At 44.1% G+C, this 288,358-nt stretch overlaps 2 protein-coding genes across 3 annotated transcripts; one reads left to right on the top strand and one right to left on the bottom strand.

The window, feature by feature from the left end:
- The first annotated feature begins 56,582 nt into the window (after window positions 1–56,582).
- On the top strand, window positions 56,583–163,261 carry LOC140103581 (vitellogenin-1-like). Its single transcript, XM_072126716.1, has 35 exons — window positions 56,583–56,717; window positions 56,823–56,839; window positions 64,720–64,871; window positions 68,103–68,354; window positions 78,516–78,677; window positions 78,768–78,916; window positions 79,936–80,089; window positions 81,693–81,850; window positions 85,146–85,305; window positions 87,333–87,458; window positions 91,317–91,535; window positions 95,839–96,056; window positions 104,899–104,996; window positions 106,056–106,180; window positions 106,265–106,372; window positions 109,821–109,940; window positions 110,587–110,770; window positions 112,098–112,188; window positions 112,899–113,084; window positions 114,108–114,255; window positions 123,314–123,530; window positions 125,190–125,377; window positions 125,920–127,356; window positions 127,439–127,495; window positions 135,994–136,053; window positions 137,445–137,645; window positions 142,569–142,711; window positions 142,795–142,933; window positions 144,615–144,747; window positions 149,335–149,524; window positions 152,180–152,277; window positions 152,689–152,783; window positions 153,913–154,072; window positions 157,795–157,953; window positions 162,821–163,261. The coding sequence occupies exons 1-35, from the start codon at window positions 56,668–56,670 to the stop codon at window positions 162,937–162,939; spliced, it is 6,273 nt and encodes a 2,090-aa protein (XP_071982817.1). The 5' UTR covers window positions 56,583–56,667; the 3' UTR covers window positions 162,940–163,261.
- Window positions 163,262–264,142: 100,881 nt separating this feature from the next.
- PTGFR (prostaglandin F receptor) lies at window positions 264,143–287,877 on the bottom strand. 2 transcript variants are annotated; one of them, XM_072127609.1, is made up of 3 exons: window positions 287,591–287,877; window positions 280,987–281,824; window positions 264,143–268,153 (listed from the first exon to the last, which is right to left on the bottom strand). In XM_072127609.1, exons 2-3 carry the CDS (start codon window positions 281,779–281,781, stop codon window positions 267,818–267,820), a joined length of 1,131 nt encoding a protein of 376 aa, XP_071983710.1. In that variant the 5' UTR covers window positions 281,782–281,824; window positions 287,591–287,877; the 3' UTR covers window positions 264,143–267,817. The 2 variants fall into 2 exon arrangements, with proteins under 2 accessions (XP_071983710.1, XP_071983711.1); XM_072127610.1 differs by having other exon boundaries at window positions 287,615–287,877.
- Window positions 287,878–288,358: the final 481 nt, after the last annotated feature.

The raw sequence follows: 288,358 nt of genomic DNA, 5'->3' as shown, positions 1-288,358 counted from the left end.
ATATGTATATATATATATATATATATATATTCACTGCATCATACAACTACTCCTGTCCTGCATATATGGGCACTGCACAGTAGTATTCTTATCCTGGCTTTGTGCACAAAGCACAGTACTACTACTCCCATCCTGTATATATATATATATATATATATATATATATATATATATATATAGGCACTGCACAGTACTACTACTCCTATCATGCATATATGGACACTGCACAGTAGTACTACTCCTATCCTGCATATACAGTATGTGCACAACACAGCATAACTATTCTTATCCTGTATATGTGACCACAACACAGTACTACTACTCCCATCCTGTATATAGATATATTCACTGCACCATACTACTACTCCTGCCCTGCATATATGGGCACTGTGCTGTACTTCTACTCCTATACTGCATATATGGGCACTGCGCCGTACTACGGTATGTGAACATCACAACATAACTATTCTTATCCTGTATATGCGTACCAAGCACAGTACTACTACTCTTATCATGCATATATAGGCACTGCACAGTACTACTACTCCCATCCTGTATATAGATATATTCACTGCACCATACTACTACTCCTGTCCTGCATATATGGGCACTGTGCTGTACTTCTACTCCTATACTGCATATATGGGCACTGCACCGTACTACAGCATGTGCACATCACAGCATAACTATTCTTATCCTGTCTATGCGTACCAAGCACAGTACTACTACTCTTATCATGCATATATAGGCACTGCACAGTACTACTACTCCTATCCTCCATATCCAGCCTTGGCTATTTAGCCTGTTATCTGTTGTCCTTTATGACTATTTCCTGACCATGCTAACATCTTAAATACTTCACTTGGTGTCATTTTACCACTGGTCTAGACTTTCAGTTTGCTTCTGGTTTCTCTCTTGGTTTCTCTCTTAGCCTGTTGCATCCTAATTGTTCTCCTAGTGAGGACCTTGGCCATATCCCAGCTCATGTCTTGCTCCATCAGTGCCACAATTGTTCATCAATGCATATTCTGGTTGCTGAGTCTTCATCTTCATCATCTTCATCAACCTCTGCTTGCAGCCAGTAAGTGGGAAGACAAGGATATTCTCAGAGTCTGGACATCAGTCTACATCAAACAGATGGCATCCTATGGGTCAGCACCAGACCCCTGCTTAAATACTTTCAGTAGTAGGCACTTGCTATTGTAGATTTGACTACATGTACCTGTATGTGTACACAACCAATTGTGATTTGAATCTATGGTACATATGCTCTAACCCATTATTTTTGAAAAACCAATAAAATGTAAGATACAAAAATTTGAACAAGAAGATAATTTAAGGGTTAAACACTTTTTGTTGCCCGGTAGCCCCTTGCAATGGTAATGAATAGAGATGAGCGAGCACTAAAATGCTCGGGTACTCGTTATTCGAGACGAACTTTTACCGTTGCTCGAGTGCTCGTCTCGAATAACGAGCCCCATTGAAGTCAATGGGAGACTCGAGCATTTTTCAAGGGGACCAAGGCTCTGCACAGGGAAGCTTGGCCAAACACCTGGGAACCTCAGAAAAGGATGGAAACACCACGGAAATGGACAGGAAACAGCAGGGGCAGCATGCATGGATGCCTCTGAGGCTGCTTAATCGCACCATTATGCCAAAATTATGGGCAACAGCATGGCCATGACAGAGTGACCGAATGAGGCTAGATAGCATCTAAAACATACAATAATTGACCTGACACTATAGGGGACGGCATGCAGAGGCAGCGGCAGCAGGCTAGAGAGTGTCATGGCGACATACCCTAAATGGACTCAGGCTTCAAACCAATGGGTGGCAGAGAGGAACCAAAGGAGGTGAGCAAGAAGCGCTGAAATGATTTCCTATGTGAACAAAAGGTTGACGGTATATTTAGTCGATAACACATCATGGTGGCGACATAGTGACCAAGTTCCATAACGTATCTGGTGAAACACCCGAAAAATGAGCCTGACACAGCTCTTTTGATAAGGGGACGACATGTGGAGGCAGCCATGGAGACAACTTCCATGATTAAGAGCGACAGTATGGGGCATTCATATTGCGCTGCTATGATTGCAACTTCAGGTCTCCAGCATGGCGGCGACAGATGGGTCGAGTTCCACTATTTATCTGGTGAAACACCTGAAAATTCTGCCTGACACAGCTCGTTTGATAAGGGGATGATGTGCTGCATATCATCTCGTGCTCCAGCGTCTGGGGTATAGAGAGTTGAAATGAGACATTGGTGGACGCTGTGGAGGATCGTGGAGGCAAAATGGACAGGAAACAGCAGGGGCAGCATGCATGGATGCCTCTGAGGCTGCCTAATCTTGGGATGGAGCTGGCGGTCCGCTGCCAGGCGAGCTTTCGCCTGTCCAAGCCCCTGTCTCTCGGCTCCTCCCCACCCAAAATGGGCCTGGGGGCCAGAAGCGTTTACTTTGAAAAAATTATAATTTTCAAAGCAGGCGGGGTCGTTTGAATATTTCACCTAAGAATAATGGAATAGCATAGTGGTTCTATTTTTAATTGTTTTTACGGAAATGGTTCCATGATTAAGAGCGACAGTATGGGGCATCCATATTGCGCTGCTATGATTGCAACTTCAGGTCTCCAGCATGGCGGCGACAGATGGGCCGAGTTCCACTATGTATCTGGTGAAACACCTGAAAATTCTGCCTGACACAGCTCGTTTGATAAGGGGACGATGTATGGAGGCAGTGAACTAGTAGTAGATTAAAGGTGCTGCAGTTAAAACTATGTTAGTTGGATCTTGAGACGGAGTTGGCGCTCCGCTGCCAGGCGAGCTTTCGCCAATCCAAGCCCCTGTCTCTAGGCTACTCCCCAAACAACACTTCTAAGAACCTTTTGTATAAGATCAAGTGTAGTAGCGTTCTTATAAGTTTGGGATATGGCGGGTGAGGGGAATGTAAACAGATGCGCAAGAAGCGCTGAAATAATATCGGTAAATGATAAAAGTTTGCCAGTATATTTTGTGGATTACACAGCAGGGTGGCGACAAAGTTAACAAGTTTGATGTGGAAGCCATGAAAACAACCCAAAATTCTGCCTGACACAGTTCGTTTGATAAGGAGACCATGTATGGAGGCAGCTATATGGACGACTTTTGGAGGCAGCTATGGCGATGACGTGTGGAGGTAGGAATGGAGACAACGTGTGGAGCCAGCTAAAAAGACGACATGTGGAGGCTGCTATGGAGACAATTTAATTTGGATAGTGCCGGTATGTGGCAGTCCAAAAAAGTTTTCAAACCAGAGGAGCAGGTAGGTGGTCCTCCAGAAAAATTAAATAGATTGAGTGCCTGTATGTGGCAGTCCAAAAAAGTTTTCAAACAAGAGGAGCAGGTAGGTGGTCCTCCAGAAAAATTACATAGATTGAGTGCCTGTATGTGGCACTCCCAAAAATTGTTTAAAACAGAGGACCGGGTAGGTGGCCCTCCAGAAAAATAAAAATACATAGAGTACTATAGCCAGAGACAGTTGGCCCTGGCAAAAAATAGCCAGTTTCCTCTGCTTTAGTGTACAAAGAGGAGGAGAAGGAGGACAATGAGGAGGAGGAGTGCATACATTATTCAGGTTCAGCTTCTTTCACCTGGTGGAGAATGAAAATCCGGAGAAATCCAGGCTTTATTCATCTTGATAAGCGTCAGCCTGTCAGCGCTGTCAGTCGACAGGCGTGTACGCTTATCGGTGATGATGCCACCAGCTGCACTGAAAACCCGCTCGGACAACACGCTAGTGGCAGGGCAGGCAAGAACCTCCAAGGCGTACAGCGCCAGTTCGTGCCACATGTCCAGCTTTGAAACCCAGTAGTTGTAAGGAGCTGTGTGATCATTTAGGACGATGGTATGGTCAGCTACGTACTCCCTCACCATCTTTCTGTAAAGATCAGCCCTACTCTGCCGAGACTGGGGACAGGTGACAGTGTCTTGCTGGGGTGACATAAAACTGGCAAAGGCCTTGTAAAGCGTACCCCTGCCAGTGCTGGACAAGCTGCCTGCTCGCCTACTCTCCCTCGCTACTTGTCCCGCAGAAGTACGCCCTCTGCCGCTAGCGCTGTCAGATGGGAAATACTGTTTCAGCTTGTGCACCAGGGCCTGCTGGTATTCATGCATTCTCACACTCCTTTCCTCTCCAGGGATGAGACTGAAAACATTTTGCTTGTACCGTGGGTCCAGGAGAGTGAATACCCAGTAATCGGTGCTGGAATAAATTCTTTGAACGCGAGGGTCACGGGATAGGAAGCTTAGCATGAAATCTGCCATATGCGCCAGAGTCCCAACGCGCAAGAATACACTCCCCTCACTGGCCTGACTGTCCATTTCCTCCTCCTCCAACTCCTCTTCTTCTGCCCATACACGCTGAACAGTGAAGGACTGAACAATGGTCCCCTCTTCTGTCTCGCCAACATTCTCCTCCTCTTCCTCCTCATCCTCCTCCACCTCCTCCGATATGCGTTGAGAAACAGACCTAAGGGTGCTTTGGCTATCAACAAGGGAATCTTCTTCCCCCGTCTCTTGTGACGAGCGCAAAGCTTCCGACTTCATGCTGACCAGAGAGTTTTTCAACAGGCCAAGCAGCGGGATGGTGAGGCTGATGATGGCGGCATCACCACTGACCATCTGTGTTGACTCCTCAAAGTTACTCAGCACCTGACAGATATCAGACATCCACGTCCACTCCTCATTGTAGACTTGAGGAAGCTGACTGACCTGACTACCAGTTCTGGTGGAAGTTGACATCTGGCAGTCTACAATCGCTCTGCGCTGCTGGTAAACTCTGAATAACATGGTTAATGTTGAATTCCACCTCGTGGGCACGTCGCACAACAGTCGGTGAGCGGGCAGTTGGAGGCGGCGCTGCGCTGCCCTGAGAGTGGCAGCATCTGTGCTGGACTTCCTGAAATGCGCACAGATGCGGCGCACCTTCGTGAGCAAATCAGACAGATTGGGGTATGTCTTGAGGAAACGCTGAACTATGAGATTCAACACATGGGCCAGGCATGGCACATGTGTCAGTCTGCCGAGTTGCAGAGCCGCCACCAGGTTACGGCCGTTGTCACACACAACCATGCCTGGCTTCAGGTTCAGCGGTGCCAGCCACAGATCAGTCTGCGCTGTGATGCCCTGTAATAACTCTTGGGCGGTGTGCCTTTTATCGCCTAGGCTCAGCAGTTTGAGCACCGCCTGCTGTCGCTTAACGATGGCACTGCTGCTGTGCCTAGAGCTACCGACTGATGGCGCCATGCCCACGGATGGTAATTCAGAGGAGGAGGTGGAGGAGGGGTGGGAGGAGGAGGCATAGTAGGCCTTTGAGACCTGGACCGAGGTAGGAACCCGCAATACTCGACGTCGGCAGTATATGAGCAGTGGTGTGCCCGGCCGGAGGTGAACGGGCTTGGTGCCATTGAGTGGGGTGTTTAGCATTCATATGCCTGCGCATACTGGTGGTAGTTAAGCTAGTAGTGGTGGAACCCCTGCTGATCCTGGTTTGGCACAGGTTGCACACCACAGTCCGTCGGTCATCCGGTGTTTCTTTAAAGAACCTCCAGACTTCTGAAAATCTAGCCCTCGCCACGGGAGCTTGACTACGGGCAACATTTGGCGCTGATGCACCAGCTCTGGCCCTGCCTCTCCGTCTGGCCCCACCACTGCCTCTTCCAACCTGTTCTGCTATAGGAATCGCCTCCGTCTCAGAAGCACTGTGTTCACCCGGCCTATCAACCCAGCTTGGGTCTGTCACCTCATCATCCTCCGATCCCTCAGTCTGCTCCCCCCTCGGACTTCCTGCCCTGACAATAACTTCACCACTGTCTGACAATCGTGTCTCCTCATCGTCCGACACCTCTTTACACACTTCTTCCACTACGTCAATAATGTCTTCATCACCCACAGACTGCGACCAGGGGAAAACCTGGGCATCGGAAAATAGCTCAGCAGCAGCCGGACAAGTGGTTTGTGACTGTGGGAAGGGTCCAGAAAACAGTTCCTCGGAGTATGCTGGTTCAAATGCCAAATTTTGGTGGGAGGGGGCAGACTGGGGGGAAGGAGGCTGAGGTGGAGGAGCTGGAGGAGTGCCGATTTCGGTGACATGGGTGGACTGCGTGGAAGACTGACTGGTGGACAAATGGCTAGAAGCATTGTCCGCAATCCACGACATCACCTCTTCGCACTGTTCTGGCCTCAACAGTGCTCTACCACGAGTCCCAGTAACTTGAGACATGATGAACCTAGGGAGTGTAGCTCTGCGGCGTTCCCCTGCTCCCCCATCAGCAGGTGGTGTCTCGCCCAGGACCACGGCCTCTGACCCCTGCAGTAGTTGGACGCCCACGTCCACGCCCTCGTCCTCTACCCCTAGCCCTCGGGTTAAACATTTTCCAAATTAAAGTGTAACCTTTTAATTTTTTTTTTTTTTTGTGTTTATTTTTTTTATTTTTTTTATTTTTAACAAAACGATGCTATCCTATTGCTATGGCTAGTTTCTAACCTACACTGACAGCACACAACTGGATTTTGTGCTGTGCCTGATGACTTTGAGCTATAAAATGAAATAAAGGTAAAAAATAAATAAATCAGCAGACTCTGCCTAATTCTAATCAAACCCCTAATAAATTGTCCCACTTCGGTGTTTGAGGTGGATATGCGTGTCACTAAGAGCTAAACACAACGGTCGCAAGTCTCCCAGCAAATTCCTCACAATATGGTACTAGCTGCACTACTAGTGCCAGCAAGCCCAGCCACAAGCAAACAAAAAAAAGGAAAATATAACGCTATTGTAGGCCTAAGTAAGCCGTTGGGGTTCTCCTATGGCTATTTTGTAGCCTACAATGAGAGCACACTGCTTTGCAAGATGAGTTTGAGCTATAAAATGAAATAAAGGTAAAAAATAAATAAATCAGCAGACTCTGCCTAATTCTACTCAAACCCCTAATAAATTGTCCCACTTTGGTGTTTGATGTGGATATGCGTGTCACTAAGAGCTAAACACAACGGTCGCAGGTCTCCCAGCAAATTCCTCACAATATGGTACTAGCTGCACTACTAGTGCCAGCAAGCCCAGCCACAAGCAAACAAAAAAAAATGTATAACGTTATTGTAGCCCTAAGAAGGGCTGTTGGGTTCTTGTAGAATCACTCCTGCCTAACACTATTCTAATAGAACACCCTAACGCTTTCCCTGACCAGCAGCAGCTCTCTCCCTAGCGGCATCCAGACACAGAATGATCCGAGCAGCGCGGGCAGCGGCTAGTCTATCCCAGGGTCACCTGATCTGGCCAGCCAACCACTGCTATCGACGTGTAAGGGTACCACGTCATGCTGGGTGGAGTGCAGAGTCTCTTGGCTTGTGATTGGCTCTGTTTCTGGCCGCCAAAAAGCAAAACGGTGGGAGATGCCATTTTCTCGAGCGGGCGAAGTATTCGTCCGAGCAACGAGCAGTTTCGAGTACGCTAATGCTCGAACGAGCATCAAGCTCGGACGAGTATGTTCGCTCATCTCTAGTAATGAACCCTTTTATATCCAACTTGTATGTTACATATAAAATCATAAGTGTGTACATCTGTAAACCTAATTTTTCTATCAACTTACTTCTTGCTGTTCTTGTAATTTCTTCATCCTACTCTTTTATCCAAGATATCAAAATTGAATTAAAAAGGTCAATTTAATCAACAACAGATTATATTTCATGAAGATATTGCTGTTTCCTTGGTAAATCTGAGGATCGAGCCCCCGGTAGAGCTCATCACAGCCACACATTGAATTAGCCAATGTATAATAACATCCTACAGTGTGACATAAAACCCTCAAACCATAGAAGACAGTATAAAATCCGAAAAATATACCATCATCACCAAGACCTCTAACCCAACCAGCTCGAAAGTTCTATCACTTACAGAGTGACTTTGTGTCATGCAAGAATATATCATCCTGGAAGTTGTAAGAAATTTAAATATAGAATCATAAAAGAATATTGTTCCCAGAGTAAAAACTCCCCTCCCCGAGGACTGTCTCTAGACAAGTTTTTCAGGTGCTCTAAAAAGTTTAGGGAGGATTAAGAAGAAAAAAATAACCATTATTTAGCTAAAAAAATTATTTGCCATTCAAATTACTATATTTACCGGTAAACTGTTGTCTCTGCATCCATGTCCCCTCTACACACATACCTTGGACGGGATCCTGCTTCCATATTTGTTCTCATGTTCTTGTAACATCTGTGCCCATTTGGGCATCAGCACCATCCTCTGCCTGTAAAGTACGGTAGACAACGTGCTGCTGTAATTTTGTATTTATTTTGCGTTCTGTCCTGCACTAGTCTGACTTCCTGCCTTATTCTACTCCTGGCTCTCTAGTCTGAACTCCTGCCTTATTCCACTCCTGGCTCTCTAGTCTGAACTCCTGCCTTATTCCACTCCTGGCTCTCTAGTCTGAATTCCTGCCTTATTCCACTCCTGGCTCTCTAGTCTGAATTCTTGCCTTATTCCACTCCTGTTTCTCGTAATTGGGTCCCCCCATCACTTTATTGACTGGGGCTCTGATATCTCATAGGAGGTTTGTCTGCCCATTTCCCAGGGTTTGCGATAAGTCTTATGTAGAGCTTATGGAGCTATTTCTGGACTTCCGTATTTTTGATTCTTTGTCCCCTTGTCTGTGTTCAGACCATGCCTTTTGTCTCTTCATTCTGTACTGCATTGTTCTCTTGGTTTTGACTCTCGGTGAATGTTTTGCCCTGTTTTGCCTCCATTTTACATTGATGCAAGAAGTTGTCACCTACCGCTTTGGTAGTATGAACAATAGGGACAACTTAGGGATCTAGCTTTAGGGCTCACTGTTCATGGCTGCCCTATCTTTCCATCTTTGTTCCCTTACAGCAACATTACAGTGTTCTAAGGTACAATATTTATGATACCATAATCCATATCCCACAAGGGGTTGCACCACATCTGGGATTCCCTATCCTGTTTATTGTATATGATCCCCAATCATGAGAATGGACCCCTTGCAGTTCACACTAATTGAATGAGTGAAAGCATACACTTTGCTGATCCATTTTATAGTATGGGAGTATCAGAAGTTATAGAGCACAGCCCTCAGGTATCTCCGGCACTTGCTTGGGCATTTTGGACGCTCCTGTACTATTGAGTGGAGCGGCAGGACACATGCTCACCCCACTGATCCACCATTTAATCAGAACGGGACCCAACACTCCAAATTGCTGGGGCCTGTAATCATGATTGGAAGGCAGTGCCGTAACTTAAAGCTGCAGGGCCCCAGTGTAAAGTCTGTGCCAGGCCCCTGACTATAATCTATGGTTTATAGTAATAGTCTTCACATATGGGAAAGATATACCTTATGGGCCCCCTTAGACTCTTGGGCCTGGTTGTGATTGCACATCCTCAGGTTACACCCCTGTTTGTAGGGTTCCTAGCAGTCCGACCCTCACTGATCAACTTGTTATCCCTTGTTATTCATTGAATTAGGGATAGCATGCAAACTTTTTAAAATCCCTATAAAAAGAACCAATTAAGGACTTGGCCCCCAAGACTTTGGGTTTCATTCACATAGCCACTTTAAGAAGAAGTGTATAGTATTTAATCCAGGGGCATAACTATAGGAGTAGCAGGCATAGCAGCTGCATTGGGGTCCACAGTGTCAGGGAGCCCTGGCATCTATGGTATTTAGTGCGTATTGGTTGTGAATATGCTGTTTGTGGTGTGTGTATATTGTATTTTTATGTGTGTGTATACGCTGTTTGTATATGGTATTCTATGTACATGTGTATCTGATGTATGTGTGTATATGTGATGTGCATATGCTGTATGTATGTGTATATGGTGTGCATAAGCTGTGTGATTCATCTGATAATTCATATGATCGTTAATTTTTCAATTATTATTTTGCATAAATCATTAGCACAAGTGACTTTTTGGTTGTCCCTTTACGATTTGTATGGAAAATGACGCCACTTTTCTGGCATAGACAGATAGATACATCTTCCCCATTATATTTTCTTTTATATTTGTTTTGTATTTTTAATATCAGGTAAAGCTACTTCTGCACAAACCCCTCTTCTCTGTATACAGTATCTCAGGATAGATGCTAAAGTACTTCCTTCTAATATGACAGCAATTAAAACATTCTTAATTATACTTCTCGCTGTCATGGATAGAAAACAAGAGTTTTGCAAATTAATTTTTTTTTTGTCCAAAAACAAGTTTACCAGCAATGAGATCCTGTGGCGACTGAAATTGTGCCTGCTAATAGCGATCGGATGAGAGGATGAAATGACTTTTTCTCCGTGAATGAAAGTACAGTAAAAAGCGTCAACAATCTGTCCGGTAAAGCTGTGATTGGACAGGAAGTGTAGTATTCCGGAAATCTACAATCAAAATCCATTATGATAAAACAGGGACATTACTCATAGATCCAGACACCGTGACTGTGGTGATTGTCTTATATTTCTTATCCATGGCCTCCTTTATTCTAAAATCAACTTTTAAAATCATGCTAACAAGCCCAAGGAGCTCTGGGGGGCATTACCAGAGAACCTTGGTGCTGTAGCTTCAGCAGCTTTTAGGATGAACAGAGCAGGTCTCCCCCACCTTCTGTTGCTTATCCGTGGCCTCTTTCCTTCTCAATTCAACTTTTATAATTATGCGAATGAGTCAGACGGGTTTCTGGGGCTGTTACCAGAGCCCCTCCATGCTGTAGCTTCACAGGCAGTTACACTGTGCAATTCCCCTCCCACTGTGTGAGATTACAGCAGGCAGATGGAGGGAGGAAGTTCTGAGGGAGCTAGGTGGAGGGTGAGGAAGTGTAAGAGCCTGTAAAGCTACAGCATGGAGAGGCTCTGGTAACATTTTGAGCTTACTTCATCCAGCTGCTCCATCTCTACGCTTGCCTTAAAGGAACACATGCTGCTATGGTTATCGTTGCCTGTATTGCTCTGTACTGCATTTTACAAGAAGTTCCGGAGGAGGTCACGGTACCCGTTTCAGCTAGTGAGTGGCCTCCATGGACCACTGAACATCACTATCACTTTGCTGGGGATTTCACTTCCAGCATTGACCCCAGGTCAGAAGAGGTCACTTAATGGAGCAAGCAGGTCCTGTGACCCCTGGAACTTCAGGAAGTATTGCAGCCACATGGGTGGTGCTAGTATGGAGAAATGTGTTTTTACATCAATTTCCCCCCCAAAAATGGGCCAGATCTTGAGGGGTTCAAAAATTAAAACTGTTTATGGCTTATGCCATATACTATAATACTGCAGTTTTGCTAGTGATCTATAAGAGTTTGCTTCTGGCTAGTATAGACTCCGACTGTCATAGTAATGGATCACCGTCCTCGATGACCTCACCCAGGGCATTGAATGAATCCAATACGGTTTTGCCGCTGGGATTTAAATGTGCAACATCCCCCACCGGGGCCTAGCCTTTTCTCGGGGCCTGGAGTCAGCCGGGGCCCGCGGTACCTGAGTGGCTGGCGGTTGCGGCCTAGGCACGCTAGTGTCACGGTGCTTGGTGTGGGGAACCGGAGGGCTGTCCTACAGTCTGGCAGCTCTCCAGCAGGGTGGTGTTGGCAAGAAATGATGAGGGAGAGGCTGCTATAGCGGTTCTCCCTGGGGCAACACTTTGGTGTCTAGAGTATGAGTTTCTGTGTAGTGGACAGGGTGCCTGTGATGATGGAAGCCGTAGTAGCAGGGACCAGACGGAGGCAGAGGTTGAACAAAAACAACTTACAGTTCTTTATTGGAACCGACAGGAACCGCAGCAACGTGCCTTTAACAGAATGGTGGAGTGCTGAGATGCAGTTGGAGGGAGCCACAGGATGTAGAGCGCCAGCCTGGATGCAGAGGGCAGGCTGGGAGGTAGCTGTGTCCTGCAAGGATGCTTCAGCTTGTCCTGGGTTGCTTCAGGTATCACCCTTAAAGGTAGGATGATACCCCTTTCCTCACTAACTCTTAGCTATTAGCTCCACTCTTCAGGCAGGGGCTAGGCTCTTCCTGCTCTGGTCTGGTATGCTAGCTGTATAGAGTTTAGACTGGAGTTACTCCAGTCTGCTTCTGCAGACTCCTAGGTCTGACTGGTCTCTACTCTCTCCTGAGAGAATTCTGGCTTCTTCTGGAAGTTTCCTGACAGGGTCTTGTTACTCCCCTGGTCAGGTGGTGGCTGCTCCTCCAATTACATCTCAGCTCACAGAAACAGTGTGTAACACATGTGATTGGCTGACACATATTACATCACAGGAAACAATTAACTCCTGCCTTACCAGGCAGGGTCTACCACTGCAATGTTCCCCTGTGTCCTATAAGGACTATGTAGTGTGATGTAGTGACATGCTGTGGGGCTGACTAGACCCTACACAGGCTGCAAGCTACATGGTGCATCGGCGAGGGTGTTGCATACCCCCGGGACAATTGAAAGAGCCGCCCTCGGCTCGACTACGGATGGTTTGGGGCGCAGAGGTAGATAAGGGCACTTCTGTGAAGTGCAGGCTACATGATATGTAGGGACAAACCGCCCATGGTCCTGGAGACAGGCACCTGGGTTGGTGTCGGACTAAGACAAGGACATGTAAATGCGAAGTATGACAGTTGGTCGCTAACGCCATTAAACCAAACTGTACAGTAGGAAAGGTGTGGTGTCATGTACTGTAATCCACTCCTTGCACCAAGGCCTGTATATTTGTTATATAAACACTTCTTCCCTGGCGACAAATATATAGTGTGTGTATATGCATTACATTGGCATATGTGACACAATTAAACATTATACAAATGTATAAGTACCTGCCGACTGACATTCTTACCCTTGTATGAGTGGCATCCAGGTGCTATCTCTGTAACACCCCCGGTCCCCTAAGGACCCGCAGTTTACGGACTACCCCCACTTGCAAACCTCAGTTTGAGGCATAAGATAGCGGTCAGGGTTTTACATAGAGACGGTCCGACACAGCCACACTACAATCTGAAAAGCCTATAAAAGGTTAGTGCAAACTACTGACATAAATTGACAGTGTGCAAACATTTTGTAAACTCACATTGGCTTAGGAGCTCAATGGGTACACATCTTGAACGTTACAAACGTTACTGAGGTAGGCTACTCAGGGTAGCAGGATACGTAAATGTCTCTTTACCTGTAAAGGGAAAGGCATAATAGTGCATGCAGAATGTCCATACCTAAAAAGGAAGGCATTAAGTGCAATATAAAAATAAGTCAATAAAGTAGCAACTTTTCCTTGGAGTTGGCAAAAGTCTCACAGAAGGTCTTTAATAGCAAAGTCCATCTTCTGGGTACAGCCCTTGATGTGGGGAAAAGTGCAATAAAAGAAGCAAAGGGTCTCCTCTATGTGTAGAGGGACAGAGTCCTTTGTAGGAATCTCTGCTCGGGCAGAGGAAGAGGTGCTATCATAGCACATGACAGTGGGCAGTTCAAGGAAAGTCTCTTGACTGAGATAAATAAGGGTGAGAGTCCCAGGAAAGTCTCTGGCTCTACAAGGTTAGCGGGCGCTCAGCCCAAATGGGAGTAGCAGAAATAAATATACATATGTACAATATTCACAGTACCTGAAGTGGGCTACAGCCCTTCAGGGGTTACTCTTGCTGCTCAAGAGCAATGGCTGCAGGCATGGGAGCAGGAACTGCAGCATGGACATCATCAGCCTGGGTGAAGAAAGCAGTGTTGAGATCTGTCACCTGAAGACATCTGGTGGTAGAAACTGGAACTGCTGACATGGAACACCCAGAAGCTGGAGCTGGAACAGCAGGGAGGTCATCTGCGGCGGCAGGCATCTCAGCAAAGGAAGGAGACAGGCACTTCTCTGGCTGACCTTCTGTAGCTGGGGGCGCTGTGGAGCGCATGATGATGACCGCAGGAGCTGTAACTTCTTCACTGCTGACAGCTGAAGGATTGTTGTTCCTGGACTGACCTGTAGCTCTTGGGGGCGCTGTTGCGCTGGTGGTGCTAACCTCTGTAGCTGGCAGGGCGTTCTCACCGTCCCAGACCGGAGGTAAGTGTCCGCAAAGGAGGCCCGAGTTGTACCGCGATGCAGCCGGTGCGCAGCAAAAGGTCTCCGGACGGGGTGCGCTGCCACAATGATTAAAGTCTCAAAGGCCTCAAGGAACTCCGGTTCCTCACTGGGAGGTGAAGGCCTCGGTCTTGCTAGGATGGTGGATGTGTTTTCACTCCACAAGGCGGTCAGCGGTTCACTTCCTGCGCTGAGGTGGAGCGGGAAACTCTCGCGCCAGAGGGCGGGGCTTAAGTCCTTCCCGCCAGGAGCTGTGGCGGGCTGGAATTACTTGCTGCGCCACAGTTTCTTGAGGTAAAATGCTTCAGGCGCGGCAGCGCCGGATGTAGCAAAGCTGACAAAGTTCTTTGCAGGGTTTAACCTCTGGAGTGCTGGAGCGATGCTCGACAGCACGTGGCAGCAGTAATACAGTTCAATGCAGAAACGCACAATCACTTGGGCCTAAACCCAGCAGCAGGGTTAGGCCGCACAGTCTTTGTAATAAAGTACAGTGGATAGTGCCAGTATAAGGCACAGAAGTATATATCCTGTTTGTGACGCCACTTGCAACATCCCCCACCAGGGCCTAGCCTTTTCTCGGGGCCTGGAGTTAGCCGGGGCCCGCGGTACCTGAGTGGCTGGCGGTTGCGGCCTAGGCACGCTAGTGTCACGGTGCTTGGTATGGGGAACCGGAGGGCTGTCCTACAGCCTGGCAGGTCTCCAGCAGGGTGGTGTTGGCAAGAAATGATGAGGGAGAGGCTGCTATAGTGGTTCTCCCTGGGGCAACCCTTTGGTGTCTAGAATATGAGTCTCTGTGTAGTGGACAGGGTGCCTGTGATGATAGCAGCCGTAGTAGCAGAGGTTGAACAAAAACAACTTACAGTTCTTTATTGGAACCGACAGGAACCGCAGCAACGTGCCTTTAACAGAATGGTGGAGTGCTGAGATGCAGTTGGAGGGAGCCACAGGATGTAGAGCGCCAGCCTGGATGCAGAGGGCAGGCTGGGAGGTAGTTGTGTCCTGGAAGGATGCTTCAGCTTGTCCTGGGTTGCTTCAGGTATCACCCTTAAAGGTAGGATGATACCCCTTTCCTCACTAACTCTTAGCTAATAGCTCCACTCTTCAGGCAGGGGCTAGGCTCTTCCTGCTCTGGTCTGGTATGCTAGCTGTATAGAGTTTAGACTGGAGTTACTCCAGTCTGCTTCTGCAGACTCCTAGGTCTGACTGGTCTCTACTCTCTCCTGAGAGAACTCTGGCTTCTTCTGGAAGTTTCCTGACAGGGTCTTGTTACTCCCCTGGTCAGGTGGTGGCTGCTCCTCCAATTACATCTCAGCTCACAGAAACAGTGTGTAACACATGTGATTGGCTGACACATATTACATCACAGGAAACAATTAACTCCTGCCTTACCAGGCAGGGTCTACCACTGCAATGTTCCCCTGTGTCCTATATGGACTATGTAGTGTGATGTAGTGACATGCTGTGGGGCTGACTAGACCCTACACAGGCTGCAAGCTACATGGTGGGACGTATTCGCAACCACTCCTCCGCCTTGCATCGGCGAGGGTGTTGCAAATGCCTCCATCTTTGTCGGTGGCATTTACATGGTAAACAACTGCCAGCTCTGACCAAGGGTGTTACCAATGCAGCAAACGCCCACTTTGTATGGAGAGGGTTCTCCATCCAAGCGTTCATGACGTGTGCCATAACAGTATGGCGCGTGTTGGAAGGGGTAAATATAATATGGGGATGGGAGGTTCAGTGCGCTCCCTTTGTGCACCAGCGTATGATTGTGCTCCTGTGCTTCGTTACCCACCGGATCTATCAGGAGGCCCCGCCCTCCTAATAAATCCGAACACTGCACCAGCAGGGGACTTCTATGCCATGTCGAATCTATCGTAGAATTGCGCCCTAGCCTGCACCGGCCGGACCCCATCCACACCCACTTGGCATGGAGGTGGATGAGCGCCAGGAATTGCGGTTATATCAGGGCTTGTATGTCAGATTTCAGGCGTATAATCCTTGTTGAATGTGTAAAGGCGTACACATCTTTTTAACTGGTGGAAGACTTCGGTAAAAAGTGTAATTGTTACACTTTTTAATTGATTTTATATTGTTTGTCTGGTCTTTTTCAAGTATATCAATAAAGTATGTAATTTTTCAATTCATATTTGTTTGGGTTTTCATGGCACATCTTTCTTGGGAATTATTTATCAGGGCTTGTATGTCAGATTTCAGGCTTACAATCCTTGCTGAATGTGTAAAGGCGTACACATCTTTTTAACTGGTGGAAGACTTTAGTAAAAAAAATAACAAAACATTAAGGGCATAGAAGAGGCCAATATGATGTCTCTCAACATGAAATGGGATTGGGTTGCAGTACCAGACACAGCCTGAAGACATGAGTGGTGCTGTTTTACAAAGGCAGATTTTTATGGTTAAAAAAAAAAGAAAACCTTCATTTTCTTTCCTTTTAGTAAACCCAACATCTATACGTAGCGGCGTCTTTAACTGGAAGCAGGGCACGGAGCCATGTTGCTATTAAGAACAACCGCGCGGTCTAGCCAAGAGAATTAGGGACACGTTCTTAATGAAGCAGTTCATTAGCCTGGAAAACATAATGCATTCTCTGCTGGCCATTGACTCTAAATATAATGTACTTACTCATACATCAACTGTCTCCCAACATAAAACTTCACATCATGTCCATCAGGGCTTTTATACGTCTAATTATAGAAATCCTTCGCTTAATAACTGGATGGGATGGAAACCGGAGAGAAGCGCTAACGACGCGGTGTACATTTATATTTACCCCCAGGATCTCGGAGGCACGCGGCAACATACGCCTCAACCTTTTACTGCGCTATTACTTACATTAGTGCCGCATAAAGGGCGGTAAATACTTTACATTAAGCCGATATCCCAATAAAAGGATGGAACGTGGAGGAGCAGCCACCACCTGCAACTTCAAGGAATTGTCCTTGAGTCGTCCTTGTCCGTCTAGATAGATTAGTATTCATCTATTCTGTACATAGGATTGCGAGATCGGGGGTCTGGAGGTCCCCTGGGATACCGTCTACATCAAGTAATATTCTAAGAGCTCTATATGATACAGATAAATAATACCGCCATATCATGTCTAAATGATCTATCAGTTATGAATTCACAACATGTATGAATACCCCATTGTGTAGGGGGGTTATAAGCTTTCCAGACATAATGGGGCACATTTACTAAGGGTCCGAACACCGCATTTTCATCGGGCTTCCCAACTTCCCAACTTTTTACCGTTTTGACCTGAATTGCCCCAGGTTTTTGGCGCACGCGATCAGATTGTGGCACATCGGCACCGGCTTGCATGCTACACAAATCGGGGGGCGTGGATGTTGGATAGCCTACTGATTCGGACAAACCACAGAATATTAAAACGAAATTGTGTCGGAAGATCAGCACTTACATGCACCTGGAAGAAGCGGGGGAAGCAACACATGCAGGAAATTGGACACACGATCTTAGCTCCGAATCCTCATAGGACAATGTACCTTGGGGATCGCAACGGGACGGCTAAGTAAATGTGCCCCAATATTCCTGTTTTCTGTCATTTTGAGAAAATTTTAGCTTCTTTTTTAGCACTGGGGGTGGTGGTGGGGGGTCTGTGTTCAATGTCTTGTTCAATGGCCTCTTTCATTCTAGAATCAACTTCTTAAACCATGCTAATGAGTCTTAAGCAGCTCCTCAGTGCTATGGATTGACAGGCTGTTACAATGTGCAAAACATGCCTCACACAACCCCCTGCTCTCTTCCTCCTTCCCCTGCCTGTGTAATCTAGCAGCAGCAAGGTGAGGGGGAGACCTGCTCTACTCATCATAAAAGCTTGTGAAGCTACCGCACAGGGGTTCTCTGGTAACCCTTCACCCCCACCCCAGAGCTCTTCAAACTCATTAGCATGATTTTAAAAGTTGATCTTGGAAGGCGGCCATGGATAACAAATATAAGAAGATTACCACAGTCACGGTGCTTGGATCTATGACTAAGTTCCCCTGGTTTATCATGATGGATTTTGATTGTAGAGTTCCTTTAAAGGGAACCTGTCATCAGCAATTGGCCTAATAAATCACTACCAGTATATTATGAAACAGCTTAACACCTTCTAAGTTTTGCCTCTTTTTATGGTCCAGTGTGGTGGAATCATCTAGAAAATCAACTTCGAAATAAGCTGTAAATTGATTGTATAAAGTCATGGAGGCGGAGAGTTTAACACTACAGTCAAGGTGCGGAGCTCTGAACGCCTTCTCCTCTGTGATTGACCTCATGCATCGGACTTCAGGAGATCTGGTCAGTGATGTCGCTGGATGCAGGAACTTCGTCTTGCCTTCGTATTGTCTTTGACAAAGATGGGGCTTTCTGAGGAAGAGAGAGCTTGACTTCAGTGTTTAAATCTCCACCTCCATGACTTTATACAACCAATTTACATCTCACTTCAAAGTAGATTTTCTGGATGATGCCACCACAGTAGGTCATGAAGGAACCAGGATCTGGAATGTGTTCAGCTGCTTAGGAACATACTGGTAGTGGTTTATTAGGTCAATTTCTGCTGACAGGTTCCCTTCAAATACCGGCCACCCCTCAGAGGAGATTAAGGAGGTTGCAGAAGACATCACATCCCTTCCCTCCTAAATGGGTTGTACTTCTGATGTAATAAAGCCCATAGTGGAGCCTACCAGGGCAACCCAAGACTTATGGCTAAAAAGAGGTTTGGCACTGGATAAATCTAAAAAAAAAAAAATCTAAAAAAAATAACCAGGATTTTTTTTCTTCATTTTAGATAGAAATGTTTCTGCATGGTGTCAGTGTGAATGGTGAATATAATTGATTGTACTTGTAGCCACGAAGCCTTTTGATGAATCCACAAACTATCAGTCCGCTCTGTCCTTTTAGCGATCGCTGCAGCATGTGAGATTTCTATACGGCGCATTGTCCTCCTCGTCTCTCAGCCTTCAGAATAAAACCGTTTTGTTAGAGCTCAGTTGACGGCACAAAGAGTATAAAGGTCTGGGTAGAGTTTAAGCACATCACACAACTCTGCTTCATTGTGAGCGCAAAATAATCAGGACTTAGTTGACGGTAAGTGTGGTCTTTGACTATGAGCCCGGTTAGGTGAAGACTCTGAACTGAGCTACCTCTTTGTTCGAGAGGCAAAAGCTTGATCTTACGTGAGGGAAGAGAGTGCAAACAATCGCTACTGAACCCGCACCTCCGGCTGAATCATCTCATCCACCGCAGGAAAATAGAAAAACCTTCACCTAATCTGTAATAGGAAGAAAATAATCCATAAAGCAAATCTACCATCAAAACCAAATATGACAAACCAGGGACACTTACTCATAGCTCCAGCACCATGACTGTGGTAATCTTCAAATATTTGTTACCCATGGCCTCCTTCTAAAATACCCTTTTAAAATTATGCTAATGAATGTGGAGAGGTCTGGGGGCGTTACCATAGCCCCTCCATGCTGTAGTTTCACAGACTGTTACACTGTCAAGGAGCACTTCCTCCCTTTAAGTGTGAAATTACAGCAGGAAAAGGGAGGGAGGTAGTGCTCCTGCACAATGTAAATACCTGTGATGCTATATTACAGAGGGGCTGTGGTAACACCCCCAGAGATCTTCAGTGCTACAGCTTTACACACTGTTACTCTGTGCAGGTGAACGCCTCCCCCTTCCCCTGCTGCCTAAGAACATCCTCCTCCCTTTACCACTGTTTGAGATTATAGCAAGAAAAGGGAGGAAGTGCTCCTGCGTAGTGTAATAAACTGTGAATAAGCCTTTGTGGCTTATTAGCATAATTGTAAAAGTTGATTTTAGAAGGATTTTGATGGTAGATTTGCTTTAAATGGTGTCTACCAGCTCCGAAGTCATAACAAATACCTTTGCTGTTTTTCTGCCATTCTTGTTTTAGAGTCTGTGTTTATTCCAAGCTATATAGTCCAGTGCTCCTCCTTCTTTATTCAGGGATTTTTTGAGAAAAATTATGATAATGCTTGGTGATGGGTGACATAGAAAGAAGGAAATGAGTGCACCAGTTGATGAAGCCCCGCCCATGGGGCACTGAGAAACTCATTTGCATTTCCGGAAACAACAGATGTTGGGAAATTGGAAGGGTCTGTCTTGAAAGCTTATAAAGTTCTCAATGCTGGGGGGATTTCGGAGCTGGGAGATTTTTTTAATGGGGTTCTTTCCTTATCCACAAATTACTCAACAAGTTTACTGTATAAGTTGTGAGACATAACTAAAAATCACACTGAAACCTTGTAATCCTTGGGTGTCCCAGTTCCCTTGTGGATCAGATGCACCAGAGGCTAAATGGCTTCGGTTAAACAACCCCTTAAATAATAATAATTATACTACCCTGTGCTCTATTTTTAAATATATAATTAATAGCAGTCACTGTCCTGTTTTTTTCAGAGTTCCAGGTCCCCTGCATAGACATAAAGTGAGGAAGTAAAACCTTGGACCTCTTGTGCCACCACTAGGGGGAGCTTAGGAGCTCACTACATTGTGTGATAATGCTGACCCTGGTGGTGGAAGTAAAATTGTACCACTTGATGTCATGGGGATTTGGAGCTTTGCATTAGACATGATGGGATTTTTAGCCACAAAGATATATATTAAGAAATTAATCGGCAGTAAATGTGACAGTCAAATGACAGGAAGTTAAAAGGTGGAGATTTATAATAACAGCCCAGCGAGGACGATAATCACTGTCATTTTATGTTTTACATGGCATGATTTAATAAGTGATAAAAACACACTGGTAATAAATGAATGGAGCCAACAACAAGAAGGGTCTGACTGCTGCCAGTGCCGGCGACTTGTATAGTACATCCTCCGCAATGACATGAATAGCAGATGGATAGAAAGATTTATAGATATAGGGCCACATGTATCACTTCTGTGCGCCTAAGTGTAGTATGTCACGGTTACCCCCGCGATCCTCGGTACGGAATGCGGGTGTACCCGTGCCTGCTGCCGTGGTCCCCGCTCCCCCTGTCCTCACTTACCTCTCCTGGCTCCGGCCTGTACTCTGGCTCCTGGCGTGTAGGCCGCATGCTTCTTCCCTGCAGTCGCGCGCTGACTTCTCCCAGCCTTAAAGGGCCAGCGTCCTCCTTGTTGGCTCTAGCATTCCTGGCTCGGCTATATAGCCTGGCGTCTCCCAGCATCCCCTGCCAGATCTTCAGGTCATTCTACTGGAGTGAAAGCCTTCCTGAGCGTTTCGATACGCCTCCGTGTTCCTGTGGTGATTCCCGTGTTCCTGTGGTGATTCCCGTGTTCCTGTGGCGGTCCTGCAATCCTGTGGCGGTCCTGCGAACCTGTGGTGGTCCAGTATCCTAGTGGTCTTCAGAGGTCCTACCAGCCGTCCTTCAGAGGTCCTGCCAGCCGTCCTTCAGAGGTCCTGCCAGCCGTCCTTCAGAGGTCACCTCATCACAGATGGTTGTAGCTTGTGATAATTCTGGCGCAACAACTACACTTAAGTGCTGGATAGTGATACATCTGGCCCAATATATACATGATAGATAATGATATATGGATGATATACAGACATATGACATACAGTAGGTGATTGATAGATAAGTAACAGATTGATAATGCTTGAAATAGGTGTATTATACACTGAAACATTGCGTTACATGTAAAAAAGACAACGCCTTCTCTCATTGGAACATGGATTTCTGCCTACTGTATTCATTCATAGATAGATAATAGATAGAAGATAGATGGATATATAGATAATAGATAGATACATGATACTGCAGATAACTAATGGATAGATAGTTGGATAGATAGATAGATAGATAGATAGATAGATAGATAGATAGATATGAGATAGATAGATAGATAGATAGATATGAGATAGATAGATATGAGATAGATAGATATGAGATAGATAGATATGAGATAGATAGGAGATAGATAGATATGAGATAGATAGATAGATAGATAGATAGATAGATAGATAGATAGATATGAGATAGATAGATAGATAGATAGATAGATAGATATGAGATAGATAGATATGAGATAGATAGATAGATAGATATGAGATAGATAGATATGAGATAGATAGATATGAGATAGATAGATATGAGATAGATAGATAGATAGGAGATAGATAGATAGATATGAGATAGATAGATATGAGATAGATAGATAGATAGATAGATAGATAGATAGATAGATAGATAGATAGATATGAGATAGATAGATAGATAGATAGATAATATTGTACATACATCAGATGGATGAATAGATAAATAGATAATGTAGGTAGATACAATTTTAGTGCTCAGCAATTTTTTTTTTCTATTGTCTGTGGATGAATCAAGTCTAAGTTGTGCACCCAAAACATATATCGATGCTGCTGGATACTTTTCAATGTTATTTAATCATTTTGTATGGAATAAAAGTCCACATTTTATATCCTGGGACATTATACAGAGGCAAGGAATATACAGTATATATTATCCACTGGCACAAGATTTCACAGGACAACAGCGCCACCTACATGCAACACAGGGAAGCGATATAAGTATAAGTTGTTATTTAGAGAACAATTAAATGTAAGTTGGAAAAGAAGAAAAAAGTAAAAGATTCCGTGTTTTCCAGCATATCCAGTTTTTGCTTTCTCTGTAATTTTGATCTCTTGGATAAGTAGGTCCATTACAGTATGTTCCAGTCATTACCTGCTTGTCCAGCGTCTATTCTCCAATATGGAGGAGAGTGTGAAGTGAACTGTAGCATCCCATAGCTGGGGCAGGGGCGCAGCGCTGTGCTCATTACTCCTCTGGTGCTGGATATAAAGTTGCTTGCTAGGTAAAATTATTCTTCATCAGAAAGCAGAGTCAATCAGTCAAAATCTAGGAAATTAAAAACATATCTATGGTAGGTTCTTGAGAAAGTCTTGGACTATATGACCAGAAAGATTTGTATTCAGGGGTCTTGGATAGTAAGGTATAAGAAAGGCCCCATGTTTACCTTCCTTAGTTTTTCTTGAGAATGCGGAAATCCTGGTCATCAGCGGTGAATGGGTTATCTTTGGAGTCTGGGATGCTCTAGGCCAGCTAGGGGATCAATGTTAAATTTGGGATTTCTTCTTTCTTCTCATCTATGGGGGGCCACCCAGAAGACAATGGACGATTGTCAGAGGTAGTGGACCCACTGAACCACCACTAGCGATGACGTAAGCCAACACCTGGGAGTGGAGTCTAAGTGGCACCCGGTTTTCACCAGAGCCCGCCGCAAAACGGGTAGGACTTGCTGCAGTGAGATTAAACAAGGTCGCTACACAGGCATGACTCTGCTCACGGTGGTGGCCAAGGCGAGGTGCAAAATTGTAAGGCAGAGACGGAGTCGAAGTCAGGCAGAAGGTCAGGACAGGCAGCAGCGGATCGGAGTCAAGAACAAGGCAGAAGGTCAGGACAGGCGGCACAGGATCGGAGTCGGGAACAAGGCAGAAGGTCAGGACAGGCGGCACAGGATCTGAGTCGGGAACAAGGCAGAAGGTCAGGACAGGCGGCACAGGATCTGAGTCGGGAACAAGGCAGAAGGTCAGGACAGGCGGCACAGGATCTGAGTCGGGAACAAGGCAGAAGGTCAGGACAGGCGGCACAGGATCGGAGTCGGGAACAAGGCAGAAGGTCAGGACAGGCGGCACAGGATCGGAGTCGGGAACAAGGCAGAAGGTCAGGACAGGCGGTAGAGAATCAGAGTCAGGAATGGAATCAAGTTCACAACGGGAAATCACTATAAGCACAGGAATAATAACAGGAAAACTTTTTTCAGAGGCATGAGGCAGAAAAGATCAGGCAGAGGACACAGGAAGGAGTCAGCAATCTATCAGGACAGGCAGCTGGTCATTGCCAATCATCGGCTCGCTGGCCCTTAAAGTCCTACAGAGCCGGCACAAGTGCACCCTAGGAGGCAGGGGCCACCACTGGAGCGAGGGAAGGTGAGTGAGGCTGCGGACAGTATTCAGAAGCTAAGGAAGGCACACAGGTGCGCCTGCAACCTGGGACATGTTTTGCAGGAGCACCCGTGACAGCTGCCCTACACCAAAGGAGGCATATAGGGGCAAATTTCCATACTCCTTAGTACCCTGCTTAATCATTTTCTATACCTACCTCATGCCCACCTTACAAAAACACTGAGTTGTTAGATAGTGTCATCGTACCCTTATATATACTGATAGTAGCAAAAGGACTGTGACAAGTGATTTCATAATCCAGGATTGTGTCTTCTTCACATCCTCTTGGGAATGTGTCCTCACCCTGCTGTTCTCTGTGTTGAGCATGGCCACCAGACAAAAACACAAACAGTGCTTTTAGTAGCAGCAGGACTGTTAAAAATTATTTACATTCCAGGAATGTATATTCTCCACATCCTGTTTGAGATGTGTTTTCACACTGCTGTGCTCTTAGTTCACTGCATTGGACATCTCCGCCACTCCTCATCTGAGAGAATACTGTAGTATTAAAACAGAAGTCTGCTGTAGCTTTTGTTAAGAGCAGAATCAAGTGTTCCAAGTCCAGCTACAATCCAAGATTATAAATGCATTTTTCACAGTCCTGCTGCTACTAACAACACACGGAAAGGTATGGCAATACATATCTTCAGGGACAATACCTAACACTATCTTCATCTTTATTAGGTCATAAGCTTGAAAGCTCCATGTAGTGATGACTATAATGGTGACTTGTCACCCAGCTTTCCCATACAAAGATATAACATAGGACAAGAAAACTGACCAAGCACTAAAACTTCTATTTTCTGATTCCGGAGGTAGGACAAGACCTGGTTGGCACAAGAAAAATTGCTGAGGAAGGCATTACAACCCCGACTAACAGGGAATCTCAAGTAAACAAGGGATATCAATTATTTTGATGGTGACACACGATCCATCCAAAAATGAATTATTATAATTGTGCGTGAAAACCACTTTGCATTTCACAAGAAGTTATTAATCACGGAGCTCCTGACATTGATGAAGAATAAAATCCTGGTACAGGCAATTTCTTCCAAACAAAAGCCACACTGGGCTGTGCATTAACGCCGTGATTTATGGGACAACAGACGCCGCGGAAGCTGTCAATCACAGCATCGGAGGGGAAGAAAGCGAAAAGCTGAAAGGCTTATGAAGATGTTTGCTGCCATCAACTTGGCTGATTCTACAGGAGCTCCCTTCTGACACTTGGATTGAGCTCTGGTAACTGGGTAGTGCCTTAAAAGGAACCTGTCACCAGGGACCTTCTTCTCACTAAAGACAGGTTACAGAAGCCCATTACACATATGCCTTTCTAAGCATTTGCATTACAATATAATTGTGTGTTATAACTTACCTTGCACCCTGAGAGAATCCTCTGTGTAGTCCCAGGGGTTGTCTTTGGTTTGGATGCATTTCAAAAAACATCATGTGACTTGTCTGTGCTGCTCACTCCTCAGCTCTCACTCCCCACCTTAGTGCTCCTTTACAGCTCCTCCCTCCCCATGTCAGCTCACCAGGCTGTGAGGTGGAGGCTGAGAGCTGAGGAGTCTGCAGCACAGACAAGTCATATGTTGTTTTTTGAAATGCATCCAAACTAAAGCCCAACCCCTGGGACTACAAAGATGATTCTGTCAGGGTGAAAGGTAGAAAACAAGAAAAAAAGGAGGGGAAATGAATAAAGACTCAAAGGCAATTAAATGATGAAAAAAAGTGCAGATGTTTATTGATTACAATGTATTTGATAAAAACATATGTGGAACAATAAAAGGAAAACTGGCTGCAGGAGACAGAAGTTCATATAGACCAGGAACTATGGAATACAGAGAGTAGATACTGCAGAGTAAAGGGCATATAGAAAAACGTACTAGATACAAAGCGTTATAGCAATAAATATGCCTAAAAGGTTAGCAGTGGTAGGATGGAATTAGCATATGCATCATCCGATGACTAAACTAGTCATTAATTCTTAGCAATTAGCATAGCTAAAAAGTACCAAGTCTGTATCCATAATTACCTGGTCGCTGGAAATACCCCAACGCGCGTTTCAACCCGCCGGTCTTTCTCAAGGAGTGATGTTGGATAAAACCAGCCCAGAATTTAAGTGCTGACTGACCAATAGAATTCTAATGATGATGAAAGTCACCTGTAAAACTGGCGCATGGCTGTCAGCATGTGCCCGCATCACCGGCCGGATCGGGCGCTGACGTCACCGAGGCGGATCACATGACCGCATCATGTGACCTCAGCACCACGCCTCCAAGCACGGAAGATGCGGACCAGCGGCCGGCTGACATGCGCACTAGGTGAGTAATGCAAAATGCAAAGGCACATATGCAGAGGAGTGAAACAGACCCACACAATGATGATATTTGCTTAATAAATGCAACGTCCGATGTAATGCACAATAAGGGGTATTGTAAATACCCTGCATCAGATAATACGAGGAACAGTCATGTAATGCATGATCTGGTTCAAATCAATGAGGATGGAAAAACCACAAAAAATGTCGGTGGTTACACCGGCATGAATGGAGCATGTATGTGAAATAGTCAAAAGAAAAATGTGGGTGATGTTCGCCAATGTGCAACAAAGGGCTCACTGTGTAGATGCAATGACATCACTGGAAGGTGAGTTGGAAGTTCAATTACTGAATAATGTTAAAACCTCTAAAGATGCTGTATAATTATGTACATAACCCGTTGTGTGTAAGAATACGTGGTGTTGTTTGTGTAAGTGAATGTTAATTGGAGAAAGTAATAATGAATGTGGGGTGAGAGTGAACCAAAGGGGTTTATGTTGAAAAAAGTGACTGGGATGATATGGAAGGGATTGTGAAGTAAAATATGAGATGAAGTGGAATAATGCCGTGGGTGAATGCACAGAATGTGGTGTGAAAATGAGGGAGGGTGAATGAGTGATGGGTGTTGAGTGTTCGTGTATGTCAATAGGTAAAGAACTGGGACATGAGAGGTGTTGGTCATGACGGACTGCCGTGACAGATAAAGATTGGGACGTGTGACAGTGCGGCGTGAAGAACAATCGTGATGTGAGGGAATGGGTAGGGGGCTGTGAATGCAGTGGCATGGTGTGGTGCAGAATGGAGCCAAGTGATGAACGGGGGTGCATGGGTGTGGATGGAGGGGCGTGTTACAAGATCGCATGCCCGGAGTTACTGGGGCCGTGTGGATGGGTGAGAATCCATGAAGAGAGAGAGGTGGATGGTGAAGTCGAGTGATGAAAGCCAGTGAGAAGAAACATTTTTTTTTGGAGTGAGTGAAAGCCAAACAAACAAGTGATAAACTGGTGAGGGTGAGTGACTGGTGCATTGATACTTACTTAATTCACGAGAATGAAGAATGAGTTGATGTTGATCAGTCCACCTGTATCTAAATGGGAGTTATGTGCATATATCGACATCACGTAATCTTAGCGTAAATCTACAGATATTAGGGCTCAAAAGTTACTGTAAAGACATGTTGATCGGCTCAAAAGTTACTGTAAAGACATGTTGATCGGCGAACATCTCATATGGCACTTATTAAGGTCAGACACCTAAAACTGGGCTAGGGCATCTACAATGCAGAGAATTACAAATCACATATAATATACACAACCTGGAACATACATCTAAAATGAGGAGTTAAAATTTGGTTAAAAACAAAATTAAATCATGAACATTCTGAACGGGGTGAGATGGGCCGGTGCGAGAGTTACTCATATTATGCAGATCGTATTGGTATATTATAAGAAAGCAGAGAAGCCGAAGTTTTCATTTAAGCCTGCTGGATGCACTGTGTTCAGAGTCCAAATCCATTTGGACTCTGTCTGTAGTAGTTTCTGTTTTAATGCCCCTCCACGCATGTCAAGGTTAATGTGATCAATGCCCCGAATCTGCAAGAGATTCGGATTGCAGGAATGATATTTTTTGAAATGGCGGGGAATTGGTTTCAATTTGTCAATCTGAGAGAAATCTGCAGTTGCTGCTTTGGAAATATCATTGACATGTTCCCTAACTCTGACTCTCAACTCCCGAGTCGTCATACCGATATAAATTTGGGGACATGGGCAATGTGCAAAATAGATCACGCCTCTTGTGTCGCATGTTATTTTGCACCTGATCTTAAACTCACGTCCACCTTTCAAATTAGAAAAGACCATTGTTGTTTCCATGTTGGGGCAGGCTATGCAACGCCCACATGGTTTGCTGCCGGTTTAGGCATAGCAGCCCCGAATATCCGTGGTTGAGGTTGAGTAGGGGTCAGGTAACTCCTGACCATCAAATCTCGGAGATTCGGAGCTCTTTTCGGAGCGGTCGCTGGGTATTTGGACACAATTTGTCTAAGAATTGGGTCAGATCTCAGGACAGGCCAGAATTTCTCTAAGGCATTAGTCATCATTTTCCACTGATCATGGTAAGGGGTTGTGAATAGAGATGAGCGAGCACTAAAATGCTCGGGTACTCGTTATTCGAGACGAACTTTTCCCGATGCTCGAGTGCTCGTCTCGAATAACGAACCCCATTGAAGTCAATGGGAGACTCGAGCATTTTTCAAGGGGACCAAGGCTCTGCACAGGGAAGCTTGGCCAAACACCTGGGAACCTCAGAAAAGGATGGAAACACCACGGAAATGGACAGGAAACAGCAGGGGCAGCATACATGGATGCCTCTGAGGCTGCCTAATCGCACCATTATGCCAAAATTATGGGCAACAGCATGGCCATGACAGAGTGACAGAATGAAGCTAGATAGCATCTAAAACATCCAATAATTGACCCTGACACTATAGGGGACGGCATGCAGAGGCAGCGGCAGCAGGCTAGAGAGTGGCATGGCGACATACCCTAAATGGACTCAGGCTTCAAACCAATGGGTGGCAGAGAGGAACCAAAGGAGGTGAGCAAGAAGCGCTCAAATAATATCGGTACATGATAAAAGTTTGCCAGTATATTTTGTGGATTACACAGCAGGGTGGCGACAAAGTTAACATGGAAGCCATGAAAACAACCCAAAATTCTGCCTGACACAGCTCGTTTGATAAGGGGACCATGTTTGGAGGCAGTGAACTAGTAGTAGATTAAAGGTGCTGCAGTTAAAACTATGTTAGTTGGATCTTGGTATGGAGCTGGCGCTCCGCTGCCAGGCGAGCTTTCGCCAATCCAAGCCCCTGTCTCTAGGCTACTCCCCAAACAGCACTTCTAAGAACCTTTTGTATAAGATCAAGTGTAGTAGCGTTCTTATAAGTTTAGGATATGCCGGGTGAGGGGAATGTAAACAGATGCGCAAGAAGCGCTGAAATAATATTGGTAAATGATAAAAGTTTGCCAGTATATTTTGTGGATAACACAGCAGGGTGGCGACAAAGTTAACAACTTTGATGTGGAATGCCCTGTAATAGCTCTTGGGCGGTGTGCCTTTTATCGCCTAGGCCCAGCAGTTTGAGCACCGCCTGCTGTCGCTTAGCGACGGCACTGCTGCTGTGCCTAGAGCTACCGACTGATGGCGCCATGCCCACGGATGGTAATTCGGAGGAGGAGGAGGTGGAGGAGGGGTGGGAGGAGGTATAGTAGGCCTTTGAGACCTGGACCGAGGTAGGCCCCGCAATTCTCTGCGTCGGCAGTATATGACCAGCCCCAGGGTCAGACTCGGTCCCAGCCTGCACCAAGTTAAGTGTAGTAGCGTTCTTATAAGTTTGGGATATGGCGGGTGAGGGGAATGTAAACAGATGCGCAAGAAGCGCATGATGCGCATGGAGCTGGCGCTCCGCTGCCAGGCGAGCTTTCGCCAATCCAAGCCCCTGTCTCTAGGCTACTCCCCAAACAGCACTTCTAAGAACCTTTTGTATAAGATCAAGTGTAGTAGCGTTCTTATAAGTTTAGGATATGCCGGGTGAGGGGAATGTAAACAGATGCGCAAGAAGCGCTGAAATAATATTGGTAAATGATAAAAGTTTGCCAGTATATTTTGTGGATAACACAGCAGGGTGGCGACAAAGTTAACAACTTTGATGTGGAATCCATGAAAACAACCCAAATTTCTGCCTGACACACCTCGTTTGATAAAGGGACGATGTATGGAGGCAGCTATATGGACGACTTTTGGAGGTAGCAATGGAGACAACGTGTGGAGGCTGCTATGGAGACAATTTAATGTGGATAGTGCCTGTATGTGGCAGTCCCAAAAATTTTTCAAACCAGAGGAGCAGGTAGGTGGCCCTCCAGTAAAATGGAATAGATTGAGTGCCTGTATGTGGCAGTCCAAAAAAGTTTTCAAACCAGAGGAGCAGGTAGGTAGCCCTCCAGAAAAATGGAATAGATTGAGTGCCTGTATGTGGCACTCCCAAAAATTGTTTAAAACAGAGGACCGGGTAGGTGGCCCTCCAGAAAAATGGAATAGATTGAGTGCCTGTATGTGGCACTCCCAAAAATTGTTTAAAACAGAGGACCGGGTAGGTGGCCCTCCAGAAAAATGGAATAGATTGAGTGCCTGTATGTGGCACTCACAAAAATTGTTTAAAACAGAGGACCGGGTAGGTGGCCCTCCAGAATAATGGAATAGATTGAGTGCCTGTATGTGGCACTCACAAAAATTGTTTCAAACAGAGGACCGGGTAGGTGGCCCTCCAGAAAAATTAAATGCATAAAGTACTATAGCAAGAGCCAGTGGGCCCTGTCAAAAAATAGCCAGTTTCCTCTGCTTTACTGTACAAAGAGGAGGAGAAGGAGGAAAATGAGGAGGAGGAGGAGTGGATCAATTATTCAGGTTGAGCTTCCTTCACCTGGTGGAGATTGGAAATTCTGAGAAATCCAGCCTTTATTCATTTTAATAAGCGTCAGCCTGTCAGCGCTGTCAGTCGACAGGCGTGTACGCTTATCGGTGATGATGCCACCAGCTGCACTGAAAACCCGCTCGGACAAGACGCTAGCGGCAGGGCAGGCAAGAACCTCCAAGGCGTACAGCGCCAGTTCGTGCCACATGTCCAGCTTTGAAACCCAGTAGTTGTAGGGAGCTGTGTGATCATTTAGGACAATGGTATGGTCAGCTACGTACTCCCTCACCATCTTTCTGTAAAGATCAGCCCTACTCTGCCGAGACTGGGGACAGGTGACAGTGTCTTGCTGGGGTGACATAAAGCTGGCAAAAGCCTTGTAAAGCGTACCCTTGCCAGTGCTGGACAAGCTGCCTGCTCGCCTACTCTCCCTCGCTACTTGTCCCGCAGAACTACGCTCTCTGCCGCTAGCGCTGTCAGAAGGGAAATACTGTTTTAGCTTGTGCACCAGGGCCTGCTGGTATTCATGCATTCTCACACTCCTTTCCTCTGCAGAGATGAGAGTGGAAAGATTTTGCTTGTACCGTGGGTCCAGGAGAGTGAACACCCAGTAATCGGTGCTGGAATAAATTCTTTGAACGCGAGGGTCACGGGATAGGCAGCCTAGCATGAAATCTGCCATATGCGCCAGAGTACCAACGCGTAAGAATTCACTCCCCTCACTGGCCTGACTGTCCATTTCCTCCTCCTCCAACTCCTCCAACTCCTCTTCTTCTGCCCATACACGCTGAACAGTGAAGGACTCAACAATGGTCCCCTCTTGTGTCTCGCCAACATTCTCCTCCTCTTCCTCCTCATCCTCCTCCACCTCCACCTCCTCCGATATGCGCTGAGAAACAGACCTGAGGGTGCTTTGGCTATCAACAAGGGAATCTTCTTCCCCCGTCTCTTGTGACGAGTGCAAAGCTTCCGACTTCATGCTGACCAGAGAGTTTTTCAACAGGCCAAGCAGCGGGATGGTGAGGCTGATGATGGCGGCATCGCCACTGACCATCTGTGTTGACTCCTCAAAGTTACTCAGCACCTGACAGATATCAGACATCCACGTCCACTCCTCATTGTAGACTTGAGGAAGCTGACTGACCTGACTACCAGTTCTGGTGGAAGTTGACATCTGGCAGTCTACAATCGCTCGGCGCTGCTGGTAAACTCTGGATAACATGGTCAGTGTTGAATTCCACCTCGTGGGCACGTCGCACAACAGTCGGTGAGCGGGCAGTTGGAGGCGGCGCTGCGCTGCCCTGAGAGTGGCAGCATCTGTGCTGGACTTCCTGAAATGCGCACAGATGCGGCGCACCTTCGTGAGCAAATCTGACAGATTGGGGTATGTCTTGAGGAAACGCTGAACTATCAGATTTAACACATGGGCCAGGCATGGCACATGTGTCAGTCTGCCGAGTTGCAGAGCCGCCACCAGGTTACGGCCGTTGTCACACACAACCATGCCTGGCTTCAGGTTCAGCGGTGCCAGCCACAGATCAGTCTGCGCCGTGATGCCCTGTAATAGCTCTTGGGCGGTGTGCCTTTTGTCGCCTAGGCTCAGCAGTTTGAGCACCGCCTGCTGTCGCTTAGCGACGGCACTGCTGCTGTGCCTAGAGCTACCGACTGATGGCGCCGTGCCCACGGATGGTAGTTCGGAGGAGGAGGTGGAGGAGGGGTGGGAGGAGGAGGAGGCATAGTAGGCCTGAAACACCTGGACCGAGGTAGGCCCCGCAATCCTCGGCGTCGGCAGTATATGACCAGCCCCAGGGTCAGACTCGGTCCCAGCCTCCACCAAGTTAACCCAATGTGCCGTCAGCGATATATAGTGGCCCTGCCCGGCAGCACTCGTCCACGTGTCCGTGGTCAGGTGGACCTTGTCAGAAACGGCGTTGGTCAGGGCACGGGTGATGTTGTCTGACACGTGCTGGTGCAGGGCTGGGACGGCACATCGGGAAAAGTAGTGGCGGCTGGGGACCGAATACCGAGGGGCGGCCGCCGCCATGAGGTTGCGAAAGGCCTCGGTCTCTACTAGCCTATAGGGCAGCATCTCCAGGCTAAGCAATCTGGAGATGTGCACATTAAGGGCTTGGGCGTGCGGGTGGGTTTCACTGTATTTGCGTTTCCGCTCCAGCGTCTGGGGTATGGAGAGCTGAACGCTGGTGGATGCTGTGGAGGATCGTGGAGGCGACGATGGGGTTTTTGTGGGAGGGTCCTGTGCAGGGGGCTGACTATCAGCTGGCACAGGGGAAGGAGCAGTGGTGTGCACGGCCGGAGGTGAACGGGCTTGTTGCCACTGAGTGGGGTGTTTAGCATTCATATGCCTGCGCATACTGGTGGTAGTTAAGCTAGTAGTGGTGGAACCCCTGCTGAGCCTGGTTTGGCAAATGTTGCACACCACAGTCCGTCGGTCATCCGGTGTTTCCTTAAAGAACCTCCAGACTTCTGAAGATCTAGCCCTCGCCGCAAGAGCCCTCACCACGGGAGCTTCACTAGTTGACACATTTGGCGCTGATGCACCAGCTCTGGCCCTGCCTCTCCGTCTGGCCCCACCACTGCCTCTTCCAACCTGTTCTGGTCGAGGACTCTCCTCCGTCTCAGAAGCACTGTGTTCACCCGGCCTCTCAACCCAGCTTGGGTCTGTCACCTCATCATCCTCCGATCCCTCAGTCTGCTCCCCCCTCGGACTTCCTGCCCTGACAACAACTTCCCCACTGTCTGACAACCGTGTCTCCTCATCGTCGGACACCTCTTTACACACTTCCACTACGTCAAGAAGGTCATCATCATCACCCACAGACTGTGACTGGTGGAAAACCTGGGCATCGGAAAATTGCTCAGCAGCAACCGGACAAGTGGTTTGTGACTGTGGGAATGGTCCAGAAAACAGTTCCTCAGAGTATGCCGGTTCAAATGCCAAATTTTCCTGGGAGGGGGCAGACTGGGGGGGAGGAGGCTGAGGTGCAGGAGCTGGAGGAGTGCCGATTTCGGTGACATGGGTGGACTGCGTGGAAGACTGACTGGTGGACAAATTGCTCGAAGCATTGTCAACAATCCACGACATCACCTGTTCGCACTGTTCTGGCCTCAACAGTGCTCTACCACGAGTCCCAGTAACTTCAGACATGAACCTAGGGAGTGTAGCTCTGCGGCGTTCCCCTGCTCCCTCATAAGCAGGTGGTGTCTCACCCCGGCCAGGACCACGGCCTCTGACCCCTGCAGTAGTTGGACGCCCACGTCCCCGCCCTCGTCCTCTACCCCTAGCCCTCGGGTTAAACATTTTTAAAATGAGAGTTATAACTTTAATTTTTTTTTTAACTTTTTTTTGTGTTTTTAAAACCAAACAATGCTATCCTATTGCTATGGCTATTTTCTAGCCAAGTATCAAAGCACACTACTATGCCAGATGAGATGACACTGAGTTATTAAACAAAATAAACGTAAAATAAAAAAGGACAAATGGCAGACTGTGCCTAATTGAAATCCAACCCCTACTAAATTTTCCCACTTCGGTCTTTGCTATGGATATGTGCGTCACTAAGCGCAAAACACAGCGGTCGCAAGTCTCACTACAAATTGCTCAGAATTGGCTAGTACATGCACTGCAGCAAGTACAGCCACCAGCAGATCAACCAGAAATCAAATATATAGAACGCTACTGTAGGCGTAAGTAAGCCGTTTGGATTCTCCTATGGCTATTTTCTAGCCAAGTATCAAAGCACACTACTATGCCAGATGAGATGACACTGAGTTATTAAACAAAATAAACGTAAAATAAAAAGTAAATGGCAGACTGTGCCTAATTGAAATCAAACCCCTAATAAATTTTCCCACTTTGGTGTTTGAGGTGGATATGTGTGTCACTAAGAGCTAAACACAACGGTAGCAAGTCCCCCTGCTAATTCCTCACAAAATGGTACTAGATGCAAATAAAAAAAAAAAAAGTAGAACGTTATTGTAGCCCTAAGAAGGGCTGTTGGGTTCTTTGAGAATCACTCCTGCCTAACAGTAAGCTAATAGAACACCCTAACGCTTTCCCTGACCAGCAGCAGCTCTCTCCCTAGCGGCATCCAGACACAGAATGATCCGAGCAGCGCGGGCAGCGGCTAGTCTATCCCAGGGTCACCTGATCTGGCCAGCCAACCACTGCTATCGACGTGTAAGGGTACCACGTCATGCTGGGTGGAGTGCAGAGTCTCCTGGCTTGTGATTGGCTCTGTTTCTGGCCGCCAAAAAGCAAAACGGCGGGAGCTGCCATTTTCTCGAACGGGCGAAGTATTCGTCCGAGCAACGAGCAGTTTCGAGTACGCTAATGCTCGACCGAGCATCAAGCTCGGACGAGCATGTTCGCTCATCTCTAGTTGTGAACCGTGGTGGTTGGGCAACAGATTTTTGTTGAGATGGTTGTGGGTGAAGTAGAGTTGCACGATCGGTGTATCTCGCCCGTCTGTAGGCTCTTTTGATGGAACGTCTGCTGTACCCTCGGTCCAGAAATCTACGTTGCAGGTCAAGTGCTTGCTGTTCAAGGTGAAAGGTAAGTTATAACACGCAATTATATTGTTTTGAAAATGCTTAGAGAAAGCAGTGCAATGCAACTGTAATGGGCTTGTGCAACCTGCCTTTAGTAAAAATGAGGTGTCTGATGACAGGTTCCCTTTAAAGGGACCCTCCACCAAGAAAAACAAATGTTGTCTATACATTAGGCAAGAATGCTCCTCTCCTTGCACTTTTCCCCTCCCTTGCTGCTAATACCCCAATCGTCTGTACTGGGTGGAGAAATATTTTAACAAGTTTTTATTTGCTATATAGTGGCACCACAGGAGAAGGTAACTATTACACAGTCATTAAAAGCTATAGTCTATCAATGGCCATCATCAGATGCCCATGGGCATCAGTGCATTGTGCCACCGGGGCTCTTCTACACCAGGTCTGACAAGGCACAGGCTATCATCAGTGCACAGAACCGTGGCAGCAACGCATAGGACCTCTCCCCAGCACGGCACCGTGCATACACCGTGAATACACGGCGGGCGGTTGTGAACCGGTTAAAGGAAATATAGCAACAGGATGAAGGATTGTAAACCAAGCACACTGACATACTGCTGTGCACCCCCTGTGGCAACACCCACTTTTCTTTAATCTTCTTATGCCCTTGTTGTTTAAAGGGGTATTCCAGGAATCAGCATAATTCATATACAAGTGGGCACTCAAAATATAAGCTAATGTGTAATTAGTTGTTATTTAAAATTTTGCTCCCCTTAGCAGAAAATGCTGGTGACATAGACTGTAATGCAGAATTAAAATGCTACCGGCCCTTTAATCAGTCCGCTAATTTCCTCCGTGCGGTCCGTTGCAGAAAAGAAGATGGCCGCTGGTCACATGTCCACATCACATGTCCTGTACCTGCCTGGGCAGGTCATGTGATCACCACTATGTTTGGCTGTAGTCGGTTGGTTGCAGTGCATCCAGTATGGTCAGTGTTGGGGTGATGGCAGTTACACATCATTTCTATGGTAACAGAGCAAGAAAGTCTGTTACATCATCACTGGGAGCAGAGCATAAGTGGTAGGAGGAGTTACTGAGAACTAAAGGATCATGGAACTTGTAGTTTCCAGTGGCAGCCATCTTAGTGATAACTCCACCTACTTTAGAGAGGACATAAATTTTGTAAATCATAAAATCAAATTATTTAAGCTCCGTTTTGTGACTAATGACATTGAGTATTGTTGTATTCATTTATTTATATCATCATGGGTTTTTGTGTCAGACGTTCATATTCCCGGAATACCCCTTTAAGTATAAAGGGCTTTAAAATTATGCAAATTAGCCTGAGGGGCTTATGGCTTCATTAAAACCTATGGATCCTGGATGGATCCTGGAGCCCCTCAGGCTCATTTACATCATTTTAAAATATGTTTTTTTGTAGAATCCTAAAGGAAACCTACCACTAAGTATCTACCTATTAAGGTAGATCCGGTGGTAGGTGCATCTAACGTATGTAAGGAGAGCCCTTTTAAGGTCTAATCCTTTACTCCCCTCTATCTTTTCTAATCCTTAATCAGGCTAATATGCAAATTTTCTAAAGAGGCTACTGGGGCGTGGAGTAGCTGGAGCTGAGACTACACAGTGTGGCTACTCCACGCCCCAGTAGCCTCTTCGTGCATGCACAGAACACAGGCTTCACGGACGAGTTCACACAGCTCCTTGTAGCTTCTCGCTGAAGATGTCTGGGTAGGAGGATCAAAGAGGCTACTGGTGCGTGGAGCCTTAGCTCCAGCTACTCCACGCCCCAGTAGCCTCATTAGAAAATTTGCATATTACCCTGATAAAAGATTAGAAAAGATAGTGGGGAGTAAAGGATTAGACCTAAAAAGGGCTCTCCTTACATACGTTAGATGCACCTACCACTGGATCTACTTTAATAGGTATATCCATATCGGTAGGTTTCCTTTAAAGTAGAGTGGATCCTGCCAAAGGGGGCACACACCGGTATGTCAGTGTGCTTGGTTTACAATCCTTTATCCTGGTGGTAGATGTCCTTTAAGAACATTTTCTGGTTGTAAAGTATCTGAATAATGATGCGTCCCAATTCCTCAATGTCCCTCAGTTGCTAATACATAACAATGTTAATGTTTGGTCACTTTCCCCAACATGATAGGTACACTCCTCCTCTGCTGCTGCATTATTGTAAATACAGTGTCTTGACAACATGCATTGCAGGAATAACATAAAAGCTCATGTGAACGGCGCCTATACTTATTTACCTGAAGGATTCGGGGGATTTTTTCATCCTATCAGCAAAACCCTGGAGCAGAAATGAAAGTGTGCCAATTGTCAGAAGGATAAATTGGCAGCGGGAAAGGTGAAGTTAATTATTATTGGAGTATTGCTTATGTTGGCAGTTACACTACCTGCGATCCCTCTATTTACAACTTATGGGACTTACCAATCCCTTATCTTATTTGTCCAGTGACCTAATGTCATCGTGTCCTAAATGAATATTATAACATTGCGGCGGCTATAATTTACTCTGCCGAAAACAATCCCCTTTTATCAGTCATTTTGCTTCGTGTTGATTTGTATTAGCCCCAAGTTCTTCTGTTTCATTATTACGAGCGGTGATAGGGTCGCATTAATGAAAGGCGGAGGGTTAATATATTCTGGAAGTGAAAGAGAGGAGAGAACACGGGGACGTTAATGCATAAAGAGGGGGAAGTGATGGGAGAGGGAGGTTTACTGCAAACATGGCGCCAATTTCTATTGGATGGGAGCGAGATATATTATACTTGTGTTTTATACTATATATACTATATATACTATATACTTTTAGAAGTATTCTAAAAAACTGAGAGAAAGGACATGAAAATGGCACAAATTATGCAAAAATGGATCCAAATTATGCAAGTCTTAAACCAAATTTCCAGATCTCTGAAAAAATCAATTTAGTAAATCTACCAACAAAATCCATCATGATAAACCAGGGACACTTACTCATAGATCCAAGCACCGGGACTGTGATAATATTCTTAAATTTGTAATCCATGGCCTCCTTCTTTCTAAAATCAACTTTTACAATTATGCTAATGAAGAGGGTGTTACCAAAGCCCCTCCATGCTGCAGATTCGCAGGCTGTTACACTGTCTCCCCCTGCCCATGTGCTCTTCCCCCTTCGTCTGCCTGCTGTAATCTCACACAGTCAGAGAGGGAGGAGTGCTTCTGCACAGTGTAACAGCATGTGAAGCTACAGCACAGAGGGGCCCTGGCAATGCCCCAGAGCCCTATTGGCTCATTAACAGGGGTAGCGAAAATAATTAATACATACCTGCCCAGCTCTGTCTCCCAGTTCTCGCATTGCGTCAGCACTTTTGTTTTATGAGCCTGAATCCAACTGGGAGAGGGGAACCAGACCCACTTCTCCCAATGAGCGAGAAAAGAAATGAAATCTCCTGGGAAACAGAACTGGCACCCATGTCCCAAGGATGACACTCACTGGCGACCACAGGGCTAAAAAGTGACGCATGAACAGAGGGGGATAAGTATGCATTTTGTTTTGGTTTTTTTGCCCTGATCCCGGACCCCAGGGGGTACTGTTGGAAACCCCCTTTAAGGCTCATGACTGCAAACATATGAATCAAAATTTTGTGTATAAAAACTAACATGATATAAATTGTTGGTGTTTGTAATAACTTCTTAGCTAGACCCGTGACTATGGAAGCCGAGCGTATCATGTAATAATAGTGGCTTCCCAGTACCACAAAATTATTTGTTAGGGTTCAGCTCTCTGAATATTTGTGGATCCACCAGTGGAAGGGGCTGCAGCGCTGGGATTGTGTACTAGGCTTATACAGGCAGTCCCCTGGGTTATAGGTTCTGTAGCTTTGTTCTTAAGTTGAATTTGTATATAAGTCAGAACTGTATACTTGGGGGTTGTTATAAGAAACAGGATTAACAATGAAGCTTAAAGGGGTGTTACCATTTCAGCAAATTAATGTTGATGTTTTTATGATAAAAAGTTATACAATTTTCCAATATACTTTCTGTATCAATTCCTCAGTTTTTTTAGATCTCTGCTTGCTGTCGTTCTATGGAAAACTTCAATGTTTACTACTAGTGAACAAAAATCTGACCATGGTCACACAGGTGCACGGCTCGTTATATCACACAGCCCTGATTACTGTCTGTGATATAACAATCCGTGCACCTGTGTGACCATGGTCAGATTTCTAATATTCATACAGCCCAGGGCCCATGGTGGTCCTAATCAACCCCTGGCCTAGGTTGTGCCTTGTATTGTGCAACAAGACTGCACCACTCTATGTATAGTGGCTGAAAGGAGTCACTGCAGTTTAGATTCAATTCAAATAGAAGCTGTTCTGCAGTAACCTGGTCTGTCCACTATACTGAGAATGGAGCTGTCTGCTTATTTTGCTATTATTATGGAGCTGATCGGTGGGGATTTCTGGGCGTTGGACCCTTAACAGTCTCATATGGATATTTTATCAATATTTGAACCTATTTTTAACCATAAAGAAGATTCTGTAGTTTAAAAAAATTACTGCTATCTTCCAAAAAACAGCTCCACACCTATGGGTGGTGTGTGGTATTGCCACTAAGCCCCATCCATTTATATATAGGAGAGCTGCAATACCAGAACACACCACATTAAGACATGGCGCTGTTTTGGAAGAAAACAAGCATGTTTTTTTAACTCCTTTGAAGCCAGTTATGGATGCAGTTTTCTTTTCGGTGCTTTCTCTCAGTAAATCTATTCTAATATATGTATTATGTCCTAAAATGGAATGCCATGCAATAATATCGCCAACCCCCCGCCCCCTCCTTTATAATAATCCTTTTATGTCTCCTTTAAACATTCACAGCATTCACACGCGTTCGCCTAAGATTTCTGATCTCTAATAAAATTGGCTTTACATAATGTCACAGATCCATGGAAATGCTTGGACAAAATTGGAATAGTCGTCATTGGCGGCCGCTATCAGAGCCACCTCCGCGGCTGTACGGATTTTTTCCAGTGCTTGTTTAAAGATCCCGTCGGCTTTTGTGGGATCTGTTTTAGATGAATTTCAGTATGTGAGTCTTACTGAGCATCTGGACCTCATAAACGGCATTAAGTGAAAATAAATTAACTTCTAGCCTTCTGGAATGAACCTGTCACTGTCAATCATGGAGAAGCGAGCAGGTTACGCCATAGATAGTCATCATTAAGAACAGGACCAACAAAAGGCAGTCAGAAGGTTCCTTATAGGGAATGTAGGAGCTTTGTCATGTTTTCATATATACCGGCTTACCGTATCTAACAGGAAAGTGAGAGCAAGTCATACATCCAAATTGGCAGCACATGAAAGGACTATGTTTCCATCGAAAAATATGGAGTCTTGGGCCCAAAATTGGTCACCTAGTTGGCTTGCTGGTCCTAAATTATCCTACAGGGAGAGACAGAAGTCCCCGGATGCCCTTTTATTACAGAAAAGAAAGGGAAAATTATATATCTAAATACTCCAGCAAGTAATGGGTGAAGGGGCCTATCTTTCCGGAAGAAGGCGGCCATCTTTAAAGTCTCTGTAAAACTGAATCATGGGAAGGTGGTCATATAGAATATAGGAGAGGACCAGAATTGCCTCAGAAATCAATGGTGCACCAAATGAATTATCCGCGAGGTCCTGCTTGACCCTGCACCAGAATTCAGCTATGACCTCTCTGCCCGCCCTGCCCAGTGTCCTACCCTAATACCGCCAATTTTGCATGAAGGTGGTAAAAGAGGGTGAAATGGTGTAATTCCTGACCATGTGACAGGAATTATGACTTTTCCAAGGCTCGTTTACCACAAGGCATAAAAAATGCCCTCAATATTTCTGGTAATATATAGTTACCCCCCCCCCCCCCCCGTATCTGTTCTTCCTTTTGCCTCTGATAGCTCTGTTTTTGAGATAACTGTCTTTTTAAATTATGTAAATGAGCCTCAGGGGCTCCTGTCTACATCACCAAAGTTCCTTCTGGCTTCATGGTCTGTTATTTATTCGGGCCTCCATTCAATGCTTCTGCCAGCCTCCTCCCTCCCTGAATGGAGTGAATAATTATCTGCCGACGGAGCCAGAAGGGGCTTCTGTGACTTAGTCAGGAGCCCCAAGAACCTGGATCTCAAATACAAAAATATTTGAAGCAAAAAGAAGAATATATCCTATATATTTCAGGAGGTGCTCTCCAGCATGTCAGTGTGCTTGGTTTAGGAGCACTTGCACCCATATGGTAAATTTCCTTTAAGGAGTCCTGACTCTTTCAGACAAACCAGAGGCCCTCATTGATCCACCATGTAGTAGATTTTCTTTAGTGGTTTGGACATTATGTTACTGAGTAGCTACAGATATCAGTATATTATTTTTGATATATCGCTCACTCAAGCTGCAGGATGCAATCAGTTTATTCTTTCAGCATGGATAAAAGGAAATTGTAATAGTAGCAATAAAAATAATAATAGAGATGAGCGAACATGCTCGTCCGAGCTTGATGCTCGTTCGAGCATTAGCGTACTCGAAACTGCTCGTTGCTCGGACGAATACTTCGCCCGCTCGAGAAAATGGCAGCTCCCGCCGTTTTGCTTTTTGGCGGCCAGAAACAGAGCCAATCACAAGCCAGGAGACTCTGCACTCCACCCAGCATGACGTGGTACCCTTACACGTCGATAGCAGTGGTTGGCTGGCCAGATCAGGTGACCCTGGGATAGACTAGCCGCTGCCCGCGCTGCTCGGATCATTCTGTGTCTGGATGCCGCTAGGGAAAGAGCTGCTGCTGGTCAGGGAAAGCGTTAGGGTGTTCTATTAGCTTACTGTTAGGCAGGAGTGATTCTCCAAGAACCCAACAGCCCTTCTTAGGGCTACAATAACGTTATACTTTTTTTTTTTTTATTTGCATCTAGTACCATTTTGTGAGGAATTAGCAGGGGGACTTGCTACCGTTGTGTTTAGCTCTTAGTGGCACACATATCCACCTCAAACACCAAAGTGGGAAAATTTAGTAGGGGTTGGATTTCAATTAGGCACTAACTCAGTGTCATCTCATCTGGCATAGTAGTGTGCTTTGATACTTGGCTAGAAAATAGCCATAGGAGAATACAAAGAGCTTACTTACGCGTACAGTAGCGTTCTATATATTTGATTTCTGGTTGATCTGCTGGTGGCTGTACTTTCTGCAGTGCATGTACTAGCCAATTCTGAGCAATTTGTAGTGAGACTTGCGACCGCTGTGTTCTGCGCTTAGTGACGCACATATCCATAGCAAAGACCGAAGTGGGAAAATTTAGTAGGGGTTGGATTTCAATTAGGCACTAACTCAGTGTCATCTCATCTGGCATAGTAGTGTGCTTTGATACTTGGCTAGAAAATAGCCATAGGAGAATACAAAGAGCTTACTTACGCGTACAGTAGCGTTCTATATATTTGATTTCTGGTTGATCTGCTGGTGGCTGTACTTGCTGCAGTGCATCTACTAGCCAATTGTGAGCAATTTGTAGTGAGACTTGCGACCGCTGTGTTTTGCGCCTAGTGACGCACATATCCATTGCAAAGACCGAAGTGGGAAAATTTAGTAGGGGTTGGATTTCAATTAGGCACAGTCTGCCATTTGTCCTTTTTTATTTTACGTTTATTTTGTTTAATAACTCAGCGTCATCTCATCTGGCATAGTAGTGTGCTTTCATACTTGGCTAGAAAATAGCCATAGGAGAATCCAAACGGCTTACTTACGCCTACAGTAGCGTTATATATTTGATTTCTGGTTGATCTGCTGGTGGCTGTACTTGCTGCAGTGCATCTACTAGCCAATTGTGAGCAATTTGTAGTGAGACTTGCGACCGCTGTGTTTTGCGCTTAGTGACGCACATATCCATTGCAAAGACCGAAGTGGGAAAATTTAGTAGGGGTTGGATTTCAATTAGGCACAGTCTGCCATTTGTCCTTTTTTATTTTACGTTTATTTTGTTTAATAACTCAGCGTCATCTCATCTGGCATAGTAGTGTGCTTTCATACTTGGCTAGAAAATAGCCATAGGAGAATCCAAACGGCTTACTTACGCCTACAGTAGCGTTATATATTTGATTTCTGGTTGATCTGCTGGTGGCTGTACTTGCTGCAGTGCATCTACTAGCCAATTGTGAGCAATTTGTAGTGAGACTTGCGACCGCTGTGTTTTGCGCTTAGTGACGCACATATCCATTGCAAAGACCGAAGTGGGAAAATTTAGTAGGGGTTGGATTTCAATTAGGCACAGTCTGCCATTTGTCCTTTTTTATTTTACGTTTATTTTGTTTAATAACTCAGCGTCATCTCATCTGGCATAGTAGTGTGCTTTCATACTTGGCTAGAAAATAGCCATAGGAGAATCCAAACGGCTTACTTACGCCTACAGTAGCGTTATATATTTGATTTCTGGTTGATCTGCTGGTGGCTGTACTTGCTGCAGTGCATCTACTAGCCAATTGTGAGCAATTTGTAGTGAGACTTGCGACCGCTGTGTTTTGCGCTTAGTGACGCACATATCCATTGCAAAGACCGAAGTGGGAAAATTTAGTAGGGGTTGGATTTCAATTAGGCACAGTCTGCCATTTGTCCTTTTTTATTTTACGTTTATTTTGTTTAATAACTCAGCGTCATCTCATCTGGCATAGTAGTGTGCTTTCATACTTGGCTAGAAAATAGCCACAGGAGAATCCAAACGGCTTACTTACGCCTACAGTAGCGTTATATATTTGATTTCTGGTTGATCTGCTGGTGGCTGTACTTGCTGCAGTGCATCTACTAGCCAATTGTGAGCAATTTGTAGTGAGACTTGCGACCGCTGTGTTTTGCGCTTAGTGACGCACATATCCATTGCAAAGACCGAAGTGGGAAAATTTAGTAGGGGTTGGATTTCAATTAGGCACAGTCTGCCATTTGTCCTTTTTTATTTTACGTTTATTTTGTTTAATAACTCAGTGTCATCTCATCTGGCATAGTAGTGTGCTTTCATACTTGGCTAGAAAATAGCCATAGCAATAGGATAGCATCGTTTGGTTTTAAAAACTCAAAAAACAAAAAAAAAAAAAAAACACAAAAAAAGTTAAAAAAAAATTAAAGCTATAACTCTCATTTTAAAAATGTTTAACCCGAGGGCTAAGGGTAGAGGACGAGGGCGGGGACGTGGGCGTCCAACTACTGCAGGGGTCAGAGGCCGTGGTCCTGGCCGGGGTGAGACACCACCTGCTTATGAGGGAGCAGGGGAACGCCGCAGAGCTACACTCCCTAGGTTCATGTCTGAAGTTACTGGGACTCGTGGTAGAGCACTGTTGAGGCCAGAACAGTGCGAACAGGTGATGTCGTGGATTGCTGACAATGCTTCGAGCAATTTGTCCACCAGTCAGTCTTCCACGCAGTCCACCCATGTCACCGAAATCGCCACTCCTCCAGCTCCTGCACCTCAGCCTCCTCCCCCCCAGTCTGCCCCCTCCCAGGAAAATTTGGCATTTGAACCGGCATACTCTGAGGAACTGTTTTCTGGACCCTTCCCACAGTCACAAACCACTTGTCCGGTTGCTGCTGAGCAATTTTCCGATGCCCAGGTTTTCCACAAGTCACAGTCTGTGGGTGATGATGACCTTCTTGACGTAGTGGAAGTGTGTAAAGAGGTGTCCGACGATGAGGAGACACGGTTGTCAGACAGTGGGGAAGTTGTTGTCAGGGCAGGAAGTCCGAGGGGGGAGCAGACTGAGGGATCGGAGGATGATGAGGTGACAGACCCAAGCTGGGTTGAGAGGCCGGGTGAACACAGTGCTTCTGAGACGGAGGAGAGTCCTCGACCAGAACAGGTTGGAAGAGGCAGTGGTGGGGCCAGACGGAGAGGCAGGGCCAGAGCTGGTGCATCAGCGCCAAATGTGTCAACTAGTGAAGCTCCCGTGGCGAGGGCTCTTGCGGCGAGGGCTAGATCTTCAGAAGTCTGGAGGTTCTTTAAGGAAACACCGGATGACCGACGGACTGTGGTGTGCAACATTTGCCAAACCAGGCTCAGCAGGGGTTCCACCACTACTAGCTTAACTACCACCAGTATGCGCAGGCATATGAATGCTAAACACCCCACTCAGTGGCAACAAGCCCGTTCACCTCCGGCCGTGCACACCACTGCTCCTTCCCCTGTGTCAGCTGATAGTCAGCCCCCTGCCCAGGACCCTGGCACAAAAACCCCATCGTCGCCTCCACGATCCTCCACAGCATCCACCAGCGTTCAGCTCTCCATACCCCAGACGCTGGAGCGGAAACGCAAATATAGTGCAACCCACCCGCACGCCCAAGCCCTTAATGTGCACATCTCCAGATTGCTTAGCCTGGAGATGCTGCCCTATAGGCTAGTAGAGACCGAGGCCTTTCGCAAACTCATGGCGGCGGCCGCCCCTCGGTATTCGGTCCCCAACCGCCACTAATTTTCCCGATGTGCCGTCCCAGCCCTGCACCAGCACGTGTCAGACAACATCATCCGTGCCCTGACCAACGCCGTTTCTGACAAGGTCCACCTGACCACGGACACGTGGACGAGTGCTGCCGGGCAGGGCCACTATATATCGCTGACGGCACATTGGGTTAACTTGGTGGAGGCTGGGAGCGAGTCTGACCCTGCGGCTGGTCATATACTGCCGACGCCGAGGATTGCGGGGCCTACCTCGGTCCAGGTGTTTCAGGCCTACTATGCCTCCTCCTCCTCCCACCCCTCCTCCACCTCCTCCTCCGAAATACCATCCGTGGGCACGGCGCCATCAGTCGGTAGCTCTAGGCACAGCAGCAGTGCCGTCGCTAAGCGACAGCAGGCGGTGCTCAAACTGCTGAGCCTAGGCGATAAAAGGCACACCGCCCAAGAGCTATTACAGGGCATCACGGCGCAGACTGATCTGTGGCTGGCACCGCTGAACCTGAAGCCAGGCATGGTTGTGTGTGACAACGGCCGTAACCTGGTGGCGGCTCTGCAACTCGGCAGACTGACACATGTGCCATGCCTGGCCCATGTGTTAAATCTGATAGTTCAGCGTTTCCTCAAGACATACCCCAATCTGTCTGATTTGCTCACGAAGGTGCGCCGCATCTGTGCGCATTTCAGGAAGTCCAGCACAGATGCTGCCGCTCTCAGGGTAGCGCAGCGCCGCCTCCAACTGCCCGCTCACCGACTGTTGTGCGACGTGCCCACGAGGTGGAATTCAACACTGACCATGTTATCCAGAGTTTACCAGCAGCGCCGAGCGATTGTAGACTGCCAGATGTCAACTTCCACCAGAACTGGTAGTCAGGTCAGTCAGCTTCCTCAAGTCTACAATGAGGAGTGGACGTGGATGTCTGATATCTGTCAGGTGCTGAGTAACTTTGAGGAGTCAACACAGATGGTCAGTGGCGATGCCGCCATCATCAGCCTCACCATCCCGCTGCTTGGCCTGTTGAAAAACTCTCTGATCAGCATGAAGTCGGAAGCTTTGCGCTCGTCACAAGAGACGGGGGAAGAAGATTCCCTTGTTGATAGCCAAAGCACCCTCAGGTCTGTTTCTCAGCGCATATCGGAGGAGGTGGAGGAGGATGAGGAGGAAGAGGAGGAGAATGTTGGCGAGACACAAGAGGGGACCATTGTTGAGTCCTTCACTGTTCAGCGTGTATGGGCAGAAGAAGAGGAGTTGGAGGAGTTGGAGGAGGAGGAAATGGACAGTCAGGCCAGTGAGGGGAGTGAATTCTTACGCGTTGGTACTCTGGCGCATATGGCAGATTTCATGCTAGGCTGCCTATCCCGTGACCCTCGCGTTCAAAGAATTTATTCCAGCACCGATTACTGGGTGTTCACTCTCCTGGACCCACGGTACAAGCAAAATCTTTCCACTCTCATCCCTGCAGAGGAAAGGAGTGTGAGAATGCATGAATACCAGCAGGCCCTGGTGCACAAGCTGAAACAGTATTTCCCTTCTGACAGCGCTAGCGGCAGAGTGCGTAGTTCAGCGGGACAAGTAGCGAGGGAGAGTAGGCGAGCAGGCAGCTTGTCCAGCACTGGCAAGGGTACGCTTTACAAGGCTTTTGCCAGCTTTATGTCACCCCAGCAAGACACTGTCACCTGTCCCCAGTCTCGGCAGAGTAGGGCTGATCTTTACAGAAAGATGGTGAGGGAGTACGTAGCTGACCATACCATCGTCCTAAATGATCACACAGCTCCCTACAACTACTGGGTTTCAAAGCTGGACATGTGGCACGAACTGGCGCTGTACGCCTTGGAGGTTCTTGCCTGCCCTGCCGCTAGCGTCTTGTCCGAGCGGGTTTTCAGTGCAGCTGGTGGCATCATCACCGATAAGCGTACACGCCTGTCGACTGACAGCGCTGACAGGCTGACGCTTATTAAGATGAATAAAGCCTGGATTTCTCATAATTTCCAATCTCCACCAGGTGAAGGAAGCTCAACCTGAATAATTGATCCACTCCTCCTCCTCCTCATTTTCCTCCTTCTCCTCCTCTTTGTACAGTAAAGCAGAGGAAACTGGCTATTTTTTGACAGGGCCCACTGGCTCTAGCTATAGTACTTTATGCATTTAATTTTTCTGGAGGGCCACCTACCCGGTCCTCTGTTTTAAACAATTTTTGGGAGTGCCACATACAGGCACTCAATCTATTCAATTTTTCTGGAGGGCCATCTACCCGGTCCTCTGTTTTAAACAATTTTTGGGAGTGCCACATACAGGCACTCAATCTATTCAATTTTTCTGGAGGGCCACCTACCTGCTCCTCTGGTTTGAAAATTTTTTTGGACTGCCACATACAGGCACTCAATCTATTCCATTTTACTGGAGGGCCACCTACCTGCTCCTCTGGTTTGAAAAATGTTTGGGACTGCCACATACAGGCACTATCCAAATTAAATTGTCTCCATAGCAGCCTCCACACGTTGTCTCCATTGCTACCTCCAAAAGTCGTCCATATAGCTGCCTCCATACATCGTCCCTTTATCAAACGAGGTGTGTCAGGCAGAAATTTGGGTTGTTTTCATGGATTCCACATCAAAGTTGTTAACTTTGTCGCCACCCTGCTGTGTTATCCACAAAATATACTGGCAAACTTTTATCATTTACCAATATTATTTCAGCGCTTCTTGCGCATCTGTTTACATTCCCCTCACCCGGCATATCCTAAACTTATAAGAACGCTACTACACTTGATCTTATACAAAAGGTTCTTAGAAGTGCTGTTTGGGGAGTAGCCTAGAGACAGGGGCTTGGATTGGCGAAAGCTCGCCTGGCAGCGGAGCGCCAGCTCCATGCGCATCAGCCGCTTCTTGCGCATCTGTTTACATTCCCCTCACCCGCCATATCCCAAACTTATAAGAACGCTACTACACTTAACTTGGTGCAGGCTGGGACCGAGTCTGACCCTGGGGCTGGTCATATACTGCCGACGCAGAGAATTGCGGGGCCTACCTCGGTCCAGGTCTCAAAGTTCTACTATACCTCCTCCCAACCCTCCTCCTCCTCCGAATTACCATCCGTGGGCATGGCGCCATCAGTCGGTAGCTCTAGGCACAGCAGCAGTGCCGTCGCTAAGCGACAGCAGGCGGTGCTCAAACTGCTGAGCCTAGGCGATAAAAGGCACACCGCCCAAGAGCTATTACAGGGCATTCCACATCAAACTTGTTAACTTTGTCGCCACCCTGCTGTGTAATCCACAAAATATACTTGCAAACTTTTATCATTTACCGATATTATTTCAGCGCTTCTTGCGCATCTGTTTACATTCCCCTCACCCGGCATATCCTAAACTTATAAGAACGCTACTACACTTGATCTTATACAAAAGGTTCTTAGAAGTGCTGTTTGGGGAGTAGCCTAGAGACAGGGGCTTGGATTGGCGAAAGCTCGCCTGGCAGCGGAGCGCCAGCTCCATGCCAAGATCCAACTAACATAGTTTTAACTGCAGCACCTTTAATCTACTACTAGTTCACTGCCTCCATACATGGTCCCCTTATCAAACGAGCTGTGTCAGGCAGAATTTTGGGTTGTTTTCATGGCTTCCATGTTAACTTTGTCGCCACCCTGCTGTGTAATCCACAAAATATACTGGCAAACTTTTATCATGTACCGATATTATTTGAGCGCTTCTTGCTCACCTCCTTTGGTTCCTCTCTGCCACCCATTGGTTTGAAGCCTGAGTCCATTTAGGGTATGTCGCCATGAGACTCTCTAGCCTGCCACTGCTGCCGCTGCCTCTGCATGCCGTCCCCTATAGTGTCAGGGTCAATTATTGCATGTTTTAGATGCTATCTAGCCTAATTCGGTCACTCTGTCATGGCCATGCTGTTGCCCATAATTTTGGCATAATGGTGCGATTATGCAGCCTCAGAGGCATCCATGCATGCTGCCCCTGCTGTTTCCTGTCCATTTCCGTGGTGTTTCCATCCTTTTCTGAGGTTCCCAGGTGTTTGGCCAAGCTTCCCTGTGCAGAGCCTTGGTCCCCTTGAAAAATGCTCGAGTCTCCCATTGACTTCAATGGGGTTCGTTATTCGAGACGAGCACTCGAGCATCGGGAAAAGTTCGTCTCGAATAACGAGTACCCGAGCATTTTAGTGCTCGCTCATCTCTAAATAATAACAATCATATAAGAAAAGTAATAATCATAATAATCGTAATAATCATAATACTATTACTACTAATAATAATACTAAAAACTCATATAGTAATATAATAATAGTAATACAGTAATCCAGTAGTAATACTAGTAGCAGGAGCAATAAAAAATTATAATAATCATATACCGTATTTTTCAGCCTATAAGGTGCACCGGACTATAGGGCGCACCTCTAATAAATGCCTGCTAAGACATCTAGGTTCATATATAAGGCGCACTGGAGTATAAGGCGCAGGATCAAATGCAGTACCTAAAAATGACCAGCAGGTGGCAGACCTGTGCACAGTTCAAGCCAGCTTCACTTCCCGCGAAACTTGTCTTTAGCGTGTCAGAGAGCTCCGATCTCAGAGGTATGGGCTGCTGGGGGTTAATGCAGGGTGATGCCCCTTCTCCTTCCCTCCTCAGGCAGGGTGTTATTCCTGTGGTGTTCCCTGTGGCTCCTTCTCTTTCCCCTGTTACAGGGCTGTCAGGTATGGGGAATTTCTTACTGATGATGATGATTGCCTCGTGGTCGGCACTATGGCAGCTCCGGTTTCTCCGTGCTAGGGGAGGGCAGGATGGGCACAATGTTAGTTGTGGTGCCAGGGCACTTCAGGAGCTAGGGACCCTGTATACTGTGTGGGAAGGTGCAGGACATTTCTGGGGATGGAGCTATTAAACACTGGTAACTGTACAGTACATCTTGTCTGTAGTACATTTCTGTATAAGTTCATATATAAGGCACACTGGCCTATAAGGCGCACCTTTGATTTCTGAGAAAATTAAAGGATTTTTGGTGCGCCTTATAGGCCGAAAAATACGGTAATCAAAGTAATAATCATACAAATCATAATTCTACTACTACTAATACAGGCAGTCCCCGGGTTACATACAAGATAGGGTCTGTAGGTTTGTTCTTAAGTAGAATTTGTATGTAAGTCGGAACTGTATATTTTATCATTGTAATCCCAGCCAGAACTTTTTTGGTCTTTGTGACAATTGGATTTTAAAAATGTTGGGTTGTCATAAGAATCAGGATTAACACTGAAGCTTCATTACAGACACCTGTGATAACTGTTATAGCTGATTATTGTAGCCTAGGACTAAAGCACAATAAATTACCAATATCCAGAGGTCCGTTTGTAACTAGGGGTCATATGTAAGTCGAGTGTTCTTAAGTAGGGGACCACCTGTAATAATAATAAAAACTCATAGAGTAAATGTAATGATTAGAGATGAGCGAGCACTAAAATGCTCGGGTGCTCGTTACTCGAGCCGAACATTTCCAGATGCTCGAGTGCTCGTTTCGAGTAACGAGCCCCATTGAAGTCAATGGGAGACCCGAGCATTTTTCAAAGGGACCATGGTTCAGGAATAAAATGTGTTATTTAATTGAAAAATAATGTCTTCTGATAATTTGCAAACATCTGCGATCTATTCTTCACTGTTCCGCGCGTATATTATCTCCCGACAAGTTAGCAGATGTAAAGAACAGTGAAGAATAGAATAAAAACAGTGAACACAGTGAACACAGTGAACACAGGATCATTTAAGATAAAAACACAGTGCAGAACACAGTGCAGAATAGATTACAGATGTTCGGCACATCTGCTTACTTGTCGGGAGATACGCGCGGAACGGCGCGAACAAAATAGCATGTGAAGAACAATATATATGTGTGTGAAGAACACATTGCAGATGTTTAAATACATCTGCAATGTGTTCTTCACACATATATATTGTTCTTCACATGCTATTTTGTTCGCGCCGTTCCGCGCGTATCTCCCGACAAGTAAGCAGATGTGCCGAACATCTGTAATCTATTCTGCACTGTGTTCTGCACTGTGTTTTTATCTTAAATGATCCTGTGTTCACTGTTTTTATTCTATTCTTCATTGTTCTTCACTGTGTTTTTTTTAATTAAATGCTCGATCTCGAGCAGGGGAAATACTCGTCCGAGCAACGAGCCGTCTCGAGTACCCTAATGCTCGACCGAGCATCAAGCTCGGACGAGCATGTTCGCTCATCTCTAGTAATGATACAATAAACATAATATAGTAATAGTATTACTCCAGTAGCTATAATACTAATAGTAGCAATAAAGACTAATAATATTAATCATATAATAAAAGTAATAATCATACAAATAATAATAATAATAATAATAATAATAATATAATAAAAGTAATATTCATGCCACTACTACTAATAATAAAGATAATAATAATAAAAAGAATCCTAAAAATTATAATAAAATAAATAATCATACAAATAATAATAATAATAATAATTTATTTGCTTGGGTTTCCTCCAGGTCCTCCGTTTTCCTCCCACACTCCAAAACAGACTAGTAGGTTGATTATATTGTGAGCCCCATTGGGGACAGGGACTGATTTGGCAAACTCTGTGCAGCGCTGCGTAATCTGTGTGCGCTATATAAATAAAGGAATTATTATTATAATAATATAAAAGTAATAATCATGCAAATAATAATAACTATTATTATTATTGTTATTATTAGTAGTGGTATTCAGACAATTGCATTCATTCAAGTGCCACCCAGTGCCCCTGTTTTCCAGTCTCTAATCTTCCCCCTTCTCCCATACACTTGGTACATTGAATTCCGAGATTTTACCCGATAAAGAGCCGCCTCAGCAGAATGAAATAAGTGAAGAGCGGAGAGTAAACTCTTGCAGCTATATAGCATTTCACATCATCATCGCAGCCTTGTGCTTGAACTATAAAATCAAGGCAGAGACGCAGTTGTCCTAATCATGTTAATCAGGCTGTTTCTATGCTCCATTTATGCTAAAAGCAGCCGATGCAATCAAAACATCCTCCTCATTGCAGTCAGCCTTAATCTGGCCGCCGTCATTCTTCCAATTGTATTACAGTGACTGCTCCTTTTCCTCTCTCCGAGATATCAGGGAAATAATGCTTTATTATCTGCCTTTGAAAAGCTCTTTACCATAACTTCATAGTTTACCGTACGTAGTCAATGCTATTTATTAGCCCTGCTTTTCTGCTTTGCCTAAGGTACAACAGCCCATTATAAGCGCCCGATCCTGCAGAACAACCGGCGGCGGCCACATTATTTGTCATCAGCGGCGCTGATTGTTATATACTGGCTGTGAGAGTGCCAATACCTTCTCCGAGGAGAACCTCTTCCCCTGTTATTTATAGCGGAGGGCTCTTAAGCCGCTTGTAACCACCGTATAATAATTCTAATATGTGTAATGTTGGGTAGTAGAAGCCGTAGTGAAATCCAATCATGCGCTGATGAGCTCTCGTAAGATAAGAACAGGCTGCCTGCAAATTGGATTGGACGATCTGAGAGCGCGTCTACTGCAAATGATGCGCCGTGTTTGGGCTCTCGTTCCTCCTCATACACATGTTCAGGGTCCTGAGTGCGATTCTGGAATTTGTTTACATGAATCTTAGCAATGATGTAGGAAATGTGTAGTCGCTAGTGGACTATTACATGACGTATCTGGGAGCCCCAAGGCTTCTTAGTGGTTCATGGCCACCCAAATCTCCAACCAAGATATAAGATGAAGAACCTTCAGCCCTGTATCACTCATACAGGTGTGTCTACTTATGTGTACAGAAGTCCTTCCAGGACCTTTGAAAGGTCCTCCAAAGGTCCTTCAAGGGAACCTGTCATCAGAAGACCTTATTCTAGCTCCCACATGTCCTCGTACAGAATAGTCTACACGTTGCCAAAGAGTTTTTATAGCAAAACTGGCTAAAAAGTTAGATCATCGATTTCAAACAATAAAAATCCTCCCATGTCCCCCATATCTCCACCCCAGTCACTTCCTCCCTCAGGACGTCCTACATGTCTGGCCACTCCCATGGGACTATAGACACAACTCTGCATACAGAAAGGTAAACTTTCATCTAACTTATCGTTTTTTCAGAAAAAGACTACTATAAATACTCTTTGGTATTTCTCTATGGGGGCACGGGGAAGCCAGAAAAAGGGCACCTGATGACAGGTTCCCTTTAAACTGAAGCACTGACCTGACCCACTACCTTGTTATCTCAAAGAAAGCTCAGGTCTCATATCAGGTCCCACACTTTTCATACAGTCCAGGGCCCTTGGCGATCTCAAGCCCCCCCATTGTAGAGGCAACCCATTCAACTGAAATGGGGCACTTGGAAAGAAAGAGAGCATTTATAAGTTTTTTGTAGCTAGTAGATATGTTATATAAAGCCTCATGTCCTGCCATAGGCATGGTTGCGCAAAGGCCATCATGTAGAGCTGGAGACCTGTATCTGAAGCTGGAGTAGAACCTGAACTGAGACAACACATTATAAAACAGTGATGGAGAAGAACCTTGGTGAGATGATTACAGATTGGGTTATAATTGCAACCATCATTCTCACCCCACTGATAACAACCCAAACTAGTCACAAATACAAATATGTCTCCATAATCCCTATACCCCTATTGAATATATTTTTACCACCCACCCAACTCAATGGAAGAGTTAATAAGGAGATGACAGTGAAAGAAGGGAAGTTCTGTGCTCAAAGCTCAACTAATCTAAGTACAGTAATGTAATGAACATATACACTCACCAGCCACTTTATTAGGTACACCTGTCCAACTGCTCGTTAACGCTTAATTTCTAATCAGCCAATCACATGGCGGCAACTCAGTGCATTTAGGCATGTAGACATGGTCAAGACAATCTCCTGCAGTTCAAACTGAGCATCAGTATGGGGAAGAAAGGTGATTTGATGCCTTTGAACGTGGCATGGTTGTTGGTGCCAGAAGGGCTGGTCTGAGTATTTTAGAAACTAGAAACTAGAAACTAGATCTACTGGGATTTTCACGCACAACCATCTCTAGGGTTTACAGAGAATGGTCCGAAAAAAAAAAAACATCAAGTGAGCGGCAGTTCTGTGGGCGGAAATGCCTTGTTGATGCCAGAGGTCAGAGGAGAATGGGCAGACTGGTTCTAGCTGATAGAAAGGCAACAGTGACTCAAATCGCCACCCATTACAACCAAGGTAGGCAGAAGAGCATCTCTGAACGCACAGTACGTCGGACTTTGAGGCAGATGGGCTACAGCAGCAGAAGACCACACCGTGTGCCACTCCTTTCAGCTAAGAACAGGAAACTGAGGCTACAATTTGCACAAGCTCATCGAAATTTGACAGTAGAAGATTGGAAAAAAGTTGCCTGGTCTGATGAGTCTCGATTTCTGCTGCGACATTCGGATGGTAGGGTCACAATTTAGCGTCAACAACTAGAGATGAGCGAACATGCTCGTCCGAGCTTGATGCTCGGTCGAGCATTAGGGTACTCGAGACGGCTCGTTGCTCGGACGAGTATTTCCCCTGCTCGAGATCGAGCATTTAATTAAAAAAAACACAGTGAAGAACAATGAAGAATAGAATAAAAACAGTGAACACAGGATCATTTAAGATAAAAACACAGTGCAGAACACAGTGCAGAATAGATTACAGATGTTCGGCACATCTGCTTACTTGTCGGGAGATACGCGCGGAACGGCGCGAACAAAATAGCATGTGAAGAACAATATATATGTGTGAAGAACACATTGCAGATGTATTTAAACATCTGCAATGTGTTCTTCACACACATATATATTGTTCTTCACATGCTATTTTGTTCGCGCCGTTCCGCGCGTATCTCCCGACAAGTAAGCATTCCAGCACCTTGTTGAATCTATGCCACGAAGAATTGAGGAAGTTCTGAAGGCAAAAGGGGGTCCAACCCATTACTAGCATGGTATACCTAATAAAGTGGCCGGTGAGTGTACATCCCCGGATATCCATCTACCATATGGAAGAGTCTACCAGAAAGACCAAAGCTCCGGAGGTTTCTTTGCATGACCAGTTTCACATAGATCCATTTTTTGCACCAATGTCTTTAGTCTTAGTTTACCACATAAAAGTTCAAAAAGATTTCATGGTTCAGTCAAGTAGCACTGAAGGGGGACCATGTGGATGGTGATCAGCGATCATGTGCCATTGACGTGACCTCACCACTGTCCGTGGCTCCAATTTGGTCCAGAGGGAAGGAGAGAGTTAAATATGGTATTTTTCGGACTTTAAGGCGCACAAAAAATCCTTTGATTTTCTCAGAAATCAAATGTGCGCCTTATAGTCCAGTGCGCCTTATTTATGAACCGTACTTACAGACAACAGATGCCTTGAACTGTGCACAGGTCTGCCACCTGCTGGTCATTCACCCTTATAATCAGGTGCGCCTTATAATCCGGTGCGCTTTAAATATGAACCTAGACGTTTTAGCAGGCATTTATTGATGGTGCGCCTTATAATCCGGTGCGCCTTATAGTCCGAAAAATACGGTATTTTACAATATTTCTGCCTCTGATGTCTCCATTTAGTGGGAGATTTACCCGTTTCCAACAGTTTTTCCAATCATGACTAAATGGTAATAAAACCTAAATATGAATGTTGTAAGAAAGAAAAAAAATTCACATGGTGGAGATGACTTTCCAGCTATTTACTTTAAACATGCAGGTACAAAATCTTGTTTGCTGAACGGTTTAGGAGTCCAAAAAACTTCACATGACCCAGATGACCTGTCATATAAAAGAGGACACTCTGGATTGACCGCAGTCACTCATCACCATGTTGGCCATCCTACTGGCCCTGAGTGTTGCTGTGGCTGCGGCTGGTAGGTTTGGTAATACGTTTTTATTTTTTGATCATATACTTTAAATAATAAATCCAGATATAAATGTCGAAGTTCATTAATTATTGCTTTTTGTTTATTTTACAGGTAGTCCTAATCTACAATATGGTAAGCACAGAACATTTTTGTAGATTTTTATTTTTATCAATTGATTCTGCTTTTTCCGAAGCATTTTTGGGTTGGAATTTTTTTTTTTAAATTATGAATTGTTGCTACAAAATATCTAGACAGATATGAAGTCAAGTTCTAAAAAGCATAGGCAGCATTCCAAACTTCCAAAATTCCAAGGGTAAAGTTTATTGAAACAGTAGCTGTAGTAGTCTATAAATGCATATTTTTTTTGTTTTTGAAGTATTGTTTTTTTTTTAACCAAAGGTTTAGCGCTAAAAACACACATGTACAAAATGTTACAAAGTATATAAAAAACATAAACAAAAATGCTGGGGAAAAAAACTGAGAAAAAAGATGACATACAACTAAAATATATTTAATAAAAAATTTTAGAGAAAAAAACACAACAACAACAAAAAAAAAGTCTTCCATAACTTTATGTATCTTTTCATTTTTCTTCTTTCTTCTTCATTAACATTGACTTTCTGTAAATGTTCTGAATATTTTGCAGCCATCCAGAATATTTGATCGTCTGGCAGCCATCAGATCTGGATCAATTACTTTGATTCAGTCTCAATGGATTCTGATTGTTGCCACATTATCAGATATTTAAGGGGAATTACATGGTTATAAAACAGGATATAAAACTCACTTGTGAGCTGGAAGAGCCTTAAAAAATTGGGGTATATTTTTTTAAGACAAAAAGTTGTAGATTAAACGACAGTTCTCTGGATCATCAGATTCTTTTCAGCAATTACTAACTTTAATTGTGAGCTAGTGATTAGTGATGAGCGGATCCGAACTTTACGTTCGGCTCCAGGGATCTGGTGCATTCTGCTGACCAATCACGTTCATGGTAAGTAAGTAGGGGGCGTCAATTTGCCGAATTGGCTACACAGCCAGGTAATGGGGGACATTAATCATAGTGGGTCTCAGGTTCGCCTATTTTTGCGCCTGGTTTGCTCTTCTTTTTGGCTCCTGATCTATGATGCATCTGGTTCTGCCTTAGTAAATGCAGTTTGGAATTGTCGCATGTCCCATTCATTTGCGCCTAAATTTGCGCCTAATTTGCAAACTGTTAGATCTCATTTGTGAGCAATAATGAAAGGAGACTGATAAAATGTGACAGAACGTTCAGGGCGTCATCTCTGCACAAAAAAACTATCATTGTGATGTAACTGCAGGGACTAAAAGTGACAGAGATGTAAAAAAAAAAAAAAATTCTTGCTGAAATGAGTCTTTTCCTTTTTTATTATAATTTACATGAAATGGAGACTGATAATATTCTCAGATCTGTACAATAAGACAATAATCACTCCCAGAGATGATCCCATAGAAAGTGATGAAGTCGTCACTGGAGAAATATTACATTTTAAAACTGCTCCGAAGTATTTTCCATGTTGCATAGAGGGAATTTTTCATTTGGGAACCTAAAATGTATGTTTTTAGTAATGAAAAGGGAAGTTTTTTGGAAGTGCACCTGCTCAGAGTAGGTGCATTTTTGCGCCTTTTTTGGCCAATTTTGTGATAGATCCCGTGCAAACATCTGTATAGGACGCACTCACTATGTCAGATAAGGCGCAGGGACTCAAAACCACTAAGTGCCGAACTTTGCCGTGCGCCAGAAAATGGCGCATAAATTAACGGGATGCGCCAGATTTTAGCGCTAAAAGACGCTCAAAACAGTCTAACAGACTATGATTAATGTCCCCCAATATGTTTCGGTCGTGCGGGATGCACCTGAAATTAGAGTTCGTAAAAAGGAATTAGAAAAACATGGCTGCCTCATTCTAAAAGCTGCACCACCCCTGTCTAAGGTTGTGTCTGGTTAATGGACTCAGCTGCAATAGTTTATTTTTTTCTACTCCAGTGTAATCTCTTTTATTATTATTCCAAAAAATAGTTCTGATTGAATTTGTTTGAAGGGGTATTCCAGGACTTTTATTTTGATCACTTATCCTTAGAATGGTGGGGGTCCGACATCTGTGCCATTAGCTGCTTCAACAATCACAGCGCTCTACTCAGGGGCGTAACTACAGTGGTAGCACCCATAGCAAGCGTTATGGGGCCCGCAGTGTCAGGGGGCCCCGTCATCTGACCTGACACAATAAAGAATGGAGGATATGCACCATTATATCTATATAGTACTGCACATGTCCAGCATAATATGTATATAACATATCCTATGATGTATATATGCAGTATCTGTCATGTGTATGTGGTGTCTGTATACACTGTGTGTGAGTATGTTGCATATGGCACTATATGTATGTGTATATGCACATGAGTGTATTTATGTGTGATTGTAATTCGCATGTGTGAGTATACTTATATGTATATTTTTAAGTGGGAAGGGGGCCCTATGCAGTAGCCTGCTAGGGGGCCCTGTCTCTCCCAGTTACGCCACTGACTCTACTGAGTGTTCTTCCTCACTGGCCTGCGATGTCATGACTGGTCATATGATCAGCAATACCTAGTACAGCCACTATACAATGTGCGGCACTGTACTTGGTAGCCTGTGAAGAAGCCATAACACTTGTCTAAACGCTGTGGTCTGAACATGGGGCAGTCAGTTGTCCGACACCTTTTTGTATAATATTAATAATCAGGGCCGGCGCCTGGCATACCTGGGCAAATGTCCTGGGGCCAAGAGCTGCTGGGGGGGGGCCTACATAAGGCTGAATCTAATGAATCCATAGAGCTTATATAAAATAACCATGAGGAGGCTATTTGGGATGATAAACTACTGAAAATTTTAGGACGGGAGACTGTTTTAGTTTCTGAGTTTTATAATGCCGGTGCAAGGGAGCCCACTGAGGCCCTGTCGCCCAGGGGCCTACTGAAACCTGTAGCCGACCCTGGTAAAAATCTATCATTAGAATAGGAGATCTAGTAAAAAAATTCTAGAATTCCCCTTTAAATATTTCATTTGTGACTGCCGCTGTATCTAGATATATATTGTATACTATTGATTCCAAACGAAGCAGCGATCTGAAATTCAATACTACACGGTTGTGACTAGAAGAAGAGATAAGATGGCTTCTCTAGGGACTTCTCTAGGCCACATGGGTTCACACCGGGTGACTCGCTGACCTCCTCCACACGGCTTCTCCTTCACCCCGATCAATCTGACAATCTGTAAATACAATACACTACGAAATCAAACCCGAGGAGAAGTACAAGAATATCCGACCTCGCTGTAACCTCTACAGCATGTAGGCGGATATCGGGTGTAATCTCGTTGGAGGCCTCGTAGTGATTGACATATCTGCAACCTATACATAGAAGAAATCTTAAAATGACTTTTTCTCTATAATTAAAGCCAAATTAAAAAGTTTTGGTGAATCAGTAATGATTTCTAGAGTTGTATGTTGAATTTGCTTTATTTAAAGGGCAGGATTTCCATAGGTGACCACCATATGCTTCCGTATATAATATAATGAGACATAGCCCTAAACACACAGAGGCATTAGGTCATGTATGTGCACAAGGAATCAAAACTCCCAGAAAATACTCCAAAGTTATGGGTGAGGGGCCTATCTTTTAGTCTATGGGCCACATTTATCACTCGTTTTTTCTGTTGTTTTTGCGCCTTTTCATTCAGGCGCACCGTTTTTGCGCCATTTTTGCGATTAAACGCCAAACTAGCCGCGCAGCACAAATAACCAGCTTTCCCTCATCTATCTTACCAATCCAGATGTTTTGCTGCGCCTAATGATATTCATCACTTGCAACGTTTTCATTTAGGCGCAAAAACGGGCGCAAAAACACTCCAGCCCGAAGGTGGCGTTATCTGAGAAGAAAGCACTGAGCCCCTTTGCAGAACAGCTCATTTCTAGCAGCAAAGCTCAGCCAGACACTGGTACAGATAATAGATACATTAGATACATTACAGACAGGAGCTGCAGACTCTATTTACAGTTCATCACCTTCTATTTACAAAATATTCTGCAAAACCCTGAGCTCGCAGCAAGAGCAAGAGAAGTTTGCACAAGTTTGCAGAAGCTTGCAGAAGTTTGCAGATACTACAAACAAGTGTCCCCCATGTAATTCTGCACAGTGTCTGAGGAGGATATTGTGCAGAATTACAGGGGTGCAGCAGGAGACCAGCACTGGGGGATCCCCTCCAGGAGAAGCCTCTGCTGAGGAGGTCACTGGGTGCTGGGTGTCACACACCTGGGTGCTGCTGTGAGTGTTATCTTCATTCTGGGATGTGGGAGAAGCAGAGAGGAGCTTGTAGCAGGATCAAATGTAAGTGCCTGAATCTAACATTGCGCCTAAACTGCGCCAAAATTGCGCCTAAACTGTGTTAAAGTAAAGTGATTAATAAGAGGCAGAAAATATACTTATCACAGATGGTTGTAGCTTGTGATAATTCTGGCAAAACAGTGCGCCAGAATTTAGGCGCAACTACTACACTTAGGCGCACAAAAGTGATAAATGTGGCCCTATGTCCAGTAAATAGCCGCCATCTTGAAAGCCGCCATATTGGATCAAGGGTGACTTTTTTCCAATGGGAAGGTGGTGATGTAATAGATCAAAGAAGACCAGAATTGTCTCAGAACTTAATTACCACAATCAGATCTGCAATATCTCTGCATAAGTTTTCAACATAAAAAGTTGCAATAACATCCAGGAAAGTTCCCTGTAATGCACAGCTATTTGTCTTGGTGCTGAGCTGGATCCAATATTAATGAACCTACATGAGAATCTATGAAAAAATTCTTTACTGATAAATTTGGAACTGGAACGCAAATTGCAGATCTGATTGTGCCAATCGAGTTTTGAGACAGTTCTGAGATAGTTCTGAGACAGTCTTTGATCTGCAAAAATGACCACCTTCCTATTGGAAAAAATTGCCATGATCAGACTTCCTAGGTTGAAAGTACCCAAGGGGGCCTAAAACAAACAGGTCCGTACACCAAAGTATAAAAAAGTTATTGGAGTCAGAAAAGGGTAAAGAAAAATTTTGTAAAAATAGGCTTTAATTTTTTTTAAATCTAAAAAAAAAATGATAAGATAAATTTGGAATCTGTGTGACCCTACTAACCCAAAGAATACATGAGAGCACAAAGTAAAAGCCTTAAAAAAAAGTTTCCACAAAAAAATGGCGCAAATGTTTTATTTCTTCAATGTCATGGCATTTGAATTTTTTTCCAGCCTCCCAGTACACGGCGTGGAATATCTCTTACCGTTACTAGAAAGTACAGTTACTTACTCAATAAACCAAACACCCATAAAGCTCTGTACATTGAAAAATAAAAATGTTATGATTTTTTAAAGGCGGGGAGTAAAAAATGGAAATGGAGGAAACAAAAATGGGCCCATCCTTAAAAGCTTAAGAAAGTAGCCACAAAATGGTTACCTCCGCTAAAGCCGTTTGCAGACGACCGTGTACAGCCTATGGAAACTGATGGACTGCACACATTGCACACGACGGGAGTCCTTGCATCATACAGAAATATGGTGCAATAACTCCGTGTCTGCCAGCAGATAGCAGAGCTAACGCAATATGAGTTGTTACAGAAGCAGAAGTACAGCTCGCTAGCACTTAGTCCTTGCTTCATATTTTTGAATGATGCAAGGACTCACATCCTGATCAATCAGTGGGACATCTATGGAGTCTGGAGCTCGTCAGGCTCATTTGCATAATTTCTAAAACCCTTTCTTTGTGAAAACAAGAGCTTATCTAACTTCTATCATCTATCTATCTATCTATCTATCTATCTATCTATCTATCTATCTATCTATCTGTTATCTATCTATCTCATATCTATCTATCTATCTATCATCTATCTGGATGTTGTATATCTGGACTTTTCAAAGGCATTTGACACCGTGCCACATAAAAGGTTGGTATATAAAATGAGACTGCTGGGAATAGGGGAAAATCTGTGTATTTGGGTAAGTAATTGGCTTAGTGATAGAAAACAGAGGGTCGTCATTAATGGCACATTCTCAGATTGGGTTGATGTTACCAGTGGAGTGCCACAGGGGTCAGTATTGGGGCCACTTCTTTTTAATATTTTTATTAATGACCTTGTAGTGGGTTTACACAGTCAAGTTTCAATATTTGCAGATGATACTAAGCTGTGTAAAGTAATAAATACTGAGGTCGATAGTTTAGCATTACAGAGGGATTTGTGGAAGCTTGAGGAGTGGGCAGAGAAATGGTTGATGAGGTTTAATGTAGATAAATGTAAAGTTATGCACTTGGGCCATGGAAACAAAAAGTATAATTATGTTCTAAACAGTCAGTTAGTTGGTAAAACTGGAGCAGAAAAGGACTTGGGGGTATTGGTGGATGGTAAACTTTAGTGACCAGAGCCAGGCGGCTGCTGCTAAAGCAAATAAAATTATGGGATGTATCAAGAGAGGAATAGATTCTCATGATAAAGACATAGGGGGTCATTTACTAAGGGCCCGATTCGCGTTTTCCCGACGTGTTACCCGAATATTTCTGATTTGTACCTGAATTGCCCCGGGATTTTGGCGCCTGCGATCGGATTGTGGCGCATCGGCGCTGGCATGCACGTGACGGAAATCGGGGGGCGTGGCCGAACGAAAACCCGACGTATTCGGAAAAAGCGCCACATTTAAAAGCCGAAAATGTGTCGCTTGGGAAGCGCTTACCTTCACCTGGTCCAGCTCGGTGTATTCCGGTGCGTTCAGATGATTTTCAGCGCAGCAGTGCCACCTGGTGGACGGCGGAGGAACTACCTTCATAAATCCCGTCCGGACCCGAATCCTGTTCAGAGAACGCGCCGCTGGATCGCGAATGGGCCGGGTAAGTAAATCTGCCCCATAGTTCTGTCCTTCTACAAATCCCTGGTCAGACCACACATGGAATATTGTGTACAGTTTTGGGCACCAGTGTATAAAAAGGATATAGTAGAGCTGAAACGGGTGCAGAGGAATGCAACCAGGATTATTAGGGGAATGGGGGAACTAGAATACACTGGCAGATTAAAAAATTTGGGATTATTCAGTTTAGAAAAAAGACGACTGAGGGGAGACCTCATTACAATGTACAAATACCTGAACGGACAGTACAAGGATCTCTCCAAAGATCTCTTTATACCTAGGCCTGTGACCAGGACAAGGGGGCATCCTCTACGCCTAGAGGAGAGGCGATTTTACCATCAACATAGACAAAGGTTCTTTACTGTAAGAGCAGTGAGACTATGGAACTCTCTGCCGCAGGAGGTTGTTATGGCGGACTCTATGTACATGTTATAGAGAGGCCTGGATGACTTTCTGGAGAGAAAAAATATCACGGGTTATGGGGATAAAACATTTATTTAATTCTTAAAGGTTGGACTTGATGGACTTGCGTCTCCTTCCAGCCTTATATACTATGATACTATGATCTATCATCTATCATCTCATACCTATCTATCTACATATCTATCTATTTATCATCTATCAATCTATCTGAGCGGGGAAGCAACAGATTCATGATTTCTGACGCACGATCTTAGCGAATCGCTGCACACAGCATATACATGGAAATTGCACTTTTAGTGAACTGTCTGAATTTGTAAGTTAATGTGCCCCATAGTCTTACCCTACTACTGTGTGTAACTACAAAGTGTTGTTATTGTGCAGGGATAAAGGAGCCTCTTACTGACTGTGACTGCTCATAAAATAGTTTTATTTTGGGGCCCCACTATTAGTTTTGCACAGGGCCCCATTTTGTCTAATACCTGCCCTGACAAGGGGCCTAATATTGTAGATATTTGCACTGAATATCTAATACCCTTATCATTGACCCCATTGATATTCCAGGATTGTAGCTGGAATTTGAGCAATCTAATGCACTGGTGTGTGAGATTTTTCAAAAATAAATTTTTTAAAAATGTATTTTTTTTTTTTAGATTTGGAGTTTGCATCCAGTAAGGCTTACCAATATGACTACGAGGGTCTGGTGCTGACCGGGCTCCAAGAACCAGGCTTTGCCAAATCGGGTCTGAAGCTGAAATGCAGAGCGGAGATCAGTGGGGCGGCCTCCAGGCTCCGGCTCCTCAAGGTAAGGAAAACACAAGTTTCTCATTTTGTTCAACTATGCGAGAAGAGAAAACTTGAATTTTCTGCTTTGCTCGCCTGAGCAGGATGCAATTACATCTATTATTTTAGGAAGTGCTCTTGATGCAATTTCTAACATATGCCAGATAGTTATCACCCAGTCATGGACTTAAAGGATTTGTTCTGCTTTCTGCTCGGCAACACAAAAGAAAATAATTTGAGCTGAACAACAAACCTTTATTGGATCAATGCGATTGCTGAGAAACTGAACGGCAGACTATAATTTCATCATCTATTATTCAATCATCTGCTGTCATGGCTTTAAAACTATAATTGCAAAGCTGAAATCTGATATGCACATCCAGGGAGAGCACTTACCTGTACATGTGTGTATGTGCGAGTGTTTGGTAGTCTATAGATCGTCATGTTAAAGGTAGTCTACGCTATCTATCAGATTTCACCATATAAAGCTACAGTGTTAGGTACCTGGAGATCTGGGTAACCATATCTATGTTGTTAGTAGCAGCAGGACTGTGAGAAATGGATTGATATTCCAGGATTGTAGCTAGTCCACTGGTGTGTGAGATAGTGATGGGTTGTTCGTAACGAGCCGGCACAAAGAGTCGATGGCTCACCAAACCCCGCCCCAAAAAGGCTCACCACGCCACCTTTAACCTGATAATATTGGGTTAAAAGTGGAGTGGAAGGGGGCGCCTGACTGGCCTGTGGCTCCCCATTATATATTTAATAGGCACCGGTTCAGGAGCCAGAAGAGCCTTCTCCTTAGACATTATAGAAGAGGGCAGGGGCTGTGGAGTAGTTAGCATGCAGAGATCAAAGAACACAGCAGTGGCAGGAAATTCCCTTCAGCTGTAATCCTGGAACATAGATGCCCATTTCACAGTCCCGCTGCTACTAAAAACACATACAAAGGTATGGTTAGGTAGGAGAAGAAAAAAAGTTTTTTGGTTACACAGATCAGCAGGGTCAATAACTAATACTGTCTACAGCTTTGTGTGGTGACAACTGCTCGTAGAGCCACCTTTAAAATATACAATATACACACTGTACCTACGTCATGTAGAGAATTATTGCTAAATGTGTATTTATAAAGTTTAAAGGGGTTTTCCCACAAAATGAGTTAGTTTCTGATCGATGGGCGTCTCAGTGATGGGACCCACACAGATCACAAGAATGGGGGTTTGATTGGGTCCCATGTACCCCAGTTGGACCCCTCGTTGCTCGCCGAGATGAGCAGAGTAGCCGGTCGCACATGGTAGGACTACCCCAATAATCTCTATGGAGCTGCCAGAGATTGGCAAGAGCGCATCATCTCAGTAAGAGACAAGGGGTCCAACTGGGGTACAACCAGGGGCATAACCTTAGGGGGTGCAGAGGTTGCGGTTGCACCTGGGCCCAAGAGGTTTAGGGGGCCCATAAGGTGGCACTTTCCCATATGAGAAGACTATAACTATAAACCATACATTATAGTCGGGGGCCTGGCATAGACTTTGCACTGGGGCCCACCAGCTTCTAGTTATGCCACTGGGTACAACAGCCCCATAACTCAGACCCCCGCTAATCAGTAAGTTATCCTGTGCATAGGGCCTAACTTTGTTTTGTGGGAAAACCCCTTTAAAGGTGCAATTGAGACTATGATGTTGCATCTCTGCTTTTTTTGTCTTTAAAATTGCCAGCTCCCTGCCAGTTCAGAGCCCAAATACCTCCCCCAATTAAAAGTTATGTAGCTTTATCAGTCATAAAAATGCAGCTTAAAGGAAATCTACCAGACTAGAAGAGACAGGACCCCATAGCAGACTTTTGAATGGGGCCTCTTTCCCCCTTAAAACAATATTATATATTTGTATATTTGCACATGGGAATTATAATCACACACATTTCTACACTCATATACATACACAAACAGCATATACATACAGTATACACATACCACATATACATGCATACAGCATATACATAAAATGCACACACTCCACATATACATACATACAACATATAGATACATACATACAGTATACACACCACATATACATACATACATACATACAGCATATAGATACATACATACAATATACACACACCACATATACATGCATACAGCATATACATAAAATGCACACACTCCACATATACATACATAAAACATATAGATACATACATACTGTATACACACACCACATATACATACATACATACAGCATATAGATACATACATATACACACAAACTTACAGTACCTTTTACAGACATAAAGCATATACACACCCAATACCCCAGATGCCATTGCCCCCCATAGTGGCTGCTATGGTTGCTACCCTTGTAGTTACGCCACTGCTAATGAGTCAAAATGGCTCTTGGGGGGGGTGCTACCAGAGTCCCTCTGTGCTGTAGCTACACTGTGCAGGATCACTTTCCCCTCCCACTGTGTTAGATTACAGCAGGCGGAGGTAGGGGTGAAGTGCTGAGGGAGAAGGGATTAGGGGGAGACAGTGTAACAGCCTATGAAGCTACAGCAGAGAGGGTCTCTAGTTACTCCACCCTTTATCTTATTTGCATAATTTTAAAAGTTAACTTTAGAAAGAAGGACATGGATCTATGAGTAAGTGTCTCTGGTTTATCACAATGGATTTTGATTGTAGATTTCCTTTAAACATAACAGAGCACCACACCAGCATAGAGTATCTCAGCTGCACTGGAACTCATTCAGCTACACTGCAATACCACACATGACCTGTAGACAGGAGGGGCACTGTTTTGGTTAAAAAACATTTTTTTTTAGAAAGCAGCCATGTTTTTCTAATCTTTTAAGCTGTTTTGATATAGTTGTTACCTGATAGAGATGGGACATAATAATACAAAGCCCGCGTTCTGCGCTGCCAGAAACTGCGCGGAATAGAAATGTGTAAAGTATTAAGGCTGAATGACTTCATGTTACCTGGCAGCCAGTGTTAATGGTAAAAATCTCAGCGCACTGCTGTTCTCCGTCTATGGAACAGACGTATTCTAATTATTGAGCAGAGCAGGTTCCCCGTGTGCCCAGGGGTACGGCCTGATATACGGCGATGTCTATCAGCATTTACTAGGTGGAAAACACTTCCAGATTCGTAGAGAATAATTCCTACATTGGGAATTCATTTTAACCCCAGGTCGGATTTAAACCAATTTTTGCAAAATATCCTTTTTAAGTGTCTTATATGTTTTTTTTTTTTTTGTAGATTCGGAATATTGAGATTCTGGAATATAACGGTATTTGGCCCACAAATAAATTTACGAGTTCGGCTAAGCTCACCAGGTTCTTGGAGAAACAGCTGGCTAAGCCAATCAAGTTTGAGTACAACCGCGGCCAGGTTGGCGATCTGCACATACCGAATGGATTATCCGAGACGACCGTTAATTTATTGAGAGGTATCGTGAATATTCTACAGGTCACCATAAGGAAAACCCAGAACACCTACATATTGCAAGAGGTGAGTTTATATATTTTTATCTTTCCTATCATCCTTCTTTCCTTTCGATGAAGGATTATCGGCAGAGGCTACTCAGGTGTGGTGTAGCCTCTCTGGGGAGTTAGCAATGTGGTGGCTCAGTGGTTAGCACTACAGCCTTGCAGCGCCTGGGTTCAAGTCACATCCAGGTCAACAACTGCAAAGAGTAATTAGCATATTAGCTAGATAAAGTGTAGATTAAAAAGTATTTTAGTATTATAAGGGTTTGCCCATGAAAGAAAGTTTTCAAATTTTAACAACCCCCCCAGTGATGTCTACACAATAAACATAATTTTAACCCCTTACTTTACAATTTTACTGAGTTTTATTGCTGTTTTAGCTCCTATCCCTCAGTGATGGTGAGTGTAAGATCTCAGAGTGTGGGTGGGAATCTCTAAGCAGACACTTCCTGATTCCTCTTTGCTATGAGATGCTGTGTGCTGACAATGTGCTTAGATTATCAGGGATAAGGTTTATCTACATTTTTATTTAGCTTCTGATCATTCTACTAATATCTGACACATAGAAAGAGAGAGATGAGACGGATCAGGTGCTACCTCTCCTAAGACACAACACTGCTATGTCCCCCTCAAAGATCAAAACCTTTATTTGTCAGTAGAGTTTGTAGAGAAGTTCTCCTCTGCACGCTGCTGCTGGACAGGAAGTGCCTGTGTCTGCAATGCTCTCTGCTTCCTGCCCCTCCCCTTGGAGTACAAAAGAGGATGGTCATGCCAGAGGAAGCTGCTGGAACATAGTGAGAAGTTTATGGTCGAATCCAGGGACAACCAAAATGTATACACCAGGACTGATAGAGACAGGTTGGAATTGTATCTGTGTAATTCAGGATTTTTGTTGATAACAGTGAATTAGATAATGTGTTATTTTGTTATCCTGATCTTATTTAACAATCTGGTCTGTGAGAATACTCCCTTTAGGTAAAAATAGATTACGGCTCTGGATGTTACTAGTCATCTATAATTAGATCTACCTTAATAGGTAGATTTCTGATGGTAGGTTTCCTTTTACTTTTAAAGAGAACTTGTCCCAAGTTTTTTTATGATTAAACTACTTGCCCCTTCAGGTAGGGTATGAAATAACCTTCTAAAATTCTCTCTTTTAAGTGAAATCTTACCTATAAAATTTTCATCCAAATTCAGTCAAATCTGACTCTACTCACCTAATTCTTACATGAGATGAGTCAAGTTTAGTGATTGCTAGGGGAGTGTCACTTCAGACGCCCCTATCTTCTGTTCTCTAGCAACTAGAAACATGTTTTGTGTCTCTTATTAAAGATAAGAATCTCATCTTTCAGATCACACCATTTTTGGCTTTTTGAGCTAGCAAAACAGAGATACAGACAGCTAAATGCATAGTTGAAACCGTAGGGTTGAAGGTTAAAAGATGAGATTTGTATCTTTAATATGACAAAAAAGGGCACATTTACTTACCCATCCGACGGAGTTCACCGAAAGTGCATTGTCCGACGATAATGCACTGTACGGCAATTTACTAAGATCGTGCGCCCAACATCCTGCATGTGTCGCTTCCCTGCTCAGGTCCAACGGAGTTCACCTTCTCCTTCCTGGTGCATGTAAGTGCATTGTCTTCCGACAAAATTTAAAACTTAAATCCTGCAATCAGTTCGAATCAGTTGGATCGTCCAACGGCCCGTCCCCTAATTTGTGCACGATCCGATCGCGTGCGATACAATCCCAGCACAAATCCCTGTTAAATACCCAGCAAAGCTGCGAAAATTCCAAAAACAGCGAACAAATCCACGAAAGTGCGATCCGCGACCCTTCGTAAATAAGCCCCAAAGAGTATGTTTCTAGGCACTATATAACAAAAGATAGGGGCTTCTAATGTAACACTACCCCTGCAACCACAAACATTTACTCATCTCATGTCAAAATGGAATGAGAAAAGTAACATTTGACTGAGTTTTGGGGGGATATTGTATTGGTAAGTGGGTGAGATTTCACATTAAAGAGGGAATCCTAGAAAAGAGATTTTATATTTACCTGAGGAGGTTAGTAGTTTAATGGGGAAAAGTCGGGTGACAGGGTCCCTTTAAGTATCTCTCGCTCTAGGGGACCCAGACAATAGATATTAGTACCCTTTCTGTAATGCTTCCTTCCTCCATATGGTGGCGCTGCAGGGAAATCAATCACTTGCTTCCAGTTTCACCATAGATCTCATGTGATTGCATGGGATCTCTGTTAGATTGTAGCAAGAAGGTTTTCTAGTAAAAGTGGTCGTTGGCTGCAGGGTCGACTCCAGGTCTCAGTAGGCCCCTTTGCAGTGACTTCACGTGGAAGCATTAAAAATTCAGAAACAAAAACAGTCTCCTGTTCCCTAAAATATTCTGTACTTTATCATCTCAAACAGCACCTTCATGGTTATTTTATATAAAGCCACCCTCACACTCTATGGATTCACTAGGTACAGCCCCTCTCACCCCCATGGATTCCTTATGTGCAGCCTTATGTAGGCCCCCCAGGAGTCCTGGACCCCGGCACTTGCCCAGGTACGCCCTGTGATGGCACCAGCCCTGGTTGGCTGTGGAAAACACATCTAAAGCAGAGAATACCTGTAAAGATGAAGTCATAGCGGCCATCTTTGACACTTCCCCGTTTGTCGAGCAGCAATGCTGATTGAGCCCCATGGGACACAGTTGTGGAGCACCATATGGGGTCATTATGAGAAGCGGGGGAACACATGCTGGTTAATGAGGGTGACAATATGCCGTTATGAATACATCTACCTTTGCCTGAAGAAAAAATTGACGTATAAGCAAGACAGTTCTCCATAAAGAAGGATTTGTGACGACTCGGAGACAGATGTTATCAGCAGAATGTGAATGATTGCCCCCCCCCCACCTCCCCCAAAAAAACGTTTTGTCTTGAGAGACCGAAATATGTTAATGAGAATCTGTATTTTAAATCGGGGTATGATCTTTACATCAGCCTGAGAGAGGGAGAGAAATACCTTTGAGATGGATCACTCTATGGCAAGTGCAGAGGTCCAATTCCTTGAGATTTCTGGGCAAGGAGCTTTTCATCTGCAGAACAAGAAGAATGGGGTCACCATAGGGCAGGGGTACCTGGAGAGATGATGAATGGAACGCCGGGCCTTTGTAGGAAATAAGAAAGCATAGGTTCACCTCATTGTAGCGGAGAGTAATATGTATATGCTAAGATGCACATGAAGGGAGTGTTGTTATTCCAACGAGACTCCATTGCCGGCACAAGTCATGAACACGGATCTTTTATGACTAAAGAGAGAGCAAGGTAATAAAATAAATACAAGGCGAAGGCTGCATTTCTCTGCAGAGGGAACATGTTTCTATTAGACGAAAGGCGGCCCCTGACTTCTGCTGGCACATGGCATGCGGCTGCGGAAGGGGGCGAAGATAACGGAGATATTCCCACATCATTACATGCTCCGCAGGGTCACATCAACTAAATATAGGACCTTGTAGTCGCCGCAGTGATGGATTTAGACCATGGGCTGTATAAAAATTGTGGACCCTCCGCAACTCAAGAAAACCCATCACTATTAACCCCACCTAAAGGGGTTAAAGGAAATCTATCATTAATATCCAGCATAATAAACCCTTACTTACTTATAGACCCAGGCACAATGACAGTGACCATCTTCTTATATTTGTTATCCATGGCCTCCTTCCTTCTATAATCAACTTTTAAAATTATGCTAATGAGCCTGACTGGCATTACTAGAGCCCCTCTGTGCTGCAGATTAAGTGTTACAGTGTGCAGAAGCCCTTGCTCTGCTCCCACTGTGTGCTGGAACTTCCTCTGCTGTAGTGAGATTTCATCAGGCAGATGGGGAGGAAGTGCTGAGGAAGCAGGGGGGAGGGCAGTTTAACAGCCTGTGAAGCCAAAGTACGGAGGAGTCTCCTAGAGATGCTTAGCTCATTAACATAATTATAAAAGTTGATATTTGAAGGAAGAAGTCCATGGACAACAAACATAAGAAGATTACCACAGTCCTGGTGCCCGGATCTATGAGTAATGTCCCTGGTTTATTATGCTGGATATTAATGATAGATTTTGTTTAGCCCCTTAAAGACGAAGGGTTTTTTCGCAAATTTTTCGCTCTCCACCTTCAAAGATCCATAGCTTTTTCATTTTTTCCATGTACAGAGCTGTGTGAGGGCTTATTTTCTGTTTAACAAAGTTAACTTCTCAGTGACGTTATTTATTATTCCATGCCATGTACTTGGAAGCTTGGAAAAAATTCCAAATGTGGTGAAATTGGCAAAAAAACACATTTGTGTCACTTTCTTGTGGGTTCAGTCCAACCTCAGTTGCCCTCTTGCCGTGAGCCCTCTTCATACAGCCTCTGCACCGTACATGTACGGCACAGAGCGAGAAATGGTTAATGAAATGCAAATTCTTGAAATCCAAGCTCCAGATGTATCGGTAGATAAAACAACAAAATGTATTCAGCCAAAAAAAGATAAAAGCATAGAAATGACAAAAAACGATACGTGGCAGTGATGGAAAAGACAGCCATCCTCCTACAGGTTTCGGACAATCTTGTCCTTACTTATGATGGTTCTTAAAGCTTCATGTAGGGTTTTGAACGATGAGTAAGGATGAACGTGTCCAAAATATGTGTGTCACCCATGTTTGAGGGCTTCAGGGATGCTCGTCTATTTCTTAACTACATAGAGAGCAATATCAAACTTGATAGGTGGTTTGGTTGGTCGGTCCCCCAAGAGGCCTTGATCCCAGAAGAAGTAGCTCATAGTCCAGCTGTGATTTGAAAACCTATTTATTATTGCAGTAAATACATTTTATCCAACACGGATAAAAGTGCAATACACCCACGCATTTCCCTTAATCTCACGCTACCGGACACCCTTAACCACCCATATTCTAACCCAGTAGTGGCCTTCCTGAGAGAATATGTGGCCCGATTGCACATTTGAATATTTATATGCAAATGAGCATTACAGTGCACCATGGGTGTGGCCATGAGGTCGGATACACCCTCTCTTGCCTAGTTTTACAGGTAGGACAAAGCATTGTCATTTAAGGATGTGATGGAGGCACTAGGCTTAAATAGGTGCACCAAATATCGCGGCCTTCCTTTGGTGCATGAAAATACTAAGTTGCATATAGATTAAAATGTACATTTTTCTGAATCCAGTTCACAAAAATATGTACGCTACTTATGAAGGGCATTGCACCTACCTAGATACTATCGGTGATATTTTACCACCGCCATCTCCAACTGATGATGGGCCGCCCCACTGGTTCTGGTGTCCCAACCTTTTTGGAATAATTAATGGGTGGTCCTGAGCTGTATAAGACAGTAGAGGCTGGAAGAGAAGGGAGGTTGGAATATGAGACTTGGCCTTAAAGGGGTTTTCGGGTTTGCTTATATTGAAGACCTACCATAAGATTGATCATCAGATCAGTGGGGTCCAAAAACCCTCCCTGCTGGTAAAAACTCCAGGATTGGGTGATTTCATATTTGATCATTTCATAGTTGCCAATAGTTTAAATAATGATCAACCGAGCCATAAATCTTCCCTGACATACCCTGAGAGACGAATCTCTGTGCTTTATAATGACTTCTTTGTATGTGAGTAAATGGTACAGATCTCAATGACATTGTGTTCCTTGACTTATAAAAGATGGAGAAACGAATAGAAGGTTCACAAGGACGCCACGATGAGACATGTCATAGACGGCTGAATGGAGACTCTTGTCTTCTAGTCCTTAAAAGTTACAATTCAACTGCGATATTGTAAGGCCAAAATATAACACATGTAGTTTCCAGAACAAAGGAACTCGAAACGCTATAAAGACGAAGTGACGTTAGAAATACATTGTAACAGAAACACATATTGGAGGCCTCCAAGTGGAAACCTTGATCCGGGGAGATGAATGGCTGAAAGGAAACTGATCATTTAGTCTTACTAATACACAAGGTTTTTTTGAATTTTTGCAGAATTGAAGTGTTTTGCTCTTAATTCTGAGCTGGTCAGAAAGGGAAGAGAGAAAGATTCTATATGATTTGTCCAAATGTGCCCAAGCATCCTTGTTTCTTGAAGTAGAGATTGGTAGATGTTTGTTGGTCACTCAATGCCTCCCCTTTTAAAGGGAATCAATTCTCAGGGAAAGTGTCCACTATCATAGGCCTGCATTTCTTGGGTACAAGTATACCATGGACATGGCCACAAGGTCTGGGGCAACCCATCTTGCCCAGCTTCACCAACCAGCACCTCCAATTCAACATTGATTTACAGTTCCCTGAAACCAGTCTGAGATGATTCCAGCTTTATGACATGGCGCATTATCCTGCTGAAAGTAGCCATCAGATGTTGGGTACATTGTGGTCATAAAGGGATGGACATGGTCAGCAACAATACTCAGGTAGGCTGTGGCGTTGCAACGATGCTCAATTGGTACGAAGGGGCCCAAAGAGTACCAAGAAAATATTCCCCACACCATGACACCCCCACAACCAGCCTGAACCGTTGATACAAGGCAGGATGGATCCATGCATTCATGTTGTTGACGCCAAATTCTGACCCTACCATCCGAATGTCGCAGCAGAAATCGAGACTCATCAGACCAGGCAACGTTTTTCCAATCTTCTACTGTCCAATTTCGATAAGCTTGTGCAAATTGTAGCCTCAGTTTCCTGTTCTTAGCTGAAAGGAGTGGCACCCGGTGTGGTCTTCTGCTGCAGTAGCCCATCTGCCTCAAAGTTCGACGTACTGTGCGTTCAGAGATGCTCTTCTGCCTACCTTGGTTGTAATGGGTGGCGATTTGAGTCACTGTTGCCTTTCTATCAGCTCGAACCAGTCTGCCCATTCTCCTCTGACCTCTGGCATCAACAAGGCATTTCCGCCCACAGAACTGCCGCTCACTGGATGTTTTTTCTTTTTCGGACCATTCTCTGTAAACCCTAGAGATGGTTTTGCGTGAAAATCCCAGTAGATCAGCAGTTTCTGAAATACTCAGACCAGTCCTTCTGGCACCAACAACCATGCCACGTTCAAAGGCCTCAAATCACCTTTCTTCCCCATACTGATGCTCGGTTTGAACTGCAGGAGATTGTCTTGACCATGTCTACATGCCTAAATGCACTGAGTTGCCGCCATGTGATTGGCTGATTAGAAATTAAGTGTTAACGAGCAGCTGGACAGGTGTACCTAATAAAGTGGCCGGTGAGTGTATCTTTAAGGCTATGTCCAGGATATGGCCACCAGCTTCAAAGCCGCCTTATTGGATCAAGGGCAACTTCTTCCAATAGGAAGATTGTCATGTAATACATCAAATAAGTCTAGAATTGTCTAAGAATCCCATTACCTAAATAGGATTTGCAATATCTCTTTTTCTCAGGTGTGTTAATAATAATTGGATCCAGTGCCTTCAGCTCTGTGTTCAGCACCATGGATAACACACTATATAGCTGTGTATGACAGGGAATGTTCCCGGTTATTAATTCAGTTTATAACTTTTGAGCCACATATTGATTTCAGAGACAATTTTGCGCTTCCTTGATATACAACACGACCACCTTCCTACTGAAAAAGATCCAATATGGCAGCTTTAAAAATACAATCATGTTCCAGACATAGTCTAAAACATGGACCCCGTCACCCATTACTTGCCTTGGTAACAGATATGACGTTTTCCATTTTGCTTCTGAAATAACAGGGTATCCTGGGTCTTTTTACTCCCCCAGTATTCTCTATGGCCCTAAACAAAAAGTTTTGATAATATCCAAACGAAAATTAGTAAGCCGGAGCCCAAAGCTGCGGGACCACATCTGGTTCTATAATGTACAAAATATAAGTTACTGGATACTGGAACAGCTTCCATTATTAGCAAGCAGACCACAATGCCATGCAGTCTCGAAAATTCAATCCGGCAGACAAAAGGGACTCAATATTCTATCCAGTATTCAAGGATGTCCTGTGCTGTATTCCTGGGGGACGGTCTGGCTATGACTGTCCCATTGAAATAGCACTTGCCAGGGGCTCAGGCTTCTAGGCCTTAGGCTAAGCTCTCCAATCCTGCTCGGCCTGATGATCCATTGTATCTGAACTAGAAACAATCTAGTATTCTGCAGGGACGTGGGGTCAATTTTGATGGATAACCTTCACTGTGAAGTTTTTTTAACTATTAAATTTCCACTAGTTTACTTCACCCTATTCTGTTTTTGTCACTATGACTTTCCCGTAAATATCAAAGTCGAATGATTTAGACGTGTGATACAATATAGCGTAGAGACATAAAACATATTGCTAGGGTAAGCTGTGACATTATGAAGAGCCAAGGTCTTAATCTAGGGTGTGAAGGTCAATTATGCAGCACAGAGTTGATCCTGGTCACAGGCTTTGCCAGGACACCCAAAACGGCTCTAATTACGGTAAGTCAACTGTGGACCGTAAAAGCATTGCTGTGTATGGAAAATCATTGATAAGTCCCTGCAGTTTGGGAATATTTGAGAATGTTTTGCAACATCCCTTTAAAGAGGACCTGTTACGTTCTCCACCAACTCCAACTCTTTGCATACTTTAATTGGTGCCGCCCCACCGAATAAGATGCCGTTTAATTATTTTCCTAGCACCCACTGTACCTGAGCAATGAATGCAGTAAGTTTTAGCATCAAATATGAGTCACTAAGAGTTATCAAAGTACGACTAATCATCTTCTTCCTTTGCCTATGGGGGCCATAGAAGAATGTCTTCCCATTTCAAACCATAAACTTTAAATCAAGTGTAAAAGTATAGTATATTTTTATACACATAATATATCTGTAAGTCTATTGACCAGTATATATCGCCAATTATATCTCAACCACTCCTCTCATATACTGTACATTCCTGCATGACCTAGCATCTATGTGACCTGGATGGAGATAGTGGTGGAAGTTGTTGTCAGAGATGTCTTTGGTTCCCTGTATCCCATAGAAGAAAGACAATGATGATACAATTGCATTGTCCTTATCTCTTTGGACATCCTGGTAGACTTCAGATAGTCAGTCCTACAAAATTGGGGGGGCACTTAACAGTCATCAAATGGGTATGGTCAACCTTATAGTAACTTCTGCTCCATCAGCCCAGATATGACTTAGCTCAGTGATGGCTAACCTATGACACGCGTGTCAGTGCTGACACGCGTAGCCATTTTCACTGACACACAGCTGCCTGAGTGTTAAGTTTCATCCTACATGATCAGGTGCAGTAGCCGGGAGGCTGAGAGATTGCACTGAGCTTCCAGCACTCCCCCCTCCTCCTCCTCCCCCAGGGCGGCCCCTCCCCATGTGTGAGCTGTGCCTAGTGTCTCCAGTCAGCACAGGTATCAGCATGGGGCAGGAGAGGTGACCCGGCCATACTCCCAGGAGGCTCCTCTGTAGCTCCTGATAGTTGTGGTGGGGGGAGGATGGCAGCACAGTCAGAGGTCACATCACTGCTGCCTGGTGTGATGTCCCAGCAGCTGCCACCTCTACACTGACCATCTCCACAGCAGGGGCCAGGGAGGACAACCACTCCCATCATACAGTGAGTAAGGTCAGTGCACTGTATGATAGAAGACAGTCATCAGGGCTTGTGCGTCAGTTTTGTGATGTACAAGCCCTGATTTTTTTGCTCCTCACACCTTCTCCATGCCAAGAGGGCATGAGGGAGATGCAGACAGCGGTGCCTGCATCCTCGCTATAACCGGTGAACTTTCATGACTGAAAGTTTGCAGGTTACTAAGCAATTCCACACCTGTCTGATTGTAACCGATCTATTACATTGTGCGATTTGCACATAGTAATAGATGATTGGGAAAATCCCCATATACTGCCATACTGTAGTATGGCAGCACACGGTAGGATCAATCAGACAACCTACGGTTAAAGTACCTTAGAAGTTAAATAGTATACATATTTGTTATTTAAACTATAAATATCACAAAATTATGTTTTTTTGTCAAGGTGACACACCACCCGAGTTATGCTCGGTTTTTTGGCGAATTTTGACACACCAAGCTCAAAAGGTTGCCCATCACTGACTTAGCTCATGGTTCCATTGACAACACCTATGGATGAGAATATATATCTGTATATAGCTTGCATGTGATGTAATTGCATTCTTTTACATGGCAGACCGGCATTGGAGGCTTCTGCACCAACAACTACTTGATTCAAGAAGACCAAAGACCAAACCAATTGCTCATTACCAAATCAATAGACTTGAATGACTGCGAGCACAGGGCGCAGATGGTTGTTGGCAACGCTTACCTCCACTCATGTGCCAACTGCAAGCAGGTAGGATTCATCATATTCTTTATTCCTTTTCTGTATTTGTCCATCCGGTTTAAGGCAAATGACAATTGTGTCTGAAACTTTTTTCTTGAGAGAAACAAAAATTCCCGAGGGGCAGCGACCTACAATTATAAGGTGAAGGGAACGGAGAGTGGAGGCCTCTTACTGGAGGCAGAGGTGCGAGAAGTCCACCAGTTCACACCGTTCAATGAAATTGATGGCTCCATGTTGGTTGAAGCAAGGTAAGTCTCACGACAGGTGATATCATGTCAATTGTCCCTAGATTTTGTTGTTTTGGGGAGATATTTATGATGTTTTTTTCATCTTATATTAGGACAACCATTCCATCCAGAATGCAATAAAAATGTTGTCTAATAGTGACAACTATCACTAGTAATCAAAAGTGTGATGAACATTGGGTATCTAACTTTTGAGACCTAAACCAAAAACTAGAGAAGGTTTCCACACTGCCCTGAGTGCACCTCTATTTCAATCAAAGGGACCCATAGTAAATTCTTTGTGTTGTTAAGGAATTTCCATTATCAACTTGACTCCCCCCACAGGATAGAGGATCCCCTATGTCACTACTAGGAACCCCTGTGATCACAAGAACTGGGGCCACTTTCAACCAATTCATCTGAATGAAGAAGATGTCTTTCTGGTCCATTCATTGTCTATGAGACCTCTAAATATAACTTAGCACTTGGTATGTTACTCCTTACAAAGCACAGCATCTTACAATGCATAATGGCTTGGTTTGGTATTGCACTCCATCTCCATTGAGTTGGCAATGTGATCTACATTCACCGGTGCACCGCCATTGCTTCTAACAGCGGATTGGGGGCATCTGCTTTGTCAAAGCCTCACTAATCAGATATTGCTGTTCTATCAAAGCCTGGAACCTGGAAAATTCCTTTAATATAGCTTAGCTTGATAGAGATGTATGAATAGGAGTCAACATTTAGGAATGAACATTTTTCGAGAGAACCACAAAGTAGGAAATTGAGTTCAAATATCCAATCTACTTTAACCCAGTTTAACAAAATGTAAGATTAATGTGTTGCAAAGTGCTGCCCTAGATAGTAATGTAGAATAAAGTGCACCCCTACTCTGGCAGCAGCCCATATTTAAATGGAAAAATACAGAGTCTCGAACAAAGAAGCAAATCCACCACTGTGCAGCAGAGGGGCTTGTATTATCCGCGGTGTACAAATTCCTATATAATACTGCACACGATTCATATCATTGTTACTGTTCGCAGGCAGAGACTTGTGTTACAAGCAGTTCAAGAGCAGATTCATTCGACCCAGGAGAATAATGACTATATTACCAAAGAGTCACTACGCTATCACTTTGAGAGGAAACTGATTCAAACTCCTATTCACTTGTTAAGAACAAAAAACACAGAAAGCCAGGTACGTGACTGCCAGGAAGATTCTGATAATTCTTTGTATTTGAATGTACTATGCATTTTAGAAAGTATTTTTCCCCTCCATAAAAAATATAATTGGCGCCTGTATAAAGAGCGGTTGCGGTCGGCCCAGGAAGGCCCGGTTCTGAGATGTTACTGTTCTACATGCCGTATAATTATGAAGTAAAACCATGAATTCAGCGTATCATATACCCTTATCCATAGCTGATAATAGGGAACACTTGGGACTATACAAAAGGTAAAATTAAGGGGTCCTTGAGAACCTGGATTTCCACCAAAAAAGTGGTCTACATCATTTACATCGAGAGTGTTGAGGTCACATGATGAAATGTGGATCCTCTAAAGTGTAGACCGGGGGGAAACCATCATCTTGAAGTAAAACCATGAATTCAGCGTATCATATACCCTTATCCATAGCTGATAATAGGGAACACTTGGGACTATACAAAAGGTAAAATTAAGGGGTCCTTGAGAACCTGGATTTCCATTAAAAAAGTGGTCTACATCATTTACATCGAGAGTGTTGAGGTCACATGATGAAATGTGGATCCTCTAAAGTGTAGACCGGGGGGAAACCATCATCTTGAAGTAAAACCATGAATTCAGCGTATCATATACCCTTATCCATAGCTGATAATAGGGAACACTTGGGACTATACAAAAGGTAACATTAAGGGGGTCTTTGAGAACCTGTATTTCCACCAAAAAAAAGTGGTCTACATCATTTACACCGATAGTGTTGAGGTCATCTAATCATGAGGCACCAACCACTGGATCAGGAGAAGTGGTCATGGACCTTTAAAATGATAGAGCTGGAATAAAAAAATTCTCCCTTCCACTCCATTCCTACAGATGTTCCTTTAGATGTCTGATGGAACATCCACACCCAGAAGTGACCTGCCTCTCACTCAAATAGGAGGATTGACCCCCATTCTTGCGATCAGTGGGGTTCTCCGTGGTCAGAAGTGATCCTTTTCCATATCCTGTAGATTGGAGATGACGATAAAACTTGGGACAAGTTTGGGGGGTTGCCAAAAAGACAAAATACGAGGCCCCATTATTTCAAGAACAGGGGCTCTTTCCCTCCGACCTGAATGGAGTGGTGGTCAAGTAGGCATTCAGTAAATACTTTTCTATGGAGATGAATAAAGCAGTAGCACTTGAATCACCGACAATGTAAAATAGAAAATGTTCTTGTCTCCCCACCTGGAGGAGTTGACGTATGCACAGACACAAAAGTCTGCTGGAGATAGTGGAGTAACATTGCTCAGCTATCTCTAGCAGTCCCGTATAGCCGGATGGAGCAGCACACTTTGAAAAAACTCTTGAAATAAGGGCACACAAGATCTTCTGATCAGTAGGGGTCAAAGTACTAAGACCCTGACCATATCGGAGATCCAATTGTGTTACGTCCATAACAAAAGTCTATAAATCCATACTTCCTGAAGAGTTGAGCAGAAATGAAGCACCGAGCAATAAATTATGGTAAATATTAAATACTTGATGCCAATATGACCTCATTGATGACAATTTATGGATTTTTGACAATGAAGCCAATATTGAACAGGGTTTTCTAATCTTTACAGATTGATGCGCTTCTTCATCATTTAGTACAACACAATGTAGGACCATTAGCTAAGGTGTCTCCAGAGAAGTATATGGAATTGGTGCAGTTTTTACGAATGTCAAGCTATGATCACATTGAAAGCTTATGGAAACAATATTCAGGAAGGACTCAATACAGGTAATGTATTTGGGCTCCATTTACACAAGTCCTTAAAATGTTTGTCCTATCATGGCTGTATTCCCCAGGATGAACTTTGCCAATGGGCCGGGACTGGCATCGTGATTATCTATGACATAAGAGGCACATGCCGCCAAGTAGGATGACTGTCCCGCAGTGTAATAACTTTTGCAGAGGGAGACATATGACTGAAATTTGGAAATACGACCCTCTGAAATCAAATTTACTCACTACACCCATGTGTAATGAATATAGACCTGTATCTTAGGAGAGGACATTGAAAGGTATTTACTTTTGAAGACTTAATGGGGAAAATGGATCATACAATGGCGCTAGGTCCCGCAAGGGCAGTTCTATGTTCCAGTTCCAAAGGATTCCGCAGAATTTCACCATAGCCTGCGAATAAACAGGCGCCGACACTAGGTGCTCACTTTACCACTGGGCACATATAGACGAATCTATACTTGAAAGTTTTGGAGTACTTGACCTTGTAACCTACAAAATACCAAAGAGTGGTTAGAGCCTAAAAATTTTTAATGTGGTATGAAAAGTTTAGTAAGTCAGCCATTGCTTGGGATAAAACAATATGTTGGCCTCTTTTGGTTTAGATATTTCAGTGGGACACTGGGACACCCTAAACAAGGTCGGCTTTGGGGCCCGTTGAAAGGTTCAGCTCCGTCTTTTCCTGAGCATGTCTCACTAGTCCAGAGCCCGGCCTGGAAAAATTAGCATATTTTCCCAGAAATTTCCCATTGGAGCATCCTTGCCTATAAGACTCCATGCATCCACACGGCACCCTTTATTGGCAGTCTCTGTAAGGAGAACTCTTATTTCCCGACACTAGTCGACAGAATGCACAGATTAAGCTACAGTAGATTCAAGGGTCATGTCATTGGCCTCTTTTAAAATTTAGAACATTTTAGGAAGATCTGGGCATGTGTCATAGAGGTATCTGTATAGGAGGTTGTTTCGATCTTCAGAAGGGGGGCAACATTTTTTCTTTTCCACTCTTTTCTCTTCTTGCTTCCAAGAGTCAGAAACAAAGTCAACTCAGATGGGAATTGGCCTTAATGTCTTATACAGAATTGTTGACTTTTGTTTCTTTGAAGCTACAAAACGAGCTTAGTTTAAAATAAAGATACCGTAACCAAAAAGTTTTTACTGGTCTATCTATAGTCTCAAAAAACATCTGTAACTACGGTCAACTTTTTTTTTTATCTGCATCTTGAGACAAAAGTAGAACACTACATTTTTAGGGAGGGGAGCACTTTGCTGTATTGATTATTGATTGGCAGGGATGAGCAGACCAATTAAGGTACCCAAACCCTAACGCTAATACTCACTGGTAACATCCAGGGTGTTACCAGCAAGGGGAGTGGGGAAAAACCCCAAACCTGGACTTCTGTCTGAAATACGGGGTCGTCTTCGAGGATCCAAATCCGCAATATTCAGGTCCGCTCATCACTATTGAGTGCTAGAATCATAGTCAGAAACCATCAAATATTGTAAGATAAAGGGGCAGATTTACTTACCCGGTCCATTCGCGATCCAGCGGCGGGTTCTCCGACGCTGATTCGGGTCTTCCGGGGATTCACTAAGGTAGTGTGCCCGATGTCCACCAGGTGTCGCTACTGCGCTGAAGTCCGTCGGAGTTTACTGGAGTTCACCAAGCTATCCTGGGTGCAGGTAAGTGCGTGTCAAGCGACACATTTTTTTTTTAAAAATGTGCGGTTTTTCCGAATACGTTGGGTTTTCGGACGGCCTCCCCCCCCCCCCCAATTTCCGGCGAGTGCATGCCGGCGCCGATGCGCCACAATCCGATCTCGTGCGCCAAAATCCCAGGGCAATTCGGCGCAAATCGGTAATTTTCAGGAAACCCGACGAAAAAAAGCGATTTGGGCCCTTAGTAAATGACCCCCAAAGTGCAGCTACTGGTTTTGTAACAGAATAATGGGTTTGAATGAGGTTGAGCTGCAACTACAGACATAACCCACCAAGAATTGGCATGGTCTTTGAAAACTAATTTTTTTATGGAAGAATTTATGTTTCCTACCCATACCCATACCCTAATCTCCTCATGTAAGACCAGATATATTTGTAGCTGCATAGTGTCTATTATGACTGGGAACATCTTGGCTTAAAGACATCATGCACCAGTGTATGATAAAATCCCCCCCCCCCCAGTATGCAGGATCTTTCAGAAGGCTCCAGCCAAAGCCACCACCAGGAATGGCCCCCTTTGTGGCTCTCTACGCTTACTTCGCAAGGAGTTGGCATTACGGGGTTAATAGTTGGAATTCCTGGCCAGGCAGAAAACTTTGTACGAGCCCTGATAAATCTGCCCCAATGAATTCAAGCACGGAGGCTCAGTGGTTAGCACTTCTGCCTTGCAGCGCTGAGGTCCTGAATCCCACCCAGGACAACATCTGCAAAGAGTTTGTATGTTCTCTCTGTGTTTGTGTGGGTTTCCTCCGGGTCCCCCGGTTTCCTCCCACACTCCAAAACATACTGTTAGGTTGTTTAGATAGTGAGCCCCATGGGGACAGGGACCGATTTGACATGCGCTATATTAATAAAGAATTATTATTATTATTATATTGTTGTTCGCGTAGTTGTTTTTAGTAGGAGATAGTAGGGTAGTAAAGCTGGATGAAACAGAATGCAAAAGCAGCAGACAAGAAGGTAGTCAGGAAATCCAAGATTTAGTAACAGTGATGAGTACACAGTGTAGAGGATGATCAAATAAAATAGTGAGGCACACATGGCAAGACGTCAAAAGTCAGATACAGGAAAAAAACACAACCAGGTAGTAAATTACTGTAACATCTAAGCTGTGCCCAAAGGCCGGTGTAGCGCTGTATAAAATATAGCAACTAGTATTCTGTAAGTCTCATTACATACCTGCCAGGGAGTGTTTAATTTCCCTACATCACTCCCGCAGGCCAAATGAAGTATTACACTTCCAATTTAAATCAATAGCCTGTCTGTATAATACATGGAGAGATGTTATTTGTACCGGCTGGTTAATACCTGAGAGCGTATTTTACAATTTAAGTGGAATATAAGACGGAATTTAGGGGAAAAAATGCACAAGATTGAGAAACTAGAAGCAATTAGGAAATCTGTAATTTTAACTCATAACCAAAAGCCGATTTTCTATTAACCATTTAGTTACCTTGTTCTTAAAGTTTTTATAATTTCTATTTTTACAGTGAATATTTGGTGCCAGCTATCCGTTCCTATTGACGAGGATTTTAATGAATTTTAATTTTTTTTTTTTCCCGTCTGCTTGCAGGCGCTGGTTTTTAGATGCAGTTCCAGCCATCGGTAATCATTTGTCACTAAGGTTTTTAAAGGTGAAGCTCAGAGAACTCAGCGAGTTTGAAGCGGCACAGTCTGTACCACTGGCTTTACATTTAATTAAAGCGGATCGGGAAGCAATAGCTGAAGCTAAGGTACCGAACATCATGTCATAGTTCATCTAAACTGAATACTTGAAAGTCCCTCTCTGCAGTTCTCTCTACTTTCTATCCGCTGCCGAGTTATAGCATGACTGGCGGAAGATGAAATGATGGAGCTGGGTAATTAGAATGGAAAAATTGTCACAAAAAAATAGAAAATAATCACAATGTGACTATAATTGAAGCCGAAATCTGCACTACAGATGCATCAGGAGTAACTGGGCAGGTGACTACTATAGCTTTGAGCCAAAAATGAGGTCAGAACAATTGTCAGGTCTTTTATCACAGACTAGATGGGGATAATACACCCCCTGCAATTCATTATACCCATTACTCTATATTGTGTACAATTTTATACACACTATAGAGACAGCTGCTTTAAAGGGAACCTGTCAGCCCATTTTTCACAAATACAGCTAGTGGCAGGTTCCCATAGAGTCCTAGTAATTAACTGACACCCTTCTTTTAGCTAAAAATTGTTCCCCTTAGATTCCCGTTTATTCAACTTTATACTTTTACCTGGTATCCAAGGATGTCTATAGCGAGATGAGGTGGGCGTGGCCTCCTCGGGCTGAATCCAGCAGCTCCTCCCCATGCTTTTTCAGCATGCAGCAGCAATGTCATGTGACCAGAAAGATATCATTGCAGGTCTTTTAGCCTTCTAACATTAGAAAACTGTACACCAAGCATATATCACATGAAATCACAACAGCCTTCATGGAGAGTAGAAGTCCATGCAGGCATGCTGTGATTTTTTTATGTGGTCAGATATGTGCATGGGTTACAATTTGCTAATGTTAAGAGGCTAAAGGACCTGTGATGATGTCAACCCAGTCACATGACATTAGGCCGTGCCCCCCCCGACTTGCTCTATAGATATCTACATACCAGGCAAGTTTATAACTCTGATTTTATGGGGATGTAAGGGAAACAATTTTTAGCTTAAAGAAGGGTGTTAGATAGTTATAAATGCTCTATAGGAACCTGCCACTAACTGTTTTTGTGAAAAATGTGGTGACAGGTTCCCTTTAAAGTTGAACATTACACTGCCATCCCCTGATTGCCAAGACACTTGTAACAAACAGTGGACGGTCAACCCAATGTGCCAACAGACCAATTAGGGCTGTTATCTTACAAATCTTGTCTTTAGGGATGAGCAGACCCATAGCAGTTCAGCTGATCCTTGAGCAACAGTTCGCTTGGGTACCGGAACAGACTGTCAACACCTGTTGGTGCTTGCACCGATCGCATATGTTAACCCTTTAAATGCATGCAAAGTAGCATCAAGGATGTCACTGGGGAGCACAAATCCTAGGGAAAATTGATGTGTGCATTTAATGGATAACACTCGTGATAGGTGGCTGCCTGGGTGTTGAGCCCAAACGCCAAGCCTAAACTTGAACTTGGGACCACTTTTCACTTTCTCACTTTGTGTCTGCTTATCATTGCTTGTCAGTTTGAACCCTTCAAGCTCCCCTATGGGAATGTGAAACTAGTTATGGCAGGATCCCAAGGTTACTACTTTTGAGCAGTAATTAGCTCTGGAATAGGAGACACGTACACTTGATCATAGAGTCAAATGAAGAGTAGTCATGAACAGGATGAGGTCAGGGAAGAAGGCTATAGTTCAGAGATAGACCAGGCCATGGTCAACATCGAAAATAAGTATATTGAACTGTGTCTGTCAGAGGCACATAACAAAACCAGGGTCAGGAACAAAGAGGTCAGAACCCAGAAACAACACATTCTCAAAAACTAGTACCTATAACACCTACAGAACGTGCCTTACATCATCAGGCGTGTGCAATGGATTGGTTAGGGAAACATTTAGAAGAGGGAACGGGTAAGCATCATTGCTAATCTTACTGCTGTTACAGTAAAGAATTCTGTGAAAATGGTGAAATGGTGAAAACTTTGTCCCGAATACATATAATGGAGATTCACACGACAAACTATGGTCTGTCAGTGCTTATTATTTTTTCAATGATGATAAGCTATAACATTTTTTTAACCTCTTATAGCCTTTGCTGGAGGCTGTAAACTCTGCACATGGCTCTCTACTCCGGAAAGTGACGTTTCTTGCCTACGGATCACTGGTCTATAAGTTCTGCAACATGGAGAATTCTTGCCCAGAAGGAGCTTTGCAGGTAATTGGCCTTACTTATACTCTTACAGTATACAACATTAGTGACCCTGCGTGTCCAGTACCGGCCAATAAGTAACTGTGACTATACAGTACATGTATAGTACCAGTACCAGAAGATCAGGTATAATAGAGGAAGAGAAGCTGAGCCAAGTGATATATAGGTTTATATGATTTGGAGCAAGTTTTCAGAGTAAAGAGCAGATAACTTGCTAACTGGACTCCTAGAAGGGACAGTAAAAGAGTCCTGATTTCCCCGCCCACACAGTGATTGACAGTAAGAGTCCTAATTACCCCGCCCACACAGTGTTGACAAAGAGGGTCCTGCTTACTTTGCCCACACACAGTGATCAACCACTGTTTATGGGCAAGGAAATCGGGATTCTCCCATACAATCACAAGTGAAGTAAACAGAACTCCCACTGTCAATCACTGTTTTTGGAAGGGCTAATCAGGGCTCTCACTGTCAATCACTGTGTGTGGACGGTGTAATCAGGACTCTCACTGTCAATCACTGTGTGTGGGTGGTGCAATCAGGACTCTCACTGTCAATCACTGTGTATGGGAGGGGTAATCTGGACTCTCACTGTCAATCACTGTGTGTGGGTGGGGTAATCAGGACTCTCACTGTCAATCACTGTGTGTGGGTGGAGTAATCAGGACTCTCACTGTCAATCACTGTGTGTGGGTGGTGCAATCAGGACTCTCACTGTCAATCACTGTGTATGGGAGGGGTAATCTGGACTCTCACTGTCAATCATTGTGTGTGGGTGGGGTAATCAGGACTCTCACTGTCAATCACTGTGTGTGGGTGGAGTAATCAGGACACTCACTGTCAATCACTGTGTGTGGGTGGTGCAATCAGGACTCTCACTGTCAATCACTGTGTATGGGAGGGGTAATTTGGACTCTCACTATCAATCACTGTGTGTGGGTGGGGTAATCAGGACTCTCACTGTCAATACTGTGTGTGGGCAGAGTAATCTGAACTCGTACTTTCAATCAATGTGTGTAGGCGGGCTAATTAGCACTCTCATAGTCAATCAATGTGTATGGGAGGGCTAATCTGGACTCTCACTGTAAATCACTGTGTATGGACGGGCTAATCTGGACTCTCACTGTCAATCACTGTGTATGGTAAGGGGTAATCAGGACTCTCACTGTCAATCACTGTGTGTGGGTGGAGTAATCAGGACTCTCACTGTCAATCACTGTGTGTGGGTGGAGTAATCAGGACTCTCACTGTCAGTCACTATGTGTGGGCGGGGTAATCAGAATTTATACTGCCATTCCTAGGAATCCTGTCAGGACATTTCCTGCTTTTTACACAGAAATCCTTAAAATTCAAATTTTACAAATCTATATCACAGAGCCCAGTTTGTGAAATGTTCTTTATTACTTTTGGTGAAGAATTGAAATAACTGCTTTTCCCTGTTCTACATTTAAAGGACATCTATCATCAGATAACCCTAGTAAGCTTTATTTCTTATAACTTTGCATGGGCGCATTTCTGTGAAAAAAGAAGTTTATAACAAACGTAAATATACTATATATAGACGTAATATAATTTATTCACGTCTCAGGGAGACTGGCACCGCCCCGAGAGGTGACGCCACCAGCACATTTTTCAAATCTCGGGCTGCGTAGCAAGCCGGCAGCGCGGGGAATGTTATCCGCGTGTGTGCGTGACATTTTCACATTTCCTGCTTTCTACCTAGCGCACGATTTGACTAGAGAGCTGGTGATGTTACTTAGCAGTCACCCCGAGGTGTAAATAAATATGTATATAACGCATGTGTAATAAACGTCTTTTTTACCGAAATGCCCCAACGCAAAGTTATAAGAAATAAAGCTTTGGTTGCCTTACCACCAATCCAATGAATAGATTACCGTATATTTTGTAACAATGGGACAAACCCACAGACAAGGGGTTAAACTAAATCCTTCTATTCAACCCACTGCACATAGGAAAAAATTTTTATGAAACATCCATCCCTATCGGGTTCTCTCGTTGCCGTCAAAAATATTTGTCGGTTTCACTCAGCGCAAACCTTTAACATTGAAAATCAAATTACGTCTGAATACGTGAATATAAAAGAACGCTGTCTATTCAATTGCCAAGGCTGGAAAGAAAACATTAGCGTTATCTAGAAGGAAACGCGGCCTATCTCCGAATTCATGAAGTCTGCAGTGCAACGAAGCCAAAGTGAGCCCTACTTCCCACCCACAATATAATCATATCATGTCTTATTGAGGCTAATACGTTTACAAAGGAAAATGCTATATGATTAGACAGCGTAATGCTTTTATAAATGAGAATGTCAGGTCTAATTCACTATCAGCGAAAAAAACGTATTATTTCATTTCTGCAGTGTCATAGACTTCTGGTGACTTCAAAGCCGCCAGATTCTATATTCAAATTGCCTTCATCCAGGAGAGATAAAGGAATATTGAGCGGCAGCGCTCTGCTATTGTAGTATTCAATTCTCCCGAAATCTTTTATGTCTGTGTGTAATGGGTAAGGGGACTGTCCTTTAGGCTGCATCGGGAACATAACCGCGGTCTGGATGCTGCCATATTGGATCAAGGGCAAGTTCTTTCCAAGATAAGAAGAAGTCCCAGCAGGCAACATGTGCCTCCACTCCCGGCTCTCACCACAAACAATGAACATTACCACCTTAACTGGTGCACAAGGACTAGTCCGGAGCCTGACCAAATGTGAACACAACCAAAGAGCATAGTCATAAGTCCAGCACGACACGATGGATGGTAAAAGCTTCTTCTTTATTCTCCATAAAAGTAGTATAACAGCATGGGGAACACACAGCTTAGTGTCACAGACCGATGTGTTTCAAAACTTTGGGGCAAATTTACTTACCTGGTCCTGTTGGGATCCCCGATTCGGATGGTCCGACGAGGATGAAGTCCGGCACGATACATGAAGATCGTGCGCCCAAGTTCCTGCATCAGTCGCTTCCCCGCCGAGGTCCGCCGGAATTCACCTTCTTCTTCCCGGTGCTTGTAAGTGCGTGTCTTTCAACACAATTCTAAATGTTAAATCTTGCACGTTGTCCGAATCTGTCGGGTTGTCCGACGGCACGCCCCCCGACTTCTGTCGCGTGCAAGCCGGCGCCGATGCGTCAAAATCAGATGGGGTGCGACACAATTCCCGGCACAATGCGGCGCAAAATGAAAATTGTCAGGAAACCTGACGAAAATGTGCTCCACGGACCCTTAGTAAATGTGCTCCTGTGTGTCTTTATCAAGGTCTAACATGTATTTATCAAGGTCTTGATGAAGACACGAAGTGTCAAAACGAGTCGGTCTGTGACACTAAGCTGTGTGTTCCCTATGCTGTTACACTACTTTTATGGAGAATAAAGAAGAAGCTTTTACCATCCATCGTGTCGTGCTGGACTTATGGCTATGCTCTCAAGTTCTTTCCAAGGTGGTCATGTACTGTAGCATATAATAGAAGATCCAAATTGTCTCATGGATTGATCGCCCACCATCCGATTTGTAATATCTCTTGTGGTTCAAAAGTTATCAACACAGAGATCCCCCCTAGATTCTCATGCAGGTTCAAAACAATTGGATCCAGTCTCTTCAGCTGAAGGCCAAATAGCTGTGCATCTCATGGAACGTTCCCAGTTGTCGTTGCAACTTTCTGTGTTGATAACTTTTGAACCACAACAGATATTTCGGATCTGATTTTGGTCTTCTTCGATGTGTTATATAACCACTTTTCCATTAGGACAATTGGTTCATATGGGTAAGATTTGGTTTTCTAAGGTGTCGACAAGTGATTACCGATGTACATTGTTCTCAGATTTTGTATTTGATTTGTATTCTTCTTCACCAGCCTCTACATGATCTTCTGTCTGAGGCAACTGAGACTGTCCATAAAGAAGACATCATTCTGGCATTGAAGTCTATGGGGAATGCTGGACAAGTGGTCTGTATAAAACGTATTATGAAGTATATTCCAGGATTCTCCTCCATTGCCTCCAGCTTACCAATACCAGTCCAGGCTGCTGCCGTGATGGCCTTGAGAAATGTGGCACTAAAACATCCCACAAAGGTATCTACATTCATCTATAGATTACTTATCATTGCTGTAGAGGAGCCAAGGCCTCTGCATAGGGCACATCACTCATTAGAAGATAGCAACAAGACTGGGCTCCAATGATAAGGGATTGAGGGAAGGGATTACTTTCCATAGAGTATTTTGGTTGGTTGGATTATGTGTTGATATTTTCCATAAAACCCTCAAAGACATTAAGAAGATGCTGTGACAAAAACTCATCTTATGTTAATGTCAATGGGGAAAGTGATCCATGTAGATCAAAAAGGATGACGCCTCTGGTGTGCCACAGATCAGTATTATTGTGTACATACAGAGGGACAACTAACCTGCAGTATGTTCCTACTATTACTCACCATTACTACACCTCTATATAGATAACACTGACCCATCATTACATCACTACTGACAATAGATGATGTCACAGCTTATCTCCTCCCCCTCCCCTCTATATAGATAACACTGACCCATCATTACATCACTACTGACAATAGATGATGTCACAGCTTATCTCCTCTTCCTCCCTGTACAATGACTTCTATATAGATAACACTGACCCATCATTACATCACTACTGACAATAGATGATGTCACAGCTTATCTTCTCCTCCTCCCTGTACAATGACCTCTATATAGATACCACTGACCCATCATTACATCACTACTGACAATAGATGATGTCACAGCTTATCTCCTCCCCCTCCCTGTACAATGACCTCTATATAGATAACACTGACCCATCATTACATCACTACTGACAATAGATGATGTCACAACTTATCTCCTCCCCCTCCCTGTACAATGACCTCTATATAGATAACACTGACCCATCATTACATCACTACTGACAATAGATGATGTCACAGCTTATCTCCTCCCCCTCCCTGTACAATGACCTCTATATAGATAACACTGACCCATCATTACATCACTACTGACAATAGATGATGTCACAGCTAATCCCCCCCTGTACAATGACCTCTATATAGATATCACTGACCCATCATTACATCACTACTGACAATAGATGATGTCACAGCTTATCTCCTCCTCCTCCCTGTACAATGACCTCTATATAGATAACACTGACCCATCATTACATCACTACTGACAATAGATGATGTCACAGCTTATCTCCTCCCCCTCCCTGTACAATGACCTCTATATAGATAACACTGACCCATCATTACATCACTACTGACAATAGATGATGTCACAGCTTATCTCCTCTTCCTCCCTGTGCAATGACCTCTATATAGATAACACTGACCCATCATTACATCACTACTGACAATAGATGATGTCACAGCTTATCCCTTCCCCCCCCCCCTGTACAATGACCTCTATATAGATAACACTGACCCATTATTACATCACTACTGACAATAGATGATGTCACAGCTTATCTCCTCCCCCTCCCTGTACAATGTCCTCTATATAGATAACACTCACCCATCATTACATCACTACTGACAATAGATGATGTTACAGCTTATCTCCTCCCCCTCCCTGTACAATGTCCTCTATATAGATAACACTCACCCATCATTACATCACTACTGACAATAGATGATGTCACAGCTTATCTCCTCCCCCTTCTTGTACAATGACCTCTATATAGATAACACTGACCCATTATTACATCACTACTGACACTAGATGATGTCACAGCTTATCTCCTCCCCTCCCTGTACAATGATCTCTATATAGATAACACTGACCCATCATTACATCACTACTGACAATAGATGATGTCACAGCTTATCTCCTCCCCCTCCCTGTACAATGACCTCTATATAGATAACACTGACCCATCATTACATCACTACTGACAATAGATGATGTCACAGCTTATCCCCTCCCCCTCCCTGTACAATGACCTCTATATAGATAACACTGACCCATCATTACATCACTGCTGACAATAGATGATGTCACAGCTTATCCCCTCCCCCTCCCTGTACAATGACCTCTATATAGATAACACTGACCCATCATTACATCACTTCTGGCAATAGATGATGTCACAGCTTATCTCCTCCCCCTCCCTGTACAATGACCTCTATATAGATAACACTGACCCATCATTACATCACTACTGACAATAGATGATGTCACAGCTTATCTCCTCCTCCTCCCTGTACAATGACCTCTATATAGATAACACTGACCCATCATTACATCACTACTGACAATAGATGATGTCTCAGCTAATCCCCCCCTGTACAATGACCTCTATATAGATATCACTGACCCATCATTACATCACTACTGACAATAGATGATGTCACAGCTTATCTCCTCCTCCTCCCTGTACAATGACCTCTATATAGATAACACTGACCCATCATTACATCACTACTGACAATAGATGATGTCACAGCTTATCCCTTCCCTCTCCCTGTACAATGACCTCTATATAGATAACACTGACCCATCATTACATCACTACTGACAATAGATGATGTCACAGATTATCTCCTCCCCCCCCTGTACAATGACCTCTATATAGATAACACTGACCCATCATTACATCACTACTGACAATAGATGATGTCACAGCTTATCCCTTCCCTCTCCCTGTACAATGATCTCTATATAGATAACACTGAACCATCATTACATCAATACTGACAATAGATGATGTCACAGCTTATCTCCTCCCCCTCCCTGTACAATGACCTCTATATAGATAACACTGACCCATCATTACATCACTACTGACAATAGATGATGTCACAGCTTATCCCCTCCCCCTCCCTGTACAATGACCTCTATATAGATAACACTGACCCATCATTACATCACTTCTGGCAATAGATGATGTCACAGCTTATCTCCTCCCCCCTCCCTGTACAATGACCTCTGTATAGATAACACTGACCCATCATTACATCACTACTGACAATAGATGATGTCACAGCTTATCCCTTCCCTCTCCCTGTACAATGACCTCTATATAGATACCACTGACCCATCATTACATCACTACTGACAATAGATGATGTCACAGCTAATCTCCTCCCCCTCCCTGTACAATGACCTCTATATAGATAACACTGACCCATCATTACATCACTACTGACAATAGATGATGTCACAGCTTATCTCCTCCCCCTCCCTGTACAATGACCTCTATATAGATAACACTGAACCATCATTACATCAATACTGACAATAGATGATGTCACAGCTTATCTCCTCCCCCTCCCTGTACAATAACCTCTATATAGATAACACTGACCCATCATTACATCACTACTGACAATAGATGATGTCACAGCTTATCCCCTCCCCCTCCCTGTACAATGACCTCTATATAGATAACACTGACCCATCATTACATCACTTCTGGCAATAGATGATGTCACAGCTTATCTCCTCCCCCCTCCCTGTACAATGACCTCTGTATAGATAACACTGACCCATCATTACATCACTACTGACAATAGATGTCACAGCTTATGTCCTCCCCCTCCCTGTACAATGACCTCTATATAGATAACACTGACCCATCATTACATCACTACTGACACTAGATGATGTCACAGCTTATCTCCTCCCCCTCCTCCCTGTACAATGACCTCTATATAGATACCACTGACCCATCATTACATCACTACTGACAATAGATGATGTCACAGCTTATCTCCTCCCCCTCCCTGTACAATGATCTCTATATAGATAACACTGACCATCATTACATCACTACTGACAATAGATGATGTCACAGCTTATCTCCTCCTCCTCCCTGTACAATGACCTCTATACAGATAACACTGACCCATCATTACATCACTACTGACAATAGATGATGTCACAGCTTATCTCCTCCCCCTACCTGTAAAATGACCTCTATATAGATAACACTGACCCATCATTACATCACTACTGACAATTGATGATGTCACAGCGTATCTCCTCCCCCTCCCTGTACAATGACCTGGGGTTATAAACCTTCCTTATGCAGATCCTCGCTCATGGGTTATTTAATATATTGTAGATTATTGTGTCACTGTCCTATTCATCTCAGGAGAGGGTGAAACCTAGAATCAGTTGATCTTATTTCTGCAACACATTTTTCTTTGCCAGTAAAAGAAAATAAGTTATAAATTCCCGCTGTGCTGGAAACGAGCAGCCTCTGAACCTGTGCCACCTGTGGGCACCGTCCTACTGTGCCCAGTGATAGATCCCACAATCAAATTCACTTGTTTCATTACAAATACTTGGGGAAATGTAATAAACACAATTGAAAAAAAATAAATCTTGTTAATCTTTTTAAAAAAATTCTTCCATTTAGGTTTTGGATATTTGGCTACACTTGTATATGGACCCGCAGCAGCATCCGGTTCTACGAATGATAACCGCAGGACTTGTCCTGGACCACAAGCCGCCGTCTACAGTGGTGATGGCCATGGCGAAGTCTCTGATGAAGGAAGGCGATGAGCGCGTGGGCAGCTTCGTGTATTATTTAATGAAGCGTCAGAGGAAAAGTGTCGCTCCTGATATGCAAGATGTGTAAGTTTTCCTTGGCGCAGTCCTGGGGCACCCAGCACGTCTGATGTTACTTGTACTGGGTCTGGTGCGCAGCCTGTGACTGTAGGGGCTGCTATCACACATTCTAGTTATTTGTAAAATTGAGGGTCAAAATTTTAGTTGTATAAAAAATAAAAAAAAAAAGACAGATGATGTATAATATATATATATATACATGTAATGATGTATGTATAGATGTATAAAGTGTATCAGCCACACATTCGTATTGGTTAGTCATGGAGGACACCTATTCTCTTAAAGCAAGAAGGTACCAGATACGGGTTTGGATTGGTTGTACAATGTGCTCAGCTCCTCCTGCTCTATACCATGCTGCCTGTAGATAGGACACTATGTACAATCCTGCTCTATAAGGTTCCCCCTGCAGATGGAATACTATGTACAATGTGCTCAGCTCCTCCTACTATATAACATGCTGCCATTTGATTGGACACTATGGGGTTCATTTACTAATTGCCCCGGGATTTTGGCACACACGATCGGATTGTGGCGCATCGGCGCTGGCATGCACGCAACGGAAATCGGGGTGCGTGGCCGAACGAAAACCCGACGGATTCGGAAAAACCGCCGCATTTAAAAACAGAAAAGTGTTGCGGGACTTGCGTTTACCTTCACTCGGTCCGGCTTGGTGTAGATCAGTGCATCTCGGGGAACTTCAGCGCAGCAGCGACACCTGGTGGACGTCGGAGGAACTGCCTTAGTGAATCCCGTCCGGACCCGAATCCACCGCAGAGAACGCACCGCTGGATCGCGAATGGACCGGGTAAGTAAATCTGCCATCTGTTATGCTTCTCCTGCTCTATAACGTACTGTCTGCAGATAAAACACTATGGGGCAGATTTACTTACCCGGTCCTGTCGCCATCCTGCGGTGCATTGTCCGACGAGGATTCGGGTCTGCCGCGATTCACTAAGATCGTGCGCCCCGAGTTCCTGCATCTGTCGCTTCTGCGCCGAGGTCCGCCGGAGTTCACCTGCTTCTTCCTGATCTTGCGACGCAATTCTTTTTTTTTAATTCTATGGGGTTGTCCGACGGCCATGCCCCCCGATTTCTGTCGCATGCAAGCCAGCGCTGATGCGCCACAATCCGTTCACGTGCACCAAAGACCCAGGGTAATTCGGCACAAAACAGAAATATTCGGGAAACCCGACGAAAGTGCGGCATTTGGACCCTTAGTAAATGTGCCCCTATGTACAATCTACACAGCACCTCCTGCTCTATAACATGCTGTCTTCAAATTGGATACTACGTGCAATCTATTCTGCACCTCCTGCTTTACATCATAATCCTGCCAGTAGCATATTGTTGTCTTAAAGATGAAGCCATGCATGTCTAAGTACAAGACTACGTGTTATGGTAAAACTGTGAATGTCTGTTCCTTCTGTTTTACACCATCCTGACTGTGAATAGCACATTATGGATTATTTTCTCTTGCTCTATAACAAGTCTGGTTTTCATGTTCAGTCTAACTTGTTTCAACATAAATAACAGCGAGCTTCAGATAAGTATTAAGAAACTCAAAGACTTTCATCTTCTCCCTGATATTCTGTATACTGTACACATCACGGGGGACATATACAAATAATACAAGACATTAAAGTGAAAAAAGAGAATATGTTTACAGTCTATGAGGATTAGGGGATGACACAAGAGCTTACAGTCTATGAGGATGAGGGGGTGACACAAGAGCTTACAGTCTATGAGGATGAGGGGGTGACACAAGAGCTTACAGTCTATGAGGATGAGGGGTGACACAAGAGCTTACAGTCTATGAGGATGAGGGGGTGACACAAGAGCTTACAGTCTATGAGTATGAGGGGGTGACACAAGAGCTTACAGTCTATGAGGATGAGGGGTGACACAAGAGCTTACAGTCTATGAGGATGAGGGGTGACACAAGAGCTTACAGTCTATGAGGATGAGGGGTGACACAAGAGCTTACAGTCTATGAGGATGAGGGGGAGACACAAGAGCTTACAGTCTATGAGGATGAGGGGGAGACACAAGAGCTTACAGTCTATGAGGATGAGGATGTGACACAAGAGCTTACAGTCTATGAGGATGAGGGGGTGACACAAGAGCTTACAGTCTATGAGGATGAGGGGGAGACACAAGAGCTTACAGTATATGAGGATGAGGATGTGACACAAGAGCTTACAGTCTATGAGGATGAGGGGTGACACAAGAGCTTACAGTCTATGAGGATGAGGGGTGACACAAGAGCTTACAGTCTATGAGGATGAGGGGTGACACAAGAGCTTACAGTCTATGAGGATGAGGGGGAGACACAAGAGCTTACAGTCTATGAGGATGAGGGGGAGACACAAGAGCTTACAGTCTATGAGGATGAGGATGTGACACAAGAGCTTACAGTCTATGAGGATGAGGGGGTGACACAAGAGCTTACAGTCTATGAGGATGAGGGGGAGACACAAGAGCTTACAGTATATGAGGATGAGGATGTGACACAAGAGCTTACAGTCTATGAGGATGAGGGGTGACACAAGAGCTTACAGTCTATGAGGATGAGGGGTGACACAAGAGCTTACAGTCTATGAGGATGAGGGGTGACACAAGAGCTTACAGTCTATGAGGATGAGGGGGAGACACAAGAGCTTACAGTCTATGAGGATGAGGGGGAGACACAAGAGCTTACAGTCTATGAGGATGAGGATGTGACACAAGAGCTTACAGTCTATGAGGATGAGGGGGTGACACAAGAGCTTACAGTCTATGAGGATGAGGGGGAGACACAAGAGCTTACAGTCTATGAGGATGAGGGGGTGACACAAGAGCTTACAGTCTATGAGGATGAGGGGGAGACACAAGAGCTTACAGTCTATGAGGATGTGACACAAGAGCTTACAGTCTATGAGGATGAGGGGGTGACACAAGAGCTTACAGTCTATGAGGATGAGGATGTGACACAAGAGCTTACAGTCTATGAGGATGAGGGGGTGACACAAGAGCTTACAATCTATGAGGATGAGGGGGTGACACAAGAGCTTACAGTCTATGAGGATGAGGGGGTGACACAAGAGCTTACAGTCTATGAGGATGAGGGGGTGACACAAGAGCTTACAGTCTATGAGGATAAAGGGGTGACACAAGAGCTTACAGTCTATGAGGATGAGGGGGTGACACAAGAGATTACAGTCTATGAGGATGAGGGGGGACAGAAGAGCTTACAGTCTATGAGGATGAGGGGGTGACACAAGAGCTTACAGTCTATGAGGATGAGGGGGTGACACAAGAGCTTACAGTCTATGAGGATGAGGGGGTGACACAAGAGCTTACAGTCTATGAGGATGAGGGGGTGACACAAGAGCTTACAGTCTATGAGGATGAGGGGGTGACACAAGAGCTTACAGTTTATGAGGATGAGGGGGTGACACAAGAGCTTACAGTCTATGAGGATGAGGGGGTGACACAAGAGCTTACAGTCTATGAGGATGAGGAGGTGACACAAGAGCTTACAGTCTATGAGGATGAGGGGTGACACAAGAGCTTACAGTCTATGAGGATGAGGGGGTGACACAAGAGCTTACAGTCTATGAGGATGAGGGGGTGACACAAGAGCTTACAGTCTATGAGGATGAGGAGGTGACACAAGAGCTTACAGTCTATGAGGATGAGGGGTGACACAAGAGCTTACAGTCTATGAGGATGAGGATGTGACACAAGAGCTTACAGTCTATGAGGATGAGGGGTGACACAAGAGCTTACAGTCTATGAAGATGAGTGGGTGACACAAGAGCTTACAGTCTATGAGGATGAGGGGATGACACAAGAGCTTACAATCTATGAGGATGAGGGGGTGACACAAGAGCTTACAGTCTATGAGGATGAGGGGGTGACACAAGAGCTTACAATCTATGAGGATGAGGGGGTGACACAAGAGCTTACAGTCTATGAGGATGAGGGGGTGACACAAGAGCTTACAGTCTATGAGGATGAAGGGGTGACACAAGAGCTTACAGTCTATGAGGATGAGGGGGTGACACAAGAGATTACAGTCTATGAGGATGAGGGGGGACAGAAGAGCTTACAGTCTATGAGGATGAAGGGGTGACACAAGAGCTTACAGTCTATGAGGATGAGGGGGTGACACAAGAGCTTACAGTCTATGAGGATGAGGGGGTGACACAAGAGCTTACAGTCTATGAGGATGAGGGGGTGACACAAGAGCTTACAGTTTATGAGGATGAGGGGGTGACACAAGAGCTTACAGTCTATGAGGATGAGGGGGTGACACAAGAGCTTACAGTCTATGAGGATGAGGGGATGACACAAGAGCTTACAGTCTATGAGGATGAGGGGGTGACACAAGAGCTTACAGTCTATGAGGATGAAGGGGTGACACAAGAGCTTACAGTCTATGAGGATGAGGGGGTGACACAAGAGATTACAGTCTATGAGGATGAGGGGGGACAGAAGAGCTTACAGTCTATGAGGATGAGGGGGTGACACAAGAGCTTACAGTCTATGAGGATGAGGGGGTGACACAATAGCTTACAGTCTATGAGGATGAGGGGGTGACACAAGAGCTTACAGTCTATGAGGATGAGGGGGTGACACAAGAGCTTACAGTCTATGAGGATGAGGGGGTGACAAGAGATTACAGTCTATGAGGATGAGGGGGGACAGAAGAGCTTACAGTCTATGAGGATGAGGGGGTGACACAAGAGCTTACAGTCTATGAGGATGAGGGGGTGACACAAGAGCTTACAGTCTATGAGGATGAGGGGGTGACACAAGAGCTTACAGTCTATAAGGATGAGGGGGTGACACAAGAGCTTACAGTCTATGAGGATGAGGGGGTGACACAAGAGCTTACAGTCTATGAGGATGAGGGGGTGACACAAGAGATTACAGTCTATGAGGATGAGGGGGGACAGAAGAGTTTACAGTCTATGAGGATGAGGGGGTGACACAAGAGCTTACAGTCTATGAGGATGAGGGGGTGACACAAGAGCTTACAGTCTATGAGGATGAGGGGGTGACACAAGAGCTTACAGTCTGAGGATGAGGGGATGACACAAGAGCTTACAGTCTATGAGGATGAGGGGGAGACACAAGAACTTACAGTCTATGAGGATGAGGGGGTGACACAAGAGCTTACAGTCTATGAGGATGAGGGGGTGACACAAGAGCTTACAGTCTATGAGGATGAGGGGGTGACACAAGAGCTTACAGTCTATGAGAGTAAGGGGGGTGACACAAGAGCTTACAGTCTATGAGGATGAGGGGGTCACACAAGAGCTTACAGTGTATGAGGATGAGGGGGTGACACAAGAGCTTACAGTCTATGAGGATGAGGGGGGGACACAAGAGCTTACAGTCTTAAAGGATGAGGGGTGACACAAGAGCTTACAGTCTATGAGGATGAGGGGGACAGAAGAGCTTACAATCTATGAGGATGAGAGGGAGACACAAGATCTTACAGTCTATGAGAATGAGGGGGTGACAAAAGAGCTTACAGTCTATGAGGATGAGGGGGGACAGAAGAGCTTACAGTCTATGAGGATGAGGGGGTGACACAAGAGCTTACAGTCTATGAGGATGAGGGGGAGACACGAGAGCTTACAGTCTATGAGGATGAGGGGGGACACAAGAGCTTACAGTCTATCAGGATGAGGGGGTGACACAAGAGCTTACAGTCTATGAGGATGAGGGGGTGACACAAGGGCTTACAGTCTATGAGAATGAGGGGGTGACACAAGAGCTTACAGTCAGAGGATGAGGGGTGACACAAGAGCTTACAGTCTATGAGGATGAGGGGGATGACACAAGAGCTTACAGTCTATGAGGATGAGGGGGTGACACAAGAGCTTACAGTCTATGAGGATGAGGAGGTGACACAAGAGCTTACAGTCTATGAGGATGAGGGGGGACAGAAGAGCTTACAATCTATGAGGATGAGGGGGACAGAAGAGCTTACAATCTATGAGGATGAGGGGGAGACACAAGATCTTACAGTCTATGAGGATGAGGGGGTGACACAAGAGCTTACAATCTATGAGGATGAGAGGGAGACACAAGATCTTACAGTCTATGAGGATGAGGGGGTGACAAAAGAGCTTACAGTCTATGAGGATGAGGGGGGACAGAAGAGCTTACAGTCTATGAGGATGAGGGGGTGACACAAGAGCTTACAGTCTATGAGGATGAGGGGGAGACACGAGAGCTTACAGTCTATGAGGATGAGGGGGGACACAAGAGCTTACAGTCTATGAGGATGAGGGGGTGACACAAGAGCTTACAGTCTATGAGGATGAGGGGGTGACACAAGGGCTTACAGTCTATGAGAATGAGGGGGTGACACAAGAGCTTACAGTCAGAGGATGAGGGGTGACACAAGAGCTTACAGTCTATGAGGATGAGGGGGATGACACAAGAGCTTACAGTCTATGAGGATGAGGGGGTGACACAAGAGCTTACAGTCTATGAGGATGAGGAGGTGACACAAGAGCTTACAGTCTATGAGGATGAGGGTGGACAGAAGAGCTTACAATCTATGAGGATGAGGGGGACAGAAGAGCTTACAATCTATGAGGATGAGGGGGAGACACAAGATCTTACAGTCAATGAGGATGAGGGGGTGACACAAGAGCTTACAGTCTATGAGGATGAGGGGGAGACACAAGATCTTAAAGTCTATGAGGATGAGGAGGTGACACAAGAGCTTACAGTCTATGGGGCTGAGGGGGGCAGAAGCGCTCACAGTCTATGAGGATGAGGGGGTGACACAAGAGCTTACAGTCTATGAGGATGAGGGGGTGACGCAAGAGCGTAGAGTCTATGAGGATGAGGAGGTGACACAAGAGCTTACAGTCTATGAGGATGAGGGGGGGACAGAAGAGCTTACAATCTATGAGGATGAGGGGGGACAGAAGAGCTTACAATCTATGAGGATGAGGGGGAGACACAATATCTTACAGTCTATGAGGATGAGGGGGAGACACAAGAGCTTACAGTCTATGAGGATGAGGGGGGACAGAAGAGCTTACAATCTATGAGGATGAGGGGGAGACACAAGATCTTACAGTCTATGAGGATGAGGGGGTGACACAAGAGCTTACAGTCTATGAGGATGAGGGGGAGACACAAGATCTTAAAGTCTATGAGGATGAGGAGGTGACACAAGAGCTTACAGTCTATGGGGCTGAGGGGGGCAGAAGAGCTCACAGTCTATGAGGATGAGGGGGTGACACAAGAGCTTACAGTCTATGAGGATGAGGGGGTGACGCAAGAGCGTACAGTCTATAAGGATGAGGGGGTGACACAAGAGCTTACAGTCTATGAGGATGAGGAGGTGACACAAGAGCTTACAGTCTATGAGGATGAGGGGGGGACAGAAGAGCTTACAATCTATGAGGATGAGGGGGGACAGAAGAGCTTACAATCTATGAGGATGAGGGGGAGACACAATATCTTACAGTCTATGAGGATGAGGGGGTGACACAAGAGCTTACAGTCTATGAGGATGAGGGGGAGACACAAGATCTCACAGTCTATGAGGATGAGGAGTTGACACAAGAGCTTACAGTCTATGGGGATGAGGGGGGCAGAAGAGCTCACAGTCTATGAGGATGAGGGGGTGACACAAGAGCTTACAGTCTATGGGGATGAGGGGGTGACACAAGAGCTTACAGTCTATGAGGATGAGGGGGGACACAAGAGCTTACAGTCTATGAGGATGAGTGGGTGACACAAGAGCTTACAGTCTATGAGGATGAGTGGGTGACACAAGAGCTTACAGTCTATGAGGATTAGGGGAGTGACACAAGAGCTTACAGTCTATGAGGATGAGGGGAGGACACAAGAGCTTACAGTCTATGAGGATGAGAGGGTGAAACAAGAGCTTACAGTCTATGAGGATGAGGGGGGGACACAAGAGCTCACAGTCTATGAGGATGAGGGGGTGGCACAAGAGCTTACAGTCTATGAAGCTGAGGGGGTGACACAAGAGCTTACAGTCTATGAGGATGAGAGGGTGACACAAGAGCTTACAGTCTATAAGGATGAGGGGGGACACAAAGAGGATGGGTTGGGTGATAGACTGAGATGAGAGAGAAGAGGTAGCATTGTGCAGAGCTTTGTGGATGAGGCTGATTAATTTAAAGTTTATTCCAAAGGAGATGGGCAAACAGTGCAGTTCCTGGCACAGACTGGAAATATCCGTGTAGCATTTGATCTGAAGGACAAGCCTGGTTTAGATCACTTAGGGCATTGATGGTAAACCTTTTAGCAGCCGAGTGCCCAAACTGCAACCCAAAACTTCCTTATTTATCGTGAGGTACCAACCAAAGATTAAAGCAGAAACTTATTGCTCCCTGTTCTGCAACAACCTTCTGGCCTCGTAATGACAGAAACACAGTAGAAAGAAAGATGGAACATTTGCATCATTTTAGCTTCTTTCCAGTGTCCCTCTGTACACAGAGAATCGTGGGGACAGCAGGAGGTCCTCCAAAGGTAATTCATCCCTGTCTATTCATTCTTCCTCTTCCTACAGCCCCAAGTAGCGAAGTAAGTATCAAAATATGACTGAAAGCAGCATCTTTTAAGTTGGTTGGAACTGTAGAAGATTCTTTGAGTTCTGTCTGGTGTGCTGGGACGATGGCCCAGGTGCCCACAGAAAGGGCTCTAAGTGCCGCCTCTGGCACCCGTGCCATAGGTTCGCCACCACTGACTTAGGGGTATAAGAATTATTATAGCTTACTGTTGCTCAGATGTCCACCATAACAGTTGTAAAAGTTGAAAAATGTTTGGAATAAGGTAATTCAATACAATTAATGTGTTCCAGGGCTGCTGTCTGTAACATGGCAGTTACACTCCTGAAAACCAAATATGAAGCTGCAAGCAATGGGTTTGGCTTTGAATTTCATTACAACACATTTACAGGTATTTAAAAAAAAAAATGTGTCTCACTTACCCTAAAATTGTGTCTGGCAGGTTAAAAAGGAGATTAAGCTGCATTACCATAGGTGACCTGCAGACTAGAGGGGCAGTGATTTTGAACATAAAAATAATTACAAGTTGCAGCCCCAGATGAAGGAGATGTTACCAGAATGTTACCAATCATCAAGGGTTAACCATCAGTTCTTCCTATTAAAGCATCAAAGGACAACCTAGACCACATTGAAGCCCTATTGGATGAAGAAATTTGTATGATATCAGGATACATTGTATACCCTATGATCTAACATTTTAACCTTGATTGAAATCAAGTGCCATTAGTTCTGAGACCTGAAATATTTTAGATAATTTTGATGGAACACCCAGAACCTTACATTACCATGAGTGAGTTTGGACCTTATAGTTCATCACTGGTGGGGATCCAACACCAAAGACCCCAGCGACGACTCCTTACAGTGTACAGCCTACTACAACCAAACTAAGGCTACATTCACACGATCTACGCCATCCATACCATAGTACGGCGCGCATACATCGGTGCCGGGGAGAGGAGGAGGGGATGAGCGCCGCTCACCCCCTCCCCTCTCCACAGCGATATATTGCCGCGGTGCCGCATTACGTGGAAAAATCAGACATGTCCTATCTTTCTCCCGGCTACGGAACGGTATGGTGCTGCATGTGTGCTGCACCGTGCCACTCCCGTAGGGCACCATGAGCCTATTGCCGTGTATAGGGGATGTATATACGCCGTATATATGTCGGCCGCATATACATCCCCAGAACGTTCGTGTGAATGTAGCCTTACACAACAAAATTTGTAACGAAGCACAAAGTAACCCCAGCTACGATGTACAGTACCTTGATCTTCCCTTCGTGTATATCTATATGAGTAATGGCAGATGATATCTACCTCAAGCTCCAGCCATTTTTTATACAATTTGCCATAAGTGTACAACTGACGCCTTTTTATTTATTTAGGTTTATTGACTTTTTGTTGTTTCAGTAACAAACTTTGCTTGTGTTTTATTTTTTTTTTAACCTCAGATTCCCTCATGTCTGGGATTGAAAGCACATTCAATATTATACACAACCCAGCTGACGCTCTCCCCGTAGCTGCTCTCGGAAGACTTAAAACCTACTTCATGGGGGTTTTTACTGATCTGTTTGAGGTAAGAAACCTCTTTGTACCGGTACCAAGAGAAAAAAACACACGATTTTGCTATTGAATGTTTGCATTTCATTGTGACATATAGATTGGCTATCACGCTGAAGGACTTCAGGAATTATTAATGAGCCGACATTTGTTCTCCTCTCAAAGCGGACTACTAAACGTAGAGAAAATTATGGATATGCTTAAAAAGGTAAGAACTTTTTCTCTTTTTTTTCTTCTTTTAACAAGTGAAATAATGTAGAAAGAACGGTAACGGCACAATGCATCAAAATTATTGGAAACCTGTGAAGTCTCCTCCAAGGAACATTAATGTACCAATAGGTGTCAAGTTTAGACAAATTTACCTGTAATAAAGTTGAAAGGATATTAAAGAGGCATTAAAGGGATATTGATTTAACCGTGAGGTTGTTTTCTATTGTTATCTCTTGGTTAAAGGCAAAGAGGATTTTATCAACTTCTTTCATGACCGTTTCGGCTCCGGAAAAACAAGGGTAGATATCTGGTTTGGAAAATTATAAAAATCTCTGTATTCTTTGTTTATTGCTTTATTGCTTGTAAAAAAATTCAGTTCACCCCCGCCCCAACTTTGTATCGATATACATAAAAGTGACTAGTTGGCGCCCACTGAAAAATCAGAGTCCATGGCAAATGCCCTGCATGCCCACCCCGCATTATTCCCCTTCATAACAATCTTAAATCAGCTCGTCCAAAAGTCTTCCATTACTTCTGCTACTGAGGTGAGATCCAGGGAAACCCCCTTCTCTCTATTTTTTCAAAAAAGGTCAATATAATATAGGTCCATACTGATTGTACTCTTCCGGTAGATACCCAAAGATTTGATCCCTTTTACTTACACTTTTTTAAGAACAAATCTTAATAGGGGTTTTCTCACTGCAATAACTTCATCTATTCATGAATCACATCCGTGAAAAATATAGGACGGGTTTCAAAATGTATTATCTTGGACAAAGGATCAGTAATAAAAAAAACTACGGGTCGCGGATCACACTTTCGTCCGCCTGTGTGCTGTTTTCGGGATTTGCACGGCTTGGACAGGTATTTAACAGGTGTCTGTGCTGGGATTATGTCACACGCGATCAGTTTTTGGCGCAGCTGCTCTGTTTCCATGAGACATAATTTTGGGAGCGTGCCATCGGACGATCAGACTGATTCGGACTGAGCGCAGGATTCAACTTTCAAATTGAGTCACAACAATCCAATGCACTTGCAAGCACCGGGAAGAAGAAGGTGAACTCCGGTGGACCTGAGCGGGGAAGCGACACATGCAGGATATCAGGTGCATTATCTTAGTGAATCGCGGCACAGTGCCGGATCGTCGGACAATGCACTTTCCGTGAACTCCGTCGGACTCGGACAGGTAAGTAAATGTGCCCCAGTGTGAAAACAGCCATAGAAAACAAAAGCTCAGTAAGATATCCGTGAAAGGATGTGAAAAACAACGCCAGTGTGAAGCAGCCCTTACAAATAACAACCTTTATAAAAATCTTACATGGCCCACAATAATTTTCTGCTCTCAAACTTACAAAACAGTCCAACTCCATTTCAATGGCAATTATGCGGCAGGTGCATATACTTTAAAATTTTAAAAAAACAATTTTCATGAAAATATCTATTACTGTGTGGCTATAATTGACGGCAAGTCAGAGGAGCTGTCAAAAATGAAAGGAAAAATGCAGTAATTTTATTACAGTTATAAGGTCTCAAAATTGAAAATCAAAGCTAATTGCCAAAAATGAGAGAAATATATACATGAAAAAATAAATTGTCAAAACCATTAATATGACCCCAATAAATGTCATTATTTGCAATGGCCAAATTTGCCTTGTATCAAGTCTTTAAAGGGGTTTTCCAGGAATTCTGAAAAACTCTGCAGGGTCTGTAGACAATGATGCCTAAAATAATTGATAATGGGGCTTATTTACTAAGGGTCCGTGGCCGCACTTTCGTGTTTTACGACGATTTTATGTCGCACACGATTGGATTTTGGCACGGCTGTGCTGGCTTCCATGCGACATAAATCGGGGGGCGGGCCATCGGACGATCTGACGGATTCGGACTGAACGCGGGATTTAACATTCAAATTGTGTCACAAGATCAGCACTTACATGCACCAGGAAGAAGAAGGTGAACTCCGGCGGACCTGAGCAGGGAAGCGACACATGCAGGATATCGGGCACACAATCTTAGTGAATTACAGCAGAGTCCAGGATCGTCGGACAATGCACTTTCGGTGCACTCCTCCAGACAGGTAAGTAGATGTGCCCCTATGTATTTCCCTGTTTTGGCTGCGAGTTCCTCATCGCTCTGGTACATCGTGTCTTTGGTACCTCCACTTGCCTCGAAGTGTCAGGGGTCGTAGGACCTACTTTGGCCGATCAGTAGGTTCCTAGGGCCACAGATGTGACAAAACTCCTGTGATAATGGTATCTTTTGCTCTAAATACGTGCTAGGTATAAGGGATCGCATCTTTGGGACTCCAAATGATTGTAAGAATGATGGTCCTACGTCTCCAGTTTGAGCCATGGTCGCACATGGACATTGCAGAATCCAATTTTTTTTTTTTGTCTAACATGTATAACCTGATGTTTAGTTGTCTGAAACTTTTTTATCAGCTTTTACCTCTATCCACCCACAATTTCCCATGTTTTGCTTCATCTGTTAAGTCACGCGATTGTAATCAGAGAGGATACATTTTATAATTTGTCTCCTGCGCTACCAGGATGTCACATCTCATTCATTCCACTACCGCCTCCCCCCCAGACTGCAGCTATAGATCAGTAACCACGCCTCCAAATCTGTGCCCTGTGTCAGAGGCATTCTGGGAGTTGTAGGCAAAAAAGCTTTTGGTGGGACCATGAAGAAATTGCTGCTAAATTGACATGAGTTTTACCATCTACTGGGACCTTTAGTTATAAGAAAATAATATGCTGAAAATCCTTCATTAAAGGAAATCCACCATCAAAATCCCTCATGATAAACCAGGGACACTTAACATTACTGTTTTAATCTTCTTATATGTGTTATCCATTGCCTCCTTTCTTCTTAAATCAACTTTTAAAATTATGCTTATGAGCCTGAAGTTATCCTGGGTGTGTTACCAGAGCCACTCCATTCTTCAGCTTCACGGGCTGTTGCACTGTATCACCCTCTCCACTGTTTTCTCACCCCTCCTTCTTCCTGATGAAATCTTGCTGTAGAAGAAGAAGTTTTAGCAGTGGGAGGGGTCAAAGTGCTCCTGTAAACTGAAACAGCCTGTGATGCTGCAGCACGGAGGGGCGCTGGTAACACCCAAGAAGCCCTTCAGGCTCATTTGCATAATTTTAAAAGTTGAAGGAAGGAAGCCATGGATAACAAATATAAGAAGATTAACACAGTCCCGGTGCCTGGATTTACGTGTCCCTGGTTTATCAAGATGGATTTAGATGGTCGATTTACTTTAAACTCTTTGTGACAAATGATGATGGACTTGGTCATCTCTCTGTCTCCGTGAGAAGAATGGCACGGTGGTCATTTAAGACCCTCCCCATCAGACATTGAACTACCTATTAGCTATTTTTCCTACATTTTTACATTTTACATTGTGACCTTACTAAAGTTTAACAATTGTTTTGATGCAGCTGCACGACTGGAAACCACTTTCTTCCAACGAGCCTCTCGCTTCAGTTTACTTTAGGATGTTTGGACAGGAAATGATCTACTACGGGTGGAACAAAAACTCACTAGAGAGTATTCTCAAGGTAAGCCAAATAAATTGAGTGTCCCCATTGGAACCTTTGCTGAGAGCTTCATCCAGTGTAAGTTTAATCTTTGGACACCTCTTCTCTCTGTAAGAGAAGCTACAAGAAGTAGTAGTGGTTGAACCCCCTATAGATTTATCTATTTTTGTAGAACAATATAAAGCTTTTATAGTATACAATGTGAGATCAAGTCCTTCATGTGTTTTGAGGAGAAATAAAGAGTTCCAGTCCTTGAAATTGATGATCAATTTGAGATTGGCATGGGCTTGTCTCCTGGCACCTCCACCAATCAGCTGCCCAGGTCGGTGACTTTGTGTCCATTTGTCATGTGATCTTATTGCAACTCAGTCCATGTGAATAGTACAATGGGTGGCAGGGGGCTCGGTGGAGGTACAGAGACCTCGGCACTCTTCAGTTCTAAGATCCAGGGGAACCAATCTCATTCCCAGTATCTTCTTGATGGATAACATTCTAGACTTTCATCCCAGCCATTCGAATCAAGATGCAACCAACTTGGCCGTCCATGGTGCACTACATAGGGTGGACCTCCAACAATTTTCTTTCCACCTTGGTTGGCCATATGCTAGAGGTCATGTCTGACAGAATATATCATCCATGTGATTAATGTATTGTGTTTTTTTGGCAGTTTTCTCCCAGTGACAAGCACACCACATTAGGAACTATGGTGAACGCCCTCCAAAAGGGTGTGGATATAAATTGGGCTAAACCCTTAATATCAAGTGAAAACCGTCATGTTGTACCAACCTGTGTTGGCCTCCCACTGGAAACCAGCTTTTATTACTCATCAGTCACACGGGCGCAACTACAAGGTACTACTACTGATAAATGTATGACTCCCATAACCAGCTGTTCCTAAGGATCCCCTTTAACAGTGCAATAGAAATTAAACAATACAAGTAACCTAATAAAGGGAACCTGTCATCAAGGGAACCTGTTCCTTTGTCGAAAAGTGCAGTGGTCCCAGCTTAAATCTGCCTCCTCCAACCAGTAAAATCGTTCCCCAAAACTTTTCTGCCCTTGTCTATGTTGCTTCTGTTCACTGGTACGTGGCTTCGCCCACCGTCGCATGGCCCCACCCATCATGGGGTGCGTGAAATGGTGACAATATCTGCAGGTTCCCACACAGTGCTCACTGCTGAATACACAATGTAAGTTAGATGGACGGCATTTTGGTAAGGGCAGGAAGGGGAAAGGATGAGGACTTCCTGTCTGCTTAGGTCAAGATTTGAAGAGACACTAAGCTATCAATCAAAAAGAAGGAGGTGTGGTTCACTGGCAGCCCAGGAAAAAACATGACTCTTCTCTTCAGAATATGACTCATCTGTACTCATTTGCATATCAAAATCTGGTTGTAATTAAGGTCTTAGTGGAAAGTAATTTTAGGTGATGTGGGGAAGGAATTTTAACCCTTTACCAGCAGGTAGTACTGGTGTGTGGGGTTATTTTCTGGTGACTTTAAAAGCAAAAGGCCATGTTAAAAAACTCATTCATTGTGCCCAATGGAAGAGTGATCTCAAACAGGAACATAGCCTTACAATCTCCACCATAAATAAACCTGACATCTTTATTAATCTACTGATAATCCAAGTCTTCACATTTAACATTTTTGATATTGTGAATGAATAAAAAATTGAGCTACATTTTAAATAAAAACTCACAACTATTGTGCTGCCGTAGAGTCTGTGTAATCCCTCCACATAGCTAGCTGTGCTGCTGCTTATAACATAAAGTAGATCCAAAAAGCCCAATGCACCTGGTTTGGTTTAAACCATCAGCTGCTCTCAGTGTTAGGAAATCATTATTATTCAAGGGGGGGGCAGAAAAAAACTGTTTTATAGTTGGCAAATTCTGCAGTTGTAAAGACGCCGCCTACACAGAGTCTGCAGGAGAAGTAAGGGGGAAGGAGTCGTATGGCCCTAGTTTCTGAACATTTCCAGTATGCACATAGCAATATAATGCTACATCTAAAACTAGGAACAGGTTGCAGTAATTATGTCAGGACATCTAAAAGGGAATAAAGGAATAAAAACTTTCGCTCAAACTTAATTTTTTTAGATTTATTTTTAATGCAAAGTAACCAGAAAGTTGCTCGTCTTCTTCGTCTACACTTTGTAATATTGTCTTCTTATTTGACAGCTCAGTCTCACATCAGTCCTGACCCAAAAGACCCAAGCTTTGCCCAGTTACTTCAATCCAACATAAACCTGAAATCCAAGTTTTCTGTCAGGTACAGTACTTATTATGCAATACATGGAAACCATAAGGGACATGTGTCATTATTTCTGCTAGTCAAATTGTCTCATTTTTGTGACTTTTGTCGTTTTTGCGTCTTTTTTCAAATACGCCTTGGTCTGCCCCTTGTGCAGTGCCTTATATATCTTTGTTTTCCAGATGTTCCGTGCGACTTTTCACTTATGTATCACTTTTTTTGCTCGACTTTTCAGGCGCAAATCTGCACCTGGTCCAGCGCAGGTGCAAAGGAAGGATTTTTTTCATGGACCCTATTTTAACATGTGTGACCGCAGCCTCACATGTTTTCATCTCCCTGGGGGTGTTACTAGACTGCTTAAAAATGCAAGAAACTACCTCAAATCCTAAATTAACAGTATGCATGTGCAACAAAAAGGCTCAAAAAGAATCCAAAATTTGCGCCTGCCAGGATAGAAAAAACTGAACATGTATCACAAGTAAAAAGACAGGATCATACATAAGGTGCAAAAAAGAGCCGCCAAATGTCTCTAAAATTCACCTCAGAGAGACCAAACTATGATACATGTGCCCCCATGGGTAACTACTTGTTTGGCCGACCAGGAGGATCCCAGTCTTCATCTGATACAGTGATATGAGTATCGGGGGTGGCGGAAGCGTCTAATATAGAAAAAAGGAAGTAATATCAGAATAATAATACAATTTACACTTTTGTGTCCCATCTTGCAGCATGGCGAAGGATATCGTTTTCACGTTTGGGGTGAGCACCGATCTCGTCCAGGCTGGAATGGAATTCCGAACACAAATCAACATGATGCTTCCTGGAAATCTGGAGGCCGATGTTAATGTGGAACAAAACCATTTCAAAATAGATTTTATCCCAGTAAGACAGGAAAATGAAGTCATTTCTGTAAGGTAAGTCGTCCGGGATATTAAAATATCTTAATCAAAATGTAGGCCACTAACATAAGTCAAATAAATGCAAGCTCAGATTACAGGCAGATGGCTCTGCAGAGGAGATGGATACAAATAGTAGTATTATATTTAGGGTACATAGAAAGGTAGGTATATGATGACTTCTTTGTATGCAGAGAGGGATTTTTGCAGCTTTTTTGAGCAAGTCCTCACACTTCTATGCTCTTAGCACTCTGCTTTGGACTTTAGCACCTCCCCCTGCTCTGAGTAAAAGCTGTAGCAGCCTTCTAAAGCAGTCACTTAGAGCAGATGTCTTTGGAGTAAGCCTCCTCTAGTGGGTATTACTTGAAGATTAGGGTCAGCTCAAAGTTTCAGTAGGCCCCTTGGTGCCAAAGCCACAGTAGGTCCCTTTGCAGTGAACTCACTTGGCATCATTACAAATTCAGAAACTAAAACTGATCCCTAAAATATTCCCTAGTTTATCATATCAAACAGCTCATGGTTGTTTTATATAAAGCCCTTTCGTCCCAATGTATTCCTTACGTTCAGCCTTATGTGGGCCCCCCCAGCAGCTCTGGGCCCCCGGCACTTGCCCGGGTGTGCCCAGTGCTGTCGCCGGCCCTGTTGAATATGAAGCAATTACCATCCTTACCTCAAGGTACCCATAGCAATGGCCTGTTCTCCCTGATTTGTAGGAACATCTCTACACCCACTACTCTGGGATTTACACCATATTTTAGAAGTACATTTTTGAGGGTTCACAAACTTATAGTCTTGTAATACTTTCTGTTTTGTCCAACTTTTCTATTATTTTTTTTTATGCACATACAGCCCAATATCTAGATTCACAGCAAGGCGAGAGATATATACACGGGGTGGCTCCCTCCAATCCACATAAAAAGTAGAGTCACCTTCAAAAAGTTCAAAAACACCATAAACAGCTCGAGCGAGAAAACTCTATCTATTTGCTCCAAGTCTGACAAATATTTCTTTAAGATCAGCCATGCAATATTTTACACTCAGGTCAAAGGCATTTGCTATAACAAGAAATGCAGAGGATTTAGCTGCTGCTAAAATGACTCCGGTTGTAGCTGCTGGAACAGAACCAAATGTACTGAAACAGACCTTTAATCCAAGAGACTTGTCAGCGGGGGACACGCCAAGGACCGAGGTAAAGAGAATTCACTATCATCCCAGAAATGTACTTTTCACCGTTGGGATTCACTCTGTCTCATAGAAAAATATAGACTCCCGCTTTTCCGAGCCGGCCTGCAGTTAATCATATGTATATTGCTTAGACTGGGATCAAGGCAGCCGGAGCCACCGAGAGCAAAGCAAACATTTTTGCATTGTGTTTCAACACATCTGGGTGATTTAGAAGGAGCCAACGCTAGGGATGAACTAACCTGCGAGTGATGGAGTACAGCGGCGAGCAATTGTTTATGATTTGCAATGGTGCCACCGTCTCGGGGGGTTTCAATTTATTCAATTTTGCACTTGGTTTACCGGTAAACTTGGTTACCGCAGTTTTAAAGAGGACACGTCGACCCTCCTGTTGTAGGAAATATTTGTGTCCGCAATGAAATAACAATTATTAAAGAGGTATTCCTATCTGGGCGTTCATATTTAATTTAATGAACAACGTTGCACTCCAAAGTGAAAAAAAGTGAAGTTTCTTTATTCCACCATTAGTTAGCAACGTTTTGCCTCCTCCATGATGTGTTATCAATAGAGATGAGCGAGCACTAAAATGCGCGGGTGCTCGTTATTCGAGACGAACTTTTCCAGATGCTCGAGTGCTCGTCTCGAATAACGAGCCCCATTGAAGTCAATGGGAGACTCGAGCATTTTTCAAAGGGACCATGGTTCAGGAATAAAATGTGTTATTTAATTGAAAAAGAATGTCTTCTGATAAGTTAGCAGATGTATGCAAACATCTGCAATCTATTATTCACTGTTCCGCGCGTATATTATCTCCCGACAAGTTAACAGATGTGAAGAACAGTGAAGAATAGAATAAAAACAGTGAACACAGTGAACACAGGATCATTTAAGTGAAAAACGCAGTGAAAAACACAGTGAAGAATAGATTACAGATGTTCGGCACATCTGCTTACTTGTCGGGGTGATACGCTGTCCCGGGATCCGCTCCTCTTCTTCCACTGAAGTCTCCCCGTGCTGCCCGATGTCTCCCCGTGCTGCCCGATGTCTCCCCGTGCTGCCCGATGTCTCCCCGTGCTGCCCGATGTCTCCCCCGTGCTGCCCGATGTCTCCCCGTGCTGCCCGATGTCTCCCCCGTGCTGCCCGATGTCTCCCCCGTGCTGCCCGATGTCTCCCCGTGCTGCCCGATGTCTCCCCCGTGCTGCCCGATGTCTCCCCCGTGCTGCCCGATGTCTCCCCGTGCTGCCCGATGTCTCCCCGTGCTGCCCGATGTCTCCCCCGTGCTGCCCGATGTCTCCCCCGTGCTGCCCGATGTCTCCCCCGTGCTGCCCGATGTCTCCCCGTGCTGCCCGATGTCTCCCCGTGCTGCCCGATGTCTCCCCCGTGCTGCCCGATGTCTCCCCCGTGCTGCCCGATGTCTCCCCCGTGCTGCCCGATGTCTCCCCCGTGCTGCCCGATGTCTCCCCGTGCTGCCCGATGTCTCCCCCGTGCTGCCCGATGTCTCCCCCGTGCTGCCGATGTCTCCCCCGTGCTGCCCGATGTCTCCCCCGTGCTGCCCGATGTCTCCCCCGTGCTGCCCGATGTCTCCCCCGTGCTGCCCGATGTCTCCCCCGTGCTGCCCGATGTCTCCCCCGTGCTGCCCGATGTCTCCCCCGTGCTGCCCGATGTCTCCCCCGTGCTGCCCGATGTCTCCCCCGTGCTGCCGATGTCTCCCCCGTGCTGCCCGATGTCTCCCCCGTGCTGCCCGATGTCTCCCCCGTGCTGCCCGATGTCTCCCCGTGCTGCCCGATGTCTCCCCCGTGCTGCCCGATGTCTCCCCGTGCTGCCCGATGTCTCCCCCGTGCTGCCCGATGTCTCCCCCGTGCTGCCCGATGTCTCCCCGCGGTGACCGATGTCTCCCCCGTGCTGCCCGATGTCTCCCCCGTGCTGCCGATGTCTCCCCCGTGCTGCCCGATGTCTCCCCCGTGCTGCCCGATGTCTCCCCCGTGCTGCCCGATGTCTCCCCCGTGCTGCCCGATGTCTCCCCCGTGCTGCCCGATGTCTCCCCCGTGCTGCCCGATGTCTCCCCCGTGCTGTCCGATGTCTCCCCCGTGCTGCCTGATGTCTCCCCGCTGCCCGATGTCTCCCCCGTGCTGCCCGATGTCTCCCCGTGCTGCTTGATGTCTCCCTGCTGCTTGATGTCTCCCTGCTGCCGTTCCGCGCGTATCTTCCGACAGGTAAGCAGATGTGCCGAACATCTGTAATCTATTCTTCACTGTGTTCTTCACTGTCTTTTTCACTTAAATGATCCTGTGTTCACTGTTTTTATTCTATTCTTCATTGTTCTTCACTGTGTTTTTTTAATTAAATGCTCGATCTCGAGCAGGGGAAATACTCGTCCGAGCAACGAGCCGTTTCGAGTACCTTAATACTCGAACGAGCATCAAGCTCGGACGAGTATACTCGCTCATCTCTAGTTATCAAGCATTATGGGGCTCATTTACTAAGGTTCCGCGGTCCGCACTATCGTTGGATATTCCAACGATAGTGGAATATCCAAATGCGCCGCATTTAGCAGGGGTTTTTGGCACACACGATTGGATTTTGGGGCAGCGGCTCTGGCTTTCATGCAACACAAATCGGGGGCGTGGCCATCGGCCGATCCGACTGATTCGGATTAAGTGCGGGATTTAAAATTCAAATTGTGTTGCAAGACAATGCACTTACATGCACCGGGAAAAAGAAGGTGAACTCCGGCGGACCTGAGCGGGGAAGTGATATCGGGCAATCGCGGCAGATTTGCATTCTTGTCAGACAACGCACCTCAGGGAAAGCACAGGGACGGGTAAGTAAATGTGCCCCATTGTGTTAACAATCAACAGATCTAAATAGTGGTGAAAAAAACGGCACATCTGCATAGCGTGTGACGCCATATACAAATATATTACAAACATTTAAAACACTATCTGGATTAAAGTGCACAATAAATAAAGTGTCACATATTATTATATTATGAAAACATTGGGGGGTCATTAACTAAGGGACCGAATCGCGTTTTTTCCAACGGGTTATCCGAATATTTCCGATTTGCGCCGATTTTCCCATAATTGCCCCGGGATTTTGGCACACACGATCGGATTGTGGCGCATCGGCGCCGGCATGCACGCGAAGAAATCGGGGGGCGGGCCGTCGGAAAACCCGACGGATTCGGATAAAACGCTGCATTTTTTTTAAAAAAGTGTCACTTGACACGCGCTTACCTGCACGCACGATAGGACGGTGAACTTCAGTGCACTCCAACGGAATTCAGTGCATCAGCGACACCTAGTGGACATCGGGCGCACTACCTTAGTGAATTCCCAGAAGACCCGAATCCTCCGCAAAGATCGAGCCGCTGGATCGCGACAAGACCGGGTAAGTAAATCTGCCCCATTGTGATTTATACAATATAGGGATTTGAGAAGCAAAACACCCGTCTCGGTAGTTACCGCTGTTTAACCCGGTATGAATCAACAGACGAAGGAGACTTTGTGTACAATAACAAAGTACCCAGTGCGCTAAACATCCAAACATCTGAGGAGGTACGGGAAGGTGCTAAGTGGTCCACAGATAAGCAGGTAATGTCAGGCACGGATGTCATATTGTTGCCATATGGCCAAAGAGTCCATGGCCTGTTGCCTGGAAAGATTAATCAGGTCCCATCTGGCATCACTGCCTCCTCTTAGGGGTCCACAAACTCCAGAAACATCCAGTTGTCGGTCCAACAGTCACCGTATTTATGGAAAGTCCAAATGATGTCCACTCGTATGTCCAACAAATGCTTCAAAGAAAAGATCAGTGAGGATAGAATCCATATATTATATATCCTTAAATAGATAGGTGTACAATCTGTATAGCAATATCCAAAAAGATACGTATCATAAGATATAATACATGTCACCTATCACGGAGACGAGAGAAGAAGCCAAAAGGATTCATTAGATACACAAGGATATACTGTCATAAAAAGACATTCAGGGGGAGATCCCTGTTGAGGCCGTGGGGCCGTATAGGTCCCTATATAGTATAAAACACAATGTTTTCATAATAAAATAATATGTAACACTTTATTTATTGTGTACTTTAATCTGGATACACTTGATTTAGTGTTTTAAATGTCTGTAGTATATATTTGTATATGACGTCACACACGATATGCACATGTGCCGGTGATTTTGTTCATCGCTATATAAGTCTGTTGATTGTTAACACATAAAGCTTTATAATGGGGCTCATTTACTAAGGGTCCGAACGCCGCACTTTCATCGGGTTTCCCGAATATTTCCGTTTTGCGCCAAATTGCCCCGGGATTTTGGTGCACACGATCGGATTTTGGCGCATCGGTGCCGGCTTGCACGCAACAGAAATCCGGGGGAGCGTGGCCGTCGGACAACCCAACGGATTTGGAAAAAACGCGGAATTTAAAAAACAAAATGTGCCGCAAGATCAAGCACTCACATGCACCAGGAAGAAGGAAGTGACCTCTAGTGGACCTCGGCGCAGTAGCGACACCTGGTGGATATCGGGTACACGGACCTTAGTGAATCCCGGCAGAACCCTAATTCACGTCTGACAACGCGCCGCGGGATCACAACAGGACCGGGTAAGTAAATGTGCCCCAATGTCTCCATGAAGAAGGCGAAACGTTGCTTACTAATGGAAGAATAAAGAAACTTCACTTTTTTCACTACGGAGTGCTGCTTCATCGTTGTCCATTGAAGTTCACTGTGGTTTAAGTCGGACTCCTTTTGAAGACCTGCATCTGACATTTTTTATACACGGTGCTTCTCCACATTCAGATTTTTCCCGTATATACCACTAGTCCCCTAGTTCTTTCAAGAATGTTATGAGAGAATCTTGCCACTTTACCTATAGAAAATCTCCTCCAAAATAATCTGGAAATGAGCAAAAAAAAAAGTCATATTTTGCCTGAGAGGAGTCAAGTTTAGAGGCTGCAGGGAGAGTGCAACTACAAACACTCAAGGTCATATTAAAGTTAAATATTCTCATCTTTCAGATAATATCAGGCTTGTGTTTCTGTGAGCTGCAGAACTGGAGATACAGGCAATTAAATACATAGGGGGTCATTTACTAAGGGCCCGATTCGCGTTTTCCCGACGTGTTACCCAAATAATTCCGATTTGCAGCGATTTTCCCTGTATTGCCCTGGGATTTTGGCGCACGTGATCGGATTTTGGCACATCGGCGCTGGCATGCACGTGACGGAAATCGGGGGGCATGGCTGAACGAAAACACGACGGATTCGGAAAAACCGCCGCATTTAAAAAACAAAAAGTGTCGCGGAGCTTGCACTTACCTTCACTAGGAAAAGGACGGTGAACTTGAGTGCATTTCAGCGGACTTCAGTGCAGCAGCGCCACCTGGTGGACGGCGGAGCAACTGCCTTAGTGAATCCCGGCCGGACCCAAATCCACCGCAGAGTGCGCGCCGCTGCATCGCGAATGGACCAGGTAAGTAAATCTTTCCCATAGTTGGAAATGTGAGCTGCAGATACAAATACAAATCTCGCCTTTTCTTTCAACTGTCTCCGGTTTTGGAGCTAACCGAACCACAAGCTTGATAGGGTCTAAGAGATGAGATTCTTATCTCTAATATTGCACCATGTTTGCAGGTACCATAGAATCAAAGATAGCAAAGCCTGAAGTGACGTTTCCCTGTAGCCTCTAAACATGACTAATTTCAGGTAAAATTTGACTCTTCTGTGCTCGTTTTCACACGACTTTCTAGGTAAACTAGTGAGAGTTCACATAATAAAGGAAGTTCGAGAAATTACATTTCCTATCGTACATGTAGGAGCTGGTTGTTTAATTGATTCCCTTTCAGTACTTTCTGCATTGTTAGATAAAAACTTCAGAGCCATTAGTGATACAGGACCCTTGTTGATGAAACACAGTAGAAATCAGATACAAAAAGATCTCATGTTCTGGAGGACCTGGCAAGTCCAATCATTACATGGACAGATAATTGATCATATGAAACAATGTAATGCTTCATCTCGCCTGAGGGGGTGCTGCAGGGAACGTAACAAGTTCATTGCCGGGGGGGGGGGGTGGTTTCCCTGTGATAAACTAATATTCTTCAGCAGTGATTAATACAATAACCTTCCATTCCATAAAATATTACTCTAATTGTACACCTGTACTAATAAAATGTAAAGAAACTTCTCAGGGACCATCATAGGAGGACAAAGGTCCAATAAATCCAACCTGTTATTAACATGTTCTATTTCTCCAGAGAACTAATAATGGTCTAACGGGCAAAACTCCAACAAAAATAGTAATAAGTATAATAATCGTTATATAAAAGAGCGAACAAATGACATTATTGTGACTGTAATAATGTAATTATGGCTAAATTTATGGCGTCTCTACTGCATTGGCCGGGCCTAGAAGATGACACTTAATCTTGTGTAATTTTATGTTAAATGAGATTTTGGCAAGAGGTTCAGCAATCACAGTCCAGTACGAGTACGTAGGGACCTGGGTCGTCACCGTTTTTAAAAGTGTCTGCTGTCCATATTTAAAGGGGACCTTTCATGAGGATTTAGGCCCTCAAGAATGTGAAGAATGGTGACCAGATCAAAATGATGTCCTTCCATATTCTGGAAGATCCACCATTAGGCAGGAAAAGAACTGTAGAAGCTGCATACAACCAGCGTAAGGAATCATGGGAGTGGAGAAGAGTCACACTGGCCTGACCCTTCCAAGCTCGAATAATGGGGAAGATTTACTTACCCAGTCCATTCGTGATCCAGCGGCCCGTTCTCTGCGCTGGATTCGGGTCCGGACGGGATTTATTAAGGCAGTTCCTCCGACGTGCACCAGGTGGCGCTGCTGCGCTGAAGAGCATCGGAACGCACTCAAGTTCACCGGCCTATTCCTAGTGAAGGTAAGTGCAAGCTCCGCAACACATTTTTTGATTTAAATGCAGCGGTTTTTCCGAATCCGTCGGGTTTTCATTCGGCCACGACCCCGATTTCCGTCGCGTGCATGCCAGCGCCGATGCGCCACAATCCGATCGCGTGCGCCCAAATCCCGGGGCAATTCACGGGAAATCGGCGCAAATCGGAAATATTCGGGTAACACGTCGGGAAACCACAAATCGGGCTCTTAGTAAATGACCCCCAATGTCTCACTGGACCAATAAACTTCATAAGATGCCTACAAAAGCTATGGTGATGTATCTGGGCTATTGGACAAAAATTGAGCCAGGAGGTAACATCTTAGCGGGACTACCCACCAACTTCCAATTGCACCACATTTATTTTGTCAAATTTGTAGACATATATTTGCCAGCACACTCAACATGGTGGACGTAACTTAGTGAGGAACGAAGAGAAGCTCACAATGACTCAAAAAAGTCAAGCCATAGGTCGACAAAAGTGCATCACTACTGATCTTTAGAACAATCCCGTCACTGGTGCTCCTGCGACCCACACCCCAGATCGCGGGTGCACCCATGTCCATGCATATGTCCGAATACTTACGGCCATAACCAGTGCTGAAGGACACAGCTGGGTGGAAAAAGGAGGGGAGAAGAGTGGAAGCGCCACAAATCCAGGCAGGAATAGGACCTGCTCCACCTTTTGCGTGTGGTTGCATGGCACAGACACAGTGCGGTGAGACACGGTGCCGTGTTCATCCCATCGTGCACATCCGTGGTGGCCATTAGCTAGCTGCCTAGCTCATAGTCATCTTATACAGATGTCTGTATGGAGCTTAAGATGGAGATGTGTTGTCACTCTACCACCCAATGGCGGATGAGAACCCATAGACATGAAGCAAACTCATCCGAACTCTAATTTGTTTGGGAGCAGATAACAATATTAGATGTACGGAGGCCTCCAGATTCTGAACATGCCCAATTATTTATTTTTGCATGAGATAAGCGAGTAGAGGAGTCTGATATAGGGCCATGGCTACACATGGCACATATACCTTTGTTTTAATTTTCCAGCTACTTCTTCTGTGCCAAAATTTGACTTTAGAAGTATGCAAATTAGGCAGAAATGCTTTGGAGGAGTAAGCATAGAACCACAGGGGTCTGCTTCCACAGCAATAACAACACCCCTGGTTATACATCCACCGGGCCAATGCAATACCTCATCCTTCCCACTTCAACTACGTCACTCCTGGGTCCAGTGAGATGTAGATCCGGAGCCCTGAGGTGCTCTGCCAAAGAACTTCCACCTAATTTGCATATTACTCAAGTGAATTTTTGGCACGGAAGGAGCAGCTGTGCAGTAAAAACAATGGTACAGGTGGCATTCATGGGCATAACCCTACACGACTTAGCAGTTAGTTCAGGTAGGTAAATCATGATGACGGATTCCCTTTAAACAACAATCTCCAACTTAGCATTAACCCTACTGGACCTTTTCCATCATCGGTCAACCTCCTTTATTTAACAAAAATAATAGACTATTGTTAAAGACAGTACAATGGCCAATACAAGACCAATACAAGTGGTAAACATTGAACGCTACATCTGTAACTCTCCCACCAATCGATGGGCCACGTTTGCCGATCTCTGGCATTAGACATAAGACGCTCGGTGGAGTGGCTAGCCTCGTGGATTTCTTTTCAAGGCAATCTGTAAGGTTCTTTTTATTACAGCTGATATGTGGTTTGGGAGAACGTTGGGGGGAAATGTATTACAGGCTTTGAGAACTCAGTTAGGAATCAGTAGGTGGTGATTTAATACGGGTTTGGGCCGTGCGTAGCTTGAACAAAGGATTGTTTCTTAGAAGTTTTTTTAGAACATATTTTCAATCAATCTCCATGAACAAAAACCTTCAGTTTTCTCCGTAGAATAATAATAGACTTGCGAGGAGCCGGAGACTGAAAAGCACTTAGCGAAAAAAAAAAAAAATCGTAGATCTCACTAACACAGAAACACAAAGCAGCGGCGGGGGATCCTGCGCCTATTTTAAGAAAGATTTTGTCTAAAAAGTAGCAGGTTTCATTCAAAACGTATTTATTGCCATGTTGATACCTTCAAATAATGACATCTATTCCTTCGTTTCTCAGGGAAAGTTCTCGGCAGAAGTTCTGAGCAAAGAGAATGCGTATTGGTCCGATCAGCTCAGCCAGGGGCCCTCTCAGGATTTCGCCACGTGCATTAGGACGAGTCATTTCGGCTTCCAGGCTTGCTTGGAGAAGCATAGCCTGGCAGCTGGTTTTGCCCAGAACTGTCCACTTTATCATATGATCGGAGAACATTCTTTCAAGCTTGTGTTTAAGCCAGGTAATGTATAATAGTGAATGTTAAAGGGATTCATTAGGACTTTTCTATTCTTAGAATTCTTTATTGTGTGATCCTGCTGATACAATATATCACCCACCACATGAAACCAACCCCCCCATACTAATGTAGGGTGTTTCCACGCATTATGGTGCCATCAGCACTGACACCAGCGTCTATAGGGACAAGGAGGAATCAAAAACTCTTCTGTTTACTTCTTGTATATATATATATATATATATATTTTTTTTTTTTTTAATTTATTTTTTTTTCATTTTTTTAATTAAAGGGGCACTCTACTAAAAGAAGACGCAATTCATCAATTCCCTAAGAATTTTTTAAAAAAACGGTCATTTGTACCAAAAAAAAAGGAAGGTAACTCTGTGGAAAGAGGAAAAAGTTGCACCAAAAATTATACTAAATTTTAGTGCGTTTTTCTAAAAAAAATCTTAAAGGAAATCTACTACCAGGATCCAGTTATATAAACCAAACTCACTTACATGCTGGTGTGTGCCCCCTCGGTCAGAATCCGCTCTTCTTTTAGTTCTATACGCCCTCATTATGCTGAAAAACATCTTTTAAAATTATGCAAATGAGCATCAGTAGTGTTATAATTATGCACTCCTCTTAGCAGACTTACTACCCGCATCCTCCTTTCCCTGCCTCAGTCATAGAGCAGGTGGCACCACCCAGCTTTTCTCCATTCCTGCAGAGGCTTCGATGTCTTTGCAGTCTCATAGTCGGAATTGCCGAGACCTGGTTCTGTGCTGCAGAGATAAACGTGATGTCAAACTTAGCCAGATTTATTACTATTAACACTTAGATACTATTAGTACATTTTTCCAATTTTGTTATGCTGAAGGCAATTGGAACCATTTGCTAATACTGTAGTCCAATTGTTGCATTTCCTAAGCAATTGTGCGATCCATGAAAGTTCAAAGATCACAAAAGAGAGAATCCCTGAGCTCCGCCCATGCTTAAGCGGGGGTGTAACTAGAAAAAAAGTTGAGTCTCAGGAGGTACCATTAAGGCTCTTTTTCTTTTTGAGGGCTAATGGCTTAAAATTCAATGCTCCTGAGGGAAGTCATTGTTAGAAGTAACCAAATAATCAATGTAAAGGATTCAAAATAGATGAAGAAGTCAAAAGAGCTAAATCCCAATCTGTGGTGGTTCTACCAACATATCAAGTTTTCGCTGGTCTATAGGATGGTGCTCAGTCGGACCACGCACCAAAAAAAGTTGGTGCACTCTGTCAGAGCAGTGCAGGGAGTGCCAGATTCATGAAAAACGTGCACCCGAAATCCTTTTTTTGGTGCATGGTCCGACTGAGCACCGGAACGCCCCCTTCAGTGCAGAAATGTGCCCCTCTATTTTTCAAGGCTTCCAAAGCGGCACCGGAGCTAAGAGTCTTCCCTAACAAAATGAGCCATAAATCCATTTGCTTAATACATTGCAATTTAATGCAAGATAATGAGTTGCAAAGTAATTATGAGAAAGTTGAAAGCAGGTGAGAAAGTGCACAACGCGGAGCAGCGACTTAGAACCAAAATACCTTATTTTCAAGAGATTTGCTTTTATGCCAAACAGACCCGTAACACAAAGGTGTATTGGATTGCAGGCTCTTCAATAATTAAACTAGTAAGTGCTCTTTTTTTTTTTTAGCGCACGCGGATGCCTCAGTTGAGAAAATACAAATAGAATTTCAAGCAGGGCCCGGGGCAGCTACGAAAATGGTGCGTTCAGTAAATGTACGGAGAAATGATGGTGAAACGCACGGAATGGAAAACCCAATAGACCAAATGGTTTTTTCAAAGCTAAAGAAAATCCTCGGTAACAGAGATGAAATGGAGGTATGGAATGGGGCGCTTATAGGTTTGTGTAAAGTTATAAATATATAAACACAAAGATACTGTAGATACATACTAGATATATACTACAGAGGTATGTACTGGGTAGATAGATAGAGAGAGAGATAGATAGATAGATAGATAGATAGATAGATAGATAGATAGATAGATAGATAAGTAGATAGATATGAGATAGATAGATAGATAGATAGATAGATAGATAGATAGATAGATATGAGATAGATAGATAGATAGATAGATAATATGCGATAGATAGATAGATAGATAGATAGATAGATAGATAGATAGATATGAGATAGATATATATATGAGATAGATAGATAGATATGAGATAGATAGATATGAGATAGATAGATATGAGATAGATAGATAGATAGATACTGTAGATGGGTATATACAAGATAGATATAAATACTATATTACCACTGAGTAATGATAGATTGAAGGAGCAGAATACTACACTGTGATACTTTACCGTATTATATTATATTATATTACATTGTATGGTTCTATTTTTCTACCAGAGTAAAGAGAACAGCACATCATCCAGTGAAAGTTCATCTAATTCTGGAAATACCTCTGAGTTTTCAATGAATTCATCCTCCTCCTCCTCTGAACCCAACCAAGAAAAGCATCATAAACCACTCAAAAAGCATAAAAAGCATAAGAAACATCAGACACAGCACCATTACAAGGGGCAAGCTAAATCTAAAGAAGTACACCAGGATCCAAAAACTCATCATGAAAAAGGAAGGATACATCACAATAAAGAAGATGAAATGGAAGTCCATTGCAAGTGTTGGCCAGAAGAGCAAAGTAACCCAACAATACCGCCACGTGAGCGTGATCAACATCACCACAGCCATGAACACAAACCACATAATGCAAAAGATCATAAGAGTACCCACAAAAATCACCACCACAGTACGGAAAAGGAGGATTCACTGAACCAAGGCCATCATCATGCAGGTCACCAAGATGGACATGATCACAAGAGCTGTGAAGAAGGAAAAGGACACCAACATGACCACAAAACAAAAACAAAAGACCACGGACATGGGGTAGAAGACCATAAACATCAACACAAAGACCATCATCAAGAAGAGCAGAAGGGTCGTCAACACAAATCCAATGATAAAAAGGACCATAATGAGAAGGACCATGATCACAAAGACCATCCACACACTGACAAACACCCCCATGAAGCAGGTGATCATCATGAAGGCAATTGTGACCATAAAGCAGCTGGTCATCACAAAACAGGTGGTCACCATGAAGCAGGTAGCCATGATGATAAAGGTCATCACCATAAACCAGGTCATCATCATGATGCAGATGGTCATCACAAAACAGGTGGTCACCATGAAGCAGGTAGCCATGATGGAGAAGGTCCTCACCATAAGCCAGGTCCTCATCATGATGCAGATGGTCATCATAAAACAGGTGGTCACCATGAAGCAGGTAGCCATCATGGAGCAGGTCCTCATCACGATGCAGGTCGTCATCCTGAAACTGGTGCTCATCATGATGCAGGTGGTCATCATAAAGAAGGTGATCACCAAAACGGAAAACGTCATTGTACTTGCTGGCGAAAACCAAAACACCAAGACTCTCACAAAGGCCACCATGCTTCAAAAAGTCAACACTCTCACGAACATGGCAGTGATGAAAATAAAAAATGCAAATTTCAGAAGAGTGAGAATGTAGAAAAGTCCAAAGAAAACCGAGGATGCCCTACAGAAAAAAGCAGTAGTAGTGAAAGCAGTGAACAAAGTCAAAAGAAGCATCACAACAAGCATTCAAAAAGCAAAGCGATACATAGTGTAGACAACAAATGGAAAAACACCCAAAAAGTACACTGGAAAACTATTAAAAAAAGTAGGAAAACAAAACTTCCAAATCTTAACAACTGTACTGATTGTGGTGAGGACCACAGCATGTCTGATGAATCCCAGCCCATGGTAATTATATGCATCATTATTTATTAGTATTACTTTTCTTATATTATATCACTAATTTAGTGTCATCCCTTCTCCTTTGCAGGAACTTTTTGCCCCCAAAATTTACAATGCTAAGTTTTGGCCAACATCTACTCTTCAGGTATGTACCATAAATAGTAATTACATGTTATCATGTAATAAACAGGGACTTCCAATAAATGCAGCTAGTAAATGATTGGTCCATTGCATGTTTGGAGGTTTCGAGGTTAAAGGGGTTTTCCCACAAAAGAAAATTCTCACATTTCAATCCCCTAGGGATGTTAACACAATAAAGATAATTTTAAGCCCTTACTTTACAATTTGCTCAGTATTATTGCTGTTTTAGCTCCCTAGGCCACTGCTGTATAAAGTGCCAAAGTGGATTTTGGTTGTAGTTTGGGCACTCGGCCTGTAAAAGGTTCGCCATCACTGCCCTAGGCGGCTCAGTGCAAAACACGGGTTTGGGCGGGGCCTCTCTAAGATACATTATAATCCATCTAGTTCTATGGGGTGACAATGTGGTTACATTATCAAGGTACAGGTGTATGTCCACTTTCATCTGGCTTCTGTACTAATACACTGACACATAGAGAGAGATGAGACAGATCAGAGATGCATGAGATGAGTAAAAAGAGGGTGACAGACTTTTACACTATGACTTCTGCTACATCTCACAGAGATATGCCTGCCTCCCCCTTCCCCCGGATCACTTATGTCCTCGTAGCTTGTAATCTGCAGCCTCTCTCTGCTCACAATGTGCTGGCAGGAAGTGATCAGTGAGTGTCTCTGAGCTCCATGCAGGGGGCGTGGCTACAGGCTCGGTAGAGAGAGACAGAACTCTCAGCTCCATGATCTTACACAGAAATCCAAGATGGCGGCCACTCGACCCTAAGTGAGAAGTGACAGGGTCATGTCTAGTGGCAACTGAAATTGTGTACACCAGGACTGATAGAGACAGGTTGGACTTATATCTGTAAAATGTTGCATTTTTGTTAATAACAGTTAATTAGAGAATTTGTTATTTTGTCATCTTGAGTACATGTAAGAAACTTGGCTTTGTGGGTATACCCCTTTAATGGTGACCTTGGGGAAACTATTTTTGGAAGTATCACATTAATAGGAAAGTAAGTCTCTTGCACATTGTTGGGCATCCCTTTTGACAACCATTCTGCTTTCTGAAATAATAAATGTGTAGCACTTTTTTGGTGCATAAGACAGTCTGTTATATTTTGTATTGGAATAAAAACAGAACTATCCCCACTATGAAGATAATTTAGGAAATAAGAACAAAACATCAGACTTCAGATAACATAATGAAAAATGGCTCACCCCAACCCCTGCCTAATAGCCTTGCAAACCCTAGTGGAAAGGGACTACTGGTCGACAATCCCTACTCTCAGTATGTGCTTAGAACAGAAGTCAAATGAACAGAGAGACGGACAATCACAAGAGAATCGGGAAACAGGCTTTGGTATGGGGTTCAGGGTTAAGACTATATTCAGGCTCAGGTGCAGGTCTGCAATTCTGGATCAGGCTGGGGTTCAAGGTTAGAGATGAGCGAGCACTAAAATGCTCGGGTACTCGTTATTCGAGACAAACTTTTCCCGATGCTCGAGTGCTCGTCTCGAATAACGAGCCCCATTGAAGTCAATGGGAGACTCGAGCATTTTTCAAGGGGACCAAGGCTCTGCACAGGGAAGCTTGGCCAAACACCTGGGAACCTCAGAAAAGGATGGAAACACCACGGAAATGGACAGGAAACAGCAGGGGCAGCATGCATGGATGCCTCTGAGGCTGCCTAATCGCACCATTATGCCAAAATTATGGGCAACAGCATGGCCATGACAGAGTGACAGAATGAAGCTAGATAGCATCTAAAACATCCAATAATTGACCCTGACACTATAGGGGACGGCATGCAGAGGCAGCGGCAGCAGGCTAGAGAGTGTCATGGCGACATACCCTAAATGGACTCAGGCTTCAAACCAATGGGTGGCAGAGAGGAACCAAAGGAGGTGAGCAAGAAGCGCTCAAATAATATCGGTACATGATAAAAGTTTGCCAGTATATTTTGTGGATTACACAGCAGGGTGGCGACAAAGTTAACAAGTTTGATGTGGAAGCCATGAAAACAACCCAAAATTCTGCCTGACACAGCTCGTTTGATAAGGGGACCATGTATGGAGGCAGTGAACTAGTAGTAGATTAAAGGTGCTGCAGTTAAAACTATGTTAGTTGGATCTTGGCATGGAGCTGGCGCTCCGCTGCCAGGCGAGCTTTCGCCAATCCAAGCCCCTGTCTCTAGGCTACTCCCCAAACAGCACTTCTAAGAACCTTTTGTATAAGATCAAGTGTAGTAGCGTTCTTATAAGTTTGGGATATGGCGGGTGAGGGGAATGTAAACAGATGCGCAAGAAGCGCTGAAATAATATCGGTAAATGATAAAAGTTTGCCAGTATATTTTGTGGATTACACAGCAGGGTGGCGACAAAGTTAACAAGTTTGATGTGGAATGCCCTGTAATAGCTCTTGGGCGGTGTGCCTTTTATCGCCTAGGCTCAGCAGTTTGAGCACCGCCTGCTGTCGCTTAGCGACGGCACTGCTGCTGTGCCTAGAGCTACCGACTGATGGCGCCATGGCCACGGATGGTAATTCGGAGGAGGAGGAGGTGGAGGAGGGGTGGGAGGAGGAGGAGGTATAGTAAGCCTTTGAGACCTGGACCGAGGTAGGCACCGCAATCCTCGGCGTTGGCAGTATATGACCAGCCCCAGGGTCAGACTCGGTCCCAGCCTGCACCAAGTTAAGTGTAGTAGCGTTCTTATAAGTTTGGGATATGGCGGATGAGGGGAATGTAAACAGATGCGCAAGAAGCGCTGAAATAATATCCCTAAATGGTAAAAGTTTGCCAGTATATTTTGTGGATAACACAGCAGGGTGGCGACAAAGTTAACAACTTTGATGTGGAATCCATGAAAACAACCCAAATTTGTGCCTGACACACCTCGTTTGATAAGGGGACGATGTATGGAGGCAGCTATATGGACGACTTTTGGAGGTAGCAATGGAGACAACGTGTGGAGGCTGCTATGGAGACAATTTAATTTGGATAGTGCCTGTATGTGGCAGTCCAAAAAAGTTTTCAAACCAGAGGAGCAGGTAGGTGGCCCTCCAGAAAAATTGAATAGATTGAGTGCCTGTATGTGGCACTCCCAAAAATTGTTTAAAACAGAGGACCGGGTAGGTGGCCCTCCAGAAAAATTAAATGCATAAAGTACTATAGCTAGAGCCAGTGGGCCCTGTCAAAAAATAGCCAGTTTCCTCTGCTTTAGTGTACAAAGAGGAGGAGAAGGAGGAAAATGAGGAGGAGGAGGAGTGCATAAATTATTCAGGTTGAGCTTCCTTCACCTGGTGGAGATTGGAAATTATGAGAAATCCAGGCTTTATTCATCTTAATAAGCGTCAGCCTGTCAGCGCTGTCAGTCGACAGGCATGTACGCTTATCGGTGATGATGCCACCAGCTGCACTGAAAACCCGCTCGGACAAGACGCTAGCGGCAGGGCAGGCAAGAACCTCCAAGGCGTACAGCGCCAGTTCGTGCCACATGTCCAGCTTTGAAACCCAGTAGTTGTAGGGAGCTGTGTGATCATTTAGGACGATGGTATGGTCAGCTACGTACTCCCTCACCATCTTTCTGTAAAGATCAGCCCTACTCTGCCGAGACTGGGGACAGGTGACAGTGTCTTGCTGGGGTGACATAAAGCTGGCAAAAGCCTTGTAAAGCATACCCTTGCCAGTGCTGGACAAGCTGCCTGCTCGCCTACTCTCCCTCGCTACTTGTCCCGCAGAACTACGCACTCTGCCGCTAGCGCTGTCAGAAGGGAAATACTGTTTCAGCTTGTGCACCAGGGCCTGCTGGTATTCATGCATTCTCACACTCCTTTCCTCTCCAGGGATGAGAGTGGAAAGATTTTGCTTGTACCGTGGGTCCAGGAGAGTGAATACCCAGTAATCGGTGCTGGAATAAATTCTTTGAACGTGAGGGTCACGGGATAGGCAGCCTAGCATGAAATCTGCCATATGCGCCAGAGTCCCAACGCGCAAGAATTCACTCCCCTCACTGGCCTGACTGTCCATTTCCTCCTCCTCCAACTCCTCCAACTCCTCTTCTTCTGGCCATACACGCTGAACAGTGAAGGTCTGAGCAATGCTCCCCTCTTGTGTCTCGCCAACATTCTCCTCCTCTTCCTCCTCATCCTCCTCCACCTCCTCCGATATGCGCTGAGAAACAGACCTGAGGGTGCTTTGGCTATCAACAAGGGAATCTTCTTCCCCCGTCTCTTGTGACGAGCACAAAGCTTCCGACTTCATGCTGATCAGAGAGTTTTTCAACAGGCCAAGCAGCGGGATGGTGAGGCTGATGATGGCGGCATCGCCACTGACCATCTGTGTTGACTCCTCAAAGTTACTCAGCACCTGACAGATATCAGACATCCACGTCCACTCCTCATTGTAGACTTGAGGAAGCTGACTGACCTGACTACCAGTTCTGGTGGAAGTTGACATCTGGCAGTCTACAATCGCTCTGCGCTGCTGGTAAACTCTGGATAACATGGTTAATGTTGAATTCCACCTCGTGGGCACGTCGCACAACAGTCGGTGAGCGGGCAGTTGGAGGCAGCGCTGCGCTACCCTGAGAGTGGCAGCATCTGTGCTGGACTTCCTGAAATGCGAACAGATGCGGCGCACCTTCGTGAGCAAATCTGACAGATTGGGGTATGTCTTGAGGAAACGCTGAACTATCAGATTTAACACATGGGCCAGGCATGGCACATGTGTCAGTCTGCCGAGTTGCAGAGCCGCCACCAGGTTACGGCCGTTGTCACACACAACCATGCCTGGCTTCAGGTTCAGCGGTGCCAGCCACAGATCAGTCTGCGCCGTGATGCCCTGTAATAGTTCTTGGGCGGTGTGCCTTTTATCGCCTAGGCTCAGCAGTTTGAGCACCGCCTGCTGTCGCTTAGCGACGGCACTGCTGCTGTGCCTAGAGCTAGCGACTGATGGCGCCATGCCCACGGATGGTAGTTCGGAGGAGGAGGTGGAGGAGGGGTGGGAGGAGGAGGAGGCATAGTAGGCCTTTGAGACCTGGACCGAGGTAGGCACCGCAATCCTCGGCGTCGGCAGTATATGACCAGCCCCAGGGTCAGACTCGGTCCCAGCCTCCACCAAGTTAACCCAATGTGCCGTCAGCGATATATAGTGGCCCTGCCCGGCAGCACTCGTCCACGTGTCCGTGGTCAGGTGGACCTTGTCAGAAACGGCATTGGTCAGGGCACGGATGATGTTGTCTGACACGTGCTGGTGCAGGGCTGGGACGGCACATCGGGAAAAGTAGTGGCGGCTGGGGACCGAATACCGAGGGGCGGCTGCCGCCATGAGGTTGCGAAAGGCCTCGGTCTCTACTAGCCTATAGGGCAGCATCTCCAGGCTAAGCAATCTGGAGATGTGGACATTAAGGGCTTGGGCGTGCGGGTGGGTTGCACTATATTTTCTTTTCCGCTCCAGCGTCTGGGGTATGGAGAGCTGAACGCTGGTGGATGCTGTGGAGGATCGTGGAGGCGACGATGGGGTTTTTGTGCCAGGGTCCTGGGCAGGGGGCTGACTATCAGCTGACACAGGGGAAGGAGCAGTGGTGTGCACGGCCGGAGGTGAACGGGCTTGGTGCCACTGAGTGGGGTGTTTAGCATTCATATGCCTGCGCATACTGGTGGTAGTTAAGCTAGTAGTGGTGGAACCCCTGCTGGTCCTGGTTTGGCAAAGGTTGCGCACCACAGTCCGTCGGTCATCCGGTGTTTCCTTAAAGAACCTCCAGACTTCTGAAAATCTAGCCCTCGCCGCGGGAGACCTCGCCACGGGAGCTTCACTACGTGACACATTTGGCGCTGATGCACCAGCTCTGGCCCTGCCTCTCCGTCTGGCCCCACCACTGCCTCTTCCAACCTGTTCTGGTCGAGGACTCTCCTCCGTCTCAGAAGCACTGTGTTCACCCGGCCTCTCAACCCAGCTTGGGTCTGTCACCTCATCATCCTCCGATCCCTCAGTCTGCTCCCCCTTCGGACTTCCTGCCCTGACAACAACTTCACCACTGTCTGACAACCGTGTCTCCTCATCGTCGGACACCTCTTTACACACTTCTTCCACTACGTCAAGAAGGTCATCATCACCCACAGACTGCGACTGGTGGAAAACCTGGGCATCGGAAAATTGCTCAGCAGCAACCGGACAAGTGGTTTGTGACTGTGGAAAGGGTCCAGAAAACAGTTCCTCAGAGTATGCCGGTTCAAATGCCAAATTTTCCTGGGAGGGGGCAGACTGGGGGGGAGGAGGCTGAGGTGCAGGAGCTGGCGGAGTGCCGATTTCGGTGACATGGGTGGACTGCGTGGAAGACTGACTGGTGGACAAATTGCTCGAAGCATTGTCGGCAATCCACGACATCACCTGTTCGCACTGTTCTGGCCTCAACAGTGCTCTACCACGAGTCCCAGTAACTTCAGACATGAACCTAGGGAGTGTAGCTCTGCGGCGTTCCCCTGCTCCCTCATCAGCAGGTGGTGTCTCACCCCGCCCAGGACCATGGCCTCTGACCCCTGCAGTAGTTGGACGCCCACGTCCCCGCCCTCGTCCTCTACCCCTAGCCCTCGGGTTAAACATTTTGAAAATGAAAGTTATAACTTAAATTTTTTTTTTACTTTTTTTTTTGTTTTTTTTTGTTTTTTTTTGTGTTTTTTAGTTTTTAAAACCAAACGATGCTATCCTATTGCTATGGCTATTTTCTAGCCAAGTATGAAAGCACACTGCTATGCCAGATGAGATGACGCTGAGTTATGAAAAAATAAACGTAAAATAAAAAGTAAATGGCAGACTGTGCCTAATTGAAATCCAACCCCTAATAAATTATCCCACTTCGGTCTTTGCGATGGATATGTGCGTCACTAAGCGCTAAACACAGCGGTCGCAAGTCTCACTCCAAATTCCTCACAATTGGCTAGTATATGCACTGCAGCAAGGACAGCCACCAGCAGATCAACCAGAAATAAAATATATATAACGCTATTGTAGGCGTAAGTAAGCCGTTTGGATTCTCCTTTGGCTATTTTCTAGCCAAGTATGAAAGCACACTGATGAGATGACGCTGAGTTATGAAAAAATAAACGTAAAATAAAAAGGAAATGGCAGACTGTGCCTAATTGAAATCCAACCCCTAATAAATTTTCCCACTTCGGTCTTTGCGATGGATATGTGCGTCACTAAGCGCTAAACACAGCGGTCGCAAGTCTCACTCCAAATTCCTCACAATTGGCTAGTATATGCACTGCAGCAAGGACAGCCACCAGCAGATCAACCAGAAATAAAATATATATAACGCTATCGTAGGCGTAAGTAAGCCGTTTGGATTCTCCTTTGGCTATTTTCTAGCCAAGTATGAAAGCACACTGATGAGATGACGCTGAGTTATGAAAAAATAAACGTAAAATAAAAAGAAACTGGCAGGCTGTGCCTAATTGAAATCAAACCCCTAATAAATTTTCCCACTTTGGTGTTTGAGGTGGATATGTGTGTCACTAAGAGCTAAACACAACGGTAGCAAGTCCCCCTGCAAATTCCTCACAATATGGTACTAGCTGCACTACTAGTGCCAGCAAGCCCAGCCACAAGCAAACAAAAATAAAAAAAGTAGAACGTTATTGTAGCCCTAAGAAGTGCTGTTGGGTTCTTGTAGAATCACTCCTGCCTAACAGTAAGCTAATAGAACACCCTAACGCTTTCCCTGACCAGCAGCAGCTCTCTCCCTAGCGGCATCCAGACACAGAATGATCCGAGCAGCGCAGGCAGGGGCTAGTCTATCCCAGGGTCACCTGATCTGGCCAGCCAACCACTGCTATCGATGTGTAAGGGTACCACGTCATGCTGGGTGGAGTGCAGAGTCTCCTGGCTTGTGACTGGCTCTGTTTCTGGCCGCCAAAAAGCAAAACGGCGGGAGCTGCCATTTTCTCGAGCGGGCGAAGTATTCGTCCGAGCAACGAGCAGTTTCGAGTACGCTAATGCTCGAACGAGCATCAAGCTCGGACGAGTATGTTGGCTCATCTCTATTCAAGGTTCCAGAGCAAGCAGTATTCAGGCTCAGGTACAGGTTCAGAGTTCTGGATCAGTCTGGGGTTCAACGTTCCAGAGCAAGCAGTATTCAGGCTCAGGTACAGGTTTAGAGTTCTGGATCAGGCTGAGGTTCAAGATTCCAGATCAGATGGAATTAAGGCTCAGATACAGATTTTTGGATTGCAGATTAGGCTCAGAGTTCAGAAGTCCGGATCAGGCTGGTTTACAGGTTTGAGGTTCTGGTTCATAGTCCACTGATGGTTTCTGACTCCATAGATGTAGGTTCCATCTACTGGTTCTAGAGATGTCTGTCTGGTGGCAGTTTTCATTACCAACCTTAGTGGCGCCGTTTCTACCAAAACGTAGCTGTAAGAAGACATATTTATTAGTTAGTCGATTTATAGGAGTAGATGAGAAGGACCTCTCTAAAATCCTGATGTTTTAAACTTAATTTTCTTGCTTTACAGACATCACAGAGCAGCAGCAGCAGCAGCAGCAGCAGTGAAGAGGACCCCTCACCATACGAGGTTTGGTATACTGAAGATTATGTTTACCCTCATTAGTATTTGTTATCTGGAACTTCAATGGCGCTCAGAGCCCAAAAGGGGGATGTTTTACAAAACGGAACAAGATCTCAGAACAGACTGGCCATCACTATGTGACTACTAACATGATGATAATAAGCCCCTCATACAGATCTAGATTATAGATTTATCTCTTTTAATCGTGATTCAGTTTGTAGTAAACTTACTTTGAAGCTTTTGCTCCTTTAGCACCAATCAAGAAGACCTCAACCCCTCACCCAAAGTCGGTTTCAGTAGGCCACTGGGCGACAGACCCTCAGTGGTCCCTTTTCCAGTAAACTCACATGGTGGCATTAAAAATTCAGAAAGAAGAATAGTCTCCTTGTCTTACCTAGTTTATCCTACCAAAGAGCTCCCTCATGGGTATTTCATATAAAGTCCCCCTAACACACTATGGATTGATTAGATACATCTCCCCTCACCCCCATGGATTCCTTACATACAGCCTTATGTTGGCCCCCCTAGCAGCTCTGGGCCCCCAACATTTGCCCGGGTATGCCCAGTACTAGTGCAGGCCCTGCCCTCACCCATCTCTTCTCAAGGCCACTCCATTCTTCCTCCCTACAATCCCACCAATTGCTATTATCGTCCTTCAGTATGAAGTTCCAGCTCACTAAATGGCGCATGCTCTCTGCTCTGCGTACTCATCAGGCTTATTAACATAATTTTAAAAGTTGATTTTTAGAAGGAAGGAGGCCATGGATAACAAGAAGGTTACCACAGTCACGGTGCCTGAATCTATAAGCAAGTTTATACTGATGGATTTTGATAGTAGATTTTCTTTAAAAGTGTCAGTACTGCTGACAGATTCCCTTTAATTGGTATTAATACATTACATAACTCACAACAGGAACAAAAAGTTTCCAGGACACTTGTATCAAACTTTTGTCTTGCCTTTTTCTCAAATTTTTGAGACTTTTCATGGTGCTTGTGCTCATTTGCAACTTTTTGAGCCCAAAACAGTCTTCTTTAAAAGTTCACCATTGTCTAGTTTTCCGCAGTGTCCCCTGCGTTATCGTCTGAATCCAGATGTGAAAGTTGAAAATTTTTTTAAAACGTCGCAAAAAAAGTCAAAGATTTTGGCGCAAATCTAGGGCTGCCCCTGACCAGGCGTGGAAATTAGGCTGGAACTGAATGCAACTTTTAGAGACTTTTTTGTGACTTTTGTTTTAAAAAGTCACTAAAGACCAAACACCACATGTATCAGTAATTATAAACCATTAAGATACATCTGACCAAGAAAAGTCACAAAAACCAGATGGACAAATCCCTACTTATGATACATGTAACTCAATTTTAGAAACAAATGAAATATTGGTTGTATCTTTCTTTAGAAAATATCTACTGGGACTCCCCCTAAGGCTGTTCTTCTGGTGAAATCGATCATGAGTGACTCCCAGCATCGCGGATTCCAGACCACAGCTTACATTCATCCAATTAAGGTTAAAGCACAGATCATCACGGTTCCTCTGGATCACAAAAGCCACTGGAAGACATGTTTTGATGCTTCTGTTTCTGGATTCCACAAAGCCTCAGTAAGAAACATCTATGGAATGACAAATGATTTTGACAAATTAAACTTTTAAGTTTTAACTTTTAACTTTTAAGTTAAAGTGTACCCCACTCAAAGACACATCTTAGGATGGCTCTCATTCGAACATGTACAAGAGATTGCATACTCCATTTATTACAGTACAGAGCAGCAGCTTAGATGTAAATAACTGAAGACCTTTACTTTCTCCCTGCTGAGAGTAAGATTATATAGAAAGACAAATGGAAATGGAAAGATAGATAGATAGACAGATGGAAATGGAAAGATAGATAGATAGATAGATAGATAGATAGATAGATGATAGATAGATAGATAGATAGATAGATAGATAGATAGATAGATAGATGATAGATTTCAGCATAGAATGAGCTTGTCACCTACCAAAGCTCTGTTATCACTGCAGCATTGGCACTGATTCATGCAGACAGCTTCTTCAGTTTGGGAACGGTTCAATCACATAAGTACATACACTAATAGTAAAAGGGAGAACCGGCAAGTTAAATGTGATCTCACAGACTTATTGTAACATCTGTGTCAGCGTAATCCCCGGTTCATGCCGTGCAGCTGAGGAGACGCTGATTTTATCTCTGCGCGTCATTGTGCTTTGTTTGTGTGAACAGAGGCTTAGTTTGCTGGCTGTCCAGGAGTTGATTTCACCACATCCTTCTCCTCATACAGCCTGCTCCAGTCCATCAACAGTTAACAGTTGTGACTGTCCGAGCTTTGATCCAATCAGTCAAGAGCAAAGACACTGATTTCCCATAAGTATTATTTTCACATTTAATCCTGTGCTGGTTATAGATTTGATCTTGGCTAGTTCATTTCCATGGGAGAGAGATACTTTGTTTACTGTATTCTTGGTATTTTTTATCTCGTCTCCTTTTGTGACTACTCTTTTGTTCTCTGATTCGTACTTTGTTGCTATCTCTGTTGTGACCCGGCTTGACGACTATACTTTTCTGTTTGTATTGTTACGTGTTTGCACTTTGGTGTAAAGAGGGATTGCATTCTAGTTGTCCGGTAACATTTAGGGTATAGGAGGCAAGTAGGCAGGGCTTTGTGAGGAGCTGGATTTTAGAGCTCACTGTCATTTTTGTTTCACTTGAATCCCTTCCGTACACATATAGACAAAGGGACAGGGACCAAGCTGTAACTGTAATGAACTGTAGCATGTTGTAGTTGTAATTGTTGTCATTGTAACACATGGGGGGCTTTTCCTATTGGAATTATTCTCCTCTCAGTAGACATAGGATCCAGGTTACCATTACTCAAGGTCACCATAGCATGCTGCTCATCTCCAGGGTACATGCTTTCTACCCCCTATATGCTGTCCTAGCCCATAGAGTGCATGCCCATCCATCGTGTGCAGGACCACCAGTCATTGTTCCTTATATGTTAGTGTCCCATGAGGATATTCTCTGTTTTTTGTTTCTGACCCCTGCTTGGTACACAACTTCGGATGACTTTGACTAGAGAAAGTACCTCCTAATTGTTAATGTCTATTAGAGCAATCACATTTGCATTGATTTAAAGGGAACCTGTAGTCAGATTTCCACCATTAAACCTAATAACAGGTTCCCATAGAAATCTTTTCACTGTTTCCCATTCAGTTTATATTATAACAATCCATAGCTCATAGTTTATAAAATCCATTTTTAAAAAATAGCTGTGGAGTCACCAAGTCACAAGGGGCGTGTTTACTCTTCACCATTCTCTCCTTTAGTTTCCTTACTCCCCAAGACCTCATTCCTCACTCCCCGAATCCTCACTCACCAATCCTCACTACACAATTCCTCATTCCTCACTCCCAAATTCCTCATTCCTCAATCCCCATTTCTCATTCCTTACTCCCCACTTTCTTAATCCTTTCCTTCCCCTTCCTTATTCCTCACTCACCATTCCTCATTCCCCAATTCCTCTCACCCCCATTTCTCAATCCTCACTCCCCCATTCCTCACTCACCATTCCTCACTCCCCATTTCTCATTCCTCACTCACCACTCCTCAATTCCCCATTCCTCACTCACCACTCCTCACTCCTTACTCACCACTCCTCACTCCCCCATTCCTCACTCACCATTCCCCACTCCCCATTCCTCACTCACCACTCTTCACTCCCCCATTCCTCACTCTCCATTCCTCACTCCCCCATTCCTCACTCTCCATTCCTCACTCCCCCATTCCTCACTCACCATTCTTCATTCCTCACTCACCATTCTTCATTCCTCACTCACCATTCCTCACTCACCACTCCTCGGTCCCTCCATTCCTCGCTCGCCATTCATCACTCCCCAATCCCCATTTCTCATTCCTTACTCCCCAATTTCTTAATCCTTTCCTTCCCATTCCTTATTCCTCACTCACCATTCCTCATTCCCCAATACCTCTCACCCCCATTTCTCAATCCTCACTCCCCCATTCCTCACTCACCATTCCTCACTCCCCATTCCTCATTCCTCACTCACCACTCCTCACTCCCCCATTCCTCACTCACCATTCCTCACTTCCCATTCCTCATTCCTCACTCACCATTCCTCACTCATCACTCACCATTCCTCACTCACCACTCCTAACTCCCCCATTCCTCACTCACCATTCCTCACTCCCCCATTCCTCACTCCCCATTCCTCACTCCCCCATTCCTCACTCCCCCATTCCTCACTCCCCCATTCCTCACTCCCCATTCCTCACTCCTCACTCACCACTCCTCACTCCCCCATTCCTCACTCACCATTCCTCACTCACCATTCCTCACTCCCCATTCCTCACTCCCCATTCCTCACTCCTCACTCACCACTCCTCACTCCCCCATTCCTCACTCACCATTCCTCACTCACCATTCCTCACTCCCCATTCCTCACTCCTCACTCACCACTCCTCACTCCCCCATTCCTCACTCACCACTCCTCACTCCCCCATTCCTCACTCACCATTCCTCACTCTCCATTCCTCACTCCCCCATTCCTCACTCACCATTCCTCACTCACTACTCCTTACTCCCCCATTCCTCACTCCCCCATTCCTCACTCACCATTCCTCACTCCCCATTCCTCATTCCTCACTCACCACTCCTCACTCCCTCATTCCTCACTCACCATTCCTCACTCACCATTCCTCATTCCTAACTCACCATTCCTCACTCCTCACTCACCATTCCTCATTCACCACTCCTCACTCCCCCATTCCTCACTCACCATTCCTCACTCACCATTCCTCACTCACCACTCCTCATACCCCCAGTCCTCACTCACCATTCCTCGCTCCCCATTCCTCATTCCTCAGTCACCATTCCTCACTCACCACTCCTCGGTCCCTCCATTCCTCGCTCCCCATTCCTCACTCCCCAATCCCCATTTCTCATTCCTTACTCCCCAATTTCTTAATCCTTTCCTTCCCATTCCTTATTCCTCACTCACCATTCCTCATTCCCCAATACCTCTCACCCCCATTTCTCAATCTTCACTCCCCCATTCCTCACTCACCATCCTCACTCCCCATTCCTCATTCCTCACTCACCACTCCTCACTCCCCCATTCCTCATTCACCATTCCTCACTTCCCATTCCTCATTTCTCACTCACCATTCCTCACTCATCACTCCCCATTCCTCACTCACCACTCCTAACTCTCCCATTCCTCACTCACCATTCCTCACTCCCCATTCCTCACTCACCACTCCTCACTCCCCCATTCCTCACTCACCATTCCTCACTCCCCATTCCTCACTCACCATTCTTCACTCCCCACTCCTCATTCCTCACTCACCATTCCTCACTCACCACTCCTCACTCCCCCATTCCTCACTCACCATTCCTCACTCCCCATTCCTCACTCACCATTCTTCACTCCCCACTCCTCATTCCTCACTCACCATTCCTCACTCACTACTCCTCACTCCCCCATTCCTCATATCTCACTCCCCCATTCCTCACTCACCATTCCTCACTCCCATTTCCTCATTCCTCACTCACCATTCCTCACTCCCCATTCCTCATTCCTCACTCACCACTCCTCGCTCCCCCATTCCTCACTCACCATTCCTCACTCCCCATTCCTCACTCCCCATTCCTCACACCCCATTCCTCACTCCCCATTCCTCATTCCTCACTCACCACTCCTCGGTCCCCCCATTCCTCACTCACCATTCCTCACTCCCCAATCCTCATTCCTCACTCACCATTCCTCACTCACCACTTCTAACTCCCCTATTCCTCAATCCCCCATTCCTCACTCCCCAATCCTCATTCCTCACTCCTCCGTTCCTCATTCCTCACCATTCCTCACTCACCACTCCTCACTCTCCCATTCCTCACTCTCCCATTCCTCACTCCCCCATTCCTCACTCTCCATTCCTCATTCCTCCCTCCTCCATTCCTCACTCCTCCATTCCTCACTCCCCATTCCTCACTCACCATTCCTCACTCCCCCATTCCTCACTTTCCATTCCTCATTCCTCACTCACCATTCCTCACTGACCATTCCTCACTCACCATTCCCCAATTCCTCTCACCCCCATTTCCCAATTCTCACTCCCTCATTCCTCATCCCCCCCATTCCTCATTCCTTACTCTCCCATTTTCATTCCTGAGGGAGGGGGCAATGAGGGAGATGGTGGAGAAGAGAAAAAAAACCCTTGTGATACCAAAACTTTTTTGTAAATTGATTTTTATGAAAATATGTGCTGTGGACTTTTGTAATGAGAACTGAATAGGAAACAGCGAGAAGATGAAAGGTGAAAACCGGCGACAGGTTCCCTTCATAGGAAAACTTAGATGATGTCCATATGAGGCTGTGGGCGCAGTTTTTAAGACCCACGTAATACACTCATGTGTCACAGTGATTTTATATTGCAGAGAAGCACATACACAATCGTTTATAAAGTGACTTTTCTTCTGATGAACCTTCCAGGCAATGCTGAGATGGGGGAACAATTGTCAAGACCATAAAGTAACAAGTCAACTCTCTACAGGGAAACTAGCCGGGGCACCAGCCGTGCAACTATTGTGGCAGTGGAAGAGGCTACCAACATGGCTGAAGCGCGCAGCCGACAGGTTATTGTACTGTGGATGGGTCTCGGTTTTTAGGTGCGTTGTTGCCCATTATGCTCATATTGAATATTTCTGTATCCATACAGCCTCATGACCTATGCACCGGGTGTCGCTTACACAATGGGATTCTCTGAGATCCACCATTCCAATCCATCTCACCAGCTTACTGTAAGAGTGGCCGCCACCACTCCAGACACGTACGATACCATCCTGAAGACACCACAGGTAAGGCTTATACCCTTAAAGGGATAGTCCATTTAGAGCTGCCTGTTACGATTGTACTTTACCTTGCCATAAAGCAGTCTCCCCAGTACAACATAGTGAAATATCTATAGTATAAGAGAAACCTCTGGTAAATGACGGACCCCATAAGATAAAATCTTGCCCACATTGGGGGTCATTTACTAAGGGCCCGATTTGCGGTTTCCTGACGTGTGACCCGAATATTTACGATTTGCGCCGATTTCCCCTGAATTGCCCCGGGATTTTGGCGCACGCGATCGGATTGTGGCGCATCGGCGCCGGCATGCACGCGATGGAAATCGGGGGGGGCGTGGCCAAACGAAAACACGACGGATTCGGAAAAAACGCCGCATTTAAAAAAAGAAATGTGTCGCTTTGGACGCGCTTACCTTCACTCAGCCCGAGCCGGTGAACTCCAGTGCGTTCAGATGCTTTTCAGCGCAGCAGCGCCACCTGGTGGACGGCGGAGGAACTACCTTGATGAATCCCGGCCGGACCCGAATCCAGCGCAGAGAACGCACCGCTGGATCGCGAACGGACCGGGTAAGTAAATCTGCCCCGTTGTGTATGGCAATTTCTAAGCTTTACAGGCATATTATTTGTCTTTTACTGCAATCTGTCATTATAGAAATATTTGGGTTAGGCTCCCAATCAATAATATACATATAGCCCCTTAATCAATATATCTAGAGCCCCCAATTCATAAATATATATAGACCCCCAATCAATTTATACATAACAGACCTCAATCAATAATCTACATATAGGTTCACAATCAATTATATACATATAGACAGCTAATCAATATTTACATATAGACCCCCAATTTATATATACATATAGACCCCCAATCAATAATATACCTATAGGCCCTCAAATAATACAGATATATGCCCCCAAATGTCTACTATATACAGTGTCCCCCAAACTTTTACTGCCCCCTAAACTGTGGATATTTATAAAATAAAAAACAGTTACACCCCTACCGTGTCCTCTCTTACCGCTGCAGCTGGACGAACGGGATGACATCATCCAGGGTCAAAGTGCGACATCCCCTGGGGAACTGCTACGGACGCGTCACACTCGCACTTAAAGACGCAGATGCCATTGTCTGTTTCAGCTACAGTGATAGTCCACAATCGTCCGATTTCACTCGCATTGAATACTATTATCGAATAGAGGCCCCTGCCATGTTAGCACAGGTATCGGGCCCAGTATACAAGCGGTGCCCTACTTTAGAACATGTGACTTACAGACGACCCCTAGTTACAAACAGACCTCTGGATATTGATAATTTACTATACTTTATCCTTAGGCTACAATAATCACCTATAACAGTTATCACAGGCGTCTGCAATGAAGCTTTATTGTTACTCCTGGTTCTTATGACAACCCAACATTTTTAAAATCCAATTGTCACAGGGACCAAAAAAAAAAAACGGTTACAATTATAAAATATACAGTTCCGACTTACAATCAAGACATACAAATCAAGATCAATCTTGTATTCTTTCCTTCTATTTTGCCTTTTTCTATGTCGCCATATCCAAATTAAAAATTACACAAAGTCGTCAGCATTGAAGCTTCAAAAGACCAGAATTTCTGAAACGAAATACTTTCCTGAATTATCACGTAATAACAAATGTTCTTCCTTTCTTTGCAGCTGACATTTTATAAACAGGCCTTGCCCATCCCATGGGATCTTTCACTTGGCACTCGCTGGCTCAGACACCTTCATCTAATTGAACTCACAAATCTTCCAGAAGTATCATCCCTGGTCAGAGGTAGCCATGAAGGTAGAGCTCTCATTTTATATATGTTTTTTTTCCAAAATAATATTAAATCATAAAAGTCTTGTGGAAAGTCATAGACTGTGATTACCAGTCGGGGTGTCCGAAAACTGCTGTGCTCCAATGAGTCCCAGGAATTTATTGTCAAATGAAAAAAAAACTACTAAAATAAAGCAGACTTAACCGTAAAAGTCAGATTTCCAGATATGAACCAGTAAAGGTAAAATGTATTGTTCAATGGTAGAACTTTTAAACTAGCGTTGGAGGAATCCACTTTTTTTATTAAAAAATCCAAAAAAGGGAATTGCTTTTATTCTAGCATTTTTGAAAATGATACAATTTTTCCAATATTCTTTATTGTATGGATTTTATCCATTGGATGGAAATAATGAGAGGTTCTAAATTTCGGCAAATAGAACAGTGCGAAGATTTTTGGGATAGGTCATCATTATCAGATCAATGGGGGTCAACCCCTTGCTGCTTCCCCTGATCAACTGATTTAAAGTATCATAGTAAAGCTCAGAATAAGTCTGCAACTCAGTTCCAACTTAACCTTAACCTAATGTTGCAATGATGTAATCACATGGGGTAATGAAGGCTGTTCTGTTAGCTAGCACCCATGAACTTTCCAGAGTCCTAGAATCTATAAGTATTGGCTTAGCCCAAAGTTCTAGGTCTCTGTCCTGAGATATCTGTAAGGAGACACTCCCAAATTGTGCTGCTGATGCAGCAGAGCTGATGTAGCTCACAGGAGATTCATCCAGCCCTACAAACACAGCTTTAGGGCTAACACTGCATTACAGCTAGCCAACTCCAACAGCCATCTGCGGAGCCCGTTACTGCTGCTGACCTGTTTACCAGGTCCCCGAAGTGACATCCATTGCTGGGCCGTACCCAAGCCAACCACTCAGTTACTGGTAATCATCTCTGGCCCCGTTCACTGTTAGCCAACAGTGAGGATGTTGATATTATTTGAACTGTATAAGCATCTTAAGGGTGCCATACAATTTAGATTCCATACTCTCCTTTTCAGTGCCCCGGGGAACTGAGCTATGCATTGTGGACTTATCTTTGATTAGAGCACCCAAAATGCCAAATCTGCCCCTGATTGACAATCAGATATTGTGAGCTTTCATAAGGTTACCTATATAGAAGTCCAAGGAGAAAAATAACCTACAACTGACCTTTTGCTAAGTTGATATGTCTAATCCTTCCATGATATTGTCATTCATATGGGGCCCACATATCTTTTACCATATGTTATTTTTAGTTTTAGTGTAATATTGACATATGGGGGCACATTTACTTACCCGGTCCTGCGTGATTCCCGATCCGGGAATGTCCGCTGGAATGCACATCGGCCGCGATTCAAGAAGATTGTGCACCTTCTCCAAGGTTAACCTTCTTCTTCCAGGTGCATGTAAGTGCTTGGCTTGCGACACAAATGTAAATGTTAAATCCCGCGCTTAGTCCAAATCCGTCAGATCGTCCAACTGCCCGCCCCCGATTTCTGTAGCGTGAAAGCCGTCGCCAATGCACTAAAATCCGATCGCGTGCGACACAATCCCCAGTGCGATCTCCGAAAAGTTGGGAAACCCGAGGAAAATGCGGCCGCGGGACCCTTAGTAAATAAGCCCCATGGTGCTTAGAAACAGTAATAGGGTTGCATAGTCAACACATAGGGGCACATTTACTTACCCGTCCATGTCGCAATCCTCGATCCAGAATGTCCGACGATTCACTTCACTGCAATTCACTTAGATCGTGCGCCCGATATCCTGCATGTGTCGCTTCCCCGCTTTGGTCTGATGGAGTTCACCTTCTTCTCCCCGGTGTATGTAAGTGCATTGTCTTGCAACACAATTTAAAACTTAAATCCCGCACTTGGTCCGAATCTGTGAGATCGTCTGACGGTCCGCCCCCAATTTGTGTTTCATGAAACCCGGCACCGATATGGCAAAATCCGATCGTGTGCGAAACAATCCCCTTCTAAATCCCTGTCCCAGCAGCACGATCCCTGAAAACGTCGGAAAACCCAGCGGAAATGCGGCCGCGGGACCCTTAGTAAATAAGCCCCATACTGTAGCATTGCCATATAGTGCCAAGATCAGGTTGGGTTCACAATACATTTTGTGCCTTACGTTGTAGGACACAACTGGCAGATTCCCGATGTGTCCTTACAACGTATGGCATAGATCTATCCCACCGTATGCTTATAGAGTGGAATATGTCGGAAGCTCTCCTGATATATACACTAAGCGTATATCAAAAGCATAGGGTGAACATAGACTAAGAGAGTTTGAGTTTGAACATAAAGTGCTATGGTATACATACACAGTGATGGGGGCCTTATTGCCTTATATTAGCTATGATTTTAGTTCTGTCTTATTTACAGTAGGGATCGATTTCCATGTAAAAATAAGGGCACAAATTACTAATTATTTTGGAAGAAGTTGGGAACAGAACAGTGGTTTGTAGACAACCATATTGGGCTGTATATGTACAATCATAGCCTCTAACTACCCGGAGGCTTAGCCAGACCCAAGCGAATAGTTAAATGATGTTACAGAAGCTCCACATACAGAGATCATTTCTTCTTGAGATACTTATAGAGTGAAAACAGAATTTATATGACGCCGCAGTCATAGAGGGATTTTCTGCATTTGCTTCTACTGCCACCTAATGCCATTATATGATATGGAGCTGAGATTCAGAAATAGAAAATTTAATGACTTGAAATGTGAGATATAATAATCTGGATATAACATAATGATCACACGTGCAGGAAATTTTACAGCACCCCAATATGTAGATATTTATTAGGTTATTTTCCAGGGTAAACTCATCCATCTCATATCAATCACTAAGCCCAATATTAGATATTACTAAATTAAGCAATTGTCCTTTGTCATTCGGCGCTTTCCATTAAAAGCGTCTCTAGACATTAGTTTGAGCGGAGATCAGGAAATACCAAATCTGACCCTTTAACCTTATGCCTTTTTGGGTCACAGTCCTCGGAGTGGCCATTGGTTGGCAACAAGACACAACAAGAATGGAGCCATTGATTTTGCAGTCGATCAATCCAAGTGCAACAGTCTACAAGGTCAAAGTACATGCCAAGAGTAACAACAAAGGAATATAACAAAAAAAAGAAGACAATGCAGTAGGCAGGAAGAGCAGGGTCATAGACGAGGAGTCAAAATAGTTTCATAATAGGTTAGAGTCAGTGGTAATTAATGAGAGGTTTGGTTGTGTGGTTGGATGACATCAGAAAGTGACCCAAAAGTAAGTGTTTTGTTGAAAAGCAACGGTGCCCCCTTGGTGCAAAGGACGACCATGACACAAATAAATATCTTAGTGGATTCTATTGATAGAACAAAACAAATTTCGATAATGAAAGATCAATGAGAACAGATAACCTTTAGTCTGGATACCACTTTCCTGCAGACCGAAGACTGCCCCGGGGAACTGAGTCCAAGCATCATAGCAGTAGTTGATTATAATGCAGTTGGTTTGGGCCCAGGGCACAAGCCTTCTATGGGGCCCATGACGACCAAAAATACCCACTAAATTTTATATTGGGAAGGACCTTCACCCATGAAATCCTTGTACATATGTTCCTGATCTCAATACTCATATACACAAGAGCCATTTCAGGACCTTTGAAGGACCTTCAAAGCTTCTGAAACCTCAGAAAGCAGGCAGAATTGATGCTTCCTCCATTCCCCAAGAGGCTGATTCTAGTAGCGTATGTAGGAAGTGATTCCAGACTTGTAGGGGCTATAATATTTATACAGCCCAGGGTCCATGCCAGTCTTAATCAGTCCCTGATCATGGTTGATCATGGTTATTCATGATGCACAACATTGATGCTTGGAGTCCCATCTCCGGAGCAGTGTTAGGTCCTTCAAATGGTTCAAACATGGTTTTGCGCATGAGCCCTTAGGAGAAGAAACTTCTGTGTACTATGGGGCAGATTTACTTACCCGGTCCTGTCGCGATCCCACGGTGCATTGTTCGACAAAGATTCGGGTCTGCCGCGATTCACTAAGCTTGTGCGCCCGAGTTCCTGCATCCGTTGCTTCCGCACTGAGGTCCGCCGGAGTCCACCTTCTTCTTCCCGGTGCATGTGAGTGCTTGATCTTGTGCCACAATTCCTTTTTTAAATTCCGCGGGTTTGTCCCCATCCGTCGGGTTGTCCAACGGGCCGCCCCCTGATTTCTTTCGCGTGCAAGCCGATGCCCCAAAATCCGATCGCGTGCATCAAAATTCTGGGGCAATTCGGCGCAAAATGGAAATCTCAGGAAAATGCGTCCGACAGACCCTTAGTAAATGAGCCCCTATGTGTCCAAAGTCACTACTGTTCTTGTGGCTTCATGATGTCCATGACAAGTCCAAGTCCCGACAGCCACGTTTTTTCCCGGAGCCTGTGGAAACTCATGGACAGGACCAGAGCAGCATCTTCTTCATAATTATACCCATGGTTTTCTAAGGAGAAGTTACAGATTCCATCTGTTTCCACGTTTCACTGTCCACACACATGTCGTCCATATTCAGTATTGTAATATTCATGCCGTTGTGTTCAATTTGCAGATGAATGTACGGTGGACCCTGACAAAATCGTAACATTTGACGGAGCAAAACTGGCTTGTTCTCTATCCTCTCCCAACTGCTACACGGTGATCGCACAAGACTGTACCAATCAATTAAGATTCTTAATCGCGATGAAAAGACTGGGTCAAGGATTTTCAACCTTTGAAATGAATGTCAAGCTGGGATCCTCGTAAGTGCGACTTGTAATGAACTAGAACTGCCTGGAAAGGTTATTCTGACAATCCATTCAGTAGAGCGGAGCTTTGTAACTCATCTGCCCCCTTCATTATTAGGGGGTCTGTCATTGAGATACTGAGCGCCGATATCAACACACGGCTCAGAGCGAGTTTTCTTCTAGTTTGAGCTCTAAGGAATTTAAGGACTTAATGAGAAGCTGAACAAAACTTCTTTGTAGTATAGTCTACAATTCAATGAAATAAACTTTAATTAAAATTTAAAGGGGTGTTTAGGGTTAAGAAATGTGGCTTCTTTCTGCTGTCTGTGGTTGGTGCCTGTTTCTGAAGTTCTGCTCCGTTAAACTAGGATAAACATACTGTGATACCACACAGAACCATTGGACTGGGGTGGTGCTGTCTTTAGAAGAAGAAATCCATGTTTTTTCAAATTCTGCAGATACAGGCGGTCCCCTACTTAAGGACACCCAACTTACAGACGACCCATAGTTACAGACGGAGCCCTCTACCCACTGTGACCTCTGGTGAAGCTCTCTGGATGTTACTATAGTCCTAGATTGCAATAATCAGCATAAAAGTGTCTGTAATGATGATTTATTGACAATCCTTGGTCCCATTACAGCAAAAAAATTTAAACCTCCAATAGTCACTGGGGCAAAAAAAAAAATTGTCTGGATCTACAATTATAAAATATACAGTTTCAACTTACATACAAATTCAACTTAAGTACAAACCTACGGCCCCTATCTTGTATGTAACCCGGGGACTGCCTGTATAGTTTTTTTCTTAAGAACGCATTAGTCGTAAAAAGGATCTTTGTTATCCATATCAGATCTTTAGATTTCAACAGACCAAGACCTCAACCAATCAGCTGATTGTAGCAAAAATCAATACAGAGTACTGAAACAGAACAGCTCCATTCTCTAAATAGTGGCTTGGTCAGGAACTGCAGCTCAACTCTAATTCAAGTATATGTGGATTGCTCAGCCACTACACAGAGAACACAGCTGTTCCTCCTGCTCCATTTGCGATGTTGATTCTGGTGTCAGCTGATCGGTGCCGATTTTTGGTGTCAGGATCTCAATGATTTTAAATAGAGATGAACAGAGCCAATGGTTGGGTTTGGTGTTCAGGTTCGGCCGCCTGACCAGGACATATTGCTGAACACCCAATCTGGCAAATTGACACCTAGCCGTGGCTATGATTGGCCAAGGGGTTGGCTGTTTGGACGCCAATTCGCCAATAAGTCCTAGTCAGTCATGTGAACCCAAATGCTGCACCAGATCCATTGGTTACACTTGTCTCTAATTTCACATCATTGACTAATGCTATGCATTGGTCATCAAAAAAAATAATAAAATTGGTTACGAAAACTTGTTTTATTGCAGGTTGTGAAGAATTTAATTGGGTTATTGGTTACCAGAGTTGTATGAAATATTCTTAATGTCTCCAAAATAAAACAATTATTAAAGGGCTTGACCAGAATTTGGTTTCCTGCGGTCTTCCCCTGGATCAGCTGGTTGCCTCGGGAAAAAAAACAGAGACATATTGGTGGAAACAGTTAACTCCATGTCCTTGCATTGGGAGGAATCTTTAATTATTCCAAGTTAATAAAAGGAGGGGTAGAGAAACCGATCTATGTACAGGCGGTCCCCTACTTAAGAACACTCGACTTACATACGACTCCTAGTTACAAACGGACCTCTGGATATTGGTAATTTCTTGTACTTTAGTCCTAGGCTACAATGATCAGCTATAACAGTTATCACAGGCGTCTGTAATGAAGCTTTATTGTTAATATTGATTCTTATGACAACCCAACATTTTTAAAATCCAATTGTCACAGAGACCAAAAAAGTTCTGGCTGGGATTACAATGATAAAATATGCAGTTCCGACTTACATACAAACTCAACTTAAGAACAAACCTACAGACCCTATCTTGTATGTAACCCGGGGACTGCCTGTATATGTGTTTCTCAACAAAAGCGCTAGCTGATGCGCTGGAGTGCACAAAACGGTCCGGTGCCGGTTCTTTATGCCTTTTTACCTCGCTGTTCTATGGCTGAATGGACCATAAATACTAAATGCTGACCAATCCCTTTAATTTCATATTTGTCTTTAATGGCGTTGCTCAGCCACATGATAGATGATGACTTTCGGTCCCAGTGGGGGAAGCCCAATGGATAATGAGATCGGGGGTTCATTGTACCCCAGAGTAATGGAGAGGTAGGTTGTACTTGCTGCCGCTCCAACTTCATATCACAAGCCTTTATGCTGCTCTTGTAATAGAAGTCTTCACCAGCTTCTTCATTGGATAATCACTGTTGAGAAGGGGTGGGGGAGGGGCAGGGATGGCAACCCCTTCCTTCCCCCAAAGCGATCTTTGCTCTGGCTCTTGATTCCCGTGTCTGGTACCAGTTCCTTGCTAGGGGTGTTATGGGACCTGCTTCGAGTCCTCAGACCTTGGGACATAGACCGGAAACACTGGCACGACGCAGGAACCTTGAGACGGAGCAGAGTTTCAGGACCTGATATCTTTAAATATCCAATTAACTCAGAATATCTGTATTTTCCATGTATTCCCTCATATACAGTAGGTAAATATTAGTTTTTCTGCAGCTAATGCTTTGACTTTTGCATTATTTTTAGTGATATTAAAATACTAAAGGACTCTTCCGGAGAATTCCGAATCAATTTGAATGGAGCTTGGCTGCTGTTACACAATGACTCGTATACAAGTATAAAAGGTACAGTAATGGCAGCAGACTCAATCACTGGGATAACGGGATATGGGAGAGCGGCAAATTGACTTGGCCGTTCATCTCATGCAACTTTCATTGTATCACCCTGTGAGTTCAAGAGAATAGTCATTGGATACAAAAGGTGTGGATATTCTTAAACTAAACTTATTGTCAGATTTATTGTATTACGGATGTGTCCAACCAAATTTCATGCAAGTTTGTGGAGCCTTTTATTCAGTAATTATTACATCTTACCTAGAAATTTAGTACGTTTGTGAAAGTGCCGCAACTCGGACGTCATGTAGTATCTCCTGTAGGAAAATTCTATGTTGATCTAAGTTTCGTTCAGTTTTTCTTAGAATATTGGGGAATTCTTACTTTCTTGACTCAATATAACAAAATTTGTGAATGTTTCAGATTGTATCAGAATTCATAAGAATGACACGGCTGTAACCGTAAAGGCGCCAAAGAACGGTGTTGAGCACATCTTATTCAATGGACGAGTAGCCAAGGTTAGTTGTGGTGATATTACCGAAATTGTCTTCCTTGGCTGCACATACACACACAGCTTGTGATGCAGATCTATATGTAGTATTTGACCCAAAGTCATGAGTGGATCAAGTACAGGGTTACCTTTCATTTTTCCTATTACATATAAATAAGTTGTCACTTCCCAGGTTTTTATGTCGTATAGTCATAAAAACCTCCCCTTTTACTAATGAAATGTACAGCCGCAGCCTCCCCTCACTAATGAAATGTTTAGCAGCAGCCTCCCCTCACTAATAAAATATCAAGCAGCCTCCTCTCACTAATAAAATATCAAGCAGCCTCCTCTCACTAATAAAATTTCAAGCAGCCTCTCCTCACTATTAAAATATCCAGCAGCAGCCTCCCCTCACTAATAAAATATCAAGCACCTCCTCTCACTAATAAAATTTCAAGCAGCCTCTCCTCACAAATAAAATGTCCAGCAGCAGCCTCCCCTCACTAATAAAATATCAAGCAGCCTCCTCTCACTAATAAAATTTCAAGCAGCCTCTCCTCACTATTAAAATATCCAGCAGCAGCCTCCCCGCACTAATGAAATGTCCAGCTGCAGCCTCCCCTCACTAATGAAATGTCCAGCTGCAGCCTCACCTCACTAATGAAATGTCCAGCTGCAGCCTCCCCTTACTAATGAAATGTCCAGCTACAGCCTCCCCTCATTAATGAAATGTCCAGCAGCAGTCAACCCTCACTAATGATATGTCCGCAACAGACACCCCCCCCCAATTTCATGAAATCTCTCAATGCACCACTGCTATAAAGTCATGGGCCTGGCATAGACTTTGCACTGGTACCCATAAGCTTTAAGTTACGCCACTGCCAATGGCTCTTTTCTGGCAGCTAGCCTGGTTAACTTTTTTATACTTATATTTTGAGCTAAGAATAATTATTATAAAAGAAGATTGGTAATTAATTTTAAAAAGACCAAGGGAACATGTCATTAGTTCAAAATGTGAAACCCTGATGACGTGTTCCCTTTCGGTGCATCAGACCAGTCAACAACTTGTTGGCTTTTCTAATGTAGGAAAGAGTTATTATTTTTAGAAATTATAATATTTTTTGTAATTTAAGCCTTTTTTACAATAAAAATTTCAGATCCAGCTTACTCCACTGATGCATGGAAAAACCTGTGGCATTTGTGGGAATGCAGATCACTGCGCTAAAAATGATTTCCTAAAGGCAAACCATCAGAAGGCCAAGAATTGTAACAGTCTGGTTCATTCTTGGACAGTGCCGGGAGGTTCCTGTGGATCAGGTAAGTAGAACTATTAGACATGCAGTATATTATCAGAACCCTTTCCAGAACCCTCTCCCTTGTGAGAATACCTCCCTTCTAGAGATGAGCGAGCACTAAAATGGGGTGCTCGTTATTCGAGACGAACTTTTCCAGATGCTCGAGTGCTCGTCTCGAATAACTAGCCCCATTGAAGTCAATGGGAGACTCGAGCATTTTTCAAAGGGACCATGGTTCAGGAATAAAATGTGTTATTTAACCCCTTAAGGACGGAGGGTTTTCCGGCTCATTTCTCGCTCTCCAACTTCAAAAATCCATAACTTTTTCATTTTTACGTGTACAGACCTGTGTGAGGGCTTATTTTGTGCGTAACAAATTTTACTTTCCCGTAATGTTATTTATTTTAACATGCCGTGTACTGCGAAGCTGAAAAAAAATTCCAAATGTGGAAAAATTGAAAAAAAACCGCACGTGCGTCACGTTCTTGTGGGCTCAGTTTTTACGACTTTCACTCTTCGCTCCAAATAACACGCCTACTTTATTCTTTGGTTCGGTGCGATCGCGGTGATACCAAATTTATATAGGTTTTATTGTGTTTTAATACATTTTCAAAAATTAAAAGAATGTGTACAAAAAAGAAAAAATGTTTTTTGCCATCTTCTGACGCTAATAACTTTTTCATACTTTGGCGCACGGAAATGTGTGAGGGGTCATTTTTTGCGAAATGAGGCGACGTTTTCATTGCTACCATTTTGAGGTCTGTGCGACATTTTGATCATTTTTTATTTCATTTTTTATGTTATGTAAAAAGGTGTAAAAGTCGCATTTTGGACATTTGGGCGCCATTTCCCGCCTCGGAGGTCACCGCCGGCCGTAACCGTTTTTATATTTTGATAGATCGGGCATTTTGGGACGCGGCGATACCTAATATGTCTGTGATTTTTACTGTTTGTTATGTTTTATATCCGTTCTAGGGAAAGGGGGGTGATTTGAACTTTTAATATTTTATTAATTTTTTTTATTTTTTAAACTTTTTTTTTTCTTTTTTTTTTCACTATTTTTTAGACCATCTAGGGTACAATAACCCTAGATGATCAGATCGCTCCTACCATATACTGCAATACTACAGTATTGCAATATATGGCGTTTTTGCAGGTCTTACATTACAATGAGCCACTGGCTCATTGTAACGAACCTGCATAAACCATGTAGCCTCGTGTCAAGAGAAGACCCGAGGCTACCATGGTAACCGATCGCCGCCCCCCGATGACGTTCGGGGGCGTGGCGATCGAAAAAAAGATGGCGGCGCCCGCGCGCCGCCGTCTTTTAAACGCCGCCCGCGACTTTGCGGGCGGCGTTTAGAGGGTTAATAGCCGCGATCGGTGCAAGCACCGACCGCGGTTATTAGCGGTGGGGGTTTTGTGCAAAATGCAAAAACCCCCACCTCTGTATGAAGAGGACTCAGCCCGTGAGCCCTCTTCATACTTCCCTTATACCTCTGCGCCGTAGAGCTACGGCGCAGAGCGTTAAGGGGTTAATTGAAAAAGAATGTCTTCTGATAAGTTAGCAGATGTATGCAAACATCTGCAATCTATTCTTCACTGCTCTGTGCGTATATTATCTCCCGACAAGTTATCAGATGTGAAGAACAGTGAAGAATAGAATAAAAACAGTGAACACAGGATGATTTAAGTGAAAAACGCAGTGAAAAACACAGTGAAGAATAGATTACAGATGTTCGGCACATCTGCTTACTTGTCGGGGTGATACGCTGTCCCGGGATCGCTCCTCTTCTTCCACTGAAGTCTCCCCGTGCTGCCCGATGTCTCCCCCGTGCTGCCCGATGTCTCCCCCGTGCTGCCCGATGTCTCCCCCGTGCTGCCCGATGTCTCCCCGTGCTGCCCGATGTCTCCCCCGCGCTGCCCGATGTCTCCCCGCGCTGCCCGATGTCTCCCCCGCGCTGCCCGATGTCTCCCCGCGCTGCCCGATGTCTCCCCCGCGCTGCCCGATGTCTCCCCCGTGCTGCTCGATGTCTCCCCGTGCTGCCCGATGTCTCCCCCGTGCTGCCCGATGTCTCCCCGTGCTGCCCGATGTCTCCCCCGTGCTGCCCGATGTCTCCCCCGTGCTGCCCGATGTCTCCCCCGTGCTGCCCGATGTCTCCCCGTGCTGCCCGATGTCTCCCCCGTGCTGCCCGATGTCTCCCCCGTGCTGCCCGATGTCTCCCCCGTGCTGCCCGATGTCTCCCCCGTGCTGCCCGATGTCTCCCCGTGCTGCCCGATGTCTCCCCGTGCTGCCCGATGTCTCCCCCGTGCTGCCTGATGTCTCCCCCGTGCTGCCCGATGTCTCCCCCGTGCTGCCCGATGTCTCCCCGTGCTGCTTGATGTCTCCCCCGTGCTGCTTGATGTCTCCCTGCTGCCGTTCCGCGCGTATCTTCCGACAAGTAAGCAGATGTGCCGAACATCTGTAATCTATTCTTCACTGTGTTCTTCACTGTCTTTTTCACTTAAATGATCCTGTGGTCACTGTGTTCACTGTTTTTATTCTATTCTTCATTGTTCTTCACTGTGTATTTTTAATTAAATGCTCGATCTCGAGCAGGGGAAATACTCGTCCGAGCAACGAGCCGTTTCGAGTACCTTAATACTCGAACGAGCATCAAGCTCAGACGAGTATACTCGCTCATCTCTTCTCCCTTCCCTTTTTTCAGTGACCATTTGTCTTCTCCTTATACTCTATCGAAGCTTCTCCTGTATGAGTAGACCCCCCCTTTAGACCCCCCCTTTAAAAGATTAATTATCAGTGCAAAATTGTGCGGTCTGCTCAAAGAGGTTTCACAGTATAATCTACATACTGAACCATTATACTTCTATGCTAATTGAGACCACCTTTATGCTTGTGCCCTTCAAAGGAAACCTACCAGCAGTTCTGACCAGATAAATTTGCAGACAGTGTAGGGTAGTTGCTCTGGACATCTGTGTAACCATATCTTTTTGTGCTCTTAGTAGCTGCAGGACTGTGAAAAAAACATGTATATTTCAGGATTGTGGCACAGGGGGAGTGTCCTCATTTTATAGGATATTAGGGTATAGGGTAAACCCTGCACTCTAACAAGGAGATCATAATAATAATAATTTCTTTATTTATATAGCGCACACAGAGGTTGCCAAATCAGTCCTTGTGCCCATGGGGCTCACAATCTAACCAGCTACCAGTATGTTTTGGAGTGTGGGAGGAAACCAGAGGACCCGGAGTAAACCCACACAAACTCTTTGCAGATGTTGACCCTGGAACTTGAACCCAGGTCCCCAGCGCTGCAAGGCTGTAATGCTAACCACTAAGCCACCATCTAAGCCCTTCTAGATTTTTGTTTTCTTTCACACCACTGACCATTGTGGATCCATCTGTTTTGATCTCGAAATCTTTCTTTCCATTTGCATTGTTTAGAGGCCAATAGTTTTTCTCTTTTGGTAAGTTTTTGCCCCATTCGCCTCAATGAGGGAGAAGCGCTCACCCCCTGTAGGAATATTTCCCTACATCTGTAGTCTAGATGCGAGCAGATCCGCATTGCAAATGTCCCCTTGACGTACGCTAAAGCCTCGGTGACACGTGTAAGTTAAGTCCAGTAGAAATAATAATTAGGTAGAGTGGAGATACCAAAATGTCAACTTTGAGCCCATCCATAAAACATAGATAGCATTTAATATTTATCCCTCCCAGCGCATTCATATTCTCTTGTCTCGTAGGTTGTGCATTGGGCCGGCAATATATCATGTTGGAAAATGAGCTTATTGAGGAACGTCACTCAACTTGTTATTCGACGGAGCCGGTATTAAAATGTGTGAAGGGATGTCACCCGGCTACTACATCGCCAATTACCGTCGCGTTTCACTGCCTTCCTGCAGGTACAGCGCTCTGCGTGGGGCCATCAGTAATACTGTGTAACGTTACTAGAGACTGGTAATTATACTCCACTCATACGACAGAGGACATGGCCGACGAGGAACCAACCTAAATAGGTGGGAGGTCCCTTCCCAGTAGTATAACTTGAAGCTGCCGGGCCCCATGGCAAAATGTTTGACAGCCCCCCAATTATAATGTATTGTTTATAGTACTAGTCTTCTTATAAAGGAAAAATACACCAAATGGGCCCTCTAGGCCTTATGGGCCCGGTTGTGACCGCACCCCCTCAAGTTACGCCCCTGTTCCTTCCCATGAACATTGACGCAAAAGTGTCTATTGGATTGGACAAATCTACCACTCGGGATCGGAAGATGTTAGAAATTCTGAAGGGAAGACACAATTTTACTATTATTTTCTTGAGAATTTTAATATTCTTCCCAATTTCTAGAGGAACAAAACACAATCCACACACACCCCCAGGGTGGAACTGAGGTTTCTTGGGAGCACCAGATTTTTCTTGTAGCCCACAACCCATCAATCCCTAGGAAACAGAACCTGGAAGCTTCCAAATTGGCAAATTGTGTTTTTGAGGTCCAGTATTGGGTTACAGCTTGGGGCCACCGGATTCTCTGATCCTCTGGTGGGCCAGTTACATGAGTTAGACACTCTAACCCAGACCACAGAGTACCCCACAGTATAATGACAAGTCTTGTTGCCCCTACACTATAGTTACCTCCTCTTGTGGCCCTTACACTTCATAATGCCCCCTTTTATTTCCCCCACACCATATAATGCCGACATGTGGACCCTCCAACATGAAACACTTTATTAGTCTTTCCACAAAATCCCCTCCCCACAGTACCCCAATAATTCAACCAGTCACAGCATCCCATGTCACTTATAGTAATAATTACCCCATAATACAGCCAGTCAGACCATCCTATGTCACCTATAGCCACAGTACCCCCATAATACAGACAATCACAGCATCCTATGTCACCTATAGCCACAGTACCCCCATAATTCAATCACAGCATCCTATGTCACTTATAGCCACAGTACCCCCATAATACAGGCAATCACACCATCATATGTCCTCTATAGCCACAGTACCCCCATAATACAGACAATCACACCATCCTATGTCCCCTATAGCCACAGTACCCCCATAATACAGCCAGTCACACCACCCTATGTCCCCTATAGCCACAGTACCCTCATAATACAGCCAATCACAACATCCTATGTCTCATATAGTCACAGTACCCCCATAATACAGCCAGCCACAGCATCCTATGTCCCCTATAGCCACAGTACCCCCATAATACAGGCCGTCACACCATCCTATGCAACCTATAGTGACAGTACCCCCATAATACAGCCCGTCACACCATCCTATGCAACCTATAGTCACAGTACCCCCATAATACAGCCAATCACAGCATTCTATGCCACCTATAGTCACTGTACCCCCATAATACAGCCATTCACAGCATCCTATGTCTCATATAGTCACAGTACCCCCATTATACAGCCAGTCAGAGCATCCTATACCACCTATAGCCACAGTATCCCCATTATACAGCCAGCCACACCATCCTATGCCACCTATAGCCACAGTTCCTCCATAACACATCACACTGCAGAATTCTACATCATTATTACATAACACAGAAGCCCCATATCAATGACAGCCATAGCATCCTATATCTCTTAAGACCCCAGTGCCCCCATAATATGCTTAGCTACAGTACCTACATTACAGCAGAAGCCACCAGACCTTCACTGTCCTCCCTGTGGACATTTTAACACAGACATGATTTAAACTGCATTCAACCTTTTACTCAGGATTTTCCTTCTTGGGTCCAATGACCCATAAAATCCATGGAATAACTCTCATATCTGTGATCACACGCTGCCCTGCACCCATAAGGACAGTGATGGAGCCCCCCCTAGTATGTACCCCTGGAGCACACCGAGGATCTAGGCTCCATATCTCACTGCTTTCATTATTCAGCCATACAAGAGGACGAGAGATAGAAGACATTAATAAATATACAAGGGTATTCAAGTGTAAAAACTAGGACACAAGTAGAGGAAGCCGGAGCATGCCGGATGATTCATTGCTCCAGGTAACGGCGACTTTGCTGCCTCAGCCTGGCGCTGCGCTGTACGGTTATACATTTAGATAACTTACAGCAAAAGTGACATGAACATTTACACTATACATTCCTATACATGGTATACAGAAGGTATTAACTGCATCTTAGACTAACACCTCCTTATGCAGGGAATGGCGGCCATTACCGCCCCCCCCCCCCCCCATGATGGGGACCACCAGCTGCTCTGCTTCTGATGAAATAAAACCCCTAATGTTCTCTGTTCCAGCAGCGATTTGTCTCACTAACCCTCATATTCTAAATTTATTCCCTGTAAGCCTTTTCTGAGCCAAGTGAATAAGGTCAGCTGTCACCGGGGATTATTGATCCCTCTGAGAGCTTCTAGTGTCGCTCCATGCCGGCCATGACTAGAGATGAATAATAATCCAACTATTTTGGTCATGGCGGTTATAGGGGGTTGTACTCAGTACTGTACGAGGAGACACTTATGGCTACGTAGGAGAGATCCATGTGGGTGTATAGTACACACATCTCCAACTAATAGACATCGAAAGAGAGGCAAAAAATGCAGCACACTGCACCTGTTGTCGAAAGTTATCAACTCACATGCGTCCTTGATCTGCACCCGACCAAACTCTAGTGTGTCCTCAAAATAAATAATTGACCCCCACAGTATATAATAGTGGCCTGTATACTGTATAATGCCCCCTTCATGTGCCCCCCACACTGTATAATACCCCCTCACACTGTATAATGCCCCCTCACACTGTATAATACCCCCTCACACTGTATAATACCCCCTCACACTTTATAATGCCCCCTCGCACTATATAATGCCCCCTCACACTGTATAATGCCCCCTCGCACTGTACCCCCTCACACTGTATAATGCCCCCTCACACTGCACAATGCCCCCTTCCTATGCCACCCACACTGTATAATGCCCCATCACACTGTATAATGCCCCATCACACTGTATAATGCCCCCTCACACTGCACAATGCCCCCTTCCTATGCCACCCACACTGTACAATGCCCCGTCACACTGTATAATGCCCCCTCACACTGTACAATGCACCCTACTGTGCCCCCACACTGTACAATGCCCCTCGCACTGTATAATGCCCCCTCGCACTGTATAATGCCCCCTCACACTGTATAATACCCCCTTGCACTGCATAATGCCCCCTCGCACTGTATAATGCCCCCTCACACTGTACAATGCCCCTTCCTGTGCCCCATTTACACTGTATGATGCCCTATTCCTTTGCCCCCACACTGTATAATACCCCCTCACACTTTATAATGCCCCTCACACTGTATAATACCCCCTCACATTGCATAATACCCCTCACACTGCATAATACCCCCTCACACTGTATATTGCCCCCTCCTCTGCCCCATTCACACTGTGAAATGCCCTCTTCCTGTGCCCCGCACACTGTGCAAAGCCCCTCTCAGACTGTATAATCCCCCCTTGCTGTGCCCCATGTACATTGTATAATGCCCCCTCACACTGAACTAAAAAACAATCAGATATAAATCTTTCTCCCGAAGTCGCCCATCCTCCTCGTCATTTGTTATAAATCCCTCATATCTCCAATAGCGGCCGTCATCAGAGGATAAATGATGGAGCGGGGAGTTGCTGGCTCCCTTCTTCACCATTGCATTCAACTCTATCTGTGCCCAGACATTGCAGATAGAGTTGAAGGGAAGAACGTACCTCATGCTGAGACTCTTGGGAGATATGGGTATCCAGTAATGGGACCCTGTACACGATGTCAGGTGACTCATTAGCTCATACAGTCCAATAGTAGGAAGCAGTGTAGGAAGACATCGGGGGGCCCCTTTTCCTCCTTTGACCCTGTAAACCTGCACAGTTTACACCGATAGTATAACCACAAGTATAAAAGGGATTGATACAGAAAATGAAATATAAAATGTATAGAAATGTAAAAAATATGTTTTTTTTTCTTATCACAAAGCTGCATTCTGTATCACAAAATGAATCATGTGTCTCACAAAACATATTTTGTGCAACAAGATTGTAGGTTCCATACTGGGGTAGATTTACTTACCCGGTCCAGTCGCTATCCAGCGGCGCGTTCTCCGACGCTGATTCGGCTTCTGCCGGGATTCACTCGGGTCGAGCGCCCGATGTCCACTAGGTGTCGCTGCTGCGCTGAAGTCCGCCATAATTCACCTTCTTCTTTAAATTCCGCTGTTTTTCCGAATCTCCGACGGCCACGCCCCCCAATTTCTGTCACGTGAAAGCCGGCGCCGATGCGCCACAATCCGATCGCGTGCGCCAGAATCCCGGGGCAATTCGGCGCAAATCGGAAAAATTCGGGAAACCCGACGGAAAACGCGATTCGGACCCTTGGTAAATGTGCCCCACTGTGTAAGAACAGGGGGCCCTTAGCCGACTAGTATAACAATTTCTTGGGTCCACTGTGGACGTACATGTCCCTGTTTTGGAAATTCGGGATGTGGCACAAAAATACATTTTAGTAGTAAATTCAGGGTGAAATCGGTGTCTCATTGATTTATTCCCTTTAAAGGATGGTTGAGAGAAACTTAGATATGCACCCAAGGGGCAGCACCCCTACTAATCTACTGCTAAATCTAAGTATAAACCACCCAAACAATGTAAAATAACAACATATAATATCATCTCGGCATATATAATATGAACAGTTTGGAGCTCTTGACTCTTCGGACACATTTTGACCTTTATTTTCTTCCCCAGAATCAGCAATGGGACTGGAGGACTGGCAGGCTAACCCCAAAGTGTCATCGGAGGACCTCATCAAAGAAGTGGAAGCTCATACCAGCTGCGTGTGTCCAGAAGACTGCGCCAACATGTAGCAGAGCTGAATTTGCTAGTATAGTAGTGATCAGTGTCATGGTTCTCCGAATGACCAACGCAGCTCCTCTATGTCTTCTTCTATAATCAAATTAACAAAAAAAAAAGTGATTCATTTATGGGAAATCAGGTCGTTGCCGCTCTGCGCCGCTAGGTTGCTATCCGTCTCTGTACCACGGATAGCGGTTTGTGTTCTGCGAGAACAATAAACATCAGGTAACCTGACAGAAGGTTGGTAATTGAAAACATGTAGCGCCTCTGTGATTACTTAACATTTACTAGCGGGCCTCTCATTGCAAGCGAAATAAAATTCAAATGATGTAATATGTTACAAGTTTGTGCGCCGCCATCCATCGCCTGCTGTCACCCGGTACAGCAAGTTTGTTACGAAACATTAGCGTTACCGGGAGAATGCCTCCGATGCAAGACTTCTTTTATTTTCACACATCTGTAGCTCGCAGCAGGCGCACAGTTTGGTTACAGTTCAATTCTTACAACTGGCAGTTTGCAAATGATTCTCATAGCGGTGACAAGTGTAATGCGTCTGTATATCTCGGAGGCAGAACATTGCAGCCCGGCTGCTTCGACTCGGCGGGGGGTACGGATTATACCGCTGTCATATCTCAAGAATATACAGAATTACAGATGCATTACATGGAACGGGGGAGGGGAGCTAGGCAGGGGAGGGGGGGGGGGAGGCATCCTCAGGCTTAGCAGAGCTTGTAGCCTCCATATGCATTATGTGTTATTTTTTCATACCTACCTTTGTATGCGGATCATAGTTTTGCCAATGTCTCATTCTCGAGATGCCATGGGTAGTTTTTTTATTTCCGTACGTGTGGAGTCTCTGTGTATACATATTTGTTTTTCTTATACCAGGGGGGTAGATAAATAATTAAGCGGGCTGCCAAGATATTCGTTTTTGTAGATAAGGTTGGCTTTCTCTATCGAGGAATGAGTGCAATACAAAGGAGGTTAAAAAAAAATACATTTTTTAATTGGGAATTCAAATTCAGGCATACAATGTATTATAGGGTCATGGATTATATAGAAAACATGTCTGGATGCCTATGAGTATTATTTGGATGTGATACATAGATTGACACATTTTTGCACTTTAGGTCATTGGTCATTGCTTAATTTACTAATTGTAGTCTCATAGTGATGAAGCTGACCTGAGATCAAGCTACGATGAAGCAGGACTGTGGTCATGCCACAGTGAGCAGAGCTGTACACTGAATGTTGATGTATTATCATATATCAAACATGTCTGGATGCCTATAAGTATTATTTGGATGTGATACATAGATTGATACACTTTGAACTTTAGGTCATTGGTCATTGCTTAATTGCGCAGCTGTAGTCTCACAGTGATGAAGCTGACCTGAGATCATGCAACAATGAAGCAGCGCTGTGGTCATGCAACTATGAGCAGAGCTGTTCACAGAATGTTGCTGTATGATCATATATCAAACATGTCTGGATGTCTGTGTGTATTATTTGGATGTGATACACGGATTAATAGATTATGTACTTTAGGTCATTGGTCACTGCTTAATTACGCATCTGTAGTCTCACAGTGATGAAGCTGACCTGAGATCATGCAACAATGAAGCAGCACTGTGGTCATGCAATTATGGGCAGAGCTGTGCACTGAATGTTGGTGTATGATCATATATCAAACATGTTTGGATGCCTGTGAGTATTATTTGGATGTGATACACAGATTGACACATTTTTGCACTTTAGGTCACTGGTGATTGCTTAATTGACTAGTTGTACTCCCATAGGGATGAAGCTGACCTGAGATCGTGCTACGATGAAGCAGCGCTGTGGTCATGCCACAGTGAGCAGAGCTGTACACTGAATGTTGATGTATTATTAAATATCAAACATGTCTGGATGTCTGTGTGTATTATTTGGATGTGATACACAGATTAATACATTATGTACTTTAGGTCATTGGTCAATGCTTAATTGCAGAGCTGCAGTCTCACAGTCATGAAGATGACCTGTGGTCATGCAACAATGAAGCAGAGCTGAATGTTAATGTATCCAGACATATATCCAACATATCTGAATGTCTGTGTGTAAAATATCAACTTTGAAGTGACCTGTGAATTAGTTTTAGTTAAAGAGTTGGAGAGTTTAACACTGAAGTCAAGCTTTCCCTGCATTAGAATGCCCCGTTCACTGTATTTATGGTCCTAAGTCTAGGGGCATAATTGACCAGATCTCCTTAAGTCTAACTCATGATGTGAATGAAATGGGAGGAGGTGTTCTAAAGCAGGGAGAGCTTGACATCAGTGTTAAAGGAAACCTACCATTTGATTTAATGCATGAGAATGCTGTAGCTACACTGATGCAGGATCATATCTTGGTTAATCCCCGTGCTGAGTGGTTTTGCTGAAAAAAAAGATATAACATTCAGGACCTTGGGAAAGCTGTATCAGCATGGCTGCCTCGATCAACACATTACACAAGGGAGCTTGGAATTACAAATGGCGGTTAGTCAAGCATGACTAATCAACCTGAGCTGGTTTACTCATACACAGCAGCTGGGGGATGGTGCAGCAATTGATTATTCTGTCTGGCAGGAAGAAAAGTGATTGCATCATCATCTCCTACAGAGAAAAAGGGATTTATTAAGGTAGTTCCTCCACCGTCCACCAGGTGGCGCTGCAGCGCTGAAAAGCATCGGAACGCACTGGAGTTCACCGAGCCGGGCTGAGTGAAGGTAAGCGCAAGCTCCGCGACAGATTTTTTGTTTTAAATGCGGCGTTTTTTCCGAATGCGTTTTTGTTCGGCCACGCCCCCGATTTCCGTCGTGTGCATGCCAGCGCCGATGCGCCACAATCCGTTCACGTGCGCCAAAATCCTGGGGTAATTCAGGGGAAATCGGCGCAAATCAGAAATATTCGGGTAACACGTCGGGAAAACGCGAATCGGGCCCCCAATGTATAATTTTAACATGGATTCATGCCCATTGGAGGTAGTGGAACTGTGTGGCTATACTTATAATAACAGAGTGCAACAATGAAGCAGAGCTGTGGTTATGTAACAGTAAAGAAGAGTAAAGAAGTAGTCAAGCAGTGATGAAGCACACCTGAGAACATGCAACAATGAAGCTGTGCTGTGGTGGTGTGAGAACTTGGAGCCTACCTCCATGAAGATCATGTATAATTTATCAGGATGCTTCACTTTATAAGAAGATATATGACACAGCCACCATCCGGCCCAAACACAGCCGCACACATCTCCCACAGGCCGATTTGTCTTCCCATAAGTCTATTTTTCCATTTTCGTAATTTGTTGACGTCAGTATATAAGTTGTTTGTTCCCTTCGTGACCGGAGGTATATAATCAGTTTCACCGTATCCTTCATTCTCCTCTGTTGGAAATAGTCAGTTGCTTCCATGAGAACCTTTGCAAAAGCCAAACTCTGGTCGGGATAATTTTCATAGTATTCATAAATTTGTATTTTTTTTTTTATTTTTTTTTTTAGCTTAAGGGATATTTATTCACCAAACACTCACACAAATACACTATAATAAGAGGAAAGCAGAGAAGCCAGTATAATGCAGGAAAGTGAATGGATTTCACGGAGATCAATCCATATCCAGCTTGGAATACATTAAGAAAAGGTCAAGCGATTTTGCTATTTTGTCAGTGGCTAAAACATTATATTCCTCTGGCTGTCATATCGCCGAGCGCTTTCATCCATTCACTTTCCTTACAAATCACAAAACGCCTCCTAAACAACTCACAGTATACAGCAGCAGGTGGCGGGGAGAAAATTTGACTTTGACAATAATTTCCTTTGAATTTGAAAACTTATTTTCTAGTGGAAAGACCAAAGGGTAAGGAAGTAAGGTCCAATCATGACCCTGTTTGGTGTTAAAGGGAACCTGCTGCAAGCAACTCCCCCCCTAAACAAATCTCACACAGTAGATCTATTACAAGATTTATACATGTTCCACTGATATCTCTATACATGGGATTAGAACCAGAATTTCCTCTGATACCAAAGATCCAGAAGTAAAGGTAGGTGAGCTCCAGCATAAAGTCAAGCTAACTCTCCTGCTAACTGATTCTGACACTGAATGAGGGAATTGAGACAGACGTTGGCTGTGTGTCACTCGGCTCCGCTACATCATTCCACCTTCTCTGTGACTCACTGACAAGTCAGATCCGTCATTTACTCTTCCCTCAGAAATTCTCTTCAGCAAGTCACACACAAACAACATCTCTCTTAACCCCTTCATTCCTGAGGGAGGCTAGTTAAGCAGTTCGGAGTTCCAATATAAGCATCATTTTTATGTTTTTTGTATGGACCCCCATACAAACTTACGCACCTAATCCACTCCCCTGCCCCTTTCTATTGATAGTAAATTTATACTTGTGTCTTTAGGCAAGGTTTTGTCAAAGTTCCTTGACCTCTAGCCAAATAAGAGGTCAGATCCACGGACCTGTGTATTCATAAGGGGGGCGGCACTCCTCTTTATGCATTGGCCAGCACTCCCCCGGGCTCCAGTTCTTGCGCTTGCGCACTGGATTGCCGGTGATAGTGGCATCCAGTGTCACTGAAGCCGTCAGAATTGCATGTATTGCACAGGCTCTGCTGTCTCTCTGATACAGCCCGCCCGCTCGCTCTCCTGCCTGATTGTGCTGGTGGGGGACCTTCTGCGCATGCAGGAGGCCATGGATGATAAATATAAGAAGATTCCCACAGTTCCCTTGCCTGGATCTATAAGTAATTGTCCCTGGTTTATCATGATGGATTCTGATGGTAGATTTCCTTTAATAAACCGAGTCCTTATTAGGAGAAAAAGATTATTTTCTTGCAGTTTGGAAATTTGGTCATGTCGCTGAAGTGATGCAAAATTTTAGTAGAGCAACTTATTGCAAATCCAGGAGTAAACATCAATATTCATGCAGGTCAGTTTGGTTAATTTGCATAGTAATATTTATAAAATGAATCGGTTCTACAAATAACCTTTAAAATCAGATGCATAGAAAAAAAATGCAGTTGTAGCACCAGACTATCTGCCTTTCTCCCACTAGAGGGCACCATTGTTCAATCTAAGCAGGACCTCTGCGAGCACACACAAGGGCGCTACTACATTTCACGGCCACTATAGAGTCATAGTGAATATCGTTTGCAAATGAGATGTCAACCAAGATCCTTCAAAACTGCCAAAGGGCAAAGATGTTCTAATGTTCATGTGGTCAAATCTCTACAAATGTTAGTATCATACTTTTCCTTTAAATAATCTAATGTCAATCATATTCGAGTTCACCAATAGAAACTCAGTAATGACTTATTCATATTCACTTATTGAGCAGCGCAACTATAATGGGGTAGAGGTTGCAGTTTTGGCCGGGTCTCCCTCACCAGCTGTGTCCCTTTTTGCCTTCACTGTAAATAGCACTGTAGTAGTCATGCAGGAGACCACGTGAGTATTATTCTTCTGTACAATATATTTGCAATATTGGTAGGGCCCAGCTTGGTCTGTTGTGTTGTAAAATGTATATTTGGTATGTGAGTGAGGTCAGTTGTGTTGTGATAGATATATATGGCATATGTGGGGGCGCAGTGTGGTCAGTTGTGGTGTGATAGATATATATGGCATATGTGGGGGCGCAGTGTGGTCAGTTGTGGTGTGATAGATATATATGGCATATGTGGGGGCGCAGTGTGGTCAGTTGTGGTGTGAGAGATATATATATGACATATATGGGGGCACTGTGTGGTCAGTTGGGTTGTGAGGGGTATAAACAATATATGTGGGGGCACTGTGTAGTCAGTTGTGGTGTGAGGGATATATATGATATATGAGGAGCACAGTGTGGTCAGTTGTGGTGAGAGGGGCATATATAATATATGATGAGCACAGTACGGTCAGTTGTGGTATGAGGGGTATATATTATATATGAGGAGCACAGTGTGGTCAGTTGCGGTGTGAGGGGTATATATGAAATATGTAGGGGCACAGTGTGGTTGGCTGTTGTGTGAAGGGTATATATTATATATGCAGGTACAGTTTTGGTGTGAGCAGTATATATTATGTACAGGGGCACAGTGTAGTAAGTTTGTGGTGTGAGGGGCATATTGGATGTATGTTGGAGGCATACTATTGTTAATTGTATTGCGAGGGGTATATTTGATAAATGCAGTGGGGCACATCATTGTCAATTGTGGAGTGTGAGGCATTTTTTAAAATATGAAGATGTGTGGTCATTGTGGTACAGTGTGGTCCGTTGTATTGTGAAGAGCTTATCTTATTTAGGAGCACAGTGTGGGAAATAGTGTCTAACCGGCAGAACCTACCAAAGTTCATGAGATAAAAGGTCAAACCTAATAAGTTTAAGGTGTTTTAACTGCTAGATTCTCCTTCCTCCCAGACATTTGTCAAGATTAGTAAAATATATACCAAATTTTTGTGACGGTCCGAGGCGTGGAACTAGCAAGAATTATTTAGGTCTTTTATAGAGATGCCTTATGTATAGGACAGGTCATAACTTTCAGATCAGTGAGGTACCAGAGGCCTAGTTAGGAGGGAGATGAGCGAGACATGTGCCCCGGATTAGAAGATACTATCAGAGGGGGGCTTTAAGTCACATAGAATAAGAAAATAGGAATTGCTATATTACAGGAAGGGTGTTAGGTGCTAAACATAGACATGTCAGGAGTCCTGGGACTCAGTCTTTCAGCCAATACATTTTTGAGGTTATTGTGGCTTTAAATACAGGGTCACACGTAGTCTCTGCATTTCGGTAAAGCAGTTAGTGAGACTGTAAGGGATTTTATGCCCCTAATTAATTCAACTCATAAAAAACCCACAGGGCCTGGAATTAGGATGAGTGAACTCGGCAGGATCGGGCTCCTGAACGCACTTTATATTTAGGGGTGATAAAAATAAATCGTCATGAATATTTTACCAGAATCTCACTGGGGACGTTGAATTTTGCAGTAAAAATGTATGTATAAAGTCACCATTACATAAAAAAGATGGCTGAGCATAAAGCGCCTTATGAGACCATTATACGGAATATGAATGCACAGGAGCCCGGGAGTGCGACAGTACAAAGGAGGTCAGCGAGGTTTCTCCGCAGTACGCCCTGTATGGAGTCTTAGTATTAGAGGGCCCATAGTTCTGTCCCGGATCATTTATATTACAATCCAAATAACATAATAACATGAAGGATACATGAAATGAATGTGTGTTCTTCATTATTTCCCTTCTCCAGTAACAATAATTATTCATAATTCCAAGAAAACTATAGAAAACCCCATGGAAGAAACATATAATTTAAGCATATTTCCAGATAACAACAACATCAACTATTACAATCTCAGTAAAACCACTCAATTCGGGCAGATTTACTTACCCGGTCCAGACGCGATCCAGCGGCGGGTTCTCCAACGCTGATTCGGGTCCGACCGAGATTCACTGAGGTTCGTGCGCCCGATATCCAGCAGGTGTCGCTGCTGCGCCGAGGTTCGCCGGAGTTCACCATCCTATTCTGGGTGCATGTAAGCGCGATTTTTCCAAATCCGTTGGGTTTTTTGACGGCCACGCACCCCCGATTTCCGTCGCATGCATGCCGGCGCCGAAGCGCCACAATCCGATCGCGCGCCAAAAACCCGGGGCAATTCGGTGCAAACTGGTAATTTTCGGGAAACTTGATGAAAAAGAGCGATTCGGACCCTTAGTAAATGTGCCCCAATAATCTGTCTAAAACATTTAGACCAAATGCAAAGGGAGGATAAAATTAAAGGTTTTATATATATGGAGCGTGTGAGTAGAACTAGTCTACCATCAGCCAATCTGATGGTACATGAAATTTAAGAGTCATAGGGGCTCATTAACTAAGGTTCGCGTGCGTACATTTGTCGGACTGTGCACCGTTTTCAGGGCTAAAACGGCTTGCACAAGTATTTAAGAAGTGTCGGTGCTGGGTTTGTGGCGCACGTGACCCTTTTTGTGGCACGGTTGCGACGGCTTCCATGCGACACAAACTTGGGGGCGTGCCGCCAGACAATCCGACTGATTCGGACTGAGCGCGGGATTTAACATTCAAATTGTGTTGCAAGCCAAGCACTTACATGCACCAGGAAGAAGAAGGTGAACTCTGTCAGACCTGAGCGGGGAAGCGACACATGCAGGATATCGGGCACACAATCTTAGTGAATCGCGGCACACTGCATTATAGTAGGACAAAGGACTTTTAATGAACTCCGCGGATGCTGTAAGTAAATGTGCCCCATAGTATAAGAACAGATATCCATATCTGAGACCATTGTTGTAGAGTATAAAACCTAATCTGGTATCAGAAACCAAATACACTTTGATCTCCCCAATCATTGAAAGAAGATTATAATTTGCTTTGCCATAATTTCACCAAAAAATGTTTTTCCTATTATTTCCTTTAAAGGAAACCTCCCATCAGAACCTACCTATTAAGGCAGATCTTAAGGTAGGTGGCTAGTAACATGCTGAGCCCTCATCTATTTTTACCTAATCCTAAAATACTTCCTAAACTAAACCACACTTAAGCAAATTTGCTAATTATTGGCAGAGGCTACTGGGTTTGCCTGGATTTGCCTCTCCAGGCAGTGGGAGCAAAGGCTGCACCCCGCCCCAGTAGCCTCTGCCGATAATTTGCATATTAGCCAGATAAAGTGTAGCTTCTATTAGGAAGTATTTTAGGATTAGGTAAGAAAAGAAAAGAGTTTAGCCTGTTTCAATCCACCTACCGTTTTTGGTCCGTTTTTTAAGCATTTGTTTTCAGTCCGTTTAAAAAACTCATCAGTTTTTTTACCCTTTTGTGACCGTTTACCATGCGTTTGGCTGCTTGCAACCTGTTTATCTATAAAGATAATTGGGAAAAACTGACAAAAACGGTCAAAACTGATGCGTTTTTAAATGGACTGAAAATGCATGCTTAAAAACGGACCAAAAATGCCATGTGCGCCATTACCCTTAAGAAAATTGAGATTGGAAATATCTTCTCAAAAAACACCAATATGGGATCAAATGACACCTAAATAGGAAATTCGACCATTAATAATACATTTGTGAATACAATTTACACAGATTCATCTACATTTACAAGATTTACAAGTACAGTTTATAAATTGTATCAGTAATAAGGCAGTAATCGGGCGGCCTGACTTTTCTATGATTGGTTTATGATGTATCAATAAAATTTTATCATTTTTCATTTACGGCTCCGAAATGCAGCGTAAAATGTTGCTGATTTACTGCCAGTATTATAGAAGCTATAGTAATACACAGGAGATATAATAGCGACGCTGCGCCCTTTCCAAGGTGCCCATACGGTCTCTTGGCGAATATATTGATGTAGGAGGGTCAGAGAGAACATAAACAATATACTGGCGGTCCCAGACTTAAGGACACCCGACTGACAGACAATCCCTTGCTACAAAGAACATCTCAGCTGACTGTGACCTCTGGTGACCCTCTCTGGATACTGGTGATTTACTGTACTGCCTGCGATGGTCAATATAAGAGTTAATAAAAGTGTCTGTGATGAAGATTTATTGTGAATCCTTGTTTCCGTGATAGGCCAAAATTCTGAAAAATAATACTTTGTCTTGAGATACACTTCGATAATATACCTGTTTCAACTTACATACGTTCAATTTAAGAAGAAACCTATAGAACAGGAGTAGGGAACCTATGGCTCGGGAGCCAGATTTGGCTCTTTTGTTGGCTGCATCTGGCTCTCAGACAGATCTTTAATATATAGTGATGGCTGCTGTGTGTGTCTTAGACTGATCAATGGACACAGGCAGCGATTTTACCGCTGCCTATGTCCTTTGTGTGGTAGAGGCGCCATCACAGCCATCGTCTAAGCTTGGGTCATAGAGAAGAGCATGGGAGCCATGAGGAGCTGGCTGTAGGGGGAGCAGGTAAGTGAATATTCTTTTTTTTTGCTGTAACTACCTATCTTCTGGAAAGCTTGTGCTGTGGCTATTTATATACTGGTGAGCATGTGCTGTGGCTACCTATCTACTGAGAGGCATGTGCTGTGACTACCTATCTACTGGGAGGCATGTGCTGCGGCTACCTATCTACTGGGAGGCATGTGCTGTGACTACCTATCTACTGGGGAGCATGTGCTGTGGATACCTATCTACTGGGAGGCATGTGCTGTGGCTACCTATCTACTGGGGGACATGTGCTGTGGATACCTATCTACTGGGGAGCATGTGCTGTGGCTACCTATCTACTGGGAGGCATGTGCTGTGGCTACCTATCTACTGGGAGGCATGAGCTGTGGATACCTATCTACTGGGAGGCATGTGCTGTGGCTGCCTATATACTGGGAGGCATGTGCTGTGACTTCCTATCTACTGGGAGGCATGTGCTGTGGCTACCTATCTACTAGGGGTATGTGCTGTGGATACCTATCTATTGGGAGGCATGTGCTGTGACTTCCTATCTACTGAGAGGCATGTGCTGTGACTTCCTATCTACTGGGGAGCATGTGCTGTGGCTACCGATCTACTTGGGGGCATGTGCGGTGACTACCTATCTACTGGGAGGCATGTGCTGTAGATACCTTTCTACTGGGAGGCATGTGCTGTGGCTGCCTATCTACTGGGGAGCATGTGCTGTGGCTACCTATCTACTGGGGGACATGTGCTGTGGATACCTATCTACTTGGGAGCATGTCCTGTGGATACCTATCTACTGGGAGGCATGTGATGTGGCTACCTATCTACTGGGGGACATGTGCTGTGGATACCTATCTACTGGGGAGCATGTGCTGTGGCTACCTATCTACTGGGAGGCATGTGCTGTGGCTACCTATCTACTGGGAGGCATGTGCTGTGGCTGCCTATATACTGGGAGGCATGTGCTGTGACTTCCTATCTACCATGAGGCATGTGCTGTGGCTACCTATCTACTAGGGGTATGTGCTGTGGATACCTATCTATTGGGAGGCATGTGCTGTGACTTCCTATCTACTGAGAGGCATGTGCTGTGACTTCCTATCTACTGAGGAGCATGTGCTGTGGCTACCGATCTACTTGGGGGCATGAGCTGTAGATACCTATCTACTGGGAGGCATGTGCTGTGGCTGCCTATCTACTGGGGAGCATGTGCAGTGGCTACCGATCTACTTGGGGGCATGTGCTGTGACTACCTATCTACTGGGAGGCATGTGCTGTGGATACCTATCTACTGGGAGGCATGTGCTGTGGCTGCCTATATACTGGGAGGCATGTGCTGTGACTACCTATCTACTGGGAGGCATGTGCTGTGGCTACCTATCTACTGGAAGGCATGTGCTGTGGCTACCTATCTACTGGGAGGCATGTGTTGTGGGCTACCTATCTACTGGGAGGCATGTGCTGTGGCTACCTATCTACTGGGAGCCATGTGATGGGACTTCCTATCTACTGGGGAGCATGTGCTGTGGCTACCGATCTACTTGGGGGCATGTTCTGTGACTACCTATCTACTGAGAGGCATGTGCTGTGGATACCTTTCTACTGGGAGGCATGAGCTGTAGATACCTATCTACTGGGAGGCATGTGCTGAGGCTACCTATCTACTAGGTGCCATGTGCTGTGACTTCCTATCTACTGGGGAGCATGTGCTGTGGATACTTATCTACTGGGAGTCATGTTCTGTGGCTACCTATCTACTGGGAGGCATGTGCTGTGACTACCTATCTACTGGGAGGCATATGCTGTGGCTACCTATCTACTGGGAGGCATGTGCTGTGACTACCTATCTACTGGGAGGCATATGCTGTGGCTACCAATCTACTTTGGGGCATTTGCTGTGGCTACCTATCTACTGGGAGGCATATGCTGTGGATACCAATCTACTGGGAGGTATGTGCTGTGACAACCTATATACTGGGAGGCATGTGCTGTGACAACCTATATACTGGGAGGCATTTGCTGTGACTACCTATCTACTGGGAGGTATGTGCTGTGGCTACCTATCTACTGGGAGGCATATAATGTGGCTACCTATCTACTGGGAGGCATGTTCTGTGGCTACCTATCTACTGGGGGACATGTGCTGTGGATACCTATCTACTGGGAGGCATGTGCTGTAGATACCTATCTACTGGGAGGCATGTTCTGTGGCTACCAATCTACTTGAGGGCATGTGCTGTGGCTACCTATCTACTGGGAGCCATATGCTTTGGATACCTATCTACTGGGAGGCATGTGCTATGACTACCTATATACTGGGAGGCATGTGCTGTGACTACCTATATACTGGGAGGCATGTGCTGTGACTACCTATCTACTGGGAGGCATGTGCTGTGACTACCTATCTACTGGGAGGCATGTGCTGTGGCTACCTATCTACTGGGAGGCATGTGCTGTGGCTACCTATCTACTGGGGGCCATGTGATATGACTTCCTATCTACTGGGGAGCATGTGCTGTGGCTACCGATCTACTTGGGGGCATGTGCTGTGACTACCTATCTACTGAGAGGCATGTGCTGTGGATACCTTTCTACTGGGAGGCATGAGCTGTAGATACCTATCTACTGGGAGGCATGTGCTGTAGATACCTATCTACTGGGAGGCATGTGCTGAGGCTACCTATCTACTAGGGGCCATGTGCTGTGACTTCCTATCTACTGGGAGGTATGTGCTGTGGCTACCTATCTACTGGGAGGCATATAATGTGGATACCTATCTACTGGGAGTCATGTTCTGTGGCTACCTATCTACTGGGGGACATGTGCTGTGGATACCTATCTACTGGGAGGCATGTGCTGTGACTACCTATCTACTGGGAGGTATGTGCTGTGGCTACCTATCTACTGGGAGGCATATAATATGGATACCTATCCACTGGGAGGCATGTTCTGTGGCTACCTATCTACTGGGGGACATGTGCTGTGGATACCTATCTGCTGGGAAGCATGTGCTGTGGATACCTATCTACTGGGAGGCATGTTCTGTGGCTACCAATCTACTTTGGGGCATGTGCTGTGGCTACCTATCTACTGGGAGGCATATGCTGTGGATACCTATCTACTGGGAGGCATGTGCTGTGACTACCTATATACTGGGAGGCATGTGCTGTGACTACCTATATACAGGGAGGCATGTGCTGTGACTCCCTATCTACTGGGAGGCATGTGCTGTGACTACCTATCTACTGGGAGGCATGTGCTGTGGCTACCTATCTACTGGGAGGCATGTGCTGTGGCAACCTATTTACTGGGGGCCATGTGATGTGACTTCCTATCTACTGGGGAGCATGTGCTGTGGCTACCGATCTACTTAGGGGCATGTGCTGTGACTACCTATCTACTGAGAGGCATGTGCTGTGGATATCTTTCTACTGGGAGGCATGAGCTGTAGATACCTATCTACTGGGAGGCATGTGCTGAGGCTACCTATCTACTAGGGGCCATGTGCTGTGACTTCCTATCTACTGGGGAGCATGTGCTGTGGATACTTATCTACTGGGAGGCATGTGCTGTGGCTACCTATCTACTGGGAGGCATGTGCTGTGACTACCTATCTACTGGGAGACATGTTCTGTGGCTACCAATCTACTTGGGGGCATGTGCTGTGGCTACCTATCTACTGGGAGGCATATGCTGTGGATACCTATCTACTGGGAGGCATGTGCTTTGACAACCTATATACTGGGAGGCATGTGCTGTGACTACCTATATACTGGGAGGCATGTGCTGTGACTACCTATCTACTGGGAGGCATGTGCTGTGCCTACCTATCTACTGGGGGACATGTGTTGTGGATACCTATCTACTGGGAGGCATGTGCTGTGACTACCTATCTACTGGGAGGCATGTGCTGTGGATACCTATCTACTGGGAGGCATGTGCTGTGGCTGCCTATATACTGGGAGGCATGTGCTGTGACTACCTATCTACTGGGAGGCATGTGCTGTGACTACCTATATACTGGGAGGCATTTGCTGTGACTACCTATCTACTGGGAGGCATGTGCTGTGGCTACCTATCTACTGGGAGGCATGTGCTGTGGCTACCTATCTACTGGGAGGCATGTGCTGTGGCTACCTATCTACTGGGAGGCATGTGCTGTGGCTACCTATCTACTGGGAGCCATGTGATGTGACTTCATATCTACTGGGGAGCATGTGCTGTGGCTACCGATCTACTTGGGGGCATGTTCTGTGACTACCTATCTACTGAGAGGCATGTGCTGTGGATACCTTTCTACTGGGAGGCATGTGCTGTGGCTACCTATCTACTGGGAGGCATGTGCTGAGGCTACCTATCTACTGGGAGGCATGTGCTGTGGCTACCTATCTACTGGGAGCCATGTGATGTGACTTCATATCTACTGGGGAGCATGTGCTGTGGCTACCGATCTACTTGGGGGCATGTTCTGTGACTACCTATCTACTGAGAGGCATGTGCTGTGGATACCTTTCTACTGGGAGGCATGAGCTGTAGATACCTATCTACTGGGAGGCATGTGCTGAGGCTACCTATCTACTAGGGGCCATGTGCTGTGACTTCCTATCTACTGTGGAGCATGTGCTGTGGATACTTATCTACTGGGAGGCATGTGCTGTGGCTACCTATCTACTGGGAGGCATGTGCTGTGGCTACCTATCTACTTGGGGGCATGTGCTGTGGCTACCTATCTACTGGGAGGCATATGCTGTGGCTACCAATCTACTTGGGAGCATGTGCTGTGGCTACCTATCTACTGGGAGGCATATGCTGTGGATACCTATCTACTGGGAGGCATGTGCTGTGACAACCTATATACTGGGAGGCATGTGCTGTGACTACCTATATACTGGGAGGCATGTGCTGTGACTACCTATCTACTGGGAGGTATGTGCTGTGGCTACCTATCTACTGGGAGGCATATAATGTGGATACCTATCTACTGGGAGGCATGTTCTGTGGCTACCTATCTACTGGGGGACATGTGCTGTGGATACCTATCTACTGGGAGGCATGTGCTGTAGATACCTATCTACTGGGAGGCATGTTCTGTGGCTACCAATCTACTTGGGGGCATGTGCTGTGGCTACCTATCTACTGGGAGCCATATGCTGTGGCTACCTATCTACTGGGAGGCATGTGCTGTGGCTACCTATATACTGGGAGGCATGTGCTGTGACTACCTATATACTGGGAGGCATGTGCTGTGACTACCAATCTACTGGGAGGCATGTGCTGTGACTACCTATCTACTGGGAGGCATGTGCTGTGGCTACCTATCTACTGGGGGCCATGTGATGTGACTTCCTATCTACTGGGAGGCATGTGCTGTGGCTACCGATCTACTTGGGGGCATGTGCTGTGACTACCTATCTACTGAGAGGCATGTGCTGTGGATACCTATCTACTGGGAGGCATGTGCTGTGGATACCTATCTACTGGGAGGCATGTGAATATTGTATGGCTCTTACAGAATAACATTTTAAATATGTGGTGTTCACGGCTCTCTTAGCCAAAAAGGTTCCTGATCCCTGCTATAGAACCTATCCTGTACGTAACAAGGTGACCCAACATGGGAAATCATCAGAACATCTATTGATTGCTGGGAATACAAGGCGCATTGGGCCTATTTACTAAGGGTCGCGGATCGCACTTTCCTCAGTCTGTTCGCTGTTTTTGGGATTTGCGCAGCTTTGACAGGTATTAAACAGGGATTTGTGCTGGGATTGTGTCGCGGCTGCGTTGGCTTTCATGCGCCATAAATCGAGGGTGTAACAATCCGACTCATTCAGACTGAGCGCAAGATTTAACTTTCAAATTGTGTTGAAAGATCAAGCACTTACATGCACCAGGAAGAAGAAGGTGAACTCTGTCGGACCTGAGTGGGGAAGCGACACATGCAGGATATCGGGCGAAGGATCTTAGTGAATCTGCATTATGGTCGGACAATGCACTTTCGTGAACTCCACAGGACTGGGTGTGTAAATGTGTCCCATTATGTCCTGTGGGGAAGATTGGATAAAGCGCATCGAATTCGAAATGTATACAGCAGACCATAGGTCCCAGCGGGTTGTAGAATGGAGAATACTAAACAGTAGATCTTGTAGTATCATGATGGTTTATGGGCTGGCACCAAACTCGGTAGACAGGGTCATAGTAAGTAGTGAACCCCCAGATCAGGCCTGGCTGACAAGAATTCGTTGTATTACAGTATTGTAACAGAACTTTAATGTATAAAAGAAAATTATGCATAAACTTCACTTTGTCTCCTATTAGTTTGTAATATTCTACTTATTATTATCTCACTGTACTGCACTGTATGATCCACAGGATGTGATAATGGATTATTGAATTCCCAAACTTCCTGTTACGATTCTTCAACTTAATGCGGAATCCTACACTCACTTTCACTTCTTCTTAATCAAGGATCGTTTGTTGGTCTTCTAGAAGCTGGAACTTTCCTGCAGCAGCTGTTTCCTTCTAAAATTTAACCTTAACCGGTTGTGACAGCTATTGTTTACTTGGATGAGGAATATAATAACTTTTCCATATGTGCTTCCACTCTGAGGAATACCAAGTATAAAACTTTAAGGACCAAACAGGATCTCAACTCTCAACATTCCATCCATGAAGGGCCAAATTGTCACAATGTCCCCAACCGGGCATCTTGTTGTCTCTATTTATGGAACCACAAGTTCTAGGATACTACAGATTTCCACCAGTAGATCGAGTTTCCTCAAAGTTAGAAGAATCCGATCTGCTCAGTTCATTAATTTTTTAGAAAACGAGGACACCAAGAGACGAACTGGGACAAGACATATTAGCAAGTAATTTATGGCCATGGAGAATTATAGCATAAATCAAAGCACATGGTAACTTTTGCTTCTTTGTCACATGTATCGCGGCTTCCTGAAGGTCAAGTTCTACCGTCTGCAGCCAAGAGAAAATTTTATGTCATTTTCAATACGCGGTAAATACGTTTAAAAATGCCATAGTATCATCATTTGCATAAATAATGCTCTTTCCGTGAGGCTGTAATACATTAAATAGGCTGTAAATTTGTCCTACTTAGACTCTTTTAATCAACCCCATGTGGAGAAAACCCTCCATGTTGGAGCCAAGTCGACAGCAGTGTATATATTCAGGGCAGCAATATGTCAACTTTCAATTTATTGTATATATTGTTGTCTAGTAGTGCCAAGTATTGTGTAAGAAAGAGTAAGTCTGGTGAATCAGGTTTGTAACTTCTTATAAGTTAGAATAAGTCACGTGGCAGATTTATTAAGATTAATTTATAGACCGCTGTGCTATGCTATGACTCCTAATATGTCTCAGACCTGTCACCAAAGTTTAATAATAATAATTAATTTATTTATATAGCGCACACAGATTATGCAGCGCTGCACAGTCCCTGTCCCCAATGGGGCTCACAATCTAATCAACCTACCAGTATATTTTGGAGTGTGGGAGGAAACTGGAGGACCCAGAGGAAACCCACGCAAACACGGAGAGAACCTACAAACTCATTGCAGAGAAGGCCATGAAGAAAGAAAAAGGCTATTGCAAGACTAAAGAGACATCTGCCCCATGATGTCAATATTTTTTCACCTGGAAACCCCTTTGAAATGTTTTCCTCCATAATCAGGTGGGACAATATGGATGGACAACTAGGAATCCTTGGTAAGAACAAAGGTCCAGAATAGTTTCTTCCTTCTTGCCCAGTGTATCGGAGAAGTTGGAGATTGATGTAGAGATACCGTAGAGATGTCCATTCCCATTTCTGTCAACGAAGACAAGAGTTTTATGGCCAAACTGATCCTCTGAGTTACAACAAGTCACCACATAATACAACCAAATAGTAGCCAAGTGACAGAGCCAAAATAAGACCTCAACTCTCATAATGATATGGATTTCAGATAACTCCCACAAAGAAAACTTGGAGTAGACTGATTAGTGGTGGACCGTGGGTTCCTAAAAGATAATGGGCATAAGGTGTTCACCCCTTTTGCCCAAGTTTTAAAACATCCCTGGAAAAAAAATGAACGTTGAATTCTTTGTGAATTATAAAAGACATTTGTAAGGAGACTCATAAAGTAGATGTAAAAGCCCCTCCTTAAGGTCTCGGTAGGCTCTAAACCACAATGAAGGGCAATGAGTTCCCTTTGTTGGATACAAGGCCATAACATTGCCTCATGCGATAATGACATTCAGCTCCATGTTATCTGTGTCATCCAAACCACACAACATAAAACCACAGACAACCGGGCTGGAAAGTCGCTCCTATGATGGTAAGCCAAAACCGCAAGCAAAGCATGGCCACTGTATGTTCAGGACATTCTGCCATCTATGACCGGACATACAAGGGGTAAATGTTTCACATTAGTCAGAGGAAGTCTGATCCAAAAGTAGAAGGAATAAAAAAACTGCAAAACACATTTGAAAGTATACCCATATCCACTTTACAAAGGATAGGAGATACGTGCCTGATTATGGTTGATCTTGGCCCTCAAGTGAGTGTCATAATTAAATAGATAAGATAGATAGATAATAGATAGATAGATAGATAGATAGATAGATAGATAGATAGATAGATAGATGATAGATAGATAGATAGATAGATAGATAGGAGATAGATAGATAGATAGATAGATAGATAGATAGATAGATAGGAGATAGATAGATAGATAGATAGATAGATACATAGATAGATAGATAGGAGATAGATAGATAGATAGATAGATAGATACATAGATAGATAGATAGATAATAGATAGATAGATAGATAGATTGATAGATAGATGATAGATAGATACGTAGTGAAGAGGCAGCACTCAATGAATTGTAGAAAAGTAGTGAACTTTTATTCCATCACACAGCGACATTTCGGTGCTAAAACCGCACCTTTCTCAAGCATGCTTTCTCTAATTACTGGCTTGTGCTGCTTTGGACTTTGCATTTTCTAGATAGATAGATAGATAGATAGAATATATAGATATGAGGTCGAGAGATGTGAGCTACATCATTGGTGAGCATTGAGAAAGGTTCAAACGTCGCCACTTATTACGATGGATATATTTCGGAGGAACGGTTTGCCTTGGCCCTGGTCGCTTGCACCCGCAATGTCATCACAATTGTGTTGCTGAAAATGTTCCTCAAGTAATTGATCGATTAATGTATAGATTATGTAGACAGATATGAGGTCGAGAGATGCGAGCTAGATTATTGGGGAGTATTTATCACAGTGTGCAAGCCGTGATTAAGGTGCAATTCTCGGCTCTACTCCAACCTTTGTGGTTTGTGGTGGGCTGATGTGGGGAGGTCCTGCCATGCGCCTCTACCCTGCCTACAGCCTCGTGCACAGAGGGGGGGGGGCTAGGGTGCAATTCTACACCAGGTCGACGCCAGGTCTACGTTGGTGCAAAACAGCACGTCTGCCCACCAGGATTTTATCAGGAGGCCGGAGCATCCTGATAGATCCGGCGGCTGCTGGCGCACTTAGCTATGTTAAATGTGCCCCATTGTGCCGTAGATGGATGAAGATAGATAGATACTGTAACTAGATATGATACACCTCCCAAATATTCCGGGGGAACCCTGTTAGATCTACACAGTGCGGTGATTAACTCTTAGAGAATTTCCCCCATGACTGATGCGCTGACACTGGAAGATCCATTATCTTTCATTTTCAGCAGTTGATTACAACAAATTGCCTTTTATTATTTTTTGGAATGCATCTGTAATTCCCGGTTGCGCTCCTACGCAGCATCCTACATTTTCCATACATATTTGGGGTAGTTTATAAGGAGAAAAGACACATCTGCAAATAATTCCACATTTTTTTGTGCATCCCTCTCTTATGGTTTGTGCTGTGATATCTCAGCCTCTGCCATGGAGTTCAGTCTATAAAATGTAGAATTATTGGCCTCTAAATTGCGGCGGTAACGAGACAGCGCAGGACGTCTTCATCTTGTAAAATTTCTTATATTATTACTTAAGATCTTCTCTGGCTCAGAGACAACAATGGTCAAAGCAAAATAACACAAAATAATTAAAGGGAGACCTGAGACGCAGAGAACAGACTACATCAGGCGTAAATCATGCCCAACGTTATTTCCTCATCGGTCAAGTTATCCAAGCAAGATGATAAATATGCAAATATGGTTTCTTGTCCCATCCTGGAAAACATATTCTGGGCTCTGGTCCATAAAAAGGATGCCCTGGAGGGTTCATGGGACATGATTAATTTATATAAATATATGAAATGTCCTTTAAAAAATTTGGTGGAAAGTTGTTCCAGAATGAATCAAATCAAAAGACGAGGGGGCACTGTCTCTGTCTGGAGAAAACAAGGTTCAATCACCAGAGGCGACAGGGCTTTTTTACTATGAGAACTGTCAATCTGTGGAATAGCCTGCCTCAGGCGCTGGTCACAGAAGGGACAGCAGAGAGCTTCAAGAAGGGTCTAGATGCCTTTTTAAACCTAAATTGCATTGATGGTTATATTATATAGAATTGTTTCCCATAATTCGCTTCCTCATCCAATTCCTTCCCTTCTTTGGTTGATCTTGATGGACATCTACTTTTTTCAACCCTATAAACTATGATGCTATGACATGGGGGCACTGTCTCCATCTGGAGAAAACAAGGTGTAATCACCAGAGGCGACTTGGCTTTTTTACTGTAAGAACTATAAATCTGTAGAATAGCCTGCCTCAGGTGCTGGTCACAGTAGGAAGAGCAGAGATCTTCAAGAAGGGTCTAGATGCCTTTTGACAGTTATGTTATAATATAGAATTGTTTCCCTTAAATCCCTTCCTCATCCAATCCCTTCTCTTCCTTGGTTGAACTTGATGGACATGTTCCTTCTTTCAACCGAATAAACTATGTAACTATGTTTTCTTTATTGTAATAGATAATTATTTTATAATAGTTTAACAGTAGTATTACATATCTTGTTAATAATTCCCCCAATATATTAATTAAGACATTAATATAGTAAATTTTTTTTTTTTTTTACTATATTGTTTTTTTTAGCAAGCATTATATTATCTCTTTATTTCTCCTACCCATAACTGACTGCACAGTATACCTGACAAGGCCAGGCCTTAACTGCTGCATACCGTATTGTTGCTTCTGTTCCTCGAAGGGAAAGCACCGCACTCTGAGTTATAGAAGAACATAAAAGACGAGTTGAACTTTTATTACATTTCCCATATGAAGCTCAAATTGTCCTCCTTTGTGAGTGATCAACAGATAAAAGTCTTCCTGGTAAAAGAAATATTAAAATAGTCCGAAAAAATAAAGAAATAAGGAAAGAAACTACAAAAACACAACGTGTAAAGTGAAGCCGAGAGACAGTGGACAAAAGACGGAAAATGGCAGCAATTTAAACAAATATTGTAATATCAGAGGTCCCTCTGTGCTCCGGCTTATAACTACCTTATAACTACCTCAGCATGTCCATACAAAGCAAAGACACGTCCATGCTCCTCCCTGTGAAAAAATACAAGGGCCGGTTGTCAAGTTCCTAAAAAGTGGTACACGATAAGACTCTCTCATTTAGGATGGCGCTGCGTCGTCCAATACAATAAATTTATGTTAAGTCAGGGTTGACAATTTAATTGGTTCACAACGCGTTTCGGCCCCGAACGGGAGCCTTCGTCAGGTGAAAATACACCTGTACTTGCATCTGGATTTGCTCTTGACGAAGGCTCCCGCTCGGAGCCAAAACGCGTTGTGAACCAATAAAATAGTCAACCCTGACTTAACATAAATTTATTCTACTGGACGACGCAGCGTCATCCTAAACGAGAGAATCTTATCGTGTACCACAATCACTTGCAAGTCCGCCATTTTGGGTGAGCAGACTGACGACTCGTTGCAAGCAGCGTCTTAAACCACCATCCACCAAAGGACCCTAAACAGGACCTGTATGCAACTTGATAAGCTAAAAATCTTGGGCAACCGGGTGAGAGTTGAATCTTTATCCTTCACATAAATTGTTGAAAGAATACACTGGAGATCATTGCTATGGCAACCCTAGGGTCCGATCAGGACCCCAGAGATGCTTGCAGGCACTGCCAATAAGACGGCGTCAGTGATGTCATCTTAATGGCACAGTGCCAGCATATGCATGTGCATAGGCTGACACTGCTAGTACCCTGCAATACATCAGTATTGAAAAATAATATCATGAACAAGCAATCAGATGATTGCTTGTTCATGTCCCATGGTGGAAATAGTAAAAAATGTAAAAAAAAAAAAGTTTTTCAATAAAAAAAATTAATGAATCAATAAAAATGTCCAGAATCCCCATAACATATTAAAAAAAATATAACGCTAAAAAACAGGTCTAAATCATAACACAAACCCCACATATATAGTATCACCGCGTCCGTAACAATCCGTAGAATAAAATTAAATAATTATTGAACAATGAACCCCATTAAAAAAAAACTTTCAAAACCTGCCAAAAATTATGATTTTTTACCTATTGAATCCCATAAAAAATGCTATAAAAAGTGATCAACAAAACATATGTACTCCAGAATGATACTGGTGCAAAGTACAACATGTCCCACAAAAAAACAAGCCATCAACCAGCTCTGTAGCCAAAAAAATAAAAATGTTATGCCACTTGGAAGATGGCGATGCAAAAATGATAGATTTTTCCCCACATTAGGCCATCACACAGAAATCCAAGATGGCGGCCCAACCCTAAGTCAGAAGTTACAGGGTCGTCTCTAGGGGCAACTGAAATAGTATACAACAGGACTGATAGGGACAGGTTGGACTCCATGGCGCTGTATGTATGTCTGTCCAGCTACGGGCCTTCGGACATACATTAGTGTAAATGTAGCCTGGAGAATAACAACGCATAGTAATAACCCATCCAATTTCCTCAATCATATACGGTAATCCTCTGCACACAGTGTTACAATTATACTGAGAGGATCGGGGCCGGCAGCTCTTCATATGTGATTATAATTGGACGCTATGTGTAAATATTATGACAGGTCACTTCTCATCAAACCATCTGTCTGCCCGATCCTTATAATACCCAGAATAAATCATTTACATACCATTGTACCTCTATGGGACCGAGCCGAAATGTTTAACTCATATCGAAGGTTTTGGCCCAGATGAAAATTCTCTGTCATAATCACTTTTCTTATACAATGAAACAGAAAAAACCATTTCTATCGGAACTGTTATTATGCATTGGACATCTGGATGATTTCTTTCCAGTAACCTCCAATCTGCCATCTAAAATTTACATTCTCTCCGACCGACTCATCTGTCAGAATGTCTTCATGTAGAAAAGGAAAACTTTAACCGGTTTGTGTAGCGTTCATGTTAATTTACAGAAAAAAAGCCAAATTGTATCTGTATGAAGTTCAATAAAACAGATCTGTACAGGGGAGTAACTTGAGGGGGTGCAGAGGGAGCAGTCGCAACCAGGCCCAAGAGGCTTAGGGGGCCCATAAGGTGTCACATTCCCAAATGAGAAGACTAGTACTATAATCCAGCAGCCTGCCCCAGTAATGCCCCATGCAGCAGCAGCCTCCTCCAGAACTGCCCCATGCAGCAGCAGCCTCTCGCTGTAATGCCTCATGCCGCAGCAGCCTCCTCCTGTAATGCCCCATGCTGCAGCAGCCTCCTCCAGTACTGACACATGCATCTGCAGACTCCTTCTGTGAGGCCCCATGTAGCAACAGCCTCCCGCTGTAATGCCTCATGCAGCTGCATTCTACCCCTGCAATGCCCCATGCTGCAGCAGCCTCCTCCTGTAATGCCCCATGCTGCAGCAGCCTCCTCCAGTACTGACACATGCATCTGCAGACTCCTTCTGTAATGCCCCATGCTGCAGCAGCCTCCCGCTGTAATGCCTCATGCAGCTGCATTCTACCCCTGCAATGCCCCATGCTGCAGCAACCTCCTCCTATAATGCCCCATGCTGCAGCAGCCTCCTCCAGTACTGACACATGCATCAGCAGCCTCCTTCTGTAATGCCCCATGCTGCAGCAGCCTCCCGCTGTAATGCCCCATGCATCAGCAGGCTCCTTCTGTAATGCCCCATGCATCAGCAGGCTCCTTCTGTAATGCCCCATGCAGCAGCAGCCTCCTTCTGTAATGGCCCATGCAGCAGCAGACTCCTTCTGTAACGCCCCATTCAGCAGCAGCCTCCCCCTCACTGTTACCAGTGAATAGAAGGAGGAAGAGGAGCTGTACGGAGCATCGGGGAGATTATGAAGGTGAGTATGTAGGTTTTTTTTATTCACTCGTGTATAAGATGAGGTGGGGTTTTCAGAGGAATCAACAAAGACCATCAAGGACCACCAGAGACACAGTCAGGGATGAGTCTAAAGTCTCTGCTGCCTGGGACGAGCTTTAGAATGGCGCATCATCCAGAAGAAAATATATCAGGTTATTTTTTTTAGCAAGTTTCTCCATGCAGTGTCTTACACCTATGATGACATCTGGTGTGAAGAGACACTGATTTTAGGTGTCACGTCCTGCTTTATAGCAAGTGACTAAACCCCTGATGCTACCCATAATCTTGCTGCAGGGGATGCTGCCTGAGACAAGAGGCTCAACTTGCCCCATAAATTATTTCTTAGACTTTGCAACTACTTTTTTTATTGCTCTAATGCATCTAAAAACAAACAATATGGGGCTCATTTACTAAGGGTCCGAACACCGCACTTTCTTCGGGTTTCCCGAATATTTCCGTTTTGCGACTAATTTGCGATGAATTTTGGCGCACGCGATCGGATTGTGGCGCATCGGTGCTGGCTTTCAAGTAACAGAAATCGGGGGCGTGGCCATCGGACAACCCAACGGATTCGGAAAAAACACTGAATTTAAAAAACGATTTGTGTCGCAAAATCACATGCACCAGGAAGAAGAAGGTGAACTCTGGAGGACCTCGGCGCAGCAGCGACACCTGCTGGAATTCAGGCGCACCACCTTAGTGAATCCCGGCAGACCCGAATCCTCGGACAACGCGCCGCGGGATCGCGACTGGACCGGGAAAGTAAATGTGCCCCAATTGTCGTAATTAAAAGAGGTAATTTTGTGTATTCCCATGGAAGCGGAAAAATCTGCATTGGACCTGTATACCAAAATAGAAAAAAAGAATTTTTGCTTTATTTTTGCTCATTTTATTTTTCAAGTAACGGGAAAGAGGGCTCCAGTGTAGAAAACAACATAAAAAAGTTCCTACAGACAACACTTATACTGATTGGATGAAACGGCTGAAACCGAAATATTTGTTTTCTTGATAAACACAATTAAAAACTCATTTTGTGGATTAAATATATCATGTTTCCTTTATGTGCGCCGACATCTTTTTCTGCAGTGACCTTTGGATGTGTCATATTCAATGGAACGGATAGAAGCGACGCATCTGATGCATAACACAGCTTTGGTTCTGTTCTTGGCATTGTGTCCGGGGCATCAAATACAAATGTTTATCCTGTAATTAGAGTGTGTAGTGTGATTTGTTATGACTGCCTCATTGTCATGGCCCTGGCATCCGACATTGGCGATCTCTGCAGAATATTACACTATCCTTACCGGAAAGGTTGAGGGAATATGTGTGGACGGTTATATATAAATATATCGGTCAGAGCTGATGAGAAGGTGATGGAAGACGCTAAAACGTTGTGTCCGAAATAGGAATTGAGGAAGGATAGAGTTCTACAATTTATATCATGTCAAAAATGTTGTGTAAAGACACTTAAAGGAAACCTACCACCACGGATCTACCTACTAAGATAGATCCGGTGGCAGGTTCATCTTATGTAGAGTAGTATAGCCCCTTTTAGGGCTAAGTCGTTTGTGGCCCAGAACTTTTATACATTTTAATTCCCCTAATATGAAAATTTTCTAAAGAGGCTACTGGGGCGTGAAGGGGTTTTACCCCGAACCAAAGTTAGGTCCTATCCACAGGATAGGGCCTAACCTGCCGATCAGTGGGGGTCTCAGTGCTGAGACCCCACAGATTGAGAGAACGAGAGATTAATGGAGGAGAATGGTCATGAGCGGCCTTCTGCTCCATTAGTTGGTTGGAACCCTCGTTTTCGCGATCTCTGGGGGTCTCAGCACTGAGACCCCCACTGATCAGCAAGATAGGCCCTATCCCGTGGATAGGGCCTAACTTTAGTTCAGGGGAAAACCCCTTTATAATAGAAGAGAGAAGAGAATTTAAAAAATAACAGACGTTCAAAATCACACAAAACTTATGTTTTCTGCAGCTTTGCTCAATAGACTGAGACAGAGTCAGCAGAGTCATATCATAAAAAACACAAAAGTGAAGATATGATTTAAAATTACGGCTTTATTGAGTTATTCGATGACTAAATAACGCAAAAAAGCAGTATACAGTAGCATAGGAGGATATGGATGTAGTTGGAAGGAGGTAGTTGCCCCCCCAACTGGCCTCTGTACTAGCTGAGGCCTAGGAGCTCCTCATGTGGTGAGAGCTGGGCCTGAGAGATCTGCTCTCTAGCAAAGCTGGGTCTCAAGAGCTAGGTTTGGGCACTAGAAGAGAGCTGGGCCGGAAGAGAGCTAACTCCTCCCCTGACTAAGGGTTTAGTTACTCCCTAGTCAGGTGGTCTCCTTCTCCAATCACACTCCAGTTACAATAGTAGAACATCATTGGATAATACCATAACATTGCTGTAACCCTTGCCTATCCAGGCAGAATCTACCGCTGCACGATTACCTGCACGAGTATATGTGTAGTGTCCTGCAGGGGAGCTGATCAGACTCACTACCAGGGGGATACACATATATGGGGCTTATTCGCAACAACTCCTCTTCCTTGCATTTGCAGGAATGTTGCACATTAGTGCCTATTTATCTATCAACTACCATTCAAACTTCCGCTGCTAACATCCGTTAAAAAAAGGAAAGAACAGAGATTAAACGTGTCAATTAAAAATCAATGTAAATTTGATGTCATTCGTTATGTTCTGTTTAGGCAGGGATCTGTTATCCAAGTATTCTTTGGAGGGAAAAAATGACGGTGGCTCCAGTACTTTTTCTCCATGTATATAGAAATGCATGGATAACGGATAACTGTCTGATCAAACATAACGGGTGACATAAAATTTACATTTATGCCAATGGGATTTCTAACTGATACATTAAAACGGAGGTTAGGAAGGAGATTTGAACAATAGTGTGAACTAAGCTTAAGACAAGAAATGGGAAAGGATTTATGATCCAGGATTGTAGCCCCTCAAATGTTGTTGGGGGAAATGTCCTCTTACTGCTGTGCTCTTGGCTCTTTGCATTAAACTGCTCCACAACCTTTCCATCTTGCTCTGATTGAGAGCTCTAGTAAACTTCTGGTGGAGTACTACAGCAGTCACTGAGAGCAGAGAATAGCAGTTCAGTGCAGAGATCTAAGAGCACAGCAGTGTGACAGATATGATTTTATTTTTTCCAAGTACTGAGGCTTCTAACAACATGCATAATGCCCTGGAGCGCTGTCAGCTAGCACTAGCAGCAGTTCTGAGTTTTCAAAGATTCCCTTAAAGGTTCCTGTTTTTTCTCCATGTTATGCGGATAAGCTGTTAGCAGCCACTTTAAAGAGGACCTATCACTAGAGATGAGCGAACATACTCAACGGAGCTTGATGCTCGTTCGAGCATTAGCGCACTCGAAACTGCTCGTTGCTCGGACGAATACTTCGCCCGCTCGAGAAAATGGCAGCTCCCGCCATTTTGCTTTTTGTCGGCCAGAAACAGAGCCAATCACAAGCCAGGAGACTCTGCACTCCACCCAGCATGACGTGGTACCCTTACACGTCGATAGCAGTGGTTGGCTGGCCAGATCAGGTGACCCTGGGATAGACTAGCCGCTGCCCGCGCTGCTCGGATCATTCTGTGTCTGGATGCCGCTAGGGAGAGAGCTGCTGCTGGTCAGGGAAAGCGTTAGGGTGTTCTATTAGAATAGTGTTAGGCAGGAGTGATTCAACAAGAACCCAACAGCCCTTCTTAGGGCTACAATAACGTTATACATTTTTTTTTTTGTTTGCTTGTGGCTGGGCTTGCTGGCACTAGTAGTGAAGCTAGTACCATATTGTGAGGAATTTGCAGGGGGACTTGCGACCGCTGTGTTTAGCTCTTAGTGACACACATATCCACCTCAAACACCAAAGTGGGAAAATTTATTAGGGGTTTGATTTCAATTAGGCACAGTCTGCCAGTTTCTTTTTATTTTACGTTTATTTTTTCATAACTCAGCGTCATCTCATCAGTGTGCTTTCATACTTGGCTAGAAAATAGCCAAAGGAGAATCCAAACGGCTTACTTACGCCTACAATAGCGTTATATATATTTTATTTCTGGTTGATCTGCTGGTGGCTGGCCTTGCGGTAGTGCATCTACTACCATATTGTGAGGAATTTGGAGTGAGACTTGCGACCGCTGTGTTTTGCGCTTAGTGACACACATATCCATCGCAAAGACCGAAGTGGGACAATTTATTAGGGGTTTGATTTCAATTAGGCACAGTCTGCCATTTACTTTTTATTTTACGTTTATCTTTTGATAACTCAGCGTCATCTCATCTGGCATAGCAGTGTGCTTTCATAGTTGGCTAGAAAATAGCCATAGGAGAATCCAAACGGCTTACTTAGGCCTACAATAGCGTTATATATTTTATTTCTGGTTGATCTGCTGGTGGCTGGCCTTGCTGTAGTGCATCTACTAGCATATTGTGAGGAATTTGCAGTGAGACTTGCGACCGTTGTGTTTAGCGCTTAGTGACGCACATATCCATCGCAAAGACCGAAGTGGGACAATTTATTAGGGGTTTGATTGAAATTAGGCACAGTCTGCCATTTACTTTTTATTTTACGTTTATTTTTTCATAACTCAGCGTCATCTCATCTGGCATAGCAGTGTGCTTTCATACTTGGCTAGAAAATAGCCATAGCAATAGGATAGCATCGTTTGGTTTTAAAAACTAAAAAACACAAAAAAAAGTAAAAAAAAAATTTAAGTTATAACTTTCATTTTCAAAATGTTTAACCCGAGGGCTAGGGGTAGAGGACGAGGGCGGGGACGTGGGCGTCCAACTACTGCAGGGGTCAGAGGCCGTGGTCCTGGGCAGGTGAGACACCACCTGCTGATGAGGGAGCAGGGGAACGCCGCAGAGCTACACTCCCTAGGTTCATGTCTGAAGTTACTGGGACTCGTGGTAGAGCACTGTTGAGGCCAGAACAGTGCGAACAGGTGATGTCGTGGATTGCCGACAATGCTTCGAGCAATTTGTCCACCAGTCAGTCTTCCACGCAGTCCACCCATGTCACCGAAATCGGCACTCCTCCAGCTCCTGCACCTCAGCCTCCTCCCCCCCAGTCTGCCCCCTCCCAGGAAAATTTGGCATTTGAACCGGCATACTCTGAGGTACTGTTTTCTGGACCCTTTCCACAGTCACAAACCACTTGTCCGGTTGCTGCTGAGCAATTTTCCGATGCCCAGGTTTTCCACCAGTCGCAGTCTGTGGGTGATGATGACCTTCTTGACGTAGTGGAAGAAGTGTGTAAAGAGGTGTCCGACGATGAGGAGACACGGTTGTCAGACAGTGGTGAAGTTGTTGTCAGGGCAGGAAGTCCGAGGGGGGAGCAGACTGAGGGATCGGAGGATGATGAGGTGACAGACCCAAGCTGGGTTGAGAGGCCGGGTGAACACAGTGCTTCTGAGACGGAGGAGAGTCCTCGACCAGAACAGGTTGGAAGAGGCAGTGGTGGGGCCAGACGGAGAGGCAGGGCCAGAGCTGGTGCATCAGCGCCAAATGTGTCACGTAGTGAAGCTCCCGTAGCGAGGTCTCCCGCGGCGAGGGCTAGATTTTCAGAAGTCTGGAGGTTCTTTAAGGAAACACCGGATGACCGACGGACTGTGGTGTGCAACCTTTGCCAAACCAGGATCAGCAGGGGTTCCACCACTACTAGCTTAACTACCACCAGTATGCGCAGGCATATGAATGCTAAACACCCCACTCAGTGGCACCAAGCCCGTTCACCTCCGGCCGTGCACACCACTGCTCCTTCCCCTGTGTCAGCCCCCTGCCCAGGACCCTGGCACAAAAACCCCATCGTCGCCTCCACGATCCTCCACAGCATCCACCAGCGTTCAGCTCTCCATACCCCAGACGCTGGAGCGGATAAGAAAATATAGTGCAACCCACCCGCACGCCCAAGCCCTTAATGTCCACATCTCCAGATTGCTTAGCCTGGAGATGCTGCCCTATAGGCTAATAGAGACCGAGGCCTTTCGCAACCTCATGGCGGCGGCCGCCCCTCGGTATTCGGTCCCCAGCCGCCACTACTTTTCCCGATGTGCCGTCCCAGCCCTGCACCAGCACGTGTCAGACAACATCATCCGTGCCCTGACCAACGCCGTTTCTGACGAGGTCCACCTGACCACGGACACGTGGACGAGTGCTGCCGGGCAGGGCCACTATATATCGCTGACGGCACATTGGGTTAACTTGGTGGAGGCTGGGACCGAGTCTGACCCTGGGGCTGGTCATATACTGCCGACGCCGAGGATTGCGGTGCCTACCTCGGTCCAGGTCTCAAAGGCCTACTATGCCTCCTCCTCCTCCCACCCCTCCTCCACCTCCTCCTCCGAACTACCATCCGTGGGCATGGCGCCATCAGTCGCTAGCTCTAGGCACAGCAGCAGTGCCGTCGCTAAGCGACAGCAGGCGGTGCTCAAACTGCTGAGCCTAGGCGATAAAAGGCACACCGCCCAAGAACTATTACAGGGCATCACGGCGCAGACTGATCTGTGGCTGGCACCGCTGAACCTGAAGCCAGGCATGGTTGTGTGTGACAACGGCCGTAACCTGGTGGCGGCTCTGCAACTCGGCAGACTGACACATGTGCCATGCCTGGCCCATGTGTTAAATCTGATAGTTCAGCGTTTCCTCAAGGCATACCCCAATCTGTCAGATTTGCTCACGAAGGTGCGCCGCATCTGTGCGCATTTCAGGAAGTCCAGCACAGATGCTGCCACTCTCAGGGCAGCGCAGCGCCGCCTCCAACTGCCCGCTCACCGACTGTTGTGCGACGTGCCCACGAGGTGGAATTCAACATTAACCATGTTATCCAGAGTTTACCAGCAGCGCAGAGCGATTGTAAACTGCCAGATGTCAACTTCCACCAGAACTGGTAGTCAGGTCAGTCAGCTTCCTCAAGTCTACAATGAGAAGTGGACGTGGATGTCTGATATCTGTCAGGTGCTGAGTAACTTTGAGGAGTCAACACAGATGGTCAGTGGCGATGCCGCCATCATCAGCCTCACCATCCCGCTGCTTGGCCTGTTGAAAAACTCTCTGATCAGCATGAAGTCGGAAGCTTTGCGCTCGTCACAAGAGACGGGGGAAGAAGATTCCCTTGTTGATAGCCAAAGCACCCTCAGGTCTGTTTCTCAGCGCATATCGGAGGAGGTGGAGGAGGATGAGGAGGAAGAGGAGGAGAATGTTGGCGAGACACAAGAGGGGAGCATTGCTCAGACCTTCACTGTTCAGCGTGTATGGCCAGAAGAAGAGGAGTTGGAGGAGTTGGAGGAGGAGGAAATGGACAGTCAGGCCAGTGAGGGGAGTGAATTCTTGCGCGTTGGGACTCTGGCGCATATGGCAGATTTCATGCTAGGCTGCCTATCCCGTGACCCTCGCGTTCAAAGAATTTATTCCAGCACCGATTACTGGGTATTCACTCTCCTGGACCCACGGTACAAGCAAAATCTTTCCACTCTCATCCCTGGAGAGGAAAGGAGTGTGAGAATGCATGAATACCAGCAGGCCCTGGTGCACAAGCTGAAACAGTATTTCCCTTCTGACAGCGCTAGCGGCAGAGTGCGCAGTTCTGCGGGACAAGTAGCGAGGGAGAGTAGGCGAGCAGGCAGCTTGTCCAGCACTGGCAAGGGTACGCTTTACAAGGCTTTTGCCAGCTTTATGTCACCCCAGCAAGACACTGTCACCTGTCCCCAGTCTCGGCAGAGTAGGGCTGATCTTTACAGAAAGATGGTGAGGGAGTACGTAGCTGACCATACCATCGTCCTAAATGATCACACAGCTCCCTACAACTACTGGGTTTCAAAGCTGGACATGTGGCACGAACTGGCGCTGTACGCCTTGGAGGTTCTTGCCTGCGCTGCCGCTAGCGTACACGCCTGTCGACTGACAGCGCTGACAGGCTGATGCTTATTAAGATGAATAAAGCCTGGATTTCTCATAATTTCCAATCTCCACCAGGTGAAGGAAGCTCAATCTGAACAATTTATGCACTCCTCCTCCTCCTCATTTTCCTCCTTCTCCTCCTCTTTGTACTCTAAAGCAGAGGAAACTGGCTATTTTTTGACAGGGCCCACTGGCTCTAGCTATAGTACTTTATGCATTTAATTTTTCTGGAGGGCCACCTACCCGGTCCTCTGTTTTAAACAATTTTTGGGAGTGCCACATACAGGCACTCAATCTATTCAATTTTTCTGGAGGGCCACCTACCTGCTCCTCTGGTTTGAAAACTTTTTTGGACTGCCACATACAGGCACTATCCAAATTAAATTGTCTCCATAGCAGCCTCCACACGTTGTCTCCATTGCTACCTCCAAAAGTCGTCCATATAGCTGCCTCCATACATCGTCCCCTTATCAAACGAGGTGTGTCAGGCACAAATTTGGGTTGTTTTCATGGATTCCACATCAAAGTTGTTAACTTTGTCGCCACCCTGCTGTGTTATCCACAAAATATACTGGCAAACTTTTACCATTTAGGGATATTATTTCAGCGCTTCTTGCGCATCTGTTTACATTCCCCTCATCCGCCATATCCCAAACTTATAAGAACGCTACTACACTTAACTTGGTGCAGGCTGGGACCGAGTCTGACCCTGGGGCTGGTCATATACTGCCGACGCCGAGGATTGCGGGGCCTACCTCGGTCCAGGTCTCAAAGGCCTACTATACCTCCTCCTCCTCCCACCCCTCCTCCACCTCCTCCTCCTCCGAATTACCATCCGTGGCCATGGCGCCATCAGTCGGTAGCTCTAGGCACAGCAGCAGTGCCGTCGCTAAGCGACAGCAGGCGGTGCTCAAACTGCTGAGCCTAGGCGATAAAAGGCACACCGCCCAAGAGCTATTACAGGGCATTCCACATCAAACTTGTTAACTTTGTCGCCACCCTGCTGTGTAATCCCCAAAATATACTGGCAAACTTTTATCATTTACCGATATTATTTCAGCGCTTCTTGCGCATCTGTTTACATTCCCCTTACCCGCCATATCCCAAACTTATAAGAACGCTACTACACTTGATCTTATACAAAAGATTCTTAGAAGTGCTGTTTGGGGAGTAGCCTAGAGACAGGGGCTTGGATTGGCGAAAGCTTGCCTGGCAGCGGAGCGCCAGCTCCATCCCAAGATCCAACTAACATAATTTTAACTGCAGCACCTTTAATCTACTAATAGTTCACTGCCTCCATACATGGTCCCCTTATCAAACGAGTTGTGTCAGGCAGAATTTTGGGTTGTTTTCATGGCTTCCACATCAAACTTGTTAACTTTGTCGCCACTAGAGATGAGCGAGCACTAAAATGCTCGGGTACTCGTTATTCGAGACGAACTTTTCCCGATGCTCGAGTGCTCGTCTCGAATAACGAACCCCATTGAAGTCAATGGGAGACTCGAGCATTTTTCAAGGGGACCAAGGCTCTGCACAGGGAAGCTTGGCAAACACCTGGGAACCTCAGAAAAGGATGGAAACACCACGGAAATGGACAGGAAACAGCAGGGGCAGCATGCATGGATGCCTCTGAGGCTGCTTAATCGCACCATTATGCCAAAATTATGGGCAACAGCATGGCCATGACAGAGTGACAGAATGAAGCTAGATAGCATCTAAAACATGCAATAATTGACCCTGACACTATAGGGGACGGCATGCAGAGGCAGCAGCAGCAGCGGCAGGCTAGAGAGTGGCATGGCGACATACCCTAAATGGACTCAGGCTTCAAACCAATGGGTGGCAGAGAGGAACCAAAGGAGGTGAGCAAGAAGCGCTCAAATAATATCGGTACATGATAAAAGTTTGCCAGTATATTTTGTGGATTACACAGCAGGGTGGCGACAAAGTTAACATGGAAGCCATGAAAACAACCCAAAATTCTGCCTGACACAGCTCGTTTGATAAGGGGACCATGTATGGAGGCAGTGAACTAGTAGTAGATTAAAGGTGCTGCAGTTAAAACTATGTTAGTTGGATCTTGGCATGGAGCTGGCGCTCCGCTGCCAGGCGAGCTTTCGCCAATCCAAGCCCCTGTCTCTAGGCTACTCCCCAAACAGCACTTCTAAGAACCTTTTGTATAAGATCAAGTGTAGTAGCGTTCTTATAAGTTTAGGATATGCCGGGTGAGGGGAATGTAAACAGATGCGCAAGAAGCGCTGAAATAATATCGGTAAATGATAAAAGTTTGCAAGTATATTTTGTGGATTACACAGCAGGGTGGCGACAAAGTTAACAAGTTTGATGTGGAATGCCCTGTAATAGCTCTTGGGCGGTGTGCCTTTTATCGCCTAGGCTCAGCAGTTTGAGCACCGCCTGCTGTCGCTTAGCGACGGCACTGCTGCTGTGCCTAGAGCTACCGACTGATGGCGCCATGCCCACGGATGGTAATTCGGAGGAGGAGGAGGTGGAGGAGGGTTGGGAGGAGGTATAGTAGGCCTTTGAGACCTGGACCGAGGTAGGCCCCGCAATTCTCTGCGTCGGCAGTATATGACCAGCCCCAGGGTCAGACTCGGTCCCAGCCTGCACCAAGTTAAGTGTAGTAGCGTTCTTATAAGTTTGGGATATGGCGGGTGAGGGGAATGTAAACAGATGCGCAAGAAGCGCATGATGCGCATGGAGCTGGCGCTCCGCTGCCAGGCGAGCTTTCGCCAATCCAAGCCCCTGTCTCTAGGCTACTCCCCAAACAGCACTTCTAAGAACCTTTTGTATAAGATCAAGTGTAGTAGCGTTCTTATAAGTTTAGGATATGCCGGGTGAGGGGAATGTAAACAGATGCGCAAGAAGCGCTGAAATAATATTGGTAAATGATAAAAGTTTGCCAGTATATTTTGTGGATAACACAGCAGGGTGGAGACAAAGTTAACAACTTTGATGTGGAATCCATGAAAACAACCCAAATTTCTGCCTGACACACCTCGTTTGATAAAGGGACGATGTATGGAGGCAGCTATATGGACGATTTTTGAAGGTAGCAATGGAGACAACGTGTGGAGGCTGCTATGGAGACAATTTAATTTGGATAGTGCCTGTATGTGGCAGTCCCAAAAATTTTTCAAACCAGAGGAGCAGGTAGGTGGCCCTCCAGTAAAATGGAATAGATTGAGTGCCTGTATGTGGCAGTCCAAAAAAATTTTCAAACCAGAGGAGCAGGTAGGTGGCCCTCCAGAAAAATTGAATAGATTGAGTGCCTGTATGTGGCACTCCCAAAAATTGTTTAAAACAGAGGACCGGGTAGGTGGCCCTCCAGAAAAATTGAATAGATTGAGTGCCTGTATGTGGCACTCCCAAAAATTGTTTAAAACAGAGGACCGGGTAGGTGGCCCTCCAGAAAAATTAAATGCATAAAGTACTATAGCTAGAGCCAGTGGGCCCTGTCAAAAAATAGCCAGTTTCCTCTGCTTTACTGTACAAAGAGGAGGAGAAGGAGGAAAATGAGGAGGAGGAGGAGTGGATCAATTATTCAGGTTGAGCTTCCTTCACCTGGTGGAGATTGGAAATTATGAGAAATCCAGGCTTTATTCATCTTAATAAGCGTCAGCCTGTCAGCGCTGTCAGTCGACAGGCGTGTACGCTTATCGGTGATGATGCCACCAGCTGCACTGAAAACCCGCTCGGACAAGACGCTAGCGGCAGGGCAGGCAAGAACCTCCAAGGCGTACAGCGCCAGTTCGTGCCACATGTCCAGCTTTGAAACCCAGTAGTTGTAGGGAGCTGTGTGATCAATTAGGACGATGGTATGGTCAGCTACATACTCCCTCACCATCTTTCTGTAAAGATCAGCCCTACTCTGCCGAGACTGGGGACAGGTGACAGTGTCTTGCTGGGGTGACATAAAGCTGGCAAAAGCCTTGTAAAGCGTACCCTTGCCAGTGCTGGACAAGCTGCCTGCTCGCCTACTCTCCCTCGCTACTTGTCCCGCAGAACTACGCACTCTGCCGCTAGCGCTGTCAGAAGGGAAATACTGTTTCAGCTTGTGCACCAGGGCCTGCTGGTATTCATGCATTCTCACACTCCTTTCCTCTGCAGGGATGAGAGTGGAAAGATTTTGCTTGTACCGTGGGTCCAGGAGAGTGAACACCCAGTAATCGGTGCTGGAATAAATTCTTTGAACGCGAGGGTCACGGGATAGGCAGCCTAGCATGAAATCTGCCATATGCGCCAGAGTACCAACGCGTAAGAATTCACTCCCCTCACTGGCCTGACTGTCCATTTCCTCCTCCTCCAACTCCACCAACTCCTCTTCTTCTGCCCATACACGCTGAACAGTGAAGGACTCAACAATGGTCCCCTCTTGTGTCTCGCCAACATTCTCCTCCTCTTCCTCCTCATCCTCCTCCACCTCCACCTCCTCCGATATGCGCTGAGAAACAGACCTGAGGGTGCTTTGGCTATCAACAAGGGAATCTTCTTCCCCCATCTCTTGTGACGAGCGCAAAGCTTCCGACTTCATGCTGATCAGAGAGTTTTTCAACAGGCCAAGCAGCGGGATGGTGAGGCTGATGGTGGCGGCATCGCCACTGACCATCTGTGTTGACTCCTCAAAGTTACTCAGCACCTGACAGATATCAGACATCCACGTCCACTCCTCATTGTAGACTTGAGGAAGCTGACTGACCTGACTACCAGTTCTGGTGGAAGTTGACATCTGGCAGTCTACAATCGCTCGGCGCTGCTGGTAAACTCTGGATAACATGGTCAGTGTTGAATTCCACCTCGTGGGCACGTCGCACAACAGTCGGTGAGCGGGCAGTTGGAGGCGGCGCTGCGCTGCCCTGAGAGTGGCAGCATCTGTGCTGGACTTCCTGAAATGCGCACAGATGCGGCGCACCTTCGTGAGCAAATCAGACAGATTGGGGTATGTCTTGAGGAAACGCTGAACTATCAGATTTAACACATGGGCCAGGCATGGCACATGTGTCAGTCTGCCGAGTTGCAGAGCCGCCACCAGGTTACGGCCGTTGTCACACACAACCATGCCTGGCTTCAGGTTCAGCGGTGCCAGCCACAGTCTGCGCCGTGATGCCCTGTAATAGCTCTTGGGCGGTGTGCCTTTTATCGCCTAGGCTCAGCAGTTTGAGCACCGCCTGCTGTCGCTTAGCGACGGCACTGCTGCTGTGCCTAGAGCTACCGACTGATGGCGCCGTGCCCACGGATGGTAGTTCGGAGGAGGAGGTGGAGGAGGGGTGGGAGGAGGAGGAGGCATAGTAGGCCTGAAACACCTGGACCGAGGTAGGCCCCGCAATCCTCGGCGTCGGCAGTATATGACCAGCCGCAGGGTCAGACTCGCTCCCAGCCTCCACCAAGTTAACCCAATGTGCCGTCAGCGATATATAGTGGCCCTGCCCGGCAGCACTCGTCCACGTGTCCGTGGTCAGGTGGACCTTGTCAGAAACGGCGTTGGTCAGGGCACGGATGATGTTGTCTGACACGTGCTGGTGCAGGGCTGGGACGGCACATCGGGAAAAGTAGTGGCGGCTGGGGACCGAATACCGAGGGGCGGCCGCCGCCATGAGGTTGCGAAAGGCCTCGGTCTCTACTAGCCTATAGGGTAGCATCTCCAGGCTAAGCAATCTGGAGATGTGCACATTAAGGGCTTGGGCGTGCGGGTGGGTTGCACTATATTTGCGTTTCAGCTCCAGCGTCTGGGGTATGGAGAGCTGAACGCTGGTGGATGCTGTGGAGGATCGTGGAGGCGACGATGGGGTTTTTGTGCCAGGGTCCTGGGCAGGGGGCTGACTATCAGCTGACACAGTGGAAGGAGCAGTGGTGTGCACGGCCGGAGGTGAATGGGCTTGTTGCCACTGAGTGGGGTGTTTAGCATTCATATGCCTGCGCATACTGGTGGTAGTTAAGCTAGTAGTGGTGGAACCCCTGCTGAGCCTGGTTTGGCAAATGTTGCACACCACAGTCCGTCGGTCATCCGGTGTTTCCTTAAAGAACCTCCAGACTTCTGAAGATCTAGCCCTCGCCGCAAGAGCCCTCGCCACGGGAGCTTCACTAGTTGACACATTTGGCGCTGATGCACCAGCTCTGGCCCTGCCTCTCCGTCTGGCCCCACCACTGCCTCTTCCAACCTGTTCTGGTCGAGGACTCTCCTCCGTCTCAGAAGCACTGTGTTCACCCGGCCTCTCAACCCAGCTTGGGTCTGTCACCTCATCATCCTCCGATCCCTCAGTCTGCTCCCCCCTGGGACTTCCTGCCCTGACAACAACTTCCCCACTGTCTGACAACCGTGTCTCCTCATCGTCGGACACCTCTTTACACACTTCCACTACGTCAAGAAGGTCATCATCACCCACAGACTGTGACTGGTGGAAAACCTGGGCATCGGAAAATTGCTCAGCAGCAACCGGACAAGTGGTTTGTGACTGTGGGAAGGGTCCAGAAAACAGTTCCTCAGAGTATGCCGGTTCAAATGCCAAATTTTCCTGGGAGGGGGCAGACTGGGGGGGAGGAGGCTGAGGTGCAGGAGCTGGAGGAGTGGCGATTTCGGTGACATGGGTGGACTGCGTGGAAGACTGACTGGTGGACAAATTGCTCGAAGCATTGTCAGCAATCCACGACATCACCTGTTCGCACTGTTCTGGCCTCAACAGTGCTCTACCACGAGTCCCAGTAACTTCAGACATGAACCTAGGGAGTGTAGCTCTGCGGCGTTCCCCTGCTCCCTCATAAGCAGGTGGTGTCTCACCCCGGCCAGGACCACAGCCTCTGACCCCTGCAGTAGTTGGACGCCCACGTCCCCGCCCTCGTCCTCTACCCCTAGCCCTCGGGTTAAACATTTTTAAAATGAGAGTTTTAGCTTTAATTTTTTTTTAACTTTTTTTTGTGTTTTTTTTTTTGTGTTTTTGAGTTTTTAAAACCAAACGATGCTATCCTATTGCTATGGCTATTTTCTAGCCAAGTATGAAAGCACACTACTATGCCAGATGAGATGACGCTGAGTTATTAAACAAAATAAACGTAAAATAAAAAAGGACAAATGGCAGACTGTGCCTAATTGAAATCCAACCCCTACTAAATTTTCCCACTTTGGTCTTTGCAATGGATATGTGCGTCACTAAGCGCAAAACACAGCGGTCGCAAGTCTCACTACAAATTGCTCACAATTGGCTAGTAGATGCACTGCAGCAAGTACAGCCACCAGCAGATCAACCAGAAATCAAATATATAACGCTACTGTAGGCGTAAGTAAGCCGTTTGGATTCTCCTATGGCTATTTTCTAGCCAAGTATGAAAGCACACTACTATGCCAGATGAGATGACGCTGAGTTATTAAACAAAATAAACGTAAAATAAAAAAGGACAAATGGCAGACTGTGCCTAATTGAAATCCAACCCCTACTAAATTTTCCCACTTCGGTCTTTGCAATGGATATGTGCGTCACTAAGCGCAAAACACAGCGGTCGCAAGTCTCACTACAAATTGCTCACAATTGGCTAGTAGATGCACTGCAGCAAGTACAGCCACCAGCAGATCAACCAGAAATCAAATATATAACGCTACTGTAGGCGTAAGTAAGCCGTTTGGATTCTCCTATGGCTATTTTCTAGCCAAGTATGAAAGCACACTACTATGCCAGATGAGATGACGCTGAGTTATTAAACAAAATAAACGTAAAATAAAAAAGGACAAATGGCAGACTGTGCCTAATTGAAATCCAACCCCTACTAAATTTTCCCACTTCGGTCTTTGCAATGGATATGTGCGTCACTAAGCGCAAAACACAGCGGTCGCAAGTCTCACTACAAATTGCTCACAATTGGCTAGTAGATGCACTGCAGCAAGTACAGCCACCAGCAGATCAACCAGAAATCAAATATATAACGCTACTGTAGGCGTAAGTAAGCCGTTTGGATTCTCCTATGGCTATTTTCTAGCCAAGTATGAAAGCACACTACTATGCCAGATGAGATGACGCTGAGTTATTAAACAAAATAAACGTAAAATAAAAAAGGACAAATGGCAGACTGTGCCTAATTGAAATCCAACCCCTACTAAATTTTCCCACTTCGGTCTTTGCAATGGATATGTGCGTCACTAAGCGCAAAACACAGCGGTCGCAAGTCTCACTACAAATTGCTCACAATTGGCTAGTAGATGCACTGCAGCAAGTACAGCCACCAGCAGATCAACCAGAAATCAAATATATAACGCTACTGTAGGCGTAAGTAAGCCGTTTGGATTCTCCTATGGCTATTTTCTAGCCAAGTATGAAAGCACACTACTATGCCAGATGAGATGACGCTGAGTTATTAAACAAAATAAACGTAAAATAAAAAAGGACAAATGGCAGACTGTGCCTAATTGAAATCCAACCCCTACTAAATTTTCCCACTTCGGTCTTTGCAATGGATATGTGCGTCACTAAGCGCAAAACACAGCGGTCGCAAGTCTCACTACAAATTGCTCACAATTGGCTAGTAGATGCACTGCAGCAAGTACAGCCACCAGCAGATCAACCAGAAATCAAATATATAACGCTACTGTAGGCGTAAGTAAGCCGTTTGGATTCTCCTATGGCTATTTTCTAGCCAAGTATGAAAGCACAGTACTATGCCAGATGAGATGACGCTGAGTTATTAAACAAAATAAACGTAAAATAAAAAAGGAAAAATGGCAGACTGTGCCTAATTGAAATCCAACCCCTACTAAATTTTCCCACTTTGGTGTTTGAGGTGGATATGTGTGCCACTAAGAGCTAAACACAACGGTAGCAAGTCCCCCTGCTAATTCCTCACAAAATGGTACTAGATGCAAATAAAAAAAAAAAAGTAGAACGTTATTGTAGCCCTAAGAAGGGCTGTTGGGTTCTTGGAGAATCACTCCTGCCTAACACTATTCTAATAGAACAGCCTAACGCTTTCCCTGACCAGCAGCAGCTCTCTCCCTAGCGGCATCCAGACACAGAATGATCCGAGCAGCGCGGGCAGCGGCTAGTCTATCCCAGGGTCACCTGATCTGGCCAGCCAACCACTGCTATCGACGTGTAAGGGTACCACGTCATGCTGGGTGGAGTGCAGAGTCTCCTGGCTTGTGATTGGCTCTGTTTCTGGCCGCCAAAAAGCAAAACGGCGGGAGCTGCCATTTTCTCGAGCGGGCGAAGTATTCGTCCGAGCAACGAGCAGTTTCGAGTACGCTAATGCTCGAACGAGCATCAAGCTCGGACGAGCATGTTCGCTCATCTCTAGTCGCCACCCTGCTGTGTAATCCACAAAATATACTGGCAAACTTTTATCATGTACCGATATTATTTGAGCGCTTCTTGCTCACCTCCTTTGGTTCCTCTCTGCCACCCATTGGTTTGAAGCCTGAGTCCATTTAGGGTATGTCGCCATGACACTCTCTAGCCTGCTGCCGCTGCCTCTGCATGCCGTCCCCTATAGTGTCAGGGTCAATTATTGGATGTTTTAGATGCTATCTAGCTTCATTCTGTCACTCTGTCATGGCCATGCTGTTACCCATAATTTTGGCATAATGGTGCGATTAAGCAGCCTCAGAGGCATCCATGCATGCTGCCCCTGCTGTTTCCTGTCCATTTCCGTGGTGTTTCCATCCTTTTCTGAGGTTCCCAGGTGTTTGGCCAAGCTTCCCTGTGCAGAGCCTTGGTCCCCTTGAAAAATGCTCGAGTCTCCAATTGACTTCAATGGGGCTCTTTATTCGAGATGAGCACTCGAGCATCGGGAAAAGTTTGTCTCGAATAACGAGTGCTCGCTCATCTCTACCTATCACCAGAATTTGACCACCTTGACTAACAATGGCTGCTGATAAAGGGTTCCAAGTCCTCCCCATATCACCTAAAATTAGCTGCCAGTGGGGCACTGATATGCAAATCAGCTTTTGTGACTTATGTCTGGTATCTGTGACTTCTCTCCCTTAGGCTAGCAGCGAACCACGCCTCATAATTCTGACTGACAGCTCTCTGTCTCTTCAAATCACTCTCCTGCCTCCAACTTAGGGACTGTCTGCTAATATCCTACTACAGACTGTTAGGATCAGTGGATCCGCTGGACCACCGCGGGAGATGTAACTAGCCAACACCCGGAACCGGAGCCTAGCGGCACCTGGTTTTCACCAGAGCCCGCCGCAAAGCGGGTTGGACTTGCTGCGGCAGGATACCACTAGGTCGTTCCCAGGTGTGACTAGCCCACGGTGGCAGCCGAGGTCGAGGTACCTTAACGGATGACAAACTCGTAGTCGGGTCCAGGCACAGGGTCAGGGCAGGCGGCAGAGATGCAACGTCAGGTTCAAGTCCGGGGTCAGCAACAGGAGGTCCAGGCAGGAGGGAACGGGAACACAGGCACACAGCAACAGGGAGGAACACAGGTAACACGGCAACACAGGACTCAGGAACGGGAACACACAGGAATACACTGGAACGCAGGAATACAGGAATACGCAGGAACACAGCAATACTCGCTAGGAAGCTTTCTCTAAGGCTAAGAGGCACAAAGATCCGGCAGGGAATGATGGGAAACAAAGGGTTATATACAAAACAGGAAATGACCAATACTAATCACCTGTGCTCTGGCCCTTTAAATCTTGAGGCAGTGCCGCGCGCGCCCTAGGGAGCGGGGCCGCGCGCGAGACCCAGTCCGGACGGGAGCGGGAGCCAGGAGAGGTGAGTGCACCGGAGCAGCACTGGGGCAGCGGAGGGAGGCACGGGTGCACCCGCGATCCGCAATATGGATCGCGGGGGTGCCCGCAACGGAGGCACGGGTGCACCCCCGATCCGTGGTATGGATCGCGGGGGTGCCCGTGACACAGACATATAGAGCTCTATGTATAAATGGGAAATATTGTGTACATTTTTTTACACAAGCCTTCATGACATGTAACTGGAGTGACATCATCGCAGTTCCTTTAGCTTTCTAATAATAGCAAACTGTACACCATGTATGTGATCACATAAAATCACAGCAGCCTCCATGGACTTATACTCCTTTCCATCCTCCATGGAGGCTGCTGTGATTTTATGTGATCACATACATGGTGTACAGTTTGCTATTATTAGAAAGCTAAAGGAACTGTGATGATGTCACTCCAGTCACATGTCATGAAGGCATGTGTAAAAAAATGTACACAATATTTCCCATCTGTACATAAAGGTCTATATGTCTGTAGTAGGATATTAGCTGTGACTGTGCTGTGACTTCATGTGCTCAGATACCTGCATGGGGTACAGTTTGCTATTGTTAAGAGGCTAAAGGACCTGAGATGATGTCACTCTGGTCACATGATATGGACTGTGACCAGTAAGGAGGCATAAGGCAGGAAGAGGAGTAGATTGAAGGGGCCGGATAAGCAGGACACACCCTCTTTGATGCCAGATGATATAAGATAAAAGGTAATTTATGTATAAGTAAGCAAAACAATTTTTATCTCAGTTAGTTAATAGCGCTCTATAAGAACCTGTCACTGGCTGTATATGTGCAAATGTGCTGACAGGTTCCCTTTAAGATGTCCTGTCTGTATGTTGTCACTAGTGTATGTTGTACAAGTTTGTTGTAACCAAAATATTTACTATGAACATTCCTAATGCTAACCAAACCCATCCGGAGAGTTTCTGTGTCATGAGTTATATATGTAAAGTGTTGCATATGTATGACATGCACAAATAAGAACACAAAACGCATGTGTAATTATATTTCAGAGAGATGCAGCCTCCTACATGCTGGATCTCATAGCAGAGGTAGAATTAACTCCAGCGTACGCACAAGAACATTACGCAATGCTCATTACCTACTTCAAAGGACAGAATGTGGACAACATGGCACAATCTATTTTTAATGTTAGGTCTTCGCAACATCATCATTTAAAAGTGTCAGGCAGACATCTGGGACCGACACTAAATCTGGGCTCGGTAATGAATCCCGCACTCCCAGGAGGCCAAGGTTAGTAATATCTACGGGCTTTGGCAATAGTTGCAAAAACTTCTGAGACTATTTAAAGGTTTAACTGGTTTCGATAAAGTTGGCCGCTGTCTTACAGGTCTACAGGTAGAGTCTGGTATTGCAGCTCCAAGTCAATGGAGATGAAGTGAAATATGGAACCAGCCTTAGGAAAGGTGAAGCTCAACTTCTAGATCTTCAGTCATCTTATTTTCTTATTCTGTACAACAAGGATTTGTTTTGTTCATGGAGAACCCTACTGTCATCTCCAAAACACTTCTACTCTGGTCTCCAGGATTTGTTTAAGTTCCCACCATGACTTCCATGGGCACAAAGAGATCAGAAAGAGAGACTAGATTGTCTGGTGTTATTTAGTCGACATATTCGGGCACAAATATGAGCATCTGGCCTTTTATAACACAACAATTTGCTCCTTCAAGGTTGATGTGTTGGAAAAGGTTATGGGTCTGGTGGACTTTGACAAAATATTTCTCCTGGCTTCGATAGAAAAGAATCAGGACATAGTGCACATCAAAAATTGCTGTCTATTTGTGTGTTAATAATATTAATTCTTATATAAGAATAAGAATATATGATAAAAATTCTTTATTTATATAGCGCACACAGATTATGTAGCGCTGTACAGGACTTGCCAAATCAGTCCCTGTCCCCAATGGGGCTCACAATCTTAATCAACCTACCAGTATGTTTTTAGAGTGTGGGAGGAAACCGGAGCAAACCCGAGTGGATGTGATGGCAAGGTACCACCTAACTTGGTTGATCCCAGAACTTAACATGGGTTCCAGAGGCGGAACCTAGACCTATCAAGTATTTATCAGCTCTCCCTTCAAAATAAATATAGAAAAACATTCTTAACTATGGCCAACTCTTTATTCATCTTCTGAATGGATGTAGTGGTCATCAACTATCTCCATGTTCAGCAGCCACCTACTAACATAGCAAGATACTTGACATATTGGGGGTCATTTACTAAGGGTCCAAATCACATTTTTACAGCGGGTTACCCGGATTTTTCCGTTTTGCGCCGATTTTCCCTGAATTGCCCCGGGTTTTTGGCTCATGCGAACGGATTGTGGTGCATCAGCGCCGGCATGCACACGACGGAAATCGGGGGACGTAGCCGAAAGAAAACCCGATGGATTCGGAAAAACCGCCGCATTAAAAAAAAAAGTGTCACTGGACACGCGCTTACCTTCACCCAGCAATGGTTCGTGAGCTCCGGCGGACCTCGGCGGACTTCAGCGCAGCAGCGACACCTGGTGGACGTCGGTGGAACTGCCTTAGTGAAACGCCGGAAGACCCGAATCCACCGCTGGATCGCGAATGGACTGGGTAAGTAAATCTGCCCCATTAAATCCAAGGAGCATTGATTTGCCAAAAACAGGATCAGAGGAAAAAATGGACATATGGATGACACAGGTAAACCCACCCCAATAATGAGGTTTTCGGGATTTGCGTAGCTTTGACAGGTATTTAACAAGGATCTTCGCTGGGATTGCATTGCAGCTGCGCTGCTTTCATGCAACAGAAATCGGGGGGGGGGGGCAGGGCGTCAGACGATCCGACTGATTCAGACTAAGCGCAGGATTTAAGATTCAAATTGTGTCGCACTTACATGCACCAGGAAGAAAAAGGTGAACTCAGGCGGCCCTGAACGGGGAAGCGACACATACAGGATATCGGGCGCACGATCTTGTCATCGGACAATGCACTTTCTGTGAACTCCAAGGAATGGGTAAGTAAATGTGCAATTAACAGCAATTACAAGATTTTCCCCTTTCATGCCATTTTCAAACCAGTTAGGCATGGACGGCACGAAGACGGGCACAACCAAAAGGGGAGAGGGCTACTTCTGTGAGTGAGCACTTGCCACAATTAATAATAGCTCAAAGTAAAGGCAGCAAATTAATTGCGCAATTCTACTTGAGGTAGGACCTAGCGTACAAACATACACTGCGGAGCCAGACCTCATGATTGATCCGGCAGCACTGGAGGGGACTTTGTCAAACAATGATGCAGGAACGACGCCATATAATAAATGCCTCCTTTGTACTTTATTGGTTGTTGGTTTTGTTTAGAAACAAAATTCCTTAAAAATTTCTGAATATAAATAAAATAATAGATGCAACATGATAAAAGTGCTTTGGACAATGCATTTTACGCTTACATGAGTGCTTCATCAGGTCTACGTTATCCTCAGCTCTTCTGTAGTGGTATAACAGACCCAATAATAAAATGAACCGTAGCTCCAAGACCCAATAACAAGACTATTATACTCTATATCATTTATTCTACTTGACTGCTTATAATTAGAGATGAGCTGATCAACCAAGATTTGATTCAAAGACGTTCATCAAATTTTTCCAAAGATTGGCTTCGGGTCGGAAATTGGTCCAAACCGTTGTTACTCCAATTGTCCTGGAAATTGGTGTATAACACCCTCTAGTCCTCTAAAGTCACCATTTTATTGAACGCCCCAGCCAAAACCCTGAGATGTATGATTGCAGTAGCCAGCCACCATTTTAAAAGATCCAAAGTCCAAAGTAAACGAAAAAAAATCAATTTAGTGCTTGAAAATGGCAGATTTATACCGAATTTGTGAACCAATGGATAAACACATTTCTTAGTGAACAAAAGAACTTGTTGGATGCCTTTAGATTGCAAGTCCTTGGTGTGATTCATCAGATGAACCTCTGATAGTGATGCCCCTCATTGAATGCTCTGATATCTTTTAACTTTTTTAGAATTTTAACCTCCTTAAGATAAATGCCTCACATACCACGTGGAATTCTTTACATTGCCGACAAGTAAATCACGCTACACTAACTATCTCGCAAATGAAATCAGGAAAGCACTTAAGATTATTGACAGGGCAGGTTTATAGAAAGTAATAGGTCTCTCAGGTTCCTATTTAGATAACACATGGAAATAATTAGCAGATTGCAACATTTTTTTTTCCTGGAATTTAAGAAAAAGGAGATTGTTTCCTACGGAAGATTCTCCAGGAATAGTTTTGTGATGAGACAAGAATTAATATTGCTGGCCGGTGTCTATCCAAAATTTATGTGTTAGTTTCTCTCATGTTGAGCTTCTGGCAGAGTCTTCTGTTTTCAGTGTCATAAAGAACAAAGAGCTCGTGTTCACATGTATTGCTGTTGCTTACTTGTATTTATATGTCAGACATAACAACGGGAATGGATGTGCACGGTAAGTCGGTAGCATGGTTGGACTGGCCCACCGGTGTGCTGGTGGAAACACCAGTGGGCGCTGACGCCTATTAGCCCCACCCCACCACGTGTTTAGTCCACCACCTGCAGCCGCTGACTCTGCCCCCTGACGGCCATGTCGGGACTTCAACTCTATCTGTGTCCAGAGAGGACAGTTAATAACAGGATGGTGCAGGGAGCTATTAGTTCTCTGATTCATCACTGTTCCCCTGTAGCTGTGATGCCGTCAGGCGCAGAGTGATGATGTCATCATCTGCCGGCATCTCAGCCCAGGTGTGTATGTGGTGTTTATTTTTTTTAAATTCATTTGAAACAAGGAAAAGAGGATGAGTGGGTGAGCCACAATAGTGGGCAGGGTATGGGATGGGGTGCACAATATGGGGGGTATAAGAGCTGGCGCACATTATGGGGGTATGAGAGAGGGCCCACATAATAGGAGGGATATGAGAGGGGGCCCACATTATGGGGGTATGAGAGGGGGCACACATTATGGGAGGGATATGAGAGCGGGACAACATTATGGGAGGGATATGAAAGGGAGCCCAAATTATGGAGGGTATGAGAGGGTGCACACATTATTGGGGAATGATTCAGGGCCCACAATATAGGGGTTATGAGAGGGGGAAAAATATGGGCCATATGATAGGGGGCCAACATTTGGGGGGTATGAGAGTGGGTTACAATATAAGAGAGCAGGGAAAGTGCTGGGGTTCAGAGCTGCTGGGGGGGGGGGGGGGGGCACATAAGGCTTACATAAGGAATCCAGGGGGTGGGCGGGCTTTATATAAAACCAAGATTGGGCTGTTTTGGTTGATAAACTAGGGAATATTTTAGGGACCTGGATTCTATTTTAATTTCAGAATTTTTAATGCTGCCATGTAAGTTCACTGCAGAGGGGTCTTTGAAGGCTCTATTGGCTACTGAAACCTGGAGTTGACCATGTAAGGGAGAGATGAGAGGGGATACAACATGAGGAGTAGATGAGAGGTTCCACAATATGAGGGGGAGGATGAGGGGTCACACTATGAGGGGGAGGTGAGGGGCCACACTATGAGGGGGGTGAGAGGTTACACTGCGAGGAGGAGTTGAGAAACCACAATGGGAGGAGGAGATGAGGGGCCACAATATGAGGGAGAGATGAGAGGTCACAATATGAGGAGGACATAAGAGGCCATAATATGAAGGGGAGTTGAGGTGCCAGAATATAAGAGGGGAGGGGAGGGGCCACAATAGGAGCTTGCAACGGGACTGATTGCTTTCAATAGGTCCTACCTAATGCTGGATCTTACATCCATGTTCTCAAGAGTGAATTACATTTCAGGCGCATCTGGGGAATCTCCTCCCTGACGTCTGAATGCAGACGTTTTGGAAGGAGATTTTCCAGTTGTACCTAAAATGCATTATAAAACACAATTCAATCGCATCTTGTGCATATGGTCTTAAGATGCATTCACATTACGTGCTTGCATTGCGTTTTAAAATACATAGCAAAACACATCTCGAAATACATCCATGTTTTACTATCATTAATACTGGTGTGTTTTGGGATGCATTTGGGGGCAGTGTGGGGGACATTATTGGGGGAAACTGTGTGTGATACATTACTGGAGGTACTTGTGTGGGACACATTATTGGGGGGCACAGAGGGGGAAATTACTGGGGGAAGCTGTGTGGGCACATTACTGGTGCTGTGTGGGACACATTACTGGGGGCAGTGTGGGGGACATTATTGTGGGCTACTGTATGGGGCACATTACTGGGGGCAACTGTGTGGGACACATTATTTGGGTAATTGTGTAGGACATATTACTGGGGGTAACAGTGTGGGGCACATTTCTTGGGGCGTGTTCACACGTGGCACTTGGACAGGCCTGGGTTTGATTGCATATGTGTTTCCAGTGAAACGCATGCGTTCGGTAACTAGCAGCTTGTGTCTTCTATTGTTTAAATGCAAACGTGTGAACGCAGCTTTACTGTATTTGGTGGAGTGTGTTAGGGGCAGCAGAAGGATAACACTGTCTGGGAACCAAGATGTTGGGAAACATAAGAAGTGGTGAAGATGGAGGACACGTCACCTGCAGTCACTGGATGTAGTAGGGATTTCTCCTGTGGTCTCTGTAGCTGTATATACCCTCAGTAAATTTGTTATTGGCACCGCCAAATGTGAGGGGGTTATGTACAGGTTTAGGCATTACTGTAAGTGCAATACATATGCGTTGGGGCCCCTACCCCTAATGATTTACCACCCTAGCAACGCCCTTGGTGAGAGCCAAAATGTGGGATGGTTTATCCTTACCGACATGTCTAAATAATATTAAACTTACTAGGCAAGGAGCCCCCATTAAAGGGGAATGTAAATGGAGCAGTGGTCATACATGTCTGTGAGATTCATGGCAAACCTTTCAACATCTCCATAGCCTTTCACAAGACTGTCCACGAAATGTTCTCCCACATTGGTGTACATGTATGGTCCTTTTTGGGACATCACTTCAGTACAAGAAATCAGAAGAACTGGAAGAAAGCAAGGAAATGTTGTACTCCATAGATGTATCTCCGTGCTTGTAGAACATGTTGGGTTGGGTAAACAACACCTTTTTTGGTTCTTATACAGAAGTTCATTAATTTTCTTCTTCCTTGTGATCATCTTCAGATACTTATTTCAGTCTCATCACATTGAGAAGGCCACATGAGTGTGAACATAAACATTTCATTCGTCTTCTTCTCTCTCACTGTTTGTCTTGTACCACACGCATCTTGTACTTGAACATCTGCCGGCACACAAGCCAAGATGCTGCAAAGTATTAAAGAAAAATTCTGGATAAAAACTGCACCAGATATTGTTCCCTGGAAGGGTTTCCATTTCCCTCCTCCCCATATTATTCCCTCATTTAAGTTCCCTCTACAAAGAAAAGATCTGTCTTCTCCTGGCTTGCTTTCATGAGAACATCTGAGTTTTAAGTGGGTGAGGTCATGTATCTCCGTATGTCTTCAAATCTGGGAAGAACGCAAATATGTTTTCCAAGGTGTTAAATGGAAAACAATGCCTCCTCTTGCTACCTTGAAAGGCAGCCCCCTTAACACCAAGTATGACCTACAAGAAGTCCATTAACATGATGTGGGATTAAGTCCAACCAGTATATCTATTCCAGAAGGAACAGACTCCCAACTGTAGAAAGCGCTGTTCGACCTGGTTGGGTCTCCTCAGTACAGTGTAGGGAACTGGTTTGGCTGAGTGAGAGGCCTGTGACTAGGGTCAGAAGGTAAAAGTTCTCCTTATGGACAGTTTGCCAATTAAGACCGCCTAATAGGCGTGTGGAGACTTAAAGCTCACATTTTTCAAGGTTTTTATTTAAAAAATCCTAAAAATGTCCTAAACATGTTTGGTGAACTTGGGGGCTTAACTGGGAGAGTCTGGACCCCATTGCAAATTTCAGCATAGGGTCCTCCTTGAACTTACAAAAACATAAACATATTTGTACACAAACATTTATACACTCATATATACACTTTTACACAGGCAATACATGTATACACTCATACATACACATTTATGCACATATACATATATATATATTGTCAGAACTCACAAATTGTTCTGATGGATCAGGTTTCAGGCTTCTTGCTGGAAAACAACACCCAGAGCTGCCTGTGATTGACAGCTCCGTTTCGGGTTGAGGTATTTGGAGGTAGTGTCCATTACTGACTTATATTCTGCCCAACCCTTCATGAGGTGCTGGTTATTCATTCTCCTGTGACTGCCTCTGGGGTTGACTTACCCCTGAGGAAGTCACCGGACTGGTGACAATACGCATGGGGCTTGCTCCACTCCCTATCTATCTGACTTGCTTGCCTCTCTCATTCCCCTCTACCAGGCACAACATGTTCCACCCTTGGGGTATTGCATGAGTAGGCTTTAGGATACTCCAGATGATAGATTATTTTGCACAGGTCCCTTTATCATAATACCGGTATCCATGTGGATTTATGTTGATTATGTTGTTTGAATTATAAGTACCTGTTCACTTGTGCATTATTTGATTGAGATAGGGAGTTCAGGGCATTACTGCCCTTGGCAGCTACATATATCCGTCGGGTGGATTTTTAAGTGTTTTTAATTTTTTGATGTCTTGTGGTTTATATTGCTTGTTGATGAACTAATACATTTTGTTTACATTATTTGATCCTGTGTACGCATCCAACTTTTTGGCTCTGGTTCTTTGAAAATATGCACAATGTAAAGCATAATGGTGCACATGCTCCATGCTTTAGGTTGGCCGGGCCCCCCTGACACTGTGGGCCCTGTAGCAGCTGCTATTGCTGTAGTTACGTCTCTAGGTGAACATATTTGCCAAGCAACAGCAAGGATGGATTTCAAGCAGTGTGACCCTTTGAATAAGTTTGGTTAGTTTACTTAGAATATGGAATGAGACGTCCAACATCTCAGCTGGGCCACAATCTGGTCGCGTGCCACACAATCCCCAGTTAAATAAATGTCACAGCTGCGCAAATCCCAAAAACGGTGGAAAAACCAAAGAAAATGCGGCCGCGGAGCCTTAGTAAATAAAGCCTTAAGTACAATCCAGTGGTCAGAGAATCCAGTTAGTTTTTTTAATCCGTAAAATAAGGACCCTTTGAAGTTCTCTTACAGCCGGAGGTGGCACATTTATCGTCAGTATAGATTTCCACTCTGAACTGAACAATCTGTCAGAGTTTATGAAACATGCAGTTGTATTTGGGTGTTTTGTGCTAGAATAGGTGTACTATGAGGCAGAAAAAGTGGAGTAGACTATGTAGAGTATGGGAGTAGATAATGCAGCATGGGAGGGAAACATACAGTATAACACATATACAATATAAGGAGATTCTTTGACAAGGGCATTAAAGAGCTACTACCCTAAACCACCCTTCCATCCCTCCAAGTAATCAAAACACACACCGTGCACGGTTTGATAGCAAAAATGACTCTCTCTTTTTATGAGCAACTTCATAAGTTCAGTAATTGTAACAACAATTAAATAAAAAAATAACATTTACAGAACATACTATAACATACATTTACATTTACAGATAAATTTATACCTTACATAAACGTAACATAAAGTTCAGTGTTTTAAGAAAATTCGTTGAACCAGAAGTCAAAAGGAGGTCAGGGATGGCAAATTCAATTTGGTCCATTGAATTCCATTTTATTTAATGATATACTGTGCTGGTATTATTTGTCTGCTCTGGGGGTTTCCACTATTATTATCTGCTCTGGGGTGTCCAGTATTATTTGTTTGTTTTTATTTTTCTTCTGCTCTTTGGTCTCCAGTATTATTTCTCTGCTCTGAGTGTCTTCAGTATTATTATCTGCTCTGGGATCTCTAGAATTATTTGTCTACTCTGGGGTCTCCAGTATTACTTGTCTGCTCTGAGGTCTCCAGTATTATTTGTTTGTTTTCGGGTCTCCAGTATTATTTTTCCGCTATGTTCAGTATTGTTCTTCTGCTCTGTGGTTTTCAGTAGTATTTCTTTCCTCTGGGGGTCTCCAGTATTATTATTATCTGCTTTGGGATCTCCAGTATTATTTGTCTACTCTGGGGTCTCCATTATTACTTTTCTGCTCTAAGGCTTCCATTATTATTTTTAGGCTGCTCTGGGGTCTCCAGTATTATTTGTCAGCTCTGGAGGTCCCCAGTATTATTATCAGTCTGCTTTGACGTTTTCCAATATTGTCTGTTCTGAGGATATCCAGTACGTCTTGTCAGTTCTGGGCGCCTACGGTATAATTTTTCTACTTTGGAGTATCAATTATTATTAGTAATCTGCTCTGGGAACTGCATTAATGGCCTGCTCTGGGGCTCTCCAGTATTATTATTTATTGCCTGATCTGGGGGGTATGTGATGGTATTTAGTGTTGTACTGTTGCATTTATAATTTCCGGGGTGGCATTTTGTGCTCCATTGCCATAGTTGGTGCGTCTAGTGTGCTGGTTACTAGTGTGACCCCTTGAAGTTGAGCAGTTTGACAATACGGCCCTCTCAGCTCACATCTTAGGGTTGCCGTCAAAATCTTCTCTGCCAATGACCGTATCATTCGGAGGCGATCGTTATCTGCCGAAGGCATCAAAATCCAATGGCTCAGCCCCGCTTTTCAGTAGGTTCCTAACAACCTGGTAAAGGACTCGTCACTGTCCTTCTATGAAGTGTCACCAGTCACTAATACTCCTTTGGTCCCTCGGCCTAAATCACATGTAAGACCAATTCATGTATTGTGTTATCTTCAACCAGATTGTAAGGAGTCTTTAAGGAGAATGTTAAGGAACCGTTTTGAGTGACATATGGGACACGAGTAAACTTTAATGACCGGAAAAAAAAATGGATTCGATTGAAGCAGCGGCAGACAATCACAGACAATTTTCTCTTCAAGTAAAAGATCATAAAACTCAGCAGGACAAAGGAGTAAAACTGTGGAAAAAACTGTAAAACTGTCTTTCTCTAAGTGGAAGAACGGAGGTGACAAAGATTGTAAAGTGCGTCCTCTTCTCCTCCGAGTCTGGTGTTAGCCATCACTGAGGTGAACTTATTGTACAGAATCTAAGTTTTCAATTAACCCAAGTCCATAAATCTAAGAGTCCATAGAAACGTTAATCTCCAATCACAACTTAATCTGCAGTTATTCTATTATATTACCAGGGGGTAGAACATCATGGAAGGTTATGTGATAATTACACAATTACACCCAAGCGATTAGGTCACACATTCATTTTCATGAAGAAGTCGACAGCTCTGGATGTGACTAGAGTACAAAGCTTGATCTGGGTTAGAATACATGAAGCAATGTGGATGTAGATTAGAATTTCTTTCATCTCATGCAATGCAATGTTCTCCGAGAAATTTGGGGGAATTTATTATGCCTTCTCAGCCATAAGTTTCCCCATCCCTGGCTGTTTTCTTGTATCTCCGACCCACATGCCACATGGTTGTATCGGGGCGGAAAGTTGCGTAGAGCGTGGCAGGATGAATGCGGATAGGGCGTGAACCAGCCTGTCCCAGCCTGACAGATTTACTATAGTCTCCACCGGAAAACCAGCAGTGACTATAGCCAAAAACTATAGCCAACTGATCTACAGGCCCGAACTGACGGAGTTTAGATACGGGTGTTGGATGACCAGCGGGGGGAACGCCGATCTTAATGAATTCCCCCCATTATTTCTGCCTTATATAGTACTTATGGTGCCCAAAATAACATGTAACATCCAAATAATACTCCTATAAATGCTTATATATAACCAGTGATGAAAATATATAGGGTAAGTCAAAAGTCCCAGGATACCCCTTTACTCCAGAAACTAAAGGTAAAATAACTAGTGATGAAAAGATCCATCAGTATTTGGGTCCAAGGGGTCCAGTCGAACCCGGACCAAAAGTCGTGGCTCATCGACCCAGACCCAAATGTAAACACCCATGATCCGGGGTGTTAGCGGGTTATGGGGGAATGATTAACCAAACCCAGACTGACAACCCTGGTGGACTCAAACCCACAATGTTCAGTACAAACTAGGAGTCCACTCATCACATAAAAATTACATATTATATATCTGTGGTGAGGGAACATGAGGGGTGTCCAGAACATGGCCATCATATTGGTCACCATATTGGATCAAGAGCAAGTTTTTCCAATGAGAAGGTAGCCATGTAACTCATCAGAGTAGACCAGAAGTGTCTGCGAAATCCATTGCAAAGATCAGATTTGTAATATCTGATGAGTTTCAAAAGTTACCAACACATATTTTCTTATTTAGGTTCGTAATGCTTGGATCCAGTTGCTTCAGCTTTGTGTTCAGCACCATGAACTAAACGTCACATAGCTGTACATCACACGGTGTGTTCCCGGTTGGCGTTGATAACTTTTGAACAAAAAAGATATTACAAATCTGATTGTGCCAATCGATTTCTGGTGTTTGATATTCTAAATGACAACCATTTTCCCATTGGAAAAATTTGCCCTTGTGCCAAAATGGCATCTTTCAAGATGGGGGCCATGCCCCAGAAACAGCCTAAATTGTATCCCGTTCACCCATTTCTGGCTGGGGTATCAGATATGTCATTTTCCTTTGTTTCTTTCTAAAATAAAAGGGAGTCCTGGGACTTTTGACTCTCCCTCTACAAAATTCTTGATGTTTATGAGACAATTCTGTCCTTTTATTATTCCCATTACTCTTTGTAACCTCCTCTGCTGGTTCATGACAGAAGACCCAGGACGGGTAATTTTGTGCTCACGTTGTGAATAACAAATCCACCATTTACCAGGCAGCGCAGCTTCATCTTAATAACGCCAATAATTAAAACAACTCTTCGTCCCGGCAGCTTCCATGTAAACTCATTACTAATGCGGCTCCGTCTGTAGCTATCGCATATCAACGCAAACGCAAAAAAATCATCATGACATTATATTATCGATGGCGAAATGTAGACCCGGCAGCTCTAATGGAAGCAAATTGAATTTTCTTTTGTTTTGCTCATTGTTAAAGGTCTATGAGAGCTCAGAAGATCAGGGCAGGCATTAAACATCAATACACATTAACCTTATGCAAAAACACGAAATTAATCACTGCGACTCCTACGTCACGTATCGCATTATGTACAATATAAAAATGGTTCTTCTTAAAGAGAATTTCCACATGGTAACATCATTTTGACTTTAGCTCCATCATCATTTCAGGAAAAAAAAGACGATACAAAGTCCCAAATCCTGTGCAGGAAATTTTTTCCGAGGGAAGACAATGGGGCTTATCTACGAAGGGTCAGCGGCCGCACTTTCGTCAGACATACCAATGTTTTTGGGGATTTGCGGTGCTGTGACAGGTATTCAACAGGGGCTTTTGGCACATGCGACCGGATTTTGACGCAACCGCGACAGCTTTCATGCAACAGAAATCGGGTGGCGGGCCGTCGGATGATCCTACTGATTTGGTCTCAAGACTTATATGCACCAGGAAGAAGAAGTTGAACTCTGTCGTACCTGAGCAGGGAAGCGACACATGCAGGATATCGGGCGCACGATCTTAGTGAATCGCAGCACAGTGCATTATCGTCAGAACAATGCACTGTCTGTGAACTCCTCGGACAGGTAAGTAAATGTGTCCCAATGTTATCGAAATTAAACCAAAGTGACCCGTTTTCAGTTTATCTTAGACCAAGGTTTCCCCTACTAACTCCACACACCAATACAGAAACCTCAAACCTAACTTGGAAGACTTGCAGAGAGCAAATCATGCCTAATGATCAATTACCCCCATGAGGGGGTAATTTATTGGGAGTAATTTATCATTAGGCGGCTCCTTGGAACCGTTCTATGTCTGTCTTTGGCACTTTGCTGCCGTCACATCTATTGAAGTGGCTTTTGGCCATTGATAAATCTGCTGGCAGTGTCTTATGTTATGGAGCTTGTTTGAGAAAGTCACATAAAAAGTCACAAAACAATATCAAAAGTCACAGACCATAGACCAAAAGGGGAATGGAGTCCATTTGTGCCAAAACTGCTCAGTCCTTCTATGAAAACTTGTGTATGCAAATAATGGATGTGGGGCAAGCAGAGTCTATGTTAGGCTACACGAACATATTGTGAGGTGTGTTCCCCTGGGCACAAGTCGGCATGGCAGACGAGAAGGGGTGACCCCCCCCCCTCTTCATAGAAGATTTACCGCACAAGTTTTTGCATACATGTTCTATCTTTTTCTCATGTACTGTGCCACATGTGTGCCGCCATATACACGTCCCCACGACGGTCATGTGACTAAAGCCTTAATGACATTACACTGTCATTAAACAGCATTTGCAACTTTTCTATGCTAAAACACCATCCATAGACAAAAAAACTATGATATGTAACCCCCATTAAATTTTAAGATCTATTAAATTGCAGGGGTTAATAGTTAGCTAACATACTTGACTAAGTGAAGCGGCTTCTTAGTACCTCTTTCCTGCCAGTTTCTGCTTTAGCGATCAAGGTCAACCCACTTCAGACAGATAAGGAGGCTAAATATTCGTTCTTTCCATACAAATTGATGGTGAGCATTATATTTTATGTGTGGAATTGTTATAGCACAGATGTGGTGCAAATGTTGTTTTGTAACTTTCCATTGTGCCAAATGAACACAGGATAATGTAGAGTCCCTTTGGCATAGACCCTCCATTATTTGCATAGACTAGTTTTCACAATAGGATGGAATTCGTGAATTTTGAATTTCCATTAAGGAAATTTTGTCGCAAATTGATTCCAGTCCCCACTATGGTCTACATGCTGGGACTTTTAATTGTAATTTGCGAGTTTTTATGTCAATCTCGTAAACAGCCCCCATAGCATAAGAATAAAAACAAAAATCAGATTTATGAAGGGTCAAAAGCCACTTTAAGGAATCTGACAACAGGAATCTAATGGGGCTAATTGTGCCCACGTATGATGCTGCCCTCACCCCCTTTCGGATCTATCAGGAGGCTCCGCCATGACCTGACGTAGAATTGCGTCACAGCTTGCGAGAGTTCTGGTGCCGGTTATAGTCAGTGCACAGGTATGGGGCATGCAATGCACTTGCAGATCTTGAGGCACGGTACTGCCCCCTCCCCGCCCAACCGGCAAATTAGGTAGAGAAGTGACACTGTATCAGGAATTGCGACTAAATCACAGCTTCTACGCCTATTTTCAGGCATACAAGCCATGATAAATGTGACCTATAGAACTGTTGAAAGGAGCCGACCCAATGATAAATTACCCCCATATAATATTTCACTTGATAATTCAGCTCTATAAGGAGATTATACTATAAAATATGTTAGAAAACATTTTTGAAATTTTGAGTCAAAAAGTTGCAAAAGTGCAGGTACCTCTTGAAGGTCTCGTGACATTCTTGCTTGCAAAGTGCATTCATCATTTTCTCAAAATTTTGCATAAAATCTTTTAAGCATCTGGCGCTGAAAGGTAAAAGATTCTCTGTCATCTGCAAACCAAACGGCTCCGTGATGAGATCCAGACACATTTGTTCCTGGTTAGGACAGAGCGTGACATCAGATTGTCTGTTGTGTTTGTAATCAGCCGAACTACATCCAATCTCAGGTCAAGAACGGGACAGAGACAAATTCTCCCAATATGTAATTGTCTCTGTTCATTTACTATTACCTGGATTGGGCTGATAAATGCCATGTGGTAATTGCCCCACCTGTATAATTTTGGCTCTTCCTTCATAGTTGCGAGCACTGGAAAATTATTGCTCGTTCCCAGAAATTGGTTGAATAATGATTAGAAAAATAATTCTGACTCTAATCCCATCTCTAAGGTCCCAACAAATTATTTTTAAGTGAGATTTTCTCATTAAAAATATAATTTCAAACAACAACTTTTAAAAAATAAAATTGGTAAAAAAAATAAATAATAATAATAATAAATGCATAATGAAAAAGTAAATGAATTTAATCTTGTTAAAGGCAATGGTTTAGTATTTTCCATTAAGTTGACTTGAATAGGACATTGTGTGACCATCATAAGGTAGACTAGACAGTAAAATCTGCTCGAAAATAAAAGCTCCCCTGTCGCCAGTCCTCTAGAGCTCTACATAGGTTTCAGAATAGAGCGAGGTGATAATTAGATAATTATGGGGTTGTTGCATGATATAGTACAGTCTGAACTTGGCCATAAACTTTAGATATTTAGCTTTCTGGCCAACTTAAGTTCTTCCCATCCTGTCATAACTTTAGACTGTTACTCTCTTGTATATTGCCACCGGTAGGGGGTGGGAGTTGGGAAGTTACTGTAACACTTGAAAAATTGCAAGACTTAATCTAAGTACTTAGTTCTGGACCCATGTCACACTGGACACAAGAATAAAAATTGTAAACTAACAAGACCTTCAGTTCTCCATGGTATATGTACCCTTGAGGGTGCACTCCATTTCTACATTGGGTTTCTAGCATTGGCCTATAATATGGTGCATATTTGAGAAGGAGTATTTGATGAAATTGATTGAAAAGAGGTCCATGCCAAAAAATGGACTATTGGAAAATTTTATGGGTTCTAGAGAGCCTGCCCAAAACCGAACCTCAGTCTTGGTTACGGAGATTCAACCAGCAGATTTGACCATACTAAGCTGACAAGTGTTAAAGTAGATAGCAGCTATGTCATCAAACATGTGTGTATTTTAGTAGTAACAGGAAGTAAAAAAATATATATATATTATTATTTTTTTTTTTTTATTAATATTTTTTTTCCAGGATTGTAGCTGGACTTTGAGCAGTGTAGGGATAATAATAATTCATTTATTTATATAGAGCACACAGATTACGCAGCGCTACACAGAGCTTCCCAAATCAATACCTGTCCCCAATGGAGCTCACAATCTAATCAACCTGCCAGTATGCTTTGGAGTGTGGGAGGAAACCGGAGGAAACCCACACAAACACAGAGAGAACATACAAACTCTTTGCAGATGTTGACCCGGGGACTAGAACCCAGGTCCCCAGCGCTGCAAGGCTGAAGTGCTAACATCTAAGCCACCGTGAATCTTAAAGCTCTTTGACACTGCATTAAAAATTGCTCTCCAGTCCCTCCCCCCTTCTGGAATATCTAACTACAAGCCCTCTACTGCACTTACACAGAGGAGGGGGGGCTTTGTTGTGTTTAGTGAAGAGATCTCACACCCCTGTTCACCAAGACCAACTACAATCCTGGAATATAAAAGAATTTTGCAGTTCTTCTGCTGCACAGAATCTCCAGGGATAAAAACTAAAATAGTAAAAACTGCTGGTAAACTCCCTTTAATTTGACTAGGTTGCCACAGTACTTTCAGTTATGACCACTGCGCCTTGCATTGTCTATTGCCTCAACAGCTTGTTTCTATTGGATCATAAGAGTCATCACTTTTTAAAGGGAACTTGTCACCAGGGACCTCATTTTCACTAAAGACAGTTTGCCCATTACAGCTGCATTACACGTCCGCCTTTCTGCCTTCTCTAATTCTTTGCATTACAATATAATTGGGTGTTATAACTTACCTTGCACCCTGACAGATACCTCTGTATAGTCCCAAGGGTTGGGATTTGGTTTGTATTCATTTCAAAAGACAACACTGACTTGTCTGTACTGCAGACTGCTCAGCTCTCAGCCCCCACCTTTGTGCTCCTGTACAGCTGTTCATTCTCCCACTGATGTCAGCTCACCAGGCTGTGAGCTCTGTGAAGGAGCAGGTTTTTTCAAATGCATCCAAACCAAAGCTCAACCCCTGGGACTAAACAGCGTATTCTGTCAGGGTGCAAAGTAAGTTATAACACACAATTATATTATAATGCAAATGCTTTTAAAAGGCAGAAATACATATTTGCACTGCAACTGTAATAGGCTTCTGCCACCTGTCTTTAGTGAAAATGAGGTCCTTGGTGACAGGTTCCCTTTAAAGAATTGCACTTTGAAATCGGAAACACATCAAATGACTCGTTAATAATGTAAGAAGTTAAAAAATAATTCACATGACCGATTGAGGAAATAAATGATCTCTTCTTGTGGTACAATGTGTACAGCCCACTGATATCTAGGGCTGGAGCTAATGCTCTCCATGTGGAAACGGGGTTAAGAATCATAAGGAAACAGTTTATTAGTTGGAAATTGCATATGATTTAGATGGTACGCATGGCTTTATATCATCAAAGACTGCTCCAGATTTATACATGAAAGGGTCCATGCGTCTCTACAAGGTGAAAATAATTAGGTTTTTTCTGGTTTACAATTCATAACCCAGGATTTCATGAGCAAACGGAGTGTGCAGGGACCAGGTAGACATTGGGGCTGATGCTTGAGCTTCTGTGAAAGGTTGGTCCATTTATGAGATAACTGAGGCAAAGTGTCCGTGATGTATTAATTGTATTGATGTGACTCAGCTCATAACATCTGATACCAAAATAACCTAAAACTTAAGTAAAAGTTGTGAAGGTAGTCCTGAAGTCTACTCTCATGAACAGCAGAGTCCTATTTTATGCAGGGCAAGAGGTGTGAATGCCATGGAGCAACAGAATTTAGAGTCCTCCACAGGAGAAGCTTACACCCCAAACTCCCAACTACAGTGGGTACAGAAAGTATTCAGACCCCTACAAATGTTTCACTCTTTGTTTCATTGCAGCCAATTGATAGTAAAAGTTCTTTTTTTTGCTAATTAATGTACACTCTGCCCCCATCTTGAAAAAAGAGACTTTTGCTAATTTATCAAACAAGAAAAACTGAAATATCACCTGGTATTCAGTATTCAGACCCTTTGCTCATACTTAACTCACATGCTGTACATTTCCTTTGGATCCTTACTTGAGATGTTCTGCTCCTTCATCGAAGTCCAGCTTTAATTAAACTGATTGGACACGTCTGTCTTACTGACCTCCCAGCTTACAGTGCAGGTCAGAACACATGAGAATCATGAGGTCTAAGAAACTGCCCAAGGAGCTTAGAGCCAGAAATGCAGCCAGGCAAAGATCTGGCGAAGCTTACAAAAGAACACAGTGGTCTCCATTATCCTTAAATGCTTCTATGGAAGGAGTTTTTGATCAGCACAACTATTCCCCGACCTGACCATCCATCCAAAAAAGCAAACCTGGGAAAAGAGCCTTGGTGAGAGAGATACAGAAGAACCCTAAGATTACGGTGGTTGAGCTTCAGAGATGTAGTCGAGAGATGTCACACTATACTGTAAGTGACTGTGGTGTTTTTAGGGCACAGTTCTGAGATGTACTGCACGGAAACGAAGAGATCTTGTGGTGAATTCTGTAGGTATAAGTCATGGTTGGAGAAGTTATCAAAGTTCTGTAACTGTGAGGAGCTACCAAAATGAAGACCAGGACAGATCAGAGGTGGAAGGTAAGATTTATACAGTATGTGATGTCTTTATCTCCCTTATGACAGCCCTGGTGTGCAGTACATATTTTGGTGATGTGTAAAAATGTGCAGTAATATTAGGGTATTGGCGTGGGTATATATATTTATGTGCACATATATTTGTAGGTGTATGTGTGCATATGTCTGTGGAGTGTATATATGGTATATGTGTATTCTGAAGAATAACGTGTGGGATATGGCCAGCAAGGGTTAGGTATGTGGAGACCCCAATTTGCACTGGGGCCCACTGGGGTCTTTTTACACCACTGTAGGCAGTATCATGCTATGGGGGCAGGGGCAGGACCACTGGTTGCAACTAAAGGAAAATTGAGTACAACCAAGTACAGAGATATCCTGGATGAAAACCTCTTCCAGATGCCCTGGACCTCAGACTGGGCCAAAGGTTCACCTTCCAACAAGACAATGACCCTAAGTACACAGCTAAAATAACAAAGCAGAGGCTTCAGAACAAATCTTTGACCATTCCGAACTGGCCCAGCCACAGCCCGGACCTAAACCCAATTGAGCATCTTTGGAAATGGCTTCCACCAATGTTCACCATCCAACCTGAGGGAACTGGAGAGGATCTACAAGGAAGAGGCAGAAGATTCCCAAATCCAGGGGTGAAAAACTCATTCCATCATTCCCAAGAAGACTCCCGGCTGTACCAGCTCCAAAGCTGCTTCTGCTCATCACTGAGCAAAGGGGCCGAATACTTATCACCGGGGGGCAAATACTTATGACCATGTTATATTTCAGTTTTTCTAAATTAGCCAAAATATCTACATTCTCTGTCAATATGGGGGCAGAGTGTACATTATTGAAAAACAAAGAACCTTTATGATCTCACCAATTGGCTGCAATGAAACAGAGATTGTAAAATTTAAAGGGGTCTGAATAATTTCCGCACCCACTGTACATGCCCACACATCTCCTGATTTAATTGGGTTTGGTCAACTATCCAATGTTGATGGAGTTTCCCAACTCATTCCTGATCATAAACATTGGATCACATAAGGATTGAGAAAATTTTAATTCTACTGTCTGAAGACTTTGTTATGAGCACTTTAAACCAAACTGAACGGTAGAATAAGCTCCTCCAGGTTGTAGAATCCCCTTAGAAGATTTTCCTGTTAGCGAGCGCCTGCAGACTCCATCCCTGGAATAAATCTGATCTTTTCATATCCTATAATTAGATATATCATAGTCATTGAACCTGTAATGTAATCACTCACACTCCAAACAGTCATATAGTGCTGTATCATAAGAAACAGACCTGAACTAAATCAATTCACCTCCCTCAGATGATATTAGCTTCGATGATATCTTGGAAATGGCAACAAATGACTCTGAAATGTTTTTTTTGGCAAGGCTCCTGTAAATCTTAAAGCAAATTTCAAGTAAAAAAAATCACATGGTGTTTATACAGTTTGTGTTTCCCTATTTTTACATAGTCCAGGCGTAGTGCTATCAGTATTTCTTGTTATTAGATGGGAGCAACGCTAGGTCACAGGCCGACTGACGTCCTGAATGTCCCCGGGGAGACATTATATACTGGTGCCATTGGGGATATTACTTGGGTTGTGAGGGATATTACTTACTTGGGTTGTGAGGGATATTACTTACTTGGGTTGTGAGGGATATTACTTACTTGGGTTGTCAGGGACATTACTTACTTGGGTTATGTGGGACATTATTTACTTGGGCTGTGCGGGACATTACTTACTTGGGTTGTGCAGTACTTCATTTACTTGGGTTGTATGGGACATTACTTACTTGGGTTGTGAGGGATATTACTTACTTGGGTTGTGTGGGACATTACTTACTTGGGTTGTGCAGTACTTCATTTACTTGGGCTGTGTGGGAAATTACTTACTTGTGCTGAGAGGGACATGACTTACCTAAGTTGTGTGGGACATTACTTGTGCTGAGAGGGACATGACTTACCTAAGTTGTGTGGGACATTACTTGTGCTAAGAGGGACATTACTTACTTGTGCTGAGAGGGACATTACTTACTTGTGCTGAGAGGGACATTACTTACTTGTGCTGAGAGGGACATGACTTACCTGAGTTGTGTGGGACATTACTTGTGCTGAGAGGGACATTACTTACTTGTGCTGAGAGGGACATCAGTTACTTGTGCTGAGAGGGACATTACTTACTTGTGCTGAGAGGGACATTACTTACTTGGGCTGTGCGGGACATTACTTACTTGGGTTGTGCAGTACTTCATTTACTTGGGCTGTGTGGGAAATTACTTACTTGTGCTGAGAGGGACCTGACTTACCTGAGTTGTGTGGGACATTACTTGTGCTGAGAGGGACATTACTTACTTGTGCTGAGAGGGACATCACTTACTTGGGCTGTGTGGGACATTACTTACTTGGGCTGTGTGGGACATTACTTACTTGGGCTGTGAGGGACATTACTCACTTGGATTGTGAGGGACATTACTTACTTTGGCTGTGAGGGACATTACTTACTTTGGCTGTGAGGGACATTACTCACTTGGATTGTGAGGGACATTACTTACTTGGGCTGTGAGGGACATTACTTAGTTGGTTTGTGAGGGACATTACTTACTTGGATTGTGAGGGACATTACCTACTTGGGCTGTGAGGGACATTACCTACTTGGGCTGTGAGGGACATTACTTAGTTGGTTTGTGAGGGACATTACTTAGTTGGTTTGTGAGGGACATTACTTACTTGGATTGTGAGGGACATTACTTATTGGGGGTTGTGAGGGACATTACTTATTGGGGGTTGTGAGGGACATTACTTACTTGGTTTGTCAGGGACATTACTTATTGGGGGCTGTGAGGGACAAAACTTACTTGGGTTATGTAGGACATTACTTACTGGGAGCTGTGGGGTACAGTACTTACTGGTCTTGTGACGGACATTACTTAAAGGGTGCTGTCATTTCCCAATTTGCTTGTCACATATAGAAAGATTTCATATGTCCTGTATGCTTGTCCTAACCGGAATAAATAAGAGCTTAAAGCGATGCAATGTCCTTTGAAAGAAAGTTTGCCGATTCATATTTCTCTCCTCCGTCAAAATGTCAGTTAAATTTTGATTGCAAAAATAAGTTAAAGGTTATAATGATGCATTATTGGTTGTCAGATAACATTAACTTAATAAAATATTGTCTATAATATTTTTCATTAGTTTCAGTTTCACAGATTTTTTCTAGGTTTCAAAGATTCCCAATTCATTCAGACTGATAGACAAATTACACTGAGCTTCCTGAGCTGTCCAGACTGGATTAATCAAACTGAGCTGGATGAGTCCTACACAGCAGCTGGTGGATCGTGAAGCAATTGATTACTTCTGCCTGTCAGGGACAACATAGTGAATACAGCGTTCATCATTAGGATAAGCATGACCTTGGGAGCCTGACATGTTCATCTCAGAGATCTGGTATCAGAACCAAACCCTACACACACTGCAGTACGATACTGTTTGTCATAGTTTAAAAACGTATCACTTCGCCACTTCAGGAGAGAACACAGATGGGTATTGGGTATTGTATCTAATTACATTTTGATGACTGTCAACTTTTGAGACCAATTGTTGATTCCAGTTTCCTTACATTATTTGTATCTTATTTCCTTTTAGATATTTTTTCATTGTTTCTGCATTATTTTCTATCTCATACGTATAAGCTATCCTGTTGCTTGTCTTAGGGTTAGGTCTCGTGCAATCAACCATATTGGGGGCCTTGACACGATTGCACAATTTGTGGCCATATCATGGACCCAATAGAGGTCTATGGCCCCCAGTCACAGTGCATTAAGAACACAGCATGACCGAGCTTCCCAAAATATGGGCCACCCAGCTATGGAGAGGGGAGGGATGAGGAGTTCTCACCCCTCCATCCTACTAAATCTGGTTTAGGAGGATGGAGGGGTTTAGCCCGGGAGAGCACACGGCCCTCTTCAGATTATATTTTTGTGAGGGATAGTAACAGTTATTGTTGTCTGTTGTTGGGGCAAATATTTAGGCATATATATCTGGAAAAATTCAAGGAAAGCTGGAATCATAGTGAGTTCTTGTCTGTTGTCTTGTTGTAATTAGTCATTTCTGTCGCTGATGGTGATAACACTTTTCTTGCATTTTAACAGATTTTTATGTGTTCTATGACTAGAAAGAAAAATGTCTTGGGATTGGCCTTGGGAAATATTAGCAGATCCTAAAATGTGCTATTGTGTGCCATTATTTTGAAACATCTTTGGTGTAAAACTGAGCCAACTCATATTTGGTGGAAAGGTAGACTAGAGAGTCCTAAAATACTCCAGATTTACCATCCTGTATGAGACATTTTGAAAAACTGGTGGGGTTTAAAATGGTCTTCTTTAGACAAACTAGAAAGTTTTTGTATATTTCCTTGAGTGTTCTCCAAACTCCCCTGCCCACCCATGGACCAAAACTACGTCACTGACCAGGGACTGATTTAAAGTGTTCTTGGTGTAGAAAAGCTACATGAACTCTGTTTTCCCTCATATCACGGTGCCAAGGAGAGGACTTGATGATGGGCTGTACTATGGGCTGCCCACACGAAGAGTAATTTTGGCACGGCTCCCTCCATACTGCTTATATAGCTACCTACACCACTAAGGAACCTCTGGCATAGAAGAAGACAGCAGTTTTGCAAATGCCATATAGTAGACTACAAATACTGCCCGGAGTGATGGTTAAATTCCCAGTCGGCATTCCGAGATGATTTCCAGACTAGATGATGGATTTCTCCACTTTCTGAGTAAACAATGTAAGTAATACAATGAATCTTTCATTGCAAAAAGTTGCAAATAGTGGATAGAAGCCAGGACATCATGAAAATGTACGTCCTTACCGGCCTTCAATCTGCTTAATGCATTTGTTTCATAGTCGAGTTTATTTTTCCAGAGCTCAAAGTTTCAAACAAATGAAAATATAAAAGATCAAATCACAGAGTTCAAAGCGAGTCATGATGTGGCTAATAGTTATAAAGCTCTCTATCCCATAATACATGTTATATTAGAAATACAAGGTACGGAATACAGGAAATGGAATATTCTCATTCCAGGGAATGTGGAACAAAGAGGGAATTGTTGCATTACAGGGAATAAAAGGAAAACGTTACATTTGGGTAGGGCCGCTTTGCATTTTATATCGGTTTATGAGCTGTGGACTGATTTGTGATTATTACTGTAAACTTTTCCTTTACAATTCCCGATAGTAAATTCCTGGCAATAAACTTAAAGGGCTATTCCAGGAATCAGCAAAATTCATATACAAACGGGTCCTTAAAATAGAAGTTAATATGTAATTAGTTGTTATTTAAAATTTTGCTCCCCTTAGCAGAAAATGCTGGTGACATACAATGTAATGAAGAATTAAAATGCTACTGGCCCTTTAATCAGTCCGTTAATTTCCTCCACAGGACACAGGACAGAAGATGGCCGCTGGTCACATCACATGTCCTGCACCTGCCTGGGCAGGTCATGTGATCACCACTATGTTTGGCTGTAGTCGGTTGGTTGCAGTGCATCCAGTATGGCCGGTATTGTGTTGATGGCAGTTACACATAATTACTATGGTAACAGAGCAGGACAGTCTGTTACATCATCACTGGGGGCAGAAAATAACAGGGAGGAGGAGTTACTGAGAACTAAAGGATCATGGGACTTGTAGTTTCCAGTGGCTGCCATCTTGGTTACAACTTCACCTACTTTAGAGAGGCCATAAAATTTGGTGAATCATTAAATCAAACTATTTAAGCTCCAGGTTTTGTTATGCTAATTTTTTTAAAGCATCATGAGTTTTTGTATCAGAAGTTCATATTCCCGGAATACCCCTTTAATGGGAGAAAATGCTCCCGATTGTCATACAGTTGATTCAAGAATAAAATTAAGGTGGTCTTTAGGCCATCCAGTCTACCATTAGTAATACCACAATTAGTTGCCATACTTTGGGCCTAAATTGTACTTTGGAGCAACCTTTATTTTGTCATATTTGACTAAGTTGCAATTTCACTTGTTAAAAAAAAAATCTAAACACTTAAGTAATCTTAAAACTTAAACTACATGTGCTAAAATAATTAATTTTGGAACATTTTACACTTAATAAATTTGCCCCCCCCCCATCTATATTGCCCCACACCCTTTACTACCTGGAATCTCAACAATGTGGTCATTGTTTAGGTTTGAGATCCTAATGGATTTTAGAATGAGACATTTGATTGTGCCTTGATGCTATGTCTATTGTCCATTCAAACCACCATGTAACCACCATGCAATATGCCTAAATTGGAGGTGAAACTATAAAAAAGACTGTCTATATTTTTGTGGGGCAATCCTTGATCTCTCATCGACCTAAACCTGGATTTAAAGGGGTATGAACATGGAAAAATGGGAGTGCACATTGGCTTCTCTTCACCACCCAGTTGAAGGTTACAAAAAAAGCGGAACTACGCTGTTTCCGTGACTTACCTGAGGAATTACAGAAATAGCAAAGAACAGCTGTTTCATAAACTGCGGGATTTCACAGCAGCAGGGAAGGCTGAGATAGCAGTCTCTGTAAGGAGAACTCTTACTTCCTGACCCTGGTCAAAAGCCTCTCAAACCAGTTCCCTACACTGTACTGAGGAGACAAAACGAGTTCGAAACAGCGCTGTCTACAGTTGGGAATCTGTTCCTTCTGGAATGGATATTCTGGTTTGGTTGTAATCCCACATCCGGCTTCTTGTAGGTCATGCATGGTGTTTCTTATCCCCTCCTGGCAAACTTATTTGCATATTTTCTTAATTCTGGGGGAAGTGTATACAGTGGGGGGCCGGGGTTACCCATGGATCAGTATATACAGTATAGAGTACTAGTATATTCAGTGTGAAGGGAATAACATTGTTACTGTCACTTATCCAGCTCCTTGTTCGGAAATGTCTCTCCTGGGGACTCTGGCTCACGTTTTTTGGTCTTGGAATAGCCCCAAATTAAGTGAGAAGAGCTGCTCTACTTACAAACCTTTAATACGTTCTTGGAATTCATAAAACACGTTGCCTGGGGCGGCCCAGCATGACCACATCTCCTGAAACATAAATCTACGGAAATTAAAAATATGTTTGTCCTTTACGAAAGTCTTTTGGGTGATAAATTGAAATGCCGGATTTACACTTATGATTATTATACACAGTGATTCTCCCATCACGTATAGTGCCAATTTATACTATGGAGGCATCTGGTTAATAGTGATCTTTTCTAAACTTTATCTATTCTTGGACTGAATGGTGTTCATTAGAGATGAGCGAACACTAAAATGCTCGGGTGCTCGTTATTCGAGACGAACTTTTCCCGATGCTCGAGTGCTCGTCTCGAATAACGAACCCCATTGAAGTCAATGGGAGACTCGAGCATTTTTCAAGGGGACCAAGGCTCTGCACAGGGAAGCTTGGCCAAACACCTGGAAACCTCAGAAAAGGATGGAAACACCACGGAAATGGACAGGAAACAGCAGGGGCAGCATGCATGGATGCCTCTGAGGCTGCTTAATCGCACCATTATGCCAAAATTATGGGCAACAGCATAGCCATGACAGAGTGACAGAATGAAGCTAGATAGCATCTAAAACATCCAATAATTGACCCTGACACTATAGGGGACGGCATGCAGAGGCAGCGGCAGCAGGCTAGAGAGTGGCATGGCGACATACCCTAATTGGACTCGGGCTTCAAACCAATGGGTGGCAGAGAGGAACCAAAGGAGGTGAGCAAGAAGCGCTCAAATAATATCGGTACATGATAAAAGTTTGCCAGTATATTTTGTGGATTACACAGCAGGGTGGCGACAAAGTTAACATGGAAGCCATGAAAACAACCCAAAATTCTGCCTGACACAGCTCGTTTGATAAGGGGACCATGTATGGAGGCAGTGAACTAGTAGTAGATTAAAGGTGCTGCAGTTAAAACTATGTTAGTTGGATCTTGGCATGGAGCTGGCGCTCCGCTGCCAGGCGAGCTTTCGCCAATCCAAGCCCCTGTCTATAGGCTACTCCCCAAACAGCACTTCTAAGAACCTTTTGTATAAGATCAAGTGTAGTAGCGTTCTTATAAGTTTAGGATATGCCGGGTGAGGGGAATGTAAACAGCTGCGCAAGAAGCGCTGAAATAATATCCCTAAATGGTAAAAGTTTGCCAGTATATTTTGTGGATAACACAGCAGGGTGGCGACAAAGTTAACAACTTTGATGTGGAATCCATGAAAACAACCCAAATTTCTGCCTGACACACCTCGTTTGATAAAGGGACGATGTATGGAGGCAGCTATATGGACGACTTTTGGAGGTAGCAATGGAGACAACGTGTGGAGGCTGCTATGGAGACAATTTAATTTGGATAGTGCCTGTATGTGGCAGTCCCAAACATTTTTCAAACCAGAGGAGCAGGTAGGTGGCCCTCCAGTAAAATGGAATAGATTGAGTGCCTGTATGTGGCAGTCCCAAAAATGTTTCAAACCAGAGGAGCAGGTAGGTGGCCCTGCAGTAAAATGGAATAGATTGAGTGCCTGTATGTGGCAGTCCCAAACATTTTTCAAACCAGAGGAGCAGGTAGGTGGCCCTCCAGTAAAATGGAATAGATTGAGTGCCTGTATGTGGCAGTCCCACAAATTGTTCAAACCAGAGGAGCAGGTAGGTGGCCCTCCAGTAAAATGGAATAGATTGAGTGCCTGTATGTGGCAGTCCCAAAAATTGTTCAAACCAGAGGAGCAGGTAGGTGGCCCTCCAGTAAAATGGAATAGATTGAGTGCCTGTATGTGGCAGTCCCAAAAATGTTTCAAACCAGAGGAGCAGGTAGGTGGCCCTCCAGTAAAATGGAATAGATTGAGTGCCTGTATGTGGCAGTCCCAAACATTTTTCAAACCAGAGGAGCAGGTAGGTGGCCCTCCAGTAAAATGGAATAGATTGAGTGCCTGTATGTGGCAGTCCCAAAAATTGTTCAAACCAGAGGAGCAGGTAGGTGGCCCTGCAGTAAAATGGAATAGATTGAGTGCCTGTATGTGGCAGTCCCAAAAATGTTTCAAACCAGAGGAGCAGGTAGGTGGCCCTCCAGTAAAATGGAATAGATTGAGTGCCTGTATGTGGCAGTCCCAAACATTTTTCAAACCAGAGGAGCAGGTAGGTGGCCCTCCAGTAAAATGGAATAGATTGAGTGCCTGTATGTGGCAGTCCCAAAAATTGTTCAAACCAGAGGAGCAGGTAGGTGGCCCTGCAGTAAAATGGAATAGATTGAGTGCCTGTATGTGGCAGTCCCAAAAATTGTTCAAACCAGAGGAGCAGGTAGGTGGCCCTCCAGTAAAATGGAATAGATTGAGTGCCTGTATGTGGCACTCACAAAAATTGTTTCAAACAGAGGACCGGGTAGGTGGCCCTCCAGAAAAATTAAATGCATGAAGTACTATAGCAAGAGCCAGTGGGCCCTGTCAAAAAATAGCCATTTTCCTCTGCTTTACTGTACAAAGAGGAGGAGAAGGAGGAAAATGAGGAGGAGGAGGAGGAGTGGATCAATTATTCAGGTTGAGCTTCCTTCACCTGGTGGAGATTGGAAATTCTGAGAAATCCAGCCTTTATTCATTTTAATAAGCGTCAGCCTGTCAGCGCTGTCAGTCGACAGGCGTGTACGCTTATCGGTGATGATGCCACCAGCTGCACTGAAAACCCGCTCGGACAAGACGCTAGCGGCAGGGCAGGCAAGAACCTCCAAGGCGTACAGCGCCAGTTCGTGCCACATGTCCAGCTTTGAAACCCAGTAGTTGTAGGGAGCAGTGTGATCATTTAGGACGATGGTATGGTCAGCTACGTACTCCCTCACCATCTTTCTGTAAAGATCAGCCCTACTCTGCCGAGACTGGGGACAGGTGACAGTGTCTTGCTGGGGTGACATAAAGCTGGCAAAAGCCTTGTAAAGCGTACCCTTGCCAGTGCTGGACAAGCTGCCTGCTCGCCTACTCTCCCTCGCTACTTGTCCCGCAGAACTACGCACTCTGCCGCTAGCGCTGTCAGAAGGGAAATACTGTTTCAGCTTGTGCACCAGGGCCTGCTGGTATTCATGCATTCTCACACTCCTTTCCTCTGCAGGGATGAGAGTGGCAAGATTTTGCTTGTACCGTGGGTCCAGGAGAGTGAACACCCAGTAATCGGTGCTGGAATAAATTCTTTGAACGCGAGGGTCACGGGATAGGCAGCCTAGCATGAAATCTGCCATATGCGCCAGAGTACCAACGCGTAAGAATTCACTCCCCTCACTGGCCTGACTGTCCATTTCCTCCTCCTCCAACTCCTCCAACTCCTCTTCTTCTGCCCATACACGCTGAACAGTGAAGGTCTGAGCAATGCTCCCCTCTTGTGTCTCGCCAACATTCTCCTCCTCTTCCTCCTCATCCTCCTCCACCTCCACCTCCTCCGATATGCGCTGAGAAACAGACCTGAGGGTGCTTTGGCTATCAACAAGGGAATATTCTTCCCCTGTCTCTTGTGACGAGCGCAAAGCTTCCGACTTCATGCTGACCAGAGAGTTTTTCAACAGGCCAAGCAGCGGGATGGTGAGGCTGATGATGGCGGCATCGCCACTGACCATCTGTGTTGACTCCTCAAAGTTACTCAGCACCTGACAGATATCAGACATCCACGTCCACTCCTCATTGTAGACTTGAGGAAGCTGACTGACCTGACTACCAGTTCTGGTGGAAGTTGACATCTGGCAGTCTACAATCGCTCTGCGCTGCTGGTAAACTCTGGATAACATGGTCAGTGTTGAATTCCACCTCGTGGGCACGTCGCACAAAAGTCGGTGAGCGGGCAGTTGGAGGCGGCGCTGCGCTGCCCTGAGAGTGGCAGCATCTGGGCTGGACTTCCTGAAATGCGCACAGATGCGGCGCACCTTCGTGAGCAAATCAGAAAGATTGGGGTATGTCTTGAGGAAACGCTGAACTATCAGATTTAACACATGGGCCAGGCATGGCACATGTGTCAGTCTGCCGAGTTGCAGAGCCGCCACCAGGTTACGGCCGTTGTCACACACAACCATTCCCGGCTTGAGGTTCAGCGGTGCCAGCCACAGATCAGTCTGCGCCGTGATGCCCTGTAATAGCTCTTGGGCGGTGTGCCTTTTGTCGCCTAGGCTCAGCAGTTTGAGCACCGCCTGCTGTCGCTTAGCGACGGCACTGCTGCTGTGCCTAGAGCTACCGACTGATGGCGCCGTGCCCACGGATGGTAGTTCGGAGGAGGAGGTGGAGGAGGGGTGGGAGGAGGAGGAGGCATAGTAGGCCTGAAACACCTGGACCGAGGTAGGCCCCGCAATCCTCGGCGTCGGCAGTATATGAGCAGCCCCAGGGTCAGACTCGGTCCCAGCCTCCACCAAGTTAACCCAATGTGCCGTCAGCGATATATAGTGGCCCTGCCCGGCAGCACTCGTCCACGTGTCCGTGGTCAGGTGGACCTTGTCAGAAACGGCGTTGGTCAGGGCACGGATGATGTTGTCTGACACGTGCTGGTGCAGGGCTGGGACGGCACATCGGGAAAAGTAGTGGCGGCTGGGGACCGAATACCGAGGGGCGGCCGCCGCCATGAGGTTGCGAAAGGCCTCGGTCTCTACTAGCCTATAGGGCAGCATCTCCAGGCTAAGCAATCTGGAGATGTGCACATTAAGGGCTTGGGCGTGCGGGTGGGTTGCACTATATTTGCGTTTCAGCTCCAGCGTCTGGGGTATGGAGAGCTGAACACTGGTGGATGCTGTGGAGGATCGTGGAGGCGACGATGGGGTTTTTGTGGCAGGGTCCTGGGCAGGGGGCTGACTAGCAGCTGACACAGGGGAAGGAGCAGTGGTGTGCACGGCCGGAGGTGAACGGGCTTGTTGCCACTGAGTGGGGTGCTTAGCATTCATATGCCTGCGCATACTGGTGGTAGTTAAGCTAGTAGTGGTGGAACCCCTGCTGAGCCTGGTTTGGCAAATGTTGCACACCACAGTCCGTCGGTCATCCGGTGTTTCCTTAAAGAACCTCCAGACTTCTGAAGATCTAGCCCTCGCCGCAAGAGCCCTCGCCACGGGAGCTTCACTAGTTGACACATTTGGCGCTGATGCACCAGCTCTGGCCCTGCCTCTCCGTCTGGCCCCACCACTGCCTCTTCCAACCTGTTCTGGTCGAGGACTCTCCTCCGTCTCAGAAGCACTGTGTTCACCCGGCCTCTCAACCCAGCTTGGGTCTGTCACCTCATCATCCTCCGATCCCTCAGTCTGCTCCCCCCTCGGACTTCCTGCCCTGACAACAACTTCCCCACTGTCTGACAACCGTGTCTCCTCATCGTCGGACACCTCTTTACACGCTTCCACTACGTCAAGAAGGTCATCATCACCCACAGACTGTGACTGGTGGAAAACCTGGGCATCGGAAAATTGCTCAGCAGCAACCGGACAAGTGGTTTGTGACTGTGGGAAGGGTCCAGAAAACAGTTCCTCAGAGTATGCCGGTTCAAATGGCAAATTTTCCTGGGAGGGGGCAGACTGGGGGGGAGGAGGCTGAGGTGCAGGAGCTGGAGGAGTGGCGATTTCGGTGACATGGGTGGACTGCGTGGAAGACTGACTGGTGGTGGACAAATTGCTCGAAGCATTGTCAGCAATCCACGACATCACCTGTTCGCACTGTTCTGGCCTCAACAGTGCTCTACCACGAGTCCCAGTAACTTCAGACATGAACCTAGGGAGTGTAGCTCTGCGGCGTTCCCCTGCTCCCTCATCAGCAGGTGGTGTCTCACCCCGCCCAGGACCACGGCCTCTGACCCCTGCAGTAGTTGGACGCCCACGTCCCCGCCCTCGTCCTCTACCCCTAGCCCTCGGGTTAAACATTTTTAAAATGAGAGTTATAACTTTATTTTTTTTTTAACTTTTTTTTGTTTTTTTTTGTGTTTTTTGTTTTTTTTTGTGTTTTTTTTTTTTTTTTTGAGTTTTTAAAACCAAACAATGCTATCCTATTGCTATGGCTATTTTCTAGCCAAGTATCAAAGCACACTACTATGCCAGATGAGATGACACTGAGTTAGTGCCTAATTGAAATCCAACCCCTACTAAATTTTCCCACTTCGGTCTTTGCTATGGATATGTGCGTCACTAAGCGCAGAACACAGCGGTCGCAAGTCTCACTACAAATTGCTCAGAATTGGCTAGTACATGCACTGCAGAAAGTACAGCCACCAGCAGATCAACCAGAAATCAAATATATAGAACGCTACTGTACGCGTAAGTAAGCTCTTTGTATTCTCCTATGGCTATTTTCTAGCCAAGTATCAAAGCACACTACTATGCCAGATGAGATGACACTGAGTTAGTGCCTAATTGAAATCCAACCCCTACTAAATTTTCCCACTTCGGTCTTTGCTATGGATATGTGCGTCACTAAGCGCAGAACACAGCGGTCGCAAGTCTCACTACAAATTGCTCAGAATTGGCTAGTACATGCACTGCAGAAAGTACAGCCACCAGCAGATCAACCAGAAATCAAATATATAGAACGCTACTGTACGCGTAAGTAAGCTCTTTGTATTCTCCTATGGCTATTTTCTAGCCAAGTATCAAAGCACACTACTATGCCAGATGAGATGACACTGAGTTAGTGCCTAATTGAAATCCAACCCCTACTAAATTTTCCCACTTCGGCCTTTGCTATGGATATGTGCGTCACTAAGCGCAGAACACAGCGGTCGCAAGTCTCACTACAAATTGCTCAGAATTGGCTAGTACATGCACTGCAGAAAGTACAGCCACCAGCAGATCAACCAGAAATCAAATATATAGAACGCTACTGTACGCGTAAGTAAGCTCTTTGTATTCTCCTATGGCTATTTTCTAGCCAAGTATCAAAGCACACTACTATGCCAGATGAGATGACACTGAGTTAGTGCCTAATTGAAATCCAACCCCTACTAAATTTTCCCACTTCGGTCTTTGCTATGGATATGTGTGCCACTAAGAGCTAAACACAACGGTAGCAAGTCCCCCTGCTAATTCCTCACAAAATGGTAATAGATGCAAATTAAAATAAAAAAAGTAGAACGTTATTGTAGCCCTAAGAAGGGCTGTTGGGTTCTTTGAGAATCACTCCTGCCTAACAGTAAGCTAATAGAACACCATAACGCTTTCCCTGACCAGCAGCAGCTCTCTCCCTAGCGGCATCCAGACACAGAATGATCCGAGCAGCGCGGCCAGCGGCTAGTCTATCCCAGGGTCACCTGATCTGGCCAGCCAACCACTGCTATCGACGTGTAAGGGTACCACGTCATGCTGGGTGGAGTGCAGAGTCTCCTGGCTTGTGATTGGCTCTGTTTCTGGCCGCCAAAAAGCAAAACGGCGGGAGCTGCCATTTTCTCGAGCGGGCGAAGTATTCGTCCGAGCAACGAGCAGTTTCGAGTACCCTAATGCTCGACCGAGCATCAAGCTCGGACGAGCATGTTCGCTCATCTCTAGTGTTCATACAAGGGAAGCTCTACCCCAAATCACACATCATACCGATACCACACAATCTGTCAATGAGTAAGTGTCAAACTCTGCCCCTGTTTGGGTCAAGACAGGATGAACTTGCCAGGATCAACCTAAACAATACATAGATGATAGCACTGGCGGCACTACTGCTGGTCGTAACATCTGCTATGGGGCCCAAATAGTGGAGGTCAAGTCAGCCCCCACCCCTTGGTGTAAAATGGATGGGGCCACAGAACCATAGGTAAAAGGGAGGGGTTAAAGAAAGCACATGAGATAGTGGGGGGCTAGAGGAAGGGAGGCATAGGGTCAGGGGACTATACAAGAGGGGGCTATAGAGGGTATTTTAAGTGGGGAGGACAACAAAGACAACAGATTATGTGGGTTGCTGCTGAAACGGGGGAGCATTATAAGTGGTAGGCAAACGGTATTATACTATGTGGGGAGTACTAAAGCTATAAGTTTACAGGCACACTCGTCGTGCGGTAACTGTACATTGCATAAGCCATTATATTCACACACCACAGCATACAGTTACAGGAGGGGAGGGCTTAGCCAAAAGCTTACTATGGAGACCAATAATTTCTAGTTGCACCATTGTATAATTGATAAATAGATAGATAGATAGATAGATAGATAGATAGATATGAGATAGATAGATATGAGATAGATAGATAGATAGATAGATAGATAGATAGATAGATAGAAGATAGATAGATAGATAGATAGATAGATAGATAGATAGATAGATATGAGATAGATAGGTAGATAGATAGAGAGATAGATAGATAGATAGATAGATAGATAGATAGATAGATAGATAGATATGAGGGAGATATGAGATAGATAGATCAATAGATAGCTACATACATATGAGATAGATAGACAGATAGATAGATAGATAGATAGATAGATAGATAGATAGATAGATAATAGATAGATAGATAGATAGATAGATAGATAGATAGCAGGTAAGTTGTGTGAGGTTAGTATTGTAACAATAGAATCTGGTGCTTCATGAATCAGAATTCAATACTGATCCATACAGTAATCTGTGTAGCTTTGAGTCCGTTTAAAATTCAAGTCAGAATAATGTTCCCACCTAAATCTCTATTTAATATCTTCCAATAAATAATATTTGGATGGTGTTCGTCCCCATTCGAAGGACTGAGCTTTATTCTGTACATGGGCTGAATGTCTGGATCTGATCCTGTTCATGCACATGCAGGAATTTGGGAAATTGTTGGTGTTTACAGTGGATCACTGTAGCACAAGCAATCCCCATATATATATATATATATATATATATATATATATATATATATATCTCCAAGCATCTTTTTTCGAACGTGTTTACTCAAGTTGAATACAAAATGTCTTGAGAGTCAAGATGTCTCTGGCAGTGTTAGTGTTGTGCAGGAGTACGGTACACGCAGTGTCTGCAGGTTATCCCTGTGGATTACATGTATTGCATTGTGACAGACAAAGCCATTTGTTGTTTCCAGCTTCAGTACAGAATGGACTGGATCCAGCCATGAACTCGAAGCTCTAAATGCAGGTGTTTGGCTCAGGGGGAATGTCTTGTATCCAGTAAATCTGACGGGATTTGATAGACTGCGATGTATAACATCATCAGATCAGTCCATGTAAACAAGATACATAACAACTAGAGGAGGATCCCAACCTCAAATGATTTTCTGACAAGTCGGAAGGTACGGAAGAAATTCCTACCGGAGATGTGTCCATCACTAGGTCAAAAGTTAAGGAGTTAAGGCTTTTCCAGGAATTCTAGGAAACATTGGGGGACATGTATCATAAGTCCAGCTTTTTCTGTCTGTTTTTTGAGACTTTTCTTGGCTTTCTTGCTGGTGAGATGCATCTTAGCAGTTTTTCTTTATTGATACATGTGGCATTTGGTCTGTAGTGAATTTGCGATTTTTTAAAAACATAATTCGCAAAAAGTCTCCAAAAGTTCCCCAGCTAATTCGCAAAACAGTTCCCCAGCTAATTTCTATGCCTGGTCAAGGCGACTTTTTTGGGACTTTTGAAAAAAGCCACAACTTTCACATCTGGATTCAGGTGATAACTCAGGGAACACTGCAGAAATCAAAACCATGGGAAACTTTGAAGGGAGTCAGTTTTAAGCGCAAATGAGCACAAGAACCATGAAAAGTCTCAAAAATTAGAGAAAAAGGCAAATCAAAAGCACAATTGTGTGGCCGGGGCAGCGGCTCCCAGGTCCTGCATTGCTCCGGGATTGCTGGTTTTTTGTGTCTGTGTCTAGCTATGTTCTGAGGGGGTCATAGAACCCAATTTAGTTGGGAAATGTCACATCTGGCGTAGAGTAAGTGATGACCAGTGGTCCAAAGGGGCACATTGGTGGAAGCAGGTCCCATGACTTTCTGGAATTTCCAGCAAAAGACTGGAAGTGCCAAAGAGATACAAGAGCTGGATCATTGTGAACATGCTTCCTTTTTTTGTAACCTCTATGGTGATTTTCTAAAATCCCTGGAAAAGAACCCTAAAATCTTTTGAAACCTTTCTAGATATTATTGCATATTTATGTGCCTGGTAATCTCCTCCAGGTGGTGTCAACGCTATTTAGAAGGTTAAAAATATTGAGGACCTATCCTAAAGATTAGTATCAGTTTGGCGATAGTATAACAACCAGCACCGCCACTGATCAGCTGTGTTCAGTAACTGACTATGAGACAGAGAGTCGACAGCTCCATTCTCAATTTAGTGGCTGAACTGAGTCACTGCAGCTTAGCTGCCATTCAAATAAATAGAAACTGTTCTGCAGTTACCTGGTCTGACTAGCTGTCCGCCTTGTGTTTCATTCCCCGTTAATTATTGGATCCCCATTCATCTTATATTGAGGATCTATAAATGTTAATAATCATGCAAACAACTCTATATACAAATCACAGCTTGCTCAAGGGCGCCATTGACTTCTATTGTGGTGAAGCATCATCTATCAAGGCAACATGACCAAGTCGGAAGCTCTCGCCAGAAATTGTAGAGCAGGTCCTACTCCTGCCTGTGTTGTGGCAAAGCCCCCCTGTTCCTATAGAGATGGAGGGTTTAATGGCTTTGTCATTTGGTCGTGTGCATGTGGCTTTGAATGTTGAATTCGTATTTGTAGCTTGGAAAACATTGTACTCATCCTAAAAAAAACAATCCGAATTTTGCTACTTTGTTGGAAAAAAAAAGGGATGAAATAAGGTAAAAAAATACCATTATGTAGTGAAAACTACAAATGGCTGTGATGCTACAGGGTCAACCGTTGTACAATCGGTTCAGTTATGTCCCTATAGGGATGCTCAGCTCCACTTCATCTACATGTGCAATATATCAGCTTGAGAACTCAGTCATAGAAACTTAAACCATGTGAAAAATCAAACCACATCTCAAGAAAATAACTTGTTCCTCCGGCTAGAACTTGCCGTTTCTTTACCAAAGCTAGACTTGATATGTTTACAATAAGACAAGCCTTTCCAGATCCGTCACTCTTACTGCGGCACTTCCTGTCCTGCCATCCCTATAATCCTATATAATGAACATTTGTCATAAGATGACAACCCTCAAATAGACTGGATGCCAGTTCTTCAGCTCTGGGAAATAATGCCAAGGGATCCTGTAAATCAACAAACATCAACTACATCTAATGTCAAAGCTAGAACTTGCTCGGAATGAGTTGGAAATAATTGAGTTAAATGATAAAGGTTTGTAACATGAAGTGAAGTGACTGCCTTATTCTTTAAAGGGAACTTGTCACCACTTTTTTCACAATTTTTTCAGGCTGAATTCAGCAGCTTCTCCCCATGCTTTCTCTGCATGCGGCAGTAATGTCTTGTGACCAGCATGACATAATTGCAGGTTCTTTAGCCTTCTAACATTGGCAAACTGTACACAAAGCATATATCTCATAAAATCACAGCATATCATATCACATGAAATCACAGCACTCTTTATGGAGAGGAGTAGAAGTCCATACAGGCATGCTGTGATTTTTACGTGGTCAGATATGTGCATGGGGTCCAGTTTGCTAATGCTAAGAGGCTAAAGGACCTGTGATGATGTCACCCTGATCATATGACATTAGACCATGCCCCGACTCACTCTATAGATCCCTAGATACCAGGCAAGTTTATAACTCAGATTTTATAGGGACCTGAGGGAAATCATTTTTAGCTAAAATAAGGGGTAAGATAGTTACTAGGGCTCTATAGGAACCTGCCACTAGCTGTATTTGTGAAAAATGTCATGTCCCTTTAAAGTGTTTTTGTATCAGCATCTTCAGTGCATCTGTAACAAAACAGAATTAAGTGATCTTTAAAAAAGTGTTCATTAAAAATCTCCTAGCACTTTGTGTTTGCAGCCCTACGTGTCTCTTTAGATGAAAAGTCAAAATTAATTTGTGTAGGTTCGCCCTGTAGTCATTTCTGACAGCCATTACCTAAAAGTATGAGGGGGTGGGAGGCCATAAATCTCCAGAGTTCTCGAAACTGAGTTCCTTCCAGTCATTGCTGTGTAATGCTGATTCTTTAGTCTATACAAACTTTCCGTTTTGACTTTCCCATGGGAAGTTATTATGCCCCTTGTCAGGGAAGCTCTCCCCACACAACGTCACTTTCTAGTCGCCGATGTCCTATAAAAAAAAAAATAGAAACAGAAACGATATATAAACAACCAAATAAACAATGGATATTGGCAGATTAAAGGGGAACTCTAACCTGCCCTCACATCTCCGTATGATCATAAAAGTAAACTTTGTAATACATTTCATTAAATAAAGCAGCTTCTCTAAGCATTTTCTAATTCTTTTCCTCCTGCTTTGTGCAGTAGATCTGAAAGCATTCTGTAATGAACCTGTCCAGAAACAGCTCACCCAGTGACATCCATGTGGGCTATGCCCCTGCCTGCTGAAGATAAGCCGCCCTGACAAGGGCAGACCCATTATGAGATACCTAACTAAGGGTTCCTGAATGACCCTACAAGGTGATGGGGGGACTTGTCTGGCAGCTGCTGGATGGTGGAGCGGACAGGTAACAAAAAACTGGGATACAGACTTGTATTCACACTGGTACACAGAGAATCAACACAAGTCTGAGACAGGGAAAGTGGGGTCACATTGGGAGATACATGGCATTGAGTGACAAACAAAAGATACAGACATATGAGCAGCGTGGGACGGAACCGGGTCAAACCAAGATGGCGGCAAAGGTACAGAATTGTATAGCAAAAAGTTTGTCACTAAGCATGACAGAGGTCAAATACACAGATAAGCAAACAAAACAGCAATAGCACTAGATGGCAAAGAAGACCTAATAATCAGCATGGTCTGATGGGAGTAGACAGGTACATTAAAGAGATCCTGAACAGCAGCAGACCGGAGCGGCAGTCCATCAGGCTAGAAACCCTTGCTGGACAGGAGTGAACTGCAAGCAGCAGGGTGTAGCCCAGTTAATCCAAACACAGAAACCTAAGCCACAGTTCACACACAAGAAACACAAATTAACGCCACCCATTCTGCCAACTGCGGCTAGAGGGATGTTTTGGCACGGACGTTACACATTCTGAGGTTTGTCCATTTCTTACAGATAAGGAGGCTGATTAACTCTTTCCATAGACCATCTTTCCTTTAAAGTGTGACACAACTTTAAAGAAATCTGTTGCTGTGCCCTTCTTTTCCCCCTGCCTTTCTTCCTTATTTAAGCAGTTTGTGTGAATCAGCTTTCTGCCCTGTATCCACTGACAGCTGAGAGTTAAAGAAACCAGATAAAGTGTCTAATGGGTTGACTCTTTACCGAGAGTCCTGGATAGTATAATCTACTCAGAGAAATGAATCATAAAGGAAAATATTAGGTATGAAAAGAGTTAATCATTAACCTTCTTTAATGATTCAGCTTTCTGTGGAGATTAGACTAGTCAGGGTTTTTATTAGATTCCTTTATCTCTCAGCTGTCAGTGAATACAAAAGAAGAAGCTGATTTATAGAAACTCTATACATAAGGAAGAGAAAGGCAGAGGAAAAAGAAGGACACAGGAACAGATTTCCTTAATAAACTATATTACAAAGTTTACTAATATCATCTGCACTATTCATTTACAAAAGTTTGTCAAAAGTTTAGATATGCTTTAAAGGAAATCTACCATTTGTTTTTATGTATTGTGAACCACACATACCTTGAGAATGCTGGGCAGGACAAGGCTGGAGCAGTGTATAATTAAGGTAAGGAAAAGCACAGGGGCAGCCACAGGACTGCCAGAGCCTCATTATCATAATTTTATAATTGTTTTTTCAGCAAAACCACTCAGCTCAGGGATTAAACAAAATATGTTTCTGCATCAGTGTAGCTACAGCATTCTCTAGGTATGTTTGCTTCACAATGCATAAAAGCAAATGGTAGATTTCCTTTAATAATATAAATATGTCCTCTTCAAATGTAGATCACAATCTCCCTGACCTGTCATAACACTTCCATCAATCATCATAGGAATATAAAGCATAGAGCATGTGCATTACAATGTAGAAACAATGGGGCAGATTTACTTACCCGGTCCATTCGCGATCCAGCGGTGGGTTCTCCGACGCTGATTCAGGTCCGGCCAGGATTCCCTAAGGTAGTGCGCCAGATGTCCACCAGGTGTCGCTGCTGCGCTGAAGTCCGCTGGAGTTCACCGAAGTTCACTATCCTATGCTGGGTGCAGGTAAGTGCGTGTCAAGCAACGCTTTCTTTTTAATACGGTGTTTTTTCTGAATCCGTCGGCTTTTCCGACGGCCACGCCCCCCGATTTCCGTCGCATTCATGCCGGCGCCGATGCGCCACAATCCGATCGCGTGCGCCAAAAACCCGGGGGAATTCAGTTCAAAGCGGTAATATTCGGGAAACCCGACGGAAAAACACGATTCGGGCCCTTAGTAAATGACCCCCAATGGGGCTTATTTACTAAGGGTTCCGAGGCCGCATTTCCGTCAGTTTTCCAACATTTTCGGGGATTGCGGCACTGGGACAGGCATTTAGTAGACAATTGTGTCGCACGCGATCAGATTTAGTCGCAATCGCGCCAACTTTCCTATCGGGGGCGGGCCGTCGGACGATCCAATGGATTTGGACAAACCGCGGGATTTAACTTAAAAATTGTGTCACAAGCCGTGTACTTACATACACCGGGAGGAAGATGGTGAACTCCGGCGGACCTGATCGGGGAAGTGACACATTCAGCGAATCAATTGAAGCGCACGATCTTCTTGAATCAAGTCACAGTGCTTTGTCGTTGGACAATGCACATTCGGGAACTCCTCCAGACCGGGTAAATAAATGTGCCCCAATATCAGTAATCTGAAGTGATGGCATTATAAATGTATATATGTCTCAAAATATCTGCCCACCAATCATTAGAATAAAATATATTACTGCTCCAAATACAAAATAACCCTGGAGATGCCCCAGACTCAATTATTCAGTGAGATTAGACATTGATTTTTATCAAAGAATAAGCTCGACCTTGGAACGATTATGTAGTCGTAATTCTATAGTGATAACCATTTACCTAAAGACATTCACATTAAGATTTAGTATTTGAAACATTTTTTTATCAAACTCTTGTGTTGTCCATATTCCCCTTTCCTGACCATAAAAACTCGGAGGTCAGACTTAGCACTTTGCTTTATTTAGACGATGAAAAGGACGAAAAAGAAAGGAATCACCTTTTAAATACACAAAATATTATCTCCATCTATGTCCATCTTGAAGACATAATGGGGCACATTTACTTACCTGTCCTGCGCGCTCCCCAAAAGTGCTTTGTCCGGGTATAATGCACTGTGCCGCGATTCATGAAGAATGTTCGCTTGATATCCTGCATCTACAGCTTCCCCGCTCAGGTCCGCCGGAGTTCACATTCTTCTTCCTGGTGTGTTTAAGAACAATGGGGCTCATTTACTAAGGGCTCCGCGGCCGCACTTTCATCGGGTTTCCCGACTTTTTCTGTTTCGCGCCGAATTCTGCCAGGATTTTGGCGCACGCGATCACGCGACAGAAATCAGGGGGCGTGGCCATTGGAAAACCCGAGGGATTCAGAAAAACCGCTGAATTTAAAAAACAAATTGTGTCGCAAAATCAATCACTCACATGCACCAGGAGTAGGTTGGTGAACTCCGGCCGACCTCGGCACAGCGACACCTGGTGGACATTGGGTGCACGACCTTAGTTAATTGCCGGAAGACGCGAATCCTCGTCGGAGAACGCGCCCCTGGATTGCGAAAGGACCGCGTAAGTAAATGTGCCCCATTGTCTTGCGACACAAATTGAATCTTAAATCCCGCATGCAATCCGAATCAGTCGGATCGTCCAACGGCCCGCCCCCCCAATTTCTGTCGCATGAAATCCAGTGCAGCTGCGCCACAATCCGATCGTCTGTGACACAAGCCCCAGTTAAATACCTGTCACAGCGGTGCAAATCCCGAAAACTTTGAAAATCCGTCTGACCCTTAGTAAATAATCCCCAATGTTCTTGGCTTCCTATGTGTTGACTTTGAATAGACTTTCTTTCTGAATAATTTTTCAATCATCCGATTCGATGCTTGTGGTCCTTGTCTGCCCAGAGTTCCAAAGCAGATATGGGGGTGTCAGGACCACAACATGGACAGTGCAATGGGGTCAACAGAGCAGTATTAGATGATTTTCATTAGGACCAGTAGCAAGTAACTTTTTTTCCTTGAAGAATTAAAGGGGCTTATCAAGAATTATGGAAAAACCTCTTAGAACCCAAGGTAGAATGTTCAAAATGTATAGAATGTTAGTGATCCGACTTCTGGTTCTCGAATCTCACTAGAACATCTGTTCTTCTGCACCAGTGCCCAGGCAGTAGTTAGAGGTAGTAGTTAGAGGTTATGGAGACAACTTTAGCTAATCGTTGGCCTTTTCACACTTGTGATGTCAGAGAATGTGATACCCTGTGGTCTGAGGAGACCACGTATTGGCTGATGTGGGTCCTGTGACTCTCCAGCCCTTCCAGCCAGGGGCAGGTTCAGAAGACCCAAAGTCCCAGCCAAACATGTCAACCAGGTTTGTAATAACCTTTCCGACCTAACTGCTATGCTACATAAGGCTATGCTCACACATGGCACACATAACCTTTTTTATCTTCTAGTTGGCCCTTCCTTGCTAAAACTTTGCTTTAGAAATCTCCTTATGCCTGTTATTTCTGTTCTATTCTTCTGCAAATAAATCATTTATTTAAAAAAGTAACTTTTTGCGAGTTGGGTGGGTAAATCGTGGTTACAGATGCTCTTTAAGGCTGGTTTCACTTTCCCAAATGTTGGCCAATTTTATCCCACATATGATGCAGAGAGAGAGCGGAAACATTATAATCATCAAAGATACTATAGGATCCCGTCTTACCAAGGGACTACTGACCTTTACTGAAAACATGATTGTTATATAGCATAGTAGTCCCAGGGGGAGGATGTGACTCACAGCATTATACATGACTAGACGTCATCTAATACCAACCAAACTCTAATATATAGGATCCTCACATAATTATCAATGACGCAGCAAAACCTCATCTCCCCTCCGAGAGCGACATAAATCCTTCCATTTACTGTGGTCATAGATTTCAGGGTTTTCTCTCTGTAACGGATAGCACCTACACAAAATGCTGACGCATCAACCGCTTGGATCAATCCATCGTCATTTTCTTTTTTTGACTACAATATTCCTCCAGGGTCGGATTCATTCTCTGGTGAAAATCAATGTCCTATCTCTCTGCATAATCGGGCCTGGGTCCTCTCCAATATTAAGCATGGCTTGGCGCAATTTATTTCAATTTTCTGAAGTTGTGGACAACTATTTTCTTTAAGCTGAGGATTGTATGTCTTGCAGCCAACGCTCAAGATTTCTACATTGTCCCTTCATTTATTTATATTTCTTGCAAATCGTTCTTTAAAGGGAACCTGTCACCAAGAATGTGATTTATTAGCTGATAGGTTCCAAAAGCATAAGCTATGCTGATTTTAAAATGCCTGAATCATTTCAGTACTTTATATAAGTTTAACTCACATGACCTGGCTCCCTGCCAGCAGCATGTGTTGAGTCCCAGGGAGGGAACAGCTGCATCCTGTGTGTGCGCCTGTGTCTCCCTACGCATTCTTCCCCTTTTCCACAACATCCCCCTGCTGGATGAATGAGGAGGAAAGGGGACTGACATTGGCACACACAGGCTGCAGCTGCCCTCTACCCATGGACTCACCATGCGCTACTAGCAGGGAGCCAGGTAATGTTAATTAAACTTATATAAAGAACTGAAATGCTGAATCAGGAATTTTTTAAATCAGCATAGCATAGTGTATTGGAACCTGTCACCAGCTAAAAATCACATTCCTGGTGATAGATTTGCTTTAAATAAAGAGTCTAAAAGATCATGGTCAACATCTACACTGCTCATATTGTAATTCATATGGCTATTTATCTATTATGGAACTTACATTTGAATGGGTTATTCCATATCAGATACTTACTCCTTCCTCATCAACTGGATGATCTGCTAGGACCTCCCAAATGTACAAGACCTTTTAACAAACATTGCATAAGTATGTGGACATAAGGAAAACACGAGTTCTGGCCATAAAAGAAATTTTATTCTGTATTTTTTAGCAGTTTACACCTCAAGGAGCTTCTGTCTGTTTGGCTAGCATGATAGAATTCAGCAAAGATTTTAAAAAAACTTATTTTATTAGAAAGGTAAAGAGCATGGGAGGAGCTAGTGAAACAAAGGCTATGTATCTACACCTTATATCGGTCATATAGGGGGTGGAGCTAGAACAATGGAAACAGATGGTGACCGCAGGGGATAAAAAGATAAGTTCTCACGTTGATGAGGAACTGACCTGGGACAGCAAGGACTCCCCAGACTAATAGAGAAAGAAAGGAACATTGTACCCTAGAGAAGGGATCAGTAATTAAGATTTTCATCCAGAAATATTGTGATGTGTATCTCGCAGGTCTTGTCTGCAGCATCGTAACAGGAGTTAATTACTAAAATGCATAATTTATCATGATTAATATTAGCCCCAATTAACTCATACCCTAAGGAACCAGTCATTTCTGTAATTTAGAAATGCAATACAAAGCAAAAAAGCTACAAACGATAACTCAGCTAATAAAATGGGTTAAAGACACTTCATAGCTCCACGTGGAATATTTTCTGTCTATAGCAAGGACAATAAGAGAACTGTGCGCAGAAATTAAAGGGATGGGGACACACAAGGGAAAGGTCCTGGCAGTGACCTGGAACACAAAATAATGATTTATTCATGTTTTGGAAAGGAGTCTCATGTCTTTATAAGTAGTTTTTGTTGTCTGATCTATGATCAGGATAAGGTAGAGGAAGAGAAAACAAACTCTGTGATATAAGGGGTAATAAAGTTATGATTTAGATTTTCTTTGTGAGAAGTAGAGTAAATCTAGACAGGACTCCTAGGAGAGACAGTGAGAGTCCTGATTACCCCGCCCACACACAGTGAGTGATACTGAGAGTCCTGATAGCTCCACCCACACACAGTGAGTGGCAGGGAGAGTCCTGATCACCACACCCACACACAGTGAGTGGCAGGGAGAGTCCTGATCACCACAACCACACACAGTGATTACTACCTACACCTTCATGTAACTGGGTCTTGGGTCAGACCAACGCAGTCGGCACCCACACGGATTGAATCCCCTTTTGTTTCTCACTGTGCTGCCTACCCGTTTTATGCTTGCAGACACAGTGACTGATACTGAGAGTCCTGATTACTCCGCCTACACACATTGATTGATACTGAGAGTCCTGATAGCTCCACCCACACACAGTTATTAGCAGGATAGTCCTGATCCCCCCACACACAGTAATTGGCAGGGAGAGTTCTTATTACTCCACCTACGCACGTTGATTGATACTGAGAGTCCTGATTACCCCACCCTCACACAGTGATTGGCAGGTAGAGTCCTATTTTCCCCAGCCACACACAGTGACTGACAGTGAGAGTCCTGATTCCTCAACCCACAAACAGTGATTGGCAGTGTGAGTCCTGATGACCCCGTCCACCCAAAGTGATTGACAGTGAGAATCCTGATTACCCCACCCACACACAGTGATTGACAGTGAGAGTCTTGATAGCTCAACCCACAGTGATTGATATTGAGAGTCCTGATTACCCCATCTACACACATTGATTGATACTGAAAGTCCTGATTACCCCACCCACACACAGTGACTGATAAGGACAGTTCTTTCTCATGTTGTTCCCAATTCAAATTCCCAAATCACAAATTCTAGATAATTTGCAATGTTAATTATAATTGTCAAGAATGAAGCCACATGTCACAACCAGCAGAATAGTCAGGATACAATAGAGCAGCAACAATGAATCTTTGAGAGACCAAATGCCCAAAATGCAATCCAGAACCACTGAAAAGTGCCAACAAAGCAGTTTAAAGTGAACCTGTTACCAAGGGACTATTTTATGGATGTCACAGGTTCTAAAAGCCCATCACATGACACAAGTATATGTGTACAGGAGTATGTCAGGAGATTTCCAGAGGAACCAGATGCGAAAATATAAGGAAACTGGCAGGGAGGCCAGACAGGGATATGTTAGGAGATTCGCAACCTGACACCCTGAGCCCCATAGACTCTATGGCATAGAGGACTACATGGCTACTTTTTGGTTCTCTTGAGCTTAGTGCAGTTGATGGACAACTGGCTTCACTTACAAGCCTTAACATTCAGGTGTATGTCACAGTCACTCGCCTGCACACAAATTACCTCCATGTAATCATATGACATGTACATATGTAATAACTACTGACATATTTCTGCTTCAGTAAAGCGAACAGTTTATACAACTGTAGTTACACATTGAATCATCTTAGTTTGTCACAAAGATCCTCCAAGTAGAAGAAGGGAAAAAAAATGTGTCTCATTAAAACTGGTGGTGGAAGAAACTCTTCTCCTTATGGATACTTTGCCATGAGTGTATAGAGACTTAAAGGCCATATCCTCTGCTTGGGATTCTGGGAAGTAAATATGCAATCAATTTTCCTGGATGAGATAAGAAAAAACTTGGCCTCAAATCTACCTTAAAGTCAACCCCATGAACATCAAGTATGGCTTGTACAAGAAACTTCTGGAACTGAAAGTTAAGTTTGGCGTTTTCCTGTAGCGCCAACATAGAGGAAATCCAGCAGCCCATCTCTTACCTGACAATGTATAAACACTCCAGGCAAGAGATGGGATGTTCTTTGCAGCTGGCTGGATGATGGATGTCTCATTAATCCTGTTATCCTGTGTGAATTCTATTTGTCATATTATTACAGCCCTCAGATACAATATTTCCAGCACTTCACCTTCAGCCAATGGCCTCCTCCGTTTCCTGTACTTGCTGTAATAGCTGGAAGCACTTTGTTACATTGTGTTACAATTTGAATTCAATCAGTTTGTTTACAAATATCAGACGTTTTCCCGCTGCTGTAAAGCAAACAGCTTGAGGATGCTCCGAGCGGGCGCAGAAATGTAAGATGAGTCATTAGCGTCTTCTCATCCACTAATGATCCTTGTAAAGGCTGGGGAGAGACATACAGGGCTGCTCGGGAATGATCTCTTTTTTTCACACACTTCTGGTGCTTATATCTCTTTTCTGTTACATTTAAGATTGTCTAACTAAAAGGGGTTCTCCAAAACTCATAATCAATGGGAAGTCCATAGAATGAGTCAGTAATTGGAGATTTGGTGGGTGTCCCACGCCTGGACCCTTCTCCAATCAGCTAATATTAACAAAACTGCAGAAGCAGATTGGAACCCTTCAAGGGGCTTTAAAAATATACATTTTATGCTGATATATACAAATATGTATATATATACATATATACAGTGCCTACAAGTAGTATTCAACCCCCTGCAGATTTAGCAGGTTTGATAAGAAGCAAATAAGTTAAAGCCTTCAAATAAGAGCAGGATTTATTAACAGATGCATAAATCTTACAAACCAAAAAGTTATGTTGTTATGTTGCTCAGTAAAATTTTAATAAATTTTAAACATAAAAGTGTGGGTCAATTATTATTCAACCCCTCGAACCACCAGAATTCTGTTTGGTTCCCCTAAAGTATTAAGAAGTAGTTCAGGCACAAAGAACAATCAGCTTCACATGTTTGGATTAATTATCTATTTTTCCAGCCTTTTCTGACTATTTCAGACCCTCCCCAAACTTGTGAACAGAACTCCTACATGGTCAACATGGGAAAGAGAAAGGAGCATTCCAAGGCCATTAGAGACAAGATCGTGGAGGGTCACACGGCTGGCAAGGGGTACAAAACCCTTTCCAAGGAGTTGGGCCTACCTGTCTCCACTGTTGGGAGCATCATCCGGAAGTGGAAGGCTTATGGAACTACTGTTAGCCTTCCACGGCCTGGACAGCCTTTGAAAGTTTCCTCCCGTGCTGAGGCCAGGCTTGTCCGAAGAGTCAAGGCTAACCCAAGGACAACAAGGAAGGAGCTCCGGGAAGATCTCATGGCAGTGGGGACATTGGTTTCAGTCAATACCATAAGTAATGTACTCCACCGCAATGGTCTCCGTTCCAGACGAGCACGTAAGGTACCTTTACTTTCAAAGCGTCATGTCAAGGCTCGTTTACAGTTTGCTCATGATCACTTGGAGGACTCTAGAGGTGTGCCAATAGACAAAATTATGTAAAAAAGTGATAAATCTTTATTTCAACAATAGAAAAACTCCATCAAGACATGAAGGACAAGTTAAAAACAATTAAAAAACATACGTGAGTCAAAATGTTTGGCACAACCAGGTAAGGTTCACCAAACAAACACCTCCTGCATACAGTGCAACCTGGCCCCTAGTATGATACAATTACAATAGAAGGATGAATAAGGCCAAAGCTGTCTAATGACCCTGAACAGATGAAGATAAATCTGCCATAACAATCATAGTGCGGCTATAGGATAAATGGGTAAGTATATATTACGAGTCAGTGGTCAGCAGGCAGGCATCAGTACAATAAGTCAACAGGGCGGCTCAGCAGTAGTGGAGGACGTGGAGGACTCCCCACGCGTTCCGTCTGCCAAGTGGAGACTTCCTCAGGGGTGAAAGTTGGATGACTCTGAGACACTTGGAGAACTCTGAGACAGACTGGTTCAAGGTTCTCTGGTCTGATGAGACCAAGATCGAGATCTTTGGTGCCAACCACACACGTGACGTTTAGAAACTGGATGGCACTGCATACGACCCCAAGAATACCATGCCTACAGCCAAGCATGGTGGTGGCAGCATCATGCTGTGGGGCTGCTTCTCAGCCAAGGGGCCTGGCCATCTGGTCCGCATCTGGTCCGCATCCATGGGAAGATGGATAGCACGGCCTACTTGGAGATTTTGGCCAAGAACCTCCGCTCCTCCATCAAGGATCTTAAGATGCGTCGTCATTTCATCTTCCAACAAGACAATGACCCAAAGCACACAGCCAAGAAAACCAAGGCCTGGTTCAAGAGGGAAAAAATCAAGGTGTTGCAGTGGCCTAGTCAGTCTCCTGACCTCAACCCAATTGAAAACTTGTGGAAGGAGTTCAAGATTAAAGTCCAAATGAGACGCCCAAAGAACCTAGATAACTTGGAGAAGATCTGCATGGAGGAGTGGGCCAAGATAACTCCAGAGACCTGTGCGGTCAGGTTTTATAAAAGACGATTATTAGCTGTAATTGCAAACAAGGGTTATTCCACAAAATATTAAACCTAGGGGTTGAATAATAATTGACCCACACTTTTATGTTTAAAATTTATTAAAATATAACTAAGCAACATAACTTTTTGGTTTGTAAGATTTATGCATCTGTTAATAAATCCTGCTCTTGTTTGAAGTTTGAAGGCTCTAACTTATTTGCTTCTTATCAAACCTGCTAAATCTGCAGGGGGTTGAATACTACTTGTAGGCACTGTATATATATATATATATATATATATATATATATATATATACCTATATACATAAACATATAGGGGCATATTTATCAGCACCATGTCAGTAGAGGCCCTGAAATAATCGCAAATGCTAGCTTATAGCCTGACAGTATACAAATGTACAGCATATATACACACATACAGTATATACATACCTTACACCTTTCACACATACATCATATAAACATGACAGATACACACATCACATATATGTTATATTCATATTATGGTGTACAATGTGCAGCATAATATGTATATAATGGTGCACATCCTCCATTCTTTAGTGTCAGGTCAGATGATGGGGCCCCTTAACACTGTGGGCCCGTAGCGGCTGCTATGGCTGCTACCATTGTAGTTGCGCCCCTGGTCCCTTGCCATTGCCAATAGCCTAGCCAGGCCACTAGACCCTTTTTTATGTTCTGATTAACAGATTGGGGCAGATTTACTTACCAGGCCCATTCGCGATCCAGCGGCGTGTTCTCTGCGCTGGATTCGGGTCCGGCCGGGATTTATTAAGGCAGTTTCTCCGCCGTCCACCAGGTGGCGCTGCTGCGCTGAAGAGCATCGGAACACACTGGAATACACCGAGCTGGGCTGAGTGAAGGTAAGTGCAATTTTCGCGACACACTGGGGCAGATTTACTTACCCGGTCCGTTCGCGATCCAGCGGCGCGTTCTCTGCGGTAGATTCGGGTCCGGCCAGGATTCACTAAGGTAGTTCCTCCGCCGTCCACCAGGTGGCGCTGCTGCGCTGAAAAGCATCGTTCCGCACTGGAATTCACCGAGCCAGACCAAGTGAAGGTAAGCGCGTCCCAAGCGACGATTTTTATGTTTTAAATGCGGCGGTTTTTTCCGAAACCATCGGGTTTTCGCTCGGCCACGCCCCCCGATTTCCGTCGCGTGCATGCCAGCACCGATGCACCAAAATCCGATCGCGTGCGCCAAAATCCCGGGGCAATACAGGGAAAATCGGCGCAAATAGGAAATATTCGGGTAACACGTCGGGAAAACGCGAATCGGGCCCTTAGTAGATGGCCCCCATTGTTTTTTGGTAAAACCCAAGCCCATAGCTAACCATTCCCCGATAAACTCCACTCCATGGCAAGGCACACGCTAATAATCTGTGAGTTGAGTAGTCATTCCTAAATCAGACAAGTGCTCAGACAGGATGTTGATCTTATTGCAATCCATTGGGATACACTAGAACCCCAAAAGTTCCAAGGGTGCGAGTATGTTTTCAGCATTACATTACATATAGGGGTACTATTATTATTACTAAAGACTAGTGTTGAAGGGACAAGTTCGGGTTCGTCGGGTTCGGCTTAACCTCAAACAAACGTTCCCAGTACCAGAATCCGAAAACATTCAGCACTCACAATTGGCACCAGCACTGATCTTGGGTGTAAATCTAGCAAACACTGCCGGCAAAGGCGCTGTGTGCCGTCATTTAACTGAGGATCATCACTCCATGTGACGTCATCAGGGAGAGAAGACCCTCAGGCAGGTGGCTTGCTGGCTGATTGTAAAGGGCTGACACTTGTGTTACTGCTGGGTTTGGTCCACTCAACCCAATTAAAGGTTCCCTCTTTTTCGGCACAATCCTTGCATAGAACGTGATCTCGCTCATAGCTGCAGGCAATTCGTTACAATGTGTTACATTTTTAATGACATTTATTTACAGAATAAACAGAAGACAAGTTCTCGCTGTTTACAAGTCGCAGTAAAGCAACAGATGCGGATCCTGCGAGCGGCTGCGGAGATGTTAGGGAAGTCATTAGCATTGCCTCATCCAGTATTGATCCCGGTAAAGGCTGGGGAGAGATACAGAGCGGATGCTGAGGAAATCATCTCCTCACCTTCTCATATCTGTATCCTCTGTGCGGTTATTTATGTTCTGCTCTTCTGCTTTTCTTTGTGAATGTCAGATGACAGGAGAACGCTGGGAAATTCTATTATCTTATATTGTGTCTGAGTAAAAGGCAATTTTGTGCAATAAAGAATTTTGTCCATTCTGTTATGATAGTTTGGATCCCATTACTATATTCTCCCAATGGCCAGAATGGAAAGTTGGTCTATTTATGCCAAGTCTGGATTCAACAATTAGATTGAAGATCTTGTGCCATCCTATCCCATGTATAAAGTTACATTTCCACTCTACATAAATGTGAAGTTAGGTTTTCCTGGAGTCTGCACATCCACTGTGAGCCTCCTAGGGTTAGTTACTGATATACATCCCTTGAAATATGAAACAACCCTCCTAAAAGTGATTCTACCTCCACCTGGAAAATATTATTTCTAATTGTAAGACCCTTATGTCACTCAATAGATTCCAACTCCTGACATTTCACACTGATTCCAAGAATCTCTGGATTAAAGGGGTTGTCCTAAGTATTTGAGTTATCTCCTATTCACAGGATAGGGGATTACTAGCTGATTGGTGAAGGTCCCCCATCTATCATGAGAACGGGACCCCCAAGAATCTACTAACAGGTGGAGGGGCAAGACGAGCACGAGCCCTGCCACTTTATTCAGTTTTACGGGAAAGATGGGAATAGGCAAGCACAGAGCTCAGTAATCTCTGCCTATGAGAGGGGAGAACAGAATCCCTGTTTTCTGGAGAGCTAGGATTCCCGTACTCGTGATCGGGGGAGGTCCGAGTAGTCAGAGTCTGTGGATATTCGGAGTCTGTCTATCCTTTGGACAGGAGATAACTTTGAATGTGAAACCAACATTTGAGATGATAATTCTGTATTGTGTTTGAGGGTATGTGGTGAACAATTTTCTAATATACTTAATTGACAAATTCTGCTTAAAAAACTTCTGTAAAAAAGAAAAACCAAGCTACTCATCCAATAGAGATGCGTATTCCAGCCTGTACAGTGTGTGTCTATGAAGGCTTCATAGGTAAAATGTAAAAAAATTGCAAAATAATTGCAAAATCAGATGAAAAGTTAAAGTGTAAGTCCACGCCTGAAACCAATTACATCGAAAAATGGTAAAAAATTTACAATATGGGGGTTATTTATGCTTGGTTTTCGGGGTGTTTTTTATGTAAAAAAGTCTCAAAAAAGTCGCATTGAGGTTTTTGAGACTTTTCACTGCTAAAATGTCTCACCAGACCATTTACATCTCTACTCCAAGTGCAAGACCATGTAAAGCCAGATTCATGGCTTGAGACTTTTGCAAAAAATGTCTCACAGTGGGGCATATTTATCAGGACCTCTGCGCACCGTCACTGGCGCAGAGGCCCTGAAATAATCGCAAATGCTAGCTTATTGCTAGTTTTTGCGATTATTTTCCCCAATCCGCCACCTTCACGCCAGTGGGGCGTGAAGGGGGGGGGGCGCGGCCGGACGAGCAGGGGGGCACGGCCGGACGGGAGTGGGCCGGCGCGGGGCGTTACTGTCCCCGCGCCTGCGCACTCGCTGCTGCCGGCGACTTTTCAAACGTGAAAAGCCTGGCGTAGGATAAACGCTGCACTGCTGGCAGCCCGATACATCAAGAGGCAGAAGCCTCTTGATGTATTGGGCTGCGAATTCGCAGCGGCGGGGCGATCATACGCTGGCGCAGGAGCACCAGCGTATGATAAATATCCCCCAGTTACTCTAGTTCCCTTCCTGGTGTATGTGCTGAGACTTTTTATACATTTTGAGACTTTTATGGGACTTTTTGCAAAAATAATTCCTGGCAGAAAGTAGACCATAAGAACATTTATAAAAAGGTCCAAAGCCACTTCAATGAATCTGATGGGCATCAAAGCTCCAAACATAGACATAGAAGTGAAGGAGTCTGTCTAATGATAAATAACCCCATGTCTTTATATAAAAAACGTACAGATTTATGTATGCAGTTCTTTTGCAGACTTATCTGAATCCTAAATCAATTGTAGTCACGAAAATATCTAAGGGGATTTACTTATTCTTTGATTTTCGCCAATTTAAGGAGAACAAAGATTAAAAAACTTTTGTAAAAAAAAAAAACAAGCTACTCATCCAATATGGATGCGTAATCCAGCCTGTACAGTGTGTGTCTATGAAGGCTTCATGAGCTCACATCTAACCTCACTGTATTTGTTCAAACAGTTCTAAGTAGGGAGGATTAGATGATTTAACCCCCTTCACCTTAAGCTCCATATTGGAAAATACTGCTCATAGCATACTACAGCCAGGGAAAGAGAAGGAATGGTTAACACAAGCAAGAGAGATCAATTTTCAATCCTGTAGATAGATTTGCCATTGCCATTTTCCTTTGTTCTTGACTCTCACATTGAAATACAATTAAAAAACTGCCTAAAGGGACCCGTGTCTTTTCCATTACCTTGCCCTATTTCATGCTCCTAAACCCCTTCTTTCTTCCTCTGATGTAGATGTAAAACCGTCTGATACTGTTTTTATCGTTGATAATCTATGTCAATACTTGAAACATTACCAATGTATCCTATACACTACATGTTCCCCCTTCCCCTTTTTCCTCCTGTTATCCACCCAAAACTTTTTGAAAAAAATCTCAAAAATTTACAAAACCCATGTGAACATGCCCCAAGTAAAGATGTTTTTTTATTCTGAATGACACATTATTGCGATGCTGAGTATCAATGTTAAAGTCTACGGACAAGAACAGGGACAGGACTTTCCGAGGACAAATCTTTAAGAATTGATTCGGTCGTTGAAGACCAGAGACCATTGATGAACGTTCATGTCATGATGACTTTTAGACTCGTCCTGTCGATCATCGCCTAATCATGTATCGTCTGTTGTCGCCCCAGACACAACACCTGACATGGACTTGATGAGATATTGACCCTGACTTATTATGGTTGTTAGAAAAAAAAACAACAAATGTTTTGGCAAAGGAAAAGCATTTAATACTTGAACATTGAGCATCACACGTAACAATCTGTATCCGATACCCAAGACGGAAGACTAACAACATTGTAACAACACTGCAAAAACATTCAATATCGAGGTACAATTTTTGGCATCTTTGACAGTATCCTGAGTCTTACAGGATAATTGTCAGAAGGGATTTTGGCAGAAAGAACAAAGTTTTAGTGCAGATTTTTTGGATAACATTCTGTAGTTAAATTGTTCGTAAAAGATAAGTGCAAATAAAAATTACGTTTACGTTTATCGAGTGTACATCCAAGACGAGCTTCCAAAAAGTCAGGGTCAGTTCGGAGGTCAGTCCGAAAATACACATTTGGTAAAATGTAAAAAAAATTTAAAAAAAAATGTCAATACCAGATGAAAAGTTAAAGTGTAAGTCCACGCCTGAAACCAATTACATTGAAAAATGGAAACAAATTTACAATATGGGGGTTATTTATTATTGGTTTTCCTGGGCTTTTTTGACGTAAAAAAAAGTCTCAAAAAAGTTGCATTGAAGTTTTTGAGACTTTTCACCACTAAAAAGTCTCACTAGACCATTTATACCTCTATTCCAAGTGCAAGACCATGAAAAGCCAGATTCATGGCTTGAGACTTTTGCAAAAAATGTCTCACAGTTACTCTAGTCCCATCCTGGTGTGCTGAGACTTTTTATACATTTTGAGACTTCTATGGGACAGATACATCTAAGAGGATTTACTTGTTCATTGGTTTTTCGCCAATTTAAGGAGAACAAAGGTCAACAATTTTGTTCAAATCAAAATTCTAAGAAATAGTACAAATGTTTTTGGATTTTCAGCTTCCCATGGCATTTTTCAAAAAACTATCATGTCTCAAAGACTGGGCGGGGCTGCTCATGGTCCAATAAAGATACTTTAATTTGGCATAATGTATATTTCCAAACTAGTTTATACCTTTTACCTGGAATGAGTGTTTTTTGAAGCACACTGAAAAAATTAAAAAATGCAATACTTATTTTAAAAGACACTTCTTTAAAAATGTGATACATCTTAGGTTTCAATTAGTATTGGAATAAAAAACAAATATTTTAATACATTTCCCCTAATATTAAATGTAATTCCTCAATGTTTTTAAGATCTCTGCTTGCTGTCATTCAACAGGAAGCTTCATTGTTTACTTCCTGTTAATAGATACCGGTCCCTGGTCATGTGATGTCACACAGGTGCACAGAGAGAAATCAGAGCTGTGTGACAAAGGACCGATCACATGACTAAAGAGCGATATTTATCTGCAGGAAGTAAATAATGCACCTTTATGTTGAATGACAGCAAGCAGAGATCTTGAAAACAGAGAGGAATTGATACAGGAAGTAGATTGGAAGATTGTATAAGTTTTCATTACACAAATAATGTCAATTATTTTCTGTAAGTGGACAACCCCTTTAAGGTTTTTTTTTTAATCTCATCATTGCAATCTATATTCTACATTACTATAGTTTAATTAATTTTCTTGGAAAGGTTCACATGGGTAACATATAATTTCTAAAAACTTACGTGACTGGGGCCAAGAAAAATTTCTGTTACTCAACTATGATTATATAAGATGGTCCATAAGACATTTCAACAACAAATAACATCCCCTTAACTGAGCATCTGAGGATCCAGAAAATCTGATAATTCAGCACACAATACCAAAGGCAGTGATCTGAGCAGAGAGATTCATCTGAAAATTCCTCTGATTAAAAAAACATTTTTGTAAAAAAAAATGTTAATGTCTTCATTTAGATTTTATTTCTTAAACTTGTGCAACTGAATGAGGGTCATTTACTAAGGGCCCGATTCGCGTTTTCCCGACGTGTTACCCGAATATTTCCGTTTTGCGCCGATTTTCCCTGTATTGCCCTGGAATTTTGCCGCACGCGATCAGATTTTGGCGCATCGGCGACAGAAATCGGGGGGCGTGGCCGAGCGAAAACCCCACTGATTCGGAAAAACCGCCGCATTTAAAAAAAAACAAAAAAATGCAGGACTCGCGCTTACCTTCACCAGGAATAGGCCGGTGAATTTCAGGGTATTCCGGCGGGCCTCGGGGAACTTCAGCGCAGCAGCGCCACCTGGTGGACGTCAGAGGAAATACCTTAGTGAATCGCCAAAAGACCCGAATCCACCGCAGAGAACGTGCCGCTGGATCGCAAATGGGCCGGGTAAGTAGATCTGCCCCATTGGAAAACGCAAATCGGGCCCTTAGTAAATGACCCCCAATGTATTTAATTTGCATTTAGGACGATTTCATTCACAATTTATATTTTAAATGATTCTCTGATAACACAAAATATTTGATAATTTGGCACCTATCAGATTGGTCTCCTTAAAGGAATTTGAGTGTAATTTTTTTTCGAGTTCTTATGTTTTATTATAATAATTTTTCCATATTCCATTCTCTAGACATTGGGAATACATGCAGTGTGTGTAGTGAAGGCACCTATATCATCATCGCCCTCCTCATTGCCAGTGTTATTTGAGCAACACCTATAGAATAATAACATAATATCTATTACATAATAACTATGTTTTTCAAAAATTTTCAATAAAATGAAAAAATATTGTATTCTAAATTCAGTTCACTTTTAATTAGATCCATTAGTGCATCCATTTTCCGATGTTCCTGGTGCCAAACAATATCTGCTTCAGTGATAACCAACTCGTTTGTGTGAAAATTTTTGGTTGCATCTCTGTATCAGGATATTATCACTGGAGTAGGAAGTACATAAACCGGAGGAGGAACTATTTTGTTTGAATACCAAAGGTATAGCCCAAACCATCCCAGATGCAATGGGACAGTTACAGTTTTTTGGCTCTGTCCCGCTGTTGCGCCCGGCTGGAGGTATGTGCCCGGATACCCAGCGGACACTCACAGAGTTAATTACAGTGCAGAGAATCGTCAGCTCCCTGCACTATCAATATGACTCTTTGACTTTGCTTCTGTTGTGTGTAGCAGAGCCGGCAGGTGATGACATCATATGATGATGTCATCCCTGCCTGCTGGCTTCACAGCTACATACAGCAGAAGAGAGGAGAGAGGGGCATCTGTGGGGTACCAGGGAAATGTGATTATCTGTTTATTATTTTACTGTGGGGGCACAACAAGAGGGGGAGCTGCTGGGGGCAAGATAAGGGGGAACTGCTGGGGAGCACAATAAGAGGGGGAGCTGCTGGGAGCCACAATAACAGGGGGAGCTGCTGGGAGCCACAATAAGGGGGAACTGATGGGAGGGCACAATAAGAGTGGGGGCTGCTGGGAGGGCATAATAAGAGTAAGGACATGATTAGTATAAGGGGGAGCTGGGGAAACAGTATAAAAAGGGGAGATGAAGAACACTACGGGGAAAATGATACTGGGTGGGGGTGGAGTTAGAGGCAGAGCAAAGGGCATGGCTTAGGTCCAAAAAAAAAATCATATTTTGTCCCTCTTTCTCTGAAATTGAAAAAAATTTCAAGGAAGGCCAACAATTGTGAAAAAAAAAATTCATGGAAATTCCAAAAAATTTCGTTTCAGCAGTTAAAAGCGTTATTCGGGAAAACAATATTTGGTGTTGGGCAAACAAGTTACCACCAGGTTAATCCACTGCCCAACCCATCAAAAACACCATGGGGCTCATTTACTAAGGGTCGCGCTGCTCACTTTTTCAGACTGTGCTCCTTTTTCGGGGATTGCGCGGCTCGCCCAGGTATTTAAGAAGTGTGTGTGCTCATTCGGACTGATTCGGATGGAGTGCGGGATTTAACTTTCAAAGTCCCAGCACTTACATGCACCACTAAAAAGATGGTGAAATTTTTCGGACCTGAGCAGGGAAGCGACACATGCAGGATCCGATATCTGCATTATCATTGGAGAATACACTTTCGGTGAACTCCAGTGGCCAGGTAAGTAAATGTGCCCCAATGTGTAAAGCTGTGGTCTACTGCAAAGAGAGGCAGAGCTGTAGTTACAGCTTTTAACCACTACACAGGCCACTGGGTAAATTTCTTCTATTTTTTTTTTTGTATCCACGCTTTTGACAATATGAGGAGCAGATTGGTCCAGGCACGGAGTGTCCTACAGGTAGGCCAACAAATATAATTCCTGTACAACCCTTGTAACTATTTGTAGCATTTCCATTTATCATACTTAATAATTCCACAAATATTCCATATTTTATATCTATATTATAAGCACTTTATGAAATGTTAGTAACCAGGACAAATATACAATATACACGACACATAGCGAACACACAGACAAAATACAGAACACATAAACCTGGACTCTGAACATAAATATCTTTATCTATACAGTAATATTGCACTATTTTAAGACAAGAATGCTACAAAAAGCACAAGAAACCGTAACATTTACATTCTCTTTTTTTTTCCAAAAAAATACAAATTTAGTTCACGTTTTAATAGTTGAGTAGCAAGGAAATACTGACTGCACACGGCGTAGGGGCTTCTGGAGGATATTATCAAAGATTTCCAATAAAGAATAATAATAAATCATATAGCGCCTACAGATTCCGCAGCGCTGCACAGAGTTTGCCAAATCAGTCCCTGTCCCCAATGGGGCTCACAATCTAATCAACTTACCAGTATGTTTTGGAGTGTGGGAGGAAACCAGAGGACCCGGAGGAGAACATACAAACGCTTTGCAGATGTTGACCCTGGGACTTGAATCCAGGTCCCCAGAGCTGCAAGGTTGTTGTGCCAACCACTAAGCCACCATGCTGCATATAACCAAAACTCTCCAATATTTTTTTTTACACACCAACAGATTTAATATTGATACGTTCTACACTTGTAGATTAAAGAAAATTTTATAAAATTGCCAGATACACAAAATTAAGGCATGAGTGTCTGCAAGATTTCCCCAATTTCTTATGTTTACTCATAAACCCAAACCCGAGTCTGTAAGTGTAAGTACAGAAATACTGGAATTTACTGATTCTCCTTTTGAAACCTTAGCCTTAAAGGGGTTGTCCAGTTTCAGTGAATAATTGATATTTTTTGTGTGATTAAAATGTATCCAATTTTTCAATATACTTTTAGTCTTAATTCTTCACCATTTTATAGATCTCTGCTTGCTGTCATTCTATATGAAGCTCACTCTAGAGAAAAAACAGTCCCTGGTCATGTGATGCATGAATTTCATTTAAAGTGACTGAAGAATCAGAGAATGCATCAAATGTAATACAAGACACTCTCAATAATCGGATACATTTTGCAGCTCAGTTCCAATATATGGAATATAAAACAAAGGTTTTAATAGATTTCCCCCTTAGCTCTGACATTTCCAAATCCCTTGCATTCTGAAGGTGGTAAATTTTTTAAAGTTCTTTATGTCAGAAAAAAAGAAGATGCAAACTTAAAAGAGGTTTATATTAACTTTAAGGAAAATTCTTAACTTTCAACAAATAATTGTAATTATTTGTGTCGTGAAAGGTTATACAATAATCTAATATATATTCAGTATCAATTCCTCACAGTTTTCCAGATCTCTGCTTGCTGTCATTTTACACAAATTGTTTACTTCCAGTGGATAGAAATCTCTCCGTGGTCACAAAGGTGCACGGCTTGTTATATCACTGGTCACAGGTACACAGCTTGTTATACAGCACAGCTCTGATAACTCTCTGATATAACAAGCTGTCAACCTGTGTGACATCACATGACCAGGTATATAACGAGCCGTGCACCTGTGTGACATCACATGACCAGGGATATATTGAACCTGTGTGACATTACATGACCAGGGATATAACGAGCCGTGCACCTGTGTGACATCACATGACCAGGTATATAACGAGCCGTGCACCTGTGTGACATCACATGACCAGGGATATATTGAACCTGTGTGACATTACATGACCAGGGATATAACGAGCTGTGCACCTGTGTGACATCACATGACCAGGTATATAACGAGCCGTGCACCTGTGTGACATCACATGACCAGGGATATTTTGAACCTGTGTGACATTACATGACCAGGGATATAACGAGCCGTGCACCTGTGTGACATCACATGACCAGGGATATAATGAGCTGTGCACCTGTGTGACATCACATGACTAGGGATATAATGAGCTATCCACCTGTTTGACATCACATGACCAGGGATATAATGAGCCGTGCACCTGTGTGACATCGCAATAGCAGGGATATAACATGGATACAGCTCTGTGACATCACAAGACCAGGGAAATAACAAGCTATGCACCTGTTTGACATCACATGACCAGGGATATATAGCGAGCCATGCTCCTGTGTGACATCACATGATCAGGGATATAACAAGCCGTGCACCTGTGTGACATCACATAACCAAGGATGTAACAAGGATGCAGCTCTGTGACATCACATGACTAAGAATATAGCGAGCCGTACACCTGTGTGACATAACATGATCAGGGATATAACAAGCCGTGCACCTGTGTGACCTCACATGACCAGGGATATATAACGAGCCGTGTGCCTGTGTGACATTCTCCACGGTAAGCTTTTTATAGAATGACAGCAAGCAGAGATCTAAAAAAATGGTGATGAATTAAGACTACAAGTATAGTGGAAAAATGTATACATTTAAATTACACAAAAAATATTATTTTTTCACTGAAAATGGACGACCCCTTTAATTTCTATATCTCCATAACATTTTAGGGTTAAATAGACTAATAGGTATTGTACAAACACATGACCTAACTTCCTTTAGAATCAATGGTTAAAGATACATAATAAAGGTGTTACCTATGACCTATTTTTTTTTGGACTTACAATTTTTTTATCGAAATATTTGAAAATATCCTCCTGACCGAGTTTTAGTCTTCTGGGTTGCTACTTATCATCATGTCTACATGAACTTCCTATCAATCCCTTCTTTCATTGGGAATTCACTCTGAACCAGGAAGAGTCACAAAAAATTCTCCTGGGTCATTAAACCCTACTTGAAGGATCCATCATATACATTTTTCTGACAAATCCTAATGATAACATGAATTACAGTCTTCCAATCTGTTACACATACAGAGCTCTATGGTGTTTGCCATGCCACGCAATAGAAAAGTCCTGCTTCCTTCTGAGGGTCCACGAAAAAGAGTCAACTTTTTGAACAAATTTACATTCAACTTTTTGAATAAATGTACAATCAGCTCAGTATCAGGTCACCACAGAGAATCACCGGAGAAATGGCTTATTTCGTTTCGATGAGTTCACATTTTTGTTCGGTATCTGTTTTTTGGGAGATGCTAAAGGTATTTGTTCGCGAGCAAGCAGGAGATTCGGAGATAGTAGCGACCTTCAGGGAGTTTTTGATGGAGCTGAATTCCCAGGCATGTAAACCGATAATTTCTACGCCGCAGCAACGCCGCGCGATTCTGTACAGTTTTCTGAGAACTGTTTTTCTTAGGAGAATGTAAACCCAAGGGTCCAATATTTGATTCCATGTGGCCATTCGGAGGGAAAAAAGGATGGTTTCATGAGGATCCTGGGATCCGTATTTCTTTAATCCAATGTTTGCCATTGTCACCTGGAAAGAAATCAGAATAAATGTATTAATTAAAAATTTTTGAAAATTACGAATTATGGTAAATATTTTAAGTACAGAATCTTAAAGGAAACCTACATGAGGGATCTACCATTAGAAGTAGACCTGATGGTAGATCCCTTCTGCCTGCCTCTGCCCTGATCTGGAACCTAATTTGTTAAAAATTTAATTTTAGTAATATGTAAATTAACTGCAGAGGCTACTGGGGCGTGGAGTAGCCTTAGCTCCCAGTGCTCAGCCAGGCTAGTACACGCCCAGTAGTCTCTACAGTTAATTTACATATTACTAAAATAAAGTTTAAGAAGTAATGTTAGATTCCAGGATTATTAAACTACAGATTAGGGCAGAGGCAGCAGGAGGAATCTACCATCACATCTACTCCTGATGGTAGATTCTTCATGGTAGGTTTCCTTTTAATGGGACCCTATAACATTAGAAAATGATAACGTTGTATCCAAGACTCCTACAAAGACTTAGAACAGTGGTCTCCAATCTTTCGGTAGAACCATAGGTGCGCGCTCCCCCCCCCCCCCCCCCTAGTCCTGGAAACACAGAATGGTTTGTCTCTTATCCCGTACCTAACCCCAACCAATAGAATGCATTTCCTGCAGATGCCCCTCTTTTAATGCCCCCTGTCCTGCAGCCCTCTCCTCATAATACCTATATTTATGTGGCCTGTATGGGGGGAGCACCCGTTTGTGGCCCCTTGGACCCTCTCTCCTTTCAGTTTTAGAAAAAATAAAAACAAAAAAGAAATCCTATGCTTTACCCTCTCAGTCGAAGCAGCAGGAATCATCTCCTCCTCATCTCTCTGCAGATGTGATGTAATGGCTTCATCACATCTGCAGAGAGATGAGGTGGGTTCAACGCTGCACATAGCCACCACAGGGAGTAGAAGAGAAGAAGACTGATGAGTTATTTGGCTGCGGTCTTGGTGCTCCACTACTCGGTCTTGGGCCGCGGCCCGGCAGTTGGGGATCACAGACAAGTGGAGATGTTCAGGACCATTTATGGTAGTCCGTGTGGTCCATGGTTTCAGATTTTGTACATTGGTGGGACAATGCATGATTTAGGAGTTACAAGGCCACTAGAAAGCTCCAGCACCGCTAAGCCAAATTCCTAACAGGAACCCCACCGAAAATGCACTTATAATACAAGTAACGTCTTACATGGAAAAGAAACCATTAGGCCCTACCAGAAACCAAGACCCAGGTGAGACAAGGCCCCTATAGATTGAACCCTTAAGCCTTCGAAGAGAGCCTGAACAATGTCATGGTCATAAGGGGTGGGGGGTGGGGGGCTAAGATGGCCATTAAAGCCCCTCATTCTCAAAATGACACAGTTTGTTGGAGCCCAGGACCTTGAAGTTTACTATAGTGTACATGTCCCTTCATGTGATCTATGAGATGTTCCCTTGAAGACGTTTTAGTTCATAAATCTTTGTCCCACATCATAAAGATGTCTAATGTATTCACATAAAGTATAAAGCTGTTCAATGATATAATTTACAACAAGGGACATAAAACATTGTAGACGCTGCCAAATAAAGGCTCCGCCCCTCCTACGGGGCCGTGCCAACAATTAAATGACAGAATCCTGCCAACTGCAGCCATTGAATGATAATGGTGTAGGTCTTATCTGCTTGGTTTCCGGCTTCCCAGGACTACTTAGTAGGACTAATGGCATAATTAAAGTGATAATAGCCATTTCATGTAATGAATGAGATAATCAATCAAGAGAGTAACTGATTAATACGCGTATGATGACGCCAAATGGGGAAAGCGTGAGAAAGACGGTTGGGATGTTATTATCTGGTGATGTCCAAAAATAGTCATTTAGGCCTTAATTATCAAAAATGTCTTTGTAGACCATGGGAAGCATTTAGAGAGCTGGGGCAAAAGTGCATTGGTATTAAAGGGAACCTGTCAGCAGAAATTGAAATTGACCTAATAAGCAACTACCAGTATGTTGTCAAGTAGAATAACACCTTCCAGATCATGTTTCTTCTATGATCCAGTGTGGAGAGATCATCGGGAAATTATTTTTTATGTAAAATTGGTTGTATAAAGTTATGGAAATGAAGAGTTTTGTACTGAAGTCCAGCTCTCCCTACCTGAGAACAACCCCTCTGCTGTGATTGACAACATTCACCAGATTTCAGGAAAACCAGTTAGTGATGTCCTTGAACACAGTATCAACAATTACAGTGAAGGGGGCATTGTGAGGTGGGGAGAGCTTGACTTTAGTGATAAACCCTCTGCCTCTGTGACTTTATATAACCAATTTACTTCTCACTTCAAAGTTGATTTTCTGATGATGCCACCACCATGAGCCATGATGACATAACATAATGGTAGTGATATATTGGGTCAATTTGTGCTGACAGGTTCCCTTTAAGGCTAGATTTTATTTTATATAGCGCTGTGCAGCACTGCAGAATCTGTAAGATCTAAATTAATAAAGAATTATTATTATATAATTCAAATGAATGAGAATGGATATTTTTTGTAAAAAATCACTTTATGGGAAAAATTATAAATTTAAAAAAAAACTGCCTCCTTATGTAGAGAAACAATAATTCATGTAGACTCATCAATGATGATGAGTGGACTCAAAGTGTAGGTTAGGGTTCGGCATTTGGGTGCTATATCCTCGTGATCCGGACATATTGCTCAGCAGCGAATCTGGTAAATTAACACCCCTAACACCTAGCCACGGCTATAATTGGCCAGGGAAATATGGAAATATGTCTGGGTGGAGAACCTGGAACCCGAACATGGAACCCAAAGCTATACTTCCGATCTGCTCACCTCTAGTCCTGGGCCCAGGCTTATATGCACCTTCTGGACTCCCCCAAATGACTCCCTTGGTTGTGCCCATAACAAGCAACCAGTTTCACTCCTTAAAGGGTACTTCAGACACAAAATGCTTTACCCTATCTAAAGTATTGGGTATAACTAGTGGATCAACTTGGAGCCTTTTTCAAGCTTGAAAAAGGCTCCAAGTTGAGCCGAAACGTTGTACTTTATTGTACCTGTCAACATGGAATAAAGAACTCACCTTTTATACCACCAACTGGACGTTTTGGAGTGCTGCCTACTTTCTCCTATCTTTACCTTTGAGAGACCTGAGGCCTGGTCCCGTTGTGCCTGCACCCACCCTCACCTACATTGTTTGTGTGCTGCTTACACTTTCTTCAAGTAGATAGATAGATAGATAGATAGATAGTGGCTTCTTATAAATTAATGTTTTCTTAACCGTTTCCTGTACGATGTGACGATTCATCAGCTCTTTACATTCCAATCATGGAAAATTAATGTTCTCTTACTTTTTGTAAGGAAAGTTTTGTCATGTTCCTGGCTTTGGGCCACGGTGTTTGTACATTTGGCATCAGAACAACCTAATGTACTTTGGCCGAAAACTAAATGTACATTAATTTAAGGTACATGTCATCAACAAGATGAAGCAACTATAGGACCCCGTACCTACAGCGTTACAGAGACCAGAATAAAAAGCAATTAGTCCTTCCTGACCCGGTACAGTATGTATCCTGGGATAATTATCCCATAGACTATAGAGAGAGGTTCACATATTATCTGCCATCTGTTACTCACTTTCATCAGCCTAATTTATATAGTGTCCACCATGTGTGTGTTGACATCCATAGACTGACGGCCGGTGTCTGCCTTCCTGTTAGGTTCCTGTAAAATAGGACCTTTCACAGCTCCTGACATGTCTCTTTTTTTCGGAAATTATTCACATTCCCCATAGTGAAAACATTTTTGGAGTGTCTTTTCCGATAACTTTGCCTTGTGTTCCTCCTTAGTTATTGGAATTTATTATTGGAGTTTTTGTAGTTGGGGGGGGGGGGGGGGGGGGGTATCATACAAAGGGTTATCCACCTTTTTTACAAAATTAATTTTATAACTGAGTTCTACATTTTTTTCTTAATTCAGACATAAAAAACGGAAATATTTATTAAAAGTTCTAAGACCGCAGCAGATTTCATGTCTAATTTTAGGTTTAATGATTGATAATATCTAGTTTAACACTGCCTAGTATAATTTTGTAAATCTTGTCTTAATTTCCCGTGATAAAGGTCGTTCACACCGAAATGTCGCCACCGTTTCAATAAACTTCACCTCTTTGGAATTTTTTAAAGTTTGGAGATGCCGACTACAAATTTGCTATCTGACTACACAGAGGACACATGGAGGCTCTGCACCCCCTCTATTGAGGCTTCTCTTCCATTGTGGGGATTTGTTTTTTTTCTACTCTGTCTTAATTTAAGAGAGAAAAATGCACCAAAATTTTGGCATATCGTACAATTCTTGGCAAAAATGTTCATAAAATAGTTTTATTTTTGGATCCCACTTTTACCACTTTTAGTTTTGCCCACTTTGTCTAACCCCCGGCCCCTGCCTGTAAGACAATATTAGATACACAGTAGTACTACCTTCCTGCACTGCTACTATGATCTCACCGCCTATTAATGCAATAGATCGAGGAATAGTAATAACATACCGCAGCCCATTTGAACGTATAGCTAAATCCATTTGCGGGAAGGGGTTAAGTAACGCGTTTGACCTCTTATTTATTTAGCAATTTAGGCTGGATAATAGTATTTTGCAATAAGGAAACCTCATTCCCCTCAAGTCACGGGTGAAAATGATTGAATAATTTGTGAAAAAGTGCAGGCTCCCTGCCTGTAATCTTCCATAAGGATAATGTGTTCTGTAGAACTTGTGGTATGTGCATAGATCATCTTCATTGGACGTCACATTTCATAGATTTTTCCCTTCCCCCCAACTTTTACCAAGCTGGAAGATAAGAAATTCCTGGCCAAACCATTAAATATTAATCCATCATAAAATCATATTGAACGGTTTCCACCCATTAAATAAGACCAGCGACAGATCAGGCTCATGATTTTGTCAATACAATTCGTTAATACATAGAATTTTTTCTCTATTTTTGCTATTTTGATTATTTTTTTTGCTTTTTTTGTCACTATTTGTTTATTATTGCATGTTCAAAGTTCTAGATTATGTTAAGGAGAGAATCACAGCATTCATATTCGGATTTCAAGTCGGCTGTCCTCCTCCAATCCCAGTATGGGGCTAATCTATTTAGGGCCACCTATCAGGATTTTGGCCATCTCTACCTTTGGGACACTGTCTCCGTCTGGAAAAATCAAGGCGACAAGGCTTTGTTACTATGAGAACTGTCAATCTGTGGAATAGCCTGCCTCAGGCGTTGGTCACAGCAGGGACAGCAGAGAGCTTCAAGAAGGGTCTAGATGCCTTTTTACATCTAAATAACACTGATGGTTATGTTATATAGAATTGTTTCCCATAAATCTCTTCCTCATCCAATCCCTACCCTTCATTGGTTGAACTTGATGGACATGTGTCTTTTTTCAACCACATAAACTATGATACTATGATACCTTAAATTGAAATGAATGGGAGGTAGATCCTGAGGGGGAATATGTAATTGGCGCACCTGACAAGCAACAAGTGGCAATCAGTAAGAGGTACCAAATTGGTAGTAATTTCGTCATAACACTGTTGGCTTGGCGTATATATTATGGCATAGTAAATTTGTTCCCTCACTGGCCCACCTTATTCCTCGCTGCACCCAAGTGGCATTTGTTGTACCAAAGTGCCAAAAAGTCAGGAATTCAAGGGCGTGCAAGAATAATGTATCATCCCATTAAGTGTTTTTTAACAGAATTTCTACCTGAATTTTTGATACCCACTGAAATCTGAGAACTGAGTTGAGGTATGTAGCAATAATTATTCCTAATGTTTTATATGTGACAAATAATGGTAACAGTATAAAAATATTTTTTAAAAACTGTACCAGACAAGTAAAGATGCTGTCATCCTGAAACCCACAGCAGTGCAAATCACTATGATGCTCTAGGTTCCATTCACACAGGTTACGGTTGGGCCAGGAAATGTGGGACAAAAAATTTCATTCTATCCCCTTTGTATTAAAAATCAGGATCCAACTTTCAGATACAATTACACAAAATAGAATAAATGTAAAAGACCCAGTGGTACTTCCAAAGCAACGTTAGATCACCATGGTCTAAATTTGGTCCTTCAGAACTTTGGGTGATCTTGGTGTTAAATCAAGACTGACCCATAAATTGAAAAAACCTATTTCTGTGGGAAACTGGGCCTAGGGTGGCTATGACACAAGACATAACAGTAACTGTCATCACCCAAATGTTGTTCCTTTGAAGATAAAATTCCGTGTAAGGATTGTCCCATTGTCCACCAGTTGCTGTTCTCACCAAGTGTCTCCATGTTGCTTTTAAAAATGTCTTCTTGAAGGAAACGCTTTGTTGTGGGATGCAAAGTGGCGGAAGTTTTCATGTTTATCTTTCCTGTAGCCATGGAATTTCCTAAACCCCAGTTTTTGTTATTCAGATACACAATTAGTAGTCAACCTATAACTGTTTCATGATTTCCAAGGAGTCACTAGAACAACTAATACCTAATATCATTAGAGTTTCCTACAGAAAGAGTGTAAATTCTGAGCTTCTGAAGAAGATTGTCTCCTGAATCCATAAAATGTCTACCAAAGAGGTAACTTGGGCGCCCAATAGAAGGTCCTATTTAGTCAATCGGCTATTATATTTACCGACTTACTCATCCATACACATTGGGGCTCATTTACTAAGGGTCCGAACGCCGCACTTTCACCGGGTTTCCCGAATATTTCCGTCTTGCGACGAATTGCCCCGGTATTTTGGCGCATGCAATCAGATTTTGGCACAAATCGGCACCGGCTTGCACGCAACAGAAATCGGGGGGCGTGGCCGCCGGACAACCCGATGGATTCGGACAAACCGCAGAATTTAAAAAAGGATTTGTGTCGCAAGATCAAGCACTCACATGCACCAGGAATAAGCAGGTGAACTCCGGCGGACCTCGGCGCAGAAGCGACACATGCAGGAACTCGAACGCACGATGTTAGTGAATAGTGCTGGACCCGAATCCTTGTCAGACAGCGCACCGTGGGATCGGGACGGGACCGGGTAAGTATATCTGCCCCACTATATTCTTACCAGCTTATTTATCTAAATTGTAATATATGTGATCATGATATATAATGAGCACATCAAGGAATCTCTTTCTTGAAATCTAACACATTAACCAGATGTTTCGGTAAATTGCTCTACATAGATCATGGTTCCGATTCCGGGATCATAAGATCCTGTTGGAGCACATGTCATAGTCTCTTACAATAAGGAATCCTTGTCTATGATGAAATGAAACCTTCTTTTTTGAAGCAAAGATGTATCCAAACTAAATATTTCCAAGTTTTATAACCTACAATCGTCATACAGAAATCGGTACAGTCCCTTAATGACCTTGGTCGCTCTTCTCATACCTTCTTATACATTAGTGTCCAAAAATTGTAGACAAAACTCCATGGGGGGAATTTATCAACGTTTTTTTCTGGTTTCTTGAAATTATTTTTGAGAATATTTTGTCTCTGTTGACAAGTCTCAAAAAGTAGTACAAGAAACCTGACAACCTGATGATAGGTTCCCACCATGTGGTCTGACTAGTGCTTCATGTGCAGGTAAAATGGTTAAGTTTCCTTTAAAGCATCCTGTAAATTTGTTTGTCTTGGCAGCAGCTGCCTGGCATCAGTTTCCGACATTAAGCCTAATTTATACATTTGACAAATTGTGCCAACATTGGTTGGTGAGACCATATTCTGTGATTTTATAAATATGAGTCAAGGAGCCAGAATCATTTGGCTCCAACTTTTGTGTAGTGGTTGGAAACGGTAACTACTGAAGGGAACTGAAGTTAATGGGAGCCACAGTTCCAGCTTCTGGTCACCACCCAGAGCCATCTGCTTCCTGTTCCGTGCACCATGATAATGGGTCGAACACCTGATGCTGGAGCAAGATGTTGCCCTACTTCATAGTTTAGATGTTGATGGTCCATGGTGTGAATAGACCATAAATTATAATTCCCAAACAACTAGTTGTAAATTCATGTGTAATAACTAAATAGGCAGAGGCGCTGGGGAAAGACACGATACAGAAAATATCAGTCGCCGCTCTTCCAGTCATTGCTCTCAACTACGATGCCTCCTCAACACGTTCCACAACATGGGCTCATATCACAGCGTGACTCCGCTATTAAGCATCATCTCTTGTGCTTTTCACTGATACATTTTTATATTTGGCTTCAGCTCTTCAGCACATTTACCAAGCACATGATCATCATCCCGAACCTGACTGCCCTCCGTTAAACTCCCATGATGTTCTAAGGTACAAAATAGCTTCATTTGCGCCCATAAGCGATTCATTATTTCCAGCGCCGTTATACACTTGATATTTTTTTTCTGCAACTAGTATGGAAAAATTTTGTTCCCCGGGCTAAATATAAGAAGAAATGGAGTTGAACAGATTGCAGCCAATAATTAGGAAGGTTCTTAGATCACATATTTCATACGGTCATGTTCCCTCCAGCATATATTTGCAAATCACCAACCTACAATATTATATCACAAAAAGGAAAAAAAAGGAACAAAAACAACAGAAAAACTAAAGTAATGTAATAATCTGAATAGACCTAAGCACATAACTAAACTCCCCCTAATCCTGAACTGACAGTAATGTGCAACAAATTCTGCAACCAAGGTACAAGTATAGTCCGATGCCTGTAGGTGAATGTGTATAGACAAGGGCTATGTTATGTAGCAACTGTCATCAGTAGTGGATTATAATATAGGCGGTTTGGGCAGTTGCCCGGGGCCCGAGCATTTTGGAGGGCCCATGGCCACTCAAACCACCTACCAAATTTTATACTGAGAAGAACCTTCACCCATGAAATCTTTGTACATCTGTTCCTACTCTCATTAAACATGTACAAAAAAAGCCATTTCAGGACCTTTGAAGGTCCTCCAAAGGTCCTGAAACCACAGAGGAAAGCAGCAGAAGGGGCATATCCTTAATTCCCCAAGAAGCTAATTCTAGGACCATATGTAGGAAGTTATTCCAGACTTTTAGGGGCTATAATATACAAGGCAGTCCTAATTCACCCCCATCTGTTATGTTTGACATTGCCCCCTATTTTGTGGGTGGTAAAACTTATTTTGGGATCCTACGACATCTATGCTAGCCAAGTAAAAAGTCTCAGTAAACTTAGGAACATCTACCAAAAGATTCTGGAAAACAGACAGCAAACTTGTATCAAGTCCTCTTGTTTCTATAGGGAGTTTTTCTATTTGTCCTCTTTTACTTTTTCAATAACCCTACAATTTACAGACAAACTCTGTGTTACCCAATTTATAACCATATTCCCTTATGTCTCTCCACTACTACTTGTCTTTTACAGTAATTTGCAGATAGGAGATTTGACAACAGTTTCTGACTACAAAGAGTGTGATTGTAGTCTGTAACTATGGAAACACAAAGATTTACATAGAAGCTGTAAATTCAGAACAGATAAAGTGTTTCTAACGTTTCAGAATAAGTTACATTGTTATGGGGGGGGAATTGATAGCGGATATAGGAGGGATTTCACAGCAAACATTAATTTTGGAGGGAGAATTGGAAAGCAGCTGGCAGACAGAAGATCCTGGATCAGGAGGGATTGGTTTGTGGAGGTGGATATCTTTAGTACACCAAGATTTTCAGTAATCAGTGGGAAGAATGGAAGTATAAATGTATAGGTCATGTTGTTTATCCTTGGATTTGCAGAGCATATCCTTGGAACGATGACTCAAATCACATTAGCGTTGCAAATATGCAGTCATGTGACTGATCAGGAGTGTAATGTATGTGAGGCAGAGACCAGGCGCCTCCATTACTGTTTCTGACTTTTTTTGTTTTGGGGTGATAAAAAATGTTGCTCCTCTTAGCGACCAATCAGAACACATATTTCATTTTTGAAGAATAGAATTCTCTACTGTAATTGGTTACTGTGAGTTACAATCACATCCTATAATACCCTTGTGTTATGTAGATTTGGGGGGAAAAGTTAGGGTGTACATACAAAGTCATATGGATGCTGTGGGGGCTCATGAATGGGGGGCCAATTTCTGGTTGGTCCCATTGCCTTTGTTAATGGGTGGCGAGAACCTTTGTAAGACAAACAATGAAGGAAAAGGGAATATATACTAAGGTCCTTTTATCCAAGAGGCAAATCCTAACTTCATAATGGGGAGCCCATTTTTATATTTTTTATGGGATTCATTCCAAGCCTAAAATCTTATCCTATTTTGTACACCTAATAGAGCTTGGACCTTCACTTTGTTACAATTTGTTATCGGTAGAGTAGCACCCACTCTGGAGGACTGGCTGTGTACTACAATGAATGAAGTGCATGCAATACCACAATTCTCCTGTAGAGGCCACTGTAGGAAAATTCTGCAGCTGGAAAAAACTGCCCATGGAAAGAGTTCTTTAAAAATAAATGTAATCTAAATCAGATTGTTAGAAAAGTAAGCAGTTATAGGGAAATTAAGATCTTCATATCCTGAATGTTGTGTGTAAACACTCATTTCCTCGTAAGAACGCATCCGTGTTCTCACTGTAAACACTTCTCAGCTCCCTGGCCGGGAGAAGCAGGTGTCGTGTGGGTGAGCACTTTTCTACATGATGTGTGACCTAAACAAGATGATTTCCAGTGTTACGAAATTTTACTGAAAAGAATTGAAAAATAAAATTTCTGTAGGCGCTTTACACAATGGGAAATATGTATGAAGCCAAGGTCATTTCCATCAATTCAGTTTTCAAAAAGTTCATAGTTATAAATACAGAAATGGAAATTTTTGGACAGTATGGAGAAACGGGTTCAGTGCAAAACAATCCCCTATCCCAAACTATCATGTTACATATAGTACTGGTCTGGGAATCCTGAATCTTAAGAGCCAGTAAGACTGCAACTCCTAAAGCCCCTATAGGGAACTGTAGGAAATGGAAGTGTAGCAGTAGGAGGGAACCAAGCAGCAGCAGTAGGATACGGCAGTGTAGCTGGTGGAGAAGACCAAGCAGCAGTAGGATTTGGCAATGTAGCAAGAGAAGACCAAGCAGCAGTAGGAAACAGCAGTGTAGCTGATGGAGAAGACATTTGCTGCAGTGTGGCAGCAAAGGAAGACCTAGCAGCAGCACATAAATAAAAGGTAGCAGCAGTAGTAGACCTAGCAGTAGTAGGAAAAAGACAGAGAATCCAAACAGAAGTAGGAAATGGAAGTGTAGCAGCAGTAGAAGACCTAGCAGCAGTAGAAAATAGTTTGTAGCAGCAAGAGAAGACTTAACAGCAGTAGGAAGCAGCAGTGTAACAGCAGGTGAAAATCTAAAAGCAGTAGGAAACAGCAGTATAGCAGCAGAAGAAGACCAAGCAGCAGTAGGAAGCGGCAGGGTAACAGTAGGTGAAAATGTAAAGGCAGTAGGAAACAGAAGTATAGCAGCAGAAGAAGACCTAGCAGCAGTAGGAAGCGGGAATGTAGAAGAGGAGAAGACCTAGCGGCTGTAGGAAGCTGGAATGTAGAAGAGGAGAAGACCTAGCAGCAGTAGGAAGCGGGAATGTAGAAGCAGGAGAAGACCTAGCAGCAGTAGGAAGCGGGAATGTAGAAGAGGAGAAGACCTAGCAGCAGTAGGAAGCGGGAATGTAGAAGAGGAGAAGACCTAGCGGCTGTAGGAAGCGGGAAATGTAGAAGAGGAGAAGACCTAGCAGCAGTAGGAAGCGGGAATGTAGAAGAGGAGAAGACCTAGCGGCTGTAGGAAGCGGGAATGTAGAAGAGGAGAAGACCTAGCGGCTGTAGGAAGCGGGAAATGTAGAAGCAGGAGAAGACCTAGCGGCTGTAGGAAGCTGGAATGTAGAAGAGGAGAAGACCTAGCAGCAGTAGGAAGCGGGAATGTAGAAGAGGAGAACACCTAGCAGCAGTAGGAAGCGGGAATGTAGAAGCAGGAGAAGACCTAGCGGCTGTAGGAAGCTGGAATGTAGAAGAGGAGAAGACCTAGCAGCAGTAGGAAGCGGGAATGTAGAAGCAGGAGAAGACCTAGCAGCAGTAGGAAGTGGGAATGTAGAAGCAGGAGAAGACCTAGCAGCAGTAGGAAGCGGGAATGTAGAAGCAGGAGAAGACCTAGCGGCAGTAGGAAGCAGGAATGTAGAAGCAGGAGAAGAACTAGCAGCAGTAGGAAGCGGGAATGTAGAAGCAGGAGAAGAACTAGCAGCAGTAGGAAGCGGGAATGTAGAAGCAGGAGAAGACCTAGCAGCAGTAGGAAGCGGGAATGTAGAAGCAGGAGAAGACCTAGCAGCATTTACATGAATACATGAAAGCAATTCAATACCGACTCTACCGATTTTCACCGGTCCCTTATACTCTACATATACCCACCGACTTTCATTTATAGTGACGTCATATCACCATGGTCATTTCCTAAAAATAAACACCTATGGTGAAAATTTCTTAAAAAACCTATATGGGTAAGTCAGTGGATAAAGGAGCTTGCATCCACTAATAGTGTCCCTGTCTGCAGAGGACCAGGCATCATGTTGGGCACAATGTAATACTTCCTTTCTCCTGTGGAGGCACTGCAACAGGATTAAACACCAGGTTCCCCTGCTTGATTGCTTGTGATGACCTTATTTGAAGTGGATATTTTTAAGGAAATTCCTCGTATGTAACATATAATGTGCCTCTAAAGTTCTCCATGAAGCCATTTTGAATACCAATTGGTAATTACATAACAGAATAGAACAACCTATACTGGAGAGTTGTTGGCTTTAAGACACAATCTCAAGTATTTCCTCACGTGTTTGACAACTTACCAAGAATGGAGTCCAGCAAATACACGAGACGCACATAATAGCCAGGAGCTGGATGATCATCTCGAGATGATGAGATCTGCCTTGCCTGTGTTGTTGGCTTTTCAGTTTGGATCGGAGTAATGTTATTCCAGTCATTGCATTGCACACAAATGAGATGGCCAAAGAAAGAAGCCCCAAAGAGGAAAATAACAGCAAATGGAACTGATCCATCCAGTCTTCTATCTGGTCAGTCTTTAGAAAGCACCATGTCTTGGTGGCCTGGATGTGATAGGACCTTAATGTCATAATCGGCAGCAAAGCCACAAAGATAGCAAAGAGCCAGACGAAAGCCAAGATCATCTTGGCGTGTCTTGAAGTCATTTTAGTTGAGTGAAAGATGGGATCGGTAACCCCAATGCACCTCTCCACCGCCATCACACTCCCAAGTAACAGCGGGCAGAGGCCGAAGAAGACCATGCACATCCCAAAAATGCTGCACAGAATGTTTGCATGATCAAATTTTGACCACTCTCTATTGGAGGCATAGACGAAGACGGCGATGGTCCCATTGATCAGATGGCCAAACAAGTCAGTGACGACCAAACCACTGGCAAACAATAAGAAGGAGGCCTTGGACTTCTTCCTGAACCTCTGGTAGGCCTTCAAGAGTATGACTATGGCAAGACTGTTGGATGTGATCCCCACCGTCATGAATACTATGGAAAAGAGCACGGATATCTTGAGGTCCCTGAGGTCCGTAGTGTTTGACGGGGACACATGTCCACTGATGACTGCCTCCACGGTGCTGTTATTCATTGTTGGATGAGTAGACTATATCATCTCCATTATGCAATGTGACCTGATCAATAGACAAAATAATAAAATGCCATATATTAGGTGCTGCGTTATATACAGCGAACAGTAGGTAAAGCTGCTGCATTTTCTTAAAGAAAAATACTAGACAAACAAAGCCCCTCCCACAGAGCTAAGGACCACCCCTGAGTAAGTAACGTGCTGAACTGAGAGAGTAGGAGGAAAATAGTCTCATGTTTTCCCTCTCAGATTTGTGCAAGACTAAATATGGGTTTAAGGAAAAATCTCACAGCGGGTTAAGTCAGTGTCAACTTAAACTCCCTCCCCATTTTGTGCTTTAAATTGAAGATTTCATGAAAAGTATTTATGTGGCCATGCAATGTATTACAAATTGTGTAAGTCTTACAAAGAATTTATACAAGAAATTTAGCTTATGTTTATCTATTTTGTTTCTATTTCTATGGATCTACAGGATCTTCATTTATCTATATCTATCTATCTATCTATCTATCTATCTATCTATCTATCATCTATCTATCTATCTATCTATCTATCTATCCATCTATCTATCATCTATCTATCTATCTATCTATCTATCTATCTATCTATCTATCCATCTATCTATCATCTATCTATCTATCTATCTATCTATGATCTATCTATCTATCTATCTTCTATCTATCTATCTATCTATCTATCTAAAGTTTCAAAAACTGGCAGCACTCCGGATTGGTGTCAAAAAGGTGACGGGGTGTCTTTTATTCCATGTGCAACGTTTCAGCCCACAAGGAGCCTTTGTCAAGCACTTTTTCACATATCTATCTATCTATCTATCTATCTATCTATCTATCTATCTATCTATCTATCTACCTATCATTTCTCTATCTATCATCTATCTATTTATCTATCATCTATCTATTTATCTATTTCTCTATCTATCTCATCTCTATCTATCTACCTTTCTGTTATCTATCCATTTGTATCTTATCTTACTATGTATCAATCTCATATCTATTTCTTATCTGTAGCTTTTTTCCATGTGACATTCTTTCTTTCATTATTGAATCTATTAATTCTAATTCAGATTCAAACAAGCTTTATTGACAGGACCAAATACAAGTTAGCATTGCCAAAGAATTTACAAACTATGGGGTTGTGGGGGATGGGGAGCACAGTGATGGGGAACAGGATGATGGGAACATGGGGTGCGATCTATGTATAGTGTCTATCTATCATCTATCTATCTTTTATCCTTTTATCGTCTTTCTTTCTTTTTTTTCTCCTTCTTTCTTTCTAGAAGTAACTATACGCTTCCTGTATCTGTCACCGAGTTCTCCATTGTTTATTATTGTATTTACTACACAAGGTTTACAAAGAAAATCACATCCAGCAGTTTTCTGCCACCCAAGTGTGAATACATCTACATTCTGATTTCCAAAACATGTAACCCAAGGGTGGGCTCCAGGGGGGGGGAGGAAATTGAACTAAAGGCAGTCCCGGGTTACGTATAAGAAAGGCTCTGTAGGTTTGTTCTTAAGTTGAATTTGTATGTAAGTCGGAACTGTATATTTTATAATTGTAACTCCAGACAAATATTTTTGGTCTCTGTGACCAAATAGGATTTTAAAAATGTTGGGTTGTCATAAAAACCAGGATTAATAATAAATCTTCATTGCAGACACCTGTGATAACTGTTACAGCTGATTATTGTAGCCCAAGGCTAAAGTACAGTAAGTTACTAATTACCAGAGGTCCGTTTGTAACTAGGGGTCATCTGTAAGTCGGGTGTTCTTAAGTAGGGGACTGCCTGTACAAGATTCAGGTGGAACTTGGGAACTTTCAGACTTACAGCTCAGTGTTACACCGGGTGATATATGCTGAGACTTATAGTCCTACACAAGCTGCAGTTATGTTTGGGGGATCCATGAAAACAATTGTCTACAATGTTCTTCTTATTATGATTATATATTAGTAGATGCCTCCAACCTAGAATTTTTTTATTGTTTGTTGGTTAGTGAAATGGGTAAATCCCTAGAGATCTATGGTTAGAAGTGTTAATTTTACATGTACTACTAGTCTAGGGTATCAAAAGTAGAAATGTTAGATTTGGATTGTTTTGTAAGCCCTAATAATATACAAGGAAACCCCCAGTTCTTCACCATAGACACCACCATAAATGGTTGTACACAGCAATAGTGAGGACTCAGGATCCCCTGAAGTGCTGCAAAGTTATTTTCATATCACTCTGGGATTGGATCCAACTACAGCTAGATGTTTTCCGATATTTCCCTTTAAGCGAATCTTTAACCCCTTCCATACACTCGCAGACCCGTCAGGAAGTATTTGCTGTACTATAACACACTGCTGACTGCTACCATGGCCAGGCTGACTCAGATTCTGACCATTTGACCCCTCAAAGGGAACCTGTCACCAGATTTTTACCCCCTTAAACTAACAGCCCCCTTCCCTTGAGGTAGGGTATGAAAAGTTCTTTCTAGAATTCCCTCTTTTATGTAAAATATCACCTGTTTACCTGTAGAAATTCCCCACCTGAGTCATGTGAAAATTAGCAGAGTAGAGTCATATTTTCTGGAGATGAATCAAGTTTAAATGTTGCAGGGGGAGCGTCACTTCAGATGCCCCTTTCGGTTGTGTAATACGTTAAATAAGACAGGAATTGGATCTTTGTCTTCAGCTCACATTTCTAACAATATCTTTTACTCCCTGCAACCCTGGTTCTGTAAATTACAGAAACCTTGATGTGATCTGAAAGATGAGATTCTTATCTTTAATATGACACCAAAAGCATGTTTCTAGGTGCTATGGAACTGAAAAGATAAGGGTGTCTGAAGTGACACTCCCCTGGCAGCCTATAAACTTGACTCATCGAAGGCAAAATATGACTCTTTTTTTACTCTTTATTACATGACATTGAAGGTGACTTTTAATAAATAGATGGGTGAGATTTCACATAAGAGGGGGGATTCTAGAAAGGACATTTCTTACCCTGAGTGGGCTGTAAGTTTAATTGGGTAAAATCTGCTGTCAGGTTCCCTTTAACAACCAAAGCAACTAAGATTCAATGGGTTCGCAATGAAATCTAAAGCCCCCAAGACTTGGCATCTTAGTAGATCTATTAGTTCCTGGAGACTACTATTTCCTAGTGGGACAAAAAAAAACCTACATAAAATTTAAATATCAAAAAAAGCTATCAAAAATAGCTATAAAAAGTAATATGTCCCCCAAACAGCATCATCCTGCAAAGGTGACACAGACCCCCTGCTACTTACTACCAGTTAGATGCTGCCAATTCACAACCAAAATCCCTGAATGTACAGAATTTCCTATGGAATTATCTCTGCGCTGCAGGATTTTGCCTGCCAAGAGACACGTGTTCCCTCTTAATCCTGGAGCAATTGGGAAACATCCTAAAGGACTTTCATAATGAGCCTTTCATTTGTGATTCCAGTACAAGCAGCTCCATGCAAATCCAGACATATCCCAGTTTGGCAGAGCAGCAGAGTTGTGTTTGTCTTTTGGCACAACATCTTGTAAGATCATGATCTGTTTATCTGGGGATTTCCATAACAGTCCCAGTAACTCTACAGTGACATGACACAGTCAGCTCTGCTACATATGGACAAAAGGCAGGAATCTTACGGATAAGTGATGAGTCAGACGCTTGTGCTCCAGATGAGTCTATATTTTAGGAATATGCTGTGATTTTTCTTTCTATAATCCATACTGATGTCTCTGCTCTTATTACTCACTCATTAGATATATTGTATAGCTTCCAGGATTCTATATAATCCTCTAAGTACATTGCAGCTTGTGCCAATTATAGATAAAACTAAAGGAAAAGTTGTCTTTGAGGAGCAGCGCATTGGAAAACACTGTGCACCTCAACCCAATAATAGATCTGAGAATCATAAATTCTGACTTCTCCTTGTTACTGCCTATATATAGAAGGGATGGGACCTTCTGGACACTGGGACTTGTGTCCTATTCACAGTAGATACAGTCTAGTGGGGCAACCATACACCCAAAACCTTCATAAACTAAGCCCTGTATAAAGATTATGGTAGAAAATCGCATAAGTAACAATTTCCTAATGTACTACAAATAAAAAACCTATTAGAGTGAAAATTGAAAGGGGCTTTCCAAAGATTACGCCTGGAAATGTTTACTTCTTATCTATGAGTTAACCAACTGCAATTTATTCCTGTTCAAGTGAAGGCTGAGCTGCAATACCAGACATGACCTGAGCACAGGAGTGGCGCTGTTTCTGTGATATACACCCACATATTTTTAACCGATCTCCCACAATTCACATTCCCTTCTCTTATCCCGTGGGAGCCATCAGCAAGACACAAATGCGTCTTTTTATAGTCAGCATGTGCTGACGGATAATTGTTATGAACTCTAATAGCATCACTGTATCTACAGGAATTGGGAAACCCAGAGTTATATTAATGAGACTAGTGGTAGAGAAAGGATCCGCAAATAAGGAGGTTTTATGGAATTGTTTGTTACGCTATTATCTGATTTTATCAATAAAACAAGTTTTAGGTTTTATCATCTATTTAATTGACTTGGATAATCAATAAAATGGTAATAAATGATAAAATAATAAGAATAATAGAATAGTAATAGAACTCATAATCACAAAAAATACAAACATACTACTAATTATAAAATTAATAATAATAATACATACTGTTAGTTAATAGTAAGTAATATATTTATTAATAATAATATTTACAAAGAAGAAATGTGAAATTGTAGTTTTAACTGGACTTTTAAAAACTTTAGCTTTGGCTACAGCTAAAACTGCAACCACTGGGTACAATCCCTAGACTGTAGGGATCATACCCTTCCACTGCCATCAACTGTATTGTATTGCGTCCTGTACTCTGCCAACACACTGCAGACTGCAGATCTTACAATTGCATGTAAGACAATTCCCTAATATAACCACTCTCTTGAGCTCCAGCCATTTGCAAAGAGAATTTAAAGTAGAACTCTGTGCTATAGAAAGTCTGTCATAGTCAAACTGTGTGCCGCCATACGGTGCTTCCATGCGTTTCTCATGGCGCATGGTAAACATTCAATGCATTGTTTTCCCATAGGAAATCAGAGTTTGTATATAGTTGGAATACAGTTGTGTATATGAGCCCTAGGGACTGTGTCCATATTTATATTGGTGCCCTTTGCAGTGACCTATTCACATTGGGAGCAAAAACTAGAAATCCGGGAAGTGAGAATAACCCTATAATGGCTACACATAAGTATTTATCCGGAATACATTATAAATGGATACAAAGTTTTCCAAGTCTGTGATCGTTTTCCCTATGAGTGGCACAGGACTCCTATAAAACTTCACATGGAGCCTCAGGAAGGTGAAATATCACAATATAAATCTTAGTGGCCGCAATCTGACATATGTGGGTCCTTCATATAGAATCCCCCTTTTATCTGACATATGATCCTTCATATAGAATCCCCCTTTTATCTGACATATGATCCTTCATATAGAATCCCCCTTTTATCTGAAGGCAAATTGCAGTTTAAATGTAACATTTGAATTCCACACAAACAAAAATATTTACATGTTTGAATTGTATCTTTTCTATTCTATTCTAATGTAAATATTTTTATATAGAACTTCTGCTGAAGTTCACAATCCCAATAACTGTGGGGCATTCATCTACTAAATAGACAAGAGGGTCTCAAATAAGTGGTTGGGATCTAGTAATGAATTCCCCTTTAAGTATAATAAGTTACTACTCAAAGTATACAAGACATTACATACCGTTCATAGTATAGATCCCCCTACCTGTCCTGGTGCCCCTCAGGTAGTTACCCGTCACAGTGCCCTCCATCCTGGTCCAGGATCATCCTGCATGGCAGCACTGAGGGTACAGGAGACTGAAGTCCTCAGAAAGTGTATGCCCCCCTATGCCAGGGCACAGATCCTGGTGTTACTGGGACTCTTCTCATACCCCCATGTGTGGAGTCTTGTTGCCTGGACGTGGGCATCCAGTGGGCATAAACAAGCAGTAGGGCAGAGCAGGACCATCCAGCAGCTCTCAGGTTTTCTCTCTGAACATAAAAATCAATGTGGTTCTCCAGAAGCTCGTCCAACCCCTCCCACTAGAGTTAACCATTGTGAGACGTGGAAATCGCTCACTATTACCATACACAGCTACTGTGGTCCAGGAACAGCCGGGGCTACTCATGTATTATGCAAGAGCCTATATCACATGCACTGAAGGGGTATATAGTACATTGATATTTTAAAGAGAGTATCTATAGAATGAATGAAACATACAGAAAAGTTCTGTAACTATGATACAGTTCAAGTATTGCAGCTGTAGAAGCGGAGGAAGTCTGTGTGACGGCAGGATTTAGAGTGTTGGTAGTATAAGGAAACAATTTGTAACAATGTAACAGTGTTGAATCTGTTAATGACCTCTATAAGGGTTAAAAAGCTTCGTATATCATATACAGGGGTGAATCCAAACTCATGGCTGCTGATCGCGAGGCATGGAATGGTGCCCCCCTCCACCCCATCCTGAAG

The sequence above is a fragment of the Engystomops pustulosus genome, chromosome 10, assembly GCF_040894005.1.
Source record: "Engystomops pustulosus chromosome 10, aEngPut4.maternal, whole genome shotgun sequence".
In the NCBI taxonomy this organism is placed as follows: Eukaryota; Metazoa; Chordata; class Amphibia; order Anura; family Leptodactylidae; genus Engystomops; species Engystomops pustulosus.
The sequence above is the reverse complement of the archived record's forward strand: the minus strand, read 5'-3'. Positions and strand labels throughout refer to the sequence as shown.

What these genes read in the sequence shown, in the direction of transcription:
- PTGFR (XM_072127609.1), bottom strand. Translation starts at nt 281,781, where the DNA reads ATGAATAACAGCACCGTGGAGGCAGTCATCAGTGGACATGTGTCCCCG. An exon ending in TTTGCTGGACTCCATTCTTG is followed by an intron (nt 268,154 to 280,986) that starts GTAAGTTGTCAA and finishes ATTTCTTTCCAG; the next exon opens with GTGACAATGGCAAACATTGG.
- LOC140103581 (XM_072126716.1), top strand. Translation starts at nt 56,668, where the DNA reads ATGTTGGCCATCCTACTGGCCCTGAGTGTTGCTGTGGCTGCGGCTGGT. An exon ending in AAATCCAAGTTTTCTGTCAG is followed by an intron (nt 112,189 to 112,898) that starts GTACAGTACTTA and finishes CCCATCTTGCAG; the next exon opens with CATGGCGAAGGATATCGTTT. An exon ending in GGTCAGAGGTAGCCATGAAG is followed by an intron (nt 144,748 to 149,334) that starts GTAGAGCTCTCA and finishes TTCAATTTGCAG; the next exon opens with ATGAATGTACGGTGGACCCT.